At 40.1% G+C, this 288,358-nt stretch overlaps 11 protein-coding genes across 16 annotated transcripts; 8 read left to right on the plus strand and 3 right to left on the minus strand.

Moving 5' to 3' along the window:
- Positions 1–12,584: 12,584 nt before the first annotated feature.
- Positions 12,585–17,483, minus strand: LOC115795179 (NAD-dependent protein deacylase sirtuin-5, mitochondrial-like). 3 transcript variants are annotated; one of them, XM_030750979.1, is made up of 10 exons: positions 17,098–17,380; positions 16,960–16,998; positions 15,788–15,892; positions 15,489–15,622; positions 15,000–15,225; positions 14,255–14,342; positions 14,084–14,137; positions 13,246–13,369; positions 12,924–13,039; positions 12,585–12,732 (listed from the first exon to the last, which is right to left on the minus strand). In XM_030750979.1, the coding sequence occupies exons 3-10, from the start codon at positions 15,885–15,887 to the stop codon at positions 12,660–12,662; spliced, it is 915 nt and encodes a 304-aa protein (XP_030606839.1). In that variant the 5' UTR covers positions 15,888–15,892; positions 16,960–16,998; positions 17,098–17,380; the 3' UTR covers positions 12,585–12,659. The 3 variants fall into 3 exon arrangements, with proteins under 3 accessions (XP_030606839.1, XP_030606838.1, XP_030606837.1); XM_030750978.1 differs by lacking the exons at positions 16,960–16,998; positions 17,098–17,380 and adding an exon at positions 17,387–17,483; XM_030750977.1 differs by lacking the exon at positions 16,960–16,998.
- A 525-nt stretch (positions 17,484–18,008) lies between these two features.
- LOC115795747 (phosphatase and actin regulator 1-like) lies at positions 18,009–75,001 on the plus strand. Of its 2 annotated transcripts, none has more exons than XM_030751802.1 (12): positions 18,009–18,227; positions 45,384–45,548; positions 54,256–54,336; positions 56,017–56,220; positions 56,753–57,101; positions 61,445–61,638; positions 62,695–62,851; positions 68,259–68,314; positions 69,347–69,408; positions 71,008–71,148; positions 72,349–72,425; positions 72,543–75,001. In XM_030751802.1, exons 1-12 carry the CDS (start codon positions 18,116–18,118, stop codon positions 72,556–72,558), a joined length of 1,614 nt encoding a protein of 537 aa, XP_030607662.1. In that variant the 5' UTR covers positions 18,009–18,115; the 3' UTR covers positions 72,559–75,001. The 2 variants fall into 2 exon arrangements, with proteins under 2 accessions (XP_030607662.1, XP_030607661.1); XM_030751801.1 differs by lacking the exon at positions 18,009–18,227 and adding an exon at positions 42,162–42,748.
- Positions 75,002–77,575: 2,574 nt separating this feature from the next.
- On the plus strand, positions 77,576–127,776 carry phlpp1 (PH domain and leucine rich repeat protein phosphatase 1). Its single transcript, XM_030751851.1, has 17 exons — positions 77,576–79,516; positions 113,181–113,377; positions 114,428–114,553; positions 115,346–115,494; positions 118,318–118,464; positions 119,339–119,566; positions 120,417–120,619; positions 120,951–121,011; positions 121,605–121,700; positions 122,376–122,531; positions 122,813–123,013; positions 123,752–123,914; positions 124,011–124,141; positions 124,351–124,464; positions 124,862–125,056; positions 125,155–125,383; positions 125,521–127,776. The coding sequence occupies exons 1-17, from the start codon at positions 77,890–77,892 to the stop codon at positions 126,838–126,840; spliced, it is 5,343 nt and encodes a 1,780-aa protein (XP_030607711.1). The 5' UTR covers positions 77,576–77,889; the 3' UTR covers positions 126,841–127,776.
- A 668-nt stretch (positions 127,777–128,444) lies between these two features.
- Positions 128,445–135,583, minus strand: mep1bb (meprin A subunit beta b). Its single transcript, XM_030751567.1, is given in 14 exon segments — positions 128,445–128,667; positions 130,085–130,226; positions 130,976–131,155; positions 131,287–131,754; positions 131,876–132,091; positions 132,412–132,564; positions 132,757–132,975; positions 133,495–133,673; positions 133,773–133,890; positions 134,805–134,883; positions 135,005–135,048; positions 135,142–135,192; positions 135,295–135,313; positions 135,425–135,583. Coding segments are annotated over 14 exon segments (2,250 nt in total).
- A 12,911-nt stretch (positions 135,584–148,494) lies between these two features.
- opn7a (opsin 7, group member a) lies at positions 148,495–158,593 on the plus strand. Its single transcript, XM_030752678.1, has 5 exons — positions 148,495–148,582; positions 150,594–150,756; positions 151,081–151,208; positions 152,382–152,716; positions 157,955–158,593. Exons 1-5 carry the CDS (start codon positions 148,495–148,497, stop codon positions 158,591–158,593), a joined length of 1,353 nt encoding a protein of 450 aa, XP_030608538.1.
- Positions 158,594–160,995: 2,402 nt separating this feature from the next.
- Positions 160,996–168,446, minus strand: ripk1l (receptor (TNFRSF)-interacting serine-threonine kinase 1, like). Its single transcript, XM_030752079.1, has 11 exons — positions 168,366–168,446; positions 167,932–168,094; positions 166,477–166,633; positions 166,196–166,333; positions 165,885–166,116; positions 165,635–165,784; positions 164,799–164,875; positions 164,635–164,710; positions 163,876–164,472; positions 163,595–163,744; positions 160,996–162,152 (listed from the first exon to the last, which is right to left on the minus strand). The coding sequence occupies exons 2-11, from the start codon at positions 168,090–168,092 to the stop codon at positions 161,854–161,856; spliced, it is 2,037 nt and encodes a 678-aa protein (XP_030607939.1). The 5' UTR covers positions 168,093–168,094; positions 168,366–168,446; the 3' UTR covers positions 160,996–161,853.
- A 2,312-nt stretch (positions 168,447–170,758) lies between these two features.
- On the plus strand, positions 170,759–175,102 carry dusp22b (dual specificity phosphatase 22b). The gene is made up of 7 exons (XM_030752814.1): positions 170,759–170,956; positions 171,389–171,422; positions 171,529–171,611; positions 172,550–172,599; positions 173,228–173,302; positions 174,280–174,451; positions 174,611–175,102. Exons 1-7 carry the CDS (start codon positions 170,936–170,938, stop codon positions 174,755–174,757), a joined length of 582 nt encoding a protein of 193 aa, XP_030608674.1. The 5' UTR covers positions 170,759–170,935; the 3' UTR covers positions 174,758–175,102.
- Positions 175,103–175,711: 609 nt separating this feature from the next.
- On the plus strand, positions 175,712–185,454 carry irf4a (interferon regulatory factor 4a). 3 transcript variants are annotated; one of them, XM_030752811.1, is made up of 9 exons: positions 175,712–175,829; positions 176,528–176,734; positions 176,936–177,122; positions 177,908–177,993; positions 178,109–178,280; positions 179,013–179,093; positions 179,437–179,829; positions 181,232–181,344; positions 183,393–185,454. In XM_030752811.1, exons 2-9 carry the CDS (start codon positions 176,537–176,539, stop codon positions 183,543–183,545), a joined length of 1,383 nt encoding a protein of 460 aa, XP_030608671.1. In that variant the 5' UTR covers positions 175,712–175,829; positions 176,528–176,536; the 3' UTR covers positions 183,546–185,454. The 3 variants fall into 3 exon arrangements, with proteins under 3 accessions (XP_030608671.1, XP_030608673.1, XP_030608672.1); XM_030752813.1 differs by having other exon boundaries at positions 179,046–179,093; XM_030752812.1 differs by having other exon boundaries at positions 175,799–175,829; positions 176,488–176,734.
- Positions 185,455–226,488: 41,034 nt separating this feature from the next.
- On the plus strand, positions 226,489–227,667 carry foxq1a (forkhead box Q1a). Its single transcript, XM_030752438.1, has one exon. The coding sequence runs from the start codon at positions 226,638–226,640 to the stop codon at positions 227,457–227,459; it is 822 nt and encodes a 273-aa protein (XP_030608298.1). The 5' UTR covers positions 226,489–226,637; the 3' UTR covers positions 227,460–227,667.
- A 1,341-nt stretch (positions 227,668–229,008) lies between these two features.
- Positions 229,009–231,791, plus strand: foxf2a (forkhead box F2a). The gene is made up of 2 exons (XM_030752254.1): positions 229,009–230,246; positions 231,316–231,791. Exons 1-2 carry the CDS (start codon positions 229,256–229,258, stop codon positions 231,468–231,470), a joined length of 1,146 nt encoding a protein of 381 aa, XP_030608114.1. The 5' UTR covers positions 229,009–229,255; the 3' UTR covers positions 231,471–231,791.
- Positions 231,792–239,180: 7,389 nt separating this feature from the next.
- Positions 239,181–241,199, plus strand: foxc1a (forkhead box C1a). The gene has a single exon (XM_030752078.1). The coding sequence runs from the start codon at positions 239,407–239,409 to the stop codon at positions 240,823–240,825; it is 1,419 nt and encodes a 472-aa protein (XP_030607938.1). The 5' UTR covers positions 239,181–239,406; the 3' UTR covers positions 240,826–241,199.
- The last annotated feature ends 47,159 nt before the right edge of the window (positions 241,200–288,358 follow it).

A 288,358-nucleotide genomic window follows, 5' to 3' on the forward strand; every position in this document is an offset into this window, starting at 1 on the left:
GTCTGCCACAGATTTATGCTGATTGCTTTGCATCTCATTGAAGGAGTGTAGTATTCCAAGAGGACCTCCTGCTCTGTTTGTAGCCAAATTTATTGAAGGATGAGAGCAGAGCCATCATGCGGTTTAAATGTGTTATTCTCTCTGCTTTTGATGGCTTCAAGTTTAAGTGCACGGTCACACTCTGCCAGCTCTCATCTTCTGAGAACAAAGAGAGGTCTTTTGGGAGTTCACGCTACAAAGTTGTACTCCAAGGGCATTGGACAGGAGCCAGCTTCCTGCTGCATGCCTTTCTCCTAAAAATCATCTATATTTCCTTTTGAACTCCTTCATCACCCCCCCCCCCCCCCCCCCCCCCCCACCCCCCCCCCCCCCCCGAAACAGCTGAGCATCTGAAACGAACAGCTGATTATCTGTCTGACATATTTACACTGCAAAATTGTTATTTAACAGGATGATGAGTCAACAGCTTCAGATCTCTAGAGCAATTAAACTCTTGTCTGCCACATGTCAGTTGCATAGCTTCCTTCCAAAATAGATTTTGTCCATGTCTCCGATTAGACTTCTTCTTCCAGCAGGGTGTTTTCGGAATCTGAAAACAAAATGCTCGCATATCGCTAGTTTGATTCACTAAGGAGGACAGAAGGAATAAAATAAATAACAGCATTTATCAAAAAGATGTTTCAGACATGCTGAGTCCATCTCAATACTTGTTGGCACCTGCTGTTATCAAGTGATCTGCAATGATAGCTAAGCATCTGGCAAATCCTACCAGTGTCCACATGTGGTTGAAGTATTGGTGGCCTTTACAGACACATTGGTTTAACACCAGCAAATGAAACAGCAAAGAGAGACCCAAGAGGGATTGGCAATGCATGTCATGAATTAACTAATCTTAGCAATAATTAAAATGTGCTAAGAAAAAAAAATGCAGGTTTTCTCACAATTGTCACTCAGGTGTGTATTTACCTCAGATAAATTGCCACCTCTCAGAAGGACAAGAAAAATATGCCGGCTAGAAAGGATGGAGTGAGAATATAAGATTTCTCTGCATGGTATTTTGGTTCATTTCTATCAAAACATGGTGATAAATCTGTTTCTTTTCCTTTACTTATGAAATAAATTACACAGCATAAATCAAATATGGCCACGAGTCAGCTAGCTTTCACATAAACTTAAAAGAAATGAGCACAATTCCAGCCCTGAGCAGGAACCTGCAAAACTCCATTTGTCAGGGCTGAAAACACAATACACACATAATTACCAAATCAAAACTGGACTTGAGGAAAAAAAATTCCACAAGCGTATCCTTCATTTGGCATCAGAATGATTTGTCTCCTCTCAAAAAAAAAAGTGTTCACAGTTGCAGAAGATAAATGCTGAAGCTACAGGACTGTGCAAAAGTCTTGAGTCTTGGTACTTTTCTGCATTCATAATTCCATCATTTTTCACAAGATCTCCAACACCACCTGCTGAAATGAAGTCCATGACAGAGTCACCACCATATTTTACAGATGGCTGTAGACACTCACTGTTGTACCTCTGTCCTGATGGGTGTTTAAACAATCTGTACATACTGATGACAATTTGAAACTGTTGCCACTGATTTTCAGTCCAGTTCTTGTGTAATCTGGCATACCTCAGCCTTTCCTTTGTGTTTTCCTTCCTTAAGAATGGCTTCTTGACAGCCCCCCCTTCCACTGAGGCCATTTCTGAGGATTCAGTGAACAGCAGATGGATCAACTGAAGGACCAGATGCATCCCTCGGGTCCTGTGTCAGGTCTTTTGAATTTTTTTCCTGTTTCTTAAGGACATGACTTTTAGATACTGTTCTTCTGCTGTAGATATTTTTTTTAGCCTTGTCACTTCTTCCTTTGTCCTCCAATTGTCCAGTTTCCCCAGTTATTTTTTTTTCCTTTTTAAGGACACACTGCACACCATGCACATTTAGGAATCACGTCGTTTGTTACCTGTGCCATTTTTCATAGATTCAACTAAGGAAATGGAAACAAACTGTATGTTTTTGAGATAAACCGCTAGTAACAAACTGCCTAAAGACACAATTTTAACTTTGTGTGTTGCAAAATTGTCTTTTATGTGTAGACACAACAACTCTTCATCCCTTGTGTTAGGTTCATCCCTTTTTTATGCAGCGATAAATGGTTTAATTTTTTTTTTTTAGTATTCCTCTGAAAATGATCAGGTACAAGGATTGGACTGAAAATGAGTAAAAAAAAGCAGACAATATCCAAAGAAAAACCTTGGAAAACCTTCAGAAAGCCTGGAGAAATATTGCTCAAGACCACTTCAACAAAATTACAAGAAAGTTTGACTCCTTGGAATGAAAATATAAAGAAATGAGGGGTGGCTCAGGACCTTTACACAGCACTCTATATTAACTCATAATCAATGATTCACACAATAATCAGTTCCATGACAACATGGTCCCTGGAATTGACTGTATCCATAAAACCATCAAGAAGCTAAATCTTGATTGACACAATCCAACTGTTAACAATAAAAATCTATTTTTTGTTATTATTTGTCACAATCTGTCTTCAAGAGTGTAGGCTCGTTAATCTGGCACAGTTTTTCTATAGTCACCTTGATTTGTGTTTTAATATTTGCTGAGTAGTACCTCCTAAATGAATCTAAAAAATGTGATCTGCTGTCATTCGGTTTTGTAGGACATCTCACAATCCTCTAAGACAAATAGGATGCAGTGCATTCAAACAAGATAAAAATCAGCAATATTCAGCTGCTATTTATGGAACTGAATGTGCAGGTTTGTATATGTTTCTTTTGATGATTATAAAATTATACTAGTTTCTTTGGATCTGAGTGAAGGCGTGCAGTATTCCAGGAGGACCTCTTGGCCTGTTCGTGTCAGGTATATTGTCGGATAAGAGCAGAGCAATCGTGCAGTATAAATGTGTTATTCTCTCTGCTTTTGATTGCTTCAGGTGTAAGTACATGGTCACACTCTGCTGGCACTCATCTTCTGGGAACAAAGAGAAGTCTTTTTGGGAGTTCAAGCCACAAGGCTGTACTCGAAGGGCATCAGATATGGAGACAGTAGCCAGCTTCCTGCTGCATCCCTCTTTACTAAAAATCCTCTTTATTTCCTCTGTCTGTCTTTCTATTTCCATCTCTTAATCATTCATCACACACAAAAACTTACTGCATGACATGAAACAGCTGAGCATCGGAAGTGATATAAAACAGCTGACATATTTACATTGCAAAATTGTTATCTGAATAACAGCTTGATGACTAGACAACTTGAGCTCTCTGGAGCAATTAAAATCTTCTCTGCCACATGTCAGTTGTTTAGCTTCTTTCAAGATTGCCCATCCATAGAAACACAGGAAACCTTAGCAGACAAAATTTATATAGACACTTTCATCCAGGCCTCATATTTGGATTCTCTTGTAAATTGAACAGTGAGAAATGTCACTCTGTCTCTCTCTCTTGCATGCGCACTCTCTCAAGAAAAGCTGCAGAAAGATTTCCACAGCCTTTAATTCTCCAACCAGCTTGGTTTTCAGAATCTGGGAAGGACTAGAAAAATACCCCGGCTACAAAAGATGGAGTGAGACTATAGGAGTTGTCTGCATGGTGTTATGTTTCATTGCTTTTGGTGATAGATCCATTTCTCTTCTTTTCTTTATGAAATAAAATACAAAGAATAAATCAAATGTGGCCACAAGTTAGGTAGCTTTCATATATCCTGAAATGTGTCCATATGTGGCCTTCAGCAGCAACAGAACATACTAATAATTACCAAATCAAAACTGGCCTTGGGGGTGAAAAATCCACAAGCCTATCTGTCATTCAACACATTCCAAAACATGCCACAAGAGATAAATGTAGAAGCAATATAACCCCTTTGAACATGATTCATTTGTTGATGTACTTGTCATTACACCTACAGCAATGCCACTGCTTTTGACTGTATCATAATAAGCAATGTTAAAAATCCATTTAATATTGTTTTGCCTTCAAATAGTAATTTAGTTGTAATCATTGTTTAGAAAGCTAAAGAATTATGTGAAACAGGCATAGAGACTGGTCTGTGACCATCTGGCAACTGCCGGTCACCAAGGAAATATGGGTATTCTGCAACTATGTGGCAAGTGGTTGTGGGCAGTCACTGTAAATTCGATTGCTAAAGCCCCATTTATGCAAGACTAGCACCTGATCAGTGACCCCGTGGCTTGCTAGGAAAATCCATAGACATGGACCCAAAATGAGTGACTGAGCCCATAAACAGTTGCTAGCATAAAATTGGTTGCAAAGGGATGCATATACTGTGTCTTATACTGTGCTGCACAGAAAACTTCCTTGCAATTGTTTTGATTGCTAGCAGGTTCTCACAATTGCAAACTACTACACAAACTTTGAAAAAGTATGAAAAGTGAAACACAAACCAGAAGTGGAGAACATTTGCTTTCAAAGTAACAGCGGTGCCTTAACTGCAACTAACACATTTCAAACGGTGCACCTCTTACTTTGAAGGTGAATGGGTCTCCGTTTGCATCACATTTTTCACAATTTCACTACTGATTAGAGAGCAGTTCATGAGTTCCACGCAAACTACAGGCGACTGTGGTATTCTGCTAGCAACCAAAGCAACTGCAAGGAGGTTTGTAATTTATGGTCTGTAATTTATGTTGTCTTCTAAAATGGAGTTTGACTCATTAGGGGTCATTGCCATCTTTTTTCCAACAACAATAGCTTACAGGTCAAGAATAAAATAGAACTAGGTATAATTTTCTTTCTGTCATTATTTTTCTTATCAAAGTTCAGGGTGTTTCATTTTACATCCTGAGCATATGAAACATAATGTATCAGCAATAAATGTAATTCCAGTGTAGTACCTACCATTGCCTGTAAAGAGCATTCATATCCTGTTTTCTCACACGACAGTTTGCCAATTCCAGCCTTTTACTTATCAACCTACACATCTGAGGTACTCATTCAGTGTCTCCGTGGTTACAGATGCCACCTTTCTAATCTACCATTCACATCAGCAGTGCTAATAAGCAGGCAAATACTGTTTAGGGACTGATTTATTTAAAGGGTAGGCTGGATAGAATGTAACACTTTTATTTTCTCATTATTTTTGTCTTTCTTAAATAGCCTGTGAATTGCTGTTCAGATGTTCACAACAGTTGTCACCTCAAGATGCCTTACGCTGTAAAGCAAAGACCCTACAATATTTAAGTGAAATCTCAAAAAATCAGATGGTCCTCTGTGAGCAAGCACTTTGCAACAGTGGAAAGGAAGAGCTCAGCTTTAACAGGAAGAGACATCCAGCAAAACCAGGCTCAGGGAGGGCCAGAAAACCAGTGCTGCTGGTGAGGGGAAAGAGAAGAGAAAAGAAAGAAGGCAAGCATAGACATTTAAACACTGGAAACTGGCCCAGAAACTTGTTTATGAAGCCACAAAGTAACAACGCATGTGTGTTTCTGTGTGAAAGCTTAGAATGGATCAATAGCCATCAGGTACATGAGACTCAAGTTCAGCACCCTCCTATTGTGAAATCCTCTTAAAGCTTCTGATGGCTCGAGTAATCTGGGGGAGGCAACAAGTGTGTGTGTGTGTGTGTGTGTGTGTGTGTGTGAGAGAATCTGTGTTTGAGTTTAGTCCACGTGCCCTGTCGCCTTGCAGTCCTTGAAGTGTTCGCCATGCAGCACACGAGATAGGTGACAAGGAAAGACACAGAAAGGAAGGGAAGGCAGACACAGACACAGACACACACATATAGGCACAGAAACACAGAGAAGTCTGTTACCTCAGGCCCAAAAGCAGCTGGGCAATTTAACCAGACAGTCAATTTATTTGACAAATCTGTCACATAAATTTTTAACTTTTTCTAGTTTTAGTTATCATTCATTTCAGTATTTGTGGCCTTGGAACACTGGTGGCCAATTAGCTTTATATAAAATGGCCAACTATTTATCTGGCAGCAAAAAAACAAACAAACAAAAAAAAAAAACTGCTGGTAACAATCCAAGGAATGGGAAAAATAAGCCACAGGTTGGATTAACGCTGTTTCCAGCAAGATAAATAAATATACCCCCTTGATGTATACATTACACACAGAAGTCTAACGTCATTGTCTATGTTCGATGCGTCTCTATAAAACCTGGAGTTCTATGGATTTACCTCTTAGGAGAGAGTTCAAATGTCATTTTAGTAAATGTCATTAAAAAAAAAAAAGAATAATGGAATTTTGAAATATCTGAATGCGCATGATAAAAGATAAAATAAATAGGTTGTAAAGCTCCTTATCAAATAATCTTAGGGCGAAAACAGCAAGCGGACAATGTGGGGATCGATATTGATTTAGACATGTGTGCAGTTGTTTCAGCACAAAGCCTATTTTATTTTTGTGAAGAGAGAGCAAGAGAGAGATGTAAGCATAAATAAGAGATAGGGACAGACAGAGATGCCATGATGCTGGTCAACAGACACCTATACAATGAATATTGAGTGTGTCTGATCTCGGAAACAGGCCAAAACAGAGCCGGCTGATTGGAGGCCTAACGGATGAGACTCAACAACACTTCGAAAGGCTTGATGTTGAATAGGAACTGGATATTGAATTTCAAAGACACAAACAACATTCAGCAGGCAGGGAGGGCAGAGCTTCCTCTTATGTGCGCCCTGTGTTGCTGTTCTCATAGGAGCCATACACTTGTCTGTGCAAGGTGGGGCCAGTGATCAATAACCAGGAGAAAGTGGCCGCTTGCCTTGATCCTAATTAGTGCAGGGTTAGAGCAGATTAGCTTGCACCTGAGCCCTATCTCAGCCTTTTTCAAACAACAACTCCCCCCCCCCAATCTACCTTGAAGCACCAGTATTATTCAGGGACATACTTGTGGGGCGGGGGCCAACTTGGTCTGTATATGAAAAGTGTCCATCTTTTCCTCTCATCTTGTTCATTGTTTGTCTCTGTTTGGGATTATCAAACTTAAAAGTACTGCACTAAAAACACTGGTCTATCACAAAAGGGTGTGGGAAAGGTGTGAAGCAACAATCTACCTTACGATAATAGCAGTTTTCATGGCAACAGAGGGATTATGTGTAAACCTTTAATACTGCAGCCAAGTTGAGGGAACATTTAGGAAGAGGAGACAGTGAGGAGATTAGTATGTGTTCAATGACGAGAGTGAGAGTGCGAGTGTGCTTGTGTGTGCCTGTGTGTGAGTGAATGTTCAAGAACCTGCATGCAGGTCACCAGAGGTGGCAAAAATACAGGCATTCTGTACTTAAGTGAAAGTACAAGTACTTGTGTGAAAAAATACTTAAATAATCTATTTATATGCATAGCTATGTTTTTACAATCCATCCTTTATAGTTTTAGCTTTATAAAAACAATATGTCCTTTAAAATATAGTTACTTCTTCTTGTTTTGTCCTAGTTATTATTGCAACACCTTTTAAATAAGTTACATGTAAACAAAACTTCTTTGGAAAAAAAAAAAGGATACTGAAATGGCAGAATGAGTCGTGTCATGCCCGACACTGACAAGCTCAGTGTAACTGTAAACCTACAGCGTGTATCTGTGCAATGTTCACAGCTCCTCTACCAGCCTGACCTGGTTTGGACTGACACTTCTTCTTGTCATATGCATGTATACAGAATGAAAAAAATCGCACCAGCACAAATACAGTACAAGACACACACTCTTAGATGCCTTATCCCCCTGATGCAAGCACATGTTTACACTCATCCAGCTAGCAATCAAACCTCATCCAGAGACTGGATTAAGTCATGGATTAATTCACACATACGGGCCCTCTCATTAGAAAAAATATGTGTCTACATACAGTTAGGTCCATACGTTTTTGGACAATGACTAATTTTTTTTTGGTAATGTTTCCTATGTACTGTGAGAGTACAGAGGCAAAACTAACATAATTTTAAATATAAGGACCGTGTTTAATAATTGGATAAATATTTTAAATCAAACATTTGAGGGGTTTTAACAAAAGTATTCTATTAACTGTTTAGGAATTACAATCATTTTTATACACAGTCACCATTTTCACAAAGTCAAAAATAATTAAACAGCTGACTGACAAGCAGTTTCATGGCCAGGTGAGATCGTTTCCCTCATTACTCCATGACAAATTAGGCAGATAAAATATCCAGGGTTGATTGACTTTTTGGTCGAATTTGGCAGCTGTTCACCGGAGCTCTCAATATGAGGTCCAAACACATATTGAGTTCCAAAGAGATAAATAAATAACCCATCAGAGAGATGGTAAAATCTTAAGGAGTGGCCAATCCAACAATCTGGTGCATTCTTAAAAAGAATGAGTACGCTGGTAAGCTCAGGAACACCAAAAGACCTGAAAGACCGCAAAACAACTGCACACATCTAACCAAGAACACTCTTGATGATGCAGGCGTATCATTTTCAGAGTTCACGATCAAGAGATGTCTTCATGAATGTAAATACAGATGGTTTATAACAAGGTGCAAACCCCTGGTTACACTCAAGAACAGGAAGGCCAGATTAGAATTTGCAAGAAAACATCTAAAAGAGTCTGAACAGTTCCGGGGGGAAAAAAAAAAATCTTTGGACAGATGAAATCAGGATTAACTGATGGGAAAAGAAAAAGTATGGAGAAGGGAAGAAACAGTTAAAAATCCAAAGTCAACCATATTTGTCAAATGTGGTGCAGGCAATGGGTATGTATGGCTGCCAGTAGTGTTTATTGATGATATGAGATGCTGATAGAAGTATCTGGATGAATCCTGAAGTGTACAAGGCTATACTGTCTGGTCACATTCAGCCCAATGCTGCACAACTGATAGCTTCACAGTGCAAATGAGATTATCATGGCAAAAAAATGAGAAATTCTTCATTGGCCAAGTCAGTCATCTGATTACAACCGTACATAGCATGACTTTGAGTTCATGCAGACACAACTGAATGCAGCTGCAGGAAAGGCCTGACAAAGCATCTCAATGGAGGAAACACAGAATTTGGTGATGTAATTGATCGCAAAAAAAAAGTTTAGCCAGTTATTAAACCTAATCCTTATGATTGTTGTTATTTTTGCCTTTGCACTCTGCTGGTACAGAGGCAAAATTACCAAAATTGTGTCACTGTCCAAAAACCTAACCACATTCAGGCCATCTCCTGAGTCAATCTACATTCTCATTCAGAGAAAGAGAAGCATCTGTAGCCCTCCCACCAAAGATGGGGAGCCTGTTAACCTTAAGGCTTTTGGAAAAGTCAAGAACTTTCCCACCTCCACAATTTCATCCTGCTCACTACATTCATGAATGAGCTGCAGGAGTTGGGAGAGTAGCTGTCTGCTCTCTGGCAGCCTTGCTCACATCAGCTCCAGAAATGACTGTATCAGACAGTTGAGATTTCTCTTAAGTGCCTCTCCATGTACTTTTCTCCTGATGACAAATGGGACTTGGCCTTACCTCTCCTTAAAGGGGACTACCAGCAATAGAAAAGGAAATGAGGAAATCTAATCATGGCAATGGTGCCGATGACAAATAATTAAAGACCGATATACTGAACTGATTTTAGATGGTTAATTGATGAACAAAGGCAGCACAGTGGTGGAAAAAGGATATTATGATGCCATTATTTTCTCAGCACACGTGTTTTTTCACCGATGTGGACCAACTGCAGTGTGTTTTTTGGTTTTATATTTGGGTTTGCGGTGCTGCAATGCTGTGTGAACTAAAAAATTTATAATCAGCGCTGAAACTACAGTGTGCATGAAATGAACTAACCCAAAGAGACTCCCCTGAGACACCAAAGACAGATTACATACCTGTGTGAGTGAGTGCGAGTGTGCTTGCCGCACCACTCATACACATACACCAGCTCTCTGGGAAAATAACTCATTTATGACTGTCATCATATTACCATAACGCTGTCTAATGAACATAACCTTCCACAGCTAATTTGAATGACTCCCAACCCTCTTTCTCTCTCATTTCCATTGAACGACTTAACAATGTTAGCCCAGTCAGTTAATGAAGATAAAGCACTTCAGAAGCTTTGCCAGTAGCAAGCACCGGGCCAGTGTTTCCAAACCTGGGGGCTGAGACCCCCATGTGGAATCACAACATAGCAGAGAGAAGAAACATTTGTTACGCAGCAGCTTTTAACACTGTTTTGCAGCCTTTGTGGCTTTTTTTTGGTAGTGTGTTTGATAGTTTCTTTAGGTGTCTAAAACATATTTGGAAACAGCAACCAGTGCTTGCAGGTTGACATTACTTTAAGGGGTTGAACACTGCTCTAAGCCACAGCTTGAATGAGAAAGTTTAAATAAATAAATAAAACACCAAGGGAAAAAAAACACTTAGGCAATCATCTAACAAAAAGGTAACACATGCACAAAAAACCAAAATGCTAATAAAAGTATTACAACACGCAATTTATCAAGCTCCCAGTGAGAAATCAGTTTGGACAACAGAGGCCACCTTGTGTCGCCTTGCTTTCCACTTCAAACTGTTTCCATTTTCAGCAGCATTACGACTGAACCCGATACAGTTTCCTCAGCTCAGCTCAGTCATAACAACTCTGAGTTCACTGATGGCCTAGGGGTACTTAAATCTGCATTTCCTCTCACTCATGCATACTAAGAGCAGACTCTGAGAGGACTTTTTTTTTTCCTGTGTCCCTCTCAGTGTAGAATTGTACGTCACTATGTAAGCAACATCTGAGATAGAAAGCTGCATGCTGGCATCTACTGTTCACTTTGGGCACAAACAGGACTGTGCTAGTCGTCCTCATTTATTTAGACTTTGCTAGGAAAATGAGTACTGAGAGTACTTTTCTGTATTCATAATCCCATCAATTTTGACAAGATCTCCAACACCACTGGCTGAAATGCATCTCCAAACCATGACAGAGCTTCCATGGATGACTGTAGACATTTGCACCTCTCTCCTGCCCTCCTCTGTATGTTAATGATTTTAAAAATCATAATTTTTGATTCATCACCCAATTAGACCTGTCGCCACTGATAATCAGTCCAGTTCTTGTGTAATTTGGCATGCCTCAGCCTTTTCTACCTGTTTCTCTTCCTTAATAATGACTTCTTGAAAGCCACTTTTCCACTGAGCCCTTTTCTGATGAGCCTTCATTGAATGATAGCTGGATCAACTGAAGCACCAGATGCATCTCTCAGGTCCTGTGTCAGGTCTTTGCTGGATTTTTTTTTTTTTTTCCCCAAGATGCTGTACATCTAGTTTTTAGGCCTGGCAGTTCTTTTTCTTTGTCCGCCACTTGTTCAGTTTCTTCAAATTATTTAAAGATATACTGCACACTACTCCAAGATACATCAAGTTTTTGGTCAGTAGCTCTCTGGGAATCTCCTTGATGATGCAAAAATTCAATTTTGTCTGTCAAGCTATGTTATTGTTGGGATTTTCATAGAGGTAACTAAAGAAATTGGAACAAATTATGTGTTTTTGCAACAGGCTGCTGGTAAAGTGCATTTTTCTTTCTTTGCTAAGTTGTCTCTTATGTGTAGATACAACACTGGTTCATCCCTTGAGTCAGGTGCCTTTTTATGCTTGAATAAGGCCAAGGTCAGTGTTAAGTGGTTTAACAATAAATAAATAAGAATTATCAAAAAATGGTCATATAGTGTACCGAAAAGGAGTGAAGCCCTTAAGAAAGCCTGGAGAACCATTGCTCAAAACCACTTCCAGAAAAAAAAGGTCCCTTGATAGCAAAATATAAAAATATAAAGAAATGAAGGGTGGCTCAAGATGTTTGCACACCATTTAGTGTTTTATTATACTGTGTTTTTTTATAAAGGTTTTAATGGAATACATCATAAGACATTGTGCGTATTGTTTTGGACAAAGAAGATGTTTTCATTCTGTAGACAAGCCTGACCAAGAGATTAAACACATACACATCATTTTGTAAAGTAGACACTGAAAAGTATAAACATGTATCAAATTCATCATGGATAATCCATAAAATGTAACTAGACGCATGTCATAATAAACACAGCTAAACAGCATAAGTAGTAAGTGACACTCTTTTAAGCTAACCTGAATGTTCCACTTGCTCTCTGTCCTTGGTCAACAGCAAGCTCTGTACACTGGACTAAATCTCTGTAACATTAAATGATTTGCACTTGAGACTTAAAGCAAGCATTTGGTCAAAGTTGTGTAAACAGTTTGAAAAGGCACAAGATTATATTACAATTTGTATTTCTGTTCATGTGGTAGAAAGATAAATGTGGAATACTCTACCAGAAGTAATATTTTGATCTACAACTTCATAATAGAGCACAATATTGCTAACATTTAATGATCTTCCCAATAGCATCTAATATGAAAGAATACCCCCCAAAAGAGCATTCCCTTTGCCAAGTGGCATAGTTCAAGCGATATCATGAAAAACATACAAAATCAAGATTATGTTCCAGTTAATGAGCTACATTTTCAAGTATTAGGAAATTCATCTCAAAAACTGTCAAGAAGCTAAACGATTTACAAAATACAAGCATTAACAGCTACACTGATTTGAAGAGATTTGGAGTATTGCTATGAAATCTCTGGACTGCATTGGCTTGTACTTTTTTTTTTTTTTTTTTTTTTCCCCCCAATCTGACTGTTGTTGAAGAAAAAAAAAAAAGTCAGTCCACTGGTTTTTAAAAAACCTCTGACTCATGTTGTGCCAAAGCTTGAGGCAGTGTAGTTCCACACGGACCCTGGAAATGGTACCTGTGCCACATCACACACACACACACACACACACACACACACACACACACACACACACACACACACACACACACACACACACACACACACACACACACACACACACAGGGTGAGAATTCTAGGTTTGAAGGGCATTTAGATGGTATAACTTTAGTTTATTTAATAAAAACTTAGTTACTTTGCTGACTTACATGAAATATTCTGATTTTGGTGTTGTATGTATATTAAACTCCGCCACTGGAACACCTCTGGATGCAATCCGGGGGCCAAACATGGCTGCTGGGTAAACGATAGAAGATGTGCCCACCTATTTAAAAAAAAAAAAAAAAAAAACAAACACAACAACTATGAACAATGACCCCTGGCCCCTACTGGCAACTTTAAATGGGAAGAATACCATTTCAGGTGGAGTCTTTCACAAATTCTGAACAAACACTGTATTACATAACACTATTACACAGGAAGAATACAGTATGTTTATTGCATATGCATATTAAAATGAAGATATCTCACCACTAGACAGAGATCACAGGTTTCAATTTCTTTTTCCACCTTGGTCAGAATGTGAGAATCCAGCGTCTCCCCAAAAAACACCACATTGGGCCTCAGCAGACCATTACAGTCTCTATCATCACACCTAGATCCAGCAATATCAAACAGTCCCCACATTAATTGTGTCATACTGCATCAATCATGAAGTAATTCCATCCTCACTGATAGAGATGTGGTCAAAAAAGTAACATGTTTGATAGTTAAAGCTAATAAACTTGAAGAATAAGATGTTTTCAGCCACACTTAATAGCAAAACCAAATTTGAAATATTCATAGCACACCACTGCCCCCAAGTGGAAGAACTGATATAACTATCCGCAACACAGGACTGGAGTTTAAAGTCATTTAGCAGGAAAGAGCTGCAGGTCTGATAGCAGTTCAAAGAAAAGGAGGAAGTGGGTGGAGATGATGGTTAATGTAATCCTCTCACAATACTAATGATATGCTTCTCTTAAGTGTGCATTTGGTAGCTTATTTGTGTTTTCTTACTCAGAAGATTTTGTTTTTAATAGTTTCCTAGTTCAAAGGGAGAGAAAAATTTCCCTGCAAGGTCACACACACACACAAAATTACACAAAATTATGTAAATGTCAAACAATTCACAAACAGCCAAGCTGACTATTTCTCAGTGTTTGCATAATCATAATCATGTGCAATTAGAATAAGTTTGCTTATTAATTTTGTGCAGAATTTCAGGCAACTCATTTTGTGTCTGACTGACTACAGGAATGCAAAGAGAAACGCAAAACAAAAAGCTTAGCAAATCTGTGTTATTAATATGACATGAAAGTAATCCCACCTTGGCAGCTTATCCACAGGAATCTGGGCATCAGGAACATCTGGGCCAGGGTCACTGCACATTAACCAAGCAAACACTGCAGGTTAAATAGCACTCTATCCATGCAGGGGGGTTAAACTGAAAAGAATCGGCTGCAAATTCTGAATGTTAATCAGAGGTGGTGTTATTTACCCTTTGTTTATTAAAGCAGCACATATGGGGCTTCGCTTGTTCACTGCCACATGCCCACAACTCATACAGCGTGTCTCCATCAGACTGCCTGCAGTTATACACAGAAAACACAGCTGTTCTGCATTACAGTGCCGGGGACACAAAAAACATGTCCTGCTCACCAGGATTTGTTAAAGATGACAGCTGTAGCAGGTGAGTCAAATGTTTTAGCACTCTGGCCACCCTGAAAACAGCATGAAAATAAACAAGCCAGTCAAAATGTTCTTCAAAAGGCCAACTCAACACTTGTACTGACATTAAATTACTGACTAACTCTGTGGGCTTGAGTTTGCTTGAGAGACTAACAGCTATGAATCAGGTCTTTCCATATCCCAGCAAAACCACAATACTACCGTCAAAGTTTCCATTAATCAATACACAAGGAGAAGTTTTAGGGTGACTTTATATTGTTAGCACAAATGGGAAAATTTGTTCAATTTCAAAACTTAAAACTAAGTGGGGAAAGTGTTAAAGAAGCCTATGGAAAGAAATTTGAGCTGAGCATGGAGAAAGAGCCTCACAAATTATACAAAAACCAGTCGGCCATTCTAAGAATGCAGTCCTCTGCCAAAGCCTTTTGCCACGCTCCACCATTCCACCAAGTTTCATACAATTCCCCCAAATAGTATTTGTATAATCCTGCATGTAATAAAAATATTACAATTCTAATGGTAGTTTGCATCTGTGGCCCCACTCTGCTCCTCACCATGAACATTGAGCACATGTTTGGACCCAGCCTGTCGATGCAGGTCATCTATGCACTGGGTGATAACAACCACAGAGCGTCCCTGCTTCTTCAGCCGGGCCTCACACTCTGCTATAGCCAAATGGACAGCGCTGGGCTTCTTGTTTAACACCAGCTCCCTTCTGTAATGGTAGAACTCCCAGACTCGAGATGGGTCGCGAGAGAAGGCCTCTGGAGTCGCCAGGTCCTGAGGAGAGAGCCACATGGCTATGTTTTAAGAACAGACCAAAAAGCTAAGAGGGCTGCAATCAAAAGTGCAGAATCCAAAGGTATCTTTAATTATGGAAAGACTTTATTTAAAATTAAGGATAATAGTTAATTAGCTTCTGGTTAGCCTATGATAGGCAATTACAACCTAAACAACAAATCAAAGTGAAAAAAAAGATTTAAAAAGAAAGGCATACATCCATGTAAAAGGGTGTGTGTGTGTGTTGCTTCTTTATCAGTTACCTGAGACAGCCACCTCCTCCACTTCTCATTCTTTCCCCGAAAAGTTGGTACTCCACTCTCTGCACTCACACCAGCCCCTGTGATGATGGCTATGTGCTTGGCTTTGGAAAACACCTCACGGAATGCAGACACATCTAGGGAAATATAAGAAAAACTTCCTTTACATCAGATCTTTGGAAAAGATGCCCAGCAATATTCTCTACTAATGCAAAACTCAAGACAGGAACACTCTCAAAACTGCAATAAAGCACAACACAGGTGTTGAAATCCCAAAGACATGTGCAAAGCTTTCATTTTACCTGAGCTGTGTTTTGCTGTGTCAGTCAGCACTCCATTGGTCACTTGCGTGGAGCACATTCGAAGACCAAGAGCAATGACAGCTCGATTTCGGAGAAGCATTGTCACTAGAAGACCACATAAATACAAAGGGACTAAAATTTCAATGTGTAAACTCCCCCACTCTCTCACACAAGCTGAGGGAACAGTATTAGATGCACTTGGGTTTAGGTTTGAGTCATAGCTTCAATGCAGCATAAAGAAGAGAGGTTTTGATCCAAATTACGGAGACACAAAAGAGTGGACTGCATATATCATGCTTGGTGGGTGCTTGATGTAATGCTAGTTTTTTTCCATTTAACACCAGGAAAACAAAATACATTTCTTTTGACTTTAGGGCCAACAGGAAGACACGTCAACAGGTAGCAGCTGGCAGCGACTGTACTGAGGTTGTAAATAAAAACAAATACCTGAGGACCGGTGCTGGATGAAAAACTGTCATGAGATCCAAGCGCAAGTGTCATTTGCAAAAAAGGACCACCATGTTTATGCTTCATGAAATTCTAACCTTTAGTTTTATTGCCTGGTATTTTTCACTATGTGTAGTTAAGAATAAACTCAATAGGACTGTAAAACCGGGCAGTAAATTTGCAGTTGCAAAATAGTGTGATGCAACTTTGGGATTCCTGGGTGGTGGGAAAGGGATGTCAAACCATTTTCTTGCTGAGCACACATTACTACCATCAGGAGGGAGGGTACGTCTCACGCCCAGAGGTCTTTTAGACCTCGTAGCATAACTCTGTTGGACAAATCCAGGTGATATGACACGATATGGGTGTGACTTGCACATACGTGTATTTGATTTTTGTTGATATTGCTGCAGCACTTCTTTACTGTTTTGGTTGTAATTATCTGACAGTCGCCACAAGACACAAATGAAGCTTCCGGAAGGACAATAAATACAAATACAATACAAAATACAATGTCTGCCTTGCTTTATGCACAATTGAAATATGGATACAAAAAGGCACGTAACGGAATGCAATTGCAACAAAACTCAGTTTTTTTTTTTAAATTTGGCACTGATAAAGTACGTGAATGTTTGTTGTCGTACCCAAAAGGAAGTTGCCAGTTTTTTCTACTATCTGAAAATAACAGAAAAAAGAAGAAAAAGAAAACACCTGAACAAACTTACAGTCTAATATGTTCCAGCAGGTTCAACAGGACGTCCGGCCTAATTTTTGAAAAACATGCCACACGGTACTTAGCCTAATCTAGGAGTTAAAGACTATAAAGATTCTATATACTCTGAGTACGTGTTACAGCTACTTACTGCTGCCGTTCTTTGTTGCTCTGTTTCTTCCAAAAATAACCCAACGACGTCTTTCAGCAGAGGAATAAACGAACAGGAGCCGTTGCTTACTTTAGCTAACAAGTTGCAAAATCATTTGCAAACTCCAAAGATCAGCTGCGTTGACATTTAGCCCTTTTAAGCTCGGCGTAGCCCCAAGACCGTGCTCGCTGTCTCACAAGCAGGAACCACCGCGCACATCTGAACGTCTTGGCAGTAAAAGGCCGAGCGTGTTTAAACTAACTAGCCGCAGTAAATTTATTGTACTTACCTCGCTGAGATATATTCTTTCTATCACAGCAAAACGCTACTGCGAATTGGCTTGTTTACCTGCACTCTTGACTAACAGGAGTTGCCGTCAACATAACAAACTGTCGTAAATCGCAAGCTAAAGCAGGCGCGCCACCTGCCGGCACGCTGGTGTAACTGATTCATTCAAGATGATTCATTCATTCTCAGGTCGGATGAGACAGAGCTTAAAACTTATTTTTGTACTTAAATAATTAAAGGTCTGACATGCTGTCAGAGCGTTTCTTAAATCAAATATATTTTGAATAAATTGATTAGTATTTATTTTGGTTTGGTTAAGTATTTTGGTTAAAAAAATCTTTATAACCCTTGCACAAATGTAATATTTAATTGTATTCATCGTAGCCTATACGGTCCTTATCTGGTCTAATCTGAGTTTATACGTTTACATTTTACATAAAAAAAAAAAAAAAAAAAAAAACCCGAAATCGATCAATTCTAAGGTTGTATATGTCTAGATTCAAATTATTGTTGGCTTTATGTTTTGCCTTCGTATTGTGTAGTATATGCATGTCATAACCCACCAACGCCTCTCTCTTTCTCTCCTCTCTCTCGCTCTCTCTCTCTCTCTTATGTGAGCTCCCTCCTTCCCGTCATCAATAGCTACCTCCCAGCGTGTGAGAGTGGCCGTGGTTCTGCATCTGCCCCCAGTCGGCCAGAGCAGTCTCCACTGGACACTGGGTGAAAATTGATGGCGACCACTCCAGCCAGCAGCACAGACCGCCGACCGATAAGGAGACTCCGCTCCAAGAGTGAAACACCATATCTTATAGAAGCACGACTCTCCTCCAGCATGCGGACAGGTAAGAGCACATCCATCCAGCCATCATGCCCCCAGATCTTCTTCTTGGATTTTTTTTTTCCCCTCCCAGATGTCGTTGAATGATGTGGGTGGAGTGAGGAGATTATTGTCTAAAATACGCTCCTGTTTTACGCGAATGTGCCTTCACAATATCACAATATATGTGGATTTGTAGAACAGTTTGGGTGTTAACCGTTTAAAATACATTAATTTGTAGCTACTGATATATATTTTTAAAGGCAGGGAGAAATGTGAGTGAAATATTATGCAACTTTGTAGACTAACGCTGGGACCTGGTGTCTGTTGCAAACTCCGGAGTTTAGAAAAAAAAATATTTTTCATTTGATTTTGTGTGTTTATTTATTTATTTCATAGCTTTAAATACCAGTCTCGTGTGAATTTTGATTTCGTCAGCGTTTGGTAATTGCTACCACTGTAATTCAACGCAGTTACATAATAATGAAAAAGCTTCAACGTGACCCTGTAGTAGCCCCAGCTTTGGCTGCGGTGCACAGAATCGGGTGGGATATCCGGTTTCTTGTGTATGACTCTCAGATTCTAATCACTGCATTTTAAGCAATTGTAACTGATCCCGCGATGATGCTGGTGGTGAACAGTCTTCTGTCTCCACCACCCTGTACAAAGTGTGTTGCATCCCCTGTTACCATGGTGACTTGGCATTTTATGCTGACTGAGTCAACCGGATTCAGATCTTTTGCACTACAGTATAATTATGATACACTACAAGCTGCATCCAACAGTCTGTTTCGGCGACAGATCTCATCACAGTCATGCCAGTTAACAGCCTACTATGAAGGATGTTTGAGAGCCCGTTTTGTATCTCAGTCAAAATGTGACTTTCTCTTATTAGTCTCATTAATTGGATCACAAGTCCTGCTGTTTGTTCATGTAAAGCATTTATAAAAAAAAAAAAAAAAAAAAAAAAAAGGGTCCTGGTTGCTCTTGTCCCACTGTATCAGCTTGCTGGAGTCACACCCATCATCCACCCAGCAAAATGTATAGCATACTGAACCAGCCATGTCTGTAGTGTGTAAGGTTTTCATGCTGGCCAGATGTCCATATATTGTAGCCCCCCCCCCTTTTTTTTTTAATTTAAAAATATAACATAATGCCACATATTTTATTTTCACCTACATATAATTTTCTTACAAATGATGACATTGGATGGAACTGAAATTGAAGAAGTTTGAACATTCTGATAAAGCAGTGTGTCACCTCATTATGACATCATCTCTTAGTAATTTTTCAGTGAATCATTTAGTTGCAAAATGTCCAAAAAAGTAGTGAAAATACCCAAAGAGACACCTTTAAGGTCCGCCTCCGGTACCCCAAACGACAGTTCCAAATCCCAAAGATAAGACAGTTACCAGATATAAGAAATCTGTCTGGCAGAGAATCATCTACCAGACATCATTATCAGCATTATTGCTATTGTTATTATTTCCCAAATATGGGATAAATAAAATATTTCTCATCTCATGATCATCCTTTAGAAACAGAATAAACAGTAAAATGCAGCTTACAAACAGAAATGTCTCCCTGCCTCTCACCACAATCCCTGAATTTATTTGTTAGATTGTTTTAAATTTAGATCGTAATTTATTGAGATCTTCACTTCTTCTATTGTCTATTTAACTTCTTTTGTGTATTTTTTTTCTACCTTTCTGAGCCTTGGTGTTATTTTATTGAGCTAGGCTGTTTTTCATGTTTTGGCTGCTGTAACACAGTCATTTCCTGGCTTTTGGGATAAATAATGTAGGTACATGTTATCTTATTTGAAAAGCTGACCTCTGGAATAAGCTAATGATCCCTTGTTAAGTGTATTTTATACAGCTTTATAGTAGAAGAGCAGAGCTTGTGCCGTCTCACATCAGGACAGCTTGGGTTCCAGTGCAGCTTGTCATTGCACGGCAGCTGTGTTGACAGCTCCCAGGTGTGCAATGGGAGCCCAGGAAGTACTGGATGCTCACTTGTGTTTTTCTTGACACATGAAAAAAGAAAAAAAAAGAAAACTGTTTTAGTCTCTTTTGCTCTTGCCAATCAGTGTTTAGCCTGTGGAGAGGAGCCTGTTGTCAGTGACAGGACACTGTCAGTTGTCTCTGTGCTTCTTTTGTATATTGATACTCTACCAACGTGCTCACACAAAGCATAAAGATGGTACGGGGGCGATTTGTACAACAGCTCTGTTGACTCATTTCCACCTGTAGAAGTGGAGCAGGATTTATCTTGCTTATTGCCAAGGAAACTGAAAGTCTTGTGCTTGTGCATGCAGGTGCTTAATAAAGATAAATGACCAGAGCTGCCAAGTGTGTGAAGCAAGTACTAAGCAATTATCTCTCTGTATTTCACAGCAAGACATTGAATGGTTTCCTATAAACTCTTATAATGGTTTAAACAAAGCCCAATTCTTTACACAGAAAGCAAAAAATGGTAAATGAAAACAAAATATTTTGGCTGAATTGGTGTTTGTTTGGTTTTTTTGGTCTTTTTTTTTGCTTGTTTTGTTTGTTCCACAGCATGTCTTTTCTCCTGTCTCTCTCCCCTCATCCCTGACCGGTCATGGCAGATGACTGCCCCTCCCTGAGCCTGGTTCTGCCAGAGGTTTCCTGTTAAAAGGGAGTTTTTCCTTCCCACTTCCCCTTCCTTCAGCAAGTGCTTGCTCACAAGGGGTCATTTTTATTGTTGGATTTTCTCTGTAATTATTATAGGGTCTTTACAACACAAAGCACCTTAAAGCAACTGTTTGTTGTGATTTAGCAGCGTATAAATTGAATTGAATTATTTTTTGTTGTAAATGAGATACATCTTTTCATAGAGTGTAGTCAGATTATAATCAAAACACCACCAACCCTGTATGTGATAATGATTTTTGAGTGACGTCAATTTATGTTTGGAAAGTTTATCTGTGTTATCATTAATTCAAGTCAATTCAATTTTATTTATATAAATTTATTTATATACCAAATCACAACAACAATCATCGCAAGGCACTTTATATTGTAAGGTAAAGACCCTACAATAATACAGAGAAGAAAAACTGAAGATTCACAGTCTTGTGTCTATCAGATGATGTTTGCTTTATTCCTGAAACCAGGTTTAGTTAGCCCATACATAGATCACTGTGGGGGACCCGGGCTGTGCCGTAACTTTGACTTTTACAGAGATAAGGCTGAGACATACAAATGAGAGGCACTCTAAGGGTTTCTAATGGAATTAGCGTGCACATATGAAACATGGCTTTATTGCACTGGTCTGTTCAGAGCCAACACTTATCTAATTTGGCCTGCAGTTAAATGGCTCTGCACAGAGACATAATAACATAATGGCATCAGTTAGCGTGTAGCTGTCAACGACTGTGCCATAAAACATTAAAGGGTGTAGGTGTAGACAAACGTTTGACCCATGTGTCAAGTTTGATTTAAATTTGTACCGCTTGTTATGACACGTTATATTGTTAGCTCACAGAGGCACACACGCACATATACACAGAGCTGCTTGTGGCGTCTGGAATAGCAGCTGTGAACTGACAGAGAATCATTATTGTTTAACTAAGCATCCTGTCTATGGGTTTTTAACAAAAAGCCAGAGATTTGTGTCTGTGCGCTCACGTCACTGTAAATCTTCGCGAAGACAGAGTGTGCAGACCTGCCAGCTCCTTGTTAGTACGTTCCTTGCTGACACAGCATTGGTTTAACTGGAAGAGCTTGCCTTCTTGGTTTTTGTTTTTGTTTTTGTTTGTTTGTTTGTTGATTTGCCTGTCATTCAGCTGCTCAACTACAGCCCCATCTGTTTTCTGCCTGCTTCACACAAGAAATTCTCCCAATTAAAAGAAGCTGGCTCTTTTGATTTTCCACTAAAATATCTCTGCCAAACCAATCAGACATCTTTGGATTTTCTAATATCTTTGCCACCGTGCTTAAACTCACCATATTATTCTGTGTCTCAGGCATTAATCTGCATTAATGCAAAAATACATTGATAAGGTTGTATTTTGATATTGTGGAGCAGATAGATTTTTCTTTTTTTCACAGTACTAAGATGTGTTGAGACCACACAGGACTTGCCTCTAGCCAATCATTTCATAAATACTGAGATTGCCACTATTACCTTTATATATTTACTTTTGTGAGGTTTTTTTTTTTGTCTGTTTTGTTTTTTCTATGTACGTTGGAAACTTAACACACAGTTCAGCTTATTCTCGCATTGTTTCAAAGATTTTCATAGCGCACAATAGTTTCAGCACACCCACTGTACAAATATTAGTTATGCCGAACAGCTGGATGTTGTGTGGGGATGCCTGAAGGCTAGAGCTCCTGCCATTATACCTGGCCTGCATGCAAATAAACTCACACTTGGCTGCACTGCAGATGCAGGGATACTTCCCTCGACTTTTGTGCAAACATTTATTTGCATTGTTATCTGTGTACAATGTGCATGCTGGGACTGTTCAGTCTAGACATTCTTACAAATTGAGATGTACAGGTAAACATGGAAATACACAAAGAGAAGCAGCGTTAACGTTTTACTTGGACATGTTCTGTCTGTCTCACAATTTGATGTTTGAGCCTGGCTTCTGTGCTGCAACCACATTAAGCTAAAAAAAGCTAAACTCAGCTCATTCACCACCCACCACTCCCTGCTTCTCTCTTTCTGTGTTGCAGTGCTTGCTGTCCTAAAGAGTGCAATCAATACACAGATGCATGGTGGGACGGGGTAAATTTCTGCTGCAGAGCTCTGCGCGCCAGCTGGGTTTACATGACAGTTTTTACAGTATGTCTGTACCAGGAGATATATAACTATAGTTTTCCTAACAAAATGCCAGCAGCATCTTGCTCTTAAGAATTTAAAAATGCATATTAATTTCCATGGAAGAAGCTCTAAGCCATTTTTTTTGTTGGAATGTAAAAGGTGACTGCAAGGAAAGGATCCAACAGAATTAGCAATCATCAATTCAAGCTGTCAGCCATTTTTTTCAGAGAGAAAGTGAATTTCTGATGAACTAGTGGGGCTGAAATAAGTGCAGAGGCTGTTGAATTTGCAATGCTTCAGCTGTTTGTAGCACACTAGTGGGTTTTTAGCAAATGTGTTTAGCAAAGTGGTGATAATTAGTGGCAAGAAATCTATATCAGTTCTCCGTCTCTGTCTCCTAATTTATCTCATAGCCCCCATTTCCATTTGCAAAACACATGCATACATCGCATGGCTGACATTTCAGTACATCTTATGAGAGACTATAAAAACAACAGGCACCCATGCAAATATGCCTTCTTGTGCTGAAGCATCCCAGCTCTGAATAATACATGAGTGGGTAAATGAGAGGAAAAAAATAGCAATGCTATATCCAGAACTCTTACTGGATGTTCCTGCACCCTGAAAGTTCAGTGAACCATCGGTGTCACCTGGCCGGAACACCTGCCAACCTCTCTAGCAAAAAAAAAAAAAAAAAAAAAAAAGACAGGCAGGTGTCGTCTATGACAGCCTGCAGGAAACTGCAGCTCTCTCTCAGCAATCTTTCTCTTTCCACTTTCTTTTCATCTCTCTCCCTCTCTATGTCACACTTGGAAGTGTGGAAAAGGCTTCTGGCTGTGATGTGCTTTCCACATGCCAGCTGAGAAATAACGCATTTTTCAAAAAGCCTCGCAAGCAGAAGATCGCTGCATGATGATGTACTTATGGGCTATATTTATAGTAAGTGTGTATTCACATTGGAAAGAGAGGGGTAAGGATTCCACTGCAGTATCAAAGGCAGTGTGGCCAAGGACCAATTATACTAGACTACAGAGCCCTGTGTGAATCACTATTCCTCTCTAATGCTGCTTTAAGAGAATTTAAGGCTAAATGCATCAAATGATTTTGCGTATGATGGAATAAAAAAACAAAGTAGACTGCACACAGTATCTAAGGGATGGGTGATATCCCCTTATCTGCAGGGACAGTAAAATGTATATTGTGTAAGCCAGTTGAGATGCATACACTGTCACCTATTAAGTGGATAAGGTGAATGTATAAAGAAAGAAATCTGATACGGGTGTCACAAATGCAATTCCCAGAGTGCACCAGCTCTTTAGGATCTTTCTGCTGAGTAAGTGTCTTCACAGGGTGAAGAATCCCCTCAACACTGCTGCAAACCTGGGACTCAGTTCAATCAAAGCTGCATTGCACCATTCGCGCTCCTATAACTTGGATTCTTTTTCAAATTATGAACCTGAGCTAAATTGTGACTCATATATTTTGAAACCAGGTTAATGATTGGAAAAATTTAAATAGAACCCTTTATTTTGATCATACTTTTTTTTTTTTTTTAGTCGTCACATAGTCAAAAAAGGTCGTCCTTTTAATTTTTCTAAGATCAATAAAGGGTGGGTACTTTGTGTTATAGTGTACGGCTTATTTTGGAGTGAAAATATTCAAATGGAATAGAAAGGTGTTGCATTTTTCTACAGAAAACAATCTGGTAATTTACGTCTGCATTTTCAGATAGTTATGTAAGTCTGTGAATAGATACTCAAATAGCCTACAGGATAAACCTCTGAGCTCCGAAGAAGCAGAGTAATTCTATAAAATTAAGTGATTGAACTAAGGGAACATTTTACTACTTTCTCCAGCGGTCCTTATAGATAAAGTGTAAAACTGAACTGAATCACATCACATTATAACTGCAGTGACAAATGTTGTGTTTGACCCATTATAATAAAATCTAACATTATGTGGTTTTCTAAGTAAAATATCCAGTCCAATCCAACTTTATTTATAAAGCACTTTGAATCACCCAAAGGGGCCATATATAACTCTTAAAACATCAAGTGGCAACACCTGCAAATATATACATCCTACAGCGCAGCTTCAAATTGAATTGATTATATCCATGAATCTTCTTTGTGGTTTTCCTCTTTTTCTCTTCCCTGGCACCCTTTGTCCAATATATTCACTAGCCCTCCTCTGCACATTTCCAGACTATCTCAGCCTTGCCTTTTTGACTTTGTCTTCAAACACTCAACCTGAGCTGTCCCTCTGATGTACTCATTTCTAGTCTTGTTCACTCTGGTCACTCCGAAATGAAAATCTTAACATCTTCAGCTCTGCCATCTGCAGCGCCTCCTCCTGCCTTTTTGTCTCCAAACCATAGATCATATCAGGCCTCACTACCATTTTTTAAATCTTCCCTTTCACTTTTTCCTTTATCCTTCTGTGGGGACATTAAGAGTTACTATGATTAATTAAAGATATTGCCCTGTCACAGTCATTAATACTGCAAGTACCATTGTACAACAGCCACCACCTTAAATTGTGAAAATATATGACAGCAGTCATATAGTAGGTCAGCAACCAGGAAAAATCTTGATGTGAAGTTGCATATTGCTGAGTTACCTGTGCCTGAAAATAAGCGATATTCGTCTTAACTTTAGCAGAGCCATAAGAGGCCAGTGGGGACCGAAGCTTTTCAGCTGAGCATCCGTTCAGTAGTGTGCTGCTCTTTGAGAGAGTGACAGATGAAAGACTTAGAAAAAATTCAGAGCGTCTGCAGACACAGACAGCAAGAACATCCAAGAGGAGTGGCACAGTCTGCCTACCAGTGATTACTGCAGAGCCCATTGGAGATTGCTTTAATTTTGTGGAACTTCTTCTGTTTCAGTTTTCACTGATCTTGTCATGGTCCTGGGTCATTACCCCAAGATTTTTTTTTTTTTTTTTGCTGTTGTACTTCCCGTCAATACCCATTTCAAAAAGCTCTGCATTGGCAATGAAATAGGAAGCATGCAGTCTTTTTCTTTTCCATCATCTAATAGCTCTTATTACAGAGATTTTTAACAAAAAGCTGCTGTTTGTCACACAGCCTGCAACGTGATTTCTTAATTACAAAGTTTTTTGTTTATTTAAAAAAAAAAAAAGCAGTTAAAGAGGAAAATCTGAAACTGCAGGTTCATCTGTGCTCTGCAGAGACAGAAGAGGCTAGCAGTTTAGACAATAGCTCTAATGAAATATTTCATATTTACACAGTTGCATGTTTGCTCTATAAAAGTTGAAGCCCATGTAACAAATTTCAACAGCACAATGTTCTGTCCAAAGTGATTTCAACTTTGAAACATGCTATCATTAAAAGGTGTTGCTTGTCTTAATTTCACAGGAGGTGGTGTGTGAAATGTTAATTATTATAATGGATATGAATATGATATGTCAGTATTATATAATTTGACTCTGGCAGATGAGATTAAGGCAGTCCCTGGAGCACCACTGCTCTCTGCTGGAGCAACTTCTGCTTTTGCATAACTTAAATGTTCATACATGCAAAAGTGCTGCAAAGACCTATTAATGAAAAGATTACATAGTTAAAAACTGACTAAAAATAAATGTTAACTGAATAACATGTTATGTCATTTACATTAAAAAAAATGACATTTTCGTTACAGTGAATTGACACAGCATAAGCAATTTCAAAAGATATATTTGCTTTGTGGGAGTTTCATGGACATTTTAGCAACTTTCCAGCATTTTAAAGACTCAACAGATATAAACAAACAAAAATCTATAGAGAAGAAACAGTAATATTTCTGTTATTTACTGATTTGTCTGTTAAAGTGCTTACTATTGAAGTATAGCAGGTTATGGGTAATGTCATTGTTAGTAAGAAGGCTGTAAAGTAGAATCATTGAGACCTCTGACTCTGATGAAATTAACAGTTCAGACTCTGATCCAATCTTAAAGTTACGGTGTGTAAAATCCCACAGCTAGATGCCAGTAGATTGCAGATTGCATTCAACCAAACTGCTTTCTTATCCCTCCCAATTCAAGTGCATAATTGTAGCTACAGTGGCCGCTGTAGGACAAACAACTCTGGCCGTGTGTGTGTGTGTGTGTGTGTGTGTGTGTGTGTGTGTGTGTGTGTGTGTGTGTGTGCGCTGTGAGTGTAGGCTGTTGGTCTGCTGTTTACCTCAGCTGTCAATATGTGTCCATGTCTATTTACTCTGGAAGAGACTGTAAAGCTTTGTGAAAGGAGTCCGATATGAATCGATGAATCGGTGAAGCTCACTTCTGTCCGATGACAGTGATACTGAGGTGAATTGTGAAGGATAGCCTGAACATTTTTCTTGGTAAGCACTGCAGTTAACCACTGTTAGCTGCTGTTACCCTTTAGTGAAACTTTCTTTGATATGGCTCTAACATTGCTGGAGTCGTAAATTTAGCGAATAAACTCTCATATGATGTGAGAACAAAACAAAAAATATTTGTCAGAGGGAAAGTGTGTTTTTTAAGATACTCATCCTTAACATTAGCTGGCATAATGCTAGCTTATAACCAACTATTGTTGTTGTTTACTTGGCTCCTTGTTAGCTGTCCAGAAACTGGAGGGTCACATGTTTTATCTGCTGACAATCAGTAATTGCGACAAGGTCAGGAATGAATGAACAGGTTTATGCACATTTCCATGTGAGGAGGAAGAGGATGAGTTGGAAATGAGGGAAGAGAGAGCAGTGGTGGGGGGAGGCAGGAAAAAAAAATGTGAAAAAAGACAATGAGAAAAAGATGATGAAAATGTACAAATGTTAAATGGTCATATATGGTTTGAAATATAAGGCGTACTACATATGTGGCCAGTCTCTAGCCACAAACATGAAAAGACCGAACAGCGATGTCCATCTCAGCCACTGTATTTCAGATGGTGGGGCAACATGGCGCCTTCCACAAACTGATGCCTGCTCTATGAATTTTTAATGGATTAACTCTAAGTTTATTAGAATGCATCAGTTTATTGGAAGATATAATCAATCTATATTTATGAGTATAATATTCTATTTTTTTCTCTTAAATAACAAAAAGTTTACATACTGTAACATTTATGGATACAACACAGTGAAAATTCCACACTTTTTGATTATTATTTCTATGATAGATCATTATATGGTCAATGTCATAAAAGAAAAGAAAATGCTCATCAATTTCCAAAAAGTTAGAACTGATTTGTTTGACCAACAATACAAAACACAAACATTACCTTTAATGGGAGCAACAAACAAATTAGAAATTACATAGAAATTAGAAATTCTTTATTGTCATTGCACATTTCCATGCAATGAAATTCTGTTTGACAGCTCTCCCTTCTTTCATGGCAGCATATGAATGGGAACAAGATATAAATTGCACACACAATAAATAAGAACAAGAACAAAAACAGAAATAAGAAAAAAACAACAAATATAAATAAATATAAATAGCAACAAAAATGAGGTAATACAGGCCTAAATGTCCATAAAGTGTGGATGTGGGTAAGGTGCAGAGTGTGAAGTGCAAAGTCCAGTGGGATGCAAAGTGTGAAGTCTATGCTCCGTCTTACAGCAGAGCTTTTATGGCTCTGTGGAAGAAACTGTGTTTAAGTCTTTCAGTCCGTGCCCTTGTGACCCTGAGTTTGCCAGAGGGGAGGGTGCCAAAAAGACATTGTCCAGGGTGTGTGTATTCCGACCTGATTTTTTCATCTCTTATTGTCAGTCGGGCAGAGTGAATTTGGTCCAGGGATGGGAGAGGGGCACCGGTGATCTTTGATGCAGTCTTAATGATCCACTGCAGGTCTTTTCTCTCCTCTGAGGTGCAGCTGGAGAACCACACTGTGCATCCATAGCCCAGGACACTTTCTATGGTGCATAGGCAGAAGTTGATGAAGAGTTTTCGTGGGAGCCCAATTTTCTTGAGGGACTGCAGGAAGAAAAGTCTCTGCTGGGCCTTCTTCACCACTTCTCTGGTGTTTACCCATGTCAAGTCCCTTGAGAGGTGAACACCAAGGTACTTGAAGCTCCCCACCTGTTCCACCTTTTCCCCAGCAATCACCATACTGGCATGTACAGTGTCCTTATGTTTCCTGAAGTCAGTGGCAAGCTCCTTCCTTTGCAATGCCACACAGACAGTTTGCTTGAAAAATGACTCATATGACTTATCAGATGTTGACTTCTTGTTTCAGCTTTTGGTTTGAGTAAGTCATTAAAGATCATTCAGCATTTTACAACCCTCCTGGGGGTGCGCTTCATCACAAACAGTCTTTCTGATGTCTCATTTGGAATGGATTCATGCAAAATCCCTCCAATTAAGGGTCGGGCTTGTCCCGGTTAAATTATACAGTTTTGTGTTTCATGAAGTCTTTGGAGAAATCTTGCAGAGATCTGCATATTTTAGACTTACTCTTCTAACTGAATGAATCATTCACAAGTCACAACTAAATGTTGTAGTTTACGTACAAATCTGTGACAGGATTATAAAAGTTGTCACGTATACAGCACAGAGATATTATATAAGAGTTTATCAGGCATTTATGCAAGGCATTTAGTGATAGACTGTAATTCACAAATTATGAACAGTTTTAAGTCCACCAACAGGATGATGATCATGTGCTTCTTTAGCTCACTATTTAAAGATCTTGCACAACTGGTCTCAACTGGCTGTTTGGCTCTATGATGAACCATCAAAGGTGAACCCCTGTTGTAGGCAGGCATCAGACAGTCCTCACACCTTTCTTCTGTGTGTCTCCCCTTGTGCCTCGCCATATGTGCGCTCAAGCAGTCTTTTGTACTGAACTGTTTCCCAAAGTGGGAGCAAACACTACGCTTGGTCTGGTGCAGAATTAGATAAGCGAGAGATATGAAGTGTGAACGCTTTCATGATCATTCACTAGTCCTGGTTTGTGCAACATTTTGGCAGTCAGCGCACTGGTACTTCTGCTGATATTAAATTTTTGAAGACTGTTGAAATTTCATGAGTTATTATGTGTATTACAAAAGATGCTCCTTGGTGTTCCCCTCATATCATCAACAGACTGCTGCCCTCTACAGTCCTTATATATTTTTTTAATTTATCCCTTCAAGGTTTTCTTCTCTTTCCTTTTTAGACTCACTTCAAAGTGAGTTATGTCTAGGCTGGTCCTCCGTAAAACACATGGATCCTGATATGACAGCTTTGTGTCCTTCATCATTGTCCACCTTTGACAGATGATAGGGCAGGTAGGAAAGGATACAGCTGTCACCAGTTGAAGACAAAGCTGCAAAAATGACAACCTAAGCATCAAAGCATTTATTTTTAGAAATTACCAGATGGTTGATAACTAAATATTACTGTTTGCATATAAGCAAAAGTACTTTGGATTAGCGCCTTGTGGAACATCATGATATTTGTGATGCTGAATAAGTGAATTCAGATGGTCAGGTTCATTCATGAATTCAACGCACTCTTTCAAGACAGAAAAAGAAGAAGTTGAACAAAATCAAACTATAATAGTCACTCTCACTCTCTTGGACAGTGTCACTTTTTTTTTTTTTTTTTTTTTTTGCTATTCTGCCTCTGTCTACGACCAATAAATTAAGAAGGAGGCCATCATTAGGCTGAAAAATCTAAATAAACCAGAGGACTCAGTAAAACTCAGTTACTGCAGTTACTGAACTTAATGCGCAAACAAGGAGCAGCTCAGGGTAGCTGTAGTAAAGGTCAGAGGGTCTCAAGGGAGGAAACAGCATTTGATCATGTCCTTGGGTTCTCAACTTCAGATAGTAAATGAGTATGAAGGGTTTTCATCCAAGTATTAAAAACAATCCTTAAATTTTAAAATCTTTGTCCAGTTACTTTTAGGCCTCTGAAAATTTGGTGCTATTTATAAAATTGGCAGTACAGTAGAAATCGCCTAAGGCGAAGTCGCACCGATTGGATTTTTGCTCTAGCCGGATGGCCTCTGCAGGTCCCGATTTTTCCTAACATTAATTCCAATAAAAATCATCACCTAAATCTGATCATACAAGTCGGATTTTCTCTTGCCTCAGATGAAGAATCTGGTCCCATTGTAATGCATTTCCAATTAAATGTGATTGCCTAAGTTGGATGAGTTTTTAGCGCTAAAGCCCTCCTCAGCTCCCACTACCCCCAATTCCAACATCTATGATCTATGCAAACTCCGTGCATCGGCTCCGTTCATGCACAACTACACACACTAACAATGCGTGGAGATCGTGTGAGTGTTTATACAGTCAGGGGATGTCTGGATTGGCTTCACTGGGTGAATCAGTTCATTTCACTGGAGACAGTCATGGCAAGTGCAAGAGTCAAGCGTAAGCTATAAACTCGCACTTACGAGCAAAAATACGAGATTATAAAATTTGCAAAAGCAAATCCAGGGATGAAGTAGAAAACCACTGGAGCGAAATTCGATATCAGACCCCAAACTGTATGATATATTGAAAAATCTGATTTTATCCGACTTACACATAAGACAGATTTTTTTTTTTTAACAAGTCGCATAAAATTCCATGGGCCATTTCAATCTGACTTGGGCGATTCCTACTGTAAGTCCAAAACAGTTCATGCAAATTTTTTATTTAATTAAAGCTGAAAGTCTTAATTGTTTGACTTTAAATCCACTGAGCTGGTGTACAGAGGCAAAACTGCCCCAAAATTTCTGGACCTAAATACATGTCTCAGAACGCCCTTGAATGGCTCCCAGAGAAGTGAATGAATTATATTTACCATCTGGATATAGGTGTGAAAGTAGCTGGATCATGACTATTCAGTAAACACACAAGTGTTTTGTTTGTTTTTTATTCTAAACATGGTTATATAAAATATAATAGGTCCAGTATTGGTTTTAATTAAAAAATGACTTTCCTTGCACTTCTCCTGCACATTCATACAATACTCTACTATCCAGTTACTGTACCTTTATTTATTAAATAATAGGAATATAAATGTAGTTACACATTACATACATTACATTGCTAAAAGTAATCCCTCACCCATACAAATCACTGAATTCAGGTGTTCCAATCACTTCCATGGCCACAGGTGTATAAAACCAAGCACCTAGACATGCAGACTGCTTCTACCAACATTTGTGAAAGAATGGATCGCTCTCAGGAGCTCAGTGAATTCCAGCGTGGTACTGTGACAGCGTGGTAGGCCATGTAAAGTGGCAGAGTAGGGTCAGCGGATGCTGAGGCGGAGAGTGCGCTGAGGTCATCAACTTTCTGCAGACTCAATCGCTACAGACCTCCAAACTTTATGTGGCTTTGTTATTAGCTCAAGAATAGTGCATGGAGCGCTTCATGGAATGGTTTCCATGGCTGAGCAGCTGCTTCAAAGCCTTACATCGCCAAGTGCAATGTTGGATGCAGAGGTGTATAGCAAGCCTCCACTGGACTCCAGAGCAGTGGATACATAATCTCTGGAGAGATGAATCGTTCTTCTCCATCTGGCAAACTGATGGTGTCATGATCCTGGGGTTGGTTAACCAGTGTTTTTTGAGTTTTGTACTTTTTTTCTTTTAAGTATCTTTAATCGTGTTCTCAGTTTCTGGTTCTTAGTTTAGTTCCTCCTGTGTTCTTACATGTGTCTTTTTTTTCATGTTTATGTTCATTCATGTGCCTCCCAGTGTTGTCAAGTCTGCGTTCCTGTCTCCAAGTTCAGTTGTTTCCTGTCTTTGTCTCTTGTGATCTGTAGTTTTTCTTCCTTGTCTCATTTCTGTGATTACATTCAGCTGTACTCCTCCACCTGTTGTCTGTTCCCCTTGTTATCCCTCTGTGTATTTATTGTCTCACCCTACCCTTGTCGCTTGTCATAGTCTTGTTATCGTCGTGGCAGTGTTTCATTCCTGTGTTCCCCGTGCTTCTAATGTTCCCTATTGTCATCCTTCCCAGTTTAGGTTTTCTTAGTTTTCTGCATTTGGGTCTTCACCCTCCACACACGCCACATGGTCAGCTTTCATCAAGGGTGACAGTTTGGCCATTGCCAGGAGAACGGTACTTGTCTGAGGTGTAAAGTTTAGTGGAGGGGGGATTATGGTGTGGGGTTATTTTCCAGCAGTTGGACTCAGCCTTAGTTCCATTGAAAGGAACTCAGTGCTTCAACATAACAAGACATTTTGGACATTTTCATGCTCCCAGCTTTGTGGGAACAGTTTGAGGATGGCCCTTTCCTGTTCCAACATGACTGCGCACCAGCGCACAAAGCTAGACCCATCAAGACATGGATGAGCGAGTTTAGTGTGGAAGAACTTGACTGTCCTGCACAGAGTCCTGACCTCAGCCTGATAGAACACCTTTGGGATGAATTAGAGTGCAGACTGCGAGCCAGGACTTCTCATCCAAAATCAGTGTCTGACCCCACAAATATGCTTCTGGAAGAATGGTCAAAAATTCCCATAAACACTCCTAAACCTTGTGGAAAGCCTTCCCATTAGAGTTGAAGCTGTTATAGCTGCAAAGGGTGGGCAGACATCATATTAAACTCTATGAATGGGATGTCACTCAAGTTCTTTGCGTGTGAACGCAGACAAGCAAATACTTTCAGCAATATAGTGTATGTAATAAACAAGTTGAATAATAACAATATACACATTTACATTTTATACTCCTAACATGTTGATCATATGACAATAATTTTTTTTCTTTATTTTTTGGCATTATTTATTATGTGCCAGGTACCCACTTGTTCGAGGTTGGGAACAGGCACCAGATTAAAAGAGGATTTTTTTTTTTTTTCATTTAAGCCTGTAGGACTGAGTCAAATTTAGGGCCAAACAGTGTTTGGAAGATTTTGTAAAATAATTATGTACAAAGAGAAAAGTCTTTGTTACCTGTGATCAATTATGGTTCTCTTATATTAAAGAGTAGTGTCCAAAAAATAATAATAAAATAAAATTGGATGAAACCTAATACCAACAAACTCACCTGATAAATAATATTCCCCTGGCAGTGGTCATCTACAAGTGTTTGAACAAGAAATTTGCATTTGATGTTTTTACTTAAAACATGAATGTCTTAAATAAACAAATCATATTAAAAAACAGACACACATAAGTAAATTCAAACTGCACAGAGACTGACAGAGATTTAACAAGCGCCTCTACCTCTTTATTCTGCTTTTTCATGTAGGTGTTCCTTCTGCTCGGTTGAGATTGGATAGTTTGTGGGCTGACAAACTGCACCTAAAATAGACAGAGGCATATCTCTAGCGCCACCTGGTTGAAGACGTCAAAATGTGCAGGTCCTGCGTGAAATGCTTAGACTGGTCTTACTCAGAGAATAGTGTTCTCATCTGTCCTTAACACCAGTTATCCTTTCAGTCTACAACTGCAGTTAGCACTGTTTAGACACCATGGGCAAAACTCTGGCTGCATTTACATGAAACCGGGATTTTCTTCCAGTTATTTGAAGTGTCCTGCTTTTGTTTCGATGTGCATAAAAAGACCAGTCCACTATGATAGCGGAGTACTACGGTTTAGTAAAAGAGCTGATCAACCCTTTGTCTTTTGTCCTTTTCAGATTATCAGTACTTTAGATCTTTTAGGCCAAACTATCAGCCAGCAGTGGCAGAAAAATCTTTCAGACACTTAAAGGGGAATTATTCATTACGAGTAACGACGCAGAATGGCCGCTTGACTGATGGCTGTTACCTTTCTTACCGATCCATCCATCCAGCAGTCTAAACAGAGATGGCCAGTCCTCCCTCCTCTCTCCAGCCATCTTCTCCAGCTCTTTTGGTGCTGCTAAATTTAACTACCGGCTGCAAGTTATGTTTTATCTGTCAGGTTACTTAGGTAATTGTAAATGAGCCACTTGCCACCAGTGCAATATGCAGATGACACGTTTTGATCAAATTAGGAATTATTATTTCCTACTCCCATTTGCTTCTTACCTTGCACGTAGGCCCATAACTAGCTGCACTGTCTGTGTGTGTGAGCAGCTCAGGCACTATTTTCAGCACTGTGGTAATGAATTCCTCCAGCAGACCGTAGTACAGCACAGGTCCCCTCCTCATTATCTCCTACAGAGCTGCAGACACAAGCTGCAGAGGGGGAACGATAAGACGGAGAGCGCAGAGAGGCAGGGAGCCGAACAGCGCAAATGGAAACAGCGTAAATGGAAACAGCGTAAGGATTTCGGATACGTAAAACGACGCCAAGGTGGCTGCGGTGAAATTCAAGTTATTGTAGTGTTGCATCACCGCGCAGAATTTGGCGTTCATGATTTATGATGACGAGGTAATCGTTCATTGATATCTCGCCCATTTTTGCTGTATTCGACAAAGTGAATTAACAAAATGTAATTTAGCAGTGAAGATGGCTGATTGCTAATAACATCGTACCTCTTGGAAAACTGGAATATGGAAGCCGGGTCGGATACACGTCGGTTCTCCTTTGGAAGTAACTGTGCACACGCACTGCGTCGTTACGCACAAACGCACTACCAAGAGGGTTACATCACATTTTCCCATATGATAAGCAGTTTTTATGATATTTCTAACCTTTTCTAACGAAATACCACTGTGCTGTGTAAATGTTTTGTTATTATTCACTGTACTTTGTATTTAGAGTTAGGGAATTACCAACTGATCCCACTAGATGGCAGCATTGGCGCGAATATTGCTTGGAAAAAGCTGGGTAGCTCTGCAGTGGATGTCTCCTCCTGCAATGATTTCATTTTAGGTTCTTTTGGTTTGTATTAAAGCAGATTGCTGCGGAAATGCAGTGCACAATGTAACAGCTGCGTATACATTTCTAAAGTCTATTGTTTTTTTGCCAATAGTGTGAATAATACTCACATTTAAGCAATTTTCAGGCTGGTTTTGTTATGTTTGTATAAGTCAGATTTCATATGTAACTTCACCTATCACATCTAACATACCCTGGCAGCCCCTGGCATTCAAAACTTGTCAATTTAGTCAACCGTGCAGAAAGATGATTGAGACATTTGAGGATAAATAAGATGAGAAGGGATGCATGGAGTGAAATATAACAGAGATGAGAAGTGAGCAGTCATCTACAGTTTACTGGAGTGTAGTGACAAGCATCTTATCACAATCCCCAACACTTAGTGACAGTCCTGTATGAACACGTCTGTTGGCTTAAGTGGCTGAGATGGTTAATATTCACAGTGGCTTTAAATCTCAAGAAGGGAAGCTGCTGATCTGTGCAATTATTACAAAAACAAAATAACACGTGCCTGTGTTGCATATCGCATTTCTTTGTCAAGTTGCTCTCTCTGTGTCCATGTTTCAACATTGTTTCACACGTGTTGCAGTCTTTGGACTTTTACATAATCATGTCACATTACTCTGTTGCCTGCAAGAAAGAAGATAAGGCTTAATTTTGAAGGTGGAGCCAAGAACTTCATAAAAGAGTTGAGTTTCAATTGCATAAAATTATTCACATTTCCCCCATGGCAAAAAAAAAAGAATGTGCAAAAGGCAAAGCGGTGCACTTTTACCACTTTTATCTTTTCGATTGTGTCAAGGAAATGTGAGTGAGTGAGCGAGGCAGATAATAATGCAGCGAGAGAATGACAGATGGGAAGAGACAGAGAGATACGCAGAGAATGGGAACAGCAGATTTGTAGTGACAGGCTGCTCAGTCGGAAGTTGTAAGATTGTTTAGCCTAAAATCTGCACAACAGCCATGGAAACCAGTTTGAACCAGAATCCAAAATATGAAATAAAGAGAGTCACAAAACTCTGAAATAAGGAAAAACGGTTGTGGAAATGCCCTTTCCACAAAAAAAAACAAAACAAAAAAACCCCAGAAATGTTAGGATGTGTAAATAAAAACAGAATGCAATGATTTGCACATTAATTAACCCTATATTAAATTCAAAAACTACAACAATGCAGTATTTTTGCTCAATTACATGCTGAAAATGAGAAATTAAGTTATTAATGTGAAATCAGTACCAGCAATATGGTTCAAAAAAGTTTGGGGCATGTTTACCTTTGTGCTGCATCGTCACTTATGACCAGAGGAATGTTTTTGTGTGTGTGTGTGTGTGTGTGTGTGTGTGTGTGTGTGTGTGTGTGTGTGTGTGTGTGTGTGTGTGTGTGTGTGTGTGTGTGTGTGTTTATTGAACCGTTAAACACTAACCTATGAATTATTTGAGCATAAAAATGGCACCTACCTCAGTGTTTTGTCTCCACAAAACAGACAACTTCAAACCGATTTTAAGTTGTATCTTTAGGCACTTAGTTACCAGCAGCCTGTTGCAAAAGCACATCATGTGTTCCCCTTTCATTAGCTGGATCTTTAAAAAAAAATGCCAAAGATAACAGTTTGAGAAACTTAATATAGTATTTTTGCACTAACAAGGTGATTACCAAATAGCTATTAGCTGAACACTTTTCATATCTCAGCAAATTCTGAGTAAACTGGACAAAAGAAGAAGGAGCAGGCCTTAAATACCATCTACAGCAGATTAACAGTATCTGAAAGTCACGTCCTAAGAAACAGGAAAAAAGAATCCAGCAAAGACCTGACAGAAGACCTGAGGGATGCATCTGGCCCTTCAGTTGATCCATCTATTATTCACCGAAGCCTCGTCAGAAATGATCTCAAGAAGCCATTCATAAGGAAAGGAAATGGGCAGAAAAGGCTGACTTAAAATCAGAGCCAACAGGAGTGATGGAGTGATGAATCCAAATCAAAAAAAATCTGTGTACAAATCATCATCGGCATGTACAGAGGAGTTTAGGAGAGAGGTACGACAGTGCGTGTTTACAACCATCTGTAAAACACAGTGGAGGCTCTGTTGTGGTTTGGGGCTGCATTTCAACCAGCGGTGTTGAAGATCTTGTCAAAACTGAGGGAATTATGAATGCAGAAAAATATGAAATTTTGATCCACTATGCAATGCCATCTGGAAAGCATCTGATTAGCAACGGCATCATTTTACAGCATGACAATGATCCCAAACACACTGCCAATGCAATTAAAGCATACCTGGATAGAAAAACACACAATGAAGACTATATGTCATGGATTGTCCTCCCCAGAGCTCGGACCTCAAAATTACTGAAGCAGTGTGGGATCATCTTGACAGAGAATGGAACAAAAGGCAGCCATCATCCAAAGAAGCGCTTTGAATGTCCTTCAAGAAGCCTGGAGAACTATTCCTGAAGACTACTTAAAGAAATTAAAAGAAAGCTGCCTCAGAGAGTTAAGGCTGTTCTGAAGAATAAAGGTGGTCACACCGAATACTGACTTCAAGATTGTTAGAATTGTACAAACTGTTTTTGCGTATATAATGTATTTCCTTGTATGTTTGCACACATCACTCCACATATTAGCCATTTTTCTATCAAAACATAAAGAAATGAGGAGCAGCTCAACATGTTTGCACAGTGCCTACAAAGATGGCTCTGGGATTTCTGAATCTTTTGCTGAGAATATGCCATAGATCAAGTTCAATACTTTATTGCCATTTTGACATTATTGATAGGAATTTGCTGCAGTACAGTTTCACACACTGACAAAAAACACTCACTCAGTGTGACACAACAAAACAGAATAATGATGAAATCTCCCAACTTCTTTGCAATTTCACTTTCAAAAAGTGATATTGTTAAACCTTTGGATTATTTGCCTTCTTTGCTTCTGAAAGATTCAACAGTCTGGAATGTTCGATACACCAAATCATCTTCATAAACAACACAATTTGTTGTGATATGTTCCACCGTGTGTTTTTGTTATTGCTTTTTAGAATTACGAAATTTTTCTCGTGTTTGGTAGCTACTGTTACAACTTTTTGTTTAAGTGTTGCTGGCAATAAATTCAAAATGAGCTTATATTCTTCCAAAAAAAAAATAAAAATGCTCCAACATTTTTCAGCTGAAACATCTGATATGCTGGATTTGTACTTTGCTTTGTCAGTTATAAACAGAGTGTAAGTGATTTGCAAAGCACTGCTTTCTGTTTTTATTTACACTTTACACAGCCTCGCAAGTTTTTTTTTTTTTTTTTTTGCTTTTGTTTTTTTTGGAAACAAGGCACATAGCTCACATTTACGGAAACTTCTTGGCAACAGTGCCATGAGCCAGCATTTCTATCAGAGGGAGCGTGAGTCAGAGAAGACTGGCAGACACGTCTTAGCAGCTGTGCCTGAGCTCGCTCTGACAGTTGAAGTTTATTGTAAAAGTTTGTGACAAGTGTTGTCATCTGCATGAAAGTCTGTTTCTTTCAAGACCTGCAGTAATCCCAGGAATTTATGCTGAATTACATGGAACCCAAATTTCCGGGGAAAAAAAAAAAAAATCCTATGGGATTGTTTCTGTGCAGGCTTCCTTTAAAGAAATGACGAGTGAGTGAGGTGGCATGTCATTTTTAATCTAATGCCACTGCTAACACTAATGTAGTTCTGCATGAATAAGTCACAGTTAGTTTAATGCCACTATAGATCCCATGTAAAACTGAGATCCATAACTAGAGCTATCACAATGAACGTGAGATTAAATAAGTGAAAAAAAAAAAATTCAAAATTTGAACAACAAAAACTAATCTCCATGGTTGAAAGGTGGCTGCAAAAAGACAATATTTTCCCCCCTCACAAAAGGCATGAACTGTGGTCAGCTGATTAAAACTGAGTGATGTGAAGCCCTGCCCGACACTGCCTATCACAGTAGTTACATAACAACACTGGCACATGTGATCATTCTTCCTTGCAGCCAACATATGGTCTGCCTTTGATTTGATTCTTACAAAACTAACCTATAAAAAAACTGAGCCTTAATTACATAGGCTAGTATGTGATGAGTCTTGGCACACATCGCTGTTGATTTAAGCGCATTTTGTGTTCTCCTAGCAGAATTATTTGGATGGGTGGCAGTAAACAGAGTGAGTGCTGTTATCACGGCGGCACAGGAAGAAAACAACACAGGTTTCTTGAGTCTTTCAAAGCTGTTGCTCCTTGTTCTGTCGCGAGCACGCATGTACAGTACAGAGTCACACTTTGGCGCAGTGTTATCTTCCCCGCGTAGTAAGGAAGATCATTTTCTCCCTTTTTTATCTGCTAAACCCTGACTCTTTGTTGCAAAATGTTTTGTACATAAAAATAACCCCCTGCTTCTCAGCTTCCTGAAGTTTATAACACATATCAGTGCAAGAAACTTTGCACCAAAGAAAGGCAACTGAGAGCAACTACTGCATTGCACCGTGGTGTGAGTAAATCTGCGTGACTGTGTCCCTCATTTCAGAGAGTGCTTTGATGTCAGTGAAATAAGCTGCAACTCATTGAGGAACATCAAAGATATTCCCCACCTCCCACCCCAGCTTCACAACCCTTCACTGCTCTGAAACATGTTTGGAAATGCCATGGGGTCCCTTTATCTTTTCCACAATTAAAGGCTTTTTAACTGCCCATTAATACTATCAATTATCCCAGAATGTGAACAGTAATTTCGGGGATCAAGCGAGCAGCTATTTGGAATTTGTAATTAGAAGAAAGGGGATCTAATGTCTCTCTTTCTTTAGGCTGAGCTCCCTCATTGTGCTTTCAGATCACTGATTAAACTCCCTTTGTTTGTTTGTTTCTTTGATTTGACCTCTCAGTGCTTGTCTTGTATTATGCTTAAGATAGGAGAGTGTGTGTGTGTGTGTGTGTGTGTGTGTGGGGGGGGGGGGGGGGGGGGGGGTGTCTGCATTCATCTTTGCTGCCCTTCAAATAAACTTGAATTTCCAAAGCTCTTTCTCTCCATGTTTGGACCTTATAATCAGCAAGTGCATGGATGGATGTGAAGGAAGCACCTTTAAACTGCTGTTCAGGCCATGGTCTCTTGTGTTCCATTGTTTCATGCTGTATACAGCTGAATGATTTCAGGGGCTCTTAATGCAGTCAGCTGTTTAATTTGATGACATCATCTACAGTATATATATATATATATATATATATATATATATATATATATATATATATATATATATATATATATATATATATATATATATATATTAGGGCTGGGACTTTAACGCGTCACCTGCCGTCACCTCTGCGTAGCTCATGTCGCCTAGCAACCGTGAGTGTGAAGCACAGCTGTGTAAAAGCAGCTGGTTAAACGGAGAATGAACTTTTTCTCCTTTTTGTGGTTTAATTTTAAATCTTTAATTCAAAATAAGCTGTTAAAACAAGCGTAACACATTTCAACATCAAGGAATACAGCTGAGCTAATGATTAATTTCCAACTATAACAAGTGAGACATTAATGTTGAATAAAACCATCCAGTTATGATGCTTAACTTTAATTTCAGGAGTTTGCTCATCACATGAGCACTTCCACCCTTTGTTGGTCTGTGTAGTAGACTGGTGGGAAAATAAACAAGATTTTGAAGTTTAAGCTTATGTATATTGCTTTATTCATCAACCAAACTTAAATTAATATTTATCATGTTAAATATTGAAATGCGATTAAAATGCGATTAATTTCGATTAATTAATTACAAAGCTTGTAATTAATTCGATTAATTTTTTGAATCGAGTCCCACCCCTAATATATATATATATATATATATATATATATATATATATATATATATATATATATATATATATATATATATATATATATATATATATATATATATATATATATATATTGTCATATTTCACATGGTTCTCCATAGTTGTGCAGTGATTTGCCCAAGGAAATCAGTAGCATTGTTCTTATTGCTGTCACACTTTAGAACCTGGCAGTGTGTCTAACGTTCACTTCCACTTTTTTATTCCCTTTGCAAAGTATTCATCTTAGTGTTTGGAGCCATTACCATCCATTTCCTTCAACTCCTTTCAGTTTGTTTTCTCTTAACTCTGGAATTCTAATAATATTTGAACTGAATATGTCTGATCTCTTCTTAATATGAAATCAACATGTCCATTACATCCAAAAGATAACACAAAAACTGTTTTGTGAATAATAGGTGTGTTACTTAGTTGGTGTTGTGGTTTTTCAAATAGCATTGTCTGTCATATTAAGCAGCTCACTAGAAAACACAGTTACTTGTGATCCCGTGGATGCTGGAGCAACTTTTCCTGCGTCCACGCTGGCCTATTAGAAGCGCGCACCGTGCAGCCAATCACAGGCACTCACTCCTCAGCTCCTCTAATCGTGGATTAGCCACAACCGACTGCAGTCTGCAGCTCTGTGAGGGATAGGTAGTCACTGCTATTCACCCTCGATTTTATTATTAGCTCTCTTGGATTTGGCAGCAGAGCTTTTCTTGTCCTTAATTTTCCCCCTCAGCAGGAGCGACTTTTTGCGTTGCGCAAGCAAGTAGGCTGCACATTTCGGGCTCTCAGGTAAAGGTGTGGGATTACCGAAGGGAGAAGCGACGAAATACTTAGAAGCCTCTATTGTAGGTCAGTTAGGACTCAATCGATGGCCCTTTAATTTAAACCCACAACGTAGTAACGCCGCGCGCTAACGCGCTGCTCCGTTTTCGCTCCCCGATGTTCAGAACGGCCAATTACCCGACGGTGGATCCCGCGCCCACCATCATGCACGGCACTTGGTTTACCACAGGATGCCGAGAAAACGCACCCGTGGCGGTGGAGAAACCTAAGAAAAAGGCGTTCAGCTTGGTCAAAATAATGTCTCTGAACAACAAGAAGGGGCACGGCCAGCATCCGCACAACAACAACAACATGCCTTTTACGATCCACTGTCACATCGGGAAAGAGATAAAGCACATTTGCAGCAACTGCAGCCGTGGGAACGACACACAGGACGGTGAGTAGGCTCAAACCTTGTGTGGTTTCGCCCATAGTAGGCTTGCGGTGTTACCATCCAGGATGCACACCTCTGAAGATGGCTACATTGCTTCTGGGCTTTGCGTGCGCGTTTGATAACCAGGCTGTGTGAAGATACAGTTTTCTGCGCGTGTCTTTTTCCTTCAGGGGTAGACTGTATTATTTTAGTGTGTCGATGTGCATTGAAATGACACCACTGAAAGAGAGTGATTCACTGTTGCTGCTGTGGAAACTGCCTCTGACTGGATCTGAACTTCTTACAGGGTTGGGCTCATCATAATTTTGAACTGTTAATTGTCGGTTGGCCACAAAAATACGCCGCATCTTTTATTATCATTAGATGTTATTAGTAGCCTATCGCATGGAGAGCTGTGCAGTCTGTTTGCACAAAGCCTTTTTTTCATTTAGTTGTCATTACATCATCACTCAGCCATCTTGGCATGCAAAAAAGTGTTGTTAATTAAAACCATCAGTTGCTCGTATTCCAGTGCTGGAGAATGTAGGTTATATGCGATCTGACGTGCGTTCAGTCTGATGTGAAGAAGAAGAAGAAAATGACACTGAATTGGACACTTGGAACAGGGTTTCCTTATTTTCTCCTTCACTTTGCAGAGTCTATGTTTTTTCTCAAGGTTGTAATTGCAGCAGTACGCATTTAAAGTACAGACGTTGATTCTGTGTTTACTGCTTGGAGATTGTTCAGCACAATAACATTAAAAGAAAGAAAGAAAAAAAAGAAACAAACAAATCGATTGGGTAGTAAACTCAGTATTTGGGGATCAGCAGGCTTTTCAACATGCACACACACCCACCCCTGTGGGGAGCTAATAAGGTGTCTTCACAGGAGGGGCCTAAATCACATTGGTGTTTTATTGTGGTTCCTGTTGAGTGCATTAAAAAAAAAATCAAAGCCATGCTTCTTTTCACAGTAAAGATTTTGGTGCTTACTAAGAAGTGTTTAGTGTTATGAAGCAATGTTCTAAGAACTGAAGTTGCTAATACTGAGTCATTACTGTCTCTCTCTCATACAGTGCAGCAGCTCCTTACTTGGCTTTTGGATTTTACTCGATTTAGAGCTGTTGTCTTCCTGTCTTTATCTGCCCTTTACACCTCTAATGAAATCATTTGAATCATCTCTCCTGGATTCAGTTAATACTGACTGTAGGGTTATTTATAGAGTGCTGCGGTGGCAGGATTCCCAAGCCGGTTGGCTCGGATGCACCAGGGCATTCAAGTAATGGTCCGTGGGACTGAATTCAGCACTGCATTGTTTCCACATTTATTTACTGTGCCACTGCCCCAGAGAGGTGGCTGTCCCATTAAGTGTTGTGTCTGTGTTGATGCAATTACTTTAAAATAATAATAGAATAAACACCCCCGTGTCTGACTGCATGTCATGGGTGATGATCTGATGCAACGGGATGACAGACATGACACGATGTGCTGGAGGGTCACCTCGTGCATCCAGGCTCTTTTAACACTTTTTTTTGCATGTGACATATGAAGATAAAATCTTTAATAGCTTCCAAACATCTAGAGTGCCAAGAGATTTCAGAGAGTTTTAAGACTTTCCCATGTGAGCCTATTCATTATAATAAAAAAGTCTGTGTTTATTGTTGTTAAAGTATTTTTTTTAAAGCATTATGTCTTCATTGTTCTCACTGCAAGATTCTGTAGTTTCTGTATGGGTGCATGTGCGAATTGATTTGAAAGGTCTGCACATTTATCATGCAGTAATGATGTATTTTGGCAATAATAAATGCAGAGATGATTAATTAAACGTCCGAGGTGAGCTGATCTTAAAAGTATGGATATGAATGGAACCCAGTGGCTGCTAAGAAGCTACTGTGGATAAAATGCACTTTAAAAACACACATGGTCTCGACTAATTTGCTGGTCTCACAAGATTGTTGCTTTTGGGATATTTTATTATTCAGGTGATTTTTTTTTTTTTTTGACTAAATAAAGAGACTAAGTTTAAAGATTAAGTTTTGAAGTAAGGAGACCAAAGAGCATATGATGGCATAATTCTTCTTTTTTTAATCTCACAAGCTGCCAAGTTTGTTTAAGTCAGATTTTCAGCTTGAACCCCCTTTATAATTATTTGCCTTTTGTATTCTGATCAAACAGCCAACTTTCCCATAGTTTGCTCGCCTCGGTGTCAAATTTTAACTGCTGTTTGCAGCCGTTTGCATTTGCAGCTATTTTTTCGTGTAATATTTCATGTTTGAACAAATTACTTAACATTCTTTGCTTTTGAAGTCAAACAGTACTTAAAAGATTAAAGGGCTGGGCCTGGTAAATATTTAATGAAAAGCAGAAATATTCCTCTTAATGAGGTGCTCGTCAGTCAGTCTGCAGCCTCAAATTGTTTAGACCCAGAGCAAATCCTGCATAATGCCATGTGATATGCAGGTTTGTTTATGTTCTTGTTCAGCCTCATCCAGTTACTGCCGAATTCGGGAGGCCACTTGGCACAGATTATTTCTGCTTGGATATTTTTAAAAAAAGTGTTGGCTGCCTTTAGTTCTCCTCCATGAGAGCATCCCAGAGTATCACCTCCTCTGTGTCTTCACCTAAATTGAATCTATCCCCATCCATCCCTCTCTTTACAGCAGAGGAAGTAGAGAGGTTGGCCGCCATGCGCTCTGAGTCCTTGGTCTCTGGTACCCACACTCCACCCATCCGTCGCCGGAGCAAGTTTGCAACTCTGGGGCGGCTCCTCAAACCCTGGAAATGGAGAAAGAAGAAGAGCGAGAAGTTCAAGCAGACATCTGCTGGTACGTGACAGCTTTTCATAATTTATTTTAATACGAGTGTTAAAAAAACCAAAATGCACACACATAATAGTGACACAAGTATAATTTGGTACTTGTAAAGACGGTTCCCTGTGTGGTTTGGAAAAAAAAAAAAAAAATCAATGCATATCCTTTGGTCAAAAGAAAAATTGATTATATTTTTAGGTCTCCCGGGTGAGTCACAATGCAGCAAATTGATTCAGTGTAGCACTGGAGTTTCATGTTTTGAGGTCTCTTTAGAGTTCCTTTGATCTTTCATCCCAGTGCTGTCAGGGGCGAGTGAAGGACATGGTCTCTTCAGATGCGGCTGTATTTATTTTCCTCGACTGACACATCCTGAATTCTTCTGTCAGCCTCTTGGAAAGGAGGAGGCACTTTGTCAGACTGTATCTCACAGGCTACGAGAAGAGTTCCTGCTTTTATAGACAACGATCATTTGCACAGGGAGCTAAATCCAGTGTGAACGGGACAGGATGTTCTCATTTAGTAACATTATTCAATTAACATTTTCTGGTGTGAGCTTGGCAAATGATTCAGTCTCTGTCGGGTTTGCTCATGGTTTCTTTGGCTGTTGTTTGAGTCTTGATGGTTTTAATCAGAAGAATTATTGTAACATCTTTTTGCCATTTCCATTGTTTGTCAGAAGCACAGGATATGTGCTTGATTTTATTTTTATTTATTTTAACCGATGCTGCCTATGAGCTGTTTGGCACTTTCTCTTTTAAACTGTATTTTTGCAGTCAGTACTCGATAATGCAACCATGGACATTCTGTCTGTTCATTGGTACAGTCATGTCAGCCCTTTGTTAATAGCATCTACTTTGTTGTGGTTAAGGACAGTAATCAAAAGCTGAGCCAACAAAAGATGATTTCTGTTTCAATGATGGTAATGCTGAGTGGAGCTGAGAGAAACAACTCTTTTCATTGCTTTTGTCATCCACTTGTTTTGTATGCATAATGCTTCTGTCCCCAAATAATTCTGTTGCTGCTATTGTTCCATTCAATCCTTTTTTGATGGCCATTTTTGAGCTGCCATATCTCTCTGGATTGCCTTGTTAAGTTACAGGTGGCACGTAGTATCATGGGAGACTTCGATGCTCAGGCAGGCACTCTGGCCACAGAGAGACCACCGCTCTGTCTCATCCATTTTAGTGTGAACCCAATGCTGAAAGTCCCAAATAAGTGGAATGTGGCCTACAGCCTCTGCAGCAGGCAGTGATAGAATTGAAGCCACAAGCGTGCAATTGTGCAATAAATTGGAATGACAGGAACTGGCACAGGGTTTTTTTAACTGTGGCGAGAGAACTTCTAAGAAAATTCACAGGGTCACTGGAAATGTCCTTGTTATTGAAAAAACACACTTGATTTTTATTAAAGTAATTAGAAGTGTTTACATGTTAACATTAATGTTGAAGGGAATTATAAACCATGACTCATGAAGGATTTTTTAATGACTGCATTCATGACTCCAGTGTTCCAGTGTGTTGCCTGACTCATAAACTTGCGTTAAAAAGCCAATTTAACATCAGCCGTTTGGTGTCCACAAAACATCAGTCTCATTGTCAGAGAATTGGCAGTAAGCTCTAAACTATGCAAGAAGTATTTAGAAAAGAAGCAATCAACTGGTATTTTTTTCCTATAAAGAAAATACCAGTTTAATCACTTCACGTGAATCCTGCTAAGCTTGAGGAAAGCAGGGTAACCGTATGGTGCAGAGGAACGTTGAGATTACTGAAAAGAGATGTTTTTTCCATTGAGCAAAAAAAGAAGTTGAACGAAAAAAGTATTCATTCGCATAAAAAGCAAAGTAATAATACAAATACAGTTTTCCAGTGCATTGACTGTAATTCCTCCTCACTTTACAAGTCATTCAATGAAAAAAAAAAAAGAGTTTTATTTAGAAAAGGTAACATGTTCTTGGTGAAACCTTAAGGCCTCTTCACATACAGCATGACAATGGCACCACTATGCTCTGAAACCTATCATTTCCTATGGCTTGCACTGCACATGAACGGTTTGCTGCTTCCCATCCATGTGTTGAACTTAACTGTTCAACATGTGGATGACTGTAAAATACAGCTATATAGTTATGGTGGGGGTGGGGTTATAAGACTTCATGCAGTCCTATGAGAAGTTAAGAACACCCTTTTTGCATCCATAGGAATTAAGAGGGCATTTGATGAGCAGCCAGGTGCTGCTCATCAAATGCCCTTGATTAACTGATCCTCAGTATGTGTGAGCACCTCTATAAAAACAGACACTTTGGTGGTTTGTAGGACTGGAGCATTCAGCTGTGCGTTAACACAATGCCACAATCTTCCTAGGAGTGGATGTTCCAGCAAATTCACCCCAAGGTCAGGCTGTGCAATGCTAAATAAATAAATAAAAAACTGAGAGCTACATCTCAGACTCTACTGGCCACAGTTACCATGTTAAATACTAAAGTTCATGATGGTACAATTAGAAAAAGACTGAATAAATATGGCTGGTTTGGAGAAAGAGTTGCAGGAGAAAGCCCCATCTATCTAAAAAGAACATGGCAGCACAGCTTAGGTTTGCAAAGTTGCATTTGAACAAACCACATGACTTCTGGAACAATGTGCTGTGGACAGATGAGACTGAAGTGGAGATGTTTGGCCATAACGCACAGTGCCATGTTTGGTGAACACCAAACACAGCATATCAGCACTAACACGTCACATCAGCTGTTAAGCACGGTGGTGGAGAGGTGCCGATTTGGATTTGTTTTGCAGCCTCAGGACCTGGGCACCTTGCAGTCACTGAGTTGACCAAGAACTTGTCTGTATACCAAAAACTTCTAAAGCCAAGTGTGAGGCCATCTGTCCGACAGATAAAGCTTGGCTGAAATTGGGTCAGTAAATCTACAACAGAATAGAAGAAAACAGAACAAAGGAGTTGGAATGGCCTAGTCAAAGTCCAGATCTTAACCTGATTCTAAAGAGAGCTGTGCATAAACAAAGGGCTTCAAAGTGGGCTAAAATTTCCCCCACAATGAAATGAGAACCTGATAAAGTCAGATAGAAAACAATTACTTCAACTTATTGCTGCTAAAGGTGGTTATACAGGCTAGTGAATCATGGAGTGTGCTTAGTTTTTCACAGGACTGCATAGAGTCATGTGAAAACTTTCTTTTTCACATGGACGTACACTCACATGAGTTGAAACAAAGAATGGTGGGGAGTGGGCACGCAGTGCACATAAAGATTATGAGAGGGATCAAGAAATGACATGGTGCAGATTCAGTGCAGGGCGTACTGCTTTCAGTGCAAAGGGTCCATAAACTTTGAGTGATGTTGTAGTTATGAAACTGTTTCTTACAGTATGAGCTGGTAACTACAGAGCTTTAACAGGACACTTGACTATTATTATTTTCAGTTTTAGGTACAGTGCTTTAGCAAAAATGTTAACCTGCTCAAATGTCCACTCTGTTGTTGCAGTCATAAGTATTGATACCGCAGTCACCTTGTAATTGGCATTTTGTTGTGATTTAAATCTGTGTTTAGAGGGACAAATGTCACCTCATCTATGAAATGGTACTGACTTTGTCTGTTGCTTAAGCAATCAGCAAAAATGCACAGTGGTTACAGTTGCATTGCTCCAATCTTGGCCTTAAACACTTTTTTTTTTGGTTTGTCTTTTGTCTCTGCAGTTGTCTGTGCATACCTTACTGTTGATTATGACTTCTGTATTAATAGGGAGTAGACCAGCCACTTGGCAGGCAAGATGTTGTCATGGTTAATTGGACACTGAGCACAGTGGAGGATTATGAATGTATTGAGATATTAAGCAGATGAAGGCCAGCTCTGGGAGACTGCACTCTTTACCTCAGGAAGGAAGGGGTGAAGAAGCGTCTGACAGTTGGATGTCTTATCATGCTGTCTTATTGTGCTTGGTGAATTTTCACAGCCAGATTTTATCAGGAAGAGATCTCAGCAAGCAGAGATTTATCAAAAGAACACGCATGCGGTCGTCTGATTTTATCAGGGAGTCTATTTTTAATCTAATTAGCACATTTCCCTATGAACAGCAGTCATCCAATTGCACTGTTTTTGCTGAATGTTCGAATAATTTTTGATATAAATGATATATTTCATATTGGATACTGTATGAAGGGAGAAGCTGATTACCTATTGCAGACCTGTTGTGTCCTTTATAGGTGTTAGTCTATTTTAGCCATACCCAAGTTTCTGATGCATGGGCTTTAACGCTTGAGTTCCTCATTGATAAAAGACTCCATCAAAGTTTTATTACAGTTTTTTTTTGTGAGCCTCAGCCTGAGAGAAATGCCTCAGTAAAAGCCTCCACTTTAAGCTACTGTGCCTCAGGGTTTGTAGGATGTGTTCTGACTATCTGGGTCACTTCGCAGTGGAATTTACTTTTTTTTTTTTTCAAAAAAACTAAATGTAGTGTTCTCAGATCAATAGAGGCTGTACTTAGATATGCCAGTTTCATTTATTATGCTCTCAGCTGAGTTTCCCCAATGAGTGTCTAATCTTCACATCTTGGTACAGATTGAGTGGTTAGAGTGTTGGGCCAGGATAACACTTGGGCTATGGTAGATTTCTAAAATAGAACTTGGTTGACATTCAAGGTGATTTTGAAGGCTGTTGCAGCTTCTAATACACTGAGATTTGCCTTGTACCCTTTGGTAGTGATAAGAGGACAGCCTGTTTGATGTTTTTAACTTGAGTACCTCAGCTGCACACTAAACTTACATAATAGACATTATTGCAAACTGACAAGTGGTGATTTACTATTCTGGTGTCCAAGTCAATAACACTCTGTATCAAAGTTGGGCATTTGGAGTGAGTTGCATTTTTGTTTTTTCTTCTTTATTCACAGAATGTATTTTTGTGTGTGTGTGTCTCTTAGGACCTTCCTGATGAAATGAACATGAAATTCCACTTCGTGCACACTAATAATGTGCTCGTTAAATATTAAACAGAATGTTTTTTGCGAGACTGTCCAGAGTTTCATCTCTTTACTTCATGCTCGGCTAGCGTTCCGCATGTGTCCACTTTCATTTTCCACTTTTGGTTTGTGAGCATTCACTGCCTGTCAAATCTGAAGACATAATATCCTCATTAAGGCTTTTGAGTTAATGGTATTGCATAACTGTGTGCATCCCATGGAAGAACACTTATGTCATAAAGCTCAGAGTAATTACTGTTCATTTTGGATGAATCAACTGATGTAGTATCAACCTTTAACCCCAGGTTTCCTCACTCTGGCAAGGATTTGGTGCTGTGCCTTTTAGAGATTTGTCATTGGAACATTTGTTCTGCAGAAAGGTAATGGATACAGAACAGAAATGTGTAGGAGACCTTACATTATAAAATCAATTTATCTTTTATTATCATATCTGGCAGTAATGAGAGTTTGACTAAAAATATTAACATTGTAATGTATGTTTCTGTTTTTGTTTTTTTATTTAATTACTTCACAGTACAGTTGTTACCTCTAACTTAAAGTAGGTTGTGGGAGTTTTATGGAAATTGCTTGCTAATGTGCAAATATTTTAGTTTTGATTCAATTTGAAGAGTTCAGCAAGGTTTACGAATGCTCATTAGCCAGATGTCACTCAACAAACAGATGACTGATAGAAATCCCAGAGTATTCAGACCTGTTTTAACCCCTTGTGACCAGCCCAACTGCTAACTGCTTTTAAATGCCAGTAGAATTGCAACCACATAGACACAGCAATAATTCTTTTTGCATATAAAACCAGAGGATTTACACTTACGTATCCTGCATTCAACATGTCCCAGCGCGCTGTATCCTTACTCTAATGGGTTTGCAAAAATCGTGTAGAACACGCTAACAACAAAACGTACTCCATGCGCTTTATCGTGTGCGTTAGCATGTACAGCTATGGCATTTCTGTATCTAGCTTAATATGTGGATACAGAAAACATTTTTCAATTTCTTTGTGGGTTAGTGTACTTTTTAGCTAACTTATGTAGTTACAGTGGATTACCTTCATACATACTATAATAATTAGGGTTCTGAAGATTCTATTGATGTATAGTGAGTTGAAATATTCCACAAGCTGGTACTACAACACGTATAACTGTAAAGCTATGGACTGGCGGACTTGTTCTATTATAGGTCTTAAAGGGCTACATTAAGAATTACTACATCTATTATATATTTGATCACTGTCAGAGCCACATACGGTGTGCTTTCCTCTCCACCAAGCCTACATCTCTTGTGTGGAGAGGATCAGGAGGAACAGGAGATGTGTTTAGAGGCATAATCAAGTATTGAGGTGCTTGGCCTTAATATTAGAGCATAAGAGACTATCGGCCAATATTACCTCCCCCAAATGCCCAGACCACCTTCCTATAACTGTCATCTTTCATGCGGGAAGGGTAGAAACAGTGGACCATCACATCCTGACTTATGCCTGCTGTACTGCCTACGGGTAATGCGAGTGAGCATAAACCAGAGACTCGCGTTCCCATCCGAAATCCAATTACCAACCTGCGCCCTGATCTGGTCCTCTGCTCTAAGTCCTGCCAGTGTTTATTCATCATTGAGTTGGCAGTCCCATGGGAGGAGGCCATTGACTAAGCATATAAAAAATGGAGAAAAAAATGCAGTATGCTAACTTGGCAGCTGAGGGCTGGAAGGTGAAGATGGGTTCAGTGGAGGTGGGCTGCAGATGTTTTGTAGCCAGCTCTACTGCAAGGCTGCTGAAGGAAGGTCCGTCAGAAGGCAATTTAGGCACTGTTGCTGAAAGCAGCAGTCAGTGGATCTGGCTGAAATGAAAGGAAACTGTATTGGTTGCCAATGACCGTAAAGCCATCATGCAACACACACCCAGCTCTGATCAGCCTGAGGTGGGCCTGCCTCAGCTGAATGTGTCTTGTGATAAAGGCAGAAACACTCAGTGAGGCTGGGTACCCAACTCATGATGTGTCGTACTGTTGGTAACAAAATGAAATGGTCATTATCATCAAAGTTATCCCCACTCAATGCAAGTGATATAAATTATTGTCAGGGATTGCAACACCTAGTCTTATTAAGCAGATCTTTCAGTTGCTTTCAGTTATTTTTGGAAAAATATCCTTCTGTGTTGATTCTGGGTCTACTCTTTTGATAATGATATTTGCTGTCCCAATGATATACAGAAATAACATTAGCATTAACTTTTCTGATTTCACAACATCTTTTACTAATCAGTTTACCACTTTCTACAGCTGCAGTGGTGATTATTTGCGTGGCGTGTTTTAACGAATTAGTTAAAAAGCTCTTTAACTAATTTGTTGCTCAGGGCTGATCAAAAAGCTTTGGAAAGCCCGTAAAGTATGGAGTGACGATGAACATCTGGTGTCACAGAGAAGCTCATAATAGACCATACTGATTTGGACTCTGAGCAGTTTGTTTTAAATGTACTGTGCTGTGACTGAAGCACAAGGAAAAGAGAGGTCAGGCTGCCAGTGTTTTTTTTGTTTTTTTTCATCAATCTGCTCTGTGTATGTAGCGGCACCGAACACTTCTGATAGAGCAGAGAGGCGACGGGGCTTCTGCCATGTAAAGCACACATAACAGAATCATAAGCAGCAGGTACAGGGTGCGCAGTGAGTTTCCTGTGCACCGTGCCCAAGTGTCATTGTTCATCCTCATTTCACATTCTTAATTGGCTTCTGTGCAGGCTTAGACTTTAAAATGACTAACGTGGTTTTTATTTTTTATTTTTAACTGCTTTTGTTCAGCTTACTGATAGAAGATCTTAAGTGCCTCTACTCACAGAGCCTAAAAATAGAACCAAACGGTAGCTATGGGACATGGCATCTTTTGCATAATGAATTACTATGAGAAGCATTGCTTGAATATCTTTTATCTCTTATCTGTGTTAATCAGGCCACAGTTTCTTAACTTTGACTGTTCACTAGAGACAACTGATTATCTCTACAGCAAAATATGGGGTTCAGTTCTGTTTTCTTAAATGAACTTGCTGAGATTTGTCAAAGTCCCTCTGGTTGTGTGTAATAAAGATAAAACTAAAGGCACAATAGAAGATAACATTGGACATACACGTTTGAGTAATAATAAATCTATAGATAGGGGTAGATAAGACATAGTTGGTTTAGTAAAACACTTTTTGCAGAGACCGCCTCGTGAAGGTTACTGGCTGCTGCTGATGTGGCATAACTCCACACACAGGCTTTGTGTGTGTGTGTGTGTGTGTGTGTGTGTGTGTGTGCCAGTAATAAGCCAGATCACACTTACGTGGTGTGAAAACTGGAGATTACCACTGTGGCTGCAGATAGCAACTGTTTATTAGATGAGATTCCTGTTTACGTTGATCGCTGTCTGTTCACTATTTTTTATTGCTGAGCACCTTTAAAAAAACAACTTTTACTTACTTAAAAACAAATAACTGAGTTGCTTTAGCATAATTGTACCTTTGTTAGCATATTTCTGGTAATTTTGATGTTTGTTACTTAGTTATTATATTACTGAATGTCACATCAAATGTGGTTGATGTAAATGACATGCTGTTATTTTGTTTGTTTGTTATGAAACGTATAACCGCATCCACTTTGGGCACTCCTGGTATGTTATTCAGCCAGGGTTAAACAAAGAAACAGTGGTCATACTTTTATGAATGAGAACTTGCAACGTTAAAACACCTTTAACATTCTCCCTTTCTTTACGCCAGCTTTGGAGAGGAAGATGTCAGTGCGACAGAGCAGAGATGAGCTTATCAAGAGAGGAGTGCTGAAGGAGATCTTTGAAAAAGGTGAGCTAATTTTCCACAGTTGCGGTCTGATTTAACAGAGCCGGAGATTGTTTCAGATTTAAGTAGAAATTACAAGTAGGGATGGAGGTGGCGTGCTAAACTGAAAGGTCCTCAGCTATTCATCTCCTTATTAATCAGCAGCCTCTGATGTGCACTCTTCAAGATTCGGCACGGGGCTTCAAGAGATATAATCTTTCATTACAGAAAATTTGTAGCTTTTTTAAAACCGTTTGATCTTGATTTGATGTGCTTTAGATAACCTAAAGATATATTTTATTATATTTGAAATAGACAGCAGGAGACTTCTTGCCTCAGGACATCAAAAACAAAGTTGGAGAAACTCAGTTGAGTCTTGCCAAGAATTGAGGAGAGCAGATAAGAACAAAATCATAGCCTGTATATAAAAGATAGGCATAGCTTCTTGGTCTTAAAAGTGAAGCCAATGCATTAAACCTTCTTTCTTTCTAATGGCTGACAGGGGTTAACTCCTCTGTTTCCAAGAAAGAAGCAATTGCATGCATCTGTGTTGGAAAACAGTGCTACTGCCCACTTGATCTATGAGCTTAGTAGACAATTTTCTGATAGGTTTAAGGTCTTAATTGCTAGTTTCACATATTATTTAATACAACATGATATTCATTACGTAACTGTGATAAAACAGTGTATGCTTTTGGGTTTGTGCTTACATGGTCGGCCTCTGTCAGATTTTCCTCTTGCTTGTCATGCCTGGTTTCAAAATATCAAGATGGCGATCATGAAAAGGACGGGACTTGATTAGCCAACACAGAGGCTATGTCCATCTTTTACATACAGGAAAATGTTGGCTTTAATTGTTTTAGAAGTTGCTTTTTGGGCAATGCTGAAGGAATACATATTGAAAAAAACTCAATAGCTCCCCATATTTTTGCCCGTCATTTGTGGCACTTCTTGAAATGCATATTACTGTTGCCAGATGTCAGTTTTATGCACAAGCACCTCTAAAGTTTACAGAGAATTATTAACTCAGCCACTTGTTACACCTGACGTATGCACAACAGCATCTTCAAACACACAACATGGACAGTTAGATAGTTCAGCGTCTGTCATCTCAGTGATTGAATGTAAAGATATTTTACTTATCATAGGTCCTTCCTCAAGCACCTGCCTCAAAATGAAGGCCTTGAATGATCCCTGAGTAAACAACTTGATAAAGTACAACTTATGAATCTATTATGTTGAGTTAAAAAATCCCTTTGAGGACTTTTTGAATGTTAAAAAGATTAAAGGAGTTAAACATTGTGGTTTTCTATTTAAAAAGATGACGTTTGGGAATGAGGGAATAGGGGAAGCTCACAGTATAAATGCACTGGCTGTCAGAATATTTGTGAGCGGCGCTGCGACTTGCACTGTCAGCCTTAAAGTGTGATCATGCAAAAAACCATCAAATGGCTCAGAACTATAAAAGAATTAAAATTCAAAAGTTCTGTCAAACTGCTCGTCTGCCACCGTTCCACGGTCTGGTGTCTGCTGATAAAAAAAGCTCCCGGGTTTGTAAACAGTCCAAGCCCCCAGTGTCTCAAAAACACCCCAAGTTAATTTATAAACTTAGTTTTGAGCAGGCTTTTTGGAAAGTGCCTTTCTTGTGTAGTCAAATTCATTTTTAAAGGTTTACAGATTGACCGTTTCTTCCTTCTGTTTTAGCAACTGTTGAATTCCGATCCTCAATGGACGGTGGCGTCTGCACTCAGGAGCCCTCCATTAAGTCGTCTATGGTCTTGCCCACCAAGAAATCTCTCGGCTATCCGGGTGACCATCAGGACAATCCTGCCAAGCCGCCGCTTTACCACAAACAGCCTCCTGCTCTCCCTCCAAAGCCTTTCTCTAGGATCCCAAACCATAGCACAGGTCAGTTGTCCTAGATTAAGGTCAGTTCCATGCTTATGTGGCTTTAATCACTCCAATGATATATATTTTTTCTTGAACTTCCCCTTTAATCCTAAATTAAAAAAATGAACACACACTAGTATACAATTGACTCACTAATTTAGTTTTTTAAAATGCACATTGTTGGGATTTCCTCCATTACCATAAACTGCCAAAAAACATGAATTTGTAAAGCAAATACCTGGCACTTGTGTTAGTTGATAACTGCTTTGGCTTAAACTCTACCTGCACTGCCACACATGTTCATGGGATTATACTAGTCTCATTAAATCCCCCTCTGGTTGGGTCGGCTGGGCTTTATGTGTCATTGTCAATCTGTCAGGAGAGGGAAGTGGCATTACTCTGGCGTAATTCCCCCACTCTGGGCTGATGTCTGAGTCGTTTCCACTCATCTGTGTGCACTGTTTATCTGTCAGCACCACAAACTGCAGTAGCTATGCAGTGCATGAAATGTGTTCAATAAATCTTCATTATATACATTTTTATTCCCTAGATTCTTGTCAGCCAATGAAGTTGCCCTGCATGCCTGGGGGAAAGCACTCTCCACCTCTGCCTCCCAAGAAAGTGATGATTTGCGTGCCTCCAGGGGGGCTGGACTCCTCCTCATCCTCCCCTTCTCCATCCCCCAACCCCCTCAGCATTCTCCCACAAAAGTCTGCCCCTCCCCAGGGCATGCCACCCCTCCACGGCACCTTGCTGCCCTCCCAGCTTGCCGGTCTGTCCGGTCTTCACCAGAGCCACGGTCACCCGCTCCAGCTTCAGTATGGCAGCTTACACGCCCCCAGCCGGATCATCGAGGAGCTCAATAAAACCCTGGCACTCTCATTGCAGAGGTTTGAAAGGTTAGTAGCTCTCAGCTCTGGTCAATAAATCTGATTGTGGGAAGACGGGGGAGGGATTATGGCTCGGCCTCTGTCTATAAATCGCAAATATTTTGAGTAAATGTTAACAATGCTATGTGTGTATGTTTAAAAATGACGCAGACAGAGCTTATGTAACAGAACTAGACTCATCAGTCAAAACATGGGGAGGGATACAATAGGCAGCAAGAGAACATTAAAGTACAGAGAAAATAGAAAAAATGGACAAGTGTAATAATCTGAGCAAATTTGACAAGGCCCAAATTGCAGAGGTGGATTGTGATGCTCACCAAGACCTATCAGAGTGAACATGCTGAATGTACCTTCAAAATTGACCGGAGAGCAATGGAGAAAGGCTGCCTGGTCTGATGAGTCACATGTTCTTTTACATCATGTTCACAGCTGACTGTGTGAGCATTGTTTACCTGGGGAAGAGATGACTGCGAGATGCACTATGGGAAGAAGTCGAGTTGACGCTCAGGGAAATGTTATGCCAGAAAACCTTAGCCCCTCACATATACAGTCATGGTAAAAAAAAAAATTAAATTAAAAAAGCAAATTATGTATATATATTTGAAGTCCATCGTTCTACAGTGAGAACGATTATTTACAAGTACAAATCATTCAAGATGGCTGCCAATGTTCCCAGGAGCGGATGTTCCATCAAATTCACCCCAAGGTCAGACCATGCAATGCTCAGAGAAACTGCAACAAGCCAGTGAGCTATATCTCAGACTCTACAGGCCTCAGTTGGCATGTGAAATATTAAAGTTCATGACAGTACAGTTAGAAAAAGACTACAAGGATGGTTTCTTTGGAAGGGTTGCCAGGAGGAAGCCTCTTCTTTCTAAAAAGAACATGGCAGCACAGCTTCGGTTTGGAATGTTGAATCTGAACAAGACTTCTGGAAAAATAATACCAAAGTGGAGATGTTTGGTCATAGTGCACGCTGCCATGTTTGGTGAAAGGAGAGCACAACATATCAGCATAAACACTTCATACCAACTGTCAAGCCCGGTGGTGGAAGGGTGATGATTTCAATTTGTTTTGCAGCCACAGGACCTGGCCACCTTGAGGTCATTGAGTCAGCCATAGACTCCTCTGTATACCAAAGTATTCTAGAGTCAGATGTGAGGCCATCAGTCTGACAGCTAAAGCTTGGCTGAAATTGGGGCAAGCAGGACAGTGATCCCAACCACAACAGCAAATCTACAACAGAATGACTAAAAAGTAGAGAATAAAGGTGTTGCAATGACCTAGTCAAAGTCCAGGCCTCAACCTGATTGAAGTGCATCTTAAGAGAGCTGTGCATAAACAAATGCCCACAAACCTCAATGAACTGAAGCAGAATCGTAAAGAAGAGTGGGACAAAATTCCTCCATAACAATGTGAGAGACTGATGAAGTCATATAGAAAATGATTTCTTCAAGTTATTGCTGCTAAAGGTGGTTCTACAAACTACTGAATTATGGGGTGGACTTAGTTTGTCACACACTGCTTTACCATTTTTGGCTTCATTGTTGTTATGTCACGTGGGGTTGTATTTACCTAATTTTAAGACCTGGCAAAGACTCAATAACTTTTTATTATGTCCTGATATGGAAGACCTTAGAACTGACAGAGGGTGTACCTACTTACCTAAGCATTGTTGCAGACCACATCCGCCTCTTTACTGAAGCAGAATTTCCTGATGGCAGTTGGCTCTTGACTTGCTCAGGAATGGTGTGAGTAGCATGACAAAGAATAGAACATATTTACTTGGTCTCCAGATTTCAGTCCAATAATGCATCGATTTATATGTGTTGAAAGAGTCTGATCCATCCAGCTTCATTTGCAGCAGTAAGAGGACCTGTACAATTTTAGGCAGGTAGATTTATCGTTGTGTAGAGTTTAATACTGATTATATACAAATACCTTTTTTTTTTATTTGGTTAGTCTCTGGTCATTATGGCATAATGAAGGTCTTGTTACTAAAAGCTGTTGCTAGAACAGGTCTGATCAGAGTAATCATTGAAAAAGATCATTAGCACAGAGTGTCCTCTGAATTTAAAAATGTTTTTGTGGCACTATGTCTGCTACTTTCAGATATGTTCTTGTGTTATTGAGGTCGCATCCCGCCAGTTCTGTAGCACTGGTGTACAGGTCTAAATCGGCACACTGCCTCACAGGGCAACATGGCCTAATTTTGAAGTAAATGTGTGTATGTGTGGGCACAGGCGCGTGGAGTAGGCGTCCCTCCAGCAGTTGGCCTGACATAACATGACCAGCTGCTCTTTACAAGAGCTGCATTTCTTCATGTTTGGAGAAAAGCGACATGATAGCGGATTGCACATTATGTAACCTCTTACATTAGGATCTCATTTTCACCAAAGCTATTTCAGCAGGGATAAGGAAGTAATGGCCCCGATGTTGCTCACAATTAGTCTGAAAGCTTGAAATAGTTACATCACAGTGTCCCATCATAACAACCTTCAGCTAGGCTGTTATTAATGAATCTGTCAAATATGCCACTGCTGCTTGGTAGTGCTGGCCGGTGACTGCTCCTGAAAGAAGAGTTTATTCTTGTCAGGCTGTTGTGAATAATACAAGTTGTATAATCTGGTACTTTTCTCTTCCTCTGTGCAGTTCACAGAATTGCACAGCATTGCGCAGGGCTTCACAGAATTGCAGTTAGTTTGCATTCAGGCTCTTTGCACTCAAGTTTCTTTCAGCTCGAGTTATACAGTATATCTCCCCTCGCTTTATACTTGGATTAAAAGCCCACTAAGCTATCATTATGCTCTGCACCAGAAGCCCAAAGCCAATTTATTGTTTTGAGCCATTTTCATTTTCTGGGTTTAGTGCGGGCTATTGTTTTAATAATACTGTATGAATACAAAAATAAAACGCGGAAAGATAATGGATATGAAATATGATCTTCTTCCATTCAAATTAGATTTTTGGCTCAGGGTTTTCAGAAATTCATCCTTTTAGCAAGGCCAAATAATATGGCCATCCTCATAATCTGTCACAACGCTGCTCCCAGAAAAGCTGGCATGCTGTGTAAAATGTAAGTAAAAAGTGACTTTCAAATAATTGAATCCCCAAATTTTAAAATGGTTTGAATGTAAGATAGAAGATCAAATCTTGAATTATATACATTTTTATAGCATGTAGCATGTCATGCTTATATTTTATTTTTTAAAATATATATTCTAATTTTGGATTTGATGAGAATAACATGCAAAAAAAAAAAAGGTTGGGCATGTTTACCACTATGTTTCATCACCTCTTCTTTTAAAACACTCTGTAAGTGCTTGGGAAGTAAGGAGACCCGCCTGCTGCGGTTTTTAAAGTCATAGTGTTGTTCTGTTTTTGCTTGTAAGGGATTTCAGCTGCTCACAGTTCAGGGTCATACTTTATCATTTCATAATCTGCCAGCTCTTTTCAGTGGGTGACAGGTCTAGTCTGCAGGCAGGCCAGTTTAACACAAGGACTTGTTTGCTACTGAGTCATGGTGTTGTAATATGTGCACATCATGATTTGACATTGTCTTGCTAAATGTCATTGTCATCTTTGTGTGGCAACATATAGTTCTCCAAAATCTACCCACATACAGATGTGCAAGTTATCCATGCTATGTGCACTAATGCATTACCATCATCATCATGGAAGTTGGCTTTTGAATTGCATGCTCACAATTAATTTCTCATTTTAATTGGTCAGAGCACAGGGCAATTTTTCACTTTACCTGAGTCCACATTAAATGAACTTGTCATACATTTTTGAATGCAGTAATGAACTCTGCTCACTGACAGTGGTTTTAGAAAAGCTGCTGAGCCCAGGCAGTGATTTACACTGCAGAATATTTATCTTTTCTTTTTTTTTCTTTTTTTTGCAAAACTATCTCAGGACCCCAGGGTAACAGCCATTCAGTATTAGTTTTTGTACCTTGCATGCAGAGATTTCTCTGGATTCACCAAATCTTTTAATGACATGAGAAGTGATCTTAACTTGTTGAACTCTGAGTCTTTCACAGAATGGTGAAGCCATCCCCATCTTTATTTCTGAAAGTAGTGAGATGTGCCCATATTTTTTAAGCATTACACAACTGATCCAATGTTTGTGATACACACTGCTAATAAAGAGCATATATATTTCAGAACCCAATATAATTTATGTTGTCTTTGCACAATTTCCAATACAGTATAGTGTTTAAATTATTTTTAAATCATAGCACTCATTTAGTTTTTTTTTTTTTTTTACTTTTTTGGAAACGATGCTCTCCATTAATACTCAGACTTGGCTCAAAACCATCATATCTTATCTCCCTTTCACTCCCCTAGCTCTGCTTTGCACGGCCAGTGTATGCCCCTAGAAAGAAGAGAAGTGCCATCTGTGATCATCGACTACGAGGATGATAAGGAGAACTTGCCCAACGAGTCTGACTACGAAGATTTACCCAGCATGTATAAGGATGAAGAGGATGATGTGGATGATGATGAAGATGACGATGAAGACGACGACTCAATATTTACAAGTAAGCGGCAGCTGGTGACACTGAGGAGTGAAATGTTTAAATTGTGCTGCTGAAAAAAAAGCATGATCTTTATCCTCATCGACAGACACTGGCTCTGTCTCTTAAGCTATTAGTGTCTGATTCTGAGGATGTTATTTTGATAAAGGGTCTATCAAACCTTCATTTTCTGGACAGCTGTGATGTACTTTACTCTTGGCAGGTTATGTAAAATGTCAAAGAGAACAATAAATCTTACTCTAAGGGTAAATAGCAGTTGAGATAACTTGTACCTTGTGCCTATGCTACAGTATTGTTTTGTCTGTGATTTTTATGATTTTGTTAGGTGGTTGCTAGGCAATGTGATATAATATATCATGCATAATGAAAGTTTTGTGGATGTAAAAACTGATGTTACTGCCATGCAATTGAAAATCATACTATGATTTATATGGTGTTTGGAGGTGCATAAATGCTAAAAATGGGTCATTCTGGCCTGTTGGTAGGTGGCTGCTAGGGTAAATTTTGAATGGGCACTAGATGTAAGTCAAAATTGAAGTGTAAGGTAGGATGTTTGAGTAATAGTGTGCCTTAGCAACAGAAGTGTCTTTGTCTGTTTTGTTGTTCAGATGGCTCATGTTTGCAGACCTATTTGCTTGACTGATCATAATCGACCGCACTACTGTCAGTTATGATCAGGACCAAAATTAGGTTCACAGAAGTGTATCTAGAATTAAACTTTGATGCAGATTCTCTTGGCAAAACTGCTGAACTGTGCAGAATGGTTGTCCTTAAAGGTACAGGAAATGTAATTGAAAATATTTTTCAAATAATTGTTGATGTAAAGGTGATGCAAGCATCTACTGTTACAGAAAATACTAAGTAACAGCTCGAACTCGTCATGGCTTATGGCATAGGCAAGGGAGAGCGCACTTTGCCAACAGCATAAAAGGACACCTGGTATAAAATATTTAAAATGGGAGATACAGAATAGCAAAGATCGTTAAGGTATATTAAGCCCCAAATTTGCTTTTACTATTTTTCCCATAGCTATTCTAATGTTTTGGATTTCAAATTTAGGTACACTGGCTCAGAAGGTGCTAAGAAAAGACTCCTTGGCCATCAAGCTGAGTAACCGTCCATCTAAGAGAGAACTGGAGGAGAAAAACATCCTACCCATGCAGACAGATGAGGAGAGACTGGAATCTAGGCAGCAAATAGGCACCAAACTCACAAGGTAAGAAGCATACACACATGCTTTTCGTTCTTACCTGAATATAGTTACAATGCATCCACAATTTCTGGGACAAATATTTTCAGCAGGCCTGGCTGATGTTACTGTAGCCAACTCAATAACAGCTGTTGGGCAACAGTGCTGGCTTTTCACAGCCACAGCCAGCATTTGTTTTACTTTGGGCTGACAATTCCTAATATCCTGGCTAACGGTATTGTGACTCAGTCCAAAGCCCATGTGATTCTCATTCTTATTCAGGCTTTTCTATCCTTTCAGTTTTTCCTTCCCAACATCCGATAAGGATAAACGCTTTATTTTGTTAAAACGAGTCTCTGAAAATGGAGCTGACCTAATTTCAGAGATGCATCAAACTCCCCCCCTCCCTTTTTTTTCCTGCTCTTGTCTTCTCTCTAGAGTGCTCGCTCTCACTCGCTGTCTCTCTGTTTCTCTCTATCGCTTTCTCTCTCTCTCTCTATTTCTTCCTCTACTGCCTGCCTCCCTCGCTCGCTCACTGAATCACCACAGTGATGCATGTGCCAAACTATCTCCACCCAACTCCTCCACACAGCAGCACCACGCAAGCCACTTCATACCAGCAGTTTACACACACTACACTGATGCAGTACGTGCAAATTGTAGGATTTTGTATACCGGTACATATGTTGAGGTCATAAATGTGAATTCTAGTAAATGAACAGATCAAATAACATAATGTTTTTCCCCAACGGATCATTCGATTTCACTTGGCTCTTTGAACATGACTTGGACGGGTAAATGAAGGACATGTAATGATCTGGTATGAGGCAAAGAGACCGCCAGCTACTTGGGTAAAATTGAAAGTCTGTGTATTACAATACAGTATGAGATGTGGGACAGATGGAGAATTACCTAGAGACACTGGTGCTATTCCCTACTGTGATGGCAGCACAGGACATGTTCTCAGATGTCTGCTTAGTTGTTCCCAAACAGCTCTGTAACAGCATCTTTTGTACAGTGTCATCTAACAAACACTTTTCTGCTTCATTCTTTATTACCAGTGGCATTGTGTTCTTTAAAATAATTGCTTGTGTCAGGCCAGTTAGAATTGATTATGATGATGCTGATCTAGGACACGCTGACCTCAGCTTAGTTCTGCTGACCTGATTCACTGGGAAAAGCATGGAAAGTGAAGGAAAGAGCTTCAGCTTCTACCCTTGAGATAGTTAATAAATGCTCTGTTTTACCCTGATTTTTTTTTTTGTTGTTGTTGTTGTTTTTTTGTTTTTTTGCTGGCTTTTAATGACTATTTGTATTTTTATGTAACACGAAAATATTTATTTAAAGGTGTATTGATTTTCTGGATGTAGTTGCAGTGAAGCAAAAATGAATTGTAGTTTAGTGAAAATAAGGTATGCAGCCTTTAATTAATATTACAGTTTTTGTTTGTTTTGTTTCTTGGAACAAACAAATGCAACATGTACCAGTCAAAGGTTTGGACATGTTGGGTCATAGTGGAGTATTTATTTTTCATTATTTTCTCATTTCTAAAATAGCAGTAATTAACTGTAGCAACAAAGCATCAACTGAGTTCTTCGGTGGTATTCAAGTTGACCTTTCTTTGTCACACTGAACCTGAAAATTGTGCCTTCTACCAAATGTGTATTTTGGGCCTAGCTTACTTTGCTACTAAATAATTGTTTGGTATAAATCATCAACAAGTCAGAGAGATGGTTGAGAGATTTCATTTTCAAATTTCTTACTTCAAAACATCACTGATATATATGTGTGGAAACAGTTGTCTCTTTACATCCAGAAAACACACCTAACAATAGGAATTCATCTAGCAATATGTCTAGCAAATTTGAGTCCTGTATTTCATGCTTTTTGTCCTGTCTCCCTCCCCTCACCCCCAACCAGTTGAGGCAGATGACTGCTCCTCCCTGAGCCTGGTTCTGCCAGACGTTTCTTCCTGTTAAAAGGGAGTTTTTCCTTCCCACTGTCGCCAAGTGCATGCTCTTTTCCAAAATTATTGTAGTGTCTTTACCTTACAATGTAATGCGCCTTGAGGTGACTGTTTGCTGTGATTTGGAGCTATATAAATAAAATTGAATTGGAATTATTATTATTATTATTAACTCTCTCTTTGTTCTCCACCAATTACTGAAAAAAAATATCTGACTTGTTGCCAATTGCTTCAACACCACAATTAGCCATTTGGTGCTGGACAACTTTTGTTTTTGTTTTTATATTCCAATGACATAAACTGTGTGCTGCTAGAATTAGAGTAATAACAGCAGAGAGAGTGAACTGAAACAGTAAAGTTGTGCTAAAATGCCCCAGAGCGCTCAGAGGAGTTTGTTTGTTGGGGTTTTAATTTATGAATGATGGTTTTCATTTTAGGCCTCAGTCACACAGGCCTAGAGACCAGTCGGCAACCTCCAACTGCTATGGAAAATGTGTATTCCCCAATTGGTTGGCAAGCGGTTGCTACTTGTTACCAGGCAATGTCAGTGGCAAAGAGGGTTCTGCACCAAAAGCCTTGTTGTGATTACTTTGGTCACTAGCGGTCACCAGTAGTTTGCATGAAAGGTGTGGATTTGTCTGGCCAAACTTGTCATTTACTCTCTGAGCCATAGTGAAACTTGTAAAAGTGTGACGCAAACTGGAATTGCCTTCAAAGTAAAACTTGAGCCTTACCACTGCAACCAACAGATTTCAAAAGGTGCAGCTTTTACTTTGAAGGCATAAGTCTCTCTTTCAGCTATAGCTGCTTTTCTATTAGTGTGGATAGACAGGAAATGGGGGAAAGATGCAGGGGAAGACACGCGGGCAAATCGGCGATAGACCGGGACTCGAACTTGTGCTGCCCACACCGTAACATGGCATATGCATGTGGTCGCCTGCGCCACTACATGGCGCCCAGGTGGCTCAGTGGTGGCGCAGGCGACCACATGCACATGGCAAATGCATGTGGTCGCCTGCGCCACCACTGAGCCACCTGGGCGCCATGTAGTGGCTATTTCTAGTTTGTGTCACACTTTCTATAGTTTCACTACTGCTTGGTGAGTAGTTTGCGAGTTCTTGCAGACAAGTCGTGTCTTCCATGAAAAGTACAGGTGACTGTGGCAACCTGCTAGCAACCAAAGCAATCACAAAGATGTTTTTGATGCAGCATTTTATACTTCTTTGTGATCTATTTCACACTAGCAATGACTAGCAAGTGCCAGTAACCACTCGCCAACTAGTCACAGAATACAAACTTTCCCTAGCAACAGTATCTCTCAGGGGGTCACTGACCAGTCTCTAGGCCTGTGTGAATGGGGCTTGTCATAGCCTTGGGGTCGGCATCAGGCCTGCGCCACAAAAACTTAATTGTTGGCCATAACTCAAGAATGATGTGACCTAGGATGTTTAAATTCATGCCATATATGCATACTGTTCAAGCTAGACCCATCAAACTTCACACACTTGTTCACTGACCTTACTATAACAGCACTTTGGTCTCCACCCACTCCACTCTGCCTGCACTCTCCTTCACCTCTTTTGTGCGTTGTCCATTGCTTTGCATGGTTGACCCCAAGTATTTAAGCTCATCTACCTTCTCTATTTCTACTCCTTGCATCAGTTAAACTGGCAAAAGGCTCAAAAATAACTGGAGCCTACTATATAATCTTCAGTCTATGCTGAGATAACCAAAGCTCCAGTCTGAAAGTCAGTCTCTGAACTTTTCCTGAACAATAAACCTCAAGTGAGATGAGACCAGCTTTTTTGAGCACAGAACTATGTCTGAATACAGTATCTTATTGGACTGAGCAGTTACAGATCAGATCTAAAGAAAGTGAGTCAATCATTGATCTTGTTCTTGTAGAAAGATCTACCACCACTTGTTTTGGACATATATATATGCTATAATAAGAGTCTCCAGCGTGACCTTTCAGTGATTGTGCTTCTTAGAACCTCCAGCCTCTTTAATAATTGCAGAAATTGGAGATAACATATGCATACCATACCTATTTGGATGCTGCATAAAATAAAAATGCATATCTGGCTTTTCTGTTCCGTCTTCCTGCTGCATAGATGTGTGCAGTAGATTTGTAATGAATTCTTAACTTGGAAGTTGAAGGTGTCACTGTCATATTTTCCTGATACAGCATCAGATAAGAGCTTAGTGTTTTGGGATATCTGACTTGTTTTGTAGCCTTATTCCTTCATTCCATCAGTGTTTTATCATAGAGTCATTGAGGGGATTGATGATCATGAATGAGTGAAGTCTTTGGAAGTGCACCTGTCAAGCTGTCATGAGGCAAGAGCTTAAATGAGATGCATGCCTTTCAACTAAAACAACATACAACTCTGTTGCTCATAAATAATGTATGCAGTACATATGGAAAAATTAGAATTGAGGTTAATTATATTCAGTTCAGTTTGAGAATGCATTTTAATCAAAACTTACTCTATGCTGCTTACTCCCAGTACTGTATAAATGTACTCATTCTTTGAGCCAACATGTCAATAAGATAAACTTACTGGAGTTGCTGTCAGAGCAGGGAAGTGAATGCTTGGCAGAATGTAGGGAAGGAAAAAATAAACTAAGCAGCCTTTCCCTGAACTATACTTTTTTTCAGAACACTCCCTTTCCCTGAATTCTGGTGTGTAACATCATTGCTTCACATCAGTTCTGCAAATTTGGCAGCTACACATTCACATTGAGGGGAAAAAACTTCTCAGAGGTGTTCTGTTGGATTCAGATCTGGTGACTACTGAGGCTATTAAAGTCCACTGAACTCGGTGTCATGTTGATGCGCCTGGTTAGAGGTAACTTTAGCTTTGTAACAAGGTGCATCATCATGCTAGAAGTAGCCATGGGTAATTTGTAGGAGTAAAAAAGATGCACTTGGTCAGCAATCAAACATTATCCAGACCATCCCACAACACATTTTACCAGACAAGGCTGATCTATAGATTCATGCCATGGATCTAAATCTTTACATTACATTCACTGTGCATTCTGAGGTGCTTTGCTTCGCTCAGCTGCATTTGCTGAGAGTGGGTTTTCTTTTCCAGGCTAGCTGTTCTATGACCCCTCATTAACAAGATGTTTCCCCTCTGTGGAACAGTTCCTCACTGAGTTTTATTTATTTATTTATTTTTGTGCACTGTTCTGAGCAAACTCCAGAGACGTTTGTGGCTAATAATCCCAAGAGATCCACAGCTTCAAACCAGCTTGCCTGACACTAACAAAGTCACATTTTTACCCCATTCTGATGTAATGTGAACATCAACTGACCCTCCGTTATAATTGCACTGCTTCCATGTTACTGCTAACAAAGTTGTCTTATGAGGGGAAAAACCTGTGAAATAGGTCTTTCAGTGTGATAATTACTTCAGTCTTTCGTTTGTGTGCTGACCACAGATTTCTGTTTCTCATCAGGCGCTTGAGTCAGAGACCCACAGCTGAGGAGCTAGAGCAAAGGAACATCCTCAAACGTGAGTGCTTCAAATGTGTGCATTAAACATTATATAGCTGAAATTGTACAAAAGGGTCACTCAGACATTGCATTTTATCAACGCATGATCCTTATTTGTAGCTGCACGCTGTCTTCGTGCAGTGCAGCCTGGCGATTTTTACGGGACCCTGTTATGTGAGGGCTCATGCATCTCTTCCTTTTATTTCCCCGTGGTCTGCTTTTTCATGAAAGTCATGCAAGGTAGCAGGGCTCCCCGAGGAGTCATGTCCACAGAGACTGCTTTCTTAGCTCAAACACTTGCAGTATCAGAGAGAAGCAGTTCTGTTGCCTGGGACTCTGCGCCTCTCACATCAAAGACTGATTTACCAGCAGTTCCTGCTTTCCCAGAGGCTCCTAGATGATTGGCAACAGTACAGGGGGGAAAAGACAAAGACTAACAATTTATGACTGACAAGTCATGTCCTCCCTGTCACTCACACACATACAATACCAAGGTTAAACAAACAGGACTTTATTTTGTAATGAGGCAACATCTAAAATCTGAAAGATGGAGTGTGTGTTTTGTACAAGTCAAATCTAGATTGACTGGTGACGCTTTTGCAAACAGAAGTGTACCAGTATGCTTCTTGTTTACTCTTGTCTCTCGTTTTAACTTAACTCTTTGTTATGTTTGTCATTGTGAATCACTTGAAATCTACAGGACAAAACATACAGGAATTTTGGGAAAAATAAGAACTTGATGTAATCAGCAAAAAAAGAGAAATATCTACATTTTATTCTTAATTACTTGATTTTAAACATGGACTAAAAGCTCTGGGACAGACTGAAAGAAAAAAAAAGCAATCAGTCTCTCCTGATGCTTAACCTCTTCTTAATAGTGTGAAACAGCCAATGATGGAAGCTATTTTAAGCTTTGAAGGATTTATCCAGTTTAGTGTTGAACAAATGAGCCGCATTAAGCAAGCGGTGTGCTTTTACTTATTTCACAAAGAGCCCACTGTTTGGATGCCTGTACTCAAAGGTTAACACTTCATCCTTTCATTCTTTGCAGCTCGCAATGAGCAGGAGGAAATGGAGGAGAAAAGGGAGATAAAACGAAGGCTCACACGAAAGGTGAGTCCAAAATAGCTCCAAAAGTGTGAACCCACACTTGCTCTTTTGGCACTTTTGGAGGGGGTAAGTTGTTGGCCAGGATAAACAAACACTATGACAGTGACTCCTCTGTAGTGAGAGTGTGTGAGTGTGTGTGTATAGGCCTGGTATTGGTACTTCTCAGGTTTCCCTCAGGAGACACTCATGTCCTTGTTGCCCTTGTCCCTTCAGCATGTTGGTTGCCAAACTCTTGGACCCCATAGGGAGGTGTTGAGTATGTTCCCATCACTGTCAATTTCAAGAATAACACTTTCTGCTCACCTGCAGTCATGCTTCTCAAAACAAAACCTCTCAGCTGTGCAAATGGGAAAAATACTGATGTGGATGTATACTTTCAAATATGTGAGTTTTAGAAAAATACAATAATATTTTTGGGGGGGACCCAATTTTTGTTTTAAGTTGTAATTATGGTCATGCAAGAGAAATATGACTGTATCTGAAAGCAATTTACTCCAAGGTGAACCAAGGTCAAAATAACCAACATAACAGAGCTATCTTCTCTAGTGCTACCCAATCCTCAATAAACCAAATAAAAGACATGTACTAAGCACGACTCCCTAGAATACACAAAACAGGGGAAAACTAATAAAAAGTCATCTCACCCCTTCTGCTTCAGGGTCACCACAGCGGGTAGCTCCACAGGCGAATGTGTAAACTACTACACTATTAAAAAATGAATTATCTATTTATACACAGAACTTAGTGCAAATGAAGCTACATGGTCTAGGCCTAATGAAACCTAGAAAACCCAAAAAGAACACACTGGGGTTCGAAAGCTGAGGACAGAAGATGCGGCATCTTTCAGCTGCTGTTTCAACAGCAGGATGTTGTGAAGGAGCCGATCGGCAGCAGACATGCAGAAAGAGACCTGCAGATGGACTCTCAACGATCCTCATAAGCAGAGAGGACCCATTACCTTACAAAAACATAGGAGAAGATTTACACTCCGGTGTAGGGCCACAGCACCCATTTTAAAGGTTCTATATGAGATTCTACATGAGACAGTGGGAGCTTCTCATTATCCTAAGTTATGCTTCATGTCCCTGAAATATTGATGCACCACTATGTGTGTGCAGCATGTTATAACTAACTGACTGCTTAAAACTAACTGTATAAAACCACAGATTTCCCATTTGGCAGCTTTAGTCCCTCTGTCCTAGCATCTTTCTTATTTCTTGCTGGGAGGACCTGAGAGGAGACAGGTTAGCATAAAGAAAAGCACCCTCAGCAGCTGAACAGATGCACACTGGTGAATTTTGCTTATTGCTCCTTTAACTGAATGTTGTTTCTGGGTTTCCTTAATGGCTTCACATTGTTTCCTTTCATAAGAATTATGAGCGGTATCTAAGTAAAGGGATCACTGCCTTTATGTCAGCTGACATTGCCATGTGGAAACTAAAATGTCGACATGCTTTTTCCAATAAATATCCATTAATATCAGAGGAGTGTGATCTTAACCTCCTCTCTAATGCAGCTGCATAAGGAAAAAAATGCATGTTCAAGTCTTTCTGAGAACTTCAATATATAAAAATTTTCTTTCTTTTTCTTGTTTTGTTCCAGCTGAGCCAGAGGCCCACTGTAGAGGAACTGAGACAGGCCAAAATTCTCATTCGATTTAGTGACTATGTGGAGGTGTCAGATGCCCAGGACTATGACAGGCGGGCAGATAAGCCCTGGACCCGGCTCACAGCCGCTGATAAGGTCAGTTTACTAATCTTATAGTTAAAATGAGATAATCTTATGATATTCTCAAGAATGCTCCGTGCCTGATTTGAAATGTCTTCACTCTTAAGCTCCACTTCTGTGCTTCTTGTGACACAGGAGGGTAATAGCATGACAAGTTCCACCTCTGCTGTTTGGTTTGCCTTTGCGAACACTCTGAAGCAGTCCTGCTGCTCACTGTCCACTGTGCTAAGCTTCAGACTTTTAATGAGCTCTAGATTTTGCTGAGCAGATATCCTGCAAGGCTATAATGCACTGCAGGTCACACCTGAGGTCCACTCATGAAAATGTGAAAAATCACAGGGATTCAGCATTTTGGTTATGTAACAGCTCCCCTTACATAAGAGTGTAATTGGACGAGCAGTGCCTCAAGACCCCCCACCCCACCCCCAGCCACACCACTGCTCAGCTGATGTTTTATTATTATCTTTTTTTTGCTACTTCTGCCATCTAGCACAGAATTTTGTTTGTTCTCCTGTTGTGGAAGCATCCTCCCTGAGGCAGGAGACATCCCTTTGAGGCATGCTGAACAGTTGAAGCAATCACCTGACTGGGTTGCTGTTACATGACTTTGTAGAGGGGATGTAAGGTTATTAAAAAAGATTATATCATACCACTTTATAGACAGAAGCCATGATTCACGAGGCATTAGTTTGGGCTCAAAAAGCTTGCTATAGTGAGGCCTGCATGTGTGATTACACCACAGTGTCCCCTGCTGAAACAGTCAGATCACTACAGGCTTTTTTTTTTCTCTCCACGCTGAAATCTGCTGTATTTGGAGCTTTTGATCCAAGGAATGTAACACGTAGATATAGCTTTGATGTTCTAAAAATAAATCTGTTGTGGTCAAATCTAAAAAAAATCAATTTAACTGCATTCTCTTTATGTTATATATAACTCCATGATATCAAAACTTCCTGATATTTAAAACAGACTCTGTCTACCCAAGTAGATCATCAACAGATTGTAAATTATGTTAGGGCTGTTAGAAGTCACAAGAGGGGGAAATTGAAGGCTCTTGTGATGTGAGAAAGAAATTCAGAGGAATCATTCATGGCTTTGAGATGAGCATAAATAATGCATGAAGCGTACTAAAAGGAGTCAGGGCTTAGAGGCTGCCGTTCGTGCGCTAAGCCTTTGCAGCTTCGCTTCAGTCTTCTTCCTCTTTGTCCTCTGCAGGCAGCTATAAGGAAGGAACTCAACGATTTCAAGAGCAACGAGATGGAAGTGCACGAGTCAAGTCGCCATTTAACCAGGTACGACTATCAGCGCGCATGCTTGATATCACTTCAATTGCAGTCAAAAATATTTGCACGAGCGTGCCGAGTTCTTCCTGAGTTGAAAAACATTCAAAACTTTGTTTGTATTTTTAGGTTTCACAGACCATAGTAGACCAACACTGTCTCGAGCAGTGCCCGACCGGCGCTCTCCTCCACTGAGAACCTTAAGTGCTGGACAGTAAAATGGTGCCCGTTTCTACAATAAGGCCATGTCTTCTGAAATGCCTTTTCAAGTCCCACACAACTGAGTCGGTACTACGCCACAAGACGCAGACACCCACTACTCCATCCACTGTAGTAGCACACAATGACTCCAACCGATTCACATTGCCCCCGTGTGGAATTTGCTCGACTATCTCTAAAACCTCTCTGCTGAGCTCTCAGGCAGGCACTCAGTTCTGTGGCGATTGGATAGCAGATGAGTTTTTGTTTGCAATTGAATGACACACTTGTGTCATCTACTGAGGGCAAGTGCACCTTGGTTTGTCAATAACACCAGTAGACTCGTCTCAGTGGACACGTTTTTATCCCACTTCTTTATTATGCTGTCACACTAGACTCCTTTAGCCCTTACAGACAGCTTTGTGCCAGGATGCAGGGTTGATTGTTCTGAGCTCATTATATCAGCAGAAGCGCCATGATTACTACACCTGCTGGGACTTTGGAAACAGCTTAGAAAAACAGGAGGAAGGGCGGGAGGGAGGCGTCCCACATTAAAAATCATGTGCAATATTTTTTTTTCTGCTTTTCTTAGACTATAGCACCCCCTGGAGTTTCCTCTATGTCATTTCTATGTAGTCCTGACTTCCTTCGTGCACTTCTCACTGTACCGACAATGCTGACATCTAATTGCTAACTGTGAATTTAAGAGTTCAGACTAACGCCTGCACTCTCTCTAAATGTATATTTTGTTTATACGGAAGGAGGTCAAATTTAAAGAAGAATCATGTTTAACTACATTTTATTCATGTCAGTCTTATAAATTAAATGTCACAGTTTGCAGCTGGCAGATATTTTTCTGGTTCCAGTGTGTGCAAGAATGATCCATTTTTGTATTATTTTGACAGTGTTAACTTTTTTTTTTAACAGAGGCGCTTGGATCATAAATGATTAATTTACGTCTTTGCACATGTCAGTGCTTTGAAGTGTGTGATTTATATCAAGAGATGACTCACCACAGTTATCGCTCTCTTTTTTTGCAGAAGTGCGTGAAATGATCTTTGCTCATAATGTGCATTGTATTATTGTATTATACACTTTACTTTTATACTTGTGTCACCCAAGCTTTTGACAGAGCAATACCCAGCGTTTATAGAGAAAAGGTTAAACTGCAGGTGTACCCCCCTACACACACACACACACACACACACACACACACACACACACACACACACACACACACCATTGTTTTTTACTGTGCGTGCACACTATGCCTACACTTCAGGGTTTTAAGTTTTCTTTTATACCTTACTTTAAAAAAAAAAGGCTTTATTCTGAGGGACTTTTTCAGCAATTTTCTTGACTGAGCCACCTGAAAATCTGCCTCTTTGACAGCTTTACTGACACATTCACACAAGATTTGATTAAACTGTCAAAGAAAAAAGGATGCATTCTCTATTTCAAACGATTGAGCACTGATTTTAGTGTATTCACTGAGTCAGGATTTTTAAATATTTTTATTCCCTAAATAGTTTGCACTGCTAAGTGTGTGGCTTTACATTGGCCGTTGTTTCAAGGTAAAAGTCCAAAATGTGTAAATTACTGTGGGATTTCTAAGGTGTAACCAGTGTGTCTCTTCACTTCAGTGGTCTTGTTACCGATCACCAACCCCTTCACTGTAGTCCAGTGCTCACAAGCTTCATGTGCACAGAATATTCTCATTATTTTTTACTGTATTACTTTTAAAGTTGCAATATGAAATTGTCAGATGAAGAAATGCAGTGGAGTTGAAAGGTTGTCAGTCACCTTTTGATGCATCGGTCTGCAAATAAACAGGCTTCTCCCTTATTTTTAAGGACAGTGGTAGATGACCTAATGAAATCAGGGAATTGACGACACAAAAAAATTGTTTTGCACTGCATGTGAATGGATGGGGTTTGCCAGACTTCTGAGGAATCGCTACACAGGTATTTCTCTTGTCACATTCCCCCATTTTTTTGATATCAAAATTTCAATGGGTCATCTAATTGCAGACACTTTGATATTTGTGGTATTTTGTGTTGGGAGCAGCTTCTGTATGATTTGGGCATCTCAACATTTTTTCATTTATTTTTTCAGTCCACAGGTTCAGTACAAGCATAGTAGGAATAGGGAGGAATGTATACAAAATACACTCCAGTTCTCATTTTCAGCTCTTAATTAACAACCTGAGCCAATGGGCTGAGCATGAGGTTTTCCATTTTGCTGGAATCAAGGAACATGATGTCAGCAATAATCTGTTTCCTTTTACATGTCTGTGGAGCAACTGAACAAATCTGAATGCAGTTTTTTTTTTCCATTTTTGAACTACAGAATACTATGTAAAGGATACATCATGCCAATTAAACTCCATTTCTGAATGCATTTACTTTGTATGCATTATTCTTTTTGTAGATTTGAAGAAAGAGCCTCTCGGCCTCATTCGTTCAGTCCTACAGTAATTACAATCTATGATCTTCACACTCCAACACACTTCAGTGCCTCTTCAGCTGTTCCTACATGTAGTTATTTAAATCTAACTTACAGTATATACACTAAATTCTGTGCTTTTGATTTATTGCTAAAGATCTTTACTAACAGAGCTGCCTTACTTTCCAATGAACTTCCCCCATCATAGATGTAGAAACCGAATGCAGTTCCTTAATCTTTTTTTTTTTTTTTACACATAGGTCCTGTAGAATTAATCATGGTAATATACTGTACTATAATCTATAGTCTACTTAAATTTATACAGTCTCAAGTCAGGTGTAAAATGTACCGCAGTTTAGAAGATTATAAATGACATTTGAACTATGAGGTGATTCCTTATGAATACTTTAGAGGCACATATAGTGTTAAAAGAAAGGGCACTTGCAAATACGCCAGTCCCATTTCTAAACCAAGGATGAAATGACACTAGCTGCAAATAAGTGAGCCATTTAAATGCAACATTAAATGTTTAATTCTCACTGGTTAAATATAGTTGGTTGAGCAGGATGTTGAAGCATTCTTAACTGAGAAATAAGTTTAACATTTCTTGCAGTTTATAATTTTACACATCTTTAAACAGTTGAGTGTCCTTGTGTTTGAAATAAAAACAGTCTGAGAAGGAAAGTTTTGATGAAATGGAGGGAAGATTAAAGCAGGTAAAAAAAAAAAAAAAAACCCAAAACAAACAGAAGACATGCACCTGTGGACACGTGCCTGTTTTTGAGGGGACACTTGAAAATAAACTTAATCTGCTTTCATGTTCTTTATGCCAAATTCTAGCCCTGCCATCTGGATGTTGCAGAAGTAGAGACTCATAAGACTGGGCAACATTTTTCCAATCTTCTGTCATCCAGTTTTGGTGAACCCATGCAAACTGTAGTCGCCGTTTCCTGCTCTTAGCTGACAGGAATAGCACCCGATGTGCTCATTTGCCGCTGTAGCTTATCTGCTTCAAGGTTCGATGTGTGCTCAGAGACGCTCTTCTGCATATCTTAGCTGTAAAAAGTGGTTATTTGAGTTACTGTTGCCTTCCTATCGGCTGGAAGCAGTCTGGCCATTCTCCTATGACCTGTGGTATCAACAAGGCATTTTTGCCCAGAGAACCGTCACTCACTGGATATTTTCTCTTTTTCAGACAACTCTCTGTAAATCCTAGAAATGGTTGTGTAGGAAAATCCTAGTAGATCATCCATCAATCATCTTCCACTTATCCAATTCAGAGTCAGCCTACCCAGCTGTCATGGGGTAGATCAGCAGTTTCTGAAATACTCAGACCAGTCCATCAGGCACCAACAACCACGACATGTTCAAAGTTACTTAAATTACCTTTCTTTCCCATTCTGATGGTTGAACTTCATCAGGTTGCCCAGACCATATCAACATGCCTGAAAGCATTAAGTGGCTGCCATGTGACAGGCTGATTAGCTCTTTACGTTAAGGAACAGCTGAACAGGTGTACCTAACAAAGTGGACACTTTAAATAAACTATAATCGTTTAAGCATTGTCACTTCCCATATGCTTAAAAAAAAAAAAAAGCAATTCATTTGAATATCTAGGTATGTAACCACTCATCCCAAGGGGTACAAGTTTGACATCTCAAATCTTTTCTGCAGGATTTTTAACTCAGAGTTACCATGATAAACTGAACTCACAGCTAAAAGCTGAAAACACTGGCAGTATTAACAGCCTCACAGGTAAATTTTACTTTTTTTAAAAAAACCAAATTACAGTGTTACTCTCTATACTGCAACAGACTGTGAACAAATAGTCTATATTGTCTATCTCGCTGCGGTCTCAACAGGTAAAAGTTTTGCGCTCTGCTTCACTAGATGGCGATAAATCCAACAAAATAAGCCCACGTACACTGAGCTGGTCTGCATGGCCTTGTGAAATGGCGTCCTGATGAGATGGTGTCGAAGTTATTTGCTTCGTCACCACTTGTCTAAAATATTTAGACCTACGGCGAGGCTTGTTTTAGCCTTGCAGCATAATTTAAAAGTTTTTTTAAGTAATATAACCGCGGTGTATCGCTAGTCCTTGCGATCGGAATCCTAAATAACAGTGGAAAGTTTCCTCACATATTCAACAGTTGACATCAGTAACTCACTGCGTGACTGCTTGCGGCTTAGTTTCAGATCGTTTTATTTACCATCAGCGTAAAGTAGCGAGAGGTGAAAACGCAACAGTAAACACAGGACGTGCTTCTCTGGCTCAATACCAAACATTTTATAGGAGCTATGTTTACGCCTCTCAAATGTTCACCGCCTCACTTGACTAAAACTGCAGAAAGGCTTCATGGGAAATGTATTTTTTGTGCAGTTTCGACGCAGCGGACGTGACTACAGGACACTCAGCTAGCGCAATACACTTCCCACAATCCACTGCGTTGTTGTTAGCGACCCCATCTTGTGTCCTCCTCATGAATATATATTAGTCAGGATTTGCGTAGGAGGTCGGCCGACGTTCATTTCATATTCTAGCGCTGTGTTTTGGTCCAAATGGGACGCACAGTCACGTCTCCGCCCTGATCTGTCCCAGCCTCTTCCCAGCGAATTTAATCAGTAAAATGTTTCTGGAGCAGCGGAGGAGACTCCGACAGGGAAAGGAAGGCGAGAAGTGAATGACTACTAGTGGAATAACTCAGCAACACCGCCCAATTGGCGGACATTTAGCACGGTGGGCACGTATTCATGCTTTTAAATGTAGAGGTTTTAGGTATAACCAAGTGCGCACCGTTATTTATTTAGAGCGGGGGACTTTTCATTGGCAGAGATGGAAAGTGTGCAGGCTGTCGCTGAGGATGGCGCGTCAGATGGAGGCGCGACCAAGTTAATGAAGAAGCCCAGCGGACTGTCTGTCGCCCGGGGGACTCCAGCGGATGATGGCGGTGGACGTTTGGCACCCTCCCGCGTTGAGGCAAAGAACGGGAATAGCCTTTCTCATTCCGCCTCTACAGCGGGAACTAGTGCGTCAAACCGAGCCGTGGCGTCTAATGGCCGGAGCTCAACCAGCAACTCCAGCTCTCTCCTGTTGAGACGGAGGCGCTTGAAGAGGAACCTCTCAGCCGCAGCTGCAGCCACCGCTACCTCATCTGTCACCGCCGCTTGCGGCGCGAAGATGAACTCGGCCCTGTCCTCTGCGTCTTTACATACTCGAAGTCTGGATAGGAAGACCCTCATGAAGCACCGACAGAACATGCAGCTGCAGCCCGCAGATCGCGAGTGGGTGAGAGCAGATCTCCACCGGGGCGCCATACATGTCCACGACAGATTGACGCCCTCATATCCCAGGCCGGTGCTTTGCACTATGGACACTACAGCCGGCGAGGTGGCCCTCCGACTCAGTAAACTCTCCAGCAAGTCGAGCTCCGTTATCCGCATTTTTTGTAAAGATAGCTCAAAGACTGACCAAAATGGGAATTGTAACGTGAAGTATGAATACAGTGATAATCAAAGCAAGGTAAAAGAAGACTCGAGTATAAAATGCAGCCACCTGACTTCTCTGGAAAACACAGAATTAAGGACCCATCCAAGTGACAGGTTGAGGCTGCTCCTCATGGAGAATGCAGATGTCAGGCAAAAGCAACAGGACGTTGATGGAAAACTTTACACCCCGGAGTCAGAAGACAACATAACCTGTTCGCTGTCAGACTTAAATTCTAACTCTAACATGGATACCCCCAATGATGACGATTCAGAGCACAGGAACGGCGGGGACAGCTATGGATTAAATTCTGGCTCGGATGTGGAAAGCAGTGCATTTGATGACCTGAGCTCCGGGGCCCGGCTCAGTGAACACAGGGACTCCCTAAGTGACGATATGATCCTGGGAACAGAGGCATCCATCCTCAGTCCCTCCTTTGATAGTGCCACAGAGGGCCATGACATGTATGGGAGCTCCTCAGACGAGCTGGAGCTTGACTGTCCAGCATCGAGCATAAGCATGGACCCCATCTCCCAGCATCATACCAATGGCATCACTGCTGTCACTGCCAACTACAAGCAGTGCAACATGGGACATTTAAACGACATGGCAAACAACGTGGGGTCAGATAGCAGACACAGTCCTCAAGGTCTGTGCAGCCTGCCACCCAGCAGTAGTTCCGGCTCATTGTCAAGAGCTGGTTCTACAGGTAACACACCTGACATCCAAGATCCGGACTGTGGCCAGGGGTCTGTAAAATCAGGGCTCACAGCACACCAGGATGGAGATTCTTGTAATTCCAACCCCACACTGTATGTTCAGCTGCATGGTGAAGCTGTTAGGAGGCTTAGCCCAGATGAGAGGCCTCTGCAGATCCAGAATGACTTTCTTTTTAAGCTTGGATTTAAGGACCCCTGGAGAGTTCAGGAGGAGGGGCTTAACACAGAAATTGGCTCCTTGTTACGTTTTTATGCAGGTAAATGAAACTGTGCTTACATGTATAATGTCATTCTGTCACAATCTATGCTATTTTCTCATTCTGAGACTTACTGACTTTGTTTTTTGAAGCCTTTGTAGTTTGGAGTGCAGATGCATAACGTTATATTACTTGGAACAGGTTGTTAACCTGTATAAGAATGAATCTAGTGCATTCAGACAGGATAATATTTTCACAGGATGCGCCTGTGCAATTTGACTGCAGCACAACACCTTTGCTGATAACTGCAACAACAATTCAGAGGGTCATTATTATTAAAGGTCTGATAACCTAAGCCTGTTTCCTAGTGATGGGTTACCATGTTCAGGTTATCTGTGTGCTGGAATGAGTGGGTCAAAACGAGGTCACGTTCCAAAGGATGTTGATTTTACAGATATACACCTTTGCCTTAAATACTTACCTTTTTTTTTTTTTGCTTCTTCTGGCTTCAACTATCTTTGTTGGCTTGTAGCAGCACACTTTGCTTCCATGGACACACATGCCATTGCTACAAAACCATCAGCAAAACTTATGGTGCTCAGACATGGGGGCCCTTTCCGGCTTTTGCCCCATTATCATCCTAATGAAAAGGCTGAATTCCTTTTTGGTTGGATGGAGAATAGGGGTGGGAGCGGTATGGCTGGGAAGACCATAAACCCTCTCTGTGGACTCTGTGAATTCTGGTCATTGAGATGCTGCACACTGCCTGTCCTATTGGCATCCAGCACAGCTACTGTCACACTAACTAACTGCCTGCCAAGCTGGGTTAACGTGCTTCTCCAAAGCTCAGGAAGCCCTTTTCTTCACCATGCCACTTGCCTCCACCACTGCTGCTATTGCTCTTTGCTGCTGTGGGAAGTGGAGTGGGAGGGTAGTGGTGGTTGAGGGGTGATAATGTGAGTTGAGCGAGGACAGCTGAGGAAACTGGTCTGAAGTGTGGAGACTATAACACTCTGTAGTTTCCTGTCCCTGGAGGCTGCTGAACTAGAGCTTAATTAATAAAAAGCTGAAAATGGCCATAGAATCAATTGTTTCCGGTATTGCTAGGATTATTTAATTGAAATTTAAATATATGCAAGGCTGTATAAGCATGCATACTGGGACTCCTTAATCAATGCACATTTAGAGAAAATAACAAATAAATCTTACATGAGTCTGTGCAGTCAGCTGAGATGAGCCAGTAGCAAACAGCAGCTGCTAACTGCCGGCAGAGGAAGCCCTCACGGCCCTCTGATGGTAACGCCTCCACATCTCATGTGAGACAGCTTAACTACGATCACCTGAGCTCCCCTCCAGCCCCCCCACCCCCACCCCCACATCCAAAAGTGCCACTCAACAACGCCCCGGCTGCAGTCTGCAAAAGAGGCTTGCCTCTCGTTCAGCCACATGTAGGACATTGAAGAGCACTTCCATATACACACACACAGAGGCATGCACTGTAAAGAGAAAGCAGTGTTGGTGCCCTTGGGATTTTTTTAGCCTGCTCTTCCGCTGTTTCCTTACGGCACTGAAGCACGTGAGGAATGTACGCTGGCTCCTCTAGAATGTCAGGCACGTCTGCTGAGAAGAGAGTGAGCGGGCCGAGGGGGATGGGGTGTATGAAGGGATGCCGTGCTGACACATGTTGAGCTGTCTTCGGCTGGCTGTTTTTCTCAGATAGTGGCGATAGGACTAGCCCCAGCTGACTTGTTGGCTGAATCTCAGCCACAGCTGCCACAGCTGTAGGCCTCAGCCACACTAAAGACCTTTTTGTTTGTATGTCTGTTCATGCAGAGTGGCCTTTGATACAGGAAGTTTAGTATCTAAACTATGTTTTACTGCACTATTGCCTAGTAAGTGCGCTATGCAATTTTAATGGCAACCTAGATATTAAGTATGGGAGCAGTCACTGTGAGGTACTATATCTTTAATAAGAGTGACCTATGAAGTACTGAGTAACTCAGCATGATTGGGCAAGCAGGAGAATGATGGGACGGGGCTGTTAACTGGAGGAGTCGCCAGATCCTTTGGACATTTCAGATACCAGTTTGACTTTGAAGGGGTCAGGTCATGCTTTGAGAACACAGACTCTGCAGTGGCCAGATGATAAAATTCACTTTGCCCTACTAGACACACAAACACAGATGTAGGCTGCCTAGATCAAAGGGCCGCTGTCCTCTTTGGCAGGCTGATGAGTGATCCTTTCAGAGTTGCCCACACAGGAGTCTCTTGTAATGCCAAGCCAGCTTTATTAGAATTTGAGTACAAGGAGTAAGTAAAAAAAAAAACAAACATAAATTCTTATAACCAATATATGTTTATTCTGTTGCAAAAAAGGTCAGATTTAAACGCCACCGTGACTTATTCTAAACTTTAATGTTTTGATGCATTTATCAAGAAAAATGCATATCTGCCTTGATTAGCACATTATTTTCACTTCTTTGTGTGTCTGTGTGTGTGTGTGTGAGTGTGAGAGAGAGCTGTGTGAGCCCTGCCTACTGCAAAACTCGTAACACAGATAGCAAAAAGTGTCTCATCTTTTTCAGACCAAAAACCCTCTGAACATGAGAGACGATGCCTCTGGAGCACAAGTTTGGTGCATCTCTGATCTCTCGCTTCAGCATAGGGGTGCTCATTTATGGAAAAAATCAGTTAATTAACACAATTACTCATTGACTTTGTAAACACACTGCATTTATTTCACTCAAAGAACAGTGAATACTTTGAAATCTAGTGCACTTCTAGAATCTCTTGAAATAAATACTAAATTGAAAGTAAAATACAGATATATAAATAAACTATAAAAATATATAAATAAATTGCAATATAAATATAAATATAAATTATACATTAAATACAAATAATAAATAAATAGAAAGTTAATGCCAGTTATCACGACTAATAATACTAGGAGGAAATAGGACCAAGTTATTTAGACCTAATAAATTTGCTCACATTTTAGTGACTGCCACAACATACTGACAGATCCTGTACATGTATTCAGGAGGTTTGGTATTAACATTGGTAGGGATGTGAGTCGAATCGGTTTCTGTGGTTTTCGGTGATGAATCGGTGCGGTGCTAATTACAGCCACGGAGCAAATATATCTCCTTACCATCCCTTGCTAAACATGCCCTGTGATTGGTAGGGACATAACGGGTGATATTTGATATTGGTATGGATGTGTCTCTACCGTCCCTACCTAATTCTACGCCCCTGATTCCAATCAGGCCACCCCATTATAGCCCAGAGCAAACAGAAAACATCTTCAGCTTTAGACTAAATCCGAATTATTCAGGCCAATACTGCAAATACTGGTTATACTGGCAGGGCTGCGGTGAACTTGAGCTGGTTGAACAAATTGGTCGTGTTGTGGATGGTGCAGATACCTCCGTGCAGCAAATCTGTGTTAATTACCTTGACATCATATACTGGTGTTTTACGTGCGGTGTGGCTGACAGAGACAAATAAAATGTCTGGACTTTTTTCCCCTCTTGGGTCCTCCCTCTTTGTGGTCATTTTTTTTTTTTTTTCTATTTCGGGTGCAAACATATTTGTCCCTCTTGTTTTTCCACTTATTCATTCCCTCACATCCATTCCAAAAGTTTCAGCAATCTACCTTAAGGAATTTGCTGCTATCTGTGAGTCCTTATTTTGATACTATGATTATTATTTCTTATATTGAGATGCTGATTGTTATTCTCTCACTGATAAATAAATAAAGAAAAATGCACCATATGCATTGCCGGAAATGCGCGTGAGGAACCGATGGTACTGAACAGCGCAATCACAGTCTTACACAGGCTGTGTACTCCCGATACATGGTTACATTTCTGGTGCATGTCAGGTTACTGCGTAGATTTCCCACTCGATAATTAATGGCAATTAACACATAATGCACCTGCACAAGTTAAGTGCTTGCAATGTTGCTGGCCACTTACATAGGTTATTTCGTAGGTCCCACAAAGACTCAACGCTGCAGCTTAAATCAAGGCTATCAGAGGCTATCTGACAAAAATCAATTTAATAATCGTTTTTCGATTACACCGTTTTTGTATTATTTGGAGCCGAAATCAAAATTCAATTAATTGCACAGCTCTACTTCAGCATTCATCTCTCATTGCCATTCTTACCATGCACCGTGTTGCCATGGCTAGCTTCTGTGTCGAATTTTGAAAAGTGTAACCACGCTTGAGGCTCCCTCCCGCCATTGCCTTGTGTATTTGTTGTTTATCAGCACATCAAAGTAGTGACATCACATGGTCTCGCTATCTTTCTAACCCAGATGTGTTCTGGTACTGAAATTTGGCATTGAGTTAATCTGAATCTTTACCACCAACGTATTTCAGTCAGTACCCTAAAAAGTACAGATTTTGGCACCCAACCCTACAGCTGTAAGGGTCATTTGTGGGTTATTAATTGTTGTTACAAAGTTATATCCATGAGCAACAAGGATATGCAGGTAATCCGCTTGTTAAGTCTGGTGACATTTCCAGGCTCAAGCACTCCTTTGGCTCTCAAAATCAAACAAATGTTGAGGCACCACTGAGAGCTAAAAATGGTCCAGATTCTTTCAGCTCCAATAGAATGATCAATTTGTTTATTTGCAACACCTGAGAGAACAAACTTTAACAGCCAGGCATCCAAGAAAAAAAAAAAGGATTTAGGTGGTTTACTGTCACAGTTTCTTCTCTGATGACTGGAAATCCTCAGTCCAACAAGGTAATGAAGCTACCTACCCCCGATGGGGCGCTTCTTTTCCCTTACCCATTGGTAGGTGTGTGTGTCTGTGTGGATAGGCTTGCTTGAAAGAGAAATGGCATACTGAACCCTAACATGCGCACACTGGCACAGGGTTTCCCTAGAGGCAAAGAGCCTGAAGTTCTTAACCAAACCAAAGCAGCATGCTAAATTATTTAGATTCATTAGCCTACTCAGCTTTGCAAACACTCATCTATGCACTTAAGCACACCCTCTACTTTTTGTGAGCTGTCCTTTTGTACCCTATTAAAGTTGAAATATTTGAAAAGCAGTTTCCTGTAAGTCTAAAGTGGGAAGATTTGGTGTGCTTTACGAGTGAAATTAATGACCACAGGCCTAGAAACTGTAAAGGTATTAATTCCTTTTATGTTTATAGCTCGAGCTTCTGTGGAAGTCAGGGTTGATAGCTGTTTCAGCACGCTGCACCCAATTTTCAGGTAATTCCCATGTTGCCATTGTCTGCCAGGAAGGTGAATTTGGCAGGAGGAATCATCCATGAAGAACTAATAAAAGCAGAGATAATGCCAATAATGACTCTGGTTTTATGAAATGTAATATCTTCCTGCTTAAAAATGTTTATAGCTTTGCACATTTATGGTAGCCATTAAATTTGTAATCTGAATAGTATTGGTTTCTCAAAATAACAATTTATAGTGAAATGCTTTAATATATTTTGTTTTATTTTAGTTTTGCAGGCCTTCAAGACCAACTGTAACATGCCTCACTAATATTCAAGTGTTTACTTGCAACATTCGGGCAATAACTTTACTACTTTATTGCGTTGGGATATAGTTACAAGGCCAAGGCTAACACTGCACATGCACTGCATTTTTGTCATTACCTCAGTTGCCTCTGTAGCATCTAAAAATGGCAGATTATTATCTAACAGTAATATTCCTGCTGAGTCTTACAGAAAGTATTGTTTAAAGGGAGAATTACTGCACTATTCTTACTTTTTCAACATCTGCCTTGTTCCACAGCTATTTTTATTTTTTTCCCTCTCTGTGTGTGTGTGTGTCCTGTTCATCCTGAGAGCTGCGTAATAGACAACCTCAGAACTATAAGTGAAATAAAAAAAAAAAAAAAACACAAAGTAAAGGACATGCAATGTTTTTTTTTTTTTTTTTTTTTTTTTTATAAATCTAACCAAGTAGCTTTGGTGCCTAAACAGCAACTGAAAATGTAAATAAATTTAAACAAGGAAAATAAGTCACCATCTCCATCCTCCTAAGTAGACTTTTTCACTTGAAGTCAAAAGTCCAGCCCAGTCTCACAGCAACTTGTGAAATAGTCCGGAAAAATTTGTCTTTTTTTTTTTTCTTTCATGTTCATAGACACAAATTTGTGTGTAATCCATTTCAATGGGAAAATAATTTCATGTCAGAAGCATGCATATTTTTTGTAGAGGAAGCTGGGATGTCACCATGGCAACCAGGAAAAAAGTTCTGAAAGATGTGGCAACTGTTGCTTTTCAACCAAACCATGATATTTTCATTTAAACCTAAACAAATATTTTTTTAATGCCTAACCTTAAGCAAGTAGTTTTTAATGGCTAAACCTAACCATGTGACATCTGTAATTAATAACACATTTAAAATACAATCATACATACAATCATACAATCACAGTGTGAAAAACTGATGTGTGACTTGAGTTTGGGTCTCTGGTGTGAAAGTCAAGACGACTTACTCCGCCGCCACCTCTCCAGTCTCCAAATGTGTTTTTTTTTTCTTCTTTCTTGCCTTTTAATCAGATCAGTACACATGAGAGTGTATGGATGAAATGTCGTATTCAGGGACACCAAATAATGTTGGGAAATTTGTGTTTAGGAGCATGAATCAGTAGATTAAAGTTGCCATGATCTGCTGTGAGACTGGATTGAATGTTCAATTTGTGTTGGGCCACTGCATGCCACCAGAACCAATGCACCTTGGCACTGATCACCTCTTATTATATTACTTTAATAGATTTTAGGCTTTCTGATATTATTAACAGTAAGATTAAAAACCCTCATAATAATAATAATAATAAGGTCTCAATGGAACTTTGAGTAGGTGGACTTCAACTGATATAGCTATGTTGCATACAGATGTAGGAAAATGTTAAAATTTCAAGACGATTGCAATAGTTCAGCTACTCTCAAAGCTTTGTGAAATCTCATTTCAGGACAGTATCTTTCCACTGTTACCTCAGGCCCTCTCTGAGGAGGCAGCAGCTAGTGACGTGATGACTTAAGGACTCTGCAGGGTTTAAAGGCTTAATGAAGCTCCCAGCTTTCTCGAGCAGGCTCTGTGGCAGCTATTAAGCAGAAAACCACTCACTCGGTTTTGTCTGTGCCACGTTGCTCCCTTCATACAGTCAGCGTGCCAGATTGCTCCCACACTCACACTTGCATTTCTTTGAAAATATTTCAAATGCAGAAGGAGGACAGTCTGCACAATTGTTGTCATTGTTTTGTTTCTTTTTTTGTTTTTATGAACGATCACTGACTATCACGGTAACAATGTGAGGATGCCTTCCAGTGGTTTACTTTGAATGAATTTTGTTATTCAAATGATGTTTTATTGGTCCCCGGGAATTTTTATTGTTTGCAATATTCAAGTGTTGCTTTCGCTTAAGCCTATAAAATGCAGTCAAACCACAGCATCTACATGCGTGTAAAGGCTCCTGGAGCATCTCTGCAGAAGTGAGGCACTGGGGCTGCCTCATCCTTCCTCACATCCGTGTCCTCGCCTGACAGCTAATGGTCTTTATAAATGGTCCATTGCTGAGTCATTATGTAAGATTTCACACGTTCCAGAGCTCAAATCCAATACGCATGTGTTGGTGTGCACTGAGGTTTTTTTGGCGTTCACTAGTGTATCTCTGTGCCCAAGAGAAAAGCGAGCGATCAAAGAATAGATTTACTGTATGCATTTTATTTCTGTTCACATGTGAGCCACACGTGCACAAGCGGTCTTAAATGAATTGTGACCATAGAGCCTCAGCACAGAGCTGGATGTTAGTATCTCAGAGGATTCACGTGCGTGTCTACAGAGGCAGACTTGGAGAGGATTGTGGTGTCAGCTTGTAGCAGTTAAAGCCAGGGGAACTGTGTTCTGTCTAATATAGATTGCCTTTTTGGCTGACATCCTACCACCCTCCCCTTTTCTCCTCTCATGCCGAATCTTCCTCCCTCTCTCAATTTCTCTCATGATCGATCCTCCTCCCTTTCCTCTCGCTATCTTTTCTCGCATCTCCTCCTCCCTCACACCATCTGACAGTTTGCATTTATCTTCCCATATCTCTATCCTTCCCTTGCTTATTGCCTTTCATTGTGACAATTACTGGTCACCCTTGTGATTGTGTTGTTAATATTAATAAAAGACAGAAACAAACAGTTGACATAAATACTTTTAGAGGTCTAGCACACTTAAAAGGCTCTTTCTGTCTCTGTGTGTGGATTTGCTTGTTTTGGTATATAGCATCCCCACTGTGTAGACACTGTAAATGAAAAAGAAACAGGGTTGTATGCAACTGAAAGTGTCTTTCCTTTTTTTTTAAACAACTGAATCTAGGCTGAGCAATGTCATGCTGATATGTCACTGTTGTCTGCCAGCCGGCACTTCTTAGATAGGGAATTGGGAAAGGGGGTTGGGAAGGGCAGCGGCTTTTCCTGCCCTGTGGGAGAAGCCCATCCTCTCAGCTGTCTGTCAAGCTGCCCTTGCCAAATGCTCCCCGGAAACCTTGGAGGTTTGGAGTAGTTGGTGTTCACCAACAAAAGCAGTGAAAGGGTTCCCCCTTCGGCAGGGTCATGGACTGGACTGACTGTCCCCAAGCTGGGCACCAGCCCCCTGGCCTGACCACATGCATGAGTGGGGATTAGAAGCCGGCCAGCAGGGGTTCACTTTATGCAGCTTTGATCTCGCAGCACACCCTAATACCCGACAACATCTGCAGCTCTCAGCATTAAAGAGGTCCAAAAATTCCTATTAGGGAACACGCGGCCTGCTTGCCTGCTAGTGTACAGGAAAGAACTGTGTCAGTTCCTGGATGGGAGATTTTTAAATACCACCACTTCAGTGGCGCTTATACTGATTTGTTTTACAAAGACAAAGTCTCCAGAAAGGGTAATTTGCTTTGTCTTTGAAATTCCAGTTTCTTAGCTTTTTATTTTCATTAACCTTCAGCGAGTAATTGAAAACAGATAGAAGCAGCATGGTGGCTCAGTGGTTAGCATTGCTGCCTCACAGCGAGGAGGTACTCAGTCCGAATCCACCACCTGTAGTGCATGTTCTCACCATTGTCCCACAGTCCAAGCATGCAGTTAGTGGGAATTGGAGATTTTAAATTGATGAGAGTCTGAATGGTTGTTGGTCTGTCTGTTAGCCATGTGACAGACTGGTGACTTGTCCAGGGTGTACCCAGCCTCTCACCCCATGGCAGCTGGCATCCATTTTCTTCCCCAGCAGAAGAAAATAGATGGATGGCAGGATTGGTTTGGTTTTTGGCTCTCTATTTCTCATTTTGTTTTTGTTTTTTTTACAGATACATCATCCTGTCTTGCAGAAACAAAACAGAAAAACTAATTAGATAGACTGTTTTGCAAACATTATTGTGAAAAGAATGTTACCAGACTGTCTCTAAATCTTTGTTTGTGTCATCTGGACAAAGCTAGATAAGGTGTGTTTGGGTGGAGCTAAGCATGTTTCCTTGGTTTCTGCTATAACAGAAAGTAGGCAGAGCTGTTGATATGAAATGAACTATTTTCAAGTTCATCTCTCTCAAAAATGCTGAAGCACAATGCCATTACTTCCTCATTGGTGTCCGAATGAAAGAAAAAGGGTGATTAAAAACAAGAAGCATGCAGCCACAACCCAGTGATTTACTGGAACAGAGTTGCATGTTATACTGCACAACACACATATATTATGCTTAAAATCTACAAGGGTATGTCCATAGCTGTTCATTCCATATGCCACCTGCCTATCACCAAACACTAGACAGAAAAAAAAAGGTGACTATTTGATGAAAATAGATGGTTTAGCAGCTGGTGGAGACCAAAAACACATCTTAAAGGAGAGTAAATATTGGGCTGGCATTCATTAAATCACCAGAAACACAGTTCAGAATAAAGAGAACAGGCTACCATTGATTCTGATTTATATGTCTGTTCAATAAATTATGCTTTTGGGGTTTAGAATATCAAAATAAGTGCTGTTAAAATGTCAGTGTGTGACAAATGGATCACAAACTGACAGATGCATTATATTTCTCAAAACTGAACAGATTCATCAACAGCTACCAAAACAGTCTAACATGACTGTTTTGGTAGCTGTAACTAAAAGGGCTGAAGGTGATTCCAGCTGTAGCATTTGCTTCTGGAAGCCGTTGCTGCAAACCCACAGCATGCTGTAAACCATAAAGGCAAATAAGAAATGCATTGGAGAGATATACAACAGTAATACCCAAATGTTTGAACATGCATTTTAGCTTCTGGCACAACAAAAGGTGCCAACAAACACCAACTAAAGACAGCTGCATTAAAAGCCCGGTAAAGCATCAGGTCCATGTGTTTCAAATAGGGATGGCACGATACCACTTTTTTATGTCCGATAACAGTCTCTCACACAACAAAATCAAAGTCTTTTAGTTGTCCCACATACAAGACTAAGGACCAGGGCGGGCAGAGCTTTTTAAGCAGTGGCACCAAAGCTCTGGAACTGTTTACCACTCCAGCTCCATTTAGCTGACTCTGTGGCGTCATTTAAAATATAGTTGAAAACTTTTCTGTGTAACCAGGCTTTCTGGTTTCTGACTTTATTTTTATTCTTTTAATATGGTCATGTTATGTTTTTAACATAGTGTTTTCTGGGGGTGGGGGGGGGGGTGATATTGTGTTTTAATTATTGTACTAAATAACCTTTACTTACGTACAACAATCACTATCACCTGAATCCTGTTGCTTCTGTGTGAGAAGGTGATGCTTATGGCATGTTGCAAATTTCATTAGGGCTGCAACTATTGATTGTTTTAGCAATTGTGTATTCTATTTATATTGATTACTCAAGTAACTGGATAAGAAATACTTTTTTTCATATTAACAGTTCATCTGCATATTTTAATTTCCGTACTGCAGTTTTTCCCTGTGTGAAACAAACAGGGTGGATTTCTTCACTTACTGATCAGGTGGTTGATGAAGGACCTCCAGCTGTTTCCAGTAAAGGTTTAATGGAGGTTACAGGGACGAAAAGGCTTCTTTTGGACACTAGAAAAACATTTCCTTCTGCTCCATCTGAGCTCACCGGCTCCGCCTCTTTCCGCTTGTGCAGACAGACGGCAGTAAATCAGCTGACTGCTGCTGTTGCGTCATCAGTGTTCACGTGAAAAACTAGGGGCTGCGTGAGCGCAGTCTTGTAATGCTTTATATTTACAAGCATTCTCCTAAATACGTTCCTACTGCAGGTCTATATTTAGTCACAAATCAGGGATTAAAGTATCAAAAATATTTTGACGGCGAAGGGGTTCTTCCGGTACCGGACAGTCACCAGTGCTAATAGCTGCGTTTGCTAGCAGTATGTCCGGGAGCTGAAGTAGAGAAAAAAAATAACAGCTGATTCTCAGCGCCGCGAGCACAACGCACAAACAAGGCAGAGAGCGGTGGAGGCGGAAAAACATGTCAGCGATGATCGCTCAGTGTCAAAGGGAATCCGTAGCAGCGACGGAGGATCTGAGGGGGTTGTTTTCTAACTCCTGATCCCCCACTCCATTCCAGTAGGTGGTGGTAATGCAGCTCTAAGCTGGTTTGGTCAACCGCAAACCCACAAGAAGAAGAAGACGACTGAACCCTGTAATGCAGCTAATGTGAGTGAAACGTTATTTAATGTATCGGATTACATTTTTCTATTTCTTTCCGATATCCGATCCAGTAATTTAGCCCAGTATCGGACCGATACTGAATATCGGATCGGCGCATCCCTAGTTTCAAATATTCAAAATAAGCATTTTAATTATGATTGTGTTAATTTATACAAATATACAGTCACTTTTCAAATATTTCTGGACATAACTGTATAATGGCAGTGTGTCTGAGTTCTGTATAGCTGAAAGCCCAATGTCAGCCTTGAGTGAGAAAACAGTGCCCCGTGTGCAGCTTATCTCAGTCATCAACAGGGCAATTTGCTTGTCTGTTTCTGTTAGCTGTGCAGTTTGATAATTACCCAGGTCCTGGAAAAAAGTGAAGGTGTCACCTGCTGCACCAGGAAGTCACCCTTCACTTTTCTCTCATGTCCTTCCCCATGGATTTTACTCTCTTGCGCATGCTTATTCTGCCCAGTGTCATTCTGTCACCAGTTCCTGTTTCATTTGTGGTTTCTTTCTCATAAACACTTGGTGTCTTTTATCAACTCTGACTTGGCCTCCACTCACTTTTCTACTTTTCCCAGCTCCTCTGATTAAAGACTTTCCCTCTTTTGTTTTCTCACTACCCCTCTCTCTCTCTTTCTATTTCGTACTGCCCTCACACCCTGGCACCCCCTCACCCCTCCTCCCTCTCTTCCTCAGTGCCACTGTGTTCACATGGCCCCTGCATGTGACATGAAGCTGAGCCAAAACACCCCGGATGCCCGCTTCAGCCCTCCGCTGTTCCAGACCTTGTTAAATTTTAAACAAAACAAAAGGACAGGGAAGGAGGGAGAGTGAGAAGAAAGAGAAAAGTGAGCACGTGGGGCCAGGGGAATGTGCAACAACATCACAATTTCATTCATTCACTCATTGTGTCCCTGTGCATCATCACAAGAGCACAGCCCTTTAAAACTTGCCCTCTGTCAATTTACTGGTGTGAAGGCCTTTCTCTTGTCTGCCTGCCCTCTTCCTCTGATTTGGACTGGACTAATTGTAGCATCAACCAAAGATCTGGGGTCTGATTACTTCATGTCCTGTCCTTCTTTGGTATTAAAGAACAACTGACTGCTGCGTGGACTGCTGCCTTTTCAATTGATTCAAGGCTTCAGTAGCCCATCCAAGACATTCCTAATGCAGAAATAGGTAAAAAAAAAAAAGATTAGAAATAGCAGAACTCTGGTTTGTTATTGCTTGTGCGTAGCTTTGTAAAATGCAGTGATTTACAAAAGTCAAATGCTGAAACTCAAAAAAAAGTTTTTTGTTTTTTTTTTTAAAGAAAAATAGGCTCATTTCTAATTTGATGCCAGAAAAATGTGTTTGAAAAGTTGAGACAGGGGCATGTTTACTACTGTGTTGCATCACCACTTAGGTGTTTGGGAACTGAGAAGACCAGCTGCTGCAGTTTTGAAAGTTAATGGTTGATACAGGATTTCATCTGCTCAATAGTTATGGGTCTCCTTTGATGACAGACTTGGACAGGCCAGTTTATCAGTAAACTGTCTATGGTCATACTGCTAGAATATGTGCAGAATGCGGTCTTCATTATATAAGCAACGCCTTGTGTGCTAGTTTAGTTCAGAGGTTTCGCAGGCAACCATATGCCGCAAGGCTAAATGCAGTGGCCTGGGTTTGAGTCTGACCCAAGGCCCTTTGCCTCATGTCTTCCCTGCACTCTCTCTCCCTGCTTTTCTGTCTGATCTTCAGTGTGCTGTCTAGTAAAAGTGAACACTTTGAACAAAAAGAAAAACAAAACAAAACAATATATATATATATATATATATATATATATATATATATATATATATATATATATATATATATATATATATTTAAAATTTATTTATTTATGTTTATTCCCGTCTTTGGCGCAGGAGAATACATCCAGTAAGGGTCCCCAGGCTAGACCCCCCCCCCGCTAACCAAGCCTACCTCAGAAGGTGACATGATTGAAGCCATATTGGCTTGGACGTTGCCTGGATTAACAAGGTCCGCGTCAGGTGTTGAGGAACCAGGACATTCTGACAATAACTGGGAACTGTTGGAATGCTACTACACATGTAATCCCAGCGAGAGGGGTCACATGAAGAGGATGTGGGACCTATGAAGTCTTTGAAACCCAGCATCCAATGTGACAGCGAAACAAGTTGTAGCTCAGTGTTCCAATGTATGAAGGAAGCAACTACTATCGCAACTAGAGATTGACAAGGTACAACACAAATGCTACGGCAAGGGGGAGCCAGGATGACAGGTCGGGGGAGATTTTATCATTCCCACACCCCGAGGTTGGGTACCAATCCCCAGTAATAATAACAACCAGTACCCTGAATACCAGAGCAGCTGACCTGAAAGATAAGATCATGGCTAAGAACTGGACCCCTAGACGCAGGATACCAAGACTACGTGAAGTACCCTCTGAAAGTCTACTGGAAGATGTGAATGCAGCACTACGGACAGTCCCTACCACGACTATCACTGAAACCAATCAGTTGATGTATACAGCAGCAGTGATCCTTGAGATGCTTGGCTATAAAATGAACAGCAATAAGGAGCAGTGCCTAAGAAGTACAACAGGCTGTCCATACCTGAGGCCTTAGAGACTGCCAAGCAAAGTCTCACAACTTTGGCTAACCACCTGAAGAGGTATACCAGAGAGATAGAAGCCAGGAGAATAAACCAGATGTTCTCCACCGAACCATCCAAGGTGTACTCTCAGTGGCAAGGGAACAATATGAGAACAGCACCCCCGCCAAGGCTGGAAATGGAGCAATACTGGAAGAGCATATGGGACCCTCAGAGCCTTCATCAAGAACTCAATGGAAATGTGGAGAACAACACTAGAGGCCAACTGCACAAGTCAACATCAAGTGTGAGATTTACCAAGGAAGATGCCCTGTCCCCACTACCATTCTGCATAGGCCTGAATCCCCTCAGCCAGATCATCGACAAGACTGGCTACGGATACCGACTATGGAATGGAGCAAACATCAGCCACCTCCTCTACATGGATGACATCAAGCTCTACGCCAGGAGTGAATGAGATATCGATTCACTGATCCACACCACCAGGATCTACAGCAATGATATTGGAATGTCATTCGAACTGGAGAAGTACAGTTGGATGGTAACTAAGAGAGGAAAAGTAGTCAGAACTGAGGGGATTGCACTACCAGAAGGCAAGATTGCAGACACTGAAGGCAGCTAAAAGTACCTTGGAATCCCACAGGCAAATGGGAACCATGAAGAGGCCGCTAGGAAAGCTGCAAAGCTCCAAGTACCTGCAGAGGGTAAGGCAAGTCCTAAGGAGTCAGCTGAATGGGAAGAACAAGATCCAGGCTATCAACGCCTACTCCCTGCCAGTTGTCAGATACTCTGCTGGGATATTAAGCTACCCAGAAGAGGAAATAGAAGCCACCAATGTCAAGACAAAAAAGCTCCTTACTATGGATGGAGGGTTTCACGCCAAATCCAGCACCCTGAGACTGTACGCTAAGCAGAAGGAAGGTGGCAGAGGACTAGTGAATGTCAGAACCACTATCCTAGACGAAACAATGAAGACCCATGAATACATCAGGGAAATGGCCACGAAGGATCATGTGCTTAGTGAGTAACTCAGGCAGCAGAAACCCCAGAAAGAAGAGGAGCAAGAACAGGAACCATCATGGAAGGACAGGCCTCTGCACGGCATGTACCACTGGCAGATAGAAGAAGTGGATAGAAAAATCTTACCAATGGCTGGACAAAGCTGGACTGACGGCACAGAGGCACTAATCATGGCAGCACAGGAACAAGCTTGAAGCATAAGATCGATAGAGGCTGGGGTCCACCACACCAGACAAGACCCCAGGTGCAGGCTGTGCAAAGATTCCCCTGAGACAATCCAGCACATAACAGCAGGGTGCAAGCTGCTAGCAGGTAGGGCATACATGGAACGCCATAACCAAGTGGCCGGCATAGTATACAGGAACATCTGTGCTGAGTATGACCTGGCAGTCCCGAGGTCATAATGGGATGCGCCCCCAAGGGTGGTTGAGAATGACCAAGCTAAGATCCTGTGGGACTTCCAAATACAGACAGACAAACTGGTGATGGCTAACCAACCGGACATAGTAGTGGTGGACAAACAAAAGAAGAAAGTGGTAGTGATAGACGTTGCAATACCAATTGACAGCAACATCAAGAAGAACGAACACGAGAAGCTCGATAAATACCAAGGGCTCAGAGAGGAGCTGGAAAGGATGTGGAAGATGAAGGTAACAGTGGTCCCTGTGGTAATCGGAACACTCGGGGCAGTGACCCCCAAGCTGGAGCAACATCCGAGATCTCTGTCCAGAAGAGTGTAATCCTGGGAACAGTGAAGATAAAGCGCGCAGGACCCTTAAGCTCCCAGGCCTTTGGTAGAGGACCTGAGCTTAGAGGGCAAAAAGACCACCCGTAGGGGTGAGCTGGGGTTTTTATTTATATATATATATATATATATATATATATATATATATATATATATATATATATATATATAATTTTTTTTTTTTTAAAGCAAGGAATCTCATTTGAGTGTTTTCTCTATAAATGCAGTATGTTGTTTAGCATTAATGGTGCCTTCAGAGTTGTGCAAGTAATCCGTGTCAGATACAATCCCATACAGTCACAGCTGCTGGCTTTCGAAGATGCAGTATGCATCATTTTCAAAAAGAAACCGCTTTAACTCGCACTTGTGGAGGTATCAGAGTGCTTACCGACGGTGGTTTATGGACACGTTCTTGGGCCATGCAGTATCCACTACAGAGTTTTGTCCATTTTTAATGCCATTCAGTATTTAGGATGTTCTAAACTTTATTCATTTTGAACCTTGTCACTTGTATACAGAGAGGGTTTTTTTATTATTATTATTATTTTTTGCCCATTTTTAGACAGCCACAGTGAAGAATAGACAGAAAAGTGGGAAGAATGACATGCAAGAAATTGTCTGGGGCAAAATCGAACCCAATCCTCTGCAGCCTTTCCACATATGGATTGCCTGAGCAACCAAATGTGCTGTAAAAGCATCCATGCAGAGAGTTTTTAAGATTTTTAATGACATTAAATACACTATGTAATAATAAAAGAAGTTTTTTCTTAAATTGTTGAACTGTTTGCTCATGCAGTCTTTCACAGTGGTCTAACCACTGCTAATCTTGCAGAAAGTGTCGGCAGATGCTCTTTGACATTAAATACAAATTAAGTGTTTATCTAAAAAAAACAATATTTCTTAGTTTCAACATTTAATATGTTTTTGTCATATTTATAATTGAATTTAAATTTAAATTATTTTCAAGTCATGTGCAGGTCATCAGTGTGTCGTGGAGCTAACATAGACAACCATTCACATCTACAGCTAATTTAGAATTACCAATTAACATGCACATCTTTGGACTGTGGGAGGAAGCCGGAGTACCCGAAGAGTACCTTCACAGAGGGAACATGCAAACTCCACACAGGAGGGCCCCGGCCAGACAGTGGATTCAAATCCAGAACCATCTTTGCTGTGGGGAGGCACCGCACTTCTGTGCTGCTGTCATAGCAACCATTAATGTATATGGTCCCAGAACAACTTAAATGCCTGGAGTATCTCATTGGATCGGGGCCAGGTTTAGCCAAACTGTGAGGGTCATTTATAGCTTCTGATAATGAATTGCGTTAAAGGTTTAAGCACCTACGGTAATAAGTGATGTACTTATCTGCATGTCTGATTTACCCGTGGGTAATGCTTGGAACTGAAAATAGTCTGATTGTATTTCATCTTGGCTTAACAGCTAATCAATCACGGATAAAAATGTTGTCTTTGTCATTGTGCGCTGCTCATATAAAGACAGCTTTCTGGAATCACGCAGCATGTGTTCTTATTAATGAGACGCGGTTTTTTGACAGCAATCAACAGCATTCGTTATTACAGTGCTGTTGCTTTATTATGTGTATGATTTAAGTTGCTTTTGCTCAATTGGGCCAACTGAGCTCAATTTATATTTCTCTTGCAGTAAAGGGTCAAAACATGTCAGCTTGGTGTATTTCTGCTATCAGATGGCACAAATACTTTCATATCGTTGCTTATGAGAAAAACAAGTTCAGACAGGAGCCTCAAGCAGCCTGCAGTTTTCAGTCTGCCGAGCATAATATTAATCCCCACCAATCACACACACTTTCCTCATGATTTTGTACACTGCTCTGGTATTCACCCGGTCTCTAGCTCACTCCGGTACTATTCTAGTACTCCACGTATGAAAATGTTGCTGCCGCCGCCTACTTAAATCTGCTTCTTTTTCTACACAGGAATCTGTCTACACTTTTGATTGGTAGCACATGCTTGTTGCACACAGTGGATAAAATTATCTGTCCATTGTCTTCGCAGCATTTTGTGTTTTACAGCACAAGGATCTATACTTACTTGGTAGGCTGCGTTGTCGTCATGTGTGAGGGGAGCTGACAGGTCAGCACAGAAAGTCTTTCTTATAACAAAATATGAAGAAAAGGGTTTTAGTTGCAGGGCAGTAGTTAACAGTGAAATATGCGTAAAGGTACTGCGAGTTGTAAATCCTCCTGCTCCTGTAATTAGGATTTTTACTTATTATCACATTATCCTTTAGCTTTGTAACATAATGAGTCTCCTCTAAATTACTGCCTGAATTCCTCAGGGGTTTTAGTGTTGCAAAACAAAAGCAAGGTCTGCATTATTCATTCTGTCCATAAATTAGGATATAGATTGTTTATGCCTTTAAAAATAAATAAATAAAATCTCCAAATGTCATGGAATCACAGTTGTCCGAGTTGCCATGACTCAAACACTCCACCTGATTATCTGTAGCAGTTTTGCTCTTTTGTGACCTTTAAATTTTCTCCTTCTAATGGGCGTCCATGTTGGCCTTAAGGCTGTGATAGTGGAGTTGTGGTGTCTCAATTAAAAGCCCCTATTTTAGATTGTTAAATTAAATTAAATTAAATTGGTGCCTTACTGATGTGAAGCAAGATTATTACAGGAGGATCTTGCTGAAATGCAAAGGGTGCTTTTGACTCTACAGTTGACTTTTGATGGCTTACTCTGGTGATTTTAAAATGAATTTTTTAGAACCGTGTTGCTCTGTGCATAAACCACATACCATGTTTAACTGTATGGATATCCTAAATGTCAAATTTGTCATCCACATATTACCATTATTTTCTTTAAACTTCAGCATTACTGAAAATGGCAGTGGCACGGTGATGAGAAGAGTAGGGTGAAGGAACTGAGTGGCAAATTATGCATGTGAAATGTCCCAACTTCATTTCTGTCAGTGACGGCATTATTAATGCAGTGGTACAAATGAACAGGGAAGGTCAGGGTGACACAAACTATGCTAATTAATCATTGACATAAACACAAGCAACCCACCACTATCAGTTTGAACCTTTTGCTCAACATCAAGCCTTTACTGGCATTCCCAATTACTATACTCATCTCAGCTCTTTAGCCTCTGTATCAGCAGGAGGAGTTGTCAGCCTGCGCCTTATCGCTGCTCTCCCTTCATCCCTGGCTCTTGTATTTCACCCTCCCTTGATGCACTTCCCAGAGGGGGGTTGAATGTGAGGTGGGTAAGCCTAAACCTCTCTGTTTGGATGAGTGTTATTGTACTTGTGCTTAAGATGACAGTACCTCACACCCTTCTCTCACTTTCTTTAAGCCCCACATACAGTATAAGGCACTGCACTTTATCAAGGCTGTATAGAGTGCTGCAGAAACAGGCTTCTGCTGCTGCTGCTGTATACAGGCCATTAGCAACTGCTGAGTGACAGAATGCGGAGGCTGAAGTGACACAGTGTTAGCGCTGATGAGCAACCAGTGTTGTGAACGATAAGATAATATGTGTGTCTGTGAAAGCTCCGGCATGATTTTGGTAAATCTTTTTTTTTTTTTTTATTGATCTTAAGGGTAATCGTCATAGTGTGTTTCTTCGGACTGAATGACAATCAGAAAAAAAAATTACACTCGAAAGTTTTCCAGAGCTCTGGTTTATGTCTTATTATGGATTGTTTGCTTTTGTACATGTATAACTGCAGCCACAGTAAACCTCTTGACTCTTGAGTCTAATTCGCAATGTAAAATGAAGATGCACCACCCATCTGAGAAGCCAAAAACCCAACAAATGCTTGGCTTTTTTCCACATGAGGTGTCATTAATGAGACGTAATACTCTCCCAGCTTGTAAAAGTAGTAATATTGGCTTTGGAAAGAGCTTCCTATAATCGAAAAAATCTAAAAATAGCCCTACAGTTTTATGTCAGAAAACCAGCATTGTTAATTGTCAGACTTTTTAGCGCAGCCTGAAGAGTATGTTGTCTCACATTTTACTGTACACCTTTGAGCATGTGATTAAAAACTTGTTAGGGGAATCTCAGACTCGGAGATGTGTAAGATCCAGTATTTTTAAAGCAGTTTGAGACTCTTTTTCATTTGTGTCTGGCAAGGTTTTTAAACCATTTGGAATTGTTGCAGCAGCTATTAATAAATAACTGCAGTGTCGCCTGTTATTTGTTGATCTGCAAATGATTAATGGACTAATCATTTCTGTATTAATGTGTGCAAAAGAAATGTAGGAAATGGATGTAAGATCTGCTTTTATTTTATGTTCTGAATCCATATAGTAATCATAAAACATTATGGTCAAGATAATAAGGGAGCTTGTGAATGTACGCTTCAGTTCATACTTGGTTTAAGTTAAAAACACCTCCAGGAAGATACTGTTAATACAGGATTGCTTCTTTGCTTTGGGATTTTCTTTAACTGCAACCTCATGATACACTTCAGCCTGCTTTTGTTACATTGTGCATGCATTTCCTTTGTGCTAGCCTTCCTCATGTGTTTGTCAAAGAGCTGTTAAGACCAAAGGCGAGTGCTGCATCATTCATGAGTGTGTGCCACCCTGTGCCCAAACTGCAGTGACCCATAGCTGTCAACAGTGTATCCTTGAACATAATGGCATAGGTTGTGCTGAGGACACGCTGCAGGGACCGCTGGCATGTGGAGGTCTGTGGGAGGGGCCAGGGGATGGGTGGGCCAGTTGGGGTTGGAAAGCAAGTGTAAATGCAGAGAAGTGCTGAATAAGGCACTAATATAAATGTGGTCATTTATGCCTCTCTTTTTTGGAAATTCTCTTTATTTGCTTTGCGGAGCTGCCTGTTCTGGCATATTGAAAAGATGGCTAAGGTTTTATAGGGTTGAGAGAGAAAGAAAGGGGGGAAAACATAAAAGAGGTCAGGCTGTGAGTAAGCTGGGCTAGAAATTCCTGCCCACATGAGCAACCACTCAGCCACTGAACCACTGGACTGAAGAAAGTGAAGAGAGAACAGAGTGTGGATAACAGCTGGAGATACTGAAACCTGACATTATATACTTACGCGAATGGTTAATAAGATAAGTAGGAAAATGAAGAATTTTGGTTCTGCTGAGGATTTATTGCCCTATAAAATATTTAATATGCACACACACACAACACACACACACACAGAGTGAAAACTTTCCCAGTCATAACCTGTGTGTGAGAAGGCAAGTCAGACAGAGACACATTACATAACCGGACACCATGGCTTTCCTGCCAGTTTACTATCACACAGCAGTAACTCAGTTCACACGTGTGCGGGCTTGCTTTATTTTGTGTGTGGAAGCTTAGCAACCCTCCCGTTTGTTTCTCACACGTTCACGACCTGCTGGTAATTTATTAATTCCCTACTTAGCCATCCTCTTCCACACCAGAGAACAAATTCATCATGCAGTGTAGCTCCACATGAAACAGTATCATGTATATTATATAAAGGCTAGGAAGATTTGACAGGAAAAATATCTGACTCTTTTTTTTTTTTTTGGAATAAAAAAAAAAAGCATTAAATTAGCAAGATACTGAGGTGTAAGTTGTTATTAGAAAGCTTGCTTAGTTTCACTCATTATTGTTGTCTTATAGCATCTCTTTTTTTCTTAAAAGATGATTTGGTGTTTTATTTTTGGGGCATAGTTAATGTTACTAACATCAGTTACAGAGTTAGATTATTTATGCAGATTTTTCAGGGTTTTTTTTTAATATCTAAGTGTTTTTATTGACACCTATGGTTGCTCGTCCTAATGCTAAAGGGTGTTAAAGTCACATTAATTGATGGTTCACATACAGCCCAATTAGGTGTGCCATGCCAGTAAAAGATTAATTCCTTGCAATTTTTTTGCACTGTATTAAGCCATCCACTGGGCCAGATTGGACCCCTTGGTTTGACGTCCCAGCATCCCTGATTTACAGACATAAATCATCAGAACCGCAAAACCTAATTCAATGATTTTATGTTATCACTTCATTTCAAAATCTGTCAGCCCAAAAGGACGGTGTTTTTGTGCTACTCAGGTTTACAGCTGACTGTTTGCCTCCATAGCATTTTCATTGCATTATCCTCTTGTGAATATATCTGCCCGAGGTGACAGGATATGCCGCTAGCGGATTCAGTCTCTGTCTGATTATATTGTACATTTGTTTGTCTTTACATCTATTATTTCTCTTCGTGCCTTTTTTAAAAAAAACTTTCCCAACCTTGTTATGTTTTACCATTCTGTGCGCACATAGATCTCCATTTATTCCCATCGTTCTCTCTGTTGTCATACACTAGCCTGCAAAGCTCCCGGTATTTATTAAAATGCTTGTGGGCCCTCATGTTTTTCTGCGCTTGTATTTATTAATTTTATACTTATGCATGCTGAAAAACATACTAATAATTCATTTGGGAGTCCTGCAAACTTTCACAGCCTTGAAATTATACTCAGATTAAAACCCATGCGTTCAGTTTATTTGTAATACACACTTCCATGCACAAAACTGTATTCACTTACATACAAAAGAATGGCTAAAGCTCTTGTGTGTCTGTGTATGAGTGTGTAAGCTAGCTGATCTGGAGGGCCGTGTTTTCCAGTGTAAGGTTTCATAACACACACTCATTACATAACAGCAGCAGGAGTGGAGTTGGGAAGAGAGAGGGGGGAGCACACATCTATGTACGTCAGTATCCAGCCGTTTCACTGGCAGGAAATCACAGGGGGAAATCTTATTTTTTCTTCTTCTTTTTTTTTTTCACACACCAATGCCAACACCTGCAATTTAAAGCATCCATAATGCAATTCTGCTTTGTGGATTTTTTTTTTTTTTTTTTTTTTTAATAACATGATCAAGCATGTTCACTGTGTAGTGGGTGGTGTGAATGACCGCTCTGCTGATGGAAAATACTTATTTCTTTTACTTAAAGGCACACAAATTATATATTTTATCATTTGTAGCTGCACAGCGTGATTCCCTAAACACTTACTGAGCCTTCATAATTTCTCATTCTAGCTGTCAGACATAGGACTTATGGTTACATATCCATACACTGTTTGCATCTGCAGTTGTTTCTGCCCTTCAGTACCAACTTACATCAAGTTAACATGACCTGATATGGAAAGATAGATTTTTTTTGTTCCCAGCATGCATTAACTAATGTTAAAAATGAAATATGCATAAGTACAAGGGAGTGTGCAAGTGGGCAAAACTGGCAGCTTTAAAGACAAATTCTTCTTCAGGTCATCCCAGTACCTCTACGCATCCCAGCATTACCCCAGCATTACAATGCCAGAGGGCTGTTTAGTTCACTTCTTCCCAGGGGGCTAAGGGTAATAATGGTTTGATGGAGAAGATATTGCAGGCTGTGACCTCCATTTGAATTCAGGATGTGTTTCACTGGACTGAAGAGTTTGAGTGAGGAATATTTTTGTATAGTGTCTGCGTGTGTGTGCATGTTTCTGTCTCACTGCGTTCTTCTTGGTGGCAAGCTTAAAAGAAATAGATGAGCTATCAGAATTTTACAGCATGCTTCACAGTAATAATTGTCCACCTCATCCTCTCTCTGGTGAAAGAGTGATGTCACATAACCACCTGTCCACCTGGGTCACTATAACACTCCCTATCCTCTCAGCTCTCAGCTGTCAGCTCTCTGGCTCTGCTGTGCTCATGTTGGTGGTGGTGGTGGTGGGGTGTCACCTCAGCTGTGCTGTTTAGGCTGAAGGATGTCCACTGACAGCAATCGGGAGCACAAATATGAATGTAGTTTAACTTTTCCTTGAAAGATTGGAGGCACTAATCAGCATAAAAAAGTGAACACACATACAGTAGACCGCCTACCACATCCTGCAGTGTTGTTTATAACAGGCTACTCATCAAAATGACAATTTTATACTTAGTATAACAGTCTCTTTTATGTTTTTTTTCATTTCATTTTTCATTTAAATCACACTACAGATAGATGCTTACCGAGCTAATCAGCTGCATGTGGTATGGTCCAAACTAAGTTGACATTTGTATATTATGATTTCACTGTTTTATTAGGTAACCCAGAATGTTTAAAAAAAAGAGTCTTTTACATTATACTTTACATTATAGCCCATTCATTTTTGGCTTTTTTATTTTTCTGTGCACTAATAAACTAGCTTTAATGCTGTTTTTAAAATTGCATTTTTTTGCCCGGGTTCTTTGAGTGGAAACTTTTCAGGTTTATCAAATTAGCTTAGCATATTATCATGCTAACATTTACATAAAGGATAAGCCACTGTCCTCATATGCTAACAGGCTTACTGTGCTAGCGTATTAATATTCACCATATTAGTTTAGCACGTTACCATGATAACATTTATATAAAGTACATGACCCTGAGGCAGAAAATCTTTATTTTATTTATTTTTTTATAATATCTTGATCAAAGAACAAACCATCTGGAAAAAAAAAAAAAAAAAAACCTCTGACATAATTCTACTTCAAACAAAAAAGACGCTTTCTGGATACTGCTCAGTTTCATATTTTGACTCAAACATTTTGTTAAACTTAGCCTTCCTTAAAGTCCAAAATATTAAAACTTAAGCCCCAAATGTACAAATGTTTAAAGCAACAGGGCAGCCCAGAACCTTAATACTGAGTACAATCTAAAATAAGAACACACAGATGCTGTATTTGCACAACTGTTAGCACTTGTGCAAATTTGGTGTCACACAGTGATAATGCAGAAGCATTTCCCATGCAAACGTCCACCTCATCTTCTTATCACTTTTACATAAAGGACAGCTTGACACATTTCACACATCAACACCTCTTCAGTCCCTGAGGCCAAGGCAGCCCCTTCTGTCTGTATGGACCAGTTTGTGCAATAACATCTGGGACGTTTTAAAGTGGGGTTTGTAGGATTTACAAATTAAGGATCACTCATTACAAAAGCGATGAAACCGTGTGGTTTAAACAGGCTTGAGACCTTCCTAAAAAATTCCAGTGCATACTATGTTTTTATCATTCCTGCACATTCACAGTTCAGCATGTGTATATCCGTGAAAGGTACAGAGAGGTAAAAATGTAATGTAAGGGAAAATGTCGAGTATTTACATGAGTACAGCAAGCATTCTGTCACCCGTGGTGGCCTTTGCCACCTTCGAACATGGCTCATCAACCACTGCCTGTCACTTTTCATCTGAGTAATCACTTCAAGTGTTCTACAGAGGAGGAGGAGGACTGGTGAAGAAATAACAAAAGGAATGGCAAGACTCAGGCAGAGGGACATAGATAATCAAATGCAGGAAAAATGTCCTTCTCTTGCCTTCTTTTCAGTTACATTCAAAGGGGCAAAAAACATAACATACAAAAAATATAAGAACCTAATATTGACTTAGAGTCTTGCCAGCCGTTAAATTAGATTGGTCATCACTTATAATAAACAAGTGTGTCTTTGCAAGCTCCATGCTCTGTTGTGACTTATGTGGGGCATTGATGCCCTGCGGTATGGCATGCCCAGTCCTGTACCGGAGGTGTGCTGATGTCAGGTTGTGTTTAACAGGGCACGATGATTGACCAGGAATGTGTTCTTATTATTACAGAGAAGCTCCGCAAGTAAGAAGTGTTGTTCGTTAAATGGGAGATGGATGTAGAGAGGCTGGCCTTGTTGACTGATTGCTAACAATGACAGATGACAGGGACAGCAAAGCCTGGGGAGTCAGATTGTGCAAGTGTCAGCTCATAATACTCAGGGCTGTTTATTTCATGTCACTACCATTGTTGCCAACCCCCCCCCCCCCCCCCCCCCCCCCCTTCCCAATATATACTTTGCTAGTAGATATCATACAATATGCATGTCAGTATTCAGAGAGGGTTAGCTCCTCAGTGTCAGTAGTAGCTGTTACATCTTCGTGCTTATTCTTCAATTAAACTTTAATGTGTGTTTCACAGGCTTGAAGTCCTGAATTGAACTGAAGAAGTGGAAGTGGTCGTATGTCATAACAAAAAGCTACAATGGTCTTTTGAGTGTGTTTTATGTAAATTGCCCTCTCTTGTTAATGCCACAGATTAAGTTCAAATCGGTGGGACGCAAAGCTTGTGGTAGCATTAACTGAATTAATTTGCTTTTGTAGGCTAACTCTTGCTCTGATCTTTTCAGTATGTTTAGGTTGCGCAACATTTTCAAAGGCTGCTTAGCACTGGAATTTGCTCGAAGATTCTGTAATCAAAAATCTGATAAATGTCACTGATCTCGGGGAGAGCTTTGTAAATGAACCAGCAGTCATTTTGTATAATGCTTTTTGATGTGTTTTAGTTGCGTTAATGTTGTTTTCTTTGTTTTTACTGTAGTTACAAATGACTCTCTAGAATGCAAAACCAGTACTTAAAAAAACTGTTTTTATTAATGATTCAATTTTTTTTAACAATACTCAGAGACCACAAGGGCTTACAGGAAGAAAGTTATACCAGATATAAATTTAAGAAATTTAAATAAATAGCCATCTCATACAGTGATGATAAGCAAACATACCTTCATCTTCATGATGTAAAGCAAATTGATGAATTGACTGACGTGTAATGAAAGATTTAATTGATTTAGGAATTATTGAGTGTGCCTGGATGCTTTTGGAGACATAATATTTTCAACATTGAGAGAAAGTCAGATTTCTAATAGCAGCATTTGTTCTCTGGTCCTGTGTGTGTGTGTGTGTGTGTGTGTGTGTGTGTGTGTGTGTGTGTGTGTGTGTGTGTGTGTGTGTGTGTATTTATATTTGTGGTAAAGCAGTGGTGGTGCACACACTTGAGTATTGGAGCCAAATGTGGAAGGGGAACTGTTATTTCCTGAGCCTGTGGAAATGGAAGGAAACTATCTCTAGATACCAACACACACACACACACACACACACACACACACACACACACACACACACACACACACACACACACACTGTACTACTCCAGCTCCTACATACAGTAGATCTAGGAATAGACTGACTTTTTCACATGAGCACACCCACCTTATAGAGTCTGACTTTTAGTATTAAAATTCACAGCTTATGCACTGCCCATAGATTATGAGATGGCTGACGATCATGACTAACACCTTTGCTGCTCACACATTGTTTTGAGTGTAGGTGAGCTATGGTTTATGACAGATGCCTCTTATAAGTTCCTTCCCCTACCAAAACCAGGAAAAGATACTGGTTTTCTCTGATCTACCCTTGTAAACAGGATGCTCACACGAGAGTCCCACCCATCTCTGTGTTTCCTACACTATGCATTCCCATGGCTAGACTGAAATGTACTTCCATCCAGTCATCCCACGTCCATGTGAGATGGTTGTAAACGGCACTGTCAGTACAGGAGTAGCTATCAAACTTAGCACAAAACCAGCCCACTCAAGCTGACTGCATTGCTCTTCTTATGAGAAAAAAAAAGCACTCATCAACCAGTGGGGGAAATGAGGTGGATGCACGTATGGAGATGGTTAATCAATGTTCCTGTCACAGTGTGTGTGTGTGTGTGTGTGTGTGTGTGTGTGTGTGTGTGTGTGTGTGTGTGAGGATGTCAGCAAGGATAACAGTAGGAGGAGTAGGGTGGGTGGGTGGGTGTGTGTGTGTGTGTGTGTGTGTGTGTGCGCGCATATGCTTGTGTGGGAGAGAGCATGCTCCAACAAAGGACCTAAAAATAGTAAGAATATGCTCATGTGACATATTGAGGCTAAAAGCTTGTGAATAATTTGTCTAATGCAACACATTCTCCTCCTATGAAAACATGTTCCTGCTAGTAACCTCTGCCAGCCAGCAGGCTGGAAGGGGGAAGTTGTAACCAGTCTGTTCCATTGCCTCAGTTGAGTTGTCTGTCTGTTCATGGATGGCATTTGGATAAGAAAGTGAAAATGTATATTTGTCATGGTGCACTGCTTTCCCCCCTCATTTTTATATGTTTAAAGCTGGTACAATTTCTGTGCTCAAACTGAGGAAACAGGAAGTGTAAGGTTTCTTTTTTTGTTAAGTAGCAGTAAGTAAACCCAAATCGCGACCTGATAGTAAAGTATATGTTCAGTCTTTTAAGTTCCTAAATATTTCCCTACATTATCAGTTCACTTCCTTATCTAATCTTTCCCTTCCCCACGTTTCCTCTTAAAGGAAACGCGAGTCTCCAGTTTACCTCACTTATCTAAACCATTTATTGGGAGCTGAAATTAGAAGTAGACACCTGTTATATTTGTCCGTTGCTTTGTGAATCTATTTGTGGGTGCCACTTGACGCACTGGGTTGCAGTTAACTCAGAAACTATTATATTTTTTTCTCCCTTTCAGATATGTGAATAAGGCAGCAAGATTTAGAAATGTGATCAAGTTGTAAACAAATGTTTACCTTGTTGTGTCTTGTTTTACAAGAAGTTGTGCATGCAGTATCCTTATATGCAATTATTAAATTATATTATATTATCCATCCATTCGCTTCCGCACATCCTGTTCAGGGTCGCGGGGGGGCTGGAGCCTATCCCAGCTGTCATAGGGCGAGAGGCAGGGTACACCCTGAACAGGTCGCCAGCCTGTTGCAGGGCCAACACAGAGTTACAGACAACCTTTCACACTCACATTCACGCGCTCAGTCACACCTATGGGCAATTTAGATTAGCCAATGAACCTAACCCCAGTAAGTGCATGTCTTTGGAGGGAGGAAACCGGAGTACCCGGAGGAAACCCACGCAAGCACAGGGAGAACATGCAAACTCCACACAGAGAGAGGGAGAGGCCTGGGTCAAGGTGGAATCAAACCCAGGCCTTCCAGATGTTATTCTAACTGTGAGGCAGCAGTGCTAACCACTGCGCCACCATGCTGCCTAATATAATATAATATAATATAATATAATATAATATAAATTATATAATATAATATAATATAATATAATAGGAATGATAGTCCAAACTATGAAAACAAGGTGAGCTCAAAAGGAGAAAAGAATCCTTTGGTATTTTCTTGTCTGTACCTAAACCACTTTATACACATAGTCACAATATTACAAATGCCAAATCATTTAATTGCGTTTCCTGTAAAGCGGATGGCAATAATGTCTCTTTAAAGAGAGATAAAACCTTCAGTTTCATTTGCTCCGTTCACACTCCACTTGTTTCAGAAGTACAATTAAATGAGTGGGGAGAGCAACAGTAGAAGGGAGGGGGAACTGGGACAGAGAGGGAATATTTTGGAGTGTTTGGAGGCAGCGAGAATGAGAGAAAACAAAACATCCAGTGATGTTCACTTATGCCTTATTCTCAGTCGTGAAGTGTCAGACCTTTTTCTTTACAGAAATTTTTTTTTTTAGCTTTTTGGCCACAGCAGCTTTTATTTTTATTGGAGAGTGACAGGAAATTGGGAGGAGAGATACGTGGGGAGGACACGTGGGAAATTGCGACAGGCCGGGACTTGAACCTGCACCGCCCGCACCGCACCGCCATGCAACATATGTATGTTGTCGCCTGCTCAACCTCTGAGCCACCCCGGTGCCAGAAATATTAATTTTTTTAACAACTCCTACAGTGCTTAACAAATTTTTAGACCACCACCCAATGTAAGATTTATGCCACAGCTGCCCTAAAGTATTGATATAGTATTGGTAATTACCAAAATATTTTTTTATGTTTCTGTAATAGTTACTTCACCAGTATGTGCAAGTTCTTTAATTGCAATATGTTAATGCTTAAAATGCAATTTTTATTGTTATCCATGAATTTTCAGATTTACTATTTGACAAAAAAGTAGTTACATAGTAGTTACATAATAGTAAACATTATTGTTTTTTGATTAAGATGCCAAATTACAGTTATTTACTTGCATTCCTAAACAGAAAGATGAATTTTATTGGTTGAATATTATGCTTGATTAATTTCTGACTTCTCAGAGAGGTCCAGCAAGCTGACTCAAATTTGGGTATAAAAATGTGAATTCAGTTTGTTGTTTGTCTAATAAAAAAGAATATAATTTTTACCTTTAATAATGTTTTTGACAGATTTCTAAAAATATTTGTGTTTTTCTTGTTTTTATTGCAGGTGGTCTAATAAATGTGTTAAACACCGTACTTACCACAAAACACTGAACACTTTGCTTTCTCCATGAACTTGAAATTCTCTGTCCCAGGTGAAGATGCCAGATCTATGATATTACATTATTGGTAGAGAATGTCTGTGAGGATTTTAATAAATTAAAAAGTATAAATATAACTTGTCTCTTATTCAGATGTTTGGAAAAACATTCACAATAATTTAATAGGATTTCAGTCATATTTTATACTTTAACCTGTAAGTACGATAAGAGAAAAGAAATTTAAATGTTAAATATATCATTCATATCCTTAAAGCTCATTATAACATATTTATTTATACCAGCAGGTTATGATTGCCAGCTTTTAATTGCTACTGTGAAGTCAAGGCTGGCTGCCAGAGCAATTCTGAATTTGTGTGGTTTTTTTGTTTTTTTTTTAATTTACCATTTAGATATAGGAAATGTTAAATAGTGGAGAATACACAAAAATATTTTGGATAATTTCCAGCTTTGTGCACAATATGAATTGCTCTTAAGCGGCCATTGGCTTTAGGCAGGTCTTCGCTTGAGAGACCTGAGATGACTCAGAATATGCACATGAATAGATTTTTTTTTTTTTTTTTTTTTGGGCAGGGGGGGGGGGGGGGGGGGGGGGGTAATTATAATTTCTGTCATTTCTGAAGTTTATGTATGCTGCTGCAAACATGTGGTGTGTGTGTTTACCACGTTTCACTTCACGTTTTGCTTGCAGAAATGCATCCTCACAATTTGTAATCATGTTGCTCCTGACATTACAGATCTTATTTAGAGGCTTGCACTTGCACACAGTATGTCAATACAGCTCTCCATTACAGTTACGTGTGACTGGTAATCGACATTCAACAACAGTGTTTTGTGTTACATACTCGGCATTTTGTCAGAGCAAATATCCTTTTGCAAACTAGTCTATTGATTCTGCGGTGAGCACCAGATTAGCTTGCACCACTGAGGAGATGTTAGGGCTCAGGGACTTTGCTAATTAAAAAAGTATATTCTAGGTTTGTTTAGAACTCTGCCTCTTTCACAGGATAATCAGGCAATCGTTAAACTGAAATGTGTATACATTCTCGTGACCACCGGTTTAACCACATCAGCTCATGCAGTACCACTTCTGGTAAGAATGTTTTTGAAGCCTGCTGATGAACGCAGTGTGCAGTACACTACTGTGCCACATTAGATACAGTCTGCATGTGAAAGACCTGAATTATTTAAAGCAGTGAGAGTGTGTGCAAGTTCTCACTTGCTTACCCTACTGACTCTTTCTTCCATAAACTCATCTCCACCGCCCCTCCCCACCCCCTGCTTTGCTCAGTGTTTAGAAGGAAGTGAATAATGTGTGAAGGAGACAGCACAAGAAAGATGCAGAGAGTTTACAGCGAGCCACGGGACGAAAGACATTTTCTATGGCCATCTGTCGCTTGGAAAGGAGAACTTTATACGCCACGCCATGAATCTCCTGGCCAAATTAGAAAACAATGAGGTTAAACATGCTGTGAGAGCAAAACATTCAAACTACACAGATAGCAAGGGGAAATCGAAAGGCAGGCAGTCGGACAGATAGAAACGGGAGATGATAGAGGAGAGGAGGACAGCAAACCCCAGCCCAGGGAGATTTTTTTGCGGAGGTGGAGGTAGACAGAAAGCAGGTGGATGTTTAGACAGAACGATAACACAGCCTGGCTGACAGAACGCCTGATAAGCAGCCTGACTGTCAGGTTTGGCAGGTTAGCAGTGAAGTGAGAGAACCAGGCAATAGGGAAAGGCAGACAAGTGGGTAAAACTGAATAAATGAGATCCAGATATTTTAAGAGCGTAATTTAAAAGAGGTTTACCTGGTATTAAATTTGAGACTCTAATTATGTGGACTGCACTGCTTTGAATGCAAATCTGGACTATTCAATTCTGTGTGCAAAGCATGGCACCCAAAGGTGACATTTATGTTTAATATATTTAGACTTAATGCTAAGCCAGCATTGTAATGTCAGCTCTCTTTGGCTAGCCAGACAAATGTTGTCAGTTTTGTGCTGCCTGAATGTTCAAAGAGATTAAATGCTAAAAAAACAAACAAAAACAAAACATAAACTTTGGAACAGTTAATTTTTAGCATAATCTCTTGACATTTTGGTGGTACAGTGGTTCTAGTCCGTTGGCCGTAGGTGTGAATGTGAACATGAATGTCTTTTTATATTAGCCCTGCAACAGACGGGGGACTTGTCCAGGGTGCACCCCACCTGTCATCCCATGATAGCTGGAATAATACAAAGCACTGCTGTATCGAAACATAGCCTCAAATAACCAGTATCATATTTGTAATCTGTTTGCTGGACACTTTAGGTATGCCTTGCTAGTGCCAGACAAATCTGACCTTACCATGTGAATGTTGCAGCAGAAATCAAGGCTCATCAGACCAGGCAACATTTTCCAGTCTTCTGCTGTCCAGTGTTTGGTGAGCCTGTGCAAATTGTTTTTCTGTTCTTAAATGACAAGAGTGGCACCCAGTGTGGTCTTCTGCTGCTGTAGCCCAGGTTTAGTGTGTTGTGTGCTCAGAGGTGCTCTTCTGTATACCTTGTCGTAACAAGTGGCTATATGAGTTACTGTTGTCTATCTATCACTTCAAAGTAGTCTGGCCATTCTCATCTGACCTCTGGAACCAACAGGGAATGGGTATATTGTGGTACAGGCAACTTACGGTCATGTTCAGGAAACCAGTTTTTTGCTTTTTGACACGGCATATCAATCTGCTGGAAGCAGCCACCATAAGATGGGCACACTGTGGTCATAAAGGGACGGACATGATCAGCAGCCATACTCAAGTAGGCTGTGGCATTTAAAAGATGTTCAGTTCAGAACTAAGAGGCCCAAAATGTGCCAAGAAAATATCCCCCCACAACATTGCAACACCATCAGCAGCCAGAATCATTGACATAAGACAGGATTGATCCGTGTTTTCACATTGTTAACACCAAATTATAGGCAATGTTTTTCCTAGTTTCCTGTTCTTAGCTGACAGGAGTTGTAGCCGGTGTGGTCTCCTGTTGCTGTAGCCCGTCTGCTTCAAGGTTCGACATGTTGTGCATTCAAAGATGCTCTTCTGCATACCACTGCTGGTTATTTAAGTCATTGTTGCATATCTCCCTGCTCAAAGAGGTCTGGCTATTCTCCCCTGACCTCTGGCATCAACAAGGGATTTTCTCTCAGAGAACTGCTGCTCACTTTATATTTTCTCTTTTAACAGGCAATTCTCTGCAAACCGTAGAGATGGATGTATGGGAAAATCCCAGCAGATCGGCAGTTTCTGAAATACTCAGACCAGCCTGTCTGGCACCACCAACATGCCACTTTTAGAGCCACTTAAATCACCTTTCTTCTCCTTTCTGATGCTCAGTTTCAGCTTTAGCAGGCCGTCTTGACTATGTCTATATGCATGATGTACCTAACAAAGTGACCAGTGAAAGTATATGTGTTTAAGTGATGTCTGTCTTTACTGCCCTAATTTTCTCCAATTTTATAAAATTTTTATTCACTGGTTCTGTGTTGAGTCTAACTGCAACAGTAACTGATTCTTTACTAATCTGTATCTAGAGCAAGTCTGTAGTGCTAACTGCACAAAATATTTCTTTCTTTGTTTCAGGGAAGCCCCAAAACATCGAGAGCTCAGAGAGGGTCCAGCTGTCTGGAACCTACAACGTTCGGAAAGGGAAGCTTCAACTACCAGTCAACCGCTGGACCAGACGCCAGGTCATCCTGTGCGGCACTTGCCTCATCGTCTCCTCTGTGAAGGAGAGCCAGACAGGGAAGATGCACATCCTGCCACTCATCGGAGGAAAAGTATGTAAAAGTCACACCATGACAGAGCGTTACTGTTGTCACATAATCTTTTTTTTTTTTCCTCGCCCTGGTTTTTTATGGTGATATTATATAATTTATGCCTTGGATCATAAACCCATAACATCATATCATCAGAGAATGACCTGATAAAGTCAGTGTTATTACCCTCTGCAAATGCCTCCCTGTGCAGGGAAGTTTGTCCTTGATGAGATGTCACCTTTAGTTTGACATCAAATAATGCTTCCTGCTTTGTTCATTTTGGCTCTCAAGGTCAGACGGAAATTGTACAAGCCAGATCTAAATCTTCAAAATGTTTTCACCATACTTTTTTGCCCTTTCTAATTTGGAGTCAAATCAATATTTAGTATAACCGATTGATATAGCATTAAAAGTAGCTTTATATCATTATAGCTTTTTTAAATTGCCTTCCTCAAAAGTGACCTTTATCCATTTATTGCTTTATGTGCGCATGTGTGTATCTGCTAAATAAACTCTATGGGCTCTTCTGAAAAACCTTATCTGCTTGTCTGCCTGACACAAAGAACACTCAGTACGTCACCACACCCAGTTTTTAAACATTTCACACACAACACATTGACCTCTACTCAACCCTCTTTTCCACTCTGTGCCTCTATGTGTTTGTCTATGGTGACTTTGTGTGTATGCCTGCTAGTGTTCTGTCCAAACAACATAACTAGTCAGCCATTCATTCACCAAGCCTGCTCGAGTGTGTGACTGCGCATGACTAAAAAGCAGTTTCACATACACGTTTTGTCAATCACGTGTTTTTATGTCATTGTAGGATTGTGCATGCATTTTCTTCTTTTACAAGTGACTGAATCTGTATAGCCTGCAGACATTAAGCATATTATTTCTTTCAACAGAATCTGTTTTCATATGAGAGCTAATCTATGGAGGGCTCCTTGCGTCATCTTATTCTTTCCTTTTCTTTTCTGATGCTATAGAATTTTTAATTTATATTCAGAGGTGGGTCAGAGATGTCAGTATTTCAGACTCCAGTGGCATTCTTGTGTGTGTGTCTGTCTCCAGGTGGAGGAGGTGAAGAAGCACAATCATTGTTTGGCCTTCAGCTCAGCAGGGCCTCAGAGTCAAACCTACTATGTCAGCTTTGACAGCTTCACGGAGCACCTGCGCTGGCAAAGACACGCTGCCAAGGTATTGTGTGGGCAAAAGAGATAGAGAAAGAAAAGGAGAAGCATATGCTCCCTGGGCACTACTTTCTGGTCAGCTGCACTGTATGTTACAACATGCTCAGCTGCACTACACCCACCACAATCCCGCTGTCATATGAGCCCAGTAGAGTTAAAACTGCACATATTTCACTGCTGAGCAGTCTGTACTCTATAACCTGTCTGGGTGCTCTCATACACATAAACACCACTCATGGCTCTCTCCTCTCTCTCATTTGAACTCAAGTAGGCCATAGCCAGAAAACCTCTTTTCTAAATATTAACAGGGACATGCATGTCACCAGCACCCTGAGGGCCACTCAGAATAGAAGCCTGGATAGAAGCAGCACGTGCTGCAGTGACGACTGCTGAGCCTCCGGCTAAGTCAGCTCTGAAAGGCTGCAGTTCACAGACTGTAGACTTTTTCCTCTGAGATGACAGATGTTTATGCTGTCATTTTGTTTTATATTGTTTGTTTTATATCATCCACGTTTCTTTGAAGCTGACTATCAAATGGACACAGGTTAACTACTCTGCACACCTGCAGTTAACTAGATTACCCAGTGTTATAACTTGTAATGTCAGGTTACAAAGCTGTTGGATTGTCCCTTGACTGTCTAATCCTAAGACGATTGCCATTGAATGACATTTCAGCCCCTATCAGGAGGCTACAATCACATAGTGAACCAGTACAGTCTTGTGTGGTCGAAATAATCCTGTTTAACTCTACGTTCTTTTCTCTCCCTGCTTCCTGTTTTCCCCTCCACCTCTGTTCAAGATGGTGTCCCAGAGAATCCACTCAGTTGATTTGTCCTGCTGCAGTCTGGAGCATCTTCCTCCCAACCTCTTCTATAGCCACGACCTGACCCATCTCAACCTAAAACACAACTTCCTGCCTGCAGACCAGCGCCTGCAGCAGCTGCAGAGGTACAGATCCCATTATGAGACTTTAGTAAACACACCTGAGGCTGAACTATAAGGAAGGGAAGAGGTGGGAAAAAGTCAAAGATGAAAAAAGAAAGAACAGAACCTGAGGAATTACAATAGGTTGAGGAGGACTGACTTGGGAAAGATGAAACTGAAGGAAAGATAAGGTTTAGAAAAGCTTAGCATATCTTAACCACAACTGGAGCTGCGATAGGCTTTTGCACAATGAGAGAGAGACAGGACACCAACACAGTGAGGCTTCACTGGGAAAAGCAAGTCATGGCTGGCTGGTTTGGAAAGCTTTAGCTTTTGCCTGCAATTTGCAAGCCATCAACCTGTCTAGGAGTAGGGCCATTGGCACACAGGGACCAAAGAGGCTAGCCAGGGCTGTACCGGGCTAGGCCAAATCAGCCCAGAGCCCAGAAGGGTAGATGTGTCTGCAGGGAAGCTTTTAATGTGCCTGGCCTCCCTCGCTCTTTCTCTCTGTGGGCACCATCTGCTGCATGCTTATCATGGTCGCAGATTAAAGACCACAGCCAAGATGCTGTATATGTGTGTCCACGTGTGTATGTGTGTGTGTATACGCATTTGCACATACAAATTAGTATATTTGCGCACTTGTTTCAACGTCTCTTTGTGGAGAATATTACCATAAAATTTCTACCATTTGAATTGTGTGAATCTGATGCCTGAGTATGTGTTAGCTGTGTGGAGTGTCTGTGTACGTGAGAGCTGCTTGCGTGTTGCATGCAACAGAAATAGTAGCTGCAGGCTACTGATTTGGGGTCAGCAGATACAAAGTCTTGATACAGTGTGGCGTTTTCCTTCATTTTAATATGGCGGCACTAAAGGAATCTGTGTGTGTGTGTGTGTGTGTGTGTGTGTGTGTGTGTGTGTGTGTGTGTGTGTGTGCGCGCGCGCGCGTGTGTGTATAGCTGTGCGTGTATAATCTTTCTTGCTTTTGTGTCTTCCTGGCAGAATATTGTGAATGAATGAGGTCAGGATTTTATGTTTCTGTACCACAGTGATTTTTTTTTTTTTAATCAACCTTATTTATTTTTTTAATCCCCAGCATATTGACTGATGTTAAACAAAACAAAACAAAAAAAATGGATGGTGAGAGGGTAGATAGCTAGTTTTAATATCTGAGTGATGCACAGCTCCCCTGCTGGTCAAGTGAGAAACATCAGTGTAGCTCTGCCAAACGTAAGTAGGCTCATCCGCATTTGACCCAGCATGACAGAAAATGAGGTCAGTAATGAGAAAGAGATGAATAGTTAGCTGAAAATAGCGAGGTTCTAACAGAACCGTGGAGCAGAGTTACTTGAGTACTCACTTTCCCCAGAGAGAGTGAAGTCCAAAAAGCTGGACTCGAGAACAGTAATACTTTGTATACGGCCTCTGTGAATGTGGGTGTGTGTGTGTGTTTGTGTGGACTGTTGTGTGAGAGTCTGTTTTTGTTTCGGTATAAACACTAGCTTTGCGCTGACATCTAACAGGGGGTTATCGTGTCTTGTATTTTTCCAAGAGCAATGGAATGTGAACCTGCTGCATTTTCTTTCCGTTTTCTTTCTGGACAAATACTAAGTGGTGGGTGATTTGCCAATCAGATATACATAATCAGTTGTCTGGGATACTAGCGCTCTCCTCTGGCATGGGACAGCCTTCCCAGCATGCATCTCTTTTTCGAGACTGGTTACCACTCACTGAGGGGAATGTTCCGTGCATTTCATTGAACCTTTGGCCCTTTTTATTTGCATATGTATGATAGCTTATCGAGTTATGAAGGACATAAAAGTCACTGAAATTAAGAGAAAAGGAAGAGCCAGAATTTTCAATGGAAGACGAAGTGACGAGATTAAAGTTGTATTCCAACTGGTGTATTTCTGCTGATGCACTGTGTAGTAAAGATATGATTAACATATAAATAACTAAATATATAAATTGATAATTCTCTTTTAGGTCACAACTTTAAGGAAGGTATTGCTTACAGCTGCTGCACTGGCTATCCAAAAATAATAGGTGCCACTTTAAATACATAAGAATAGGAGTAAGGAGAACACAGAGTAATATGAGAAGACAGAATGTCAGAGCATGACAAAGACACGGAGGTAGTCTGAGGAGGGGGTGTGAGTGTTACTCAGCAGATTGCAGAGGCTGATTTAATGGTGGAATGACATTTTCCCACATGCACTCCATCCCCTGCCTGGAGGAGTCACCCTCAGCTGGAAATATTCGGTCACCCTAATCAATAAGACGGCGTCTCAGCTGCCCCCCCCCCCCCCCCCCCCCCCCCCCCCCCCCCACTGTGATATACTGTGTGGATGTGTGTGTAACCTGTATGTGTCTAGCGTGGAAAATCAAGTGCCACTGTTAGCAGCTGCTGCAGCGTGCTTCTCATCTCCGGATGCCTGGCTGAGCTCTCCGTGATAGATGATAGCAGGTCTCGTGCATGCGCCGGTATGTGTGCGTAAATGGATAAATAAAGACAGAGAGAGCTAACTCCTGTGAAGGTCACTGATCTGCCAAGGGGGCAGCACGCTGAAAGCCACTGTTGTTTAAATGAACAACAGGTGTCTTTGCTGTGTTTGTTTGCTAAACATTTAAACATGAAGGTTTAGCCATACTAATAAAGAAGGCTTTGTTTATGGGTGTGTTGAATCTCACTGTGTGTTCACTTTTAATTCAAAAGCATGGGTAAACTACACTTAGATTACCTATGTATAGGTTTTTCTCTGTTGCAAAATGAATGTTGACAGGATGCAACTACACTCTTCAATCATCCTTGTCTTTTTCGTTAATACTTTGATTCACTGTCTCTAGATTTTCTCGTCTTCGGAGTCTCAATCTGTCCAACAACCACCTTGGCCAGTTCCCCCTGGCTATCTGTGACATCGCCACTCTGACAGAGGTCAACCTCAGCTGTAACTACTTGGCCTCTGTCCCCAGCTCTGTGGGTGCAATGACCAAGTAAGTAACAAGAAGAACTTATTAAGGACACATATGTCTACTATACACACAGCATTGGCTGCACACAGTCTTGGGAATTACCTAACTCTTTCCCGTATAGTATCAGATCTTTGCTTCTGACTTGGGCCAAAGCATACTTGCATAAATGTCATTTCGGTGTGACTAATGAACCATTTCACGGACCAACCACATTTTTGCCTCTGAGCATTTACATAGTCAAACATGAAAGCTACCTGGCAACAGTCACGTGGCATAACAACCACACTGATATAAACAAACCTAAGTTGTACAGGTGATTTTGTGGTTCTTGCTATAGTCATGGAGGGTTCCTAGAATCTCTTACCATGTTATTGAGCAGGTCTGTCATTGTGAATGCCGCTTTGTCCATCTCTCTTTTTTTACATTTTTTTATTCCAAACTTCTTACATTTCTTTACTAAATTAAGTAAGGACTTTAAATTTTAAAAGCCTTGCACGTTTGTTCCTTTTTATTCCACTTTGAATTTAGGGATTCTGGGAATCAGTTTATTAACTAGGTCATTACTTACAGTTTGCGTAATAATGCATGTCCTTTAAACCCAGTCTTCCTTCAAAACATACAGGTATGTTTGTTGATAAGAAGTTAATCTGTGGGAATTACCTGTAAATTCCTGAAGTGGCCAGTAGTGCATTTATGCAGCTACTGCCACCTGCTGGACATCAAGTTCACTCATTTTGGATGTGGAAATATTTTTTTTAGTCCTAGTTAATACAGCAGCACATATCTTAAAGCAAGCTAATTGTATATAGAAAGAAAAATTGTGTTTAAAATACAGTTTTCGTATCTTGTCTGTCATCGATTATGCCAATTGTCCAATCATCTGTATTTGTCTCAGTTTGCAGACGTTCCTACTAGATGGAAACAGCTTAAATGAACTGCCCAATGAGCTGGGTTCCCTCCAGAGGCTCAGTTACTTGGGCCTTTCCTTCAACCAGTTCAACCACGTGCCCCAGGTGCTCGAGCGGCTGTCCTCTATGGAGAAACTGTGCATGGCCGGAAACCACCTAGAAACTCTTACCCTGCAGAATTTCAGACTGCTCCATGTCAAACACATTGATCTAAGGTATGACATATTATTGCACATGTATTCATTATTATTATGACTCTAATGGAAAGTTCCCAGTCATGCATGTTCCAAGCACTGTACCCAATGTCACATGTGACACTGGGAACATCCACACGAGTTAATAATAGAAACAGTACACAAGGAGGAAGCCAAAACACAAGCAGACAGCCAGACACCACGAAATGAGGAAATCATTTACCTACAATGTCTCCATCAGGTGTCTTCCCAATGTCTGGAAAAGCACTAAGTTGGTGTGACTTGCACTATTTTACAGTTAATACTTGACTTTTTCTGACTTTGCTGGAACAGGGTTTGTAAATTAGTTGTTTTCTCTCCAGCATTAACATTTGGACAAAGATCACTCATTGTCTCTGATGACTTTGCATTTTCATTGCAAAACTTGGGTTACTCAACAAAAAGTGCAATTACTAATGATTTGATAGCTGTATCAAATATCTGGTGTTCTTTGGATTTTGAGTTGTTTGTAATGGGGGAAAAAAAGCTATTTCAAAGTCAAAATTTGCAAACTTCAATTATCCAGAATTTCTAATCAAATTCAACAAAGCAGAGCCAGTTGCTTTGATTTGAATTTAGTTAGCCAAATTTCAAAGTTACACATTTATGTTTTATTTTTTTTATGTCTTATTCATTTTTGGGTTTTTATTGATGGACTGCTTGGAAGATTTTAAGATTAAAAAAACCACCAAGTCTTCTAGAACAGACTACTAAACAAACTGATGAAACTGATTAGTATATCAGCAGTCACCCAGGGCATGTTCTCTGCCATAAAGGCCAAAGCCTGTGCACTTGGATGAACCTTTGCTTCCTTCCTGCCTCCTCTTGTCAGGTTGAATAAGATCTCCATCATGGTGCCAGACGAGCCTGACCTACTGAGGCACGTGACCCAGCTGGACGTGAGGGATAACAGGCTGATGGAGCTGGATGCCTCCGTCTTCCCCAGGCTGGAGGTGCTTCACTGCGAGAGGAACCACATCACCAGCCTTAAGGCTAAGGGCTGCTTGCTCAAAGGCATCTACGTCTCCAACAACGGTGGGGTTGGCTTTGCTGTGGCTTCACCCATTTCTAAACTGAAATCACTGATTTGTATTCCTCTTTTCTGAACTGTAACACACAATATATATAGGTATGTGTCACCTCACAGATAACACTCCATTTATATCTGTCTGCATGCATCCTTATTTCTCATCAGTGCAGCAGTCTCATTGTCTCGCTCCATCATTCCTCTCTAACATGTCATCAGCATCCTCTCCCAGCCTAATGCTCCCCACCATTTTCCATTTACCTGCATTTATAATAGACCTTTGTAGAAGACCTTGCCTGTCCTTGCTGTAAATTAATATGTTTGGATTTCTCCCTACAGAGCTCCAACAACTGGATGTCAGCCCTGTGCCCTCCAATCTTAGTTACATGGATATCTCGAGGTGAGGAAAATTCCAAAAGTACACATGAATTAAAAAAAAAAAAAGAACCTAAACAGCAATAATTGGAAAGTCCTATTTTGAAAATGCAGTTCATTTATAGTACGTCTGCTCTGCCCTACAAGAGCAGCAGTTGTTCAGCATGATGCTTTAAAGATTATTTAACTGCACGGAATGAGGAAATAAATGGTCTGCAAACGTTGTGAAAGTGTATGAAGTGGTCATTTATCTAACCATGCTAACCCTGACCTTCCGTACTTACTGTATCTGTAGTCAGTATAAAGACATGAACTGATTACTGCACTTTAACTTTAAAATTACTTAAAATCAAAATGCTCGTTTTGAACGTTTTACCCATAAATTGCACAGATAGCCTGTAACCTCCACGACCTGCGTCGTTGTAAGTTGTAATTACTCCTTTTGTTTATTTTGTGGTAAACTGAATCTAAAATATTATAAAATATATTAAAAAAAAGCAACCAAAGCTGAAGTTTAATAAATGTAGTGTTCCACTATGTTGCAGTACCTCATGTTTAGTACCTCGCTTTGCAAACTACTATAATTTGTCATCATCATCTTTCCTCCTCTTCCTTCAGGAACCATATGGAGTCTTTGCCAGACTGGCTGTGTGAAGCTAAGAAACTGGAAGTCCTGGACGTGAGCCACAACCTCATCACTGAGCTACCAGCACGGTGAGTGTGTTTCACAGCAAAACCTGTAAATGGTATACAATGCTGCATTATTCTCTCTGCCCTTTGCCGGCCTGTCATTTATCCCCTCATAGGGCCTCATAAATCACACAGATAGCCTATAACCTCCACAGCCTCCATCCTTTTCTCTTCCCATTTATGTACCCTTTTCGAAGGTCAGTTTAGATGCATCTCTTCCTCTTCTCTAGTTCTGTCAAACTCGCTCGACTCCTTTTCTCTTTCTCCCTTTTTTTTCTCTACATCTGGCCCCCTCATTGTAGATTTATTTTTTGCCCAATAAGTGTCAGGATGATGAATCTTAGCTGCTGGCTCCACTAGAGGCGCTGCTATTTTCTGAACACCCCCCCCACCCCCACCCCCAATCCTCATCCATACTCTAATCATCCTTCTGCACTATCCTCATTTCTGACTGTTTCAGGTTTCCCCAGTTACAGTTGTGGCATTTAAGAGCCAGTATGCTGAAAAATCAAATGTCACCTTACCTGTTCAACAACCAGTGTCTCTCTGACCATCTACCTTGATCTATATATATATTTATATATACATATCCATCCAACTCTATATAACACTTTGTTTTTACAAGGATCTGCCTGTCTGTCTGTCTGGCTTTAATCTTCTAACACTGACCTAACCATCTGCATTCTCCTCTTGCTGCAGGTTGTTATGCAGCAGCAGCCTGAGGAAGCTGAGTGCTGGACATAACCAGCTCCAGAAGCTGCCTGAAAGAGTTGAGCGCCCTCTGCTGGAGGTTTTGGATGTACAGCACAATCAACTGGTTGAGTTGCCCTGCAACCTGTTCCTCAAATCTGACAGGTAGCATTCATTATCAGCTGAAAGTGATTTTTCTTTGACTAATATTCACCTGACAAGAAGATTAAATGTAGGGACAGTGCAGGTAAATGAAGATAAAGTACAGAAATTCTCATTAGGAATTTTTTGTCAAGGACAAGAAAACCAGGGGTAAGGATGACAGGCAAATAAAAAAAAATTAACCTGTAGAAGGACATTTTTTTTTGTAATTAAAATGAATCATCTGTGTTGTCTGACCCTCTCTGGAGGAGAATAAAATAGGTAATGTTTTTGTCCCTTTTCAGCTTACGATGTGTAAATGCATCAGCCAATAAGCTGGAACACCTGCCACCATCCAGTCTGTCAGAAGAAAGCCACAGCATCCTTCAGGAACTCTATCTGACCAATAATCGACTGACAGACAAGTGTGTACCCATGCTAACAGGCCATACACACCTACGAGTTTTGCATATGGCTTACAACCATCTCCAGACCTTCCCAGCCAGGTAAAGAACTTATATGTTATAGGGGACTTTTCCTTAATCTCTGTCATATACACTATATGCACAAAAGCACTGTGCCACCTACACATTACATCTATAGGAGCTGCTCAGCCAAGTAAACCCATGCTATGAAGATGCCAGTGCACAGTTTTTGTGCTAATGTTAATGCCAGAGGAAGTTACTGAGCCAGGAGAGTGTTGGCAACTTTAATGCACTGTGTGCCTCAGCACTCGGCAACCCCGCTCTGTAACTTCACAGAGTTGCGTCTAAGTTGCTGTGGTTCCCAAACGCTTCCACTTTGCAATAATACCACTTGCAGTTGAATATCTAGAAAGGAAGACATTTCACCAACAGACTTGTTCCAATGGTGACATCCTATTACAGCACCACACTCAAATTCAGTGAGCTTTTTAGAACAACCCATTCTTTAAGAAATTTTTTTGTAAAGCCAGACTGCATGCTAGGATCTTGATTTTATACACCAGGGGCAATGGGACTAAAAACACCTGAATTCAAAGATGAAGAGGTGTGGCCCAATAATGTTCATATTCTGCTTCTGCTCTGGGATCGAAGATCACTTGCAAGTTTCTCATGCAAGATGAAAATCAAACGACTGAGACAGCTGGGATCAATAGGCCATTTGTACTGTGAAGTTTTCTGTCTTTTGACTAAACAATTGATTGTTCAAACCCTATTTTACACACTTCACTTCACTTATTGCTTTTTTTTTTTACCTTTCAGTAAAATGGCTAAATTGGAGGAGCTTGAGGAGGTGGACCTGAGTGGCAACATGCTGAAGACGGTCCCCACCACCATTATGAACTGCCGGCGAATGCACACACTTATCGCCCACTCTAACGCCATTGAAGTCTTTCCTGAGGTCATGCAGCTGATGGAGATGAAAGTAAGCCACTAGCAATAGAAAATCTCTATGATTTCATAAACTTGTAATACATATGCGTTTGTGCGAGTATTGACATCTTGTCTCGGCACTTGTCAGTGTGTGGATCTGAGTTGTAATGAGCTGAGTGAGATCACTCTGCCAGAGAATCTGCCTCCAAAGCTCCAGGAGCTGGACCTCACTGGAAACCCTCGTCTCAACCTGGACCACAAGACTCTCGAGCAGCTTAAGTATGTCGTTTTTCCTGCAGTGCCTTTTTTGTTTTAGGCACACCTCTGTAGCCCTGTTAGTATGGCTTCAACATATGCTTTGCACAACATGTTATCATATGCTTTATGCTCAGTATTTCACTATGTCTTTCAGAAATGCATTTGAGTGGTTTTCAACTCTTTATGCCCCAACATGAATCTGATCTTGTTCACGTTTTCTTGTTTTTCAGTAATATACGCTGCTTCCGTATCGATCCACCTCCAACCTTTTCATCGAGTGAGGCGTCTGGTGGGCCTGCTGTGTGGAGTCATGGTTACACAGAGGCCTCTGGTGTCAAGAACAAGTAAGTACAATTTAATCAATGATGAAACGACAACCGCCACCACACTCGTCCGTCGAAGCTTCACTAATCCCAGCCTCTTGAGAGCGCACATCGTTAAAGCCGTGTGACTCGAATGAAGGAAACGTTAAAGCAGTGCTGGCTGAAAACAAGAATCGTGTGCATACACATGCCAGAAGATCTCTGTGTGGTCTAAATTGCCAATTCAACATTTAAAAATGGATTCTGATGGGGAGTCTTCTATAACGAGAGATTCTGCTTTACAGTCAAAGGAATCGTTTAAGGCACTGCTTCCTTGGTTATTAGTTTACGGAGTAACATGATAAATATTTGAACAGGGAGATGTTGTCTTCAGAGCTCTCATTCTTTCCTCACAGAGCACATTCATCTTTCTTTTCAGGCTCTGTGTTGCAGCACTTTCAGTAAACAGTTTCTGTGGGAGTCGTGAAGCTCTGTACGGTGTGTTTGATGGAGACAGGAATGTGGAAGTGCCCTACCTTCTGCAGTGCACAATGAATGATGTGCTGGCGGAAGAAATACACAAGACAAAGAGCGAAGAAGACTACATGACCAACACCTTTCTTGTCATGCAAAGGTATGTAATAGATTTTTACATACCACATTGTACGTTACGAATTTCTCATTTCTGGCTCAAAAACCTTATCCTCTTGCCATCTTCTTGTGCCCCTGCAGGAAGCTTGGAACTGCAGGACAGAAACTGGGTGGCTCGGCAGCTCTGTGTCACATTCGCCATGACCCCACTGACCCTGGTGGCTGCTTCACCCTCACAGCTGCTAATGTGGGAAAGTGCCAGGCCATTCTGTGCCGTGATGGAAAGCCGTTGTCCCTGTCACTCCTTCACAATGTAGGGCTTGAGGAGGAATACCGCAGGATCAGGCAGCACAGAGCTATCATCACTGAGGTAGAGATCTTTTTTAAAAAAATACATTAACGTACATCAAAATTGGTGTAAAGTACATTCATGTAACTATAGTATTACTTGTACTTTGCATGAGCACATGCATACTCTTTTTTTCTTTTTTTTTTTCCCCTCCACAGGACAACAAGGTGAATGGTGTGACTGATTCTACACGAATCATGGGCTACTCCTTCCTCTACCCTTCTGTCATCCCTTGCCCCTATGTGCAGACAGTCAATCTCACCCCACAGGATGAGTTCTTCATTCTGGGTAGCCGTGGCTTGTGGGATGCTGTGTCCCCCACGGAGGCTGTGGAGGCTGTTCGGAACGTCCCAGATGGCCTGGCTGCTGCTAAAAAGCTTTGCACTCTTGCGCAGGGCTACGGCTGCACCGACAGCCTCAGCGCCGTCGTGGTGCAGCTCAGTGTGAGTGAAGACTGCTGTTCCTGCTGTTGTTCGGACCCTCCCCAGCCACCTCCTAGTCCCGGCTTGGGCGTTTATCCTCCATCGTCCTCTGCCATCAAGGAGAGGCCCTCAGATGGCTCCCTCCCTGTGCCCCCTTCCTCCTGCAGTGAAATCAGCAGTGAGATTAGTACCAGTGAGATGAGCAGCGAGGTGGGCTCCACAGCCTCGTCTGATGAACCTCCACAGAGCTCCTTGGTGCTACTGCAGGAGCAGACCCACCACCCTCACATCCACTTGCACCATCAAGCCCACTTACTGCCTCTACAGCACCAGCAGGCTCACACAAGTACCCAGCCCTGCCACTATCTGTTCCCAGGTTCAGAGCTGCCTTCTTCCCGAAGCTGCTGTGCCCTCCACCCTGCCTGCTTAGCACATTCCTTTCAGAGACAGCTGTCCAGTGCCACCTTTTCCAGTGCCCTGTCTGACAATGGGCTGGACAGCGAGGATGAAGAGCCCATTGCTGGGGTTTTCTCTAATGGGAGCCGTGTGGAAGTAGAGGCAGATGTTCACTGCCTGAAAGCAGAGTCCTCCATGACCTCATCACCGCAAACAGCGGTACCCTTATCCTCCAGTCAGGAACGCAACCTACTCACGCTTCTCCCACCACCTCCACCGCCATGCACCCCAGAGCCCTTAGAGGAAGGGGTTGACATGAGCCATGGGGAGGTTGAGAACGGGCTTGAAAGGGATGAGTCATGGCTGGGAGCTGGAGTGGGATGTGGGGATATTGGAAAGTTGGCAGGTAAGAGAAGGGTTAATGGGTCTGTGGCACGCCAGGAAAAGAGTCACAACCTTATAGAGGTGGCTGCTGATGCTCCCTCTAAGAAGTCCGGAGGTTACTTCACAGCTCCAGCCCAGCCTGACCCCGATGACCAGTTCATCATCCCACCCGAGCTGGAGGAAGAGGTGAAAGAAATCATGAAGCAGCATCAGCAGAAACAGCAGAAGCCACCTGGGACCGATCAACCCACAGACTACTACGACACCCCTCTCTGAACAGCAGCACCACCAACTTTGGCCTCTTCTTTTAATTAACTTAACTGGTCTGATTTTCCTATATGTGGACACAAACAAATGAGATTCTGCGAGAGGCTGTAAAATGCACGTTGAAAGGTTTCGTCAAGCTTTCTCTGTATAGCCTCTCTTCCACACAGCCCTGTCATTGGAGAAACATGCACTGTAACCTGCTCCACTTATAGAATAAAACAAGCAAATGAGCCCTTTAATGATACTCAATCCTCTTGAATAGCCTGTGGACGCAGCTCCTGGTGTCCATGGGCGTGCCCTTCTCACAGACTGTGGAACATTATTTTTTACATTAGACAACCAGCTGAGTATGTAATCAACACTAGTCTCTTTGCTATAGCATTAGCTTGCCACAGCACTTGTTAATATGAATAACAGTTCAATGGTTTGTTTGTTTTGTAAGAACTTACCATATCTTTTAATGTGAAAGCAGTGAAGTTTCTGAAAGAACTTTTTAAAAGCAGAGACACATAATCTTTTTATTATCAGTGAACTATGTTGAATGGTACACCATTAATACCACACCTAACTGTTGTAGATAGGGCACTTACAATACTGTATTTCTTCAGTAAATCATGGCTCTTGGCCTGTAAAATGGCATAGAAATTTTTTGTAGAAATTTGCAATACTAACTCCTAGGAGTTGCATACTCTTTATGGTGACTCAGTCACTTTTACTAATCTTCTCTGAGAGAAATGGTGATTTTTTTTTTCCAATGATTGTAAATAAGAGAAATGTTGTATACTGATGCTTTTAAAGGAACTGTGTACCTGGATGTCGGTGAAGGTTTTAGTGGCGGGGAGGATGCGTTGTTTGCTGTTATGGAGGTGTCACCCTCCCTTTCCCCTTTATCTTGCAGTGTAAGCCCACAAATATGACACACACACACACACACACACACACACACACAGATAAATGTGTAGTTGCAGGTCAGAAAACCCAACATTCCATGCAGTATAACTACACTAAGTTGCTCTGGTTTGCTCCACTCTGATTGTGATGTCCTGTAGTCATCACTGCATCTATTGAACACTAATAGACAGGTCTTTGCATGCACACACATACATGCAGGCATAACATGCACACAAACACACATACATGGACACTCAGTTAATATTAGTCTCACCTCCCTCCCACAGTAACTGTTATCACCGGCATGACTGTGTCAAGTTCAGTAATACAAACAAATATATCCACATGGGAAAAAAGCAACACAAATGTTCCTGTCTTTGGTATAATAAATTTTAAATTTGTGAATATACATCATGTTGTCTAGGACTGTTTTTCACAAATTAATTCTTACATAAAAACAGAATACAAAACTTTTTTTCTTTTTTTTATTTAATTGACAGTACTGATACAGTTTTCTGGTGTTGTTCCACTGAATGACAGCAGGAGGCAGTCTAATGTAATGTTTTGATCCAGTACCAACTATAAAAGCATTATTTCTTTATTATCAAAAGCCTGGTTTGTAAAGTATTTAGCAGGAAAAATATTTTAAGCATTTTTTATTATTTTACTCAAAGTTCACTTTTGTTTTTCCTGTATTGTTGCCATTGTGAAGTTCAGGCCTCTTAAAGTTTTGAACTGGCATGCGTGTTTGCCACCACTTCACCATTATTACTGATGCGTCTTGTATATTTTTTCTTTATGCAGATGACACTGACAACTGTAATCACCAACATTACTCCCAGTACAGATAGTGAAGAGGCAAGTGCAAGAGTGGTTTTGTCACTGTTGGAGCCCCTGTGTTGACATTTGTCCCCGTAGTACCACCAGTCATTGCCCACCACACACCTGGACACCAGCGGAAAGAGAGATTAGATTATCATGATGGTGGAAATTAGTGAAACCTATGCACTATGGGACAACTGAAAGTTTTATGAGGCTTCATCCAGATGAAGTGTGGCTCTGGGATATCAAGCATCAATAATGTGTGCTATACCTACAATCAAAACCTTGTTATTTGTATTTAACGTATTGAATACTATGAGGTCTACAAAGGAATACAAGCAGACATTCTGAGAAATATACTTATGTGCTTTTTTGCTGAGAGTTAGATGAAACTGATACCACTCTCATAAACCATATTGTAAATGTGTAACTAGAATTAAAGAAACAAGGAGGAAACCACTTCCTGAGCTCTGTCCAAAGGTAACAAAATGTTACCAGTTACCTAGCTGTCCTGTTTGCACTCGTTGTTCTTTGCCATAAGCAAACAAAGTTGATACATAAAATGTCAGCTTCATATTAAACAAAAAGCGCACTGTGTCATCTTAAAATCAAACTACTGATTTATGAAGAATAATGCTGCGCAATATAATTGTAACTTTATAAGATAAAAAAAGATGGCCCAGTTTAAAAGTGAGACGTCTGACAGGCTGCAGTGAAATCAATATGAAGTTGGATATCCAAAAGACATCCAATTCAGCAGAGCCACACGTTTCAGTATAAGTTTGAAACCAGTGAGTTTGCTGAGATGCTACTGGGGAAAAAAAAATAATAAATCAATATGCATCCATCCATTCACTCCCGCTTATCCTGTTCAGGGTCACAGGGGGGCTGGAGCCTATCCCAGCTGACATAGGGCAGGAGACAGGGTACGCCCTGTACAGGTCTCCAGCCTGTCGCAGGGCCAACACAGAGAGACAAACAACATCCACACTCACATTCATGCTCTCATTCACACCTCTGGGTATTTTAGAGTTTCCAATTAACCTAACCCCACTGTGACTGTGGGAGGAAACTGGGGTACCCAGAGGAAACCCACACAGACACAGGGAGGACATGCAAACTCCACACAGAGAGAGAGGGAGGGGCCTGGGCCAAGGTGGAATCGAACCCAGGCCTTCCAGATGGTATTCTAACTATGAGGCAGCAGTGCTAACCACTGCACCACCATGCTGCCCATAAAAAAAACAATATTTATATAAAAAAATTATATTAACAAACAATGCTTTCACTAATGGAAAGTTTGGAAGGGTACACCCTTTATAGGTCATGAAACACTATGGCCCACTGAGATTTTGAACCATGGTCACACAAGGAAGTGAAATGGAAGCTATTTCTAAAAAAAAATCTGTTCAATAGTTGCCAAGAATGGACAACATATAGATATAATATTAAACATTAAATTGTGCATTTCAGACATCTCTTGGTAAATGGGTCAGACTATTCACAGCATGCTCAGTGAAGTGAAGTCAAAAATGCTCACCTGCAAGCAGCTTTGCCTTCATCCACGACACAGATGCCTCCATTCTGGCACTGCACATTGTTGCAGAGGTCAGAAGGTGCAGTGCTGACAGGCTGTGAAGTTGTAGGAGGCAGGGGCTGGCTCACTGTTAAATGGATCACATCTGAAGAAGAGGAGCAAATGAGACAGCAGGTTAAATGGATCCATGTGAAAGAGCTAATTGACTGGGTTACCTCCTGTAAGGAGTGACTGACCAGAAGGTATATAAATCATAAATGTGATCATGCTGAATTACATAGTCGTATTTATGCTTCTTGCAGAATTAGCATAGAAGATTCTGGTTTAATTAATAAGCCGTTAATATACACTACTCACAAAAAGTTAGGGATATTTGTCTTTTGGGTGAAATTTCAGGACGAGCCTAAAATGCATTCAAACCTTTACAGGTGAACTTAATGTGACCTTCTCTAAGCTTTTGAATGCACATGTCCAACTGTTAAATGTTTCAGAACTTTTTGCACAAGTTGCTGTTCTCTAACGAGGAGGACGACTGTTTAAACACCAGCTCTAATTGAACCAGGACTTTTATTGGTCGATTCGAGGATCAAACACCTGTTGTGAATTTTGCCGTTAAGCTCCTCGTTAGAGAACAGCAACTTGTGCAAAAAAGTTCTGAAACATTTAACAGTTGGACATGTGCATTCAAAAGCTTAGGGAAGGTCACATTAAGTTCACCTGTAAAGGTTTGAATGCATTTTAGGCTCGTCCTGAAATTTCACCCAAAAGACAAATATCCCTAACTTTTTGTGAGTAGTGTATGACAGAATGGCTGTCGATTGTCTTATTTTTATATGTCTGGATACACAGAATGTTTCTTATGCCTGCTGAATTCAAATTATCTGGTGTTTTTACCCTCCATAGTGAGGAGGAAGATGGCGTCTCCTCCCTTGATAAAGTCCCTGCTTTTAGCTCTGAGATGGGTGAGATACACCGGAGTCCCAGCGCCCGGCCCTTGGAAATACTTTGAGCCGTCTGTGTCTGTGACCTCAGTGCCGACCTTTCGAGGATCATCCCAGAAAAAATGGTCAGAGTCTATTAAAAAGAATGTTAAAAGAGTGTGTAAATATTGTATTTAAGTTTAAAAAAATGCTAATTTCATGATATGTTTGTAATTTTCAAACAATTTCTGTGAATCTTTTTGAAAAAAGGTGAAATGACTGCACCTGGTGCTTTCATGTTGGGGTCAGTGGTGACACTGCGCTGGTTGGACATGCGCTTTTGGATGTGTGGGTGCTGGTCCATTAGCATCATGGTTATTTGTTTCCAAGGACATGGCCATGTCTGTCCTGTGTCCCCTTCACGGGCCACCAGATGAGCAAAGACTGACAACTGGCCTGGGTAGCCCTCTTTACCGTTGGGGTACAAGGTCATTTGGAAGGTATAGCCCTCTTTAGAGGGGAATATGGGGCTAAAGATAGATGTGTTTGTTGGGGTGTTTTCCATAATGTGACTGAAGTTTTTAACTCGCCAAATAAACTCTGGGCAGGTGGTCTCAGAAAGGTTGATGTCATCCAGGGACAGTCCCCCTGATGTGGATCCAGAGCCCTCTTTGGTCCCTTCAAAGACTACACGAAATTTGGTTTTGGCATCTAGACTTACATGGTGCAGTTGCCAAAACTCCTGAGGGGACCCTGTTATGGTACATGAGGTAAATACATGGAATTTATTGAACAGCAAGTGCACAAATTTTACATTTCAAGCAATATTCTGACAGGATATTGTGAACAGAAGTAAGATTTCCAAAGACTTCACCATCTATGGTCTTTATAAAGCGCAGTCTTCCACTGGGGTCAGCTTTGTCGTACTCTCTGACATAGACATTCAGTGTGTCGTTGGGCCCAGCACTGTTGTAATAGAAGAACTGGAGACACTGGTAGCCTCTTTTGGGATAAAGGAGTCTGCTTTCCAGCCGAGCTTTGTCCCCAGGATTGGCCGTGCCACTGCTGAAGTGCATAAAATACCCAGAGCCTAAAGATATAAATGTCACTTAATTAATAAATCTAGTATCTCAGTATTTTTGCTTAGTGGCTGGAGCCAAGTTCACGTGTTTTTCAAGTCCATCTTAAATAACATTTCAGTTTTGCCTCATATAAAATAATCTTTTAGTATGAAATGCTGATTTCATGTTTCTATGAACATCTTTTTTCAGAGCCTCTGTGTAGAGGAGGAACAATCACAGGGACCAGTGGAGTGTTCAGTGTACAAACAGGTTTTGAGAAAGAACAGTAAAAATGTGGACCTATCCTTTCATACATTTCATAGTAGAGTCTCTCTAAGGTTGTTCTCACCAGTGCATTTGCCCATGTTGGAGTAGTCGGTGTCAGGCCCTCCAGCAGCTTTTGTTACTCTGGCCCAATCTGCCTGATCCCCTTGTCCCTGTATCATACCACAGATGTTTTCACGTTCAAAGTCACATGAGTCCAGGAAGGTGGGACCCTGAGCTGCAGAACACATTTCATAAACACACATAAAGAAGTGCAGGAGCACTTTGAACTGCAATAAACTGAAAAAAGAGATAAACCATTTTATCACAGTTCTTTTTTGTGATGGAATTATATGTTATAAAACATGAAGTTTAACTTTTATATTGGAGAAAATGAAACAATACTTGTGCGCTGTTTGTTGAATCTTACTGCAGTTATAGAGGCGGTTCAGCTTGAGCAGGTCACTGTCACTGAACTCCATACGCTGGCCAATGACATCACTGAAAGCAGGGATCTTGGTGACAATGGTGGGCTTTGTGCCATTTTGAAAAGCAGTTTTGCTGTAGTGCATCATGGAGCTGTAGTCGTAGGGGATGCCCAAAGAGCTGGAGGTGGTGTCGTTATAGATGTTAAAGTTGTGTTTTTTACCTGCAAACCAGACATGAATAAAGGTGCCGATGCAGTTTCATCCATTATGACACTGTATTACTCCATCATCCAAATGACGATGCCCATAAAAGCAACTTATCAGCAGGTGTCAAAGACTGGTAACATATAAAACTGCTCTGTCCTGTAATCAAAGACTTCAAAGAGACATCTGCTACATTAAAGAGTCAGAGGTGTTGATGTTAGCCTTTGCTTATTTTGTTAAAATGATGCGGTCAGGAGATCAACATGATTGCTTTCCCCAAAGTCCTTCATAACAAACCTTTTGAACACTAATTGAAGTAATTGGATTACATTTTTGTAAAAAGCTAGCATCAGTGTAATCTATAAAAGTTCTTTTACACACCTTCTCAACCTCACAAAATTATAATAATGTTTGAGTAAACAGAAGTCATAAAGAAAGCACCCCATAAAGGGATAAACACTTTATGAATGAACTTTATGACAGGCAGTGTTCTAACACTGTAGTTTGGTTGGATGAACAGCAATGAGTGTCACTACCCTCTGTAATGTGATCCCACATGATTTCAACATAATCGCCGCGGTCTGCTCTTGACTGCTCGTGCCAGAAACCCAGTGCATGAAGGAACTCATGTTCAATGGTGGCGATGCGGTGACACTTTGTCCCTATGGACAGTTGCTGCTTCCCAATTCGGCGGTTGCCGATAGAGGAGAAACAGCTTTTGGAAAGAAAATGAGGCTTTTGTGAACACCAGATAGTGTTCAAAAAGTTCTGTCATCTTAACAGACCTCAGAAGAATCAGTTTTTCTTGCCTTACCCATTCCCTTTGAAGATGGAAATGTAGTTTGCTTCTCCGCTCCATGGCTTAAAGTCGATGCAGGTCTTGAGCCGGTACTGCTCAAAGGCCTTAAGAATCAAACCTTTTGCATTGATCTCTGTGGAGAAGGTGATAGATCAGCTTTATTACAATTGAAAAATGTATCTTCATAATCCCCTTTTTAAGAACAACTTTGAGACAGTGTAAGCTGCTGAATTATGTGTCAATGCTCAAGATTACATCCACTTTCACAAAGGTGATGTCGCTGCAATCAATCAATAAATATTACAGAATGTAAGTGAAAGCACAAAAAACATTAGCAATAAAATGTGTTTAAATATCCAAAGGTGAAAGTGCTCACTATGGTTCCTGTGACTTTTGTGACATTATTTTTTAATCTCATTATTATTGTTGTAATATTGATGTAATAGTATAAATGAAGCAATAAGGAAGATCTGAAATCGCTTATCTGCCTACTGCTTCTCTATTTTTCATAACTTCCACTTTCCCACGCTGTCAAACTCAATGTTGACTTCATCACTTCTAGTCTCATCATCTTTCTGCCCGCCATCTATGAGCCAATCAGCTTCCACTCAGCGTGCTTTAAACATCACTTTCAGACTCATTTGTGCAACCCACCACCTCCCCTTCTCCCCCACCCAGGAGCTCCTTCCAAGCCTCCATATTGGTCTCCACTACCTTGACCAAATAATATTACATTTGGTCAAGGATAATATATATTTTTAGTGCTTCAAATGCTGTTGTGTGGTTAGGTAATACAATAATATATAATCTAAAAAGATCCTAGCTTTTGAGAAAAAACAACAGGAAAAAGATTCACTTCAAAATGTAGCGTGAGTTTAAGCATTGCATAAAAATATTGGATACTTTTAAGGACAAAACTAATGAAAAGTATGTACATTTTCTCAGTTACTTTACTCATACCACATAACTGTATAGGCAAATATACTATACTGTAGAGACATTCATCTTCCTTTGGGAGCTTTCAAATGATATAACAGGCACTCTTACCTAAGTCGTCTTCCATGTAATATGGGATCGTCTTTGGCCACCTGTACTCTTCACCTATTATAGAATTACGGGTTTGTCTCTGCAACGGCCACAAAAAAAGCAACCACAAAGTTAACAACAACATATTGAACCAAAGTTTAATTTTAATACAGTAGTTTTATTTGTGTTGATGGGGGGGAAAAAGGTTTCATTTAGATTACCTCATCAAGCACAATGTCCCCTTCTACAAGGTTCAATCCTGCTTCTGAAGAGATCCAAGAACAAAAAAAATTGATATGTGTACTGATTAAAAAAAAAATCTGGATTCATGAAGAAAACATTTTTTTTTTAAACATACCTTCATTGATATCAAAAATGTCAAGGTCCTGCCCACCGTCCACATCATAGTCTACATTAAAAAAAAAAAAAAAAAAAAGTTAACATGAAAATGACTATAAAAGTAAAAAGAACGGTTAACAGTTTTGGTTGTCTAAGGAAAAAATAAACTTACCTAATAATTTGGCTGTAGGCTAAACATTACAAAATATAAAAAAGTAATTGTTATTAATTTGCAAATTTATTAAATTCCGCTTTCAAGTTCTCATAAGACGTGGCTTGAAAAAAATTAACTAATTTCTCACCAAGCACAGGGTGGTACCACAAAGAAAGCATGCCATGGAAAGAACAAGCACATCTGTAGGTTCTCCTCCTGCCATGTCGAAGAATCTCCCTCTACATGAGCGTGCAGGTGATGCTTACTGAGCTCTGACAGGCACTCGGGAAGCAGAACTCAGATGCATGTGTTCACAAGTGAATAACTGACAGAGCTATAACTGGTCCGAGTTAAACAACAGCTTCAATCCACTCTCCTATCAGCCAAAAAATCTTTACACATTTACGAGCATCAGGCTGCCATTAAGCCTGATACAAAACATGCTGAAATTTATTGCAACCTGATCTATGTGTACATCTCTGTGTTCTGTTTCTGCTTTCAGGGCATTATCAAGCAGCTTTATTTATCTCCACTATACTCTGCCCTGGAGAAGCTCCAGCTTTCTGGTCAAAGATTGTGAAGTTTCTAATTTTAAACATGTACTGGTTCACATGATACTTAATAGCCAGCGTGAGCTTTCTGCTGTCATTACTTCACACTTGCTTGCAGAATGGCGAGGTAGAACTGGAGGCTCTTGTCCTTGTAAACATTCAGAGAAACTCAAAGGCTCTACATCAGAACAGTTGCCCTAATCATTGCTTCCAGACCTCAACTGAACTAAGAAGTGATGATGTTTTACCCTTGAAAACTACTATTGAATGCAGAATGAATTCCATGATGACATACTGTAGTTACTTAAAGTTGCTTAAAGCGGAAGGCTACTTTGTATTTCAGCAGCCACTTGAGAATTTTCATTCTTTTCTTTAGAATTAATAAACCAAACCCTGGAGGTGGAAGAGCTGAAGATATTAAGATTTTCACTGCAAGTGACTAGAATGGACAAGTTTAGAAATTAGCTCCTGGGTTTGTAGACAAAGTTAGAGAGGCAAGACTGAGCTGGTTTGGGAATGTGGAATTATTGGACAAAGGATGTTGAAGATGGAGCTGCCAGACAGGACGCAAAGAGGAAGACAACAGAGAAGATTCTGGGATGTAGTGAACGAGAACATGCAGAGGGTCAGTGTGACAGAGGAGGATGCCTGGGATAGGGTGAGATAGAGGCAGATAATCTGCAGAAGAAGAAGAAGGTCAGACACATTACCATGCTGTTCACATGTGGCTCTTCTGTGGTCTGTTGGATGCTATCAAAACACTGTAGCAAACTTGTACAGAAGAAGTCCAGAGACTCATTCACAGTTTTGTAGTCTTGTCACCATCTAGCTGAAAGATCACTAAACTCAGTGATATTTACTTTCACCCCATAATCATCAGCACTGACTAGACCTTTAGAATCACCATCCCAGCCATCGAGGAATGTTCATGGAGCACTAGCAAGCTTTACCCACACATTCTCATAATGTTTTAATAAAACCAATGATGGTTATCATTTACATTTATAATGAATGTTCCTGTAAGGTTAAAAGTTTAATGAATGCATACCCTTATGATGGCAGCATTCTGAGGATGTTGTTGAGGTGCAGGTCCTACAGTTTCACATAACAGTCAAAAAAGATCCTCAACACAACCTCGTGAAACTGTTTTCAGGATGTTACTGAGGCCTGAGACGCCAGAATGTCTGTTGCTGTTTTTTGTTAACAGAAGTCAAATAGTTCTCCTGTAGCAATCTGAGGATGTTTTGGGATGTTGTTGAGGTAATGCATCATGAAATGTTCTTATGCTCTCATGCATAGAGATACAAAAATTTTTGAAATGCTATTTAGACTGCCATGAAACAGCATGTCTGCAATAATGATTACAGCACAGCTGACTTGACACCTTTAACTTGAACATTAACAGTCTGATGAGTCTTTGCACCCTCTGGTGCAAAACTATTCATAGTCCAAGTGACCACTCCCTTCAGGCTGCTAAACTATAGGTCTGTTAATTCTTTGGTGTGGTGGCAAAATCTAAACCGTTATCTTGGGGCTATCCTACACTGGTTGGAGAAATAAAAAAACAACAGAAATGTGCACAATTTGTCCAGTCTTGAGCAATAAATAAGCATTCATTCATATTCTGAGCAGTTTTTCCGTTTTGCAGTCAAAGAAAACCCAACAGTTTTATTAGTGACACGTAACATCCTTTACAGCTCATCAGTCTACCTCAACACTAAACAGACAATCATGCACTATTTAGTGCATGTTTGTCATGCACTGAAAGTTTCCCATTTGTTGGACTGTGGGAGGAAACTGGACCAGCCTAAGGAAACCCACAAAGACCCCGTAAGAACAGGAAAGCTTTTATCATGTCATGATCAAAGTTTGTAGCTTTTGCTGTAAAGCAGCACGACGCACGAAACCTCACGTAACTGGCTCCTATCACTGACAAACCCACGCTTTCACAATCAGCAAGCTGTAGTTTCAAACCATTTAATCGAAACCATTTAATCACCTATTTATATGAATAGTTTTTTTTTCAATTTACTTTTAGGAAAAGGAATTAGATTGACAAATGCACACACTAGCTGTATTCAAAGTAATAATGTGCCACTTGTTGGATATAACTGCCACAAATGCAGTACTTTTCGTCTTCTTCTTTTTCAATATCGGTTGTCCTACTTTTGTATACATTTAGTTCAATTCTTAATATATGAGACTGAAACCCAGTAATGCCACATCACTAGTTGCATAGTCGCATTGAGCTTCATAACCTTCCTACAATAGTTTTGTGGCAGATTGTTATCAGAAGAAATAAATTTGACTCCTGTGGAGAAATTAATTGTCCAGACAAATATTCTTCAGTAAAAACAAAGTGCCACAGCAGGTATTGTAACAGTTGAAAATGGCAGAAATCATTGCTTTTCTGTGTGACGTATTACATATGTTCATGCAGTTCTAACTTGATGATGTTTTATTTTTTTCAATCCAGGATCCAGGTCGTACTAGAAGAAAGGCACCTCAGCTGACCTCACGTCACTCAGTCAGTGTTTTATTTGTACTGTCCTGCAGATGGCAGTATGGCTAGCCAAAAACCCCTTGCTCTGATCATGGTGGTTTCTTGCACTTAAGTATACACACTTTGGCAGTTTCCAAATGAAAGGTTTTCTTTACCATTTTGGAGCAAGGAATAATAACTAAAGAATTACGTATTTCTGTGTAAGGGTTATTTTTTGTGTGTGCACTTCACTGTCCTTGATTGTAGTGGAAGTAGGCCAAACAGGGAGCAAGCAATCACAAAGCTGTCACATTCATGCAGCCTTTATGTGGTATGGTAATGTCATATTTTTGGCTATGTTGATTACATATTGATATTTCCTGACTGCTGCTTTATATTACTTAAAAGATGGGTTTGTTGGTTAGATAGAACTAATGGAGCTGAACAGATACAACTCAGACTCTGGCCATATTTGTCCTGTGACTTGCAAGAAGCAAAGAGATAGAATTTTATATGCAAAATAATTCCAGGATGCAGAAAATGAACAATAATAACATGGAATTCTGGAGCACTGTCATGTCCCAGAGAAGATTTTAGCATTGTAACACATCTCAGAAAATGCCTAATTTCTGACAACAATAAGCGCTGATAGGCGGACAGCTTCTTGGTTGTGTAGAAAAGACTCATGTCTACCCACTCATGTGGGTGGTATCTGCACAGCACGTTAGGAGAGTTTACTGTATGAGTTGCCTTTTTGTGGTGATTTCTCATCTTGCACAGAAAGGATTATTTTTAAGATTGACCAAGCTATTGCCCTAAAGTATGTTATTACTACTTTATACTTCTAACTAATTACCAAAATAAGAGGTTGTGCAGGAATTTTCCTGCGCAACCTCTCCAGGGTTTACAGAAAGTGGTCTGAAAAAGAGAAAATATCCAATGAATGAAATGTTACTTGTTATTAAACAGCACAATTAAAAGAGCAGCAGTGTTATGATATTTAGTTAATTCATATTGATGATAATGGCTACGATCAGTTCTTTAAGAGGATACGCCATGTTGTCTGATCTGCTGCCAGGTCCCTGAGCCCTTTGAGATGTGAAAGAGTCTAAAGGGGGCCCATTCCAACTTCCTCTATGCCAGTGTGAGTAAGCTCCAGCAGGTTGGTGCAGTGCCACAATGTCTGCCTTGGTACTTGTTGCTGCCTTCGCCCGTAAACTCTAAAGCGCCCTGTGGTGGGGCTTCAGGGTCCATGCGTAAAACATGACCAAGCACAGAACATCCTTCTCTGTTACAACAGTGAACCTCTGTCCATCGAGGTCAAGAGGCAAGGATGGTCATTCATATTGCCACCTTTCATAGATTTTATATTTGTTTTTATATTAACCTGCTCCACCTTATGAAACATCTTCACATATTTAGAATAGTGCATTATCAGCTGATCTTGCACAGATCAGTGATGCTGTGAGCAGTTAAATAGAGCAATGTTTCAACCCTTCCACTAATGCACCAATCTCATAATATCTCATAATAATGCATTCATCACCTTTACTTCATACATCAGTTGAAATTCACAAAGCATGCTGTTCAGTACTGAGGATAAGGTGTTTGAAAAATCAGTCAGTGGAATCTGTAACAATATTTATTAGTTTAGTTTTTGAATAAAAAAGCAAACAAACATTTTAATCTGCCATAACATCAGAATCCTTTATTTGGTACGGGTACAAAAGTGCTCAGGAGCACTTTAAGGACTTCTGGTTCTTGATGGCTTATCCAATAAGGATCACATAACATGATAGAAACCTACAGGAGAGCTACTGCATTTGGATGAATTAACCATGTGATGAGACATCTCAAATGCTGTTTAAGTATAAAAATATCATTTTGATTCCAACAGCATCATTATCAAAATGTCTTAATATATTCTGCTCACTTCCACAGTCAATGACCGTATATGCACACTAGGGTTTTCCCCAGTTCAGGTAACATTTGTGTTATTGTTACGGGCCCCAGGGGTGGTGCCACCATAACAAAAATGATTTCCCTGCAAATACAGGTAACATTCAGGAGCAATGAAGACGCAGTGCGCTTGGTTTGCCTTCCAGATTGCATCTGTTTAGCGGGCGGAAATTCACCCCCTAAAGCAACCGGGGTGCATCTTCCCTGGAATCAGCAGTTCCACCTGAGGTGTTGCTCCAATTTTACTGTCCTTCTGTATAGTCCATGTTGCACAATAAATCGGCACAAATATTGGTCATGTTTCCCAAAAATATTTTGAGTCTTTGTTGCTGGAAATCACAGGTAAGCAAATTAAATAAATGAAATTAACAGATTAACACAAAAGTGGCCACACATTTTGGGTGTGCCACATGCTCCCCAACAAACAAAAGTGGCTCCCGACACTTGCTGTTAATAGTCCAAATTCCTTTTACCTCTTGAACCAGGTTTCAACTCCTATATGATACATATAAACACACATTACAAATTTATAACAGTATCACATGAACAAAACCTGTCAGATGTCTTTCTCGACCTTAACAACAGTAGATAGAATGATTAATTGGTGAGTATCTGACAGGCATGGTGTGAGTGGGTTGGACTGAATACCAGTAAGATTGTGGGTACTGGCACGTGAAATATTGGCTGTACTCCTATGGAGCCAACAACCAAACGTGGCTGATAAGTTGGCTGACCAAGGGAAGAGTAGGTCAGCATCTGGCCAGGTCGCCTCTCCCTTGTAGATCTCCTCAGTGGAGGCTGGAAGTCTGGTTGACACTCTTGAGTATTTCCCCTTGAGTTGTTTGTCTGAAGCACCTGCTGTGCTTCGCCAAGTTGGGGCTCCTCAGCAGAGAGCAAAATCTCATTTTCCTCCTCTTGCTCTATCTCTCCTATGTTCATGCTTTCAGACTCAGATTCCACAGGGATGTGCTCCTCCAATAGATCTCCAGGTGTCTCAGCGGTACTCTGTAGCCTGCTTGTGGTATCCTGCCCATACATGTCCGAATTGGCCTGCACTTGTTCTCTTGGTACCCGTAGCCAGTAACGGGGTGCCTCCCCATCCATCTCGGAATCACTTGTGTCACTGTTCTGTCTTTGTTCGACAGTTTCCAGTGGTGGATTTGACTTTCCTTTCCTCTTTTGAGGCTTATCAAGCATGGCAGACTCAGTTAGGTCTATTGGCAGATCATTAACTTGGAGTAACAAGTTTCTATGGAGGGTACGAGTGGGGTGACCCTTCTTCTCAGGACTGACTTTATAGACTGGGTTATCCCCAACCTGCTCCCTGACAATGTAAATGGCTTTCTCCCAGTATGGTTTCAGTTTGCATGGACCTCCCCTTTCTGAAAGGTTGCGAACAAGAACCCTGTCCCCAGGCTGCAGAGTCACACCTCTGTTCCGTTTGTCATAATAGTGCTTTCCTTTTGCACTCAAATGTTGGTTGTTAATGCTGGCTATCTTGTATGCCTCAATCATTTTCTCTTTCTATCTTTTTGCATATTCACTTTGAGTGCATGTCTCATCCTCAGTTACCAATCCAAAGAGAAGGTCAATAGGCAGACGTGGATGGCGGCCATACAGAAGGTAATATGGAGAGAACCCTGTTGGCTCATGTTTGGTGCAGTTATATGCATGAACGACGTGAGCCAGGTGATCTTTCCAGTTTTCTCTCTCTTTCTCACCCAGTGTCCTGAACATCTGTAGCAGAGTTCGATTGAATCTTTCTGCGGGGTTGCCCTGAGGCTGGTATGGGGAAGTTCTGGAATGGTTTACCCCAGACAGCTGTCTGAGTGCCCTGAACAACTCATTCTCAAACTCCCGGCCCTGATCATGATGGAGCTTAGCTGGGTACCCAACTCGCAGAATGAAATCACTGAAGATTCGGTCTGCAGCTGTCTTTCCAGCCTTGTTTCTGGTGGGATATGCCTGTGCAAACCTTGTGAAGTGGTTGACTACAACCAATATGTATTCGTACCCACCTTGGCTGGCCTCAAGGTGCAGGAAGTCAATGCACACAAGCTCTAGTGGTGAGTTTGATGTAAGGCTTCCCATGGGTGCTTTGTCGGGCAATGCTGGTTTTTTTTGCTTTATGCAGCGACATCTTCTGGTGATGTATTCCTCAACCTCTCTTTTCATAAAAGGCCAATAAAAGCGGTCTCTTACTAGGCCAAGGACTCTTTCCACCCCAACATGTCCCATATGAGAGGATATGTTGCTCCAATTTTACTGTCCTTCTGTATAGTCCATGTTGCCAGTGGCGGTTTCTGATATGGGCGACATGGGTAGCCGCCCAGGGCGGCATTTCATCTAGGGGGGCATGACCGCCCCCCTCCCCCCAACGAATTGCGATTGCCGCAGCAGCGCCTACCGCACTACTCCACTTGTGGGGTAATGGGCGCCCTCTGCCTGCTGTGTATTGCATGTAGCTTTCTGCCATGGTCAGACAGGTTGTAACAGAAGGAAAGGGGCAGGCGGGGGATTCTCTCTCTGTCTCGCTGTCACTGCTTTACTCGATCGTCTCACACACACACACAGCGCTGCCCCGCCCCCTTCTCCTCTCAGCCTGGGGTGCGAGTCGAGTGAAGCAGTGATGGCGTGAGAGTGAGACAGTCAGCTGGGTTCATTCATTCATGCCTGTACAGTTTTAGCCTGGTTACAGCCAACAGTAACCGCTGAATTATAAATAAAGGCGACTTTTGCTGGCAATCTCTCGCCAAACCTTTCATCCTCACTGACACTGCCATAACAAGATTAATGCGAAGTGTATGTACTAATATTGAAAAGTTTTGCGAAATCTCGCAAAAGTTTTGCGAGATATGCAAAACTCACTCTTTTTTTTTTTTTTGTCCTCCCATGTTTTTTTCCCCCATGTTCCACAGAATGAATCTGTGCATCTAATAAAATTAGATGCACACAACTGATAGAGCACAAAGCCCATTTCATTTATAATACTGTAAATATGGTCATTAATTCACAGTATTTGTGTGAACCCAAATCCTGATGAAAAAAAGAACACAAATACAAATCTAGACAAATGGTGACAAATGTTAGTGGATGGCGCAGTGTTGCCAGATTGGGCAACTTGTGAACACATTGGGCTGGAAAATTATATAGATATATCTATATAATTGTAATATTATATAGATATACAATTTTACAATAAAAACTTCCTAAAAACCTACCAAATATGGTGAAAAGCAGCCAAAATTTTAGCCACCCACTTTTCTCTGCCCCGTGTGTGTATATGCGAGCTAGCGCGGGAGACGAGCGCGAAGGAAAAAGTGTGTTCGGTGGCGGTGGAAAAAGGAATAAAAGTTCTGTTGCTAAAATCCTTCGACTTGCTGCATTTCTCCGCCTTGCTGAAGCTGACCCACATGGATGAGCAAGTTAGTTACCAGCCACGAGCCAAGCGAAGTAGAAACCAGAGTTCTCCCTACTACGTTTAGGAGCCGCGATCTGGTCGAGGTAACACACTATTGCGGGATAGGGGGTTATTGTTGTCTGGGAAAGATGAAAGATTATTTCACAGTATTTAGATACACGTATTACAGCGTCAGTGACCCTATGGCCTTGGCGGAGGTTTGCGCTCTCTGAGTGCTTCTAGTTAAATATATATCACACCTGGTGCTATTAACATGAGTTTCAGTGGAGGTTTTGTTGTGTTGGGCTGGCAACTGTCAGTCAGATCTGACAACCCTGGGGATGGGCGGTGGTGATAACCTATTCTGCTTCAGTGCGAATTACGGCAGATGGAAAGGAAAAGGTCAAAGCCATCAGGTGCGCAGTTTAGGAAAACAAGAAAAGAAGAACAGGAGAAACAAGCAAAGATGAAGGTAAGCAGAAGCTGTGTAATATTTCAGTTTCTTCCATGTTTTTTCAAATAAAATTTAAAAGAAATTCTGAGTGTGCCTGTGATGGTGGGGAGACCTTCTGTTAAAACATGTCTGTCAGACCATGGCAGAAAGCTACACGCACCACACCGCAGGTGCTCATTACCCCCCAAATGGAGTAGTGCGGTAGGCGCTGCTGCGGGGGGTTGGGTCGGGGGGGGGGGGGGGGGGGGGGGGGGGGGGGGGTGCTCGCCCAGGGCGCCAAACAGGCTAGGACCACCACTGCATGTTTCACAATAAATCAGCACAAATATTGGTCATGTTTTCCAAAAATATTTTGAGTCTTTGTTGCTGGAAATCACAGGTAAGCAAATTAAATAAATGAAATTAACAGATTAACACAAAAGTGGCCACACATTTTGGGTGTGCCACATTATATACTTCTCCTGTATTCCCTCCAGACCACTTTGATGTCCATGTTGGCATGTTGAATTTTAGCATGGACATTAATTTCTCTCCACCCTCAGCGGCCATCTCATTTAATTCTTTTAGAACACCGTTACACCTTGAATGAGGCTTTCATCTCAAGCTTCAGCTCAATCAGTTGCAGCCACTCTTTGTGTGTTGGTTTATGTGTGTGCGAGAATTCATGCATGTAAGAAAGAAGAAGAGCCAGTGGCACACAAGGCAATATCTTCACTGAGTGTAATTCTTTTGAAGATAATTTATTTCTGCCTTTAGAATGCAAAAAAACTACTGTTTCCCTTTCTGGGGGGCATGCAATATCGATTTCTAATTAAAAACAGCGTATCATTGGTGAAATTGGCAACTATTGCTTTTGAAAGTGAATTTTAGATGGTTTAAATGGAGACTAATCCCACAGAGAACCCGGTTGCTGGAACAACAAAGATTCTGGTTGAACCTACTCAGCCTCACAAGTTTACAATGTTGTGCACTGGTATTTCCACATCCACACATTTTTGCTGTATGGGCTCTGATCCCTGTGATATTTGAAAGGAAACATGGATGAAGGTTATGGTTCTGCCTCTGATTCATAACAGTTTATGATTGCAAAGCAGTTTATGTTAAAATACTCAATTTCAACAGAGTTAACCAGTTCCTGACTGGCAGAAAGCTCCAGACTCTGACTTTTATGTGCAACAGATGAACCACCTTTGTTTTGTCTGCAAACAGAAGCCAAACTGGGAGGTCAGTTATATTTTTAAATTGTGGAGGATACAGAACTTTTGCATTAAAAAGAGTAACAAGGGCAAATGTTTTTAAAAGACCATCTGGGTATGTCAGACTTTGCTGATTAATTTTGCTCTCTCAATCTACTCCAAAAGTAGTGTGGCCATCAGATGGGTGTAATTTAAAAAAATGCCCTGATGGGGGTGGGTGTTTCTGCAAAATTCTCAGCACCCCATTCTGCAATTTTATTTTATTTGTTTTCCTTTTTTTTTTTTGAATTATTTTTATAATTTATTTAAAAAAATGCTTTCCTTTGCAATCTCTGGACCAGCTGATGCATCAGTCAACACTGATCAGAGGACACCTGCCTACTCACACACACACACACACACACACACACTGTGTGTGTGTGTGTGTGTGTGTGTGTGTGTATATATATATATATATATATATATATATATATATATATATATATATATATATATATATATATATATATATATATATATATATATATATATATATATATATATATATATATATATATATATATATATATATATATATATATATATATATATATATATATATATATATATATATATATATATATATATATATATATATATATATATATATATATATATTTTTTTTTTTTATTTATTTATTTTTTCTGTTTCACTGAAAAATACATTTTGCTGAGAAAAGGATGCTAGGATACTAAGCTGTAATGACCACCAGTGGCCCGGTTGCCCCTGGAAGACGGGCCCGCCGTATTGACGTCATTAATTTGTGTAGTTTTGGAGACTGGCACTGCAGCCTGTTGTAGTGAAGCTCGTCTCGTCTCACTGAGTACTCATTTCCAGTCAGTGGGATAACGCTGCTGTTTTGTAGCCACTGATGCGATGACCTGCTGCCGAAAGGAGTCAGCATCTTTGCTGCATTTTTTGGCACCCGCAACTGTGCGTGAAGAAAAGGCTGAAACTTTTTACTGGGACATTAGTGGACACAGATTTGGGTAATTTAACTCTTACTCGCCAAGGTAAGACACATTTATTGTCGTTCTATAAAACGAGTGACAAAATGATCCGTAATGTCAGCCTGAACTGTAACAATATCGACTACCATTTGTTGTGAACTAGAAACATTTTAAAGTTTTTTGCAACTACCTGACTTGCGGCTTTAGGAGACGGTGCTCTAGCCGCATAAAAATCCTTAGATGCGCTTTGCATAGTATTTATATAACATGCAAAAGTTGAACTGAAACAGAAAATTGTAACCTTCACGCAAAAAGGCTGACTGGCATTTAAACAGTAAGATTCATCACTCGTTAAGGGTGTCCTTTCCTTTTGTCCGACCCTGCTTAGATAAGCGATTAGGAACGTGGATGGATGGAGTTTGTTCTTCATTTGGTATCGTCAGTCCTGACTCCGACTAACTTACCTATGCTTGCCTTACTTAAGTACCCTTATTATTAGTAAACGAAGACGTAAGCGATCTGCGTCTGTTCAAACCACCTGCGTTCTCTCCGCGGGGTGGAAAGCAGAGAGAAGTTTCACAAGTTTCACAGCATGAACTGCGCTCTCTTTCTACGTGAGTGAAATGTGTTAAAGCTGATGGACTGAAGCTCTCAAAAAATTCAGGAATAAACAACACAGGTTTGCATTTGTGTGAGCCAATAACGATGAGGTCTGCGCCTTTACGCACGGATTGTAATTACTGTTTAAACTCTATCCGACTGTGCCTCGGGCAGATCTGTGGGCTTTTACGCACAACCACCTGAGCGTTACTACTCGTGCTCCGTTGGGAGGGGGTGATGGCCGGCGGGGGGGGGGGGGGGGGGGGGGGGCGGGTTCCATCTCGTTGCACTTTCTCAAAAAGAATGTGAATCACGCCAAAGTATGAATTGCCACTGCATTCGCATTATAAATGCTTAATTACTGAAATGTTTAGAGACATGACACAGGCCCATGTTTTGTTTTATTTTTTTTATAATAACGTGATGTAAATCTTAAACATTATATGAGTGCACTGTAGATTTTTGTAACACATCTGTCATGCAGAGTCAGACTCTTGAGATCGAAATGAACAGTAAATACCAGGATGTATTATTGTTTAAATACAATTGCTATTTTTATTCATATAGATGCTTATTAAATGGCACATAAGGTTTGCAGAACAAAGCAGAAAAATCCTGCAGTGTTGTTCACAGGTGTAGCATAGGAGGATGTGCTGGAGCCGCATTTCCCTGCTACGACTTGTTTATTGACCCTCATCTCATCTATTGATTTATACCCATCGGTTAGACTTTGGTTGCTGAAGCAGTATAATAACACTGAAAATATGAGCGTGGCAACACTGGTAGGCCTTCCTGTTTCAATAACAAACAGGTTAAGATGCTGAATGGAATAACACGGCCATGCATTTGTTTTGTTATGTTAGTCCTCTCTGACTCAAGCTTATTAAAGGCTCATTTCCATGTCCGCAAATGAAGCAACTTTTTGCAGTTGAAGAGAATTGCACATGTATAATTAACCTTAAGAGTGCAGTGTTATCATTCATTTGACATAACATCTACTCCAGATGTATAATCAAGAAAACTTACTGATTATACTGATTGTTTAATAATAATAAAATACAAATTTCTTATTAATTGACCAGTCAACTTTTTGGGCAGCTTAATATGTTAAAAAGTGCTTTATTTTATAACCATATAATAATATTAATTTATGTAAATACTGATGGTCAGATGACCAATGGTCACATTTGTAGGGGTTTGTAGGGGAGTGACAGTATGAAGTACTATGAAAACTACAATACCCCCCATTACAACATTGTAGTAAATGTACCTTGTTCCATTCCATCACTGCTCTATGAGGACATCTGGTAAATAGTTCAAAATTAAGGTTCCTGAGGGGAACTTCTGTCTGTTCAAGTGCTAAAAGCTCCACTGTGATGGCATGGCTCTTTCTAACTGGCCCTCGCTGCTATTTGGCCTGCTGAGGAGTTAATGTAAGAGCTAATTTAATGCTGTGTGTGAAAACACACACACACACACACACACACACACACACACACACACACACACACACACACACACACACACACACACACACACACACGCCACAGCAGTTTCTAAAGCTGCACTTAAAAAATGTTTTTACAGATGGGGCAGTTGACTGAAGATGTTGCATTCCACTCTAACATACCGGTGCCACTGGATATAACTGTGGCTGTGGTCTACTCTGTTTTTGGTGAGTTAAATCCAGTTTGTAATACTGTCAGTGAGTTTTCTCTGAGTTCTGCTCAAGCGAAAATAAATAACAGCATGAAGCACGGCATCCTGCCATGAAGCCTTGCAAGTTCACTTTTATTTTTAACTGTGTTACTGTGTGCTATGCATTTCACTTCCACCTATATATACAGTGACACCTACTGTGTACACATCCATCTGCACTTACTGTTTATATTATTCATACCTGTATGTGTGTAGTTCCTCCTCTAGAACACAGGTGTCACATATGGTGTTTGTTACTGTATATAGAACCAGTGAAAAAAAAAAAAAAAAAAGCTTTGTAAGCTTCATCCCAGTCTTTGATTTTGCAAATATTAATGAGGATATTCTACATACAGTATCTGTAGACAATCAGCTACAATTCTATGTATTGGTAGATGCTGCTGGGGAAATATCCCTTTAAAGCCTGAACCATGAAATTAAATGTTCATTGAACCTTTTGACAAATTAAATAATATAATAATATAATTAAATATGACACATTGGGTGTTAAGGAGTTAAGAATATACAGCATAGTGTTATGTGGGCACCATGCATGGTGGTTAGTGCTTCATCTTGGCCCTTTCTGTGTGGAGTTTAATTTTTCTCCAGGTTTTCTCCAGGTATTCCGGTTTCCTCCCACAGTCCAAAAAAACATGCAGTTACTGGGATTAGGTTAATTTGTGATTCTAAATTGCCCATAGGTGTGAATGGTTGTCTGTCTCTTTGTGTTATACCTGCAACAGGTGGGTGACCTGTACAGGGTATACCCTGCTTCTCACACTATGACAGCTGGGATAGGCTCCCTGTGACCCTGAGCAGGATATGTGGAAGAGAATGGATTGGATGGACAGTGTTAGGTCTGTAAGACAGCAGAACTGGGAGTTTCTTAGAATTCTGCAGAATCATAGTACTTTGAAGGTTTTATACATAAACTCACTTCATTTGGTGCTCTTCATAAATATCTAATCAGCTGCTCACATGGCAGCTACTCAATTCATTTAGGCATATATTGACCTGGTTAAGACAACCTGCTAAAGTTCAAGCTGAGCATCAGTGACTTGTTGATGCCAGAAATCAGAGAAGAATGGGTAGAAGGCTTTGAGCTGATAGAACAGCACTCATATAACCACTGGTTACAAGCAAGGCATGCATGTCAAACCTTGAAGCAGATGGGTAACAGAAGCAGAAAACCACTCCTAGCTGCCACTACTGTCAGCTAAGAACAGGAAACTGAGGCTCCTTAGTACCAACTGAGCATCGGTTAAATTTCAGAGTCTGCCTGAGTATGGCTGCTACCATGTCCATCCCGTTATGACCACAGGGTATCCATCCTCTGATGGTTGCTTTAAGCAGGAAAATGTGCCATGTCAAAAAGCTTTAATCATCTCAAACTGGCTTCTTGAACATGACAATGACTTCACTGCACTTACATGGCCTCCACAGTCAGCAGATCTCATGATCTAATGCCTTTGGGATTTATTGAAATGGGAGATTCACATCATGGATGACAAATCTGCAGCAACTGTGATATGCTATCATGTCAATATGGACCAAAATCCATGAGGAATGTTTCCAGTACTCTTTTGAATCTGAGCCAAAAATAATTAAGGTAGTTCTGAAGCCAAAAAGGGGTCAGCCAACCTGGTACTAGCATTAGGTGTACCTGATGAAATGGCTGGTGAATGTTTGTGAACTTGTAATATATTGTATTGTTTCATTCTTGGTTCTTCTTTTCTCCCTGTCAAAAATAGTGTTCTACTGGAAAGATATGAGACAGTGCATGGCAGAGTAAACAGTCAGACAAAGTAATAAATACTCGAAAGCATTTTGCCCAAATGATGCTAATTTGACTCTTGTTAAAAATAGCATTTATATTTACAATGTCAGAAAAGCCAAAACAAAATCCTTGTCATTGTCTCCTCAGCCATATGGAACACCATCATCATTTACTCACATGCAGGGGTTTTTGGTCTGGTTTATTTTTGCAGGCATATGCTCGCTATTTGGCAACACCACACTACTGTACATCTCTTACAAGAAAAGGAACCTCCTGAAGCCTGCTGAGTACTTCATCATCAACCTTGCTGTTAGTGACTTGGGCCTGACTTTGTCCCTCTACCCCATGGCGATAACTTCAAGTTTCTATCACAGGTACAAAACTTGGAATGTACTGTAGCATTCTTAGTGGAGACAAAGCAGTTGTTCTCACTGCCAAAGAATGGGGTACTTTTAAGTCAAACATGCTATGACAAAGTTTCCTTATTTGTGTTGCTTTTAAATCGAACTCGCGGTCGTATTTCATAGTTCATTTAACAATATGATCGATTAGCAGTATGATTGCCTGTTAGTTTGGAGTGCAGTGTTCAAGCTGCTCTATTTCCCCCCCCTTTTCTCTCCTTCTCATTCATTGATCTTTGTTGTCTGTTTTTGTTTTGCGCCGTCCTCTTTCTCACACCCCCTTGCCCTCCCACACAGGTGGCTGTATGGGAAAACAGTGTGCTCCGTATATGCATTTTGTGGCATGTTGTTTGGCATCTGCAGTCTGACCACTCTAACTCTGCTAAGCATGGTGTGCTTTGTGAAAGTGTGTTATCCGCTCTATGGTAAGTCTTCAAAGAGGCTGTTTTTGCTCAGTGAAATGACAGAGGATTAACCACCAGACATCTAAGTGGCTGATTGTTGATTTATCTGTGGAAAGAAACGAGCCCTCTGTAAAGCACTGCACATTAGCTTTTCTTTGATGACTGACAAGTCAAGGGGCTGTGCTCAATAAATACTTCTTGTGATGTTGGTAAATGTGCTGCAACGGGGTTTTCTATTTGGCTTTAAAAAAGTATTTGTGCATACCCTTTAGTTACTGGAACTTACATGCAATTAATTGATAAACACAAGTTATTTAAAAATATGAGCCCACAAATGGATATGTTCACTTTAATTGCTTTTAATTCACAATTTCTAACTACATATGCATAATTACAGAATTGCTTTTTTTTTATTATCAGTCCCTGACAATCATGATGTCTGTGTAGTATATAAGGCTGACGTAACATCATTCTTCATGTAGTTAACTTATCTTGCCTTATAGAGACCTCATCTTTTGTCTTGTGCTGCTGTTTAATGAGGCCTCCAGTCACCTAACCTCTTTATGCTCTACCTGAGTGCGTGTGAAAATTAGCAGTCTGCATAATTACCCAGTGTACTTTTAATGCAGTGAAACTGATACAGCCTACTTATCGCCATACCAAAATAAATAAATAAAGAGACTGTCTGGCTATATGTGCAAAATTTAGACTCAGGCATTATTAGACCTGGAAAATGATGTTGATAAGCACAGAGCCTTCTTTGGGGACTGAGTTCTTCCTGGAAAGTTTTTAATAATTTCCACCCCTTAGGGAACAAGTCATTGTGGATGAAGGAGAATATTCATAATTAGCCTCCTCGAAGGAGAGCTGACATTCCTGCAAGTCACTCTTTCAAAGACTTTGTTTACCAAGATTTGAAGGCATGGATTTGAGTAGAGTCCCTTAGTTAACCAGGCTTGAGAATGGTTCAGTTTTTAAAGGAATTCTTTGGCTTCATAATCTGCTCTTCGTTTGCCTTGATTCCCCCAACTCTGTTCACAGTGAAGGATTGGGACTGGCTTAAAAGCCAGTGTGGAAACCATAACCAAGACAGAAGAAACGCTAAAGATATAGCAGTTGTGGGTCATTGCAATAAATAATAACTCACATTCAACTTCATAAATCATAAAATCTCAACACAATCTGTGTTTACAGGAAACAGGTTTTATTCTGTTCACGGCCGTCTGCTTATTGCCTGTGCTTGGGTCTACGCCCTGCTGTTTGCATGCGCCCCACTGGCCCACTGGGGGGAGTATGGACCAGAGCCTTATGGCACTGCCTGTTGCATTGACTGGGGCCTGTCCAATCAACTCAGCACAGCACGATCCTACACTGTGGTACTGTTCATCTTCTGCTACATCCTTCCATGCTGTGCTATCTTAGCATCCTACACAGGCATTCTGGTCATAGTGTATGCATCTCGCAAGACTATGGAGCAACATGCATCGAGGCAGACGCACATGAGCAGCATCCAGATGAATATTGTTAAGGTGGGTTAAGGTAAACTTTGCTTAACCACTTCTGTGGTCTCTTTCACCATCTTTTCCCATAACATGCTACATATATATTTATATATTTACATACACCAATCAAGCATAACATTAGGACCACCTGCCTAATATTGTGTTGGTTCCCTGTCCACTAGACCCTTGAAGGTGTGCCGTGCAGGGTTATTATAGTTAACGAAAACGAACGAAATAACGAAAACTGAAATTGAAAAAACATTGTCGTTAACTGAAATAAATAAAAACTATAATTAAAAGGAAAAAACGATAACTAATTAAAACTGAATTGTGAGTTTACAAAACTAACTAAAACTAACTGAAATTATTGATAAACTGACTTTCATTTACTTGTTTTTTTTGTTTTTTTTTAAGCCTTGTGGATTGATATGAAATCATTGTTTCCGCTCTCCGAGTTTAAGCTGGGAGCGCCACAGGACAACGGTGTGAGTGCGCATGTGCGTGCGCTCACCGCGCTGGTCCGCAAAGTAATGGCTGCGGTCTGCCGAGAAAGCGGCAGAGTCCCGTATGGAGGTTCTTTGAGTACAAGAGCACAGATAGAATCGAAAGTCTTGTTGTGGATGATGAAAAATGTGCGGAACACTTCTCAGTCAGGAAAAACCAGCAACATCAAAGTCCACCTGAGAAGCGCACAGCGGCTACAGAAACCGCTCTGATCCTACCAGGTAACCTGGCCTGCACCTCTGAGAAACGGGACTACTTGTCGGGTCCACGCAGCCCAGAACGTTGTGACTAAACTGCGCCCTTGTGCGTTTCCGGCTACTTTATCAGTGAGAGAATAACAATCAGGAATAATAATCAAAGTATCAATATAAGGACTCACAACTGTCAGCAAATTCCTGGTAGGAGACTGCTGAGACTATGGAAATAGACGTGAAGGAATGAAGAAAGTGAAAAAAAAAACAGGGACAAATATGTTTGCAGCCAAAAAACTGAGCACAAAGAGCGAGGACCAAAAAAGAAGTCCCAGCCTGCTCTGCATATAAAACACCTGCACACGACCACAAGGTAATTAACACACAATCCAGCTACACAAGCATAAATGTGGACATGAGGTCGGACACTTCCGTAGGTTGTGTACAGAGGCTGCAAAGACCCTGCAAGTTTAATTAGCAGCATCTAACCAAGCTAGCTCCAAAACAGAAGCAGCATCAGGTGGTGAGAACATCAGGATGCAGCTGGATTTAAGCTTTGACTCCTTCAAAGAGTTTGTTTTTGTCAAACACCACATGTAGGTGCTGTTATTCTACTGCACTGATGCTGAAGTTTATTGTAGAATTTATTGAGTTTGGGAGTTCATGTTTTTCTTTGTTTCTCCCTGTTGATGTTCATGTGTGTCCTAATTATTACACATTTAGCATGTCTTGTGAACAGTTGGCTGTTGAATAGGTTTCTTTAAACGGTATCTTTTGTCAAGTTTTCATTACACAATAGTCACTTTTGCGCCTTGAATCTTGCACCTGATTAGGTATGAAAATACTAAAACTAATACTGAAACTAACTGAAACTAACTAAAACTAAGCATGAAACCAAAAATAAAAACTAATAAAAATGAGAAAAACCACTCTGAAAACTAATTAAAACTAACTGAATTAAAGAAAAAAAAGTAAAAACTAACTAAAACTAAACTATAATGTAAAATCCAAAACTATTATAACCCTGGTGCCGTGGTATCTGGCACCAAGATATTAGCAACAAGTCCTGTAAGTTGTGAGGTGGGACCTCCATGAATCAGACTCAGATGCTTAATTGGATTGAGATCTGGGGGATTTGGAGGCCAATTCAACACCTCAACTCATTGTTGTGCTCCTCAAACTATTCCTGAACCATTTTTGGTTTTTAGCAGGGTGCATTGCCCTGCTGAAAGACACCACAGCCATCAGGGAATATTGTTTCCCTGAAAGGGTGCACATGGTCTGCAACTGTGCTTAGGTAGGTGGCACATGTCAAAGTAACATCAGCATGGTTGGCAGGACTTAAGGTTTCCCAGCGGAACATTGCCCAAAGCATCACACTGCCTCCACCGGCTTGCCTTCTTCCCATAGTGCATCCTGGGTAAGGAGTTACCCAGGTAGGCGACACACATGCACCCAGCCATCCACGTGATGTTAAAGAAAACATGACTCATCAAACCAGGACACCTTTTTCCATTGCTCCATGATCCAGTTCTGATGTCCGTGTGCCCATTGTTTCCACTTTTTGAGGTGGACAGAGGTCAGCATGGGCACCCTGACTGGTCTGCAGCAAACTGTGATGCTCTGTGTATTCTGACACCTTTCTATCAGAATCAGCATTAACTTTTCCTGCAATTTTAACTACAATAGCTCATCTGTTGGATCGGACCACATGAGCCAGCCTTCGCTCCCCACGTGCATCAGTGAGCCTCGGCTGCCCATGACCATGTCACTGGTTTACCTCTCTTCCTTTCTTGGGCCACTTTTGATAGATACTAACCACTGCAGACCAGGAACACCCCACAAGAGCTGCAGTTCTGGAGATACTCTGACCCAGTCGTCTACCCATCCCGATTTGGCCCTTGTCAAATTTGCTCAAATCCTCACGCTGCCCATTTTTCCTGCTTCTAACACATCAACTTTGAGGACAAAATGTTCACTTGCTCCTTGATACATCCCACCCACTAACAGGTGCCATGATGAAGAGATAATCTGTGTTATCCATTTCACCTCTCAGTGAACATAATGTTACACTTGATCGGATTGATGATTAGACAGTACTCACCCATCAATAAATAAGTAAAAACACAAGTCTGGAACCTAATTCAGAACTAGAAACTTTAACTGTAATCTGTTATACTTTCTTCTACTTTCAACTTTAAATGAAAGAAAAAAGTACCAGTTAGGTAGGACAAAAAACAAAACTTGAATAGTATGATCATACAGTTAATATGCTGGTAGAAAAGAGTAACTTATAAAAGCACTGCCTTAGAGAGAAGAGTCCTCTAGAGAGTTCCTCACCTCCATTTGTTGTAGAAATTGGCAGTGACCTCAATATATCCTCCTCATGATGCAGTTTCTCATTAGCAGAGAAGCTCTGGTTTCCCTGTGATGGATGAGAAGCTGCTGCTGCCTTTGCTGATAAATTGTCATATTCTCTTCCCTGTAAGAATACCTCAGATTCATTTAAACTCACAAAAAAGCCACCTGACTCCCCATGTAGAGTGAGAAAAATCTTTGTAGGCTGGGAACACAAATTGTTCAGATAGGGATAGTGGTAGATCTCTTCACACAGTTGTTTTTTGTTTTCAAATTTATTGGGTTTTTTTTTTTTTTTTTTTTTCCAGCATAGTCTGGTACAGACAGAGTATGGAAGAGGGTTTGAAAAGTGTAAAGTTAAATACAGGGAAGACCAGCACATACACATACACATACCTGTAACTGGACAGGCTACCAAAACATATGGCATATCCCAGACTGCCCCACACACACACACACACACACACACACACACACACACACACACACACACACACACACACATACACACACACACACAGTGGGACTTGATTGTCTTCTCAGGAAGCCATGATTCAACTTTGTCTTTACAGCAAATTTCTGTTTGTTGCTACAATTCTGTGAAAAAGTATTTGCCTCTTTCCTGAGTTCTTTTTTTTTTTTTTAATTATTATTATCATTAGTCACACTTGCATGTTTCAGATCATCAAACAAATTTTTATATTAGACAAAGATAACCTGAGTAAATACAAAACGCAGTCTGTAAATAATTATTTCCTTAATTAAGGGGGAAAAAGCTATCCAAGACTACCTGGTCCTATGTGAAAAGTATTTCCCCCCTGAATCTAATAACTGGTTGTGCCACCCTTGGCAACAAGAACTGCAGTCAAGTGTTTGTGATAAATGGCACTGAGTCAGATTGCTGTGGAGGAATTTTGGCCCACTCTTCTTTGCAAAATTGTTTAAAATCAGCCACACTGGAGAATTTTTGAGCATGAGCAGACTGTTTAAGATCATGCCAAAGCATTTCAATCAGATTAAAGTCTTTACTTTGACAAGGTGACTACAAAACCTTCATTTTTATTATTAATATTATTATTATTATTTTGCCATTCAGAGGTAGACTTGCTAGCATGTTTTGCATCATTGTGCTGCTGCATAACCCAAGTATGCTTGAGCTTCTGAAGCAGCAAAGCAGCCCCAGACCATCACCCTTCCACCACCATGTTTGACTGTTGCTTTGATGTTCTTTTTATGAAATGCTTTGCTAGTTTTGCGTCAAATGTAATGGGACTCAAAGCTTCCTAAAAGTTCAACTTTTGTCTCGTAAGTCCGCAGAATATTTTCCCAAAAGTCTTGGGGATCATCAAGATGTTTTTTTGTGGCAAATGTGAGACAAGCCTTTATGTTCCGTTTGGTCAGCAGTGGTTTTCTCCTTGGAATTCTCCCATGAATGGCATTTTTGCCCAGTCTCTTTCTTATTGTTGAATCATGAACTCTGACCTTAACTGAAGCAAGTGAGGTCTGCAGGTCTTTAGATGTTGTTCTGGGTTCTTTTGTGACCTCCTGGATAAATCGCTGATGTGCTCTTGGAGTAAATTTGGTAGGTTGTCCACTGTTCCAGGTTTTCTCCATTTGTGGATAATGGCTCTCACCATGGTTCACTGGAGGCCCAAAACCTTAGAAATGGCTTTGTAACCATTTCCAGACTTATAGATGTCAATGATTTTGTTTCTCTGCTGATTCTTTTGTGATGTGTTGCTTTTAGCCTACTTCACTTAATCAGACAGGTTCTATTTAAGTGGGCGTGGCTAATGAAACTGAACTCCGCTTTCCTAAAAAATGCGGTTAACTACAGTTAATTTTTGATTTAACAAGAGGAAGCAATTGCTTTTCACACATGGCCAGGTAGGTTTGGATACCTTTTTTCCCACTTAATAATTGAAATCATTATTTTAAAACTGCATTTTCAATTTTCTTGGGTTACCTTTGTCCAATATTAAAATTTAAGTGTGACAAATATGCAAATAACTAAGACATCTGGAAAGGACCAAATACTTTTTCACAGTACTGTATATTCATGGTCAAAGTGATGTGAGATTTTGCATCTTTAATTGAAATGAGAAGTCTTGGAGCTTACTGATGCAGTAGTGTTTGGTTTTTAATGGGGTTTGTTGGGAATGTTGAATAACATGTGCTTATACAGTACTTTCTGTCTTCTTTTCCCTGCTAGCTAAGTGTGGCTGTCTGCATTGGTTTCTTAGCAGCATGGAGTCCATATGCTGTGGTGTCCATGTGGGCCGCCTTTGGACACATCGAAAACATCTCTCCTGCGGCATTTGCCATACCAGCCATGTTTGCCAAGTCCTCCACCATCTACAACCCAATCATCTACCTAATGCTAAGACCAAACTTTCGCAGGATACTCTGCAGAGACCTGAGTACGCTATGCCAGGTCTCTATAAAGGGCTGCATCTGCCCCCAGTGCCAAGTAAAGTGCTGCTTAAAGCCAAAGATCAGGGTCAGACTTCGCGCAGTCCACAGACAGACCATTCACTTTGCTTCACCCACCTCTCCTCAACCACAAATAGTGACATTAAAGGGCCAGAGCTGTGAGAAGGGCAAAGATGTGTTTGAGTGCTTCAAACACACCCCTCAAATATTTGGTGTCACTAACCCAGCTGCCAGTGGAGATTTATTAAAAGATCAAGACATTCCAGTTCCCCTAACGCATGAGCAGGATGCTAAAAGTATTTATCAGAAAGAGAAATCCCTTATAGCTGCCACATGGGGAAAAAGAACTTTAGAAACAGACAACTTCTGTATTAATTTGGAGATGGTTCAAAGGCATGCAAAAGTGGCCTGGCCCTGATATTTATAAACATATTTATTATTCATTATTGTATTCTTGAAAATGTGCAGTTATTTAAACAATCTTTTCAGTAATTAATAATATATTCCCTAAATGTTTGAGCAACAACCATGTAATATTGTTTTGCATTTCATCTTTAATTTCTCATTCATTAAAAATGTGCTGTGGCTCAGATGACTTTGCTTGGGGAAGGGGGGGGGCACCAACTGAAGTAAATTCCCAGTGAAATTGGTTAATTTCAGATACTTTGAAAGCATTTGGTCACCATTGATGCATTTTTGGATGTTGCTGCAGTTTCAACATTGTATCTTTTACCCTCTGGCCTGTGTTTGTCTTTTATGTTCAGTGTTATTGGACGGCACTTTGGTCAGCCCTGTTGTTGTTCTTAAAAGTGCTATCTTGTGAAAAGTGATATCTTATGGCTAAATATGTAAAGTGTATTAAAATATTCCTCCGCCTCAAAAACTCCTCCGAGCGCTAATGGAAACAGTACACCTACATTTCGGTTCCACATTAGCTTGGTTAAGCTAAGTGGAGTGACCCTGCAAATATTTAACATTTTTTTTTGGATTTAACATGTCTAGAACTATTCACTGAAAGGTGTTTATCTATTGGCTAACAGTGCCCTTCAGTTAAAGCTAAAATTATGCACTTCTGACACATTTGTGTTATGCAAAAACTTGTCAGCCTTTTACTAAAATATCAGTTGTTTGCTCCAGGTAGAAGACACACTTTAATTTGACCTTTGAAATTTAAATGGGCTACACGTATGACACATACAACTTACTTTAGTATATCTGGGAGGCATTTATTTTACATGAACTGAATGAACTTTAAATGAAATGGCTTTGAGTATAAATGTATTTTGTGATCCACAGGGTGAATGATTAGCATTTTCCTTTGATTATCTATCACAGCAACACACCCCTGTGTATGGATGAAAACTGAGAATCAACTCATTTTAAATGTTTTCAACACTTCTCTTACTATAACATTGCAAGTATTGTTTATACAGGTCACTTGCAGGTATTGTAATAGGGGTGGCACTTTGTAAATGATCTATGTATGCAATTTGCAGAACATAATACTGCTGCATAATACTATTATTAAGTTATCGTACTATATTATGTAAGTAATGTAAACTTAAAACCAATCTTTTCTGTGTACAGAAAAAAAGACGTTTGCAACAATTTTTTTAACACACACTTCAACTGCTCATTCATGCAAATATTTGTCCAGTCCAGGCTCCACTTCAGTAAAGTTAAGCTCTGGGCTCTGAGGATGCTAGTCCATGACCGATAGTGTTCTATTGTGTGTTTTTTCTGTCCAAGTATTCGTTTACTGCATTGACAGTATGTCTGGGATCATTATCATGCTGAAAAATGAAGCTGTTACCAGCCAAATGCTTTCCAGATGGTATTGCATTTCTGATCATCTGATGGTATTTTTCTGCATTCATGGTAACATCAATTTTCACAAGATCTCCAACACCACTGGCTGAAATGCAGCCTCAAACCATGACAGAGCCTGCACTGTGTTTTACTGATGGCTGTAGATATCTGTAAAACATCTCTACCCTGTCCTCTTCTGTACATGCTGACAATGATTTGAACCAAAAATTTCAAATCACTGCATCAGACCTTTTGCCACTGATATTCAGTCCAGTTCTTGTGTAATTTGGCATACCTCAGCCTTTTCTACCTGTTTGCCTTCCTTAGTAATGGCTTCTTGTCAGCCGCCCTTCCACTGAGACCGTTTCTGATGAGGCTTCAGCGAACAGTAGATGGATCTACTCAAGGTCCAGATGCATTTTTTCTGTTTCTAAAGGACACGACTGTCAGATACTGTTTATCTACTGTAGATACAGTAGTTTTTTTTTTTTTAGGCCTGCCACTTCTTCTTTTGTCCTCCAGTTTCCAAATATTTTAAGGACACAATGAACACCATGCTGAGATGTGCCAGTCACCTTGTTGATACAAAAACTCTATAGATTTGTGTCATTTTGGTATTTCTCATAGATTCAACTAAATAAATGTAAAAAACTGATGTTTTTTGCTGCTAGAAACAAAACACATACTGTATGTGCCTTAAGATACAAAATTAGTTCTTAGATTGTCTGTTATGTGTAGACACATCACTGGCCATCTCTTGAGCCAGTGCCCAAAGACCAAATTTTGCTCTCATTTAAAAATGAAAGCCTTTTACTGTTTTCAAACATGTGACATACTGACTACTAGGGACCAGTTACCATTAACTAACTTTATAATTGTAATGTTTCGGAGAGACACGGAATAAAAAGAATCTGCTATGCCACAAACATTATTCAAAGTCATAAAAACTATTTTAAGAGCAAAAAGCAAAAAACACAAAATGGACTTTTTTTTAAAGCATGTGTACACAGTTTATTCTGAAAGTAAAACCTTTTTTTTTATAGAGGCATGGAGTTTTTTTCTTTGTGTGTGTGCAATGTGCGTGTAATGCTGAAAAGTTAGTCTATATGAAGATGAACAAAACATAGTTGCCATGCAGATACTGTCAACTGGCACAGACGCACACTTTTGCTTTACTGTTATTACACATTAATAGTAGCAGTTTCATGGTTTAGCATTTCCTTTTTCCTTATGACACTGCTAATGTTTTCAGCTTCTCACAGGCTCATTGAACTTACGTGTTCTGTGACTGCAATCATTATGTTTGTGTTGGACTGGGATAAATGTTTACCACACACCATTTGATAGTCCCTGTACACGAATTCATTATTCTGTTAAAGCTAGAGTAACGTGCACAAACCCAGTGGCTTCTTCATACCAAACAGAGAATACAGTAAAAAAAACAAACCTTGAAACAGTTCACATTAAAATTCTCACCTCACCCTGAAAGGAATATTTAGAGACACCACATAGTGCAATGCAAAAATCAACAATTTTGAAATTCCATTAACCCTAACGATGTTACTATCTTCTACTCATTAAAATGTGCTTGGCAGGAAAAGTCATAATCATTTTAAAATGCTATTTGAGTTCGTAACTATCACAAAAGCATTGCAACGACTGACAGTGAGTTCTACGATTATCATAAGTGACCAAGATATAATTTCTGAAAAACAGAAAATGTATTTCTGATGAGGTGATGCGTTTTCAGTTCAATCCACCTCTATTATACTGATCAGTGAGGCTCAGAGCCTTGAGAAGAGTTCATAATTGTTGACACCATAGATGACAAATCAGTCAGCGTGAATGAGACACGTTGAATTATGAGGTTTATCCCAGTGAGGAAGATGAACTGCAGATGTTGAGTATTTTCTGGATCACCTCCACCTTTACGTCTCCTTTTAGAGCTCGACAAAGCTTCCCAATTGTACACCCAATATATCCCTCCTTCATTTTCCAGCGCTCCAGCATCTGGTGCACCATTTCTGGCAGGCCATCGCGGTAGTAATCATGGTCTATGGTCTCTATTTCTACAGTGGTCAGACCCAAATGCCGTGCACAGCGCTTCCATTTGGCCCCTATGTTGTCCCTCAGGAGGTCCAGGTGCTCCTCTGTCACAGCGTGGTCCTCTAAATGAAAAAGGAGATAACTGTATTAGGGAGGTGCTAGCAGCAAAAGCACAGAATATGCTGCATCCCAGGAAAGAAAAAAATGTTTGAGAGCAATAGTTCTCCAGGCTAACTTTAGTTTAATCTATGAAAAATGCCAAAGATAACACACTTTGACAGACATAAAATACATAAAAACAAGGGGATTCCCAAAGAGTAGCTAAAAACTTGGGATATCTCAGCATGGTGTGCAGTGTGTCCTTAAAAAAGCTGACGAAACCGTACAAGTGGAGGCTAAAAGAAGATATGTCAGGCCTAAAACAAAACAAAAGAAAACGATCTACAGCAGATGAACAGTATCTGAAAGTCCTTTCCTTAAGAAATGGGAAAAAAAATTCAGCAATGACCTGACACATGAGCTGAGATTCATTCTTAATGAAGGAAAATTGGTAGAAAAGGCTGAAGTATGCCAAATTACACAATAACTGGTCTGAATATCAGTGCCAAACAGATCTTATGGAACAATGAATTTTAATTTTTTTTGGATCAAATCGTCGTCAACATGTATAGAGGAGGTGAGGTGAGAGGTACAACAGACTGTCTATAGCCATCTAAGGCTCTGTCGTGGTGTGGGGCTGCATTTCACCCAGTGGTGTTGGGGAACTTGTCGAAATTGATGAAATGCTGAATGCACAAAAATAGTGTGAGATTTGATCCACCATGCAATACCATCTGGAAAGCATCTGATTGGCAACAGCTTCACTTTTCAGCTTGACAATTATCCCAAACTCACTGCCAATGCACTAAAAGCAGACCTGGACAGAAAAAAAACACACAATGTAACACTATCAGTCATGGATTGGCCTCCCCAGAGCCTGGCCCTCAACATTATTGAAGCAGTGTGGGATCATCTTGATAGAGAACGGAACAAAGAAGAGCTTTGAATGTCCTTCAAGAAGCCTAGAGAACTATTCCTGAAGACTACTTAAAGAAATTACAAGAAAGCTGTGCTGAAGAATAAAGGGGGTCATAGCAAATATCAACTTTCAAGCTTGTTAGAATTGTACAAACTCATATACTGTATTTCCATTGATGTTTGCACGTTTCAATAAATTGCTGCACCGTTTTCCCATTTTCCTAGTAAAATATAAAGAAATGAGGGGTGGCTCAAGACTTTTGCACGGCACCATATGTCAGTGAAAAGCACATCTCCTTTCAAGCAACTGTACCACAGTATGTGTTTATTTGTCTGTCCGCAGGAATATACTAAAACTACCAGGATACACGGTGAGAAACCTGAAGGTTTTGGGGTGGGATCCCTCAAGAAAATATTATCACACATTTCACCAAAAAAAACAAAGAAACAAATCTATAATGTACTCAACTAGAGCTCTAATAAGTTAAAAGTTCATTCAAAGTTCATAAACAGCACTACACTATCTGACAGAAATGTTATGGTTTACCATATTTCTGAATGCCTTCTTCGATGGGAGAGTTAGCTGAGCTGTTAGCAGATATAGATGACAAACTAAGAGATGGCTCATAACCTCTGATGCTCATTGTGTTGTTGCTTCCGATCTGAATCCCACTGGCATTCTGAATGTACAGGGATCCTAGAAGGAAATTGAAAGAAACACACATGAACACAATTGATCAAAAAACTAAGAGATTGCAGAAAAAACTGGAAACCCTCCTCAGGCATGTAGATTTAAAACTTCTCCAAACACTTATGTTTTAAAAGTACCCTGATCGTGAACTGGGCAACTCTTTGAAGTAGTCAAAAGATGTCCAGAAGTGATGTCAGGTGCAGACGTATCAGACACTGGGTAAGCTGGCCAGGACTGCTGCCGGTCCAAGTGGGAGTGTGGATGTTGCTGGTTATACATTGCCAGAGAGGGTGTGCTTGAAGACATGGGCAAGTGGGATGGAGTAGGTGTGAGAGAGGTCCCATAGACACCTGCAGGGGTGCGATAAAAAAGGTCTTCCTGGTTGGTGGGCTGCACCGGCTCAGGTTTTGTCCAGGAAAGAACAGAAGATTTTTCTTGCTCTGGTTGCCGTATAGAGTGATCTGAAATGCTGAAGTTGCTTGGCAGTAACGGACTTGCAGTATGGAAGCAGTTGGCACCATCAGGCTGGTTCTCACAATTATAACTGCCGTGTTTGTGGTAGTCAAGCTCCCGATCGAGTTTCTCCTGCAACTCTGAAGGGATGCTAACTGCCTTAGCATCTGTCTGAAGATGCTCTGCGCATTGGTTATATTGCATGCTGTGCAGATCCTCAATACTGGCTTCAACTGGCACGGATACATTTCTGTCTGAACTTATCAAAGGAGCAGGACAATCTGCAAGTTAAGAAGAGACATTAAAACAATGAACTGCTCAAACTTTTTCAGGATTTCTGAACAGTTTCAGCATTAAATGTAGCGCAGGAGACAAAGGAGGACATCAGACAATGCAAATATAGTGCAGTTTATCCTGACCAGCTGGTTAACAAGCGTGCTCACCTCCTGAAAAACACTCAGGGTCCACTGATAAAGATTTCATCTTCTCAATAAGATCGTCTGGGCCTTCATATGATTTCTGCATTAATAAATAATTAAGAGACTCAACTTTTAATAATGGTGCCATTGGGAAAATCATCATATCAAACAAAAAAATATATATTTACTTTCAGATGAAGTAAATCTTCCTCTACAAGTGGTTCAAGTATTTCCATGTAGAAAGGATGGAAGATGTTGTAGGCTTCTGCAAGACATCAAGTGAGAAGAAAGAAAAAACAATTACATAAAACTTTTGAATGTGCTCAGAAAAAAAACAAGAAATGTGTTATACACTCACTGGCCACTTTATTAGATACATTTGTTCAACTGCTCGTTAATGCAAATATCTAATCAACCGATCACGCAGCAACAACACAACACATTTAGACATGATCAAAATGACCTGCTGAAGTTCAGTCCAAGCATAAGAATAAGGAAGAAAGGTAACTTAAGTCACTCCGAACGGGTTGGTCTGAGTACTTCAGAAACTGCTGTCCTACTGGTATTTTCCCACATAATCTCTAGAGTTTACAGAGAATGGTCTAAAAAAGTGAAAATATTGTTATTAAATATTGTTAAGAACAGGAAACTGTGGCTACAATTTGCATGGGCTCACCAAAACTGAACAAAATAAGACTGAGTTTACACACAGTCATCAGATCTCAAGCTAATAAAGCACCTTTGCTGCTACCTTTGGTGGAACGGGAGATTTGCATTTTGGATGTGCAGACGACAAATCTGCAGCAACTGTGTGATGCAATCATTTCAATACAGACCAAAATTTCTGAGAAATGCTTTCAGAAAATTGCCAAATCTACGCCATCAAGGAAAAAAAGCAGTTCTGAAGGAAAAAGTTGGTCCAACCTGGTACTAGCTAGGTGTACCTAATGAAGTGGCTCGTGAGTGCATGCAGTTCCTTCACTGAGTGCTCTGTCGTGAAAATACACAAACACAAAAAGTACACCTTTAAACGTCGGTCGTTCCTGCGGATTGCGATCCCAGCATCTTTTCATAAGCTGAATTATTTCAGAAGGCGTGTCTCTTGGAATAAGAGTCTCTGCCGGTCGGTCACCGTTACGAACACACTGGCTGATTTGGTCTTCACTCCTGGCATCTGGGCAAATAAAAAAAAAAAAGAGATTTTCTTTAAATGGCTGTAATGATATGCTATATGTAGATATGCTGCATCTTGTTATTGTGGCCTCACAGCTCACTTGAATATGGTTCTTTTCCTGTGAGAATGACCCAAACCACGATTGCAAAACTGTATACGTCAGACTTCTCAGTGGAAGGATTATGTATACTCTCCAGATGCTCTGGGGCCATGTAGCTCAGTGTGCCGGCACCTCTCACCCCACTCGACTGCCTCATACGGCTCTTCCTGCGAGACTCCTCCTTGGTAAGTTTACTCCACGTTTGGCAGGTGGCCAGACCAAGATCTGCAATCTACAAGAAATCCTTTACCATGACCGTAAATGCCGGCTCTCAAACTCATATGTGTCATGACCCACAGAGTGTAATGTACCTTGATGTGAAAATCCTTGTCCACTAAAATGTTTTCTGGCTTGATATCCTTGTGTACGACATTCTTTTCTGTGAGGTATATCATTCCTTCCAAAATCTCTAAAATGATTCTTCCCTTGATAGATACTGGCACTTTGACCTGGAAAACAGTGAAATTATAGCATAATAATCCTTCAGTTCACGATAAACTGACAAAACGTAACTATTTAAGGCTATACACTATGGATGAAAACTACAAAAGCTGTTCACGTTACAGATATGCATTAATTTAAACCTACTAACCGTCTCCAGCATGACCAGTAGGTTGCCTCTGGGGATGAGTTCCATGACAAGAGAGCAATCTTTTTCCTCCATAATCACACCCAGCAACTTGACCACTCGCTCATGGTTCAGACTCGCCATGATCATTCCCTCCTCCAATAGTGATCTTTTACTCTCCCTGGAAGTTTATCAAGTGTATTAAAAGAAAGTCGTGGCACTGAAAGTGACAATTTGGGCATATTCTTACAGACTTAAAGAAATATATAAAGGTGCACAGAACTGATATGCCAGATGGACATCACTGCTGATATGTATGCATCTGTGGGCATGCGGTAACAGACAAGTAATAAATACAGTATTTAATTCTGTTTCTTTTACATGTACAAGGTAGACCAGTGACTCAGTTTCTAGTGACACAGAAATCCATACACTATACACACTACAACACGTGTCCATTTGACCTGGTATCTCAAAAAAATGGAAAGCGAACAAGTATTCTTGCCAAGTTTTAAAGGCTAATTAATCAATAAAAGCAACAGACTACCCTTTTCATTTTAAAGAACTCTGGAGCTTGAAAAAGGCGACTGAACTTCTTTAAGTTCCAGAGACTACCATGACCTGGTTGACTGAGAATCTACAGACATCTACAGACATTTGAAAAAAACTGTTAGTTACAGTCCTGACATGATTCCTAAAGAAACTTATCTTACCATTAGAAGTCCTCTCAAATGGTAGTAAAAGTCTCTAACACTTTCTGCTTAAAAGGTTTTCACAAAGCTGCTGAGAACAACTGTTAGTAAAAAATGAGAACAGACCCGCTCAGGTAAGGTCATGCTTCACTGACTAATCCATGTCTACAGTGACTGTCTGACAGGTGACTGTCCTGTGATATTTTGTTAATAGGAAAAGAGGCATTGCTGGTGTATATCGTCCAGGTCTTGCTGCATGTATGTATGTATTATCCCCAATTTTAAAATTACCTTTAGAATAAGAAGTTTCTTCTAACTCAGCTTTTTAGGACCTACGTGTAAATATAGCACATTGATATCTCATGTGAAAAAAAAAAGATATATATGAAGAGCAACAACATATTTTCTAAAGAAAGGGCTGCATATGAAGGGCATTGTCTGAGGAAATGCTTTTCATGGATCCATTAAAAAAAAAAAAAAAGGACGTTGGTCTTACATCCGCATTTGAGCTGAGCCAGCCTTTCTCCCTGTGCAAAAAGGAAGTGATTACCGCGTCTATACCAAGGTAGTGTGCTGTGAACAAGCACACTACCTTGGTATAGACGCGTAATAACATATATTCTTTTACACAGATACCTATTTATTAGCGTTATTCTGCTTTCTATGTGCACTGAAAGTGTCTCACATGGCGGGGCGGAGGGCTTCGCCGGACACATGATTCAAGTTATCGAAGGACGAAGGGGAATACCCTGGGTAGTACATGCAGTAACAAACAGTGACAACTTACTCGTTGCGCAGAGGTCCTGTGTACATGGTTTTTAACACCACTTGGCCAAGTGTCACATGATAGCACAAGTAAACTTCTCCAAAACCTCCGTAATCCAGGGGTTCCTTTTTGATGAGATCCGTCGACCTCATATGGAGTGAGCAGTGAGGCGCGGCGGCCATCCCTGGGAAGAATACACAATGTAACATGGGAACCACAAAAACCACATCTCAAACAAACCCGCAACAGAGTGCACAGGACACAGACTCATGAGTCGGCTAATCAACCATCCGTGACAATCAAAACAGTGACCGACGTCAGCTAACAGCCCGCACAAGCTATCCCAAAGTTTCGGCATGTCAATTAACTTAGCTTTCATGAATTACTCGGAATAAAAAAAAACCCAAACACTATTAAACATTCGTTTCACTTCCAGTATGAAACAAAACAGTTACCGAAAATGTCCTACAAAGTCCACGAAAAGCAGTTTATTTATATTTCCGGGATTTCCTCGACGACCTACTTCAAAACTAAAATGAGCAAGATAAAAAAAAAAAAAAAAACTACAAACAGGCCTATGAATCGATAACAGAAACAAACCAGGCTTGATAGTAGAATCAGGTATGTATTGTCGGAGATACCTAAAACACATTCCTAAAACAAAACAGAAATACAGCATAAAATTATAAATCTTTGTAGGCGTCTACTTGTCTGATCTGTTGCTTTTACACTGTTTTTTTTTTTTTCGCGTAACTGTCTGAAAATGGACCGAGGTAAATCTTTCAGTGTGACGTCAATGCCACCTAGCGGTGAAATTGTTATCGCAAGCGAAATAATCGTGTGGCATCATGGGGCTGCAGTTTTTGCAAAGTCTGCCTCCACCAGTTCATATTCGATGATGGCAACAATGAAAAAAATAAAATGAAATAAAAAAATAAAAAAAATAAAAACTTCTCATAAACTTAATAATGAAGATGCAAGCGGTGTGGATTTCTTTTTTTCTTTTTTTGAAGAGCAGCAAGAAATCAAGTAATTATGATTAAAACAGAGCAGAGCAATTTAAAATGACGCACTGACCTAAAAAAAAAAAAAAGAAAAAAAAAAAAAAAAAAAAAAAGCAAGTTCATTGATAAAATGAACATTTATGCGAAACTAGAGCGGGAAACCACCTGAATTGTAGCCACTGACAATGTGGGCGATGTACTACATGTAGGCCTACATTTTGGGCAGCCTATCTGTGAACGCCCACACTATAAATTCCTCCTTTTGCACACTAAAGCCACATCAAAGCAGTATCATATTTACCTGGCTTATATTGTCTCTATTTACAGACTTGCAAGTTTTTTTTTTCTGTTATTTACAGAAATCTTCAGGTTATATTCAGGAAAGTCTCTGGCTTTCGATACCAGTTGAGGAGAAATGGCGCGCTCTTACCAACAATTACAAGAGAAAAACAAACTGGTGAGTGTAACTACCCAGTTCAAGTTTAAATTCCGCCTATTTGTGATTGCTTGAGGACTCACATAGATGATCTTAGTAAATGGTAAAGTATTTGGGCTGCATTCTTAATCAGTTTTGGCAGTTTACATATAATTATAGGTCCTTCAGTGAAATTAATTTGCTATCTCCAGAGACTCAGTTGATTTTATGACAGCTGCATTATTTCACAAACTATGAGAAGTGATAAAAACATATCCAAAGTTGTCTCTAATGTCTCGTGCCTTGTCTTTTGGGAAGCCAAGTTTGAGACTGACTGATTTAATAACTACAAAAATACTTTAACCAGTGTAACAAGATGGGTGAACCGATATCGCATCACTTAGTAAGCGCATCACATGTCTGTCACAAACACTTCCCTCCCATTCAAGCTCTAGCCCAGCGGTCACACGCTGTCCCACATAGCAACAACAACACATTACCAGGAAGTTAAGTGAACTGGTGCCTGCGGTGTGAATGCACTGTCAATGTTGGGCAGTGGGTAGCAGCACTTCCTGTTGATGTCTTTATCGCAGTAATTATCAGTACAGATCTGACATGTGCCATCATTTCTCTGTAATTGCAACACTGCAGAGTCCCACTCTTGGGTTTGGTTTCTCAGCGCCTTCTTCAACCAGCAGACTCTATTTCTGTTCTGACTAGTTGTCTGCCAGCAGTTGGTTACGCGCTGCATTATAGAGCAAAGATTATTGTTTTTTAAAAGCTGCGCAGGTGATGGGTTTAAAAGCTTGTCAGTGGGCTTTTCTGGCAAATGTGTCTTTTTGTGCTGTTTGACAAGTCATTTGGATAAGGGTGGTGTCCAAAGCTGTTATCGTAAAAGTTGAGTTGCTGGTGGAGAGGGTACCCACACTAGCTACTAGTTAGTGGGGAAACGGTGGTTTTCGCTGCGCTGTTATGATTTCAACTTGTCAGATAAAAGAAATAAAGTGAAGTGTTCTGTGAGGTTTCTGGTTGGAGGTGATAAAACACATTGCGCACTCAGCATGCAACTCTGTTTCCTGTTTGAAGACAAATACTTGAATAATTTGAAATATTAAAATAATGGCTACAGTGGCAAAATCAATATCACAGAACACAAAAGGGATAATTAATATAACGGTAAATACACATAAACACAAAATAGAAACATCAATTTATGTAAGATTTCAGAAATTTTTAATGCATGTATTTCTTTTCAATGTCGTTTTTTTTTTTTTTCTTTTAGTGCAACGTCATTTAACGTCGTTTAAATACTGAGCCATTCACTGACTTCTTTATTTATATTTGTTTTCGGGGTGGTTGTTTAAGTCCTCCACATACATCTGCTGCAGGTCTGCAGCGCGCTTTCCTTTAGAAAACTACAGTTCCCAGCATCCACCTCGCGAACCTCGGGCAGCAGAGCTCGACTCACACGGACGTAGAGCTGCTGCCTTTTCCCCTTGCATCGGGTTTGGGAAACCGGAGACGCCGGATAAGCGTTTTCCAGCAGTAAGGCTACAGCGTGCGGCGTTTCTTCCAACTCTTCTGTCCTAAGGCGGGATCTTTCAGCATGGGTAATGGCATCAACAAGGTACGATTTTCCTCCGCTCCGTGCGCCTCAGGTTGGAGTTCTTGAATGAGTGGTGCTCAGTGTTTTTATTAAGGATAGCGCTGATCTTTTTAGGATTTTTCACAAAATAAAAGTTTGGCCTCCTCATTAACTTTGCAGTGTTAATAAATATAGTACTGATGTAAGAATAATTAAATATAGCCTACTTAAGTGATCAAAGTTAAAATATCTAGCATAAATATTTTTTGCTTTTTAAAAATTTTTTTTTAGCAAAATATATTATTACTTGGTGGCTGAATATTTATCTGGTCAGATCACTGAACCAAAGGCTGCAGTCTGTTATTTCCAGGGTTTCATTTTGCTCTAACAGCTGATTGGTTTTTAATCGGTTTGCACCACCTCAGTATCAATTATTGGTTTTGACCCTACAGTCAATATTCTTGTTCCCTATAGGTCCTTCCAGATTTATACCTGGGAAACTTCAAAGGTGTGTCTATATTTTTTATTATTATTTTTTATTGTTTTGAATTACTTCCTATATGTGTGCACATACAATGATGCTGTTTGATTGTGCTGTTATGTGTTTATGTCAGATGCAAGAGACAGAGAACAGTTAGCCAGAAACAACATTACACACATCCTGTCTATTCATGACAGTGCCGCTCCTATCCTCCAGGTGAGAAGCTCTCTTTATCCTTCTTATAAAGTCTTAGTGTCCACGTGAATCATAAAGGTGCACATATTGAATTTCCAATAAATTTTTAAGCAGAGTCCACAAGCAGACAGCCTGAGCAGATTGGCTGAGAGCAGTCAGACACACTTCACAGGAGACCAGTCTGTCAGGTTGTTCAGGAAGTGCTGTTTATCAGTAGCGTTTTTTTCCTTAAGCAAACGGCTCTCATTCCCGTGCGAGTAGAAAACACACATGGGAGTTTCTTACTCATGTGAATCTTGGAGTATCATGAACAATGCCAGTCAACAGCACTTGGGTTTTCAGTGTGCGAGTGTGAGTTGTGTGTTTGCGTGGGTTTCGGAGTAGGCGGCTGTTCTTGTCTCAACCAGCTCGGACTATGCTGTCTCTTCATTATTATTTTTTTTCTAGATTATTGATTTTGACACTTTAACACAAAGAACCCACCAAAACATTGTCTAACCCCCTCACCATGGCAATAGCACCTCCCGAACAGCAGGGATACAGACCACAAACTGCTTACCAAAGCTGACACACCACAGAGAGCCCAAGGTCGGTCTTGTCCTGCCATCAAAACTTCCCAGATCCCATCGAGCATCAGCGGGATGAGTTGGAACAAACCTGATCTGCTGCGGTTGTCCTGGTGCCAGTCACCGCAGGACACCAAAGTGGTCCCCTGTCCATGGCCTGACAGCTCAGAGCTAATTTAATGGGACAACAGAGACCTATTCAATTAGGCTGGTGTTTTTAATATAGTGGCTAATTTGTTACAGTTACACAGCCTGCCTTCACCAAAAGCAACACACATTGTGAATCATTGAGTGTGTTGATGTGTGGCGACATTTATAATATTCTTTACTCTGTTAATTGATCTTAAATATTTAGAAGAACATGATATTTGACTAGTATCCTCTATCCACCAGGAGATGACCTATCTCTGCATTTCAGCAGCTGACCTGCCCACACAAAACCTGTAAGTACCAAATTGTGCAGCACAGCAGCACAACACAGAACAATGGAACGCTGAGGCAAAGTGAGAGAGTACTACATCCATTTGAGGCTGCTTTGTGTGGGCGTCTGAGGTTCATTTTCTCCAAGATAACGTGTAAATGATATGCTTTACTAAGCTCAACATTTATTTTCCTAACAAGAGCACAGTAACAGGAATGGATTGAACTCTCAGCTCTTACTGTGGCACGCATTCATGACGTACAAATACGTGCAGTTATTTTTATGTGAAACTGGAGAAGACAGACAAGGGTGGCACATGTATTGCAGTTGTCTTTAATCATATTCGCACTGCAAGCAAGGACAGATATCTCAGAGCTCAGGCCTTGAATTATAGCGTGATTGTTGGTGAGCTCTGCTGCATGAAATATAACACTGGCTACTCTAAACTTGAGATGAACACACCCTGATCCTCATCTGTCAAGGATGAGCAATAGTTTCACGAGCCAGTTACAAAAACATTACCTCTGTCATGTACGAAAAACTTGGCAAAGATAAAATAACAGCACATAGTGTCAGATTTTGTGTTATCATAGCAGTTTTATGTAGTCCAGAGTCATTATAACAAAGATTTTTCTTTTTGTGCCCTACAGATCTCAGTACTTCAAACAAAGTATCATTTTCATGCACGAGTCCCGCCTAAAAGGAGAAGGCTGCCTTGTTCACTGGTGAGACCAAGATTACTTTTATCTTTACCTGGAAGCCAGAATTTATAAATGTAGTTCATCTAAAGCTGAAAGAAAAAAAAAAAAAAACTGAGATCACCAAAAACAAGTGCACGAGGGAACTCATGTGTGACTGCTACGCAGAAGAGATTAAATGATAAAAGCCTATTCTTGAACTTCCCAAAACAGAGTACAGTAACAAGTGTGACTGCATTGTGTTTGTGTAATCGGGTAGCTGGCCAAATGTTCACAGGGTAAAGTCATATTTGGCTAGACAGAGGGTCTTCTCAGAAATATAGGTGGCTATTTTTAAGAGCTGCTTTTACACTGGCTTCTCTAATTAACAATTCTTAGCCATACATTCATCGCAAAGGCTGAGGTTTATTCATATATGTACCTATACATGCAGCCCAGGTTTATTAAATTATCCTGCATTTACATAACTGTATTCTCTGTAGTCTGGTTTGAATTGCCCAGAGTGTCACCTACCAAAGATGCTGGGAAACTTTTCACTGTGGTAAAGTGTTTTCACCTTCACGTTTACTTACAGTCTAATTGTGCATTATGTTGCCTGCACAGAATCAGGACTCATACATGTTCCTGGTAACAAATGTTTAATCTTTTCCAGTGGCCGGACATCCTGATCTTATCTTCTTTTTTTTTTTTTTTTTTTAATAAGATGAGCAGTGTTAAATAAAACCCTTTTTGTTATTACTGTCAGAATTTCACTTTTATTCCACCTTATAACCACCATTACTTCATAAGATTTTTTTTTTTGTTTGCTTGTGTTATTATTAAACTGCATACTTTGAGTCATAGGCACACTGGTGAATATGGCATCTACATTTCTCTCAATAGGGAAAAACCACTCAAAGAAAATCATTTACTTCTATCTAAATGTGTTGTGGGTGAACAGCGACAATCATGTATTCATAACTGATAGATCTTATAGTGCTTTTTCCATCTATCGCTCCTTACAGCTTGGCTGGGGTGTCCCGTAGTGTCACCCTGGTTGTAGCTTACATAATGACGGTGACAGGATTGGGTTGGCAGGAAGCCCTGGCTGCGGTGAGGGTGGCCCGGCCCTGCGCTGGCCCAAACCTGGGCTTCCAGCGGCAGCTCCAGGAATTTGAAAGAACTCAAGTCGAACAGGTCAGTCCTAATGAAGCGAGCATCTGAAAATGGAGCATGAAAGGAGAGGAAATATACCCATGCTTTAACGGCTAGACTCAAACAGCACCTCACTGGTGCTTTGTATGTGATAAAATTGTCTAAATTGCCTTTAACAGACTTAACTTTATCCCCTTGTAGTTCAGAGAGTGGCTACGGACAGAATACAAGGACAACCCCTTCAATGATGAGGCTGATATACGTGACTTGCTTGCTAGGGCAGCTAAAGCCAAGACTGAGGCAATAGAAGAACTTGCAAAAACAAACGCCCCACCTGAAGGTATTTGAAGAGCTGTTGTGATGAGATCTCTGGAGGATTATGGGAGGATATGCTGACATGCTGCAGACCTATCTGGAAGTCTGGGTTTGTATCACAGATGGAATGACTCTCTAAAGTATCATGGACATAAAATGCTGGGAGGGACTGTCATTGTTGTGCACAGTCCCTAGTCATTTTTAATGTTTATTAACTGATGTTTCTGGTACTGTTTTCCTAACTTATAAATGTTCTGAACTGTGTGCTATTATGATTTCAAATTGTCAAATAAAAGACATGAAGACAAGTGCTTTGTGAGGTTTTTGGTCAGTGGGCTGTCATGTTGAAGGTGATAAGACACACTGTGCTCAGTTTACAGCTCTGTTTCCTGGTTGTCTTCCTGTTTGTCTGATGTTCAGGGGAGGTCATGCATGGTGGCTTCAAAAACACCAAGATCTTTGTGCAATTGTCAAAGAGACTCTAAAAGCAATTAAAACTCATCACTTTTTCTTTTCTATTTTTCTTTCTTTCTTTTTTACACCATGATGAGATTTTATATGCATCACTCTCCTGCATATTGTAGATAGCTGGGATGAGAATGGGCAGCCACTAGAGGGCGGTATTACCAACAAAGCAGTCCAAGAATGAGCAGTATTTTGAATTCAAGCATGTCTTTTCTTTTGACGTTAGTGCATTAAACCCTGTCATCATCGAGACAGTCACTCTACCTCTGGTAACAAATATTACATGAAAGAATTTAAAGGCGTTTCCATCAGCAGTTTTGTCTGTGGAAAATAGGTTGGACCTGCGGACTTTTGCGAGAATAAATTAGTGGGGAAATGTTTTTGTGAGTATAGCTTACAGGTAATTGTTCCATTCGGTCCCGGTGTCTGCTCAGGGTGTCTCTAAAGGGATTCCCCACCGCAGAGCTGTGTGGGCGCTGAGTTTCACAGAAATGAACGCCCGAGCGCTCAACATCTCCTCTTGAACTTCGCAGAGCCCGAGAGGCTCCTCCCTGTAACAAATTAAGATGTGATAACGTTGAAGAATAGGAACCCGATAGCTTCAAAACAGATTTCAGCGGTGGACCTGACATACTCAAAGGTAAGCAAGAGCAGCGCCTTAAAAAAAAAAAAAAAAATCTGACCATATTTTCATTATCAAAATACATTAAAACCTTTAATACATTACGGGACCCGACTGGTTTCAGTCAGGAGAAAATACCAGCATCAAACTGGAAGGGCAAAATCTCAAGAAAACATTAATTAGTTTGGGTAATTAGATTTTGGCATTAATCTAGCAGACATAACTCGAAAACATGGCAGCATTTTTTTGTGCTTTTCAAGTATAAACTTTTATAAAATTGTGTTCAAACTTTCACAACTGATTCATAGCTGTTTTTTTTTTAATTTCTGCATGCATCTCAAATAAGTCACACTTCTGATAGAAAAAGGAAATTGTGCCAAACGTGATTGTGATATTTACTCACTTCAGCAAGTTCATGCCCTTAACTTCCTACGTGACTGTATGAGGAAATTCTATGCGAGCTTCAGCTAACTAAATGAGGCAAATCTTTTATTAATAAAATAGCTGCATTTGGAGGGTTATTTATTTATTTATTTTGGCTTTAAATTGCAATAATTGCTTTTAATCGGAATTGAAATGGCAAGTTTGTCACCTCAGGTTTATGGAAAGGACTGAAACTCAGAATCAAAATAAAATAAAATTAAAAAAATAAAATAGAACTTTACTATGTCCACAGGTGTGTTGTGTGTGTTCAGTTTTATTTCATTTTACCTTAGTTTGCACAAATGAACCTGGATGAGGACAGTGGCCTGTCAGTCAGTTGCGGCAATGGCAAACTGAGACAGTGGCTAATCGATCAGATTGACAGTGGGAGATATCCCGGCCTGGTTTGGGAGAACGATGAAAAAACCATCTTCAGGATTCCGTGGAAGCATGCAGGAAAGCAAGATTACAACAGAGAGGAGGATGCTGCACTCTTTAAGGTCAGAGCATCCCACCTTTCTCTGCACAGTGCACCTAAAACTTCTGACAAATGCAATTTGAACACTGTAAATGAATTACTGCCAAAAAAAGAGAAAAAAACTAAAGTTACTGTTTATGTATAATTAAATTCTAAAGTCCTGACTTGCTTTGCCACGATTAAAGAGGAAGTTTAAAGAAAATCTCTTCACTGATTAATGCAGGCATGGGCGTTGTTCAAGGGAAAATACAAGGAAGGTGTAGACAAACCAGATCCCCCTACATGGAAAACCAGACTACGCTGTGCCCTTAATAAAAGCAATGACTTTGATGAATTGGTAGACAGAAGCCAACTGGACATCTCTGAGCCATATAAAGTGTACAGAATCATTCCAGAGGGAGCCAAAAAAGGTAACTATTACATATTATTCATGCAAAATGCCGTAGAGCTGTGTAGGATTACATGAAGCACCACTTTTAGCTACCCATGTATGACATGACACATGTAACTAGGAGTAAAAAGGTTCACAGTTGTATCTGGATTGCAAACAGTACGGTCTAAAAGCATTTCATAGCATTGATTCACTTGCAGATACAGAATACTGCCACATTTCATACAGCAACTTACATTGTTTATAGACTATGGCAATTTTTTTTTTACATACATATGCACCACTGCAGTTATGATGAAGCAGGAAGCACAAAGGAAGCCAAAGCATGTACCAAAAAGGCCGTAGTGCTTTTTTTAGAGGGCTTCGGTTACTAAGTGCAGGGTGCACATAACACAACCAGACGACCTCCAGCCTTGCATAACTAAGTCTCAGTACAACATTGTATAATACTTTTTGTCACACTAGAGCAATTCTTACTATCTGTACGAACAGTTAATTCTCCAAATGAAGAAGATTCAGATGCACTCAATCATCTGTTGCAGGAGCTTTTAAAATAACTGTCACTCAAATTAAAATAGCACAACTTCACAAGTTTGCAAAACGTATTCACAGTTAAGGCCTGCAAAAATAAATGAGATTAGTGTGGTCTGTGACATGTTGCACCTCATATAGTTCACAGTTTATTTCAACGCTGCAGTAAAGCAAAGCTATTGTGAATCATTCCTTTTTAATGTTTTTTCCCTTTAATTTTTTTAGATTATCTGACAAATTAATTTTTTTAATTATTTTTTTTTACATTTACAGGAATGAAGATGAGCACTGTGGAGGAGGCCACACCACATGCAACTACCCTTAGCTATATTCCTCCATATACATCCCTGCACAATCAGGTCAGCAGATTTTGTGGCTGCTGCATGCCACGAGCTGAGGCTAGCACATACATAGGATAGAAATATCTCGGTTTAACGACATATTTTCTGAATGACCATTCCTTTGATCCTTCAGGTACCTGGTTTTATGGTTTCTCAGGAGAGAAGGGACTGGAGAGATTACCACACACCTCCAGAACAGCAGCCTCTTCCACATCACCATGGGCCACATCCAGAGCTGCAGTACAGTCAGTGCCACTACCCATCATCAATCAGTCGGGCCTGGCCTGGGTCACACTCAGAAAATGGTAAGATGCTCCCAAATACACTTCACACTTTATGGATATGACTTTCAGAATGGGCAAGACTCTAAAACTGCATATCTCTGTTTCAAATTTGTTGTGTTTTTCACAAATAGTGGCAGTAATTTCTGTTCAAAACTAACTGCACTTAGGAGTTGGGTTAAAGAGGTTGTTTTCTTACAGATATAAAATATAACGGAAAATTCTAGTGATAGCTTTTTTTTAATTTTGCAAAGTAATGCTGATAACCCTCATCTTAGGTGTGTCAGCAATCTTCCAGATTCTTAGGCAGTTTAAAATGGACATTTTACAAGTCAGTCAGTTGCGATCATAATCCACTTGAAGCTTATATCTCCAAATTTTAATCATTCAGATGAATTATCAATTAATTACTTGCACCCTGATCATTAAATTTAAGTGGATTTGTATAACATTAATCAAAAACAAATCTTAAGTAATGTGTAAAGCAATATTAAGCAATTGTTCCTTCCTCATAAATTTTGATACATTCATTTGGACTTACCATGTAAAAAAAAAACAACCCTGCCTTTATGGTAATTAACTGCCGTGCCACACTCACCCTATGGTGTACTGGACGAGATACAGTCTTCACACTTCCTTTTGTTTCAAAATAGAGTTAAAAATGAAGCTTTTTGCATTTTTACATTTTTTTTTCATGTTCACACTCAGTACTCTAATTATTGCATGCATTTATTTTATTTTGTTAATTTTATGCAGGTATTCAGCTCTCCTTCCACACCTACTTTTCAGAGTCTCAACCGCCCATGTATGCAGTGGACCATAACAGTGCCATAACAGGTAAAGAATTGTTTCACTTAAATGGACACTTACACTAATATTAACTCACATGCTTGTTTCTGTATATTCAGTAACATACACTGAATATATTTGTGTGCACAGGTAGGAAACTACAGATACCTTACACATTTAGTATTTCAACTTCTGAATTTCAGAACAAAAACATTAAAAAAAATAGATTAAAAAAGAAGGTTGAAAATATTTTGGGAAAGGTGAGGGAAATGGGGAATACTCTATATGGAAAGACTGCTAAAATATAAATTTTATTTAAGAGCAACTATTTTATCTTATCAAAAAGTGAGGCGCAAATTATGTTCCTGATATGTCTGTCTGTTTCCTCCAGATTTTAGCCTGCATGTGTCCCTATTCTATAGAGAGACTTTGGTAAAGGAAGTTACCACCACCAGTCAACAAGGATGTCGGATCACTTCTTCCTCCTCTCCCTCCTCTTCCTCTTCTTCTTCCCCATGCCCAGAGGACAAGTTTCACAGTGGGGCAGAAGTAATTTTTTTCCCATTCCCATACCCTGAATCTCAGAGACAGGGTGCCGAGATGCTTCCTGACATACTAGACAAAGGGGTGCTTCTGTGGATGGCAGCCGATGGGCTGTATGCTAAGCGCCTGTGCCAAGGAAGAGTATATTGGGAAGGACCTCTGGCTCCATTTATGGATAAACCCAACAAGCTGGAGAAGGAGCAGCCATGCAAGCTGTTTGACACCCATCAATTCCTTATTGGTAAGCATTGTTGCTGTACTATTCTGTTTCCATCTACAGAACACAAAAACACCCACACAAAGTGATGCAGTCCAGTGCAATATTTCTGCTTTTGTGAAACTGTAAATGTTAACTTTCTGTTCTGTTTGTGGCACACAGTGGTGAAAGTGCCATTTGGATCCCTTTAACTTAGGTCAGTTCTTATTTATAGTACATAAAAGCTTCAAAAGCTTCAAAATACATAAAAGCTTCAAAAGCTTTTATGTATTTTATGTACAGTCCGCACAGCATATGCTAACCTCAATTTTCATGATGAAAAAAATCTTCTGCACTTGTACACTGGTTGAAGGAGCTGACAAATCCATTAACAAACATATTCTTATGCTTATAAATGAAAAATAGATAGGGTTTAAGTAAAAGTGGTACAGTGTAAGGTGCTGGCTTTATGTATAAATAGGTAGTTTGACCTATAGTTCGGCATCATTATGGATTTAAAATCTGAATCTTCAAGAGCAAGTAATTAAAGCTATCTGATAAATGCAGCATTTCCCCATAAAGGTTGGCAAAGTAGACGTATAATGTATTGCACAAAATGAATGCTAAAGTATTAGTGCTGTAAATGTGTACCAAAGTATATTAGCAAATCATGCTAAGTTATTTTTGAGAACCAGTCACTTTTTTTTTCAGTTTAAAGCCCATAGTTTGAGGGGTTATCATTCCATTATACTGAATTATATTGAAATATTTCATTCAAGACACAATAATTTCACAAGTTTCCAGTCAATCTGCAATTCAGATTACACAGATAACTGACTGCACACTCATTTCATGCTGCATTTACAGTCTATTTAAATCTATATATCTCCTGATGTGTATTTTCTTTTATTTTAATGTAAGGGTACTTGTATGGGAAAACAACCAGTCATTAAATTCCTCGAGAGGTTTGAATAAGTAACATTACATTAGTAAACAGCTTCAGTTTTTTTCAAAGCATGTTGATGGTTTTTGATCATATTGATAATGGTTGTGATAATGGAGATGACAATGAAGAAGATGGAGAGGTTGCAGGTGCTGTGTCTGGGTAAGTCCCTGGGTAAGTGTTGAGGTAGCATAAAGAAGCTACTCACATTCTCAGCAGGGGTCAAAGTATGTGGAGTCCCCACCCACCTTCTGTGGTCCACCACACTGCAAGATAATGTTTGCTGTGCCATTTTACGTTAAATTTCCGTCATCCTCATCAGTAGTTTCCAGAAAAGTCATCATGATTAAGGAAAATGTCATGTGAGTAAAAAGGGGTTTTTAATGTCTTTTTGATAGCCTGTAATCTAAGCATGACATGTCTGAGCACATATTGGGTTTTGTGTTTATTATACCTCATCTTTCTTTTTTACGCTTTCTTTCCCTGTTCTTTTTTTTCTATCAGAACTTCAAGATTTTGCCCATAATGGCCGTCATGTACCAAGACACCAGGTGGTGCTATGTTTTGGAGATGAATATCCTGACCCACAGCGCCCAAGGAAGATGATCACAGCACAGGTACATAAAGCGTACTTAAAATGGCAAGACTTTACCCAATAAAACAAAAAAGCAAGCAAACAAACAAACAAACAGAAGACAAAGAGACACACAAAAAAAGATTTAAGAAAGAAACGTAACTATATGTGATGAAAAAAGATTCTAATTTTACTCTGTATTAATATTAGCAAATGCTTGCTTTGTTTTGTTTTGTTTTTTTCTTAGAAAATAAGAGACCTGAATACTGTTCTAGCAGGATCCGATATTTTCTCGACATATTTGGTCAAAACTGAGCTTACTGACATTACGTGACTGACTTCCTCAAATTAGTTTTACTCTATAGAAATATCTGACACCATCAAAATGTGTAATTTCCATGCAAACAGCTTAAAAATTAAAGCATAAAAATCACATAATGGCATAAATGCACCTAAATAAGAGTACCTACTGCGTATGCCAAGTTATGATACTGGAGCTAAAGCTAAAGCTAAATTTAACTCACTTTCCTAGCTTTTATTTTTAATTGAAAACGATTTGTTTTTAGGAACTCGCACATTAATCATACCATTATATGTATAACTAAGATCAGTAGTTTTCATCTGCGATAAAATAAGTGAAAATGGGTTTTTCTGATGGTTGATTATTATTTATTTACATGAGAGATTTACATTCATAACAGCTACTGGAGCACGGGAGTCATGGTGGCTGAAAAAGGGCCTCCTTACCCCTATGTACATATTCCATTTTAAAATCAGTAATGAAAAATAATTCATGATTTCATTCATAATCAGTTTTCCTTTATAACTTATCTGGTTAAATTTATATTATTTGTTTTTAAAAAATAAGAGCAAATGTCTCTTTCATTCAAGCTAGCTAGCTAGCTAGACAAATTTATTACAAAAAGTAGGGAAATTTGTGTTTGCCCAATTGTTTCTTTGTTATAACAGTATTTCTTGGCAATAAATCTTATATGTTTGAAAAGCCTGTTTGTTTCCCCTTAAATGGTGCCACATTTGTAAGGAAAATACCTTTGTGGGTTGGGCAGCAGAGTTGAGTATGTTTGTTACACCCATGAAAAAGTTGCCAAATCTTCTCTGCCAATGCAAAACAACTTATTCTGCTATTGACTCTTGTTTGGCGTTGTTTATTGGATTGCATGATTGGAATCTGAAAAAACGAGACATATTGGCAATTTACCAATTAATATATTTAACAAACAGGGGCCTCAGTAGCATGTGGAAGAACCATACACAGCCTGGCACCTCCTCCTCATTCTGGTCACCAGCTTGGTCACACACTGATGTGGGATGGCATCCCATTCTTCAAACAACATTTGTCACAAGTCAGTTAATCTGGTTGTGTTGGTCACTCTGATAAAAAGAACGCACCCAAGCTGATCCCATAAGTGTTCAGTGGGCTTGAGGTCAGGACTGCAGGCAGGCCATTTCTTCCTTTCGCCTCCCAAATTCTGGAGTTAGTCTCTGATAAACCCCACTCTGTGTGGGCCATTGTTGTCATCTTGGAGGATCGAGTTTGCTCCAAGACTGTGGAGATATGGGATTTCCACTGGTTGCAGAATTTCATCTTGATATCTCCATGTTGAGATTGCCTCCAATGATGACAAGCCTGATTGTCAGCACCTGGGGTACACAAAACAAGAACAAGAGTCAATAGCCGAATAAGCGGTTTGGCATTGGCAGAGAAGATTTGGCAACTTTTTAATGGGTGCTCCTCAACCCACAAATGCATTTTCTTTACAAATGTAGCACCATTTAAAAGGAAATAAACAGGCTTTACAACGGTATAAGATTTATTGCCAAGAAGCTTTGATATAACAAAGAAATAACCAATCAAACGCAAGTTTCCTTAGTTTTTGTGCTAAGCTTAGATGCATTATTTGGATGTCTTTCATATTAATTAGGTTTTATAGTAATGATTTTTAGGAGGGAATCATTTGACAGAAAGCCATGAAATGATAACATTTTCTACTGTTTGTTTAGGTAATGCTCTTTGCTTGTTTAGGTATTGTTAACATGAATGTTTCATACATGGTTACAATCTCATTTTAGGTGGAGCCTGTGTTTGCCAGGAAACTCGTGTACTATTACCAGCAGAGCAATGGCCACTACCTACGGAGCTATGAACACATCCAGGAGCAGAGCACCTCTCCAACAATTGACTATCACTCTTCCCAGAGACCTCTGCAGCATATTCAGGAGTGACATTCAAATACAAGCACACACACAGATGTGCACACACATATACATGAATGTGAATGTAATGCTTCAACTTTTTAATCATGATTTGTGACTGCAGTCCTGTGTACAGTAAGCAGTAGTAACTGTCATGTTAGCGAGGGGTAGAGTGGGGGAAGACCCTGTCGTTTTCACTTGCACACCTATGCATCGTAGTCTTTGTGTCTGTGACTGTGGAGTAAGGTTTTTTTTTTTTCTTCAACAAATATTATTGTGACAGTGTGAAGGATGCGGTTTGTGGGTGGGGGGATGAGGAGAGCGGAGGGCAACTGAGACAGGAAGTACTAGCACAGGTGCACAGGAAGAATGGCCCCTAAGACAAACACTGATATGTTAAAATGATAAAACAGCATGAATGAATAGTTATTATTCACAGGTAACAGCTTAAAATGGGATTCTTGCTCTTGTGTGGTTAAGTGGCACTGAAGACCATAAACAATTCTGACTTTTTGGCACAATTTGTTTTCTTTCTTCTTATTTTCCTATAATACTTGAGATGATAAATAGCAACATTTGTTAGATAGGGAAATGAAATGTGAATAATTTAGTCCAATATATACCTAAATTCTTGGTTTGATTTAAGAAACTGAGAGAAATAAATGATACAGAAGCACAAAAAAACCTAGAACACTGGTTCTCAATCTGAGACATGGGATCCCTTTAATATGTTGCAAGATAATCCAAAGGTTCAAAAGCTGATAACAGACATACTGTATAGTTTTCATAGAATTAAAAAAAAAAGGTTTAAAAGATACAGCTTTTTTTGTAACCATGGACCATGGACCATGAACTTTCTTGTATAATTTCATTCCTCTGGTGCTATAGTAAGTTATTATTTGAACCTTTTCTTTTGATTGAAACATACAGGCATTAAAGTTTAGGTTTTGCAAGCAGACAGTATTTTGTTTTATGGGCTTACAACACACAACACATTTTTTGTAGTTCAAGGCCTTTGTTTCTGGCTGTGATGATCAGCATTGGAGTAACTGAACTGAAGGAAGCTGACTGGAAAATCACACTCATCCCGTAAGTTGCAGGGAAACTATACCTGTTCCTCTTGACCTGAAACTAGTGGCCTTATAAGTAGGAAGGAAAACTACCTTTGTGGTCCGAATGCTGGTTTAGACAGGGAGGAGTTCTCTGGTTCCCATGCCCGAGTTAGATGCTGACACACAGGGTGGCCAACAAAAGCAAAAGCACAAGATGCCACTTTATAAATTGATGAACAGTATAAAGCAAATAATGCCAAAATGAGTATAGTAGAATTCCTTGTTACTGAAGGCCTAAAGGTTAATGCTGAAGTAGAAGGGATGAAGGTTTTGTTATGTTTTTCTTCTGTGATCCAGAGTTTCAATCTCTGCACTTACTTCCTTCACACTTAAACCACATCACTTTCACAATGGCTTCAAACGTCTGACCAAAATGTCTTTTTTTTCAAGAACCATAGATGATTTTCCCCCCTTCAACATCTATCTCCCAAAATCTCCCAATTGTCTGCTGAGTGAAATTTTGTTTCACATTACTTCACAGTCAGAAATTTGACATGCTCAGAATCAGTCAGCTTAATGTACAGCATGCTTTTGTGTAGTGTGTGTAAAGAAGTACATGTGTCCATGTGTGTAGGTTCGTACCTGTTGCAGTATTACTGTTAACTGGATCTGACATTTATCACACTCAGGACAAAACATGTGACTCCCCCACCTACAACATTAGTGACTCAATCGCAGATACACACCCTTTTCACGTCACAGGTTACAGTTACAGTAAAACAGTCAGAGCAAACTACAGATGTTACCACACCATTTTTTAATATTGTACGCATTTAAAAAAAAAGAAGATGCAAATCAGATATTACTATGGAGATTGTTTTAATATAAAACCGCCATTAGAACAAATTTATTTTGAAATAAACAAATATTAACTACTTGTGTGTACTGTGCTTGTTTCTACTTTGAGCTCACCACATTTGCAAACAAAGGGAGGATGAATAAAAGTCATATTTGGTTAGAAAACAGAAAAAAAAAACACATTCACACATTTGCCATGGTGTTTCCCCCTTTGCAGGAAGCCACATAATTTGTAGTCAGGCCTCGTTTTTTTCCGCCTTTAAGAGCCGTTGCTCCAAGTGACATTGTCTGAACTCTCAGCTTAAAGCTTTGGAGCTAACAGTTTAGTCAACTAATGCCCTGTAATTCTTAAAAAGGCTTTACAGAGAAAAGGAAACCACCAGCAGCATGTCAGCTGCAACACTTTCTCCAAAAGAAAGTGTTTCTGTTTGTTCTGTCTTGACTCACTGACTTAATGAATCTGACTGCGCTAATAATACAATACAAACACAGTATACACAAACTAATACTTGATGTGTTTGACTTCAAAAATAACATTATAGAATATATCACAGCAACCACTGAAACACTGTTATGAAATTATCTGCGATACGTGTGTACAATTAAAATCCTTTGATTCTGTTACTCAGATTCAGAGTGACAGAATTCAGGCTGTTTGTCAACAGTTGGGATTTATTTACCCATTTATACGTCAAAATATATTAAGAATTTAAGGCGAGAAAAATAAGTAGGTCCTCGCCCATTAAAGTTAATGATGTTTTGCTGACATCTGCTGGTTGGTGTAGGTTCAGTTTAACAAAAAGCTCTTGGTTTGTTTTGAAGAACTACCATCAGAGAGAACCAAAAGATAAAATCAGCAAGTAAGGTATAAAAAAAAAATTGTGTCTCATTTTAAGGGCATTATAATGTAACTATTAAACACATGTCAAACTGCAGGTGTGATGCTACTCAGGCAAAGTCACTGACCCCACTATTTTTAAAGCTAGACTTGCCTGGTAGTTAATGACAGTCCTATTTAACCCCAGTTAGCTCTGGTTGACCCTGCTTGCTGCTGTGATCAGTAAAGTATATACATGTACATGTCTGGGTCAAATTTAACCTGTTTTGACATTTCAATTTAATTCAGTTCAATTTTATTTATATAGCGCCAAATCACAACAAACAGTTGCCTCAAACCTTTTTATATTTTAAGGTAAAGACCCTACAATATTTACAGAAAAAAAAACAACAATCAAAAGAACTTGGCAGTGGTGGGAAGGAAAAATTCCCTTTTAACAGGAAGAAACCTCCAGCAGAACCAGGCTCAGGAAGAGGCAGTCATCTGCCGCGACTGGTTAAGCCTGAGGGAAGAGAGCCAGTGATTAATAATAACTAATGATTAAATGCAGAGTGGTGTACAAACAGAGTAAAAAGAAATACTCAGTGCATCATGGGAACCCCCAGCAGCCTAGGTCTATAGCAGCATAACTAAGGGATGGTTCAGGGTCACTTACTATAAACTTGATCAAAAAGATAAGTTTTAAGGTTAATCTTAAAAATAGAGAGGGTGTCTGTCTCTCGAATCCAAACTGGGAGCTGGTTCTACACACCCATTCTACTCTTAAGTATCCTAGGAACCCCACGTAAGCCAGCAGTCTGAGAGCGAAGTGCTCTTTTGGGGTGATACGGTACTATGAGGTCTTTAAGATAAGATGGGGCCTGATTATTCAAGACCATATATGTAAAAAGAAGGATTTTAAATTCAGTTCTGGATTTAACAGGGAGTCAATGAAGAGAAGCAAATATGGGAGAAATATGCTCTCTCTTTCTAGTCCCTGTCAGTACTCTCACTGCAGCATTTTAGATCAGCTGAAGGCTTTTCAGGGAGCTTTTAGGACAGCCTGATAGTAAGGAATTACAGTAGTCCAGCCTAGAAGTAATAAATGCATGAATTATGTGATGGATTCTGAAACCTGAGTAAAACTCTTCAAATAAACCGTTCCTCTGCAGATGATCAGTTAGCTGTTTTACAACTACTCTTTCAAGATTTTATGAGAGAAAAGGACGGTTGGAGATTGGCCTATAATTCACTAAGACAGCTGGGTCAAGTGGTTTCATTTTAAGTAATGGTTTAATTACTGCCAGCTTAAAAGCCTCTGGTACATAGCCAACTAATAAAGATAGATTGATCATATTTAAGATTGAAGCATTAATTAATTTGAAGGATTAATTTGACTGCAGTAAAAATACCCTAAATGTATTTGGCGGTGTTTATACATTGTTATATATAATAAATCCCAATAGTTTAAGAAAGTTCTTGCCATTTTCACTTTCAGTAAAATACACTATATTTAAATAATTAAGGCTGTTATGTTTTCATGTCAGATGAAACAAGGCATGATGCTCAATAGATTTTTTTTTCAAAAATGAGTGCTATAAACCCTAAACCCTATATGCTATAAAAATTAAAAAATGAGCTATAAACTCTAAAAAACAAACAAACAAAAAAAACAAACAAACAAGCAAACACTCTCCCTGCTCTCTGAGACATTAATTAAAGATTAACAATCTATTAATGATAGATAGGCTGGTCATACATTTTAAAGAGCTCTGTAATCCAAAATTTAGTAGAGACACTTATTATAAGGGAATTATTGGGGCCATACTGTAAAGGCATAACGTGTGAACAGTATGTAAGAGTTAAACAATGCTTGCAAGCCAAGAAGCAGTTGCTATTGAAAGCAAATACTTTGATAAACTGTTCACAGATGATTATTTTCACACTTTTGTAATGGAACAGAAAAACCTGACCTGTGTTAGGTGTCTATGCCTATTAGTTACTATTACCCATGCCATTTATTTATCTTTGTATTATAATTATTATAAAATATTACAGTTAAAATGCAGGGGGCATGGGAATTGACATCCAACAAAATCTATATCAGCACAATTAATCAATTTGAATTGTTTTCAGATGCCTGTGTTTATCTGAGTCTCTTCAGCCAACAATGCACTTGACTCAATACATTATGATGGCAGGAAAGCAATAGCAGTTGTCGGATAAGGAGCAGCAAAGTAATGGAAAATAATCATCTGATGGCTTCAGACAGATAAAGTTGGATAAGCAGAACAATGTGGTGCATCTGGCAGTGAGGCTGTCTATTTAGTTTGGCTGGCAACTTATAAGGGCTTTGGAGATAAAGGATGTCATACTAAAATGTCATTAGACAAAGTAGGAAATGCTGCAGTTTTGCCATAATATAAATTTTCTCCAGAGACACAGAATAAACAGAAATGATGAAGGTTTTCAAGCTTAAACAAAGCAGGGACTTCCAAAATTATTGTACATTAATGAGGTGTAGTAAAATATATGACCAGCAGGGAGTGATATATCATTGGTTGTCTAATTACTGTCTGTATAGAGCTGTATAACTTGGGATTCTGATATGCCTGTACATTTTTATGAGGAGTTTATTAATTTTCTGTACACATTTTTAAAAGTGTGTATTACCTTAATACATTTAGATTAATTATCAAATCATGATTACTGGAATTCATGAACCCTTAAAGTAAAACCTTGATGTTCAGGTGCTTTTATTTTCTTGTTTTCTGGGCAGAGACTCTTTTTTTTATGTGTCAAGTCACAAAGAGATCCACCACTAACAAAGAGACAGAGGTGGTCAGAGTGACAACTCCTGTAGGCCTTATTGCGTGAGAGTGAGCCAGGCTGTTCTCAGACTCTGTGTGGTCTGGGTGTGTGGTCTCCAGCTGACAGGCAGGGAGGAGGACAGGAGAGCCCTGTGAGTTTCTATCTGTGTGCGTTTGTGTGTGCTCATATGTTTACTCTATTCAGAGTCAGGACCAAGCCATGGCTTGACTAGAAAGCTGGGCCTTCCACCATTTTGCAGACCTGGTCTTAAGATAAACACACACTGCCACCACTTTGAGTGTCTCGTCTTAGGATTTTTTTTTTTTTTTTTTTTTGTCCATGTATACTTACGTTAGCAGGTCTTAGGCTAGTTCTTTAATTGCAATCTGTAGTCTAGCTATATGCAGCGCTAGAAAAACCAATAGTAATGGGTTAGAGCTTGATATCTGTTCTTAATCTTAATCCATAGAAGTTTTCTCTGAACAATGCACACACTCATAGTTGATGCCCAAAAGCTTTCTTTGATTTATTCTCAGGCTGTAGTAGTAAGAACTTAGTTTACTGACTTGGGACTTGATTTTGCATGGGGTATTTGCAAGACAAGCTACTGAAACTGGCTTTTTAAAAATGTATTTGTTCCCTGTGTTATAATCTTCAGACAAGTATAGGATGCCTCTTTATTTTTAATAACAAATCAATGGTGTCATTCTCTTTTTCTCATGCTAGAGTGTTATTTATAAATTTAGAGGACTCTTTTGAACTGATAAAGGCAACACAAATAATTCAGATTTTACTCGTCATAAGGTGCAGTTTCATAGACCTCAAGCAACCTCTTTCTTTGCCTCTACACACACACACACACACACACACACACACACACACACACACACACACACACACACACACACACACACACACACACACACACGCACATAGCATAGTCAACCACTGGGCTACTCTACAACTCTATCTGCCTCTCCCACAGTGATCTCAGGGGAAAGCTTTGTAATGCAGCACCACTGAGAACGCGCCATGAAAATATAAATACAACCTCGCCGCATTTCACCCATGTAAATAAACAAGGCCACCCAAATTTCCAATTAGTGCTTGTGTTGAAGGCAGGAAATGGGGTAGACAAGAAGAGACCACACCTCCTTTTCTATCCTCCATGCTTGAGAGGAATCCAGATCCAGGTCCAGGTCCAGGTCCAGGTCCAGGTCAGAGACATGGGGCAGTGGCAGAAAAGACGCATTGGGAAACACAAAATTCACCCCTCCACTTAAGCCTGTTTTTGCACATCCACCTCACACTCTATTGTACTCCTTTTCCTGTTATTGCTTAAGGATGGGACTCACACAGTCTTCTACAAAATTCAGATATGGGCACAGGGATTTGACACTTATACCTGTAAAATCACCTTTTTCTTGGTAATGCAGAAGATTACTTGGTTGACAGGTCTTCACCTTGCAAATATTTCATGTACTTCATTTTGAACAGCCAAGCTTTGCACCCGCTTGCATTATCAATCCGATCATGGTTATGAGGTGATTCCTATCTGGCTGAAATGAGGCATTCTCACTGTTTTCCACATCGCCTTGGAAGAGCTAGGCACAGTTATTATGCAGCTGAGCTCCAAGACCACCCAGGAGATGTGGTCCAGTTGTGAAAGGCAGATGCAGGGTCCTTATTTTGATAAGAAAGTCAGGCCTTTTCTAAGTAGGGCTAGTGCTCTAATAGTGTACCAAGGTTTTCTTGATAACTGCCTATGAAACTATGATATTAACTGGCATGGCTGTTGCTTCGTCAGGCTAATATGTCTGCTGGTCACCACTACAATTTGGGTCAGTCAGCAAACATCATGGGGCCTATTAGTTAACATAAGCACATCTTAGTGTAATTACCTCAGAGCGTCAAATAGCTGGGTCATGAAAGTCACTTTCACTTCACTTGCAAAGGAGATCACATAATTTCTTAATGACTATAATTCAACTGGAAAGGGCAGAGCTCAATTAGGTACTCTGAGAAAATTGTGCTAAGGTTTTGATTTATTTTGTATCCATGCAGAGCGGCTTAACAAACCGAGTTGTGCTTGCATGGATGGCACCAACAGAGACACCCTGAAACTCAGTCTTTGGAGCAGATCCTTTAGAATCATCCATTGTTCAGTGTTTATGTTTGATTGGTCTGTGACTGCACTGTCTTTTCCCTCACAGACTCCCAAACAGCCACACAGGAAACAGACAGTATAAACATGGTGCTCAGCAGATCCTCTCTTGCCTTGATTCTGAGCTGCAGAACCACAATGTAAACACATGGAGACACTGGCTAGTCATTTTGAAAACGTTTGTAAAACTATGAGCCATCACTCAAGCAGAAGTTTTACCATTGTCTCACGAGAGCAACATTTCATAATATTATCTGGAGACACTATTTCTTCTTTTTGTGTCAGTGAAATGCATCAGGCACTTCGCTGACAACACATGCTGGGGCTTTGATAGATTTATCTTGTATTTTGTAATGAGCCAGAACAAGAAACTAAAGCTGCTGAAGTATTCATGCACTGTGTGGCTTTATCTCTATGTGATGAATCAAATGCTAAACGGTAAATGTACTGGTACTTATATAGTGCCTTTTTACTCAATTTGAGCACTCAAAACACTTTCATCAGTACTCTTAATATCTCACAATGAGAATACATGCTTATATTTAGAAGTTTGGAGGGTTGTGCTTACAATTGTACTGTATTCAGCATCTAATAAATGCAAGTATGTTAACATTTAGTAATTAGTGATAAAACAAAGTAAAGATTAACTGGAATGTCAATTTTGTGAGTGACTGGGTTTAAACAAAAGCTAGTAAATTTAATGCTAAAGGCAGGGGGCTCACTCATTTTTTAAGCTTCATTTTTTGGGAATCATAAGCAAAACAATCTGTCTTTTCAGATGCTTATTTAGAAACCAAAATTTCAGGCCTGCTGGTGGCACTAGAGGGAAAAGGGATAATGATTTATCAGGTGATTAGATAGTTGTTGATATGCTTTAGCTGGGTTATTGTAGATACATATCAGAAATAGAGGTAATTAACAACTGAACTTTATTATACATGCTTATAAATCCCACAAAGTAAACTATAGGTCAAAGATTTATAGGTCATGAACACAGCCTAAAATATACAGTCCATCAGGCAACAATAAGGAAGCATTATGTCTTGTAATAATCCTGTTTTATTGAAGAAGAACATAACTGCACCGGTGCAGTTATAATCTTCAAGGAGTGAAAACAAAACACTGCACACACACTGAAATCTTTGCACTATTACTGACCTTCCATTAAATGAGACTTACAGTTTTCTGTCCCACTTTAACATTAAGGCCTCTGCAAGCCCTTTGGGGAATGTATTTTTAGCAGTAGTGTGGTGGTTTTAACAACCCTGGTCAAAACAACACGCTGCAGACCGGTAAAGCAGGGAAACACCCTGGTGCTGGATTAAACAGCCTGCTGAACATCAGCAGCAACAACATCAAGATGTATTTAGATAGGCAATATTGCTGTGTGATGATAAATATTACTCTTAAGCTGGTCTGTCAGTGTAACAGACAGAGCTCTCGTGTACTAATCTATACAGTAGTTTACAGTAGTTTTAATGAGGTTTTTTTTTTTTTTTTTTTTTTTACTTACTGCAGCTGCTTGTGCAGTGCTACTACGTACATGCAACAAATACAATTTTAGGGATATTTTTAAAAAAAATGCAGTGTTGTAGCCATATGTTAGAAAATAACAATTTTCTCCAGTGTAAAATGCCAGCTGATACAGCCATGAATTTTCTCAAATTACATTAAACAAATTCAGACTTTAGAATTTAGTATTGTTTTAAAAATACAAATGAATCACGATTTGAGCCTGTAATACAAGTTTTACTGTAAATACCACTTTAAAGATTTCAGACCAAAGCTCAGGTAAATAGTCTTGTAATTATCTATTAATTCCCCTATTAGGTTCTCACGTAGAAGATGAAGAAGCAAAAAGTTAAATAAATGACAGTGCAAAAGTTTTCATCACTGTTTGGTGCAAATTTGTTTTTATCTTTTAGATTAATTAAAAAACTATAAATATAAATAAACATGTTTCCTATTATTCATTCTCTTTGTAGGTTCTTGGTCATCCAGGTCACGATAGTCTTGAGTGTGAGCATTGATTAGACTCTGCAAAATGTTTCAACATAATTCAATATAATTTAATTTAATCTAATTTACTGACACTGGCTCAGTTGCACTTTAAAAGACCACAAAAAATCACTAATAGTTATAATGCAGCCCATATAAGCAGAAACACCGACAAGTCTCCCATGAAACACATCCCCATTATTATTCTCACACTTTTATTATAATTTGTTTGTTTAACACACTCCGTGAAAATCAGTGTTTCATTCCCCTGTATGACTAAATGCAGGCTGAACTGCTTACAGTAGCATTTACAGTATATTTAGAATTTGTAAGATTTCGGATAGAAATGTTACATCTATTTCCATAAAACATGATTAATTTATTACTTTAGTCCAGTACAGAAAACAGCAACTAACTACAAGAGGTGAACAGTGCAACTTGTTTTTGTTTCTGGCTTGTTCTTAACCTGAAGTGGACTGCGTATACGGGATAGTTCAAGTAATTGCTATTTAGTCACTCTTTCCCAAATTTCACAATTTTGCAAGATGAGCTGTGAGGTGATGATCTTTAAACAGACATGCAAAAATAATAGTTTTTGTAGGTTTAAGATTGCAAATATTTGACTAATGACTAATTCACAAGCTTCAAAATGGACAAATAATGAACTTTCATTAATATATTTTTATTTAATATGCAAGATTGCAAGATAGCAACTTATTTCAAGATCACAAATATCAATTTAGTTGTTGTGTTATATTTTCAAAAACACCACTTCTGCTGTTTTATGGGGTTTTATGGGGGACAGTTTAGGTGTAGCCAATTTTGATCTTTAACCAGACAAATCAACTCTATGCAGTTGACCAGCCTTTCATTGTGCCCAGCAGGGGGCATGTTTTAACACACTTTTTGGAACCATTTCAACATGGGATTTAACATACTGTGTACTTTTGGTTTTAATCCACAAAAAAAGAGGCAAACATTTTCTTTGTATTGTTCTGTAATGGAAAAAATTTCTGAGTACAGCAAGCAGTGGAATTTCAGACGTTAATTAGATGTACACAATAAATGACGATCAGTACACCACAAAATATGGGATGTTTGTGATGCCCATACAAACAAATGGAGCCGAAAGATCATATGAATTTTCCATGGTGGTGGGGGGAGTGCATGTTTATGTGTGTGTGTGTGAGAGAGAGTCAGTATGCCACTTCAGTTTGGACACAACACAGGGACTTTGATCTTCCCACTGTGTGCCTGCCTCCCTTGCTGTGGCACAAACAAAGTTTATCTGTTCACTTCTAGAGCCACAATCTCACCCTTGCCATCCATTGATGTCGACTGACCTCCAGAATTTACAGTGCGAACTCATGTGCTCCGTTTCTCTTTTTTTTCCCCCAAAAGCTTTCTTGGTTAAAACACGCAGTGAATTGAACTGCCTTTAGAGCACAGAGGTTTTAAACAATGTGTCACATATAGCGCTCAATATGACACTTAGCTTAAATTAGCTTTAGAAAATGTGTAATAAGATTTTTTTTTTAAACTGGAATTTACAGTGAACCCTGTCTTTGCAAGATTTAGAAATGTAACACAGTAACCTATTCAGCAGCTTCATCACCAGAGGATTATCTGTGGTTTAAGTAACAGTTTCTGTAATAGTTTCTGGAAAGAGAGTGTGTCACATGTTCAGCTGTACAAAAAAAAAGAAATTGTAACCTCAATGATATTAAAGCTGGAGGTAGAAATATGTCTGTGTGTGTGTGTGTGTGTCTGTGTGTGATGTTTTGTTTTTTGTTGTTTTTTCATTTCACTGTAGTTCACAAAAAAATTAAACAAGCTACAGATGAATATCTGCATGATAATAGGCTATAAGTGTGACGTATTGACCACAACGAAACAACTGCAAGGAAACAACAAGTGCAAACAGCCTTTTATACCAAACTGAATACAGTGATTAATCTAATAATAGGAGCTGCTACTGTATACTGTCACCTAATGTTAAGTCATTATATAACACAGTTTCACAAACATTTAACTACATCCACAGTAAACCCTCCATGACGCATCTCCAAGCTCCACCTTCATACTGCACTAACTAGTCACTGAATTGCCATTGTTAACAAACACATTATAATCTACATTATACATGTGTAAATAACTCACACCCTCTTTAGAAAGAAAACTTGGTAAATAACATTAGAAATCACGTGACTCATAACTCCATTTACTGTTCATTTTCTTGTTGCTGATTTGTTATTTGATTGTTGGCCGTTACCTTACTTTTCTGCTATGTCTTTGTTATATTTGGTAATATTTCGGACATTCCTTACCTTATATTTTTTTCAATATCTACTTTGGAAAAGTCCAAATTAGGCTCAGAGGTTCAAACCATATTTTTTGTGATTTCTGTTGTTATTTCTGTTGAGACATTCTCCCTTAGGCTTTGAGGACCAAGAAAGAAAGGGTCATTAAAATGTGCTTATTAGTCATATATTTTATTGAGTCTTTCATAGTTTTGAAACAGGTTTACAGCCTACATGTACTGGTTCTTTATCTTCTGTTACTGCTTCTTCAGTCTTGATAAAACCTACAGAACCACATTAATTATTAATCATTACTCGTGTAACTAATCCTGTAAGGACAAAAGAGCAGCCTTGGGTTTAACCTGGAAACATCTGTTAATCAAGTTATCAAACGCTGTGGGTGGATCATTAATGCACTAAATGTCTTGACGTGATTATAATGGCAATAAATTTCTGTGCAGTCTATTAAGATGCCAATCTTAGGCAGATTACCGTGGCTTTACTGCTTTGTTTCTGGCCAGTGTTAATGAATGAAATGAAAGTACACAGAAATGAAATTTGAATTTCATGTTACCATTGTTGTAGCTTGATTCAATATTTTATTTTGGATATTGAACCAGTTGAACCTATTTTGGTGAATTGGTATATTCTTCATCTGAGAGTGGAACTCTGTATTTATATCTCCAACTCTAGAGGGCCCTGTAGTCAGAAGTGGAGCCCACTCCTGTGCCTCTATAGCGTGACTGAGCAGAACACAGCTGTCAAGATGTGTGGAAAGGGCTCTCTGCTGTCCTCAGCTACAAAAACAGCTAGCAAGAGCCCACGCATGCAGGCACGCAGGCACGCACGCATGCACGCGCACACACATAGAGTTGTTTCTATATTATATCTTGTGACTTCTGTCTGTCCTGATCCTGTAACAGGTTACTGTAAAAATCTGTCATTGACACAAAACATTACTGCTAATAAAAGCATAGTGTAAATGGCTAGTCTTACACATTCAGAGATTTTTTTTAACAGTTTGCCATAGCACAGAACTTAAGCAATTATTCCTATCTGCTCTACATATGTAGTGTCAGCAGCTAATTGAAAAGGGCATGAAACATGATACTAGCTGTAGCTTTTTGCATTTGCTTTATAAAATAGGCCAAAACTCAAAGGAATAAGAAGAAAGATAATAAGAAATACGGCACGATACAGAAGATCACAGTTAAATCACACAAAACCGGTGGATGTAATGCAGCTGAAAATTAAATATTCCTCAAACTGCAGATATAAAAGATTATTCAGCAATAAATAAAAAAAAAAAACCTGGTTGAATACATAAATGGTCTTTACTTTTATGAAGTCACCTGTTGTCAGTAAGTCAACAGATAACTGAAGTCAAATCAGGACACAAGCCTTGTAAAAAAAAATTCCACCACATCGCAACAAAGGAAATATTGTTTCCGCACCACTGTACCAAAGAGTGCAATAACTCCTTAACTGCTTTCCAGTATAAAATGAATGTGCTTAAAGTTTAACCAGGGTGCTGCCCATTTTATTTCAACAGATTGATAAGGTCACCTGACATTATGATAAAGTGTGAAGGACAGAAAAAGGAAGAAAAAAATCATATATCAAATTTTAGTAATTTATCATTTCAGTCATTCACATACACTTTGTCTTGAGATACAATGACTTATATTGCACTTTTCAAGGTACTCTAAGATGCTTTACAATTTCATGCACTATTCATTCACACCTCAATCATACTTGGCGGTGGCAAGCTACTAACGTAGCCACAGCTGCCCTGGGCAGTCTGACAGAACCCACACAGACATGGGGATCCCAGCTAGCTGGTGGATTCAAACCCTCAACCTTCTTCCTTTAAGGTGATGGCATTAACCACCACACCACCATGCTATTTAAATATGTGAATAATCATTAATATATCAATTGCCTTTTTTTTCAAAACACTGATACATTGTTGTGTGCCATGACTACTGCATCATCTACACCTGGAGTGTGTTTCTGACCACCTGTCAAATGTAAATCCAATAATAACTAATTTTAGCTGTGCTTCAAAGTAAATATCTGAGGAAACTGTCTCTCTTTCTGTTAAATGCTTTAATTTTGTTAAGCAGCGAGTCACTGAACTGATAAACAGCAAGTTCTTCAGCTTAAAACAGCTGAGAGGTGGAGTGTGAGTGAACTGAAACTGTGAAGATGAGGGCCATAACATGGAGGGGCCTCAGATGAAACCATACACAGAACCAGTCTCTGTGTGGACCTGGCAGAACATTCCTGCTGGAAAGTTGGGCATATGAGCTTTGGGCAGAGCCAGACAACACTTTGTTTATCTGCTTAATCCTACATCGCGTGCCAGACAGCAGTCACCCATGTCAACACCAAACCCCAAGCATAGAATTCCCTTCCATAGAGACATTAGTCATTACTGTTTACTATAGGCACTGCTTGTGTCATTACTTTGTTTCTTAGTCATCGGTTAGCTTATTAAGTAAGCTTTAAAATCCCTCGAAGAATAACACTGAGGAATTTCAGGGCTTTTTGTATATGTGCTTCTCATCAAATTGCTTAGATTTGGGCCTCACCCCAACTGACAGCTCTCATTCAAGCAATGCTGCGTTTGTTGTGGAAGTGTTTTTCTGTCACCACACATGTCAAGTGTAAGACAGGTTTATTTTTCCTGACTGGCATGCAAACTTTATCTGAGACCACTGAAATCTCCACCTGCAGGATTTTATTGGACACTAATTTCACTTTTTTACAGTCTGTGCATAAAGATAAACCTGGTAACCATGACAAACCAATTATAGCCTTGCATGACAAAGGGGAGTGTTTATATCTTTGCCAAAAATCATAATAAGATGTTCATAACTATAGTTAACTTAATATCTTTTAAGTTCAACAAAGCATTGTCTCCTAGCAGCTTGTGTTTAACTTTGTATGTCTTTAAAAACAGTGATAAAACATCATTTGCTGTTCAGACACAGCAGTGATTAAAGTTTCACAAGAGGTGTTATTACACAGACACTAATGCTGTACAATTACAAACATTACATTACTGTGCAGGAGAAAGAAAAAAAAAAAACAGCCAATATGAATTGTACTGTAAATGTTTTGAATGTTACTTGAGCTCTCCTAAATAAACACCTCTCACTGATAATTTTTTAAATTGTATATACTGCATGTTTCTATGTTTTTTTTAAGGAAATTTCCAGTTTATTATAACTTTTGTCTCATTTGCATAGTCTTGGTGATCATCCATCAGTTATGAAAAGACTGTATTCATCAAAGTCTTTTTAAAATTTTTTTTTTAAAGATTTTCAGTAATGTTTTGCACATTTTGTTATGTGCAAAACATTATCCTAATCTCAAAAGGACAACATGATTACGATCAGATTTAGCTACTAGGTAGTTTCTAAGTCACTGGGCAGTGGACACAATATAAAATTTTTAAATAGAAATTCATATATGAAGCTGATACACGAACAGTGAAGTAATCAAGCATGCCACCCTCCCGCTAGCAAAAACAACATTCCAGATTTTACTCCCTTAAGATCATTTTGCAAACGAGAATGGTTATAATGCATCTTATACAGTTTCTCAAAACTGATTCCAAATGTTTTTTGTTTGGTTTTTTTTTTGCTTTAAAAAACAAATAAAAAAGTTCTACATACACTATATTGCCAAAAGTATTCACTCATCTACCCTCACATGCATATGATCTTGACATCCCATTCTTAATCCATAGGGTTTAATATGATGTCAGTCCACCCTTTGCAGCTATAAAAGCTTCAATTCTTCTGGGAAGGCTTTCCACAAGATTGGTGTTGGCTCTCACTGCGGTATTGTATCCCTTCCTGTTCCTGTTTCGGAGCACAGTGTTTTGCTGTCTGTTAGCTGTTATATCTGTATAACTCGATTTATCTGGATAATAACATATTTTAGTGTAATCTTCACCTACTTTAAATAGCATACTCTTTGCTGAATCACCTGTATTCACATTATTTGTTTTTAGAAATTCGCTAGCTTAGCTCAGCTAGTAGCTTAGCCCTTAGCCGACTCACTACCAGCATGGCTTCTTCTCCTGTCTCTCCTGCACTTTCCTGCTCTGGGTGTCACATGTTTAGTTACTCCTCGGCCTCCTTTAGCAGTAACGGTACTTGTAATAAATGTAGTCTGTTTGTAGCTCTGGAGGCCAGGCTTTCTGAATTGGAGACGCGGCTCCGCACCCTGGAAAATCCTGCATCTAGCCAGGCCCCTGTAGCGGGTGCGGACCATGGTAGCTTAGCCGCCGTTAGCTCCCCCCTTTAGCAGATCCCGAGCAGCAGGGAAAACAGGCCGGCTGGGTGACGGTGAGGAGGAAGCGTAGTCATAAGCAGAAGCCCCGGGTACACCACCAACCTGTTCACGTCTCTAACCGTTTTTCTCCACTCGGCGACACACCCGCCGAGGAACAAACTCTGGTTATTGGCGACTCTGTTTTGAGAAACGTGAAGCTAGAGACACCGGCGACCATAGTCAAATGTCTTCCAGGGGCCAGAGGAGGCGACATTCATGGAAATTTGAAACTGCTGGCTAAGGCTAATCGTAGATTTGGTAAGATCGTTATTCACGTCGGCAGTAATGACACCCGGTTACGCCAATCGGAGGTCACTAAAATTAATATTGACTCGGTGTGTAACTTTGCAAAAACAATGTCGGACTCTGTAGTTTTCTCTGGGCCCCTCCCCAATCAGACCAGGAGCCACATGTTTAGCCGCATGTTCTCCTTGAATCGCTGGCTGTCTGAGTGGTGTCCAAAAAATGACGTGGGCTTCATAGATAACTGGCAAAGTTTCTGGGGAAAACCTGGTCTTGTTAGGAGAGACGGCATAATCCCACTTTGGATGGAGCAGCTCTCATTTCTAGAAATCTGGCCAAATTTATTAACCCTCCTAAAAACTGACTACCCAGGGTTGAGACCAGGAAGCAGAGTTGCAGTCTTACACGCCTCTCTGCAGCTTCTCTCCTCCTGCCATCCCCCCAAAACCCCATCCCCATAGAGACGGTGCCTGCTCCCAGACCACCAAAAAACAAAGCTAAAATCAGCAAAAAGCTATTTAAGCATAAAAATTCAAAAACAATAAATAATACAGCTTCATCAACTGCACCAAAAAATAAAACAATTAAATGTGGATTGTTAAACATTAGGTCTCTCTCTTCCAAGTCCCTATTAGTAAATGATTTAATAATTGATCAACGTATTGATTTATTCTGCCTTACTGAAACCTGGTTACAGCAGGATGAATATGTTAGTTTAAATGAATCAACACCCCCGAGTCACAGTAACTGTCAGAGTGCTCGAAGCACAGGTCGAGGAGGAGGATTAGCTGCAATCTTCAATTCCAGCTTATTAATTAATCAAAGACCCAGACAAAGTTTTCATTCTTTTGAAAGCCTGACTCTTAGTCTTGTCCATCCTAATTGGGAAAATCAAAAACATGTTTTATTTGTTATTATCTATCGTCCACCTGGTCCCTACTCAGAGTTTCTGTCTGATTTCTCAGACTTTTTATCTGATTTAGTGCTCAGTTCAGATAAAATAATTATAGTGGGTGATTTTAACATCTATGTAGATGCTGAGAATGACAGCCTCAACACTGCATTTAATCTATTGTTAGATTCAATTGGCTTCTCTCAAAATGTAAAGGAGCCCACCCACCACTTTAATCATACTCTGGATCTTGTCCTAACATATGGCATAGAAACTGAAGACTTAACAGTGAAAGCCCCCTCCTGTCTGATCATTTCTTAGTAACATTTACATTTACTTTAATGGATTACACAGCAGTGGGGAATAAGTTTTATTACAGTAGAAGTCTTTCTGAAAGTGCTGTAACTAAGTTTAAGGATCTAATTCCTTCATTGTTATGCTCTTCAGAGCCATGTGCCAACACAGTGCAGAGCAGCTACCTAAACTCTGCTCCCAGTGAGGTCGATTATCTCGTCAATAGTTTTACATCCTCACTGCGTATAACTTTGGATACTGTGGCTCCTCTGAAAAGGAAAGCTTCAAATCAGAAGTGCCTGACTCCGTGGTATAATTTACAAACGCACAGCTTAAAGCAGATAACCCGAAAGCTGGAGAGGGAATGGCGTCTCACTAAATTAGAAGATGCTCATTTAGCCTGGAAAAAGAGTTTGTTGCTCTATAAAAAAGCTCTCCGTAAAGCTAGGACATCTTACTACTCATCATTAATTGAAGAAAATAAGAACAACCCCAGGTTTCTTTTCAGCACTGTAGCCAGGCTGACAAAGAGTCAGAGCTCTGTAGAGCCGAGTATTCCTTTCACGTTAACTAGTAGTGACTTCATGGATTTCTTTACAAATAAAATTTTAGACATTAGAGAAAAAATTATTCATAACCATCTCAAAGATTATTCTTCATGTTCGGCTGCTTTCAGCACTGCTGGTATTTGTTTAGACTCTTTCGCTCCAGTTGATCTTTCAGAGTTAACTTCAATAGTTACTTCCTCCAAACCAGCAACATGTTTGTTAGATCCCATTCCTACTAGACTGTTCAAAGAAGTCTTTCCAATTATTGATGCTTCAATCTTAAAAATGATCAATCAGTCTTTATTAGTTGGCTATGTACCACAGACCCTCAAGGTGGCTGTAATTAAACCACTACTTGAAAAGCCATCACTTGACCCAGCTGTCCTAGCTAATTATAGGCCAATCTCCAACCTTCCTTTTCTCTCAAAGACTCTTGAAAGAGTAGTTGTAAAACAGCTAACTGATCATCTGCAGAGGAACGGTTTATTTGAAGAGTTTCAGTCAGGTTTCAGAATTCATCACAGTACAGAAACAGCATTAGTGAAGGTTACAAATGATCTTCTTACAGCCTCTGACAGTGGACTCATCTCTGTTCTTGTCCTGTTGGAGCTCAGTGCAGCTTTTGATACTGTTGACCATAACATTTTATTACAGAGATTAGAGCTTGCTATAGGTATTAAAGGTACTGCACTGCAGTGGTTTGAATCATATTTATCTCATAGACTCCAATTTGTTCATGTAAATGGGGAGTCTTCTTCACACACTAAGGTTAATTATGGAGTTCCACTGAGTTCTGTGCTAGGACCAATTTTATTTACATTATACATGCTTCCCTTAGGCACTATTATTAGAAAGCATTGCATCAATTTTCATTGTTACGCAGATGATACTCAGCTTTACCTATCAATGAAGCCAGATGACACACATCAATTAGTTAAACTGCAGGAATGTCTTAAAGATATTAAGGCCTGGATGACCTCTAATTTCCTGCTTCTAAATTCAGATAAAACTGAAATTCTTGTTCTCGGCCCCACAAATCTTAGAAACATGGTGTCTAACCAGATACTTACTCTGGATGGCATTACTTTGGCCTCCAGTAACACTGTGAGAAATCTTGGAGTCATTTTTGACCAGGATATGTCCTTCAATGCACATATTAAACAAATATGTAGGACCGCTTTTTTGCATTTGCGCAATATTTCTAAAATTAGAAACATCCTTTCTCAGAGGGATGCTGAAAAGCTAATTCATGCATTTATTACTTCTAGGGTGGACTATTGTAATTCATTATTATCAGGCTGTCCTAAAAGCTCCCTGAAAAGCCTTCAGCTGATCCAAAATGCTGCAGCTAGAGTACTGACAGGGACTAGAAAGAGAGAGCAGATTTCTCCCATACTGGCTTCTCTTCATTGGCTCCCTGTTAAATCTAGAATAGAATTTAAAATCCTTCTCCTCACATACAAGGTCTTGAATAATCAGGCACCATCTTATCTCAAAGACCTCATAGTACCATATCACCCCAATAGAGCACTTCGCTCTCAGACTGCTGGCTTACTTGTGGTTCCTAGGATACTTAAGAGTAGAATGGGAGGCAGAGCCTTCAGCTTTCAGGCCCCTCTTCTGTGGAACCAGCTTCCAGCTTGGATTCGGGAGATAGACACCCTCTCTATTTTTAAGATTAGGCTTAAAACTTTCCTTTATGATAAAGCTTATAGTTAGGGCTGGATCAGGTGACCCTGAACCATCCCTTAGTTATGCTGCTATAGGCCTAGTCTGCTGGGGGGTTCACATAATGCACTGTTTCTTCTCATTCACCTTATTTACTTTGTTTGTACTCCACTCTGCATTTAATCATTAATTGATATTAATCTCTGGCTCTTTTCCACAGCATGTCTTTCTCTCCCCTCAGCCCAACCGGTCGCGGCAGATGACTGCCCCTCCCTGAGCCTGGTTCTGCTGGAGGTTTCTTCCTGTTAAAAGGGAGTTTTTCCTTTCCACTGTCGCCAAGTGCTTGCTCATAGGGGGTCGTTTTGACTGTTGGGTTTTCTCTGTATTATTGTAGGGTCTTGTATCAGGATGAGGTCAGGACTCTGTACAGGCCAGTCATGTTCTTCCACACCAAACTTGCTCATCTATGTCTTTATGGACCTGCTTTGTGTACTCGTGTGCAGTCATGTTGGAACAGGAAGGGGCCATCCCCAAACTGTTCCCACAAAGTTGGGAGCATGAAATGGTCCAAAATGTCTTGGCGTGCTGAAGCATTAAGAGTTCATTTCACTGGAACTAAGGGGCCGAGCCCAACACCTGAAAAACAACACCACACCATAATCCCCCCTCCACCAAAATTTACACTTGGCACAATGTCAGACAAGTGCCGTTCTCCTGGCAACCAGACTTGTCCATTGAATTGCCACATGGAGAAATGTGATTTGTCACTCCAGAGAACATGCCTCCACTGCTCTAGAGTCCAGTGGCGGTGTGCTTCACACCACTGCATCCAGTGGTTGGTGATGTAAGGCTTGGATGCATAGAGGCCATAGAAACCTGTTCCATGAAGCTCTCTACACATTGTTCTTGAGTTAACCTGAAGGCCACATGAAGTTTGGAAGTTTGTAGCGATTGATTCTGCAGAAAGTTGGTGACCTCTCTGCACTCTGTGCCTCAGCATCCACCGACCCCACTCTGTCATTTTACCTGGCCTACACTTTGTTATAATACCACCAGCATTTGACTGTGGAATATTTAGTAGCAAGGAAATGTCATTACTGAACTTATTGCACAGGTTGCATCCTATCACGGTACCATGCTAGAATTCACTGAGCTCCTGAGAGCGACTGATTCTTTCACAAATGTTTGTAGAAGCAGTCTACATGCCTGGGTGCTTGATTTTATACACCTGTGGCCATGGACGTGATTGAAACACCTGAATTCAGTGATTTGGATGGGTGAATGAATACTTTTGACAAAATAGTGCATATATTCAGACTTGTTCCAATCCTTATTCGACTTAAACGTAAAGATAGACTTTGCAACAAGCTTCTTTTAGGAATTCAATACTCTTCTGAGCTATTAACCTTTAATTTTAGATCATATGTTCAGAGGAAAGTTGTATAAAGCGTTTTGATTTGTGGAGGGGAAATTTTATGAATTTTTAAAAAAATAATAAACATCTGACAAACATGAAAAATGACAAACATTTATTAATTAAACATAATTAAGCACACAATCATGATGTGCTTGTAGTTTATTTTTAAAGTTTGTTTATAAAGTGATCTCATTGGTTTGATGTGTCTCTCTCATGACTCACTTGCTACAGGTAAGTCCGATGGGGCTGTAAACATGAATCAGTCAGACAGTCAGTTTATTTAAAAAGTAAGCACACTCATGATACTAGCTGAAAACAACCTTTAGCGTATGCCAAGATACTATTGTCTTGTGACCAGCATTTATATGGTACCCCTGGGACAACACTTCCTCAATAGTTGCAATGTTATCGCAGAAAGCCCCTCTGTTTACCCTTAAAACAAAGACAAAAACAGCTATGCAAAGAGGTGAACTTAAGTTTAATTTTTCATGGACACTTTTAACTTTTAATTTTAACCTAACACTGTGAAATTACTGGCCCCCCCACATAGGTGTGGGTGTAAATTTGTCACTTCTTATGATGATGGCCTTATTATCGCTCCCAAGTGTCACAATCTAAGCCAGAGTCTTGTTTTTGTTCAGCATCTTTTTTCAATAACCAAACCTGAGCATAAATGTCGTGACATATATCATAGTTTCAACAGCAAAAATGCACCAATTTAATGTGTAAAGTAACAGGAATAAGCTGTGATAAATCATTAAAGAAAACTTCAAAAAGTGTATTTTTGATAGTCTTCCTAGATCTGTATCACCACATAGGATATGTGGCTGATCAAAACAGCCTGTGAAAGCTCCTCATTTGACCTACATTTTGATACTGGGCTCGTCTTCCAGCTGTGATTCTTCTTGTGTATTATCTATCTGTTGTGTTACGTTAACAATTACACTCAGTGTACAACCACTTGACATAACCAGGACTCAGTGTTTCCCTGCTCTCAACATGACAGTCTTATTGCTCTGTTCTTTTCCTTATGCACTGTATCTCAAAACATCAGCCTTCCTGGTTGCACTGTATCTGAATGGCTGACTTGCAGTAGGAAGCCACTGAAAAATGTTTTTTTTTACAATTATCTTATCTGTCATGATGACTCATATGGTGCTCTTGGTTTTTTGTAAATGTACATCATCATCTCCTACACTCAGAGAGTGCTTGCTGAGTTTTAAACTGTGATTGAGACACTGGCCAAGTCAGGCCCCATCTCTTGCTCCAGTCACGCCCCCACCCTAAACCAAATCACAGAGAGGTGAAGCTGGACTCATTTGGCCCTGAAGTAAGCACTGCTCATTAGCAATCATTCATTCTCTAGACCTGTCAGGAGTATACAGTAGGTTACAAAATTTAAATATACAGAGAATATTTGATCATGGATCACATGAGCTATAAAGCAACAAACATATTTCACATACTTACAATACCACTTAAATCACATTTTGAAAATGATTTAAAGAAAGAAGCATTTTTTCACACTCAGTTTAGATCTGTGGTTTGAGGAATTTCAAGTATTCCAAGTATTGCTTTTTAGCTCCTTTGTAACCTGATCTCATGGTTGTTTTAGAGATGAGAATTTTTGCACTGTTGAGAATGTTTCACCACTTTAGTTCTATTTCTGCTTACCATGTTCAGGTTGCCAAATGATCAAAACTGAAAAAACAAAGGTTCCTGAAAAAACAAAGGTGTGTCTGACCGCAAAAGCAAACAAAATGCCAGTCTCTCTCTCTCTGTCTCTCTGTCTCTCTTTACCACTTACAATGGCATTGTGTTATGGCCTTTTCCCCAGCTATTTTTTGTACCCTTTTACTTCATTTGTTTCTTTGTTGGTAGTGGCTTTTTGATGCTAAATGAGGATCAGATTTCAAAGTTTGTTTTGATCTCCCTCCATAACAGGCAGTCTGGGAATGACAAGAGGTCAATGGACAGGAAATGCTTTCATCGTGCTTGCCTCTTTGACTCTGGGCCTGTATTGTGTTTATTGGCTTCACACCTTCTGATAGAGTTCCCAGATCATCTTAAGGTAAAGAGTGCAGTATCACTGTGCATTTATAAACTACAGTGCACACATGTTTGAGAGATTTATACACACAAAAAAATTATATTATGGTATTGACTAAAGGTTTTGATAGATACAATAAAACACTGAGTACTTTTTTAAACGATGAACAGGCACAGTTTGATATTTTGCTTGTTAAAAAATGCATTAACAGATTTAAGGCAAAGAACAAAGACACGGAGCATCACAAAGCTATTTCTCTTCCTCCTGTTTGGATGCTCCAAGCCTCAGGGGTCTGTCTCTTACCTTTGACCCCTAAGTCTGGGTCAAAGGTAAGAGACAGACTCCAGACCCCCAAAGGACAGGAGTCACTGTCTGTTAGTGTAACTAAAATAGAAATGACAGTTCACCCAAGTTCTCATTTGACCTCATCACATCCCACCTTCCCTCCTCAAACCTAACAAACACTGGGTGTAGCAAAGAAAACATCCTTTCACGAGCTGCTCCACTTCCAGTTTCCTGGGAAAGATGTACACAGTCTCATGCAGAGGGTCTCAGAACTTGAACTTCCCAGTTTAGCAGCAAGAGCTGGTGAGTCATTGCAATAGCATGTGATAGGCACTGAGATTAAACACTGTAAATTTGATCTGCAAATGTTTATGAAGCCTTGACTATTCCCCTAATGTCTTCTGGAGACCTGATCACATCACAAACCTGTGCAACCCAAAAAATTAACAAAATACTTCCTCATAAAATGGCTGATGCTAAAAACTTGATCAAATATATTTGCAGGAGTAGTTGGTAAGTTCCTGCAGCTGGTGAGCTAATCTTTCACACTGCTATACCAGGTCATGTACTGACTGTCAATACCAAGGTAACTCCACATTAAAGCGTACCTTACTTTGTCCTTATTTTTTATTCTAATGGGGACCACAGTTTACCAAGTAATCATCTTGCTACACTCAATAAGACTTGAAATTAACGACTGTGACAATTAGCTCATTAGGAAAATCTCATTAGGAGGTCATAGATCAAACGAGGCACAGGCTCATTGTCCCATAACTTGCTATACAACCGGATTCCTTCTTGCAACCAGAGCTGTAGCCCAGTTGGCCAAAAGAAAGAATGCAATTTCAGACCTAGAAGGAGCTGTCACCTTCTATATATTAATTGTGTTAAATGGTGTGCAGAGAGGACTTTGTGGTATGTATCATATCACCATAATGTATATTTGCATTTAAACACATTAAAAAGACACACATTGCCATCTAACATACATGCCATATCTAATATAATAGCCAGTTCAGACACCACTGTGTTGTTTGAATTAATCTTAGATCTTTGCCTCCTGTCCATCCACTTCCCTAGTTAGCCTTAAATTAAGGGGGCTTGATATATGTTAGTGTTTCGCTTCCGGCCCCACCCCCTACTTCATACAATTTGGCCCTTTAAGTTACTTTTTTGACATTTCGCCTTCCCCTCCAATTAAGAGGGTTAAGCGAAATGTCAAAAAAGTAATTGTAGTACATATATAATATTTTGTAATATAAATACAGTACCAATATGTGATCAGTACCTATCAACAATACACATCTTGATTCTCTGGATCTATCACAGCAGCAATGGCTCTCACAAGACCACAGACAGACTTTGATTTTTCTATTTATACTGGTTGGATTCCAGCTTACCAGATAGACTCAGATGACTCTGGTTTGAGCCTTGCCCGCATGAATCATGCACAGACTTGGCTTGTTTTCAACCACTCACATTCACCCGTCATAATCAGGAATGTTTATATAGACAACTGATTTGTGTTCCTTTATCTGATGTTACTGATCATTTAGATGAGAATGAATCATAAAAAGGGGTGGGGCAGAGTCTCTCACGCACCTTGACTGACACTGATTGATGGGGTGATGGTGCAATTTCTTTCCTTGAAGAATTTATGAAACCATGCCGGCCAGATGGCCTGACCTTGCCAGCTCACCAGCCAGCACAGCCAACCAAACAACCAAATGAACAAACAAACAAACAATCAAACAAAAGATGTTGTTCCAGGACTTTGTAGAGAATTCAGCTTTTACATGAATGCTAAGAAACTTGAAAAACTGTGTGTGTGGCATTAATCGTTCTGATCTCTGAACCTTAGAAAACTATGGGAGACTAAAGATCACGTTTCACCACAGTTTACATTCTCCTCATTGTCGACATACCACACACCAAGACACATACTTTACTGACTTTGCTAGTGAAAAGTAAGTAGATGTAAGTAATTCTAAGAGAATTAATGTGTTCTTCTTCTATAATAATAATAATAATAATAATAATAACAACAATAATAATAATTATTATTATTTTTGTTTTTTTTAAATCCTCCATCAAACTGAGGTACAGAGTCCATGTATCAGGCTCGGAGTTTAAAGAGTAAAGCATTGTTGAGCTATGATCACAGGTTCTGTCACACAGTTTTGCTGCAGATTTTGGTTCACCGTGAAAGATGAACAAAAGAGAGAGAGATCTGATTACCTTACGGAGGCTTACTTAATTTAGGACTGAGGCATTTAAAATAAACTGTGCTAACTTTTGAGATGTTTTGGAGAAAATATTGTGAAAATATTGTAAACTGTTTTCTTTCTTTCTTTCTTTCTTTCTTTCTTTCTTTCTTTCTTTCTTTCTTTCTTTCTTTCTTTCTTTCTTTCTTTCTTTCTTTCTTTCTTTCTTTTCAAATAAAATCCAATATAGCAGACACAAAACCTGTTTACAATCAGCACTCCTCAGACTGGGTGAGAATCAAAGGTTCCACTGAAAACTTTTGAAAAATGTTTCTCACTTCTTCTTGTCTGTCAGATCTTATTACGCATATCCATAGTTAAAAAAGGTGAGACATCTGGACTAGTGGCATTCTTTTAAATGTCATCTACAATGACATAAGATGCCTGACAGTCAAACATGACTTTCAAAAGGTTATGAGGACTAGAAAGAAGTTCCACTCTAAAAATATACACTTGTTTTAGAAGATGGTATATTACAGATTTTTGACAATGTATTACATCATTTATTGTGTCAAAGTGAAAAATAGTTTTAAAATGACTCCTCAGGTGGCGCCTAAAGCAAAATTAGAAACAAATCTTCTCTCCTTTTCTCTTCATGTCTCTCTTGTATTCATTTGTGAATTATGACACACAGAATATAGCTCCTGATTTTATAAGTTCTACCAAACTTGTCCAAGAAATGAAGAAATGCACCTTTAAAACTTGACTGGTCTAAGAAAAATAAAATTAATACTAATAATTTAGCTGCTCCAGTTTGAGGATCCTGGTATTGTGCATGCTCCTTCGCAGTCAGACTCTTTTGACCTGATGAGACACTTAAATACAGCCATGATTCTTCTTATTAGTATTGCAAATAGGACAAGCAAGATGTTTGCTGACAATATTGCTGCTTCTCTAACCCACTGATTACTATAAGGGCACAACACTACACTCATTTTTCTTGCATCATGTATTAATTCAGTCAGGCAGTATACAATGCACAATAAAATGAAGCCTTTACACAAGTTCTATAAAAAAAGAGAGAGAGAGATCTTTGTTTTCAGATCTTCCTGCCTTCTTGGGTGCTCGTGATTTTCCTGCTGTTCTATTATTTTTGTCACTTTGGCTTTCCCATGCCATCCAGCTTTCCTCAACTTCAGTCTATTGTCATTTCTCTGATCCAAAAATCTTTTTGCCTGCCTTTTCCAAGAAAAATTGCTGGTTCCCATTCTTTAAAATACTCTTGTTATTCTGCCTTCTGGATAGCCATTCATGTAGCAGCAGCGTCCTCACCACCACCTCATTCTGGATGTTCAAAGACTGTCAAGTCTCCGTATGCTACCTTCTCCACCATCACAAACATCTAAACTCTTGTATTCTTTCCTACCTGCTGACCACCAAAATGCTTTTATTACTAAATTCTGTACATATACATTTATTTAGATCTCTCTTTATTGAAATAAGGTAGCCTCGTCTAATGACCATAAAACAATACAAAACAAAAATGGTGATTGGGTGCTAAAAGCTACAACATGTGTTACTGACATTATAACAGATTACTTACTTCACCTAGGAAGTATGAAACACAGCAAACAGTGTGTCCTTATAAAAATCATGTATTGCCTGCTAAAACCATAAAAAAGTTGTTTGTTTTTTTTCTTTTACAGCAGCACAAGGATTGGTTGAAAACACCTTCACACCCACAGATTGTTGTTTCAAATGCACCAGCTTTGTCACGTCCACAGAACAAAAAGACACACGGAGGGTGAGCGTTAACAGGTTTATTAACAGTAGAATGTGCGAAGGGAAGTGAGCAGGGGCGGGAGTTGTTGAGGGAGAGGAGAGGCTGCCTCCGACGAGGAATACGAGTGACGGTGGTCCCAAGGGTCCGCAGGAGCGGGGGGGGCAAGACGGTGGCGGCGATGGAGCGCGGGCAGGAATCCACAGCTGACCTGAGGCGAGAGACGAGGAGTTAGATAAGACAAATGGAACAGGTAAGTCATTAGCATAATACTGAGCCGACACTGACTGTAACTCTGTCAATGATCCAGCAATGAGTCGAGGTCTGCTGTCATCTTAAGAAGGCTGTGCTGATTGCCTCAATGGAGAACAGGTGTGGAGCAGCTCCATGGAGGGACCGCCCTCACAGGGCATGACAGTACCCCCTCCTCAACGGGAGCCTCCTGGCGACCTGAACTTGTCTGGATGCCGCCGGCGGTACTCCTGCACTAGGCGTTTGTCCAGCATGTTCGTTTGGGACACCCAGGAGCGCTCCTCCGGCCCATAGCCCTCCCAGTCCACCAAATACTGATAACCACGGCCGCGGCGGCGCGCATCCAGGATGCGGTTGATGGTGTAGGCCGGATGGCCGTCGATGATGCGCACCGGAGGAGGAGAGGCTGCCGGCGGGCACAGAGGGCTGGTAGAGACAGGTTTCACTTGGGACACATGAAAGACGTTATGAATACGCATGTTGCGAGGGAGGTTAAGCCGGACCGAGACAGGATTGACAAGGGAGTGTATTTCAAATGGACCAATGAATGTAGGGGCGAGTTTCTTAGATTCAGCCCGAATAGGCACGTGCCTGGTTGAGAGCCATACCTTCTGGCCAGGTTGATAGGCTGGCGCCGGGGTCCGATGTCGGTCTGCCACTCGCTTGTTTTGGTCCTTGGTGCGCTGTAAGGCCAACCGGGCCGCCCGCCACACACGGCGACAGCGGCGGAGGTGGTGTCGGACGGAAGGAACCTGGAGATCCCTCTCGATGGTGGGCAAGAGGGGAGGTTGGAAACCCAAGGAGGCCTCGAAAGGTGACATGCCTGTGGCGCTGGATGAGAGGGAGTTGTGGGCGTATTCGATCCACGCCAAATGGGAGCTCCAGGTGGCCTGGTTGGTGGAGGCCACACAGCGTAGCGCTGCCTCGAGTTCTTGGTTGGTACGCTCTGTCTGACCATTAGTCTGAGGATGATAACCTGAAGACAGGCTCACCTGGGCTCCGAGCGACTTGCAAAACTCCCTCCATACTCGAGACGTGAATTGGGGCCCTCGATCGGATACGATGTCTTCAGGAATGCCGTGCAGGCGGAAGACATGATCAGTAAGCAGTTGGGATGTTTCCAGGGCTGAGGGGAGCTTGGAGAGTGCAATGAAATGAGCAGCTTTAGAAAAACGGTCCACAATGGTAAGGATGACAGTCTTACCCTCAGAGGGAGGAAGGCCGGTGATGAAGTCCAGAGAAATATGTGACCAGGGCCGCTTGGGGGTCGGCAGGGGCCGGAGGAGACCAGCGGGTGAGGAGGTCGATGGCTTATTTTGAGCGCAGGTACTGCAAGCAGCCACATACTCCCGGACATCCTTAATCAGCGAGGGCCACCAGAAATACCGTTGGAGGAAGGTGACGGTTCGGTGAGCCCCTGGGTGGCAGTTAAACCTAGCGGTGTGGCCCCACTGTAGAACCTGGGCCCGAACCTGGGAGGGCACGTAGAGGCGGTTAGGAGGGCCGGTACCGGGGTCCGGTTCAGTCCGGAGGGCCGTCTGGATTGCCGACTCGATCTCCCAGGTGATAGAGCCTATGACACAGGAAGGTGGGAGTATGTAGTCCGTCTGGGAGAAGTGGTCCGGGGAGGCATACTGACGAGAGAGGGCGTCTGGTTTCACGTTCCGGGACCCGGGTCTGTAAGAGATGGTGAAATTGAATCGGGTAAAGAACAGGGCCCACCTGGCTTGCCGGGGGTTGAGTCGCTTGGCCGATCGGAGATAAACCAGATTTTTGTGGTCCGTCCACACCAGAAATGGATGTGTAGCTCCCTCCAACCAGTGTCTCCACTCCTCGAGTGCCAGCTTGATGGCCAACAGCTCGCGGTCCCCGACGTCATAGTTGCTCTCGGCGGGGGAGAGTCGACGAGAGAAAAAGGCGCACGGCTGAAGGTTACCTGCTGCCTGTTGAGAGAGGACGGCCCCTACTCCCACATCGGAGGCGTCCACCTCCACGATGAAGGGTTGTGACAGGTCGGGTTGGAGCAAGACCGGGGCGGTGGTAAAACGGTCCTTCAGGAGCTGGAAGGCCTCGGCCACGGCAGACGTCCACCTGAAAGGGGTTTTCGGAGAGGTCAGAGAGGTTAATGGCAGGGTGATCCGACTGTAATCCCTGATGAAGCGTCTGTAAAAGTTGGCAAAGCCCAGGAAACGTTGCAGCTGTTTGCGATCAGCGGGTGTTGGCCATTCCAACACGGCCTTGACTTTGACAGGATCCGCCCTCACCCGCCCCTTCTCAATGACATAGCCCAGGAAAGAGGTGGTGTCTACATGGAACTCACACTTCTCCCCCTTCACGAACAGGCGGTTCTCCAATAACCGCTGCAGCACCTGCCGCACATGTGTCTGATGTTCCTGTAACGAGGAGGAGAATATTAGGATGTCATCGAGGTACACAAAGACAAAATGATTAATGAAATCCCTGAGTACGTCATTAATGAGGGCCTGGAACACTGCGGGGGCGTTGGTCAGTCCGAATGGCATGACCAGATACTCAAAATGACCGAGGTGTGTATTAAACGCTGTCTTCCATTCGTCTCCCTTGCGGATTCTAACGAGGTGGTAAGCGTTGCGGAGGTCCAGTTTCGAAAAGACGGTGGCTCCTTGTAGTAGCTCGAACGCGGAGGTGAGTAAAGGAAGTGGGTACTTGTTCCGGATGGTGATGGCGTTGAGGCCCCAGTAGTCGATGCATGGGCGGAGAGTCTTATCCCTCTTGGCAACGAAAAAGAATCCGGCCCCCAAGGGAGACGTGGAGGGCCGGATGAGACCAGCTGCCCTGGCCTCAGTGACGTACTTTTCCATAGCGTCTCGTTCCGGTTTGGAAAGGCTGTACAGGCGGCTGGAGGGATAGGGAGCTCCCGGGCGGATGTCGATGGCGCAGTCGTAGGGGCGATGAGGCGGCAAGGAGACAGCGTGATCTCTGCTGAACACTTCAGCGAGGTCGTGGTATATTTCGGGCACTCCGGAGAGGTCGGGTGGCGTGTTGTCCTTAGGAGATGCTGCAGGCGGGACGGAGGGAGTAGCGGCCTTAAGGCATCGCAGGTGACACTGCTCGCTCCATCCAGAGATGCTCCGAGTGGTCCAATTTATGTGTGGATTGTGTCGTTGAAGCCAAGGAAAGCCGAGAACGATGGGTGTCTGGGGAGACTCGAAAAGGTAAAATGAGATTAGTTCAGAGTGGTTACCTGAGAGCGTGAGCGAGATGGGGTCAGTCCGGTGGTTAATTGTGGAAAGTTTGGCGCCATCTAGGCCAACCACCTGAAGCGGCTGAGGAAGCGGGACGAAGGGAATACCATACTGGTGAGCGAGAGCACGGTCCAAAAGATTTTGCTCAGCCCCTGAGTCCACTAAGGCGAGCGCCGGATGACTCTCGGGAGGAAGGTTAATTTTTGCCTGGATGGTTAACCTGGGTTGGGAGGGACTAGCATTGACCGCGCCCGTCAGTATCCCCACCATTACCGACGGGCGGCCCCTTTTGGCCGAGTCGGGCAGGAATTAATGAAATGCCCTTTTAGTCCACAATAAAGACACTCACCGCTCGCCATCCTCCGGCGGCGCTCCGCTGCTGACAGCCGAGAGTGACCGAGCTGCATGGGCTGCTCCACCAGGCCAACAGGTGTCCCCGCAACCTCTGGTCCCTCTTCCGGGGTGTCATCCCGATCAGCCGGGGCCGTGCGACGAGAGGCCTGATGGGAATTGTAGTTTCGCAGCCCGCGCCGGGTGCTCAGGCGATCGTCCAGGCGAATACAAAGGGAGATCACAGCCCCCAGGGATGGCGGCAGGTCTCGGGTGGCGAGTTCATATTTGATTTCCTCATTTAGGCTGTTAAGAAATATACCTCTGAGCGATTTTTCTTCCCAGCCCGCCTCCGCCGCGAGGATCCGGAAGTCCACTGAAAAGTCTGCAATGCTTCTTTTCCCTTGGCGTGCATTTATGAGTTTTTGCGCGGCCGCCTCCGGACAGGAGCCCTTATCAAACACCTCTTTGAATTGAGATAGGAACTCACGGTAAGTAATTCCAGGGTCCCTCTGCAGCACCGCGTGTCCCCAGTCCAGCGCCCGTCCCCGTAGTAATCCGAGAATGAAGCCGATCTTGGTGCCGTCTGAGGCAAATGCGGTCCGCTGCTGTTGGAAAACAAAAAGGCATTGGGTGAGAAAACCCCCACATTTTCCCAGGTCCCCATGGAAAGGCTCCGGAGTCGGAAGGGCTCTTTCGATCGGTCCGGCCGGTCCCGGGAGGTCTCCCGGCGGCAGCTGGGGCTGCGGTGGAGCCGAAAAGAGGGGAGCGGAGGGCGTTCGTGATGCGGTGGCCTCCAGCATACCTTTCAGCTCCGCGAGCTGCTGCGTGGTGGCGCCCAGCTGGCTGGAAACCAGCCGCAGCATGTGCTCATGCCGCTGGAGAGTCTCCTCCTGTAGAGCCATGGTCCGATCCAGGGGGCTGGCGGTCGACGCGTCAGTTTGTGGCTGGATCATTCTGTCACGTCCACAGAACGAAAAGACACACGGAGGGTGAGCGTTAACAGGTTTATTAACAGTAGAATGTGCGAAGGGAAGTGAGCAGGGGCGGGAGTTGTTGAGGGAGAGGAGAGGCTGCCTCCGACGAGGAATACGAGTGACGGTGGTCCCAAGGGTCCGCAGGAGCGGGGGAGGCAAGACGGTGGCGGCGATGGAGCGCGGGCAGGAATCCACAGCTGACCTGAGGCGAGAGACGAGGAGTTAGATAAGACAAATGGAACAGGTAAGTCATTAGCATAATACTGAGCCGACACTGACTGTAACTCTGTCAATGATCCAGCAATGAGTCGAGGTCTGCTGTCATCTTAAGAAGGCTGTGCTGATTGCCTCAATGGAGAACAGGTGTGGAGCAGCTCCATGGAGGGACCGCCCTCACAGGGCATGACAAGCTTTAAGTGTGATTGATTCAGTGATTCTTAACAGCCTGTGTCTGTTTAACCTGTGCCTCTAGAAATCAAAATCATAAAATGTTGTAAGACCACAAGGTAATGGTACTTCTGTACCCTGTTGCAGATGTAAGTCATCTTGGAAAAGTTTGCCAGCGATCCACTGATCAGAGAAAGTTATTTTTAATAATCATTCAAGGGAAATATCTTTGATGTTACCATCCAAAGTGTATCTCAAACACTGGTCCCCATTGTATTGGTTCACAATCCCATGAAGCATTCATGTGGTAGCCTAGTTGACCAACACCGCCATGCTGCTCACAAAGGGTGGCTTTGCTTTTTCAGTCTGCAATCTCAGATTTTGAGCTACACTAAGGAGAGCGCTGGCTTGATGCAGCTGTGCGGTGGGGCCAGAGGATGTGTGTGGACTGCAGAACAGATTTTTAAATCTTCTTCTAGGGATGGGAGGTTAATTCACCTTCAGGATTGTGTTTGTATCTAAAATGTCATAAAAGATTCATAACCGCTGTCAGCATGCATGCAATTACCCTTGTAGAGACCGGTCGAAAGAGGCGGTACACATGGTGATGGCAGTGCGCGCCCACACACATGCAGTTCATCAAACATGTTGTAAACATTCCCCCTTTCACACACGTTATGAGCAAACTCGAGAGAACAGATCCAGAGCAGGTCTGGAAGCGTGTTGCTCGGATACAAATATCATTAAACTTAACTGTCAGACTGCATTTGGCTCTGCTTAATGTGTCACCATCCATAAGGGCTTGGCTGCCCTCCACTTAAGGTTTTCTCCGATTCTTCTCCGAAATGCACACATGCATTCTAGCCTGTTACACGCACTGCTCACAAAGAAATAGGCACAAGCACATGCACAGACAAACACACACACACATACAAAGACCACCTGGGAGATCTGTTTATGTATCCGGGCAGAGACTGCACAAGAAACAGATGTCACTTTTATTTCACTTTATCCACAAAAGTTCCACATAGCCTTTTATTTACATCCAAAATATAGTTTTATCTTTAGGGAACGTTATGCTGTGATCACTGACAAAATCCTGCTGTTATAAACAATCTCAAAAGCACAAAAATGAGGCAGAGCTTAAGGTATAAAGTATATAATTTTTACATCTACCCCACTTGTGAAACCAGCCAATTCCATTTAAAAAGAAAACCCTGGTAACAAAAGCAACAAATATAAAATATGGCACCCAAACACTAAAAATAAACACTGTAATAAAGATTATTATCAACCTGGATTGATACAGCATTAAATCTTTTTGACAGGATGGCATTTGCCCTCTGACTGACTCCTATCCGAGTGGGTGTAAATAAGGTGTGTGCTGGTAGAACTGTGTTGTTTCGTGCAAAGCTAACATTTTAAAGACACTCACCTAAAGGGAGTTCCTCCTCCTATTGGCACGCAGGTCTCTTTGTTTTCTGTGCTGCCAGCACTTTTTTTCTCCTGTCTTCTTTTCTCTCATTTGTACATAACCCAAACAGGTCCTGTTGGCGTAGTAACTTTGATATTATCGAAGCATACTATTTGAAGGGGATCCCAACACAGAGTTTTTTTTTTTTTTTTTTTTTGGCTGGTTTCCTGCCTGCATGAATGAGGCTTGGTAGGCCGGAAGGCAGCCAAAACAAGCTGAGTACAGTTGGGGCAGGTGAAGCCCTGCTGACAGCTTTTAAAATATTTTTAACAGGTTGCTGTAAATAGTAATTTCACTTGTTTATAGACACAAAGTGTCCAAAACCTTTGTTTAGAGCATATTAGATAGGTGGTGGTTAAGGTGATACTGTAAATGTTGTGAAGGCTTTATGAACTTTGAAAAGTCTGTCCTGCAGTGGACATTAAAATATCAAAATTAAAGTTCTTTGCTATTATAAATAAAGAAATTCTCCGTATTCTCCCTAAATTCTACCATATCAGGGGCCTGGGAGTTCATATATATATATATGTGTGTGTGTGTGTGTGTGTGTGTGTGTGTGTGTGTGTGTGTGTGTGTGTGTGTGTGTGTGTGTCTATCTGGCACATTTGAACATTTATGTATGTGTGTGTAAAACTTAAAAAGCAAAGACTTCAAATGGAGTATGATTAAGCCGTTGATAGTATGGTGACTCCCATCAAGATCCCACATGTAGATTTACGAAAGATGCCTTAAATGTTTAGGCACAGGGCAGCAGACCGTGGCCTCACGCAACTGTTGTCCCTGCAGATAAAGGCACTAGATTTCTGGTCAGTCGTCATACTGGTATATTGACTTGTTTGTAACGAGAAAAAGAAAGAAACAAAGAAAGACAAAAAAACACCCACTAACCAGCATAGAGATATGTACAGCTCCTGTTTTACCCAGCATTCCTTCTATGCAGAGATAAGGTACTCTGGTAATGACCGTACACTGCTACAGTTTTGCTCTACCCAAATTACTTTCTCTAGCAAATTACCTTTGGATGATTAGTATATTATTTCAAATTATATCTCATATTTCGCTTTTGATCCTGGCACGAGGCAATTTTTGGTATTGCAGTTTGCCAGAAAACCCCGTTGTCATCCCTTAATGCAAAATTAACATGATGTGATCAGTGATTCTCGCAGAAATATCCACACTATTGTCACCGTCTCCGTGAGTATGGGTGGGTGAGTGAATGTGTATGTATGGCATATCTGTGTGTGGGTAAGTATGTATGGGCATGTATGAGTATCTGTGCATAAATGTGTACACGGGTGTGTGGGTGTGTTTGTATGTATGGCTGGACCTGGGTCTGGGCCTTGTGCCTTGCCTCCTGGCCGCTCCTTGCTGGTTGCCTCCTCCCCCCTACCCCCCTGGGATGGGGGTGCCTCAGGGTTCCTGGGTGGGGCTGGATGTTCTGGCGTGGGTGCTGGCCTGCTCCCCTTGGGGGTGCGGTGCGGGGCTGCGTTGGCTTCTTCGGCGTGGGGGGGGGGGGGGGCTCTGTGGAGGGTCCCCTTTTTTCTCTCCTTTTTTGCTCCCTTTCTCTCTCCCTTTTTCTTTTCTTTATTTTCCTTTTCTTCAGCCTGTCAGCTCTGGCTGTTACATTGTATGTGAAAAAATAACTCAGATAAATAAAATAAAGGGTTAAAACATCAACAAGAAGAGCCTATTGAGAACCTATAGAGCTCATCTTGAAGTAGCAAATATGTTTGGCACAACAACGCATTCAGATCACAGTTCTGCTTGCAAGATCTACCAGACATGACAGGCTTTAATAAAAAAAAAAAAAAAAAAAAAAAGAAATATCCACACTATTCAAGATGAAATGTACAGATTATGTAAAACTGAACTAAAGACGTCACAGATTTAAGATGTTACAGAGGAGGTTATAGTATGAAGAAAATGAATGTGACATGCTTTATACAAGTTGCAATGACAAATTGTTTGCAACCTAGAGTTTGGTGCAGCTTTATGTTTGCTTCAAATAACTGCAGACATGGCAACTTGCAAGAGCATGCAAACAGAAAGGAAACAAACAGATAAGCCAAAAAAGTTCTTGTCTCAAATAATACAAGGAGCAGACTAATATCAACACAATTACATTTAATTTGACTAAATATATTTATAAATGTACTATCAGCTGGTTACCTTGACACTTTAATTTAATGATTGAATTACATTTTCTTGCTGCCCGGCTTTGATCTTCGTGGTTGCTGATGGCATAGCTTCTTTGTTGAGTCTTTGAATTTTGTGTGATTGAATTTGACTGAATTTACTGGTTGCTATGGTACTAGAAGTACAGGCATGGGAAGAAAATGAGCACTTGTTTACAGGTTGAAATTGTTTCTCTTTAGTGATGCCATGTTCCAAAGCTTTAGGCGCAAAAACAGATGGTAATCAAAAGCTCCACACAGTCAAGAGTCACACTCTCACAGAGTGAGAGTAAGATGATGAGTCCCCTGTATAGGAGTAACACAATGCATGTCCAGAGTCAAGCATTATAGTCAGAACTTATCTGTTGATTACAAATTTGCCTTTTAATTTGATGTATCCTTGCTCTTTTAATTATAATTATTATTATTTCTGTAAGGTGTAAATTTAACACTAATCAGATTGGCCGCTGTTTTAAGTGAGAAAAAAAACATGCAGAACACAGTTATCTCTCATATGGATTAACAACATGTCCTGGGTACTAAAATATTACAGAGAATAAATGACAAACTGTAAAACTCCATGAATCTCAAAAGATTAAACCCAGCCTTTAATCATATCATTGCAAATTTTTCATTTTAAGTTTCTCTCTTGGATGCTGTGTTTATAAACTGTGAGAGAAGGAGAGCTGATAAATGTTCAACAGTTGCTGGATCAATGTGTGGAAAGCATTTACCGGACATTTTACTTTCATTGTGCAAGGTGTAAACTGTAAACTATAGTGTGGACATTGGCGCAAAAAGAGTTTATTGTAAAGGATGATATGAAATCATTTGGAGACACACATTGAAACAACTTCGAAGCTGCACAAAATTCACACTGGTGAGTGCCTTGACAGTCGTGGCAGAACTGTATTTAATTGTACATGAAACTTATCTATGCCAAATTGATTTTATGCTGTAGAAGTGAAAAGATGAGCCACCTTTTGTAACTCTGCCATGCAAACTTAGAATTCAGTGTTTACGTGGCATTTCTCTCTAGCGTAGAGCATAACGGTGGTAACAGTTTTGTAGTCTTGCTGCTTGGCAGTAACAGCTTATGCTTATACACCAGGTCTCAATATAGACCTCACTACCCAGAACCCTGGCGAGACTAAAGAAAGGATTGACCCCTTTTCTCAAAATTTTTACAATCATGGCTTAAGTTGTTATGACATAATAATTCCAATCAGTGTGGAAATTTTTCCCTATTTGCAAGGTAAACTCGATCTCAGTCTCAGCTGCACTCTTGCTTCTTTGTCTTTGGAAAATGTTTACCTCATTAACCCTTTTTTTAAACATGAAAACATGATGTACTCACACAGAGGGCTTCCAGAAGGTACATATCCTTTAATTTCACACCAAGACCCTGCACCACTGTACTGCCAAAGTATTCACTCAACCATCCAAATCACTGAATTCAGGTGTTCTAATCACTTCCTTGGCCACGGGTGTATAAAACCAAGCACCCAGGCATGCAGACTGCTTCTACAAACATCTGTGAAAGAATGGGTCGCTCTCAGAAGCTCAGTGAACGCCAGCATGGTACCGTGATAGGATGCCACCCATGTAACACGTCCAGGTTGTGAAATGTACTCATTACTAAATATTCCACAGTGAGCTATAGATGTATTGTAACAAAGTGGAAATGACTGGGAATGACAATAACTCAATAACAAAGTGGTAGGGCAGGTAAAATGTCAGAGTACGGTCAGCAGATGGTGAGACACATAGTGTACAGAGGTTGCCTGCATTGCGCCAAGTGTAAAGTTTGGTGGTGGTGGTGGTGGTGGTGGTGTGTGTGTGTGTGTGTGTGTGTGTGTGTGTGTGTGTGTGTGTGTGTGTGTGTGTGTTGGGGGGGTATGGTGTGGGCTCAGCCCCTTAGTTCCAGTGAAATGAACTCTTAATGCTTCAACATACCAAGACATTTTGGACAATTTCATGTCCCCAACTTTGTGGGAGCAGTTTGGGGATGGCCCCTTCCTGTTCCAACATGACTGCACACCAGTGCACAAAGCAGGTCCATCAAGACATAGATGGGGGAATTTGATGTGGAAGAACTTGACTGGCCTGTACAGAGTCCTGACCTCAACCCAACAGAACACCTTTTTGATGGATTAGAGCAGAGTCTGTGAGCCAGGCCTTCTCATCCAACATCAGTGTCGGATCTCACAAATGTGCTTCTGAAAGAATGGCCAAAAATTCCCATAAACACACTCCTAAACCTTATAGAAAGCCTTCCCATATGAGTTGAAGCTGTTATAGCTGCAAAGGGTGGACCGACATCATATTAAACCCTATGGATTAAGAATGTGATGTTGCTCAAGTTCATATATGTGCGAAGGCAGATGAGCAAATACTGGACCTTGTCCCATACTGCATGCAGCAGTCTTAACTTAAACTACATCTGAGGCAAATATTAAAAATTTTTCTACATGTGGCTTCTCCTCCATTTCAGTTCTCCTTTGAGTAATATTCAGTTTTTGGATCACCTTGCTTAATCATACATTTTTATATAGTATTATACAGAAATAGATATATGTCTTTGTCTCCCTGTAGATAACTTATCTTACATTTTATTGTATCTCCAGTACTTTTTCTTCACATTTCTGCAAACACCTCATTCTCCTTTACTTCAAAAGTCACAGCTCAGAAATGGAAACCAGCAACAGGCAATGGCCTGCTTTCATTCCTGCTTTCTTTCCTTCGTTCATACTTTAACTGGCAAGAAACATGAGAGAACTTGAACTCTGTTTTCTGTCATATTTAAATGTGTGTCTCCGATAAGACAAAGTAAATGACCAAACTTAAATAAGAACTTTTTCACACAAGAGACAGAATGTGTGGATTCAGAGGGCAGGGTGAGATATACATGACCCAACATGTGGAGCAAAATATACATGAAGAAGCAATGCCTACAAGCTGTCTGAGGATGACTAAGAATGTTTGTGCAAGACCATAAAGCACCAGTTAAATGCTGTGAGACTGGCAGGCTGGTTTCAAAACAGAGCTGTCAAAAAACAACAATTAGTAACTGAGGAAATATTTTGAGGTGAGACGTTTCTACGATGATAATTAAAATAGTTTCCATAAATAGCACCAAAAAAAAAAAGTAATAGGTATGAAATGATTTGCCTATTTGAACTACTGAATTATAGTTCCAGTTTAGTTCTCTGAAGGTGCCGCTACCTTTACATCTTTCCTCTCACCATTTTAGTCTTCTATAAAGCGCTTCACAAATGAGCTGCAGCTTTGCGCACAATAGCAAAAATGAGTTTGGATGGAAAAGAGAGACACACGCCTTCAGTGGCAAACCAAATCTCTGTCAGGTGGACATCATCAAGGGATTATTTTTAGACTGGAATTTGGCACAACAGTTTACAGATACTAAGCAGGGTTTAAATATTTTTCTTTTATGTGTTTTAATGAGGAGTCATCTGTCCTGAATGTGTGAGACAATAAAGTACTGATAAATATAACTTAAAATACAAAGAAAACTGCCTGTAAACAGTGTCATTTTCTAATAACTTAAAGGCACACACATGTCTGCTTACACCACTTAGCGATAATTTTTTAATTTAATTTTAAAAAATACTTTGAGCTTTTGTGTGTACACACAACTACCTTGTCAGCACTAGTACAAGTATCAGATTACTTCCACATAGTGTGCTTGATGCATACATAAACGTAAGCACATTTCAAAAGTTTGTGTCATTATATTGTTTTTATTGTATAACTTTATTTCATTGCCTCATGTCTTGTTTCTACTAGGGTGCATCATTATCAGATTTTACACCATAAGCTCTTAGGAGCTCAGTAACTTGGTTTGGCTTTCTTTTTGACCCCAGAGGACAGCAGATGTTATTAAATTCAATAAAAACCCACAGTTCATTCACATAACTTTATTTTAATTGTGAAGAGCATAGTGTCAAACAGCCCCTGTTTTTTTACGGATCATTTGATGAATGAAAAGCATATTTTGATGGCAACAGATTTCATTTGTTGTCAAAAATGATGCCAGGACATTACGAGTGTTAATTCAGTTCAGCTCAATTAAATCTCAGGTCACAACGTGGCTTTGTCCACAGCTTTGTTCTTTGCTCATGCAGTCAACTAAAACCTCTGTGTGCCGTCCGAGAAATGAGTGGAAAGATTTTTTTCCTTCAACAAACAATGAAATAAAAAGATTCTTTTGAAAATAGTTGGATTGTTTTTTGAATTAAAACTAAGCCTGGTTAAGTTCCAGACTGAAACACTGATTCGCATAATTTTGGCACACGCAGACTGTGCGTGACCACAGAATGTGCTGCATAGGTACAAGCTAAAGAGCAGCTGGGTTCTTATAAAACTACTACATGCTTGTGAGCAGGCATAAGTTTAGTATACTGGATTCAGAAATCTTGGCATGCCTTTTATTATTTTGGCATAAGTTTGAGATTCTTGAATGTTTTGGTACTGAAAACGGTGCCAGTGAATCACTGCAAAGCATTCCCAACCATCAGGGCATTAGTCATTAAATGTCTGACTATGTACTTTACAGTGTTCCTCATTCCAGCATATCAACAGTTGATATTTCAACAACATCAGGGCTATACTGGCAGTAAACATTCATGGCCAATGTGTCTCTGTTGCTCAACGAACATACTGTTGTCATTACTGTGTTGCTCAGTGAAAAAGCATTCATCATTCTTGGAAAGTTTTCTAATTTTATAAATTAAAGGTATAAGGGCTTTAAAATCAAGGTATATTAATATACCAAGGTATTTTGAAAGCACAGAATTTTATACAGTATATTTATATTTTATGCTAAATACATTTATTTTGTGCTGTATACTGTATGCAACACACAGACGAATAAGGTTTTATATATATATATACATTTAACTCCTGCAATTATACTTTATTTTAACTGTCTTTACAAACAATGTTAAGGGCTATACACATATTATCATGCATATACACGCAGAGACATGGTGTCACAAGCTTTTACACGCACTGAGCAGAAAGAAAACATGGTACGTGAGCTCCTGTCATTGTGTGGTAAGCTTACAGGAATCCATTCTTGACATGCCACCATTCAAAATAGTGACTTCACTCCAGGTTCTGTGTCACACTCAGCGCAAACAGATCATTACCTGAAAATCAAAACATTCACACCAGCACAAACATGTTCAGGCTAACTTCTACAACCACTTACAGAAGGTACACTTTGCATAAACAACAGTTGAATAATTTGGTGCTTGGCACAGTGACAGCATGAGTGTAAAGTCAACACTGAGTTCCAGGTGGTTTTACAAGGATATTATTTTTTTCCGTTTAACTATCTGATGACACTGTGGCAGCACAGCCCGTCGTGGCAATTGTTTGCACATATTTTCCGGAGGTTAGTTAGACAAAGATGGGCTGTTGAATTCAACAGAAATCAGAGGTGACCTGGGGCAGCAGGTGGGAGGAGATGCCGGTTACAGGGAAACACTGGCATTATCCGTTAAGGATGTAATATAGAGTTCACATTGGAATCTGCTGTTTGGTCTGTTTGGTCTTTGCTCCACGATTCGGTTGATACACCTGGTTCAATTGTAATGCAGTTTTCTCGGGCTCACACTGCAAGAGACTTAGTCCTTTTCCAAAGTATTCCAAAACCTCAAAGCAATTTACTAAAACAGAACATTAATCATCATTTGTTAGGTGAGTCTTGGTCAACAGGAAGGACTGGGCAACAGGAAGGACGGGATCCACTGTTTGTTTAAGTGACAGAAACACAATAACACAAGTTTCCATGTGGGCTGTTAAAATGGCATGGCATTAAATGTTCACACCTCAGCACTGAGCTTTGATACGAGAGCAGGTGAAAATGTGGAAACTGCTGGCGCAGAGACCCGAGTACTGTTTAAATATTACACACCAGCATGGAAAGGTGGCGCAGTTTGTTTGTTTCCACCATAAAAGGGTTGTCAAAAATAATAAGATGAAATAAATTATTGCCCATACAACGAAAGATAGCTCTGGCTGTGATTACATTGCTTCCTGAATGTGACAAATACAACTACCTGCGGGGACCGCACCTTAGAAATGCAAAGGAAGTATACGCCCCCTGGTTGTCTCAGGTGAAATAGTCCAAAGGTGTGTGTATAACCTTTCACAGGTGACACTTGCAAACGTGCTTTGAATGAGGTATGAACTGAATATTTTATAAATATTATATTATATGATCATAATGATTTTTTTAAAATTATGATCACTGTTTTATTAAAGAAATGGGAACACAATGTAAAGATGTTTTATGATATTCCAAATGTTTTAAAATCATATGCCCCGCCCTCTTGGGCTGGTCCTAAGGTGAGCCGTCTATAAAGTGCCGCTAACGCGGACCCTAGGTGAGACGGGCTTCAGCGCGTTCGCAGGTATGTGAGAGAAGGCACACTTCTTTGGATACAGTTCAAGGCACTCCGCATCTTAACGTACGAAAGGCTCCGGACTTTACGCAAAGAGCTCTCCGGACTGAAGACTGGACAGATATTACTGAGCAGCACACTAAGCATGAAGCTGGAGGTGCTGTGTGGAAGTCACTATGACATGAAACATTTCGAGGTGTCAAGTGATGCTGAGGGTAATGAGCGATCTCCATTCCCCCCTGAAGAGGAGCTGGGGTCTGATGGGGACTGCGTGGCCCACAGTCCTCCACCTGTTACCCCGTGCGGCGGCAGAGGCAAGTCCAAGCCGTACACACGGAGACCCAAACCCCCGTTTTCATACATCGCTCTCATCGCTATGGCCATCCGGGACTCACCCAGTGGACGTCTGACTTTGGCGGAAATAAACGACTATTTGATGAAAAAGTTTCCGTTTTTCAGAGGCACTTACACCGGCTGGAGGAACTCGGTCCGTCATAATTTGTCTCTTAATGATTGTTTTCTCAAAGTGCTCCGGGACCCTTCGAGACCTTGGGGAAAGGACAATTACTGGATGCTTAATCCTCATAGCGAATACACTTTTGCTGATGGGGTGTTCCGGCGCAGAAGAAAGCGCATCAACAAAAAATTCAGCGGGGAACAAGACGAGTCCGTGCACACAGAGGAGCCGCAGCGCATTCATCAGTCTACGCCGACCACCAAGACTGATTCCTGTCCCAAGTTTACCAGTTCATTCGCTATTGAGAGCATCCTCAGTAAGCCGTTCAAGAGAGACTTAAATAAAGAACATTTACCTCTCATTCCTGCCTTCACCTGGCCGTACTACACTGAACTAATGACGTGTCATTCAAACACACCTGCCTCATTTCTATATGTCAAGACACCCTGCCATGTGGATTCCAGTGTCCAGCATGTATTAAACCCCTATGGTGGTGGGTTTCTTTCATAGACAGTCTTGCAATATCACAAAGAAATGTGGACTTATTACTCGGTGATTCAAAATCATCACTGTGCACTAGTGGTGGACACTGAGGATGAAGACGACCAAAGACAGACAGAAACCACTTTCATCTGAGTTGGGACTTGATTTAATCTGACATAACTGTGGCGGGATGGTGTTTCCCTTTTATTTTTGTAGTTTTTTGTCCTTAAAGCGTTCTCAAACTTGATATTTAACAATCTGTAATAAATGTTACTGAACAGAACATTAACTTTATTTCTTCAACGAACCTGTTCAAATGTGCACTTTGACTGTTTTTGTATCTTTTTATTTTCAGAACTATGAAATAAAAAATTAATAATAATAAAATAAAAACGTTGTGCTGATCTGTTTTCTGTTGTTGTGGCCTGGCATTATATAGCTCATAATAACTGCTTTATGTTTTAATTAACTGCCAGTGCAATTATAGCACTATTCACCAGGGCGTATTCATGTGACACCACCTCGCAACTATTTTCGGAATCCTGCACTGCCCATTATTTATAATAATAATAATAATAATAATAATAATAATAATAATAATAATAATAATAATAATAATAATAATAATTTGGCTGTTCTTTTTTTTTTCTCTTTCTGCTTCATGCTGCCAAAAGAAATATAATATAGGCCGAATATTTACTTTTCAGTGTTCATGAAGCTCATTGCTGCCGGACAGGGGCATCCAGTATTTATCTTTTCTGTCTGGCGCTGCAAATAGCTGTCGCCTCAGTCACCACATACTCAGAAAAGGGTTTATAATGCTCCGATCGGAGTCAACTCAATTTGAATCAAGCATAGAAATAAAAGTATTCCAGTTTGTCCTGTTTTTCTGAGACTAGAAAGGAAAATTTCTTTTAAAGCAGCATCCTGGATGCTCGGGTTTGATGTAGACAGTCTGGCCAGCCTGTGCTTTTAACTTTACTGATGGTATAAAATTATTTCATGTCTTAAGCCTTTTGACGTGCTCTAACTACTGCACGGAAGAAATGAAGTTTGTATAACGACAAGTTCGTATTTTATCATCTGAATCCTTCCAAAGACTTTTGTTAGATTGACTACTTTCAGGATGTAATCCAGGCTCCGAGAGGTAAACTGACACTTGGGCGCTGTGTGTGGTATGTTGGCACGCTCTGATGGAAAAAACATGCTTCAACCTCTCATGTCAGAGCCTTTAACCCTGAACAGATCTCAACCAAATCAGGCTGCAGAGCTTTACAACCTAAAGCTGCAAGCGGTCATTTTCAGTGTTTTGCAGTAAAAGGAGTTAGAAAGGAAATCATTTTAACTCGTTCAAACTATGTGACTTCATTCATCATGATGTCGTGACAAATGCTAGTCTGTCAAATGTGCACAGAGATGTTTTGGAAAGTGAGTTGTGGGAGGAGATTTGTCTCACTTTAGTGCGCTGTGTCCGGCTTCTACACTGGATACTTGCCAGATGGGGAGGGAGTAGTTCCTGGCGATTTCTTGGAGGGATTTGGGGGGATAGAGGGGCAGAGAGAGATTTGAGAACTGATAGGTGGTCGAGTTGTGTTTGGCCGGGTGGATATGCGCAAGCAAAGTCTAGGAGCTTTATTTCCCCTCTCTGATGGGATTATTGCCAGCAATGGGCAGAGAGCAGAAGGAGGGTCAGCGGCTGCGTTTCTTGATTTGCACGATTATAATCTTGCCGAGCATCGCAACGGGACACTGACCTCCTTAAATACTGCTTTAGGAAACCTTTAACAGTGCTTGAATTACAGGAAAAGAGAGTTGCGGGTTATATGAAACCAGAAAGAGACACAACTATGACCACTGAGAATTCCCAGCAACATTTGGATCCATCCAATCCTCTGCGCTCCAGTCCAGCGGCCGGTGCTCTGAGTGCAGCTCTGCTGAGCGCACAGTCAGTGATGGAGAGCGCGCATAATGAATCAGCCAAAGGGAAAAAGGGAAACTCCGGCTTGAGGCGACCCGAAAAGCCTCCTTACTCATATATCGCCTTGATTGTGATGGCTATTCAAAGCTCGCCAACAAAACGGCTCACTTTAAGCGAAATATATCAGTTTCTTCAGGCCAGATTCCCTTTCTTCAGGGGCTCATATCAGGGATGGAAAAATTCCGTCAGACACAACCTGTCTCTAAATGAATGCTTTATAAAACTACCCAAAGGTCTGGGGAGACCTGGCAAAGGGCACTACTGGACTATCGACCCGGGTAGTGAGTTTATGTTTGAGGAGGGCTCGTTTCGTCGCAGACCTCGGGGGTTCCGTAGGAAATGCCAAGCTTTAAAACCAATGTACAGGATGATGAATGGTATCGGGTTTGGTGCATCCATGCTATCCCAGAATTTTGATTTCCAATCACCCGCAGGCTCATTAGCATGTCATAGCAGCTACAATTTGGACTTAATGGGTAATGCAGTTCCAGGCTTCGATGGACTCGGAGGAGGACATCACATCCCACACATGTCATCAAGCTCCGGGTCGTCATATATGGCTGCATGTCAGGTGGCCTCTAACTCAGACTATTGCCCCGACAGCAGCAGCAGCCCCCTGCAGTCCTCCCCAGCGATGATAGGCACTTTGGACTGTCAGTCTCCATATGCAAATACAGCTTCACACTGGAATACACCTGGTGTATCGTCATACATCAAACAGCAGTCGGTGAGATCGAGCAGTCCAAACTCCTCAGCTGTGCACACGGGAATGACATCTTACTCTCTGGATCAGGGCTATTTGCACCATAATGCTCGAGATTCTTCTGACATTTCAGGTAGACCCTTATGCATTTTATTACCTACAGTACACTATTTCAGTGATCTCTGACTCCTATTCGCTAGTTACTAGATTCACTTAAGGCCGAGATTAATTGATCATTTATCCAACACAACTACGGCCACCGCTCTTTATGTAAAATATCCGGCACATTTAGTAGATTTACATGTTTCACATTCATTAAAACATAAAACGATATAGAAACATTTTCTCAATGCATTTTTATTTGATCAGGTTTATTTAAAGGGCCATCTATACATAAAACAAATCAATTTTTAATATGTTACCTAATTATCCGAATGCAGCATGTTAAACAGAAAAGTACTCTTTAACGCTAACAAGACGATTTTTGTTATTTATTTATCTTTTTTTTTTTTTTTAAATCATGCATCAAAGTATTGGGGTTAAACTGTGGCACACATGGGCTTGTGTTTAATTTTATTTATTTATGTATTGCTATTATAATTACTTTGCATTTTATTGTTTGATTGCATCTGCACAAAAGATTTTTAGAGGCCCCTGTGCTGTAAAAATGTAGGCCTAATTACAAAACAATGGTAGCTCATAAAAACTGTAAAGAAAGCTTTTATTGATTTCAACGCAGAGTCGTTAACTTCTTTAAGAATACCCCACCTGCTTCCAAAGCTGTTTATAGAGTCTGTTAGTGTATTATTGATTAGTCTGTGAACATTTATTTTTGTTTTCCCACTACTGTTCATGGATTATTAACAAGAAAAGCGTTATTGAATAAAATTATATTTTTAAATAGTTTATTTTTCTAAATATAAAATCAGGAAAATCAGCAGACATGGTTGATTTGCTTATCAGAATTTGGATGAAAATGCGTTAATTCCCTTGTTCAGGCAGAAAGACAACGATCCAACTTACCACCACTTTAATTAATTAAGAAAAAAAGAAAGAAAGAAGCACCAGCCAATTTTAGGTTTAAAATTAGGTAAAAGGAAAGGCTCTAAACGGGAGACACTTTTTTGGTTGCGTGCATGTATAAATCCACAGCTCGACTAAAGAAATGATGATCTGACCTCTTGTATCCTGTTTGTTTACAGTCGGACTGTCTCGATATTCCAGCCACTCAGCTCCTATGCGTGACAGGAAGGACTTCGTTTTGAATCTTCATCCCAGCACCGGTGGATCTTATTATCATCAGCTTCACCACCATCACCAAAGCGTCTATCAGGACGTAAAGCCATGTGTAATGTGACAAGAAGAAGCAAATGAGTTCCTAAAATAAAACTCGCAAATCCACTTCATTTAAATTAAGCCTTTGGCAGAGTGATTCTAACATAACTTCCTTATAAGGCAGCTTATAGAGCAGATTTTTTTTTTCCAGTGAACTCTGACCTTTCATTTTTTAAGTAATCATTTTGTTGTGGGGACCTGTTTTAGCACTTCACGTTTTCCTTATGTGAGCCTTACTACACATGGATAAGCAAAATGTATATTGTACTGAAAAAGGTCGATATATCTGAACTTTTTCGTGCGCACTTAATTTTGTTTTCCTGGTGGTTAAATTGTTGCTACTCGCCTGTAATAATACTCAATCATTAAAGAGATTTATTTTTGAAAAGATCATTTCCAAGTGATGTCTTAAATACTAAATGATATATAGTAAAGCTTATATACAAAGTATTTATTACTAACAGTATATATCATTTGAGTCATTTGAGTGACCTCTATCATTTCCCTTCATATGAGACATTTCCAAAATGTTGTTTTTGAAGAGTAATTTTTGTTTCTTTGCAGCTCAGCATACTTTTTTAAAAGAAGGAAAACTAGTAGTCCTTTTAAAACAAACAAGGGAAAGACAATACAAACTATGAGAAAGCATGCTTAAAAGAGTCATCAGGGGATTCCAGTTGTGCCATGGGTGCGTTCTTCTTAATTTAATACATATGAACAAAGTTTAAGTATAGCTTATTAGATCTGATTTTTAGACTACTGCACATTATATTATGAAAAGACGGGTTTAAAAGAAAGTCGTTTTTTTGAGGATGTTTATACTTTGAGGATCATTTATGTATATGCTGTGACTTCCTTACATTATACTTTTGCCAGAATAGCCTAACCGATGGAAAATTGAATACTGAAACTGAGTAGCCAAAAAGAAGGGACAAATGGCACATACAATGAACAGTTCTGTAGTGACACGAAACCGTTCAGTCCTCTTCTGTCCCTTTTGGTTTGACTTGCACTGCCATCTCGTGGAGGTCTTTGGAGTTCAAATAAAGTCTCTATTTTTGTTATTTCCAAAGAATTTAAATATTGTGCAGAACAGCCAATTGGGTATTTAATCACATTGACATACGGCATGCAGACAGTACAGAAGTAAGGTATCACAAGCATAAACAGGAACAATATGGAGAAAAATCAAGTTGTTCTTCCGGTATAGGTTGAGGCTCTGGACCAAACTAATCTGCAGAGATACTGTATCAGCAAATATGACTAGAATAAACCATATTTGGCAGACTAATGCCAAATAAGGCATAGTGTGCTCACTCTGATGTTTGAGGTACCCATCTCGGTTAATTGCCCACATATTAATCTAGTTCTATTATTATACATTATTATATGATTGTTATAGATTTACATATTTACATATTACATTATTATTGCTAACATAATACATATTCTTAATATGAAATTACATTTTAAAAATTTTTACATAAGTGTAATTTCCCAAGGACAACGGCACGTGCATCTAGAGGGCTCAGATCCATAGGGGCTCTAAGACCCAAAACAAAAAATGGCCATAGTTTGCTCTTACTTTGTATACTGAATTTAGTTTTTTTAAAGCATGTTTCGTTTTACAAATTGATGACACAATGCTTAATGAACAATAATCTTGTCTTTGTCATAAATGCACTTACGCCCTTTTGGCATTAAATTCTTCTGTGCATTCAGAGTTAAGTCTAACCCTAGTAACTCTATTTCTATTAAAATTTTAGTAATTTTAACAGTAGATAGAGCACATCAATAGCTTTCATATGTGTGTGTGTGTGTGTGTGTGTGTGTGTGTGTGTGTGTGTGTGTGTGTGTGTGTGTGTGTGTGTGTGCGTGTGCGTGTTTTGACCAAAATGTCACTTACGCCCCTATGACTCCAAGTCCTCGATCTTATTACATAAATGTTATTAACGTCTCTGCTGTCCATGGTGCTGAATATTTTACTTTGATCTGTTATATGCAAAACAATATATAGCATTTCAAATTCTAATACTGACTCGGTATATACGGATAAATACACTGAGTTGCCGTTTATAAGATACGGAGATCAGTAATTCAGAGTTTGTCCATGTACAAATCCGGACTGGTGAAGCCAACAATTATTCGTTATTGCCATTAATGCCCTCATGAATGTCGTAGTGTGGATAGGTGTGATTTTACGGGATAACGGTGACAAGACAAGAGTGTCTTCCTTTATCCAGGAATTCTGCTGACGAATCACGTTAAGGTTAATAAAATTTCATCTGGCAGCCACAGGCCAAAATTCTAGTATTAGATTTTACAAACTAAGATGCCGTTTGTCCGACTGAAACCCCCCCCAAAAACAAACGTTTTACGGTTTTACAGTTAGAATACCATCTGGAAGGCCTGGGTTCGATTCCACCTTGGCCCAGGCCTCTCCCTGTGTGGAGTTTGCATGTTCTCCCCGTGCTTGCGTGGGTTTCCTCCGGGTACTACGGTTTCCTCATTCCAAAGACATGCACTTACTGAGGTTAGGTTAATTGGCTACTCTAAATTGCCCATAGGAGTGAATGAGAGCGTGAGTGTGAAAGGTTGTTTGTCTCTCTGTGTTTGTCCTGTGACAGGCTGGCGAGAAGCGGATGGGTGGAAATATTTTAGGCAAACAACAAAATATAAAGTTATTATAATACTGGAGACAGCCAAAAGCTCACCACTTGAAATACAGTATGCCGGCAAATGATGAAATGCATTTAACTGCATGATGATTTTGCCTTCTGCAACACGAGTCTCAATGCCCTGCGCTGGCTTAGGTAGTTTCAGGAATGCGATGGCTGACATCCTCTTAGTTTTTTGACTGACTGGTCTGCGTGTCCAGAAGGATGAAAGACAGACGACAGAGCAGCTAAAGATGACGACGAAAGAAGCTGCAAGAAGAAAATTCATCAAATGAAATGCCGGGCAAAACAGACAATGCAGTTAAAGATGTCATTAAAGGGAATGCAACCGAAGACCGCTAGAGACAAGTGTCCCATCTATTAGTCACTGAACTTATGGGTCAGAGAAATGATTTCCTCCTTGACAGTCTCGACGACATTGCCTAAAAGTCACAAATAGGTATATATGCTATATTTATTATTGATTATGAATAAATTAATAGAATAAAACAATTGCAATAAGACAAGCAAGCTATAATTAAATATTATTCATTATTACTATTACATTAAAAACATTTTATGAAATACTTTATCAAATTTTTTAGCATAATTATTAAAATAAGATATCTAGTGAAATTGCTTTAAGCAAGGAAAGTAAAAAGCAGAAAACACAGGGATCAAATGAGATCCAATGACTGTAAACAAGTCTAGGTTTAGAACAGAATGTTAAATTACAGTATTACCTTAAAAATACTGTGAAAATTACAGCATCACTAGATATATATATCATATAAATTATAGTGTGACACTAAAAAATAAAGTACAATTACAGAATCAGTATTTTTTTACAGCATTGTCCTAAAAAATACAGTATCAGTCTATAAAAAACAACAGTAAAATTTTACAGTTACCTATTGGCAACCTTGCTGCCAGTAGTTTACTGTGAAATGTATTGCTTTCCTAACAGACATTTACATGCTCACTAACTCCATAAGCCAAATGACTAAAGAAATTAATGATCACAGGATTTTGGTTACAGCATCTTAGTTTATATATGCATTTATATGAATTGATTGTACTTCACTTGCCATAGAAAGATATATTAAAATAGTTTTGGTTAAATTTAAGGTAAGGGTAAAAATGAGGAAGGCAATGTTTTCACTAAAAGATAATGCTTATACACTGCAACCACCACAGAAACAGTCCTTTAGTATGTTATTTCTACATGCTAAATTAAATACACAGAATCTATATACTGTCTGTTTACTCTTTCAGATGCAGAGGCCTGGTAATGGCAAAAAAGTTTAGCTCTACATGTTTGCCACGTTGAACTAGATCATTACTTAGAGTGCCAGAGATAATCTTTATGTGTGCATTCTGGTAGCCTAAACCACCTGTGGAAATTATTTCACTTTATCAGCATATTTAGTACATGAAAACAACAAGCAGGGTTTTATGATCTGTTCTGAGCGATGTTTCTCAGTATTTAAAATTGTGGCTTTCCTTCAACTTTTCGTCTTTTCTCTTCTGCTCAGTAACAACTGTAGTACTGAAGTGGATCGAGAGATGGCAGCAGTCTCTAAAAAAATGTTCTGCAAGCCTTTGGTCTTAATGCTGCTCAAGGGGGTTCATGTCAATCAATAAATGTCATTAAAAATTCTTAATATACACAATTATCAAATACACGAAAAAGGACATATTCTTTGGCCCCTGGGGATTTTTCTGTTTAGGAAGCTACTTTGTTTTTTTTAATTATTATTATTATTATTATGAAAATTTGGGTTTGAAGCTGAAGTTGATGGCCAGAACAGTGAGAACTAATAAGGGTTAAAATAATTCTTAACCCTTACATTCTGTCCGTATTTTATGACTTCACAGTGGTCCTGCTCAGTTTTGACACAGGCCTGGAATTCCTTCATAATAAATGTCTACACCAAAATTTAAACTATATATCTCTTTAGTATGTAAAAATACCCTATCTATGATTAATAAATGGATGATTAATCCTTAAATTAATATTTCAGAAATCAGGAAGAGTGTATTATTTATTTATTTATTTTTACAATGCAGTTTTGCCCTGATTTACTTAAGATAAGATAAAACTTTAATGATCCCATGACGGGGAAATTTGTGCATTACAGCAGCTCAATACAGAGAAAAAAAAATGAAAAGGATGAGTAAGAACAAATAACTAAACTAAAAATAACTAAACTAAGACATGAAAACATAACAAGCATCGAGATTTAATTCTATTTTACTGAAAATAAAAACAAGAACATTCTGGAACTGCTGGGATTTATTATATAACCATGTATGTATAACCAGTACAACTACTTAACACTGTTCTCAGTGCTATATCATTAAAAAATTCTCATAACCATATATAATTACTAATATGAATTAATTCAATGGTAGTAAAGAAAGTAAAAAATTGCTTTTTGAAACTTATTTTGTGCATTCAAAGCAGTGGTAGGCAACCTTATGTGTATGTAACTTTCACTCGTGTTTCCCACACTCACTGAAGCGGCAGCTCAGGAGTCTTTGCAGTATATTCTTATGAGCTCTGCTTTAATCTCAGCTCTCAGTTATTTAATCTCACTTAGCTCAGAATTAATGAATTCTAGTTTGTTTATTTTTAGATTATTTAGCTACATTGCAGGTTTTGTGTTTGCAGGTGCGGATTTTTCACTTCTGTGTAAAGACACCCTCTGACTTCTGTATGACCTCTATTCCTTCCGTGCGCCGTATACGGTCACTCTTATGGCCCCTTCACATAGAAAATTGCATGTGCAGCGCCGGCCGCTAGATTGAGTGAGTGGCCCAAAATTTGTGCTGTGCTGGCGGATGCGCTCTCTCGTTTGTGCCCGCCCGTGGTCCCTGTCATTCTTCGGTTGTATTGGTTGCGCGAGTGTACGTCACAGCGTGCTCCCCGCACTAGCTCAGCGCACCGGCAAACCATTCATGCAAGCCATGATAAATGAGGGGCTTCATTTGTTGCGTTGTATGAGAAGGGCCTTTTATGCCCAACAGGATTCTGTCTCTGCGGGAATCTGGGCAAATATGGTGGGAACGCAGACGCTTCTTATGACAGTGTTAAGGTCCCCCTTGAACTCTGTCACCACTGTTCTATTAAGAAATAATTCCATCTGATTTCTGGAAATCAGTTGAACTTCATGAACTCAGCTAAGACAGACATGAAGACAGGCTGCAGCTTCAACTGTGCCTTTTCTGAACACTAGAGGGAGCCAAGTTCATAGCGATGGTGATGAACGGCAGGCTCCCTTCTCAGTTTCTTCCTTCCTTTTTTTCTGCAATAAAATTTAAATTAGCTTATTTTTCATAATCACAGTATGATATTTGTGTGATGAAACATTAGTGTTTCAGCAAAAACCAAACAACAACAACAACAACAACAACAACAAAAATACAGCTTATAAAATAGTTCATTCAAAAGTCACTGTTTCAGATTTTTACCATATTGACATGTTTGTATTTTCTTTACCGGGTTGTTTCCTATGATCCCGGCCTTTAGTATCAAAAAAAATTAGGAATTATGAAGGAGAAACAACGAAATCAATAATCAAAATAAATACATAAACAAGAGAAACCGGTTTTGACCGTTAACAGAACAAATTATATTAAGAATATTATTTTATTGATAATAGCTTCTTTATCAGTCTTCATTATTGGTACTGACACTAGTTAATAAAAAGCCATAAAAGTTGCGTTTATTGATTTGACACTTTGTAATGTTTTCCACAGTGGATTTTTTTTTTTTTTTAAATAAAGAGTTAGGGAGGCCTGGGTGAGCAGGCCGTGGTACTAAGTAAAAGGCCCGTCGTGAATTGTGTAAACAGCCTAGGGCGGTGGAAAAAGTTCATGCCCGGGTCCATGTAAGGAGAAACCAGGCCACTGCACGGATATTTAATTAAGACGACCTGCGGAGGATTACAGCGATATTGGGACTGTAACCTTGTCTCGCAATGATCATTAACAATTTCATGCACCGTCGCTCTTGACAGTCAGGGGACATATAGGGCCCTTCAGGGTCGGCTGGTTTAACTTTTTTGCGTCTTTGACTAAAATGTCTTTTTGTTCTGATTTGCGCTTCAGGCCTTAGCCTTTTATATTAGAAACTCATTAGAGGCTTTTTAAATTATACGATAAATTGCATCTGGGTAAAAAAACAAACAAACAAAAGCTGTATATGTAAATAATTGTTTGCTGATGCTAAAATTATTCTCTGTGGTCCAGTTTTGTTTAGGAAAATAATTTCCAGATGAGCCTTCAACATCAGCACACAACAGATATTCAAATATTTTTGATGAAGGGCCACACATGAAAGGTGTCGTCCCATTTGGTTCCCGGTTCTAAATGCTTTTCTTGAAGAAACTCTCACACCTCTGGTCACCCAAAGCCCAAACTGTCTCTGATTCTCGTTGTAATGAGATCGCACTTAACGCCCACCGCCAGTGCCGTGAGGGTCTCTCCCGCTTTGATCTCACACTGACCTGCTGCTGGTGTTGAGTGTGTTAACTGATGAAATACACTTTAAAGATCTTGGCCATTTGGTTCACTGGTGTCGGCATCTTTTCTGGTAAAAAGTAAACAATTAAAGAACTTCTTGTTAAGAGCAATGACCATAAAAGAAAATGTAAAAATAAATAAGATATAATTTTTAAAAGAAATACCGGAAAGATTTCAAACACCGAAAATAATGTAGAGTTACTGAATTTGTACATTTGAAATATATCTGTGTTGTTTCTGCCTTTTCAACTTAACTATATTTCTTATAGAAGATGTCTATGCTTAGCAAAGCGTGAGGGGATATGCACTCCACGAGCTGACTGTGTACATGCGAGTTGCTCTGTCATGTCCGAAGTCTTGGCTGGAGTGGACTGGGAGTTAGTGACACCTCCTAAGTTTTTTTTTTTTTTTTCTAAAAGCCCTGAGCTTTCTTCTCCCTTTGCACGCCCTGACTTCCCATTGGACAACTCGTGCACTTTTGTGGGCGGAGCTTCCCTGGCAGCAAAAAAGGAGGAAAGAATTTAACTGCGCAAAAGTCCTGTGTAGTGACGGATGTCCAAAGTTCAGAAGTTTTTCGGTGTGCGTTCGTAGGGACACAAGGATGGGGACAGCTTAAACAAGTTGCACTGCGGTTAAGACTTTTCCCTCTTTTACTTTTTTAAGTGAGCAGCGAAGAACTGTGATTTGAGCGCTTCAGCCTGCAGAGGAGGGAGAAGTGGAGCTCTCATTCTGCATTTTTTTGGAACTTTATTTTTGCCGGATCAAATTGAAGACATGCAGGCTCGCTATTCTGTCTCCAGTCCCAACTCACTGGGCGTCGTGCCGTACATCAGCAGCGACCCGAGCTACTACCGGGCCGCAGCCAGTGGGGGATACACGGGGATGCCAGCACCTATGAACATGTACTCTCATGCGGCTCATGACCAGTATCCTGCCAGCATGGCCCGGGCGTATGGACCGTATACCCCCCAGCCTCAGCCCAAGGATATGGTCAAACCCCCTTACAGTTACATTGCGCTCATCACTATGGCTATCCAAAACTCACCTGACAAAAAGGTGACCCTGAATGGGATTTACCAGTTTATCATGGAAAGGTTTCCATTTTACCGAGACAACAAGCAGGGCTGGCAGAACAGTATCAGACACAATCTGTCTCTGAATGAGTGTTTTGTCAAAGTGCCCCGTGACGATAAAAAACCCGGTAAAGGCAGCTACTGGACCTTGGACCCCGACTCTTACAACATGTTTGAGAACGGGAGCTTCTTGAGAAGGAGACGACGGTTCAAAAAGAAGGACGCACTGAAAGAAAAAGAAGAGCGGCTGCAGAAGGAGCTACAGCCGAGGCAGCAAGGCCGGGAGCAGGAGCAGCCGGTGCAGGGCTCCCAGCCTGTTAGGATCCAGGATATAAAAACTGAGAATGGGGCAGTCACGCCACCACAGGCTGAGTCGCCTTCTTTGAGCACCGTCCCCAAAATCGAGAGTCCAGACAGTAGCAGCATGTCCAGCGGGAGCCCCCATAGCATCCCCCCCAGTAGGTCCATCGGTATGGACAGTTCCGAGCACCACCAACATCACAACCAGGCCTCGACGCAGGGCTTCAGCGTAGACAACATCATGACCTCCCTTCGGGGATCTCCACAAGGGGCCACTGAGCTCAACTCCAGCCTCACCGCCTCCACCAGGACAGGTATAACACCGTCTTTGTCCTTAAACTATTCTCCAAGTCAAACATCTGTCTATAGTTCACCCTGTAACCAAAACTCCATCTCCACTACCTCCAATGCTACCTATCATTGCAACATGCAAGCCATGAGCCTTTACGCTGGGGACAGATCTAGCCATTTGGCACCGAGCACCACCGTGGACGAAACGTTGCCAGATTACTCAGTCACAACCACCTCATCCTCCCTGTCCCACGGCAATCTAAACTCTGGGCAGGAAAGCCACCATCCCCACCAAGGAAGGTTGACCTCATGGTACCTCAACCAGGCCGGGGACCTGGGCCATCTGGGTGCAGCTTACCCAGCACAACAGCAGAACTTCCATGCAGTCAGAGAGATATTCGAATCCCAAAGAATTGGCTTGAATAACTCACCGGTGAATGGGAATAACAGCTGTCAGATGTCATTCCCACCAAGCCAATCCATCTATCGCACATCGGGAGCTTTCGTGTATGACTGCAGCAAGTTCTGACCAAAAACAGGCTCAGTATTTCCCTCGCGGTGTTTGAACTCATTTAGTTAAATCCAGCGTTGCTGCCCTTCCTTACCTGCCTACCCCTCACATGGACTAATATGAGACAGAAAACAAAAACAGAAAAGACTTGATCTTGGTTTTTCTAAAGAACAGTGTTACTGCAAATAACACGTAAGTCTCCCTTTGCTTTTGTGGCTTTATGTGATGTGTTAAATATGTCAGTTTTCATGGACATGTAAATTGCATATAGTAATTTATTTCTAAAGTGTAGCCGGATATTATGGACCAAACACCAAAAAGTGTTTCTAAATTGAACTGCCTTAAGTGTCCAAAAAAAAAAAAAAAAAAAAAAAAAAAGTTCCATTATAAAAGTAAGAAAAAGGAACGTGTATATCGCCGTACTATTTCAAAGAATCTTCATTTGTTAAAAAAGTATTCTGAAGGATTTGTTTGTTTGTTTAATAAATTGTCATTTTATGTGAGTTAAAGTTACGCCTCATTTCTTACAGACTTGAAAACAGGCTAGTAACTCGTGATGCTTTACGCTCAGTCTGGTCCATGTTAGTTTAGTGAAGTGACCCCTTAGATTTAAATCCTTTAATTGTGTGTGTGTGTGTGTGTTTAGCCAAAAAACAATGTAAAGAAAATGAAATATATTTGGATTGTGATCTGCTGCAAGGACAAGATTTTACTTAAACCAAAAGTGAAACTTCTCTGGAAGTTCCCTTTCATCTTCTTAGTGGGAGATGTAGAAAATAAGAAAAATATTACCATGTATTGTTTTAAGCTTATTTAATGTTCTTATTCATACTTCATACAAAATTTATATTTTTACTGTCCCGTCAGAGGCATTCGGGCTTTATAACAGATGATTAGAACTTAATCATAGACCCTGGAAAGAGCCTGCACGCTGCACAACTTTGTTTTGGACTGCGTTGTGTGTTTACTGGCGCATACCAGTGCTTACTTAATATCATACCACACATGCCAAAGATAGTCCCGTTGTCACTTCAGTTTTGATGTCTTGAGTTCTCACCAGTCTGACGTGACGCTGACCTCAAAGGAGACAACTATCACCGTCACGTTTTAATAAATGTAGATGGGTGTTTTGAAGGGTTGCGGAGTAACTAAAATAAATATAGAATAGCCAAACTGAGGTTTTATCATAGTCCTAATTGAAAGGTTTTATAAACATGCATTTATTAATGTAAAGGTTTTTTTTTTTTTCATCATTTTCCCTCAGAATTAAAGGTGACTCTCTTACACGCTTTAAAAGGTAACTCATGAGTTACCTTCAATAAGTAGCCTACTCTTGTAATATTTTTTCACATATAAATACTGATTATTTTTCGACACACCCGACGATGAAAGAGGCGTTTTGTTTTATTTCATTGCGAGTTTCAAATATTTATGTCAGTATACATATACATTATTTGAGAGATGTCAAAATAATTTTACTTTAGCAGGCTTTAATAAAATAGACTTTATTACTTTGCTGCAATCTGCATACTACTACTACTACTACTACTACTAATAATAATAATAATAATGATAATAATAATAATGGTGTGGATTAGACGAAAGAAAAAATTAAAGGAGAATAATAAAACCACGATACGAAACAAACAAAAATCATAGCACACTAATAGTAACAGTTCGTACTGGGATTAATGAAATAAGAATAATATATTTTAACAGACAACATATAATACGTTACAGTGCTAATTTTTATATTTAAGTTCCAAAACTGCTTGATGTTCTATTAAACAGTTTTACTTGCTTTTTGAGGGTAATTTAGATGCTTTCTGTAAAAGAGTTTCCCATCGATCTGAAACGGAGGGCAATAAGTGCAAAACACTGTGACTGACGACCAGTCTTATTACATGTTCTGAAGCCCTGCTCCTAAAATGGAAAATGGTTTGGATCTTTTTTGCTGCAGTCTTTTAGATCAACTTGAAGAGCGAGACAGCAATAATGGAACAGTGTGACTGCATGCCACGTGAATATAATACGAGGCCTTTAAGCTTGTCTGTATTTTTACGAGGAAAAAAATCCGATTGTCCAATTTAGCACGAAATCCTGCTTGTGTGCGTCTTCCGGGTCTCCTATTGCACCATAATCAGGCTCATAAAAGTCATTAGATAGTTTCTCAAGTGTAGGCCTAATAAACAAACGTCGTGTTAGTCAAAAGATTGATGGCGCTCTCACAGAATGGACCAGGTCAGGAAGGAATAAAATTCAATCAGAGAGCTGGAATCGTTTTTCATGAGACGGAAAAGGCAGAGAGGGAGACGGGGGTCAATGAGGAGGATGTCGGTCGCCAGAGCACCATCAACAATATAACAGGACATAGCGCATACAAAGCGAGCGAGAGAGAGAGAAAGAGAGAGGGCATGATGAGTTAGTTTGGTTTATGCCATATGATTTCGATTGCTTAAAACTGTAAACATGGTGAACAAAATGTTTCAGAAACGACTTTCAAATGTGCAGAATTTAGACATGCCACAAAAAATGATTATAGCTGGTACTGGAATGATACTGCAGGCGATTCAGTGTTGGAAGTTTCCTATGTGGGGCCCGGGGACTTTCATCCGTCCCGAGGGTTCCCACAACAAAATAGGTACAAATTTAATTTCACCTTCATTTCCTTTTTCGGAGGAAGGAGTAGAGTGAATTAAGTTTTTTTTTTCTTTCTCCATTTGCTTACAGCTATATTTCCAGCTACAGTAGAGATGGCTGTGACAGTTATTTCTCACAGCAAAAACACTCTAATCAGATGCTGCTCAGTGCTCAGTGTCATTAAATATGGCATGTCTTTTTAGGGCTCCCCTAACACGCAGACATTTGGAGACTCCTGTCTGAGTCTGTGTAGAAACTTTACCCCGCTTCTCCCTGAAACGTTCCGCCACATTCCTGAAAATGCACAACATCCCTCACTGCTTTGGGTCATATAGCAAAGATAAAAGAGTCAGTGCTAGTCCTGAATTTAATACTGTATAAAAATAAATAAAAAAATAAATAAAATTGAAGTGAATATGTTTCATTATTGTTTTTAAAGCAGATAAAAATGTGTTTTAAAGGTGCTCACTCATTTAATAATGTTCTAAAGTATGATTTTTGTCAAACAAATCCTACAATTTTGTCGTAATTTATGTTTCATACGTTTGACTAATGTGACTCATACACTGGAGTGGCAATAGGCGGGATGTGTTGAGTGTTAGGCCGTTTGTTTGGAGGTCAGGTCAAAGTTCAAGAAATACACGTAAAAATAAACAACCGCTCTATATATATATATATATATATATAAACAGAATATCGGCTAAATATAAAATTGTACTATATTTCTGAAATGGCCAAACAACGTACAGCAACCTCGTGATGTCTGCGTGCACAATTTGTTGCAGGAAACGCAAAATACTAGCTAATGATGCGCAGCGAGTCAGAGGTAAAACTGCAGCTACAGTTTTGACATTGTCTTATTTAGTCACAGACATGTTTGTCAAACGGGAAATCAATGTGATAGGAGGTTCTAGGTTTGCATTTAGATTTTAAATTTTTCATCATAGGTGAAAGTTTGAAATCCTCTATCATATAAACATGGATTTTTATCTTTGTACAACCAGCAACACGTAGGAAATTCAATTTCCTTTCTCTATGTCTGTGGTATTTTGAGGTCGTAAAATAGTGGCCTATGTAAAGTTTGCACTTTTATTTTATAATCTATGAACCAACTAATATTCCATTATTATGGTGGCCACTGTGTATAAAGTGTAAAGTGTGTTGACCGAGGTTCTTCCTCCTAAGCAGCTACCTACAAACAGCGCTGCACTAATGCGTAATTTCGGATATGCACTTTTTAAAGTTATTCCCCGTTCGGCTGGGTTTAAAGGAGGGGGGGGGGCAGAAAAAGAGAAAGTAAATGAAGTAAAGGCTCAGTGAGCCCCTGCAGACTTTGTGCACCTGTATGGCTGAGTGACCGCAGCCCAGTATGGAAAATGCTGTGTTTCAGCTCTCGGTTGCTACAAGCGACATCTGTTTCTAATTAGGAGCCCATAGACTCAAATTCTGTCTGCTCTGCGGCCAAAAGAGTGAAAGGTTGGAGGTCCAACACTTGTCTTTCTGAGGGAAAAATAACCGCCGCATGCAGCCTCTTATCCTGCACGTCTCATTTTAGAGACAAATGATAATTTTCAAAGAAATGATTCACCCCGTTTTGTCAAAACAGGCCGAGCAGTGAGCTGTAAACAAAGCTTCTGAATTAAATAACGATCTTGAAATCTTGACGCATCTTCAAATCAAAAAGTAATGTACTATGCAGACCTCATAACCACTGGGAGGGTGGGATAATGGAGTACTGTGAATTCATACCGTTGGGAAACGGCCGACCTGCGAATAACCCGGCAGCCTTGGCGAAATACCTAAAAAACGAACAGACTTGCCTTCAAGTTACACAAAACCTGCTTTTCTGCCGATCGGGCCTGCGGCTTCTAATTATAGCACATTTTAGACACCGAGTACTTGAATGTCCCAATTATAAGTGCAGCATTACATTGATTTATTGTCAGGTGCAGTTTAAATTCATGAATATGAATATATTTTCGAATATTCTGAGGACAGAGCAATACAACTCCAGGTGTATGTGTGTGTGTGTGTGTGTGTGTGTGTGTGTGTGTGTGTGTGTGTATATATATATATATATATATATATATATATATATATATATATATGCCATTTCCTGATGATTTGATGCTTTAATCGTTCAATTTTACGCATGTTATGCGCGTGGATTCTTGACCTCATATTAAAATAAACATTATAACAAAGCGGTTTATACTGGGATTAAAATATTCAAAATAACGATGCAAAATGCAGCTACATTTAGATTTGAATCTGGTGACTTGAAAAAAATCCTGGCCTCATACACAGGGCTAAACACCATGCTCATACATTTATACCTGTATCCACAAACAAACAGCTGAAAACAAAATCTAAACGTAACTGTGAAGAACAAATTCATTTGCAGTGTACTGATGGCAGGCAGTACTGTGAACTGTACCAACTTGAACTTTGTAACTTGTGTGTCATGGGAGGACCACTTCAAAGCTGTCCAGCTACTGCTATTTGAGCCACAGTAGCAGTTGTCTGTGTCTTTCGCGGGTCTCATCTCATTTATGGTGCGGCCACTGGGCTATGAAAACACCACCAGCAGACTTAGACTGCTGTAAGACCGATACAGAAACAACTGCGTCTATAAAAAGTGCATATTTTGAAGAAAAACAAAAACATTAAAATTACGCTCACAATCCGGCGCAGTCGCTGCTTTCCACTATTCTTTTCTTACCATATTTGTTTTTATTATACCCGATCATAATTAGGAACTAAACTAACATACTGATGAACGGAATATTTAAATTAGATACAATTTATAAAATGCAAACATAGTTTTCCTTTTAGGTTGAAATTTGATGCGGGATACATTTTACTAGTCGCACAACAAACTAATTGAAATAAAGAAACTGAAACATGAAACATAAAAATACAGTGACACTTAATTTGAAAACAAAACATATTTTCAGTGTTATTTTATTGAAATAAATGCGGTCTAACAGAATATATGACGAAATTTGTTGAGGACATTCACAGTTGAGGGTCAATATTAACATTATTTTCAATGAATGCCGATTAAAACAAATTAATTTGTTTGAAGTGATCGATGTTTTCTCCAAACTCCTCCCTTTTCCTCGCATCTTTTAAACTCGGGAAGGCGGGTGACCAAAAAACAAAAGGAGACAGTCCTGGAAGTGATCCGTCCCAACCCTCTCACAACCCCACCTCTTCTGTAGTACCTCCATGGAGGAGAAAGGAGGCAGAGACAGTGATGAATTAGGCATCAGAGTAAAAGCTATCTTTCCTTAAAATAGAAATAGGAGAGTAGCTTCACACAGGAGGTGGATCACTGAAGAAAACAAACTTGAAATGGGATTTTAATAGCGGTGATGGTGTTCATGTGACTAAGGGGTAAAAGCATACATAATACTAAACCTCAACAGAGTGTCCTCTTCTGTAATATTTAGTAATTGTGTAATTATTAATGTAAGGCTGTTACATCAGATAAAATTCTAAAATCAAAAAGAAAGCAATGCTGACAACAGCTCTGTGCTCCCTGAGGTTACACTAATCCAGTATAGTGTAAGTCGGAGATGAAAATATATGATTCCATATTGCTTCTCTCAGTCACGGCGTACATGGTGGTCAACAGGTCATGAAATTATCTGATTAAAAAGTGCTGACAATTCAGAGCTACTACAGCTAATCAGAATGTCAACAATAAAACATGCAATTAGGGAAAATCTCATGCCACTCTTTCCTCCCCCTTATCCTCAGGCCTTCCTGCCTTTTTAATATCACTGACAGATTTGTTAAGTGATGTTTAGGTAAATGAGGTTTAGCACAATCACTTAAGTCCCTTAATAATTGCAGCTTTGTATTTCTAGTATTTATATGATGATAGCTGGCATCATGATGAAACACAATTTGAAACTTGAAACATGATCAAGCGTTTAATGTTTCTTGATCTTGCTCATGAATTTCCCTGCAGGTCAGAAAGAGCAACTGTCAAAATAGCAGTTTTCTTTTTTAAAATTACAACACTATATTTCACTAACAATATGTGTGTGTATCTGTGTGTTTATGTGTGTGCGGGTGTGCATACGACTGTAAGAGCGTACCCATCGGTATGGCTGTGCTCAAGAGACAGTCTTGCACTCACGCGTGCTGCTTCCTGTTACATCTTCAACCAGAATAGTAGGAAGCAGGGATTTACCTGCACCCCCTACACACACACACACACACACACACACACACACACACACACACACACACACACACACACACACGTAATTAACAGGCAGTGCAGAATAAGGTGTATGGTTAAACACAAGCAAGGAAAAACAAACCGTTTAAAAGAAAAACTGATTCTGAGACGGTGCAAGCTTCATCAGCAGTGGTCCTCTTATTACCTTTGACCTAAAAACTGCATTAAAATACAGTGAAAGTCAATTGAAATATAAGAAGACACTGAAAAATGAAAAGTTTTACATTTACAAAGCCAACCTTTCATCATTCTCACACATTCTTGTAAAATGTATAATATCATACACCCATGCAAAATGCAACAACCTTACATTTGAATTGTACAGAATATCTAACCCTTCGCAGTGATTCCAAATAGTGCAAATGTCTGAGTTTGTGTCAGACTTACAAACTGCCCTCTGACCTCTGAGAAGAAAAGCCTTCCTCCCGACGGTCTTTTTCAGCAGTCAGTTGTTTACTCGTCAGCCAGTTAACATTTTTTTTAAGTAATCCCTTCTCAGTTTCGATGCAGTTTGCAGCAGTCTATTCTATATGTATATATATATATATATATATATATATATATATATATATATATATATATATATATATATATATATATATATATATAAAGCTTTTCTGATTTCTCACTTTCTTAGTATTGATTTTAAGAAAACCTAAAATGCCCCCAGAAGTCATAACTTTTGCACTCAAAGCACTGTTAGCTGCTTGGACAAATTCACATATTATCAATGGTTTTCTATGAATTTCTGTTATGTGTGCAGGTGTGAGGCTTTCTCTGTGTGGTGAGAGACAGCCAGATGGTGTTTGTGTGTGATGGCGAGCTGCAGCGATACAGCGGTGGTTCCTTTTACAGATCAGCACTCATATCTCTGTTCCATCTCCAGGTTCTCAGTTCATATAAACATCCCCAGTTCATGGGCCTCTGATGTTTCTGCCTTTGTGTTTACAGTGAGAAGTCAGGCAAATATGTCAACTTTAAGACAAAGAGAACACGGATGAACAATAGACTGAGTGGCTGAGTTCTTGAATTAGTTGCAGGAAAACATTGTACCATCATGTAAATGGGTGTTTGTTTCTGATTTAGCATTTCTAATTGCACAAAAAAAAATTCAAATTTTAATTTTTCCTTTCTTTATGTTTAAAAACACTGCCAATCTTGCTATGTACTTTCTGTTTATATTATTATCATAATTTCTTTTTTATCTTATCCCTTCTTCCAACATTGTGGAAGCTTTAGACACACACTGCACCCATTGGTCTGCACACCATACTCTACAAGCGATAGGAAACATGCCCAATTACATGACTTCAGCACAGCCAGGGGCTGACCCAGAAAAAAAGCAGTCACGTTTCAGCATTCAGGGCCTGTGGCAACTAAAATGAAGAGTTCAGGAAAAGTGGAACGAAACACACACGCATGCAAACACATGTGTATGCAAAATTCTGCCAGAAGGTTAAATTGTCTTTGCAATGAAGCAAATGAGATGTAACATTCACTTTTGAAAATAGAGCTTTGTCTGAAAATAATCTTAGTAAAAATAATCATGCACATTTCCAATCAAATCCAAGCCCCATACAATGTTACAACTCCAACATCAAAGCACAGTCAGAACAATTGTCTGCCCCTGCTTCTTTTAAACTGCCTGTTTTTCATCTGGAGAAAGCAGAAAAATCCCCTGCACATCAAAGAGGTAGACAGAGAAAGTAATTTAGTCTTATCTTAATTGAGCTGCAATTTTAATAATGATCTTACACATTGGGACCGAGGAGGAGCGAAGGAGTTGCAGGCTGCAGGAGGAGAGACTGGCTTCCCTGTGCTCCACTGCTCTACTCTGGTTGTCTAATCTCAGTTCCAGACATGTCATTGGTCAGTGATTTATGATGACCTAATGTTTTGTTTACTTCATGCTCATAACAGGCGGGCGGACTGCATGGGGCATGTGGTGTACGGGGAAACATGAAGGCTCTGGGACTGCCTGCAGGACCGCAGTCCCCAGCAGTTCACAGAAACAAACAGCTCTGTTCCTGAGCCACCTGGCACAGCACCTTCTTTAAATTGAGCGCCAGGGTTTCTGGCCACTCTGAAGTTTATAAAAGTCCCAGGCTGCGCATTTCATTGGCTGCTGTGAGGCAGCCATCAATCTGCACTATGGAGGTTGCAAACTCAAAAAACACTAACCCCTCTGTTCATGCACTTTCTCAATAGTTGACTTGCTTTTGCTGTACAAGCAGGCAGACACATGAGGTCTGACAGCTGCTTGACAGTAAGGTCAAGAGTCCAGTAAGTAAGTCTACATTTAAATGTCTTTGATTTAACTTCTGCTGGTGCTTTTCTGTTATTTAGCAAAGTAATCGAGAAGGATTAGAACAGTCTTGGATAATGCACAGAGGAAATGTTACTGCAAAGGAAAACAGATTCAATAGAAGCCTTGTGTTCCCTCTTTTATTTGTTACAAAATTTGCTTTTGTTCATATACACATATGCTTGAACCCGTTTCCTCCACAAGCCTCGTCCTGCATATCTGATCTGGACAACTCAACTCAAGTGTCGTTTCTCTGGGAGTAAAGAAAGAGATATATTTGTTAGGTGGAGAATGTTAGCGGACAGTGAGGCCTGGAAAACAGTGGCCATGTGGGAGCATACACAGGTTTGGGGTCTTTAAACACAATAAAATATTTATTTTTTTAAATACAAAATGTTAAAAATTTGAAAAAAAATGAGTGTCTATCATGAGCAAAATATCTTGGTGAAAAATTTTAATGGCTTTTAATCCCACTCCAACAATGATTTTATTAGTCTAACACTGTCCTCATAGTGCAGTGCTGGAACTAACCAAAAACAGGATCTGAAGCCAAATATTTTAGAACAAACTGGACATGTTGTGCATAGCATTAAAAATAATTAGTTTACTATATTGCATATCCTAAAATTTTATTACAAAGATTAATAATTCTGTGTAGATTTTACTGGACATTATTAAAGTTAAAACAGGGTTCAATTAAGGCTAGACTTATGTCAGTACAGCTTAGGTGTTAAGATTATGGTCATGTGATATGCTAATGAGACTGCAAAAATGTAAAAGTTGTTGGTTAAAAAAAAATCAATATCAAATTGGCTCAAACTGAACTATTTTGAAATGTTTTGCACCTTAAAATTCAGTCAGGTGATTTTTAACTTAAAATAATGCACTTCACAAATCAAATTAATTTAAAAGGGGGACAGAAATGAGACATACTATGTCAAATACATCAACAAAAACACCCAAAGCCAAATGTCATCCAATCATGTAAACTTCAGCAGTTTAATTTTATGTGTTTCTGTTTTTTATAATGCTGCCCAAGGGCCATGCCTACAACTCCCACTGATGGAGATGTCACTTATGTAAATATTTTTTCTCCTTCCCTGTCTGGCCATTCAAAATCCAATTTGAAAATCCTATCAGATAGGAATTTCCTCCTTCTTCACCAGCAAGGCGACTGCTACATTCTTATCTTATCAGCAGCAACAATCTTGCATCTCATCGTGCCCAAACAGGGAGAAACTGAATCATTTTGAAAGCAGTATTTTAGCTACTTACTCTGCCATAAATATTAGATATTCTGAAACTAATATGCATCATACTGAATTATCAACTTAGACTGACTGTGGAATTTTTGTCCGGCAAAGGAGAATACAGGAAAAACCCTCTTCTTGGTCTTAATACTCCCCCGGCTTCCCCCTTTTTTTCCCCTTCTCTCTTGGCACTGTGACCTGTATGATAAGGCCAGCGAAGCAAACTGTGTGCTCTGTCTGGGTCTGCACAGGAAACACAGGCGAATCAGTGGTGTTGTCCATCAACGACAGCTATGCTGCCGTCAGAGCCTAGAACAATAGCCACAGACTCCCATGGCATCGGGAAAAATTAGTCAGCCTACAATCTCACTGGCACTGGGGAAAGAGATAAAGTTAAGAGGAAAATAAGAGAAAGGAATCCTGGAATATTTACTTCCATGCATGTGCACACATTAGATTCCCCTCTGTTTCTTTGGAGTTTGCATAACAAATGCATATCTCAAAAGACACAAAAGTGGGTTTGAGGGGATTTGTTACTAATGCTACAGCAATTATAATATACCTTTCCCCCTTTCCCACAATTAGAGTGCACAAAGTTAGCAGATTGGTTTGAAGGCAGTGAACTGACCTGCTGAAATCTCCATTCAACATGCTTTATGTGACTGTCCTCTACAGTGCATCAGTGAAATGCTCACATTCCTCCCATGTCTTTCTTTACACAGCAGGAAACCTAACCCCAATTACCTAAATGCAAAGTAAAGGCCAGATACACTGTAAAAACAAACAAAGCATAGAGACTTGTTAATGCAGTGCCATGGCATACATTATTGCGGTGGAAGCATTTTTCGCTGCCAACATAAATACATTCCACTCTTTCATAGCACATACTGGGGATAAAATATAATCAATAATGTAGTAACTACTGTAAATAATGTCCCCTGGAGCAGCTGCAATGGTGATAGATCCAATTGCTTCTGTACAGAATTCCATTCAGTCTTCTAATACTTAAAAAAGAGAGGATTGTGTGGGTTAGTCGTGCTAAAATCCTCATAAAGACTTTTTACAGTTATGGAAAGTATGGAAATACAAAGCCATACAATACTGAACTAGCACACGCGCATACACATATATAAGCCATCTGCCCTGGACAGGACAAGAGGGCTTGAGGCTGAGCATGACATCAGCACAGCAAAAGTGACACCATTTATCACTGACCACTGAGCACGGAGATATTCAAAAACATCCTGACAGGAAAATCTTGTGGAAAATAATAACTTGGGCTTTGATAACAACTTGGCTCCTTCTTGCAGTCTTCAGTTGGGTAGTGTCCAGTTCTGGTTTGCTATTATTTGTGACTTTATTTATTCATTGTGCTACAATTTTGCCGTGTTTTCATGTGTTTTAATGATTTAATAAACACATGCACGTGCCATTAAAGTGTGGTTTGATCCCTTGATTTCTGATGTTTTAAAGCTACTAAGTGAAGATTTTTGTTGGAAAGGCTCAGTCAAGACAAAAAACTATAATGCACTTTATTAGATGATGATGTCATCTCCAATGGAGAAACAGTTATCAGTGTGAACGCGTAGTATAGCAAAGTTACAGAACAACAACACACACACACACATGCACACGCACACGTGCGCGCACACACACACACACACACACACACACACACACACACACACACACACACACACACACACACACACACACACACACACACACACACACACAAAAGGAGATGAGAAAATCTTTCCAGAACACTCTCATTTAGGTCCAAAGGTTAGTCAGCCCTTTCCCGTTTAAGCAAAGCAGAGTCTCCAGCAGCTCTTTGTAAATGACCTGCTCTTACTTTTGGTCTCCCTTTTGTACTGAGGTGAGAGTGGTGCTTTTGTCATATGTCAAAGGAGCATGGACTGCAGCCAAGCCTGTCCGTGGGTCTTCCTATTTTGACACCCTAAAGCACCTGCCCTCACTGAAGCATGGCAGTGAACGTCACAGAGAGAACAATAGAGAAAGAGACTCTTTCCAGCCACTCCTCTGCGGCGGATCCAGCGCTGACTGCCTGTCACTCAAATCCATTAAAGGTCAGTGTAGCTTGCTACCCTCCAACCCTCGGAGCCACAGGAGGAAACATTTTAATGGACACTGCAAGTCTTACACTCACTTTTTCCCCCCTTCTCCACCATTTCTCCTTTTACCATTAAAGGTCAAAATAGGGGGATATCCCAGAAGGAAATACCTGAGCTCAAAAGAAGGTGTCTGTGGTTTCTATGCCCCCCCCTCCTCCTGTTACTTTTAGCATAGTCCTGGGTGTTATTGCTTTTATGTAATGGAGTGCTGGGTGCTGATAACAAGGGGGAAAAAAAATCACATCCCTCCTAAACTACTCTTCCTATTGTTCCACAAATTCTCCTGGTGACAGACAAATAAGATATTGTGCTGAACTGAGATTTTTGACATCAGCAAATGGAGAAACTCTACATGCACAGCAAACTATTATTGCCCTCCACTGCCTCGGACAAGAAGGGCATGAGTGGCAGGAAATGGTCTAGGGTGGACATGAACTCAGGGTACTGTAACAGGAACCGTGGTTTTGTAACGTTTCTACTTTTAGTCAGCCACAAGGGTGTCTGGAATAACCCCAAAATGTATCAAACACATCACAGATTGTTTCTGAATGAAAGTCTTTTGACTCTAAATCATAAGCTGAAATGTAAATTTGTGGTTCCTGGTTAGCTGGAGTCATGTCCTATGTCCTTTAGACCACACTGAAGAGAAAACCTGAACAGCAACAAGACATACTGCACATAAGCAGAGACATGCACACTCAAGCACAAGTGTGTTCAGCCATATCAGCCATGGCATTCCAACCCCTAGCTTGGGTGGAAGAAATGATTTAGTTCTCTTCCTCTTGATAAATGCATACTTTCACTGTAGTAAAATGAGGGGGTACGGAGAAGGAAATATGAGGCACCTGAAGCAGTGAAACCAAGGAGACAGGCTTTGGTGGTGATACTTCATGGACCACCTCCTTCATCTGTGGTGCTGTGAAGACAGATAAATCTCTTTTTTTATGGCAATTCCATCATCAGGCATAGGAGATAGAGCGCCCGCTGCTACGGTGCTGACGACTCACCCCTATCACTGCACCTCACAGACCTCAAGTATAGGGAGTTATGTTTGACTGCCTGCCCTTCTTATCAATCACAACCAGATATGAAAGACCTTGATTTGATTCATCTTTTTGGCTGAAATGGTGGGTTACACTGTGGGCTTCTGATGACACATGTTAAACACATTCAGCAAATATTTTCTATATACGGGTAAAATTGTCTAACAACAAAAATACAGCAAAGTCCAGTGCACACTACATGAAAAAAACAAATACAAAACAAAAACAAGGACAATTCAGAAAAATAGATAGATAAAATTGAATGACAACTCAAAATATTAGGAATATAAACATGGACAGAAACTTGTAAATAGACATTTACAGTCAAGTAAATGCCCTTGTAGGATTTCACATTCCATGAAGGTGGAACAAATGGCTAACCTCAGCAGCAACCTCAGTTTTGTCTGTTTAACAGCAAAATCACATCAGTATCCCCCACGACCCCCTCCCACTAAGAATTGAGAATGGGAAGGGATCGCTTCTCCCATGATCTACTAATAGCCCCAGGCACAAGGCTGTCCATCATCCAACTATGCATCCCTTCCTCTTTGGGTTAGAAAGAACGTGGAGATAATGTCAGCCCGTTTAGCCGCAGCAGTGACAGATTTACTGGGGCTGTTTGCACGTAACTTATTCAGTGTACAATAACTTAAAGGAAAGTGAGCTTTTAAGTAAAAAGAAAAAAAAAAATCAGCATTTCTTCAACAGTAATCTTAAAAGGACAGTTGATTGAAATACCTATAATAATGTCATGGTACTACAGTTTAAATCATAATGGCCAACAAATGTGCTTATACCAGCTACTTATAATATCAATTCCCCGTTTGATGCATATTAATGCTTCATAATTTTTAATTTTTTTAATCTCAACATTTCAAAGTAATTTTATTGAGCTGAATTTTTTGTAAAACACGCGAACAAAGGAGATAATAGCAGGTCGCTTGCCTCGTCAATGTCAGCTGTCAACCTAGGCTCGTGGTTCTATTCTTTAGGTTAGAGGTCATCCAGCTGTGCCCCCCCACACCCATCCCTTTTTTTCGCCCCTCCCTCTGACACAGCAGATGTGGTCGGACCACCGTGGTGGGGGCTTGACCACATCTGGCTCTGATTATAGCCAGACAATCCAGCTTTATCAGCTCCATCCACTTCACTGAGCTCTACTGTGCTCATTCTCCCAGAGGTGACGTGTGACACATTCTCAACTCACCAATATCTGCTTTGAATGATGATTTATATGTATTCAAGTCACCAAAGCATTATAATTTTTATTTGGAATTTTACACGTGTTCACAATATCTGACTTTAAAAACTTATTGCTACAGCTAACTACCCATTTCTTATCTAGCTGCATAGTAAATCTTCATGTTCTTTTCACCCCCTAATTACCCAACAGTCCTCTAAAGGAAAAGTGATAAATTCGTACTTGTCAAACAATACTAATGACTTAATGATATCCCGCTGTCTCTAAGGGCCACTGCCAAACTTTCATTAATTGTAGTCACCAGTGAGTCCCTGCCTGCACTAGAACATATCCATTAAAGTCACAAATTGTACAGCAATGTCAGCTTTGACAATGAGCAAAAATATTTTTTGCTGAAGTCATTTGATTTGGGTAAGAAATAGTTCACACTTACAGAAAGAAATCCCAACATCCATAAACAGTGGAGTTTGAGAGGAGATTTTGTTGCATACAAGGATCATTGGCTGCAGTTTATTTTCCCAGGGTGCTTTTCCCATTATCTCCACCCACTTGCCAAAGAAATCGCCAAAGCCCATAGTTCCCGTGTTACCCTGAGATATCTGAAGTCACTCCAAACAAACAGTTAACAGATGAGCTGGATCTCCACAAATATGAAAATATGAACCTGAAATTGAGTCTGCTATGAAAAATCCATGAATAGTGAGTTAGGTGGAGAAGCTTAAAGGCTGTTTTAATCATTGTGAGAGCACCCATTGCATGACTGGCAGTGTTAATGTCTTAGCTTGCCTAATGTAACATATATAAATATGATGCATTGTCTCATTCATACCATGCCTCTGATGGCCTGGTGTCCATATTACATCTCAGGCTAGCAGGAAAAGTTGTCAGGGTGGTTATCATGGAGCTATAAACCCTTCCCGACTTTTTTAATCCTTGCAGCTATCATCACCCACTTTAACCCCACTCAACCCTAGCGACAGCAGCACAGAGCTGGGCTACTCTCTGCAGGCTTGCACATGTCAGAGGTCCCAATACAGTCCACTCACAGGGACACAGGCATGTGCACTAAAGCTGTCACCGCCTTCTACTGCAGCAGTGCTTGAGGTTATCTTCCCCACAGAAGTCCCAAATGGCCCACTGAATGACTTTTATTTCCTCTGCTTTCAAATATATTTAAATCAAGATTTGAGGTTTGCAAAGGGCCTGGCAAGGGATTGGAATTCACACAAAAATATTGATCAACTTTCACCAAAAGTCAGCATTTGGTGAAATGTAATTGAAGATGACTGCAGCTGTAACGTAAAGACTAGGCTACTGATGAGGCACTGGGTTTATGGATCCTATCAGCAACAGGAGGAAATGGGTGAGGTTTGTTGCTCTTGAACTGTGAGAACAAATAAACCGAATGCTAATTAGAGAAGTCCAGTTGTAAATGGCCTCCCACTGATGGTGAAAACGGCCATTCAGTGGTTGTAAATGTGATAACGGCCCAAAAGGTCATGCAAGTTTGGTGTAGCAAATTTGATTTGTTTTTCTTTCTAAATCATTCAGCTGAACAGAAAAGTGTAGATGTATGCATATCACAGAGAACAGTTACAAAAATGGCACAAAACATCTCCATGTAAAAGTGATTCATTTTAGCTTTCTTTTTGTTCAGCATTTGGGGAAACACTCTTGTTTGCTTTCTGGTTTGTTGAGCAGCAAATTAGCAAGGCTGACTCAGACCCCAACTACAACTTATTTCTATATTATGATTTCATAAAGATTGTACAAACAAGATAAAAGGTAGTAACTACTGAGTATTAGTGGTACTGGTATGCAGATTTTTAAAAAATTGTTGGAGGTGGGGTGGTTGGGGCTGGGGTGGGCCAATGCTGCTTTTTTAAAATTTATTTCAATTAATTAATTAAGTTTTATTTATTTATTTTTATTTTTTTTACAGCTAACTGGCTGCTGGCTGGCTTCACATTTACCATAAAGATATAAATGGAATCCACAGTGTAGTTATTTACAGGGTTGCATAACCAGCAGAAGATCCCAAGTTTGATCCCAGGAGGATATTCCCTTGGGGGTTGCGTCAGGAAGGGCATCCAGTGTAAAAAAAAAAAAAAATGCCAAGTCAAATGTGGAGAGCTACCCTCTGTGGTGACACCTTGTGAATAAGGGAGCAGCGGAGAGTAGCTTTCTATATAAGTAAAATTAACCTTCTCTGCACCAAAAAATTGAATATTTCCCCATACTAATCTTTTTACAAACAATTAAATCAAAGAAAGCCTTTTCTTGGGTTGATATCAGTTGACGCCTCAGCTAAAATAAATAAAAACTATGCAGATAATATTGCTCATATGGTATGCTGTCAGTTTGGAAGTCAACCTGTGCCAAACTGGTAATCAGGTTTAAGTAACAACAAAACATACTTGAAAAAAAAAAAAGAGTGGAAAATCATTTAAATCTGACATATTGCCAAGTGCCTGAGAAGGCTGCATCTTTGTAGGCTTCATCAAAGTGACCCAGTTGGTTAAACATCCAACATGTGTGAGAGTGTTTACTTTTGGGGGAGGAGTGAAGGTCTAGGGGACTGCAGGGAGCTAATTAGAAGCTATTCTCTAACTCAGGGCCAAATGGAGCAATTATCTGGCCGAGTGAGTAGATAATTCCCTCCCATTCATCTCCCACTGTCAGTGTCCCACTACTGACCAACCTGTGCTGAGGACCGGACACTGGGGCCTGTTGACACCTAACGTTTCTCTTGTAGCCTCTGCATCCCTCTCTTGCAGGTAATCATGCTCTCGTTTAACAATAGCTGGCATTTGATCACCTATCTTATAATTCCTCCCATGGCTGTCACATAGCAATGCCTACCCCCAATAGGATTTATGACTACCACATCTCAGATTCAGCTAATGAGTCTGCTGGACAGTGGTGGGAGAGCTGACTTAGAGGCATGATTAATGAAACGGCCTCACAGGCCCCATTCTTGAAAGAGAAAAAAGCTGCAACATATGGACTTGCTGATTGAATTAGAATTAAACATAAGGCTGGCAAATGGACAAAAAAAGTACTTGATTACTTACAAAAACAAAAGCTTAGCCACAGTGCATGTTAAGCACACTCTTTCTCTATGCATGGCTTAAAATAGGTGATAGGTTTGATGTAATTCAGTTTTGTTTTGTTTTTTGGAATGCTGTATTGTGCTATGTCAAAATTGTATGCTACTCTGCAAACAGGGAGTCGAAGACCTCTGTCTAAAGTTTGACTTCTCGCTGCACATCCCAGGTCGGCGAGAAAGTTCATCCTGCTGACAGAAGGAGTTATTTATTACTGTGAGTATCTCACTTATATCCAAGACAAAGAAGGCATCCTTTCAACACATTTCCTACACTGAAAAGAAGTGTTGAGAAAACAGAGCTAAAAGACTTCACTCATGCAGAACAAAGTATGTGAGTCATGGCAACATGTAAGCATAGAGTTATAAGAGCTGGTTCTGGGAGAAATAGAAATGCTTATACCAAAATTAAAAAATGATTTTCTTGTTTAAAATATCTAATTTTGGCTTACACTGGGTAAAATGAAGTTTTAGTGACCATATTCTACATGATTCTACACTCAGATTTTACATGTTTCACTGTAAAACTTTAAGTGTTTTCAAACTAAATGTCAAACACTGAGATAACAGGAAAATCGGAGGGCAATAAAAGAGATGAGTAAGGTAAGTTTTGAGATCTGTAAAAGACACAGAGGTTGTCACATTGCCTAAATTCTCCATACAAACATTGTTGGTAATATAAATGTTGCTACCTGCACCTAAAATTTTTGGCAGCGGTTGTCAGTTTCAAATTCATGCAAAAAGCATTAAAAAAAGGCTTTAGATTCAAGTGAACTGAGAAATTTTTGTTATGCACACACACACATCATGCAATAATAGGACCCTGAAAATATTTGTTTTTTAGGCAAAAGTTTCCATGTAATCTGTCTCTCTGAATCCATTCCTCATGCAAGATATGTATTATTTCTACTATTGTGTGTTATAATTTAGTACATATTTGTTATATAAACATTTCTAAATGTTAGAATTATAAATGGATAGCATCTAACACAGCTGTTCAGAAAGAACATTGAAAATGACAACAAAACACAGCTGATACTAAACTGATAAATGCATGTTTGTTTTCTGTTTTTTCTCAGATATCTGCAAAAGCAAGACAGATTTTGTGTCTTCAGTGGAATTAGATTAACCCTTGTGTGTTGTTCGAACCTGTTTTCAATATTTACCAAAAGGAAAATTGTGTAGTTTATTATTATTTCCACCTCAGACTCCTTATCTTTAGTTAATTTTTTATGAAGAACATATAAAGTAACACATTTTCAGTTACTTTTTACACATTTTGATTAAACATGGTCCTCTGGTCAAAAAAGTGTGAAGGTGCAGTGTCCCTTCACTCTCCTAAATGTCTACTTTTATTCTGTGTGTGTGTGTGTGTGTGTGTGTGTGTGTGTGTGTGTGTGTGAGGGGGGGGGGGGGGGGGGGGGGGGGGGGGGTCCTGCTCTTCCTGCACAAGTTTCAACATTGTTACATTTCAAGCACCTACATCTGTCTGCTCCTACATTCCTGCACATTTTACCTGCTGTCTTGTGGGAACCATCTATATTTTCTCACATTATATTCTAGCTGCAAATCAGGGGTGTAGACACAACAAATAAATAGCTTCATCTAAAAATTATTCTCAGAACCTTTAGATTAGACAGAAAATTTGAAAGATGATGGAGAGGAAGAATTTTCAGGACAGGAGTCCTTTTGCCTTTATTGGATGGGACAGTGCAGAGAGGAAGGCAGGGACAGACTGAGGGTGAATGACACAAGAAATCATCTGGGGCAACACCAGGACCCCAGGACTCTTACATTATATGGGCCACCTGCTCAACCACCATCAGGTCAGAGTCTTACAGTGAGTTAAACATGCCCCCTTCCACCCACCCACCCATATCTTGGTTATGGTTCATTTTTCTTTCTTTCTTTCTTTCTTTTTTTTTTAATTACATTCTATGATAAAAGACAACAAAAAACAAAAAACTAATGGCACTTTTATTCATAAATAGGCTCTAACAAAGGTAAATGCTACACATTAAACATATATGTATTCTGTATTGCTTGAAGTACTGTTCTGTTAAGTATTTTTAGATACATTTTTATAGCTGTATTAATTAAAAAACCCAAATATATAATGGGTCCACCAGACCTTCAAACACTGTCTGAGTAACAAAAACATGAACGCCACACAAGGGTTAATAGAAGCCTCTGCCACCTGAGTGGGGTCACTGAGGAGGAGGGAGATTTAGGAATGTCTGGTACTGGTCTGGGCGCCAGTAATGAAATATTCAATCACTGAATATGGAGAGAACTCACAAGACAGCACTGGGCCTCCCCTGTCCTCCCTCATCCAGAAATACATGCCCTGTCACACCCCAGTAATCTGCGCTCTCAGATCTGTTGCATGAGGGAACGTCTCATTTGACAGCCACGGAGCTCTGTGTGGCAGTACTACTTTTGAAGGCCTTGCATTCTCTGTCTTCTTCTGCTGTTTGCTGTCTCACTTCCTCTCCTTCCCTCGCAGCTGAGGTAAGCAGACGAAGTAAGAGGAAAGGGGCGGCGGCATCCACATGACCTTGGAATTAGCAGAACTCCTGGGACACAAGCTTGCTGGGTGGGACTACATTGGCAGCTGCTGGATTTTTCCCTCCCGGGTGTACAAGATTAATGCATGCATTGGGGGTTTTGGGGTTCTGAGAGGGGGGGGGGGGGGGGGGGGGGGGGCTGTCTTTGGGGGCATTTGCAGTTGGACCAAGAATGATTCAAGACAGTTCTGCACACTGTGAACTGCTCATATAGGATGACCTGCAATGGCATAACAATTTGCAGTCTTTGTGCATAAAGTGTATGAAGTTTGATAAGTCACTGCAACTGTGTGCCTGAGCAGTTGTGTATGATGCAGTTAGCAGTGCATGAACATCAAGGCAGTCTCAATTGTGCATCACAATGCTAAACCTGAGATCTTTGTACAACTATTTGTAAGTATACACACAAACATATGCACAACAACACATAGACACCCCCCACCCCCACCCCCAGGGTTGAAGAAATCTTCCATCTTCTTTCTTATATTATTATTGCAAAATCTGTTAATTGCTATATATAGCTATGACACCCAGCCAGCCTTTTCTTTTGAATTTAAACTCTTTAAATCCTGTGTTTTCATGTAAGAAACTGTAATATAGACTTGATGTAACAGAGAACATGTTAAATATATATATATATATATATCAAACAGAAATTAATGAAAACACTGCCATCAAAGTAAGAAGGAAATCTGAAATGGTCAGCAGTATTTCACACGTTAAAAAAAAAGAACAACTCTTAAAAACCGAATCAAGAAAACCTGCATTATTTGTTTTGATTGAATGACTACATACTTTATTCGATCTCTCTTTTTACTTACCTTTTGTCCTTTCAAGTTTTTCATTATTAAAATTTCTTTTCCTTTCTCTGTTCTGATTGAATAAAACACGTCTTGGATTTACATTTAAAATTTAAAGGAAATAACAGGTTTTTTTCCCCAGCTTGTGATAAAATTATGTACTTAATAAAAAATTTGCACGTGCCATTAAGTTGCAATGTCTTGTTTCACTCGAACAAATCTTCAGTGGCCATTTTTCCCAGACCTCAGCACTCCAGGAGGTCCAACAGTAGCACTTTGAATTGAGCTTCCAGACCTCAGCTGCTCCGGCAATCAGTTTGGTTTTTTAAATTTGGGTTGACTGTAGCTGCTCACACACGTGTGTTTGTTTGTACACTGTGACTTTGTGGAGCTTGTGGTGTGTGAATGTATTGTAGCGTGATGCATTTATCATATTGGTGTGACATAAATCCAATGGCCTCAGGTTCTATGTGTCACTAACATGGTCAAATAAATACTGCAAATAAAGGTGTGGACTGACTGACATGTCATCCGCTGTTTAACTTCTGTATGTATACTCAGGCCATATATAGCTATTTATCCAACTCTATTTTGATTAGGTGAACAAATGGAGAAAGATAAATGCTAAAATGGTTGGCTTGCTTGCACAAGATGTATATTTATCCTGGCACTGTGAAGTCCTTTATAACGCTAATCCTGAGGAGTTTTCATGTGTAAACACTATTGGAGATTATGTAAAAACATTTTAAGATTATGTAAAGGAGCAATTAGTCAGCAATGCTGCTGGCTGCACGGTATCCACAGAGGCTGCTCACATTGGCTGAACTCACCAGGAACTTTCATCTGGTATTAATTGAGATATTTCATTTAAGTTTCTCCATCTCACACGTGTGTTTGTCTGTCTTTCTGACAGGTGTTGAAAGAACAAAGCTACCATACATTCTAACAAAGCAATCCTGTGTGCTATAGTCTCATCAGCAGTTCGCTCCTTTTATTCCCCAGTTTCTCTTTTTGTCTGAATTCCCTTTGACCTCATGACGCAGCATGGAGTCAGGGCATTAACCAGGACTTAGGCACAGCCTTTTCCAGCCTCTCGCCTTAGGAGTGCCTGCAAAGGTACCCAAGCAGACCAAATCCTGGCTTAATTTCTTCATATGAACTCATTTCCTTGTGTTGGTTCTCGAGTTCATGGTAATGTAACCTGAGGAGAGCATAGACTGAGGGCCTCTAGGGGATGAAAGCATCCAAAAGCCTGAGAATTAACCCCTCGGGTCAACTGCATTATCCACCTCTATTTATAGTTAAACTTTAATTTTTACTGGGTGAAAAAAGGCAAAAAAACAGGATTACAGGGGTCACAGCAAGAGATTTGCAGTTAATTAAATCAATCATAAAGATTGACAAAATCTGTGGCGTTTCCACCAAGATTCTGTCCATTCAGTCACATCTTAATTAGATCACACGCATAAATTTCACAATCAGTTGTTATTTCCTTTATTTTTTAAATCAAAGACTTGACTGATAAGGACCATATTAGAAGGTTAGTTATACCTGATTTTATTATAACACAGGGCTGTATGGTATATTGGTGGGAAGCAATGTGATAAATAGGTTATCAGCAGGTGATCTACATAGAACAGAAGAATCATTTGAAGTTGCAAATGGTCTTTTTTCAAGTTTATTACTATGCTTTTTAAGAAATTTACAAACATTAGTATAACATATAAGCAACAAATAGGAATGAAAATGTAGTACAGTGCTAACATTTGAACTCTAACCCTAGAGGAAATTTGCTGAAATATCTTGTCAGCAATTTCTGAAATATTCAATTTTAAAATTCAGAGAAAGCAGAGCAGCCTGGACAGCGATATTTACTTAAACCTCAGAACAGAGTCAGTTACTGTGATACTAATATTGGTTGTACCACTATCTGTTTAAGGGCACGTGTGTGTGTATGGAAGTGGTGCCAGGAGCAGTGAATAAAAGCTAAGCAAAGATCAAATTATACCTTTTATCTGTCACATATGCCGATTAGTGAGAGAGAGACAGAAACAAACCCAGTGCATGCTTTATTTGGGTTTCTTGCAATCAAACCCTTTTTGGGGGTTTGTTTGATTCATCAGATAAAAATCAGTATACTCTAACATGCATTAGATGGCTTAATAAAGATCCCCCACTTGAAATTCTCAATATGATGACATGTATTGGCACGAGCATGAATCTATGAATATGCAATTACTTTTATTGGACAAGATGTCTTCCTCATTACTGAAGTGCTATTTGCACTGAACTTTTCCAGACACTACCTGACAGAGATATATGTGAGAAATTAAACATCCACGTCACTAACTTACATTAGATGGATTTTACCATCCCAGCTCCCTAATACAAAGACCATGTAAGGTCACACTGAGCCAGTGTAATAGTGCAGGATGCAGTTGTTTCATAAATTCACAGTAAGCAAAACAGAGTTATGTTTTTTATCTTCTGCACTCTCTACCAAGGCGCTACCCCTCACCTGGACTGAAGATTGATTTTCCAGTGGTGAGAACATGTCTGATGGAGGCAAGCTCCTGTTGTGTGCTGCATGTGAGAACAAATAACTTTGGCCAAACCCTGAACTGATTCTCCAGATACTCTCCAGAGATGATGTCTTAAAATGGCATCAGTGTACATATAATACACTGCTCAAAAAATAAAGGGAACACTCAAATAACACATCCTAGATCTGAATGAATGAAATATTCTCATTGAATACTTTGTTCTGTACAAAGTTGAATGTGCTGACAACAAAATCACACAAAAATCATCAATGGAAATCAAATTTATTAACCAATGGAGGCCTGAATTTGGAGTCACACACAAAATTAAAGTGGAAAAACACACTACAGGCTGATCCAACTTTGATGTAATGTCCTTAAAACAAGTCAAAATGAGGCTCAGTATTGTGTGTGGCCTCCACGTCCCTGTATGACCACCCTACAACGCCTGGGAATGCTCCTGATGAGGTGGCGGATGGTCTCCTGAGGGATCTCCTCCCAGACCTGGACTAAAGCATCCGCCAACTCCTGGACAGTCTGTGGTGCAACGTGACGTTGGTGGATGGAGCGAGACATGATGTCCCAGATGTGCTCAATCGGATTCAGGTCTGGGGAACGGGTGGGCCAGTCCATAGCTTCAATTCCTTCATCTTGCAGGAACTGCTGACACACTCCAGCCACATGAGGTCTAGCATTGTCCTGCGTTAGGAGGAACCCAGGGCCAACCGCACCAGCATATGGTCTCACAAGGGGTCTGAGGATCTCATCTCGGTACCTAATGGCAGTCATGCTACCTCTGACGAGCACATGGAGGGCTGTGCGGCCCTCCAAAGAAATGCCACCCCACACCATTACTGACCCACTGCCAAACCGGTCATGCTGAAGGATGTTGCAGGCAGCAGATTGCTCTCCACGGCGTCTCCAGACTCACGTCGGTCACGTGTGCTCAGTGTGAACCTGCTTTCATCTGTGAAGAGCACAGGGTGCCAGTGGAGAATTTGCCAATCCTGGTGTTCTCTGGCAAATGCCAAGCGTCCTGCACGGTGTTGGGCTGTGAGCACAGCCCCCATCTGAGGATGTCGGGCCCTCATAACATCCTCATGGAGTCGGTTTCTAATCGTTTGTGCAGACACATGCACATTTGTGGCCTGCTGGAGGTCATTTTGCAGGGCTCTGGCAGTGCTCCTCCTGTTCCTCCTTGCACAAAGGCGGAGGTAGCGGTCCTGCTGCTGGGTTGTTGCCCTCCTAGGGCCTCCTCCATGTCTCCTGGTGTACTGGCCTGTCTCCTGGTAGCGCCTCCAGCCTCTGGACACTACACTGACAGACACAGCAAACCTTCTTGCCACAGCTCGCATTGATGTGCCATCCTGGATGAGCTGCACTACCTGAGCCACTTGTATGGGTTGTAGAGTCCGTCTCATGCTACCACGAATGTGAAAGCACCACCAACATTCAAAAGTGACCAAAACATCAGCCAGAAAGCGTAGGTACTGAGAAGTGGTCTGTGGTCCCCACCTGCAGAACCACTCCTTTATTGAATGTGTCTTGCTAATTGCCAATAATTTCCACCTGTTGTCTATTCCATTTGCACAACAGCATGTGAAATTGATTGTCAGTCAGTGTTGCTTCCTAAGTGGACAGTTTGATTTCACAGATGTTTAATTTACTTGGAGTTATATTGTGTTCTTTAAGTGTTCCCTTTATTTTTTTGAGCAGTGTACAAACATCCAGTTTGTACCACATCACACTACATCCAACCAAGTCTGAAAGTCTCCTCACAGGTGCACATCTAACAAATTCAGATTCTTGTGACAGTTTCAAAAACACATGGGCTGAGTGGGCGAGGTATTGGCATTGTAAAACAAACAGGTTGCATTGCATACTTTACCAGTACTTTCACAATAGATGACTACAAATTGACAGACCATAAAATGTGGATTCACCTGCCGTGGCAGGAAAAGCAACTAATAATATTAACCATGTTCCATTAAGGTGTGCCCGTGAACTATGCAGAGCAAGCTAGCATTTGCACAATGTTCCTATTGTTGAGCAACTACGTCAATCAGGCCATGATTGACATTATTTGTTACCAGTACATTCCTGTGCTGTATTATTGTTTGGTCTGTTCATGCTGTTGGACTAAGAATGATATATTTGATTACACTGAGAAAATTAACTTAATAGGAGTGGTAAGTATTGCATATCATATTGTTTAGTACATTGTTTATATTCTAAAAATGGGACATTATATATAACACTTTACTAGGTGGTTACTAGACCTGTGTAATTCTTTTGTGTCTATAAATGAGATGTTACTGTGGTGAAATTAAAAAAATAAACAGGATGCTAGGTGCATAAAGGCTAAAAACAGATCATTTTAGCCCATTGCTAAGTGATTGACAGGGAACATGATGAAGTCATCATATATCATGCATAAGTCAGCTTTTGCGGATATAAATTAGATGTTAGATGTTAGGCTAGATGTTGTGAAATAAAAATGATAGGTGTTTTATAAGGTCCTTTGGGTGCATAAATGCTAAAAACAGGTCATTTAGCCCATTGCTAGGTGGTTGCTAGGTGCCTGATGTATATAAGAACCTGTACCAGTGTTCCAAGTCTGGTTGCTTGGCTACTAATGGTCTAGGAGGAGGTAACGGACACACATAAACAGACAAGGATTTCAATTATTACAGTGAGATACCTGTGTTTGACAGTCAAATAGTTTTAGCAGGAAAAGGACAGGATGCTGTTTGAAACATTTAACACTAGATTTATTTATTTGGTCTGGCTCCATCTTATCAGCAAATCTGAAAACTTATATTTGAATTCATGTGCAACAACAGTTCTTTTAGACAAGTATTTAAACTAGTTTTAGGTAAAAACATCAAAAGCCACAGAAACCAACAAAATAATTTATACAGATTTTTTATGCTGGTTCTGGTTGTTTTACATGTATCAATGAGGTGGGTTTAATTAAAGGCACGGCTCTGATTAGATCAGGTGGCGCCTTAAACTTAAAATGAAAAGACAGGATAATCTGAGCATCATAATGAGGAAGTGGTAATTGTTCCAGCAGTATGGTCCACTCCTCGCATTGCTCCACAATGCCCCACCCATGTCCCTAACTGCAGTCTGCAGCTGCCCCACACAGTAATGCGAACTCTTGCTCATAGCACAAAGGAAGCCTGTGTGAGGTGTTCACCTACTCCCACCCCAGCCAGCCTCTCTCCTGCAGTGTGGCTGATGTGCTCCATTTGCTGGATGATGGACTGAGCGAGGCAAGGCAAAAGTTCACACACCTTTCCTGTTCACATGGTGGGGAGGCTGGCTTGACCTGCTGAGTTTGCTCTGGGGCCACCTCCCATGTGCCACTGCAGGTTCCTGGCCCTCCTTCTTGCACTACAATTAGTCCCCTCATTTAAAGCCAGCCACGCCTCTGTTGTCCTAATGCCATAACTGCTCTCAACTGTGCTTGAGCTCCCATTTCCTTGCCAGAGAAGGAGAAAGGAGGGGATGCAGAGAGAGAGAGAGAGAAGTCTCTTTGTATGTACGGACACATAATGAGCATAATATGGTTTAGTTAATGTACCAGTTTTGCAAGGACAAAAATTTGGAGCTACCACTGAATAAATGTGTAGGTTCATTTTATACATGTAATTTTATTCATGTACTTTTATACATGAAAAAGTTGATGAAGCCGCAGTTTCCAGGAATAGTTTTGTCTAATAACATTAAGACTATATCTAATAGAAAAGTGTGAGTTTGTAGAGACACAATGCTTCCTCTTTTCCCACAATTCAGCAGTCTCAGTGACTGAGCACAATTTGGCATCCCCTTCCTAGCAGCACCACCACCTCCTCCCCTCAAAACAGACACCCACCCTCTGACCCCCACACATGAGGAACGCCCTCACTTACCCCCTCTTGTGAACACACTCCACTTCAGCCCAGAGGAATTCATTTTCTAATTTTCCTTGACTGTGAAAACAATACACACGCCTTAACAATGTTGACATCTCTAATGCTTTAAAACGCAGGCGTAATAGAGCTTTATTAGTAGTAAGTGGATACACGCACATTACAAACACACATAGGAAGCTCCTTCAGTGTATTACAATCTTTCTCACCTCTGCAGAACTAGTAGAGGTAAAATAAGTTAAAATAAGGAAAGAAAATAAACAAAATAATGTCACAAAAAAAAAAATTGCGCTGATGTGAGAATCACTGTTCAATATTTGATTCACCTCCAGTGAATTTGTGGTTACACACTAACTATGGAGCAACACATTTAGACTTTATATGTGATTTATTTTTATTGCGAAAAAAAGGTCAGATTGGACAAATTCACATGATCGATGTGTGATCTCAGGGCAAAAACTCAATTAACAAAAATGAGCTGATAGATGTTTAAAGATGTAGGATACAGTTAGGTTATTTGCCAGTAAAGCATACACTGGCTACATTTACAACATTTTCTTGTCAGACATGATTTTACATTAGTATTCTCCGAAACAATATAAAAAATGTGTTTCACTAAGATGTACTATGCATATTTTGATAGTTTAACTTAATTATTCCTACTTAAGGAGTTTTATATTTAAAAGTGTTTTTGATTTGAAAATTTTGGCTCAGTCAATGATTATACGGACATTTCTTCATGTCTGCAGCCAGAACTGAGAAATGAAAACATCCTTTGTATCCAAGCATTTGTGATCTTTAAAATTGTTCCAGTATAAAACAAAAAGCACTTTTTAACTTGTCATGCCATATGTGTCTGATACAGTTGTACATTAAACTGTCTCAAATTGTCCAGCAGCTCTAAGTGTTCTTGTGTTTTTTTGTGGGTCAGTGGCGGTCAAAAGTCATGGGTTTGACTACATGATAGACTTCATGTGCCTTTGTTAATTCTTCACAATTTATTGACACAATCAATTTTGTGTCAGTTTTGCCGCCATCCTCTGTTCATGTGTTCTTATGCTCAGCAGGGCCATAATCCAAAAATAAATAAAGTGCCTCGATCAGAATGTGTCATTTGCTCACTGTGGCTATAACGCATAATGAGAGAGAAAAAGCAAATCTATAACAGATCATAACAGATTAGTGTAGCAACAGGCCAGCTTTATATTAGATACAAACGCTGGAAAACACATATGCAAAGTTTCTTTTGAAATGAGATGTTAGTTTTAGAGAAAATATATAAAAACTGTTTATACCTCCTGGATTTAAACACAAATAATGGGCTAAGTAATGTAGAATTACAATAATATACAAGTAATACATCCATTTAAACAAATTTGGACTGATTAAAACTGCAACACTACTAACACACTTTCACTTATTCACATAATGAAATGGCTTTATTCATGCATTATTCAAGTTAGCTTGTAGATTAATGCCATTCCTTGGTAAAAATTAACATCTAGCAGTTCTGTAGTAGTTATATTCAGAACAACAAAAGTTGAACTTCACTTTGTTTCACAAACATAAAATAAACAAAATCACAACAGGTTACGTAAGTTGAAAATCATGGATGTTCTACTTAGACATTTTGAGACGTTTTCTGCTGTGATGGTTTTCATCTCTCCCAGGTTCAGTTCTGGAAGCTTTTCAAGCCAAGTGCTGGTCTGACAACTCATTAACCAGTTTGTCTCTCACGAACACCTTTCTCTGTTTTAAAAGCTAATTGTTAGCCAGGTTAATGACAGCAGCAACTTTGCTTCCTCAAGAAAAGGCAAGTCACGGTGCAGCTGTCACATTTCCCATAAATTAAAAATAGTGGTGGTAATGCTTGAGCATTTTGACACTTTGCTTAACAGGTCCATATAATTGACAAACTAAACAGATACAGACGAAGTGGTTTATTTGGAATTAGTCAGTGAAGCTGACACATATTTATTTGGCAGTGCATTCTACTTTAATACTCAAAAAATACATTTTCTTCCTGTTTCTACTAGGAATTCTTTTAATTGACTCACATCAAGTCAGAGCTTGGTAGGCAGATGCTGGTGGGCACATGAATATTTTAATTACACATAATAGGAGTAATTGTTTTCCTACCTAAGAATGATCTTCAACATCAACATTTTTGTCCCAAGTATTCAGCTGAATTTTGGCTATTGTGAATTCATTATTTTTATTATTTTATGCTGTTTTGTCTAGAGTCAGACTCCAGCAAGCTTAGCAATAAGAACTGGAAATAAGGGAAATAGCTAGCCTTTCTCGAACTGTAAAAAAATCCACCAATCAGCTCTTCTGTAATTGGCAAGTAACAGCTTTTATTCTTATGTTTAATCTAAAATGTGTGTGTGTGTGTGTGTGTGTGTGTGTATATATATATATATATATATATATATATATATATATATATATATATATATATATATATATATATGTTCAGTCTATGCAGGACTACTTCCTTCCATCTCCGTTTGCCACACGTAGACACATGACAATGGCATGGCTCTTCTCAATCAAGTCTTGGCAAGACATATTGAAAAGAAGAAGCAGAAGAATAACTTCCAACATGTAAAGGTAACGTGAACCTCAGGTTTAAAAAAATCTGGAATAAAAGTCTGCATGTAATGTCCCAATATTTAATTTATCTGCCACAAGCAGCTCAAACTCTCTCTTGTCAATGTGAGATTTCAGTCTGACCTTCAAGAGTTGACATTTCTCCCATGTCCACGATTTCCTGACCTCATTGTGTCCCCAGCCATTTATGTGTTACCATAAAATCATCTGTTTCTGGCAAACCAGCCATTAAGTGAGTTATGCCTGACTTGGCAGCCGGGAGGCAGCAAGGAAGGCCGTCCAATCCTGCAGACAGGCTAGTTCTAGTTCAGCGGCCCACACACACAAAAAAAGACCCCTTCAATCATTCCCATGGTCCTTATTCTGGGCAGCAAGCATGGTGTCTACAGTTTCCCAGGCCCCTCCTAAAAAATGACACATTCTCAGACCAGATGCTTCAGACAGCCAGTACAGAGCTGTGATTATTAACAGGGCCTTCTTTTTTGTGAGGGACAGCCTATTTTTAACCAAGGATGAAAGTTTGAATATCCTTCCACCCCTTGAGCACACTAACAACTGCTGCCAGATACTGGAGGGTTTGAGCCCAGACTAGGGGTGCCTGGAGGGCATGGCTCCTATTCAGAGCAGCGAGACAGCGCTGTGCTGTGCTGTGTTAATGGCAATGCTACATTTACTTTCTCTCACTGCGCACAACCCACAGTTGACTGCAAAAAAAAGGACTATTGATGAGTGATTGAGAATGCTGTAAATTTGGTCTGGACCTTTGAGAAGACATGTGACTACCTTCTTGTTCATTTGTTGGTTGGCAATGATTGCTGGGGCATTCCAGGAGGGTATGTTTCTCATACATTCCTACATGTTTGCATAGGACTCTGCTGCGGGGGCTGTCAAGAGCGAGATACAGACAACAAGCTGGGTTTTAGAGCAGAATGAGGGCTGTCAAAGCTTTGCTTTATTAGATGATGATGAAGACAGACAAATGCTTACACACAGGACAAAATAATGCCTGCTGTGCAGAACAAAGACAAATGATTGTTTTCAGGGCGGAGTTCCCTTCTTTGGTGCTTACTCAATCTGGACTGGGAAATGATTTTGAAAAAAAAGAATATTTTCTTGTTATTCTGCACTGCCCCCTCTGATCATCGGCTCCTCTGCCAGATGATTGTTGTCAAGAAAACAAATGATGCAATACACACATGTTCATTGTGTGAACATGTGTAGTCTCCTTATTCCTTGTGATTTCACAACATGATCAAACCCACAAGAAGCTGAGATTCAAATTCCTCTGTGTGCTATCTGTACAGTAGGGGGAGTGATGGAGATTTAGTTGGGAGGCCAGACAAAGTGCCATTAAAATGCATCATTCTAAGAGTTTGAAATTGGCTGTGTTTGGAGGCCTTGGCTGTGGCACAGTTTAAACAGTCTGTCTGGGCCACATTCATTCTAAGCAGTTCCTTCATGAACTCTAAAATATTACAAATATTTTTTTAAAAATTATTATTATTAAAGGTTTGTGGTCAAAATAATCCCCAGATTCTAATGTTTTTCACTTAATGGACAAAAAGTCTTAAGAAAAGAGGGGGGAAAAGTCTCAAACTTAAACGTTTTAAAAATCTTTTGGTTAGACACAAAATCTAATGTGCAGACAGTTGGCAGTTCATGCCTCAGCTATGCCTCAGCTGGGAGAGCATCTAATACAAGGCTGATGAATAATGCAAATATCAGTGTCCTGCATGGTATTTGTCAAATCCTTCAGCTGTGTCCTCATATTGTCTTTAAGCAAACACAGGTACAGATCATGCAAATTATTTTTGCATGCACATGCAACCGATAAGCCTGATATATCGCTTTAACAAAGGCTCTCTGCCAAAGAGTAAGAATTCCTCCTGCCCCTCAGACTTCTGCAGGCGCCATTCACCACTGCTCTGGAAATTACTTACCCAAGGGGAGAAGAGGAGAGAAATACTATTTTAGGAGTTTGCCTAAAAATATTTCACAAATAATGACAGGAATGAGTGTACACAGGTCAATGTGAGTTTATGAGTCACTAACAATGCCTGGGATTGTAAATGGGTTGGAATACGTATGTGATGCATAGAGTGAAGTGACTGTTTTTGTCTGTGTGGATTCATTCTGCAAGGAGGGTAAATGGAAAGAACATGCAAAGGTCTCTCATTCTTTTTTTCTCTTAGGCTCACTGTGTCTCCCCCTTCAATCGGTCTTTCCCTCATCTCTCCATCTCTCTGGGGAAGGAAAGTCTCAGAGTTTCTCAGGAATGTTGACTTCTCTGTGCTTTGGTCCCTTGAGGGATGTTGGTAGGGGTCTTGACCCTTCTCCTCCTGTATCCCTGGAGCCTATCAGCTAACTAAGTTAGCATGAGATAACTCTCTCCTCCTGGCCCCCTCTCGCAGCCTCTTACACTACCCTCCCTTTTTTGTTTCCTTCACCCAGAGCTAATATGAGACAGGGCTTCATTAGAAGCAGGAGAGCATCTATCAAACTACCTTCTAATCTTGGCCTGTCCCAAAATTTGTCTTTCTACACCTTTGCAGACTAAGACTATAGCCTTTGCTAACCTGTTAGTGGGCATTAGTGCCATCCAGCCATGTGTTTGTATATGATCCCATAAATGTATATGTCACATGCCTACATTCTCCTTTTAAAGTATCTGCTGAAATAAATATGTGAAATGGGAGAGGTCCATTTAATTTGTATCTGATCACACATTCTGACTATAAGAAAATATACTTCTATTACAGTTGTGTGATATCATACAAAATACCTTACAGATGCCCAGAGATATTGAATAGCTGCTCAGAGTTCAGCTGTCCTCCCAAGTGCCTCCATCAAGGTTGTTCAGGCTGCAGCATGAGCAGATGCCTCAGGGTGCATTTTATATGTCATCAGAGCTGTACAGGTCAGTCACTTCCATTGTGTATGTAGTCTCTAATCAGAACTATAGGGAAGTGGCAACACGTAACTTTTGGCCTAATAGGAAGCTGTTTTACTTTCGTTACATCAAAAACAGTACCAAGCTTTTGGTTATATCTTGAATTTAATTTGTTTAAGATGTGGCTGATTTGTTACAGCTAAGTGTACAAGTTGGACCCTTTTTTGAGTCTTGATTTCACTCAAAACTATTATTTAAAATGTGCATCAAAATGAATATATTCTCCTCATGAACTGCTTTTCTTATGAACACTTGTAATGATGAACAAGTTGTTGTTCCTATGCAAGATTTTGCAAAAGTACCCATTTTTGCTTGAACCATGGATTCTTTGTTGGGAGATGTTGTCTTTAAAGCCATATGAATAAACAATTCTGTTTCACGTGTCTCATTAAGCTAACACATTAACCTGTTTGATTGAGCTTTGCCATGTTTCATTCTTACAAAATTTAGTAATTTCATGTTGTTAAATCCACAAAGACGTGCACTCCAGTGATATCTATATCTGCGCGGGGTATTCTTCTGCAGGCTACCACTTTTAAATCAGAAAGCTTAGACAGAAAACATTCACTGGCCTCTAAAGCTGAATGATTGACCCGTGCTGTGACCTCTCTGTGTCATGGAGGCTATATTCTTCAGTGCCATGACTTGAAGATGATTTTTAATCTGTCTCTTGTTTGTTGTGTATTTTCTCAAGCTTTACTTATTTCCCTGTAAGGTCAGTAACCTCTCAGTTTTCTCCCACACACTCCCACAGTATATCCTGGCTCTAACATTGGTCTACCTCTTGTCCTCCTCACCCCTTTACATTGCCTGAGGTACTGCTTGAACTTAGGGACACACTTTGTCCCTCAGTGGGAGAACTTGGAACCCGGAGGAAATGGGCCTTTTTCCCAAGAATAAGACAGGCAATGCTCAAGAAAACATGAGGAACAGCTTTAAAAAAAAAAAAAGGAATCACGGAGATTAAATGGGCAAAAAAGAAACTGACAGATATTGATTAAAAATGTGTCACTGCAAGGAGATGGTGCTTAGTACAGATATTGTGACATTTAAAGAGCTAGAGGCTAAAGTTGCTCAGTTAGAAGGTCAAAGTTAGAATGAGAAGCTTCAAATAATCAATGCATCTTTGAACATGTGATGTAAAATCTGTATTTGGTTACTCTGCTACAAGTTACTTTGTGCCATTATTTGTTAGTGCACCCTTGTTCTGTTATACTATATATGAAACAAAAAAAAAATACTGGCTATTATTTATTATTTATGATTTCCATTCTGGAACTGAAAAACAAAGGGAGTGGACAAGTCCGTACCTTGTTTAAAATGAACCACACAATTTTCCTCCCCCTCACTTGAGCCATTTATTGCTCGTCTCTTAAATTAACTAGCTGCTTGCAGACGGATATTACTCATAACTCCAGTCACTGCCAAGTTCTGGTCTGAGGGCCATTAAGGTGTTTAAAGTCAGCTATTCATATTTGTGCTGGATCGCCTTTCTCTATTTTAAATATCCCCCTGAAATTTTTAATGAAATATAGCCATAGTGATTTTTCTGAGAGTGCACTGCATAATGCCTTACCGTCCTGCATTACCAAGCATCATTCAACACCTTACATATTATACAGGCAAATTACACCATTGCATTTGCCTTCAGGTGTAGCTGCTATATTTTACCCATGAACAAGTTGCACTTAAAATTTCTGCTTTTCCTCCCACAGTCCAAAGACATGCATGTTAAGTTATTTGGTGATTCTAAATTGGCCATAGGTGTGAATATGAGTGTGACTGTTGTTTGTCTCTATGTATCAGACTGGTGACCTGTGCAGGATACAATGCCTCTCCGTTATGACATCTGGGATAGGCTACAGACCTACCGTCACTGGATGGATGGATGGATGGATGGATGGGATTGGATTTCATAGTACGAGAGGGAGTGTACACCCTGGACAGGTCACCAGCCTGCTACAGAGCTAACACAGAAAGACAGACAACCGTTCATGCTCACATTCACACCATTAACTTAACCCCACAAAATTAAGTCATACTTAACTTAGCTCAAGTTCAAGTTAATTGTTCAGCTGACAGTAGCTTACTGCACTGTAATACAAACATTGTGATGTTTTTTGTTGACCCCATGAAGAATAGCAGCTGCATCAATGTAGCTAATAGGGATCCTAATAAACTAAACTAACTAATAAACTGAACAGCAGCAACTCATGTAACTAACATAAGGACACTGACTTTGGAGCTGAGGGGACTATGCATGTCAGATTTTGGAAAGTACCCCTCATATCTCTTTGGAGTTAAAAAGAGGTCACGCATCAGCTTTTGCAGCTAGTTTTAAAGTATGATCTCACTTGAAAATTGCAAAACAACTGGAAATCTGTTGGGGATATTCTGCACTCACAACATTTGACCCTAACTGTCATAGAGTTTGATGAGTTCATTGATCCACTTCTGCACCTAGAGAAAATGTCTCTGCTAATTTGTACACTCTGCAATCTAAGACAGATATTTTTGTGCTTTTATAATTCATACATACATACTCTGCATGTAGGGTTGTAATTATGATTACAGGTTCATGATGTGGCTTAAAGTAACTTGTTTATCCTTAAATTTGTTGTGCACTGTGTAAAAGTGGCCTGATGTATAGATTTCTTAATTACATAGGATTGCTTCTTGCAGTTCTTAGTTTACTGCTGGACCTTTGTGCCTTAAACAACCAGCATATTAACCATGTGAACCAGGTAGAGATAAATGCATAGACAGCATGCCAGTGTCTGCCAGAGTTTCAAGCTGTAACATTTTAAATTTGTTTTTATTTTGACTGGTTATCCTTCTCCTGTATTTTCACTGACTTTGTGTGCAATCAAACCACATCAGAAAATTTGCACATCCTGCCTGAACACATATGGTTGGCTTCAAAATCAGAGAAACTGAAATCTGGTCTTGTTTACCAGATACAACTGCAGAACTTGCACACACACGTGGGTCAGTTATGGTACAAAGTATTGCACATTGTAGTGCACAAAAATTATTTAAGGAATTTCTCCAGGACCAAATGCCATATGTGGGGGGTAAAGAGTTATCTAGGCTGGCAAAACCACAGCATGGGTACTCTTAATTATCAACACATGAATATTATCTTGGATAACTTGTCAAAAGAAACAAATGTGTGATTCAAGTGTATTTCTATATTACACATATCTGTTTCTCAGCTGTTGGATTTAGAAATACAAGTCCAGTGCTTATTATAAATTCTCAAATGATGCTGTATTGCTACAACAGTTTTTATTTTAAAAGTTGAACTTATAATTCAAATAATTTCCTAATTATGATCATGTATACAAATCAATCAAATATCTGTTAAAACACACAAATTCAGTGAAACTGAACATGAGTTGAGTGTGTGTTAGTTGTAGCTCTTTTTTTAAAATTTAAATATTATTGATAGAGAAGCTGTGTGCACTTTGTTAAAAGATGCTGCATGTGCATGTGCCATGGACATTACAGACACAGACAGTCTATGTGCAAGAGGCATATCAGGTAGCTTCTGAACTCATTCCTGCTTCTTAGTTTACTGCTGGTCAAGTCGACCATTCAAGGCAGGCCAGAATGACCCTCAGACTAAAAAGAAATGTTCTGGTACGCCCGACAGGAAGTCTACCAGTGGATGTGAAGAGTCTGTATTAATGACAAACTGCCAACAGTGAACCAGTTCAGCTTAGAAGTTTCCATTTTTGGAAAGAGGCAATGTCCCCGTGCATTTACATCATAATGAGCACATGAGCATGGAGAACAGAGCCAGAAAATAATCAGGTTAAGTACTTGGTGGAATTTTTCTTTTGATCTATTTATTGAGAGGTTTGTAACATTCTGTATCTGATTAATCAGTTTGGGCATCTGTTTAGGCTATTAAAAAGATTATAATTTGAATATTTGGGATATAAACAGATTTTTTTGTTGCTGGCCTTGCTGAAGGTTTACTTCTGTATTGTCACTATACCCCTGAAAGACAGATTTGTTTGGGAAATTATGGCTTATCTCAGCCTTTAAACTACTTAGAGAGTTATTACTTGGGCATGTAAAATGGGTTGAGCTGGCTTTTTGTATGTTTGTGGAGAAAGGCCCCTTGGGTGTGCTTTACCCTAAAGACTAAGGGCATGGAGTCATCCATGCAGCTTGAGTTACACTAGACCCCTGTGACCTTGGAGTCACAGGGATAAATGCAAAAGTGACAATGTGGATAATTGCCCTCTAAAGATAATGAACTGCTGACTGAGATCAATGTCTCTCCCAAACACCGTTTCAGTTTCTGTAGTGGGCATACCTTTATTAATCTGTGTCAAATAACCTAAAAGCAAAAGTAGTGTTTGTTTAGCACACATAAGGTTGGATTGCTGGTTGCTGGTAGTGATTAGTTACCTAAAATTTAATTTCCCTTAATAAACTTTTTCATTCACAAAGGAACTTTCCAGCCCCCATTACACTTTCTTCATGAGCCACACCATAGATACCTGGAGCTTGTTGCAGCTTACATTTTGTATTGAGGCCTATATTTTCTTTGTCAGTAGAGCTCAAATAATTTGATCTTTAAGTGTAGCATGCAGCAGCAAAAGGTGGTGCTTCTACAAGGTAATTTCTCTTTGCAGTGAATAATAAAATTTTAAGTTGCCACAAATAAAATCTGCTGCCAATTATGCATGGAGGTTATTGCCTCTCTAGTTAAAGTCTTTGCACACCTGCGTCAAGTGTGATTTTAGTTTAGAACTTACACATTTCTGTCACTCAGAGATTTTACTAACCCAGGTTTGCTCCACTACATGGCAGCAGTCATTCTATTGCGGGAACCTCTGCTAAAGTAAAATCATATGAAAAAAGCGTCTGTGTATAATGCAAAAATACTGTGACATGCAACACAGGTAGGATTTTTGTTTGGATGTCCATGAAGATATTTGATAGGAATCGTTTACATTACAATTAAAGCATATTTTAAATAGCACATTGTGTTAAAGAAGAAGGACACAAGCACACGTCACATTCTCCGAATATGAGAAAATATATCCAAAATTAAAGCACCAAGAACTAGATATCTTCATCAGACACTTGCTACAGAGTGACAAGCAATAACTGGCTTAAAAAAAAAAGGAGCTGACTGATTAGGACTAATGTATGGTGGGAAAAGAAGCAGTGGCAGGGTGGGACTGCTGTTGATGGGGACTTAAGTGAAGGAGACAGAGCAGGGAAGGTATAGTGATGTTTAGGGCTTTGAAGTAAACAAGATGAATATCTTGTATGTTTATCCTTTAATTTGGTGCCCAATTGTGAGAAGATTGGTTTACAAATTGAAAAATGAAGGTCAGGTGCAGAGTCTGGTAGTAATACTCACCTCTTTTAGTGGAAACTGCACACTCAGATGCTCACAGTATACACACATATACACACACATGCAGAGAGAGAGAGAGAGAGAGAGAGAGAGAGAGAGAGAGAGAGAGAGAAAGACACCCACAGGCACAGAAACTCCCAATTTTTTCATGTTCTATTCAACAAGCTTTGTCTCAGTCCTTTAAAGTACCCAGCTCCATGAACCCCAACTGCAACTTCCCTACTTTTATCGGGCAAGTGAAAGTTTGCATAGAGCAGCACCTTTTCATTTACAGCAGCCAACATGCGTGCCCCTCAACTCTCTGTTAATGTATTTTGTTTTCACATATATAAAAAAGTCAGATGACTTTTTATAGTGAAGTGCGGACCAGAGTCCTAACTTGCTACTACTCTCTGTCTGTGGAGACTGAGAACATCTTGTTTTCATTAGTAGAGAGTCAGGGTTGGGGGGAGGGCAGAGAAAGAGAGAAAGGGGAGTAGAGGTAGCAGTTTAATGTGTATGTTTTATCTGATTCTTTGCATGTGTGTGTGTGTGTGTGTGTGTGTGTGTGTGTGTGTGTGCGTGCATGCGTGCGTGCGTGCGTGCGTGTGAACAGTAAATATGTTTTGTATGCAATGGTCAACACAAGCACTACCATTAGGCCTGTAGGGAGATGGATCAGAGACCATGAGGACAAAGACAGACAGAGTTGATGACATCCAGATGACAAACATCACCCTTTATGCAGTGCTATCTGTCAACAAGGAACTGTGGCTAACTCATGTGACATCACTAAGCATCCTGTTTTCCTTCTACTGGGACAACTTTTTGTTTGAATCATTTACAGAGCAGCATTTTGTATGAACACTCTGGTAATGTGGTCATCAATCAAGATTTGCCCCTGAACCACACCAGAATGCACATACTGTACACAAATCTTTGAATGCTGATTCGCCTGACCTAGCTACCTTCCTGCTTTCATTCATGAACTGCTTACCGTTCTCCAGGCCTGATTTGTGAAGAGCTGGTTTTCTCAAACTCTGTGTAAATTCATGTGCTTACACACTTCAGTTCACTTCTAAAGCAAGACCACTGCTCGTAGACAAATAGCACCTTTTAATGTAGCTTCATTACTTTTTGTAATTACTTTAAAGTGAACTGCATCTTGCTCCCATAAATTGCCCTTTTTTTCCCTCCCCACTTTGATTCTCTTAGCTTGATTGGTTGATCAGACGAAATACTTTGTTCCAAAATTAGGTAGGTGATTCTTATTGATGGCTCAGGACTTGAACAGCCAAATCAAACTGGTGGAACTCTCTTCATGCAGTACCCTGCTTTGCAAAACATGCCCTCACTGGAAAAGAAAGAGCAGGTGACTATATGTGTATTTTTCTCAGTACAGACATATTCACATAAAGAACTGGGCTCCAGAGGATTTTCCGTGGTAACCTAATTTCTCAGATCTCACATTTGTAAATCAATTTCCACAACTAAAAGTGGAGAATTACTGAAAAGCAAATTCCGCCAATTTTTTTCTCTCGCAGATGTGCTCGCCATGTTTACAGCCTGCCTGAGTGTGCCTAACTTAAAGCTAGAATGTAGTCCGGAGTTTTGTTTATACTACACTCGGTCGACGTGGGAGACTGTGGACACATGTTGTTTGATGTATCAGGAACATTTTCAAATCAGAAAATTGCAATGCAAGAACTTTAAATTGGACATTAGACATTAGACACACTGCAGTAATGTAAAATGTGTAGTCTGATTAGAAATATAGTATTTCCTCAGGGTAACTTGGTTTTCTGGTGGTGTTTTTCCAGGTGTCAGTTAATTTAAATTGCAACTTTTCAAACAGCTCAAATATCACCAAACACAGATAAACTGTTTCTGTGCACTTTTTCCACTAAATTTACCTTCTAGTATTTCCCAGTGAGAAAAAAAAAAAAAAAGTTTAATGTGCAACACTGAAAGATGGTGAAAGATGTAAGAAAGAGAGGAAAGGAGAGGAGGAAAAGAGATTATTTTCAAAGGCAAACATTGCTCAGCAACTTTATAAACTGGAATTTTAAATCTTACATGTAATGTCTTAATTCATTTTACTACAGGCTAAACTGGTTAATTTGCAATACTGTGAGTTTAATAAAATATACTGTGATGTGCTATATTGGAATAGTTACATATGGGGTACTGTTACTAGGTTACTTCAAGGGTAGCAGACATCAATTGCAATTTAAGGTGATGATGCTGATAAGATTCACTGCCTGAATTATACCTATTATGCAAGGCGTTGGGGATCTAGGGGTTGGAAATCAGCCATATAGCTTGTGTACATCTGCTTATATCAGAGTAGCAGCGCTGATCACAGTCTGTACACAAAGATATATTTCCTGGAGCTCACAAAGCAAATTATTCTGACTTATTTCTCAGTGATTTTTTTTCCCCCCACACTGCAGCACTACACCTCATCTTAGGGTTCCTCCACCTGCCAAATCCCACTTTAATGCCTGGTAGTCAGTTCATTTAGGCATGATTATAGGCACTAGACTAACTACTGATTAGCAAAACACTGCACGTTCGCAAACATGCAGAGAGAAACAATCACATCCTACCTGAGACTCCCTGGTGTTACTAGCAACAATGGAGATAACACTGCTTCCTCTCTTGACTTTATCACTTTACATGTGTGTTTATAAATGGTACTATCTATTCATACAGCAGAAGCTGAGATGTAAAAACCCTGCCCTCTTCCTGTTTGTCCTCAGCCCTTATCACACAGGCTGTATTGACCATCAGTATTATTGTAAATGACACCAAGATTCTGTGATACTTTATACCTTGATACCTTATTGCATTTGTGACTGTACCTTTATCAGAAGACTAAATAGCCAAAATTCAAATTTTGTTATCTGTGAATATTTCTCAAGTGCTAATTCAAAACCAAATAATTAAAGATAAAATAAAATTAAGAGAGATTTCTGAGAGTGTGGCTGCAGCATACAACAGGACTTTAAAAAAGACTAATGATAACAGCTCTGTGATTTTAAATCTGGCGTGTACAGTAGATAGCAAAGGTAGCAAGGGTGGTGTCTTCATCCTCTGAAAGCTTTTTGAAGACAGGAGCAAACACGTGCCGTGGAAGTGTCAGGAAACAGGTGCTTTGTGGCTCAGGCAGCTCTCCCTGTTTGATATCCTTTATAAGAAACAGATGGTAACTACTGGGCGTGTCCATAAACACTACAAGCACTACAAGCCTTAAGCTAAAACCATAAGTGAAACTTAGTGTGAGTCCACAGCTCCATGTGGTGATTTAAAAACATCTTTCAAATTTTTACAGTTCATTTATACCTACAATTTTTACACAATCATGTTAATTGTATATATATATATATATATATATATATATATATATATATATATATATATACACACACACACACAATATTACACAATATTGTGTAATAAAATATACACAGTATTAATAGGTTTTAGATTTGCTGGTACATACCTAGGTGTTGCTGCATTTGAACAGATTCAGGCTACCTGCTACCTCTTTCCAGTCTTCATTCATTCTATTTATAATAAACATATCCAGGTTGTATCGATATATTCCGGAAAGTAAATAAAAAAAAGCATGCTTCCCAAAATGCTTAACTGTTGTTTAAAATTCAAGTTTTTAATACAACAATTTTGCTACTAAAGCATATTTTCTGAAGAGGAGCATCCTCCTGTTGCACAATTCTAATGAAATTTATTCATCCAGAGCCGCCATTTGTATGAACCTAATGTATTTGGAGCTGCTACTGTAAAGTATACTGTATGCGGTTGTTACCTCAGTTATTTTGTTAGGTTAGGAGCTTATTTCACTGAAATAGTGGGAGACATGGATCACGATGGTCCTTGTCTGCTGCCTTGGCCTGTCTTAGCATCCACTTCACTGATACCTGTTCGTAATCTACTCACACAGCTGGTGCAAGCCTGAAACAGCAAACATGCATTTGTAATTTTACCCTGATAATGTCATCTTTACCTCTTCTGTGACATTCAAATGAAATTACAGTGGTACTGCAAAGTTTTATCTGGCAGACAATAATGTTACACAACTCTAACTGTCCTGCAGCCTAAGCAGAGGCATGACTGTTTAAACTGAATGTTAAGCAGCACAATTTAAAACCCATCCTAAATGCTCTCATCTGTTCCCCGAGGCGACCCTCCAATGGAGATCTCCTGACAGATGACTCCTCTTCCACAGACATCAAGGCTGAATGTGTCACTCCACTGTGCCCTCCCAGGAGAAGCAGAGGCCAAAACTACTGACACGCTCAACCGCCACTCGAATGATGCTGGCACCAAGAGAAATAAATCGCTTCTGATGTGTTAATCCGTTCTGACAAAGCATCGTGCCTCTGAATTAAGATGTCATTTTTTTTTTTTATCACCAAAGTGACACCTGTTTAAAATAGGAGGCCTGGGATGATTTATGTGACTGTTATTCTTGCCTATGAGCAGAGAAAAGTGAGAAGAACTCTGCTTTTGCGCATATATCATTAAAACATGGTTGAAATGACCTCACAAGGGAGTATTTTAAAATGTTACTATAGAAATTGATCTGTTTAAACAGCTAGCATGGGACAGCATTTAATATGTTCAGATGCTTCACTTCCTAGATGTTTTTGAAAATGTCATCTGCCAGAACAAAGCATTATATTATAAAGCAAGATTTAATACATGTGAGAATTTCCTCCATTACTGTATTTACTGTGCTTCATTTATCAAAGCTTGGCTTGGTGGTCTTTAGTATCACAGCACAGTACTCACACTACCTAGCCTGCAGACCTGCGCATAAAAAGACTGCTACCACAATATCACTGAATGATCAGCTTCCTGTATAGCTGAATGCTTTAGCTCTGTTAGCTGTCAGACTAAACTGTGGGGAGTTAGAGCATGCAGCCCAGATGTGAGCCAAGGTGTCCGCCCTCTCAATCTAATCAGATTGATTAGGGGCAGTAATCTGCTGGGCTGGCACTGGACTCTGGACTTCGTGAGCCTGATCAGTGAGAACTCACAAGATGGCTGGATGTTACACAGTCCAGAGCAGCTTAGGCCTGCCTGCTCCTCCAGCACACTGACATGAGAACCGTTAGGTAGAGTGGGGTTCTGCCTATGGTATAGTGTGTCTGTTTTAAATCAAAACTGCGGTCTCAAAGAGATCAGGTCGCATTGGGCATTTCTTAGTCTGAAGCATATTTTTATTCTGTTTTTCTATGTAATATTGTGCCTTTTCAACTTGACTTCCTTCCATCGGATGAAGCAGCCCAAAACTTCAAATCAAAGTAGTCAGCATATAAGAGTGGAGCTGAACTTATAAACAGGCGCAGCAACAGGAGGTCTTATTCAGCTCCGGCCTGAATTTCAGAGTTTGAATCCAACCCATAGAAATGATTCAAGAGGGATGTGGGAACTGAGATACTGGTGCTGACAAGCTCGCCAAATGATCAGAAAAGGAAATGCTGCTCTCAATGACCTTACTGTTACCCTTCTGAACACCGCATAAGTCTGACACCGGTCTGGGTCTGAACCATCCAATTCAGTCCCATCCCAGGAACTAGCCTTCCTCTCATTTCCTGTCTGTGAAACAGTCGTCTCCTGTTTAAATTATGCCCCAGTGCCTCCCCAGTTCCCTTGCACATAGCTATGCTCTCTCCTGCTGTCTTTCTCCTCTCTCTCTCATTCGCTCTATCACTTTTGGCTGCAGCTGCCATGTTTTCCTGGAAGGACTGCAATACCCTAACTGGGTAGGCAGCTGTTTGATGACCCACAAGGATCAGAGAACAGATGATGAAGACAAATACACTGTATTTTTTTTCTTTAAAATACCTGTAGGATTTAAAAGAATACATTGACATTTTGGGAAATGCAATAATTTAGGCTAGGTAAGAAGATAAATGTTTTTTGTATGTCTGTGCACTATATAAAGTTTTCCTAGCTCATTGTGTTACATAGGGAATAGGGATTTTTCATCTTTTACTGCTTTGTTTAGTTCATAATATTAACCAACTGTAAGAAAAAACGGTGAGTGGTTTCACAGTGTGTCATGTATGGGACAAATTCTTGGCCAGGAGCAGTCGCAAGACAGAAGACCCTCCTGTAACTTAAGCTACTCAAGCTCAAGAATTACTTGGACACATTTGTTTTTGCACTTCATCATTTCTGTGGATTAGATATAATTAAGCTGCAACCGCTTGGTGTGAAAAAGATCACAGACTGTACATAAGAAATGGTGCTGGGTCTCAGTGAATTAATAAGTTTATAGTCTTAGTCATATGGTTCAGTTTTAGTGAATACAAAATTAAGTTAATTCTGTAGAGCAAAAACAAGCAAGGTAAGCTTTACCCTGCAACAGACAAGATGTCAGCCATTGTGTGTGCTTGACATTTTCACTGCTGCCATACCGGTGGTTCCAAAACACCAGGATAGCAACAGTAAAAACATTCAGCTTGAGGCTTCTTAAAAGAACTTCATTAACCAGTGGGTGATGTTATGGATGCTACATTTATGTTTTATAACAGTCTACAATCCGGATACACTTCCATAATAAATTTTCAACTTACTATACTATAGCAGAAATCAGGATGTTAACAGCCTGATGCAACAAAAGAATATACATTATATGGACAAAAGTACTGGGCCACCTAAACATTACACCAGCAGGAGTTGCTTGGCCATGGATACCATCAAGCTCCCAGGGCACAGTTTTTGTGCTGATGTTAATGTCACAGGAGGTTTGGAATGCTGCAGTTAAAGTCAGCATAGCACTTGTGACTTTTATGCATTATGCACCTCAGTGCTCAGTACTTGGCAACCCCGTTCTGCCACTATGTTGTTGAGTTGCTGTGGTTCCTAAACACTTCCACTGTGCAATAATGCCACTTACTTGTTGTAGCTGTGGCATCCTATTACGGTAACACACTCAACTTCAGTGAGCTCTTTCGAATGACCCATTCTTTCACAAACATTTGTAAAGGCAGACTGCATGGCTAGGTGATTAATTTCATACACCTGTGGCAATGGAACAGAAAACATCAGAAACTAAAGATTAAGAAATGTGGTGCCATACTTTTATCTATAAAATGTACAGTATAGTTAATATAGCCCTTCATTACAGCTGTACTACATGCAACTATTAAAACTATAAGACAAAGAAAAAATATTTCATAAAATTACAGAAATATTTTCGTTTAAACCTTATTAGCATTACATAAACTGATTTAAACTGAGCATAAATAAAATCTCTAATCTGAGCTGCTTTTCATTCAAAAGACACATTTACACATTTCCAGAGTGAAAGAGAAAACCTTCCTTTAATTTTATTGCCCAGCTTGCATCCTTCAGGATAAAATATTGTTTTCAGCGTGCAGTTGAAGTCAGGCTTAATTCATATGATATATCCACACAGAAATCCTCTCCTCCATCTGACCTGGTCCAGCTGTCCTCCTGAGACGCATATTAAAATGTCATTACTGAAAACTTTTCGCACAGCCATTGTCATCATCTTTCACTAAACAGACCCTCAGCAGAAACAGCACTGCATAAACATGGAGAACCATATGAAAAATAATCAACAATCTAGCAATAAAAAGGGCAATTTGGGAAAGTGTGAAGAAACTGTGGTGAAAGCCCAACACACTCATGACTTCCATGTTTTCAACCACTGCGTCTCTGAGCGCAGATGTTATCACATAATTTCTGCGCACATACGCTGCAATTTCTATGAGATGGACTTTGTTACTTTAACAAGGCATGATGTGGCTTTTAATGAAAGTACGTGAGTTCCTTATGTCCAGACTGTGTGGTTAATTCCCAGTATGGCAGTTAAAAGGGAATTTATTGTGCTCGTTTACATTTCAATGCATGTTCCAGAGAAATCAGGAAAAACCATGGGTCTATTTTTCTCCTCTCTGAGCATGCATAAATGTTAAGAAAAATGCAGCCAGTTTTTTACATGTCCCCTTTTGCTCTGACTGCACCATGTGGACACTGAGGGGAGGGTACTCTACATTGTTACATTGCTCTACACCTCTGGAGTCCCACACACATACACTTAAGAGACATTCTGCTGCATGATGCCCTTAGATTCAAAACTACATTACTGCCTGTGTTATCTAATTAAACCATGTGAAATCGTTATAATTTGTAGACCAAATACTGTAAAGTTTACATCTGAAACTCATGTGATTTGTATAACCAGTATATTCAAAGTGGATTTATATGCACATGTATGCGCATACATGCCTCCAGGAATGCTTGCATGTGTATACAAGGTCAACATGGGTGGACACAGGGTTTTGGATAAATGATGATAATGTGTGGGACTCATATTTAGGTCAGCCACACCATGGACAAACACATTAGTCAAGCCATAGATAGACAATCTTCTCTGAACAGCATTTATCAAACTCCTACCGTTGTGAAGCCATGTTTGTTGGTTCTGTTGGCTAAACCTCCCACTGGCTGCAGCTGACTCACTGGTCAGGCACACACAAGGTGACCAGTTTTCAACAACATCAGCTTGGCACATCTGAAGCTTTAAATGGTAGCGAGGAGTCACTGTGTGAACTTAAGCTTGAACTCTAGATCCCAGAAATTGTGTAACATGATGTGAGTAAATTGCAACCAGCTTTCTCCTGTTTACAAACCCTGTGAGCCTGTGTTCACTGTATACTGGGGGGGGTGCAAAGATTAACTGATACATGTTGACAATTTCACAACTGTTACAAATATATTTGAAACTCTTAAAAAAAATTCAGATTTAAACAAAATTATGTTTAAAAAAAGCACCCCCCCCCCCCCCCCCCAAAAAAAAAAAAAAA

Source organism: Archocentrus centrarchus, chromosome 17 (assembly GCF_007364275.1).
Source record: "Archocentrus centrarchus isolate MPI-CPG fArcCen1 chromosome 17, fArcCen1, whole genome shotgun sequence".
Lineage (NCBI taxonomy): Eukaryota > Metazoa > Chordata > Actinopteri > Cichliformes > Cichlidae > Archocentrus > Archocentrus centrarchus.

What these genes read in the sequence shown, in the direction of transcription:
- LOC115795179 (XM_030750977.1), bottom strand. An exon ending in CACAGCAAAACACAGCTCAG is followed by an intron (nt 15,623 to 15,787) that starts GTAAAATGAAAG and finishes ATATTTCCCTAG; the next exon opens with ATGTGTCTGCATTCCGTGAG. An exon ending in GGAGGAGGTGGCTGTCTCAG is followed by an intron (nt 15,226 to 15,488) that starts GTAACTGATAAA and finishes CTCTCTCCTCAG; the next exon opens with GACCTGGCGACTCCAGAGGC.
- LOC115795747 (XM_030751801.1), top strand. Translation starts at nt 42,469, where the DNA reads ATGTTCAGAACGGCCAATTACCCGACGGTGGATCCCGCGCCCACCATC. An exon ending in CGACGACTCAATATTTACAA is followed by an intron (nt 61,639 to 62,694) that starts GTAAGCGGCAGC and finishes TTTCAAATTTAG; the next exon opens with GTACACTGGCTCAGAAGGTG. An exon ending in AACGAAGGCTCACACGAAAG is followed by an intron (nt 69,409 to 71,007) that starts GTGAGTCCAAAA and finishes GTTTTGTTCCAG; the next exon opens with CTGAGCCAGAGGCCCACTGT.
- phlpp1 (XM_030751851.1), top strand. Translation starts at nt 77,890, where the DNA reads ATGGAAAGTGTGCAGGCTGTCGCTGAGGATGGCGCGTCAGATGGAGGC. An exon ending in CATCTACGTCTCCAACAACG is followed by an intron (nt 120,620 to 120,950) that starts GTGGGGTTGGCT and finishes TTCTCCCTACAG; the next exon opens with AGCTCCAACAACTGGATGTC. An exon ending in CTCCAGACCTTCCCAGCCAG is followed by an intron (nt 123,014 to 123,751) that starts GTAAAGAACTTA and finishes TTTACCTTTCAG; the next exon opens with TAAAATGGCTAAATTGGAGG.
- opn7a (XM_030752678.1), top strand. Translation starts at nt 148,495, where the DNA reads ATGGGGCAGTTGACTGAAGATGTTGCATTCCACTCTAACATACCGGTG. An exon ending in TGTGGTCTACTCTGTTTTTG is followed by an intron (nt 148,583 to 150,593) that starts GTGAGTTAAATC and finishes TTATTTTTGCAG; the next exon opens with GCATATGCTCGCTATTTGGC. An exon ending in AGTGTGTTATCCGCTCTATG is followed by an intron (nt 151,209 to 152,381) that starts GTAAGTCTTCAA and finishes CTGTGTTTACAG; the next exon opens with GAAACAGGTTTTATTCTGTT.
- ripk1l (XM_030752079.1), bottom strand. Translation starts at nt 168,092, where the DNA reads ATGGCCGCCGCGCCTCACTGCTCACTCCATATGAGGTCGACGGATCTC. An exon ending in ACAGGACCTCTGCGCAACGA is followed by an intron (nt 166,634 to 167,931) that starts GTAAGTTGTCAC and finishes ATAAACTTCCAG; the next exon opens with GGAGAGTAAAAGATCACTAT. An exon ending in AAGATTTACTTCATCTGAAA is followed by an intron (nt 164,711 to 164,798) that starts GTAAATATATAT and finishes TTATTAATGCAG; the next exon opens with AAATCATATGAAGGCCCAGA.
- dusp22b (XM_030752814.1), top strand. Translation starts at nt 170,936, where the DNA reads ATGGGTAATGGCATCAACAAG. An exon ending in TGGGTAATGGCATCAACAAG is followed by an intron (nt 170,957 to 171,388) that starts GTACGATTTTCC and finishes TGTTCCCTATAG; the next exon opens with GTCCTTCCAGATTTATACCT. An exon ending in GTGCCGCTCCTATCCTCCAG is followed by an intron (nt 171,612 to 172,549) that starts GTGAGAAGCTCT and finishes TCTATCCACCAG; the next exon opens with GAGATGACCTATCTCTGCAT.
- irf4a (XM_030752811.1), top strand. Translation starts at nt 176,537, where the DNA reads ATGAACCTGGATGAGGACAGTGGCCTGTCAGTCAGTTGCGGCAATGGC. An exon ending in TGGGTCACACTCAGAAAATG is followed by an intron (nt 178,281 to 179,012) that starts GTAAGATGCTCC and finishes AATTTTATGCAG; the next exon opens with GTATTCAGCTCTCCTTCCAC. An exon ending in CCATAACAGTGCCATAACAG is followed by an intron (nt 179,094 to 179,436) that starts GTAAAGAATTGT and finishes TGTTTCCTCCAG; the next exon opens with ATTTTAGCCTGCATGTGTCC.
- foxq1a (XM_030752438.1), top strand. Translation starts at nt 226,638, where the DNA reads ATGAAGCTGGAGGTGCTGTGTGGAAGTCACTATGACATGAAACATTTC.
- foxf2a (XM_030752254.1), top strand. Translation starts at nt 229,256, where the DNA reads ATGAAACCAGAAAGAGACACAACTATGACCACTGAGAATTCCCAGCAA. An exon ending in AGATTCTTCTGACATTTCAG is followed by an intron (nt 230,247 to 231,315) that starts GTAGACCCTTAT and finishes GTTTGTTTACAG; the next exon opens with TCGGACTGTCTCGATATTCC.
- foxc1a (XM_030752078.1), top strand. Translation starts at nt 239,407, where the DNA reads ATGCAGGCTCGCTATTCTGTCTCCAGTCCCAACTCACTGGGCGTCGTG.